The sequence below is a fragment of the Neoarius graeffei genome, chromosome 23 (assembly GCF_027579695.1).
Source record: "Neoarius graeffei isolate fNeoGra1 chromosome 23, fNeoGra1.pri, whole genome shotgun sequence".
In the NCBI taxonomy this organism is placed as follows: Eukaryota; Metazoa; Chordata; class Actinopteri; order Siluriformes; family Ariidae; genus Neoarius; species Neoarius graeffei.
Genome location: NC_083591.1, coordinates 47652977 through 47931789, shown reverse-complemented (window position 1 = coordinate 47931789; position 278813 = coordinate 47652977). Strand labels below are relative to the sequence as shown.

Genomic DNA, 278813 nt, shown 5'->3' with positions numbered 1-278813 from the left:
GAGTGAGTGAGAGTTTGAGTGAGTGATGGAGTGTGAGTGAGTGAGTGAGTGAGTGAGTGAGTGAGTGAGTGAGTGAGTGATGGAGAGTGAGTGAGTGAGAGTTTGAGTGAGTGATGGAGTGTGAGTGAGTGAGTGAGTGAGTGAGTGAGTGAGTGAGTGAGTGAGAGTTTGAGTGAGTGATGGAGTGTGAGTGAGTGAGTGAGTGAGTGAGTGAGTGAGTGAGTGAGTGAGTGAGAGTTTGAGTGAGTGATGGAGTGTGAGTGAGTGAGTGAGTGAGTGAGTGAGAGTTTGAGTGAGTGATGGAGTGTGAGTGAGTGAGTGAGTGAGTGAGTGAGTGAGTGAGTGAGAGTTTGAGTGAGTGATGGAGTGTGAGTGAGTGAGTGAGTGAGTGAGTGAGTGAGTGATGGAGTGTGAGTGAGTGAGTGAGTGAGAGAGAGAGAGAGAGTGTGAGTGAGTGAGTGTGAGTGAGAGTGAGTGAGTGAGTGTGAGTGAGTGAGAGAGTGTGAGTGAGTGAGTGAGTGAGTGTGAGTGAGTGAGAGAGTGTGAGTGAGTGAGTGAGTGTGAGTGAGAGTGACAACGCAATCTAGCCGAGCCTGAATGAACTTCAATTGCTTTTTAAAAAATATCTGCCCTTTTCAATAACAAAATACTAGACGGTTATTGGACAAAACCGACTAAAACGCTCCGTTCGGAGACTGAGCCTCACTGGAGATGGGAGTGAATAAGAGGGGCGGGACAAGACTTCCCGAGAGGAGGCTCATCTCCAGCTGCTGATCGGAGGAGGAGCTGTGAACGCGGCTGGGCTCTTCATGATTGACAGAAAGCAGTCAGAGGTGGTACATCATGTTGTAAATAAAATGTGAACATAATAAGTTTGCTACCCGTTTTCATTTCCGTTCGAAAATACAACCAATGATCAGAACAATAGTGTCTTGTGTTCCCGTTAGCCTATAGTCTGGTAAGTTAGCAAAATAGCTCAAGTCTCGTCAGTACCCAATAACTTCATAAACAACAGGTCACGACTGTCCAGCCTTTTCTGATCTGAAACGCACCAAATCACATCGAGACGAGAGAGAATAAAAGAGTTTGTGCCGCCTGGAAAACGAAAATCCTATCTCGCTAAGTGGCTTCGACTGTTGTTGCTCGAAATGCTAATTAAAATTGCACTGTTAATGATCATAAGCATTCCGGCACAGAACTGTCAGTGACTGGCAAAATTAACTCCCCTTCTTCCCTCTTTCTTTTTCTCTCACTTGTTGACTTTCCAAAGCTGAGTTTGGTTTGTTTTAGTGTAGTAGACTTCTTCATCTTATGTCAATTTTCAGATTCCACGACTAATTGACAAACTGCCTGGCTGCGGAGTCGGACCTTGATGAGAACACTTCTCAGCTCTTGTGTATCCCGCGGTGCTGAGCTGACTATCGCGAGGCTGCCTGATATGAAATGTTTCCAATGTCGGATATTTCAGCTTCGTTTAAAAATGATTATGTGGACTTTATTTTTAGACAAACAAATGAGAACAGGGGGATGCAAGCTGAATTTAGAATTTTCCACCGATCAAAGTCAGAACGATTTTCATCATATATTAATTTCACATTTCTGAGTGAAAAAAAAAAAATACCGTGGGAAAAAAATGCCGAGGACATGAGCTCGGTGTCCTCAACGGCCCTGCAGACTGTCATGCGATTAGTGTGTGTCGTGTTAGTAGATTATTAAAACTTAAAAAAAAAAAAATACACAAATCACTCAGTTAGTACAAGGTGACTTACTACGAAGGAGAAGATTTAGCCGCTGATGAATCGCTGATGAATCGTGAATCGCTGATGAATCGCTGATGAATTGCTGATGAATCGCTGATGAATTGCTGATGAATCGCTGGAAACTCGCTGTGAAGGTTCGTGTCGCTCTGAAGCTCTGTGTGGATGTGTGGCTCTTATATAGCTGCAGATTTTGAAACATAACTAATTAAACTGTTTTCATTTAAACTAATTAAACTGTATTCTTTTAAACTAATTGAACTAATGAAATTGTCTGAATCATGTGACCTGGGTTTTCCCCTAAACTTTAGGGGAAAACCCCAGGTCATGTGACCAAGTGACATCAGCTCCCTGAGAGAGAGAGAGAGAGAGAGAGCATCCTGATCGCTCAGTACTGAGTCAGTAGCCCATTCATTCAGTGCGTTTACATGCGCATCCAAATCGAGCTGCTGTCGGTAATCGAGCAAAGGGTCCCAGCAGGGGTGCCAGAGAAATCCAATCCTACATGCCCAAGTGAAATCGGGCTATTGTACAAGGTGCGTTGTGCACCCGAGCCACACGTGGCGCTACACGCCCCATCGTGTTGGTACACTTCCGGTTGTCGTCATGAAGAAGAGCTATAGTGTTGCCAGATACTGCTGACGTATTCCAGCCCAAAACATGTTCAAATCCGACAAAATGCACTTAAAACCCCCCAATCTGGCAACACTGGGCCAGTTCCGTGTTAGGCTTGCTCTAACAGACTGTATGGCTACAAACTGTCCTGCGCAGACTACTGTTTTGTACCCTTACGAAAATTAACCATGGTTTTACTATGAAAACTAACCATGGTTTATAGTTATTCATGGTTTTCATGGTTTTTTGGGTAACCATGAAAACCATGGTGCATTTTACCTCAATGTTCACTTAAATTTTTAGGTTCTAAGTAGATGTTAATGGATCTGGGCTGTTAATCGAGATCCTTCTCTACAGCATTGACTGTTGGACGAAAGCATGGTAATACTACAGTTAGTGCATCCTTTCCCTTACGAAAATCTACCATGGTTTACTATGGTTTTACCATGGTTTTTATGTAGTAACCATGATTCTACCATGGTATCTCATGGTGATTCTAAGTACTATGAACCAACCATAGTATTACTATGGTTCATCCATGGTAGTAACCATGGTTCTACTATGGCATTTCATGGTGATTCTAAGTACTATGAACCAACCATAGCATTACTGTGGTTTATCCATAGTACTGCAGTAGCTGTGGTAGCATCATAGTTGTATGTGTAATAGGTCATAGTAACTACGAAACTAGTTTAAAAAGGGATCCCTTACGAAAATTAACCATGGTTTTACTATGAAAACTAACCATGGTTTTACCATGGTTTATAGTTATTCATGGTTTTCATGGTTTTTTGGGTAACCATGAAAACCATGGTTCATGACTATGGTTTCACCATGATTTAACCATGGTTTCACTATGGTAAATGTTAATGTATCTGGGCTAATGGAGATCCTTCTCTACAGCATTGACTGTTGGACGAAAGCATGGTAATACTACAGTTAGTGCATCCTTTTAAAAACCATACTATCCCTTTTTAAACTAATTTCGTAGTTACTATGACCTATTACACATACAACTATGATGCTACCACAGCTACTGCAGTACTATGGATAAACCACAGTAATGCTATGGTTGGTTCATAGTACTTAGAATCACCATGAAATGCCATAGTAGATCCATGGTTACTACCATGGATGAACCATAGTAATACTATGGTTGGTTCATAGTATTTAGAATAACCATGAGATACCATGGTAGAATCATGATTACTACATAAAAACCATAGTATAACCATGGTTACTACATAAAACCATGATAAAACCATAGTTAACCATGGTAGATTTTCGTAAGGGTTTAAAAACCATACCCTTTTTAAACTAGTTTCGTAGTTACTATGACCTATTACACATACAACTATGATGCTACCACAGCTACTGCAGTACTATGGATAAACCACAGTAATGCTATGGTTGGTTCATAGTACTTAGAATCACCATGAAATACCATAGTAGAACCATGGTTACTACCATGGATGAACCATAGTAATACTATGGTTGGTTCATAGTACTTAGAATAACCATGAGATACCATGGTAGAATCATGGTTACTACATAAAAACCATGGTAAAACCATAGTAAACCATGGTAGATTTTCGTAAGGGTAAGACAACTTATTTTGCACAATGATATTTTTCTAAAGTCCATTTTTTGCTTACAAAAAATATATATATTTTTTGCTTACAATTTAACTTATGTCTTAATAAACACACAAAAAGTTCAATTGTTTTTTTTTTACATATATGTTTATTGATTTCACATATAAAAAGTACAATTGACATTGAAAGCTTCATTTTCCATTTTTTTCCCCCTTCAAATAAACCCTTTCATTCCCCACCCTCTCCTACCCTCCTCACTACATACAATACAATGTGCATATAACAATGTAGCTAAACAAGCTACCTTCAGAGATGCATGTCCTTTTATCAATTAACATGTAATTATGAAGAGAAAAAAACCCAACATATATACATTATTTAACTGAGCACACATGAAAATTATAGAACAACAACAACAACAACACCAAAAAAAAAAAAAAAAAAAAAAAACCAGAAGTCGGTTAGGGAGTAAGATAGCAAGGTCAAATTCTGCTTTAGCAATGCTTAAAGATCTTCAAGTGTTTTTAATTTATTTATGTATTCTAGTGCTGAGTTCCAGGTTAACTCAAATTTCTCAAGAGCCCCTCTTAAATTGTATTTGATTTTTTCCAGACTAAGAAACATCATGAGGTCTTTAAGCCATGTGGATGCTGTAAGGGCAAGCGGTGATTTCCAGCCCAGTAATATTCTTCTCCTCGCAAGTAGGGATGTAAAAGCAATGACGTTCTTTGCCCACTTTGTGACCTTCTCATGATTTGGTATTATCCCAAAAACACCAATTTCTACACTTGGTAGCAATGTGAGGTTGAGAAATTTGGACATATGATGGAAAATATTAGTCCAATAATCATGGAGACAAGGACAAGACCAAAACACATGTGTGTCATGTTAGCTGGAGATAAATTGCATCTATTACATGTATCTTTGATATTGGGATATATCTTGGCTAGTTTAGAACTGGTGAAGTAAATGCGGTGAATCACTTTAAGTTGTATTAAATTCAGCGTTGCGCAAGATGTGCTACCATTAACTTTAGTGAGTGCCTTCTTCCAATCATAATTGTTTTGTTTTTATTGACATTCTTCAGATGTTGGACACACACACACACACACACACACACACACACACACACACACACACACACACACACAAATACAATGACTTGTTTATGTACACAATTCACAGCTATGCAACAGCTGTACAGATGTATTTGGTGATACAGTAAGTGAGCTAAATTTTAACAGTGCAAACAATGCCACAAAAAGAAAAGATTCATGCAGTTGTCATGATTCGTTGTCATGCCGACCGAGGCTGTTGTTTTTCCCGCTTGTGGTCTCGTCACTCGTCACTTCCGGAAGGGGCAGTGCTGAAGTAAGCGGCTCGACTCCGTAGCTCGATAGGGTTTACATGCACTAAGTAGCTCGGCTACAATCGCATAATCTAGGTCGTGTAGCTCGATTGCGAGAAATCAAGTTCGGTTCAATTTCAGCCGAGCTAAGGTGTTTACATGCCATTTAGAGCTTCGATTTCAGTCGAGCAACGGCAGAAATTCGATTTTCTCTATGTGCATGTAAACGCACTGTGGGTGGCTTTACATCTTCTCTCCCGGACCGAGAGCTCATAGGCTCGTCAGAGTGAAGCCATCTGGCCGCCATCTTACCCCTCACATCGCGTGGATTTGGTTTGTGTGTTAAACCGTCATATCTGATCAAACTGGCCCTAAGACAAGTATCTCCTGACCCCCATCCCCATTACCTCCTCTTATTTTCTCAACTTTACCCCCATTCCTTACATATCTTTATAGCGCTCCCCTTCACTGTTTTTTTTCCTTTTCCATTTCAGTCTCTGGTCATTTTATGAACAGCTCTTTTACTACTATAATTATTTTTACAGACATTATTTCAGTTTATCTTTTTCTTTTGTATAGTTCTCCCTTCCTTTCTATCTGTTTATTTAAATACCAACACAAAGGCTATCCTTCCTTTCTGTTTAGGACAGCTGTTGAAACAGGAATATTTTCTCATGTTATTTGCCATTTTCACTTCATTCTTACAGTCAGGTTTTAACAGTATTTATTGGTCACAAGCTGCATGAATATTGTGACAGTGAATTGTGACTTTGCAGCTTTGCTGAGATTTCGTCCATATAGCGTTCCAATGCTCTCCCAACTGAGCCGCTTTACCTGAAAATCAGTAACGTATGAGGCAAAAATCAGACGCTTGGTCCAGGAGCAAGGTGAATCCCATTTTGTCTGATGACCACGTTCGTAGAACAAGCCCGACCATGCCACCATCAGAGCTCTGTTCTAATGCTCCCCGAGCCACCATGTTGCACCCAATGCACACATTAACTGCATGGACCAAAATTCACAGCCATGACCCATTTTCATCTTTAACAAAAGTTATTTCTTTGTCCATCATTCAAAGTGGGCAAAAGCTTTTAAAGGTTCCACCAAGAATTGGACTCGGATGACTGGGTTCAAAGGCCAGAGTGCTAACCGTTACACCATGGAACCAAGTTATGCTCCACTTTTAATTTTTAGAAGATGAATACAGACCCAGGGCATTGCTAGACATAAAGCTCTATTGGGTCACAGCCCCCCCCATCAAAGGTTTATGGTAGTTATTGATTTTCACCCTGGCAATACTGCATAGTTTATGTAGCTTATATAAATGCTAGTATGCACTGACTTTTGAGTGCTATGGGATTCTGTAGATTAGAATTAACTAACTACTTTTGACAATGCAGTGAACTTACTGAAGGTTGACAGCCGGAAATCAAATGCATACAGCATCAACAACTACAGTAGCATCACTGTTGCCAGCTGACCGAGCATAGATCAATGATGATAATATTAACATACAGCTAGATCATCTTACCTCCCTCCACCTTATCCACATCTCTCCTTACTGCTTCTCTCCCTGCCTCTGTTTTGGATGAAGAATTTCCTGATGTCCATCTGCAGAGGTACAACCCCGATTCCAAAAAAGTTGGGACAAACTACAAATTGTAAATAAAAACGGAATGCAATGATGTGGAAGTTTCAAAATTCCATATTTTATTCAGAATAGAACATAGATGACATATCAAATGTTTAAACTGAGAAAATGTATCATTTAAAGAGAAAAATTAGGTGATTTTAAATTTCATGACAACAACACATCTCAAAAAAGTTGGGACAAGGCCATGTTTACTACTGTGAGACATCCCCTTTTCTCTTTACAACAGTCTGTAAACGTCTGGGGACTGAGGAGACAAGCTGCTCAAGTTTAGGGATAGGAATGTTAACCCATTCTTGTCTAATGTAGGATTCTAGTTGCTCAACTGTCTTAGGTCTTTTTTGTCGTATCTTCTGTTTTATGATGTGCCAAATGTTTTCTATGGGTGAAAGATCTGGGCTGCAGGCTGGCCAGTTCAGTACCCGGACCCTTCTTCTACGCAGCCATGATGCTGTAATTGATGCAGTATGTGGTTTGGCATTGTCATGTTGGAAAATGCAAGGTCTTCCCTGAAAGAGACGTCGTCTGGATGGGAGCATATGTTGCTCTAGAACCTGGATATACCTTTCAGCATTGATGGTGTCTTTCCAGATGTGTAAGCTGCCCATGCCACACGCACTAATGCAACCCCATACCATCAGAGATGCAGGCTTCTGAACTGAGCGCTGATAACAACTTGGGTCGTCCTTCTCCTCTTTAGTCCGAATGACACGGCGTCCCTGATTTCCATAAAGAACTTCAAACTTTGATTTGTCTGACCACAGAACAGTTTTCCACTTTGCCACAGTCCATTTTAAATGAGCCTTGGCCCAGAGAAGACGTCTGCGCTTCTGGATCATGTTTAGATACGGCTTCTTCTTTGAACTATAGAGTTTTAGCTGGCAACGGCGGATGGCACGGTGAATTGTGTTCACAGATAATGTTCTCTGGAAATATTCCTGAGCCCATTTTGTGATTTCCAATACAGAAGCATGCCTGTATGTGATGCAGTGCCGTCTAAGGGCCCGAAGATCACGGGCACCCAGTATGGTTTTCCGGCCTTGACCCTTAAGCACAGAGATTCTTCCAGATTCTCTGAATCTTTTGATGATATTATGCACTGTAGATGATGATATGTTCAAACTCTTTGCAATTTTACACTGTCGAACTCCTTTCTGATATTGCGCCACTATTTGTCGGCGCAAAATTAGGGGGATTGGTGATCCTCTTCCCATCTTTACTTCTGAGAGCCGCTGCCACTCCAAGATGCTCTTTTTATACCCAGTCATGTTAATGCTGGGCTGCCAACTCTCACGCAATAAGCGTGAGACACACGCATTTGATTGTCTTCACACGCTCACACGCCATACCTCCGATTTCTCACGCTAGAAAAAAATCTATTTTATCTATCTGATCTAGGCTACCCATTGCGTCGCGCCAACCACTTGCGATCGATCAATTATGCCTTACGCACGGCTAAACAGGCAGAGAGGTGTTCCCTTCTGTACACACTCCCCTATGGTAGGTGGCGCATCTAATGATGCTGCACTCGCCGGAAGTTGGATAATTGCCTACCGTCAATTTAGAGGAAGAGGAGAGAGAAGAAGGTATTCGAGTTGAAGACGGGTATCTCAGACAGGTTTGTACATGTGCACGCCAATGTGTGGCGTTACTGGCGTAATTATGAACTTATATAAAGTTTCTTAGTTGTTTTAGCCTATAAGTGTTGTGAAAATATTTAATGCCATATTGAGAGCTGTGTACTAGGCATGCTAAATCATTATAGGCCTACTGCCGTGCCACAGCCTCTATCTTCCCCAACAAGCAGCACGGGAGAGCACCTCCTTAGCACACGGTTATTAAGGCGCATTTTTAGTTTGTTTACTGTATGTTATCATACTTTATGACTTTATTTGAAGCCATACTGGAAATGTTGTAAAATAAAGCAAGTAAGAGATAATATTACAAATGCAAGAAGAGCCATTAGCCACCATACCTATTGTTTATTTACAGGGTATTTATTTTTAATTATTTATGATGTATGTAACTGCTCAGTTAAAGTAAATAAAGCATGGTCACCTGTAATATCAAAGAACTTGAACTTGTGAATAATTAAAAAAAAGACAGAGAACAATATACTGAGGAGACAGGGTTTCAAAGAGGGCAAGACACGTAGAGAATATTTGTCAGATAACAGGCCCTGACGAATGCTCTATTACTAATAAGAAACATAGATAAGAAATAAATTAATAAGAAATATATTAATATAGCTTAGTTAAGTATGACCAAAATTTTTAAGCCCAACTTTGTGTGCACATTCCCACCTATGGCCAAGGTTCAGCTTTTTGTGTTTCAATACTGTTCAAACTTAATCATTTTAATGTTTCTTGCACATTTTGCTTACTGTTTAAGCATTTTATTTGTTCTTTTGCTGTTGATATTTTTCCCCATGCCAATCTTCTGCTGAACCCAGTGGTGGGGAAAGCCCTTAAATGCATAATGAATAGTCAGTGAGGGACAATCTTATTTTTTGCAACAGTTATTAAAAACTTAACATTTAGTTTCAATTCAGAAGGTGTTTAGGCTTAGCTGATGAAATATTTTCAAACATGAACTTGCCTTTAAATCTGAAACACAGGTCTATAGGGCTACAGGAACATTGGCAGTCATCTGTAGTTTTCTAGTGTGGGGACTTTTAAGCCAAAACTTGGTGTTTTTGTTGGCCACAAACTGAAGGCCTGGCAAGTCAGGGTGTGTAAGAATGTAGGTATGGCACAGCAGGCCACTCCAAAAATCCACCAGAATGCAGGAACATCTACTAAATCCAAAATCTCAACACCCCCCCCCCCCCCCCCCCCCATTGTCCATCTCCAGCTGGATGACCCACAAACAAAACACCAGAATGCAGGGGGACAAGTGAATATCAAACTGAATACAAAATTCCCACTTACTGCATGGTGTGCGGAAAAATTTTGCCGTCGACCCCCCCCCAAAAAAAATATCTCACTCCAAGGAATTTTGGTAGCCCTGCCTTACAGGCCCCAGTGAGGATTGAACTCACAACCCCTGGTTTACAAGGCCAGTGCTCTCACCACTGAGCTATGGAGCCTTAACTCTTTCTCAGCTGCTGAAGCTTGGGGCCACAGCAGAACCTTGAAGCCCCTGCACCGATCCTCAAAACAGCCCACAGAAATTGGTGTCACATCACTCACAACTTTAAGGCCCGGTCACACAGCGCTTTACGGCTTTATCACGGCCAAAACCCGTCAAAAAGTGCTCTCCGGTGAAGCAGACGATGTTGTTCGTGTTGATGTCGAAGTTAAGACGTGTTACAGTCGATATACAGACATGACAGGACGCAGGGGAAAATCGGAACGGCGTCGGACGCGGCAAAAAGTTTTGGACTGCTCAAAACTTTAGACCGTGGACAACCACGGCCGGCACACGTGGTAAAGACGTGCAACACACGTGAAAAACACGTGATAATCAGTGTCCCGGCCGTTATTAAAACTTGGGGAGACGTGGTAAGACGCGAAAGTTTGGCGGTCTATCACGGGCAGAGCACGGTCATCGGATGGGTGTTACGCGTTGGTATCACGGGATATAGCGTGTGTTTAGCGGCTTATCACTGAGAAATGGATTTTTCCGCGTACATAGCACTGTCTAAGCCCGTCAAACGACGTCTCAAACAAGTTCTAAATTCGATTGATCACTGTCTAATCACTTCTGCATCACTTCTGATTTGCGGCATGTATAAATACCGTAATTTTCTGAGACCTCGGCACTTGCAGTCTAGATGTCAAGGGGTGAACATGAACCCTCAACGCTGTGATGTCCTCATCTTAATGCTCCAGCACCAACAGAACCAACTGATACAGGCTCAACATATCCTTGCTGAGAGAAGAAGGAGGAGGAGGAGGAGGAGGGTGGTACGGAACATCTGGGTGCGTGGCTGGACTTGGTTAGCTGTGCTTAGGCAGTGCTGCAGCAGTGAAACAGCCGCCGACGGCCATACCCCGTACAAAGCACGGCAAAGCCAAAATTGACCCAAAATTAGCACTTACGACCACGTCCACTAGATTTTTGTATCTTTTTGTACGTGATATAGACGTGGAGTGCTGTGTGACCGCCCCTTTAGTTCTTAGCTGCAGTTAGCTTCTGTTTACTATTCGTCTCACAAAAAAAGACACACATTTTAAATAATGTGGTGTGTCAATCGTAGAGTGGGCTGTGGACTGTACATTCTGGCTACTTTCTCATCTGAGCTAACAAAAACACTGGACAGGCCAAGCCCTCAAGAGATGAACCATAAGCACCATGAGTGACCTCCTGATCTTCAGGCTCTTCATATGGGGTCATCCTCAGCAGCAGCCAATGGTTTTCAGGTGATGAGAACTCCAGCCCAAAAAAATCCAAACAGTATTTTTGGTTGCATGTCTGTGAAGATTCTCAGTCATCCAGGTCATAGTAAACTGTGGGTGGTAAAAGAGAGCAACTGGACTTGCTTGAAGATTCTTGAAGACGTTTCACCTCTCATCTGAATACTTCTTCTGTCTTAGAAGCCTTTCGGATGAGAGGTGAAACATCTTCAAGAATCTTCAAGCAAGTCCTGTTGCTCTCTTTTACCACCCACAGTATTTTTGGTTCTTTTTTTTATCCTCTGCCCAAACGAAGTTTGGCGGGGGATATAGAAACGGGTTCCATCTGGTCATGTTTTCATTTCCAGGCCATATCTTTAAAACTACTGAAGACATTTTCATGAAACTTTGTATACGTATCAAGCAACATGTGAACTGCTGTGTTTTGCTATTTTGGATTTTTGGAAAAAATTAATTTTCAAATTTTTACATAAAAAAATAGATTTTGAATTAGTTCCTAAGAACAATGTTCATTTCCAGAGCATATATCCAAAACTATTCATGATACAGATTTGAAACTTGGTATGTACGTTAACAAGATAATGTATATGTGCCTTTTGATTCTAAGAAATGTGAGAAATTTTAATTTTTAGCTCACCTGGACCAAAGGTCCGGTGGGTTTATGCCATGGGCTGCTGAGGTCAGTGTAAAGAGGTAGGGTTGGTTTCCTGCAGCAGAACTTGAAAAATGTGACAATATCTTGAAACTTGGTACATAGTTGGCATATAGGGTGGGGGATATATATGACTGTCTTCTTGTCGTTTTTAACTTGTAATTTTCTTAACCTCATGCTTTTTCCGTGTACATCTCATAGAGTTCTTGTCCCAAGTTTCCTAGTGCTAAAAGTTGGAATTGTGTAACCAGGAACTTACAAATATTTGCAGCATGATAAGAATCCTTTAGAGTTTTAATTGAAGTCCTTTGTTTATGATGTCAAAGGCTCACTGATAGAGACTTGAGTGCAACATGTTTTGAAGAAACTTTATAGTCAGGGAGCATACAGTATGTAACCTACTTTGCAAAATTTGCCAAGTCTGGTTTCTCAGTATTAACCCTTTATTTACATCCCAAACAAATTATTTTTACTTGTTGTAATGTCAGCAATCACCATTTTCACCAAAAAAAGGAAATGCTAAATATCGCATGTAAAAATGTAAAAAAAAAAAACCCCAACCATATATCCGTATCACTTAAGTCCATTATAACATCTGTATTTTTATTAAATTACCCATTTACTAACTTTATATGAATAGAAATCATATATTTACATGAGGGCGGCACGGTGGTGTAGTGGTTAGTGCTGTCGCCTCACAGCAAGAAGGTCCTGGGTTCGAGCCCCGTGGCCGGCGAGGGCCTTTCTGTGTGGAGTTTGCATGTTCTCCCCGTGTCCGCGTGGGTTTCCTCCGGGTGCTCCAGTTTCCCCCACAGTCCAAAGACATGCAGGTTAGGTTAACTGGTGACTCTAAATTGACCGTAGGTGTGAATGTGAGTGTGAATGGTTGTCTGTGTCTATGTGTCAGCCCTGTGATGACCTGGCGACTTGTCCAGGGTGTACCCCGCCTTTCGCCCGTAGTCAGCTGGGATAGGCTCCAGCTTGCCTGCGACCCTGTAGAACAGGATAAAGTGGCTAGAGATAATGAGATGAGATATATGCAAGGATATAGCCTTTAAAAAGGCTGTTGATAAAAGGGAATTGAAAAGCTAATAGTAGGCTATATGAAAGCTGCAACGTTACGAGCTCGACTCGATTGCACAGTGGTGTGTTTCCGATGTCTGTGATCTCTTATGTACTTGAGGTATGTCTATAAAAGTTCCTTGCTGAGATTTCAAATAATAACTCTGTTTTCATTGGCTGGACTGGTTTGAGACCCACTGCTCTACAGCATTTCTTTCTATGTGCCTGAGACTTTTGCACAGTACTGTATATTTTGTGAGACAGGACTAGCAACCTCGACAAAAATACGTCATTAGCCACTTAGTAAAAAGAAGGCTTGGGGGGAAAAAAAATCACACACATTTCACCTGTGATCATAACATCCCATTCACATAATCCCAAAAGAAAAAGCGCATTTTATTAAGTTTTGCCCTGAAATTGTATATATGTGACCATTGTGTGATCAGGTAATCAGATACAATCACATGCTATAGATGTGAAAAACTAACATATGTGGAAGAAGTACTGAACATTCTGATCATGTTTCAAACTCAGTTCAAAGTTTTAGTATTGTGTTCAACCAAGCATATACATGAGTTGAGGTCAAAATGCTGCTCTTTTATGTATTAAAAAGTAAAAGTTTTTAATTGACGAAATTCAGTAACGTTGCGTATTCATGTGAAAAGTAACTTCTATGACTTATCTGCTAAAAGATTATTTTTGTTTTAAAGCAACTCCACTGTTTCATCTGAAAACATCATTCATTCTCTGTAAGTTTGCTGGACTAGTACTACATATTTAACAAATATCCAGAGGTTTATTAATCTGGGATGTGGGTCCATATATCTATATGCCGACTGAATAATGAATAATTAAGTTATTCCACGAAATCGAGTCATACATGAGCTGATAGCCGATGAGGCGCGTAGCACCGAGTCGGCTATAAGTCGTGTACGACAAGATTGAGTGGAATAACTGTTTTATTCTATCCACATTCACTGGATTTTAAGAAACGGAGCATTTTTATTTTATTTTTTGCAAATCCGATAAATAAAAACTTTATACAAAACGTCAGACAAAATAATTTCCGCTTCGAATGTAAACAAACCGGTGAAATGACAGGAGCAATTTGTGAAAAATGCTATAATAATAATAGGGCGGCACGGTGGTGTAGTGGTTAGCGCTGTCGCCTCACAGCAAGAAGGTCCTGGGTTCAAGCCCCGTGGCCAGCGAGGGCCTTTCTGTGTAGAGTTTGCATGTTCTCCACGTGTCCGCGTGGGTTTCCTCCGGGTGCTCCGGTTTCCCCCACAGTCCAAAGACATGCAGGTTAGGTTAACTGGTGACTCTAAATTGACTGTAGGTGTGAATGTGAATGGTTGTCTGTGTCTATGTGTCAGCCCTGTGATGACCTGGTGACTTGTCCAGGGTGTACCCCGCCTTTCGCCCGTAGTCAGCTGGGATAGGCTCCAGCTCGCCTGCGACCCTGTAGAACAGGATAAAGCGGCTAGAGATAATGAGATGAGAATGAGAATAATAATAATAATTCTTGAAAAATGTAAAAAAGATACGTTCTTACCATCAAATACTTTTATTCCATATTTTGTTGCTTTTTTTTTATTTTTTGGGGTTTTGTTTTCAAGTAGAGTTTTTATTTCGTCCTTGGTTGGTTCAGCAACACGCTCCGGCATTTTCTTCTTCTTTAGAGTTTTTTTTTGGCGGTTGGCAAACCAACTTAAAGGTGCATTACCGCCACCGACTGGGCTGGAGTGTGGAACAGGAGATATCGTGGGGGAAAAGAAAGCTATATTCTTTTAGCTATTTCTGTTTCTTTTAAATACCTGATAACAAAGTGATATCTGACTTGATGCGCGCCACCATTTTGTTTTTCTCTACTCATGGTATATGAGCTGATATCCTTGTTGTAGAGTAGCCAATCAGAGCGCACGATTGCTCATATCCAGTGAATGTCGATAGAATAATATCAATCATCTTCATCCTGGTCTAATTCAGTTGATTTCTAAGTTTCTGTCGCTTAGTAGCAGTTAAAAAAAATTGTCTTGGAAAAGAAAATTCTAGCACCTGGTGTAAGTGTAAGATGTGCTCATCAGTGCATAAACATGTACATCATAGGTCTAATTTGACTGAGCACTACTAGTGCATGAGAAGCTGTTTCAATGACAACGTATACATTCTGCATGAAAGAATAAGCACCTGGGCCTGATCGCCCCAGCAAGCAGCAGCCTGCAGGAAAACAGCTTGGCTCTGCACTCAGTTCATGAAAGGTGAAATGGGTGATTTCCAGCCCATTAGCCAATGACGGGAGAATGAGGCCGAGCGAGCAGGTGGAGCGTATGTGGAGGCAGCAGTCAGGAGAGGACGACCCAAGCTGGGAGAAAATCTGCTCACAGTAAACAGCAGAAATGACAGTTCAACTCGGTCAACGTCAGGCCTCAGTGGTGAAACTATTAGTCTTGTATTAATGGCAGAAGCCACAGGAGACTATGTCAGAAAATGAGCTCTGGAGTGTGGGCCATTCACTCGCGACATAACTGAACAGAATCTCAGTATCTTTCATTTATTCATCTTCATCATCACTTTTTCCTGGTCAGAGTAGTGGTGGAGCTGAAGCCGATCTTGGGAATACTGGGCATGGCGTGGATATACACCCTAGTTGGGAGACCTGTCCATGTATAATAATAAGGGGCAATTTAGCAATCCAATGGGAGGAAACTAGTGAACCCAGAGAAAACCTGTAAGGACATGTGGACAACATGCAAACTCTGTAAGGACGGTAACAGAAAAAAATATATATTCCACTCTATCCTGGATAAAAGGATTCCTGAAGGCTTCTTTGGCTAGTTAATAGTTCTTTAATTCCTAAAGAGGTTTTACTTACAGCATTATCTGGCAGGAAAACCCTCTGATGCACAGATCTTCATACAAACATTCTCCGATACCCCTTTTCAACCAACAGGGAACGGGTTCTTGAACTGGTTCCACTCAGGATTCTTTGAACCTTGGTGCCAAGCGAACCAGCCGATATTTTCACCAGTTTTGAGCAGAACCGCTGTAATCAAGGATGCGTCATGAACAAAGGGCGTGGCACAAAGCACAACGGGAGTAAACAGTAGGAGCAAGATGGTGGTGTACATTGATCACCTGCAACCTTTTGTTCTGTTATTGCAGGTATTTGTTTTCGGTCGATTTTTTCTGAAGATGTATCCTTTTCCGTTGCGTTCTCCATTGCTGTGCTCTGATTCCTCTCCAACTGATGTCATCACGGTTCGTGTTGGAAAAACCAGCTATATCTTGATTCCAGCTGGGAGCCAACTTTTATTACGAACCGATTAATTTTTTTCCTAAATGCTCTGAACGGTTCAAGTTTGGTGCACTAACGAGAATGGAACCTGGTCCCTGTTGGTCGAAAAGGGGTACCAGAGGATGACTGAGGTTTTAGAATTCACCATTTTTTAATAGTGTGTACCTGCAGAGTCCCTTGAGAAACAGCAGATGTCTGTGTGTGTGTGTGTGTGTGTGTGTGTGCAGTGCAGTACCACAGCTGAGTACAGACATCCCATAATAAATCCAAGGAGATGTCCTTCCAAAGGGACGGAGCATAATGGAGAAGTAATGAACAGCAAACCACTTCGGCATGTCAAACCAGGCTGTGGAGAAAAGGACGTCCGGACGTCTCCCTTATTCCTCTCACCACTTATTTATTTACGCTCCATAAACTCATCTCTAAGCCTCGGCTCTCAGGTTTGTTCAGAGAATCACCTACTGTTAGCTGAAAGTCATTCCCAAATGCTCTATTTCATTCATATTAAACCTGCATACACAACCCCGATTCCAAAAAAGTTGGGACAAAGTACAAATTGTAAATAAAAACGGAATGCAATGGTGTGGAAGTTTCAAAATTCCATATTTTATTCAGAATAGAACATAGATGACATATCAAATGTTTAAACTGAGAAAATGTATCATTTAAAGAGAAAAATTAAGTAATTTTAAATTTCATGACAACACATCTCAAAAAAGTTGGGACAAGGCCATGTTTACCACTGTGAGACATCCCCTTTTCTCTTTACAACAGTCTGTAAACGTCTGGGGACTGAGGAGACAAGTTGCTCAAGTTTAGGGATAGGAATGTTAACCCATTCTTGTCTAATGTAGGATTCTAGTTGCTCAACTGTCTTAGGTCTTTTTTGTCGTATCTTCCGTTTTATGATGCGCCAAATGTTTTCTATGGGTGAAAGATCTGGACTGCAGGCTGGCCAGTTCAGTACCCGGACCCTTCTTCTACGCAGCCATGATGCTGTAATTGATGCAGTATGTGGTTTGGCATTGTCATGTTGGAAAATGCAAGGTCTTCCCTGAAAGAGATGTCGTCTGGATGGGAGCATATGTTGCTCTAGAACCTGGATATACCTTTCAGCATTGATGGTGTCTTTCCAGATGTGTAAGCTGCTCGTGCCACACGCACTAATGCAACCCCATACCATCAGAGATGCAGGCTTCTGAACTGAGCGCTGATAACAACTTGGGTCGTCCTTCTCAATAAGGACAAAATAAGGGATAAAATTAGCTCATGTTTTAAGTTGTTCAAATTCTGTAAAGCTGCTTTGCGACAATGTTTATTGTTAAAAGCGCTGTACAAATAAACTTGATTTGATTTGATTTTGATTCTCCTCTTTAGTCCGAATGACACGGCGTCCCTGATTTCCATAAAGAACTCTCAAATTTTGATTCGTCTGACCACAGAACAGTTTTCCACTTTGCCACAGTCCATTTTAAATGAGCCTTGGCCCAGAGAAGACGTCTGTGCTTCTGGATCGTGTTTAGATACGGCTTCTTCTTTGAACTATAGAGTTTTAGCTGGCAACGGCGGATGGCACGGTGAATTGTGTTCACAGATAATGTTCTCTGGAAATATTCCTGAGCCCATTTTGTGATTTCCAATACAGAAGCATGGCTGTATGTGATGCAGTGCCGTCTAAGGGCCCGAAGATCACGGGCACCCAGTATGGTTTTCCGGCCTTGACCCTTACGCACAGAGATTCTTCCAGATTCTCTGAATCTTTTATGCACTGTAGATGATGATATGTTCAAACTCTTTGCAATTTTACACTGTTGAACTCCTTTTTGATATTGCTCCACTATTTGTCAGCGCAGAATTAGGGGGATTGGTGATCCTCTTCCCATCTTTACTTCTGAGAGCCGCTGCCACTCCAAGATGCTCTTTTTATACCCAGTCATGTTAATGACCTATTGCCAATTGACCTAATGAGTTGCAATTTGGTCCTCCAGCTGTTCCTTTTTTGTACCTTTAACTTTTCCAGCCTCTTATTGCCCCTGTCCCAACTTTTTTGAGATGTGTTGCTGTCATGAAATTTCAAATGAGCCAATATTTGGCATGAAATTTCAAAATGTCTCACTTTCGACATTTGATATGTTGTCTATGTTCTATTGTGAATACAATATCAGTTTTTGAGATTTGTAAATTATTGCATTCCGTTTTTATTTACAATTTGTACTTTGTCCCAACTTTTTTGGAATCGGGGTTGTAGTACAGTACAGTACATCCTATCACAGTCTCATTAAACCTTCCAATTAAACCCAATTAACATGATTTATGGTACTAAATGGTTTATAAGTACTAGATTATTTTTTTCAGTACCAGATGATTTTCCAGTACAAGATTAATTTTCAGTTGCTTACTTGCTTATGGCTGTCTGTCAATATTCAACGATGATGTCCTCCTCTTCGTTGTCTTCTTTGCCTTCCCAGGTCTTGCTGCTGTTGCTGTTGGGGTTGTTGTGGAATTTTCAGTACCATAGGATTTTTCAGGACTAGATGAATTTCAAATAATAGATTTTTTTTTCAGTTGTAGATGATTTTTCATTGCCAGATGATTTTCAGTACTATATGATTTTTCATAGATGAATTTCCAATACTAGATGATTTTTCAATATTAGATGATTATTCAGTACTACATGATTTTTCAGTGCTATGTGATTTTGTGGCACTAGATGTTTTTTTTTCAGTACTAGATGAATTTTAAAGAATAGATTTTTTTTTCAGTTGTAGATTATTTTTCATTGCCAGACGATTTTCAGTATGAGATTATTTTTCAAGACAAGATGATTGTTTAGTATTACATGATTTTTCAGTACTATGTGATTTTGTGGTACTAGATGAATTTCAAATAATAGATTATTTTTTTCAGTTGTCGATGATTTGCATGACTATATGGTTTTTCAATACTGTATGGTTTTCTCAGTACGAGGTTATTTTTAATACAAGATGACTGTTTAGTACTACATGAGTTTTCAGTACTATGTGACTTTGTGCTACTAGATGAATTTCCAGTACTAGATGATTTTTCAATTTTAAATGATTGTTCACTACTCCATAATTTTTCAGTGAAATGTGATTTTGTGGCACTAGATTATTTTCTCATACTAGATGACTTTTCAGTGTCGTAGGATTTTTCAGTACTAGATGAATTTCATACAATAGATAATTTTTTTCAGTTGTCGATGATTTTTCATGACTCGATGATTTTCAGTACTATATGATTTTTCAGTACGAGATTATTTTTCAATATAATATGATTGTTTAGTACTACATGATTTTTCAGTACTATGTGATTTTGCAGTCCTAGATGCATTTCCAATACTAGATGATTTTTCAATATTAGATGATCATTCAGTACTACATGATTTTTCAGCGCTATGTGATTTTGTGGCACTAGATTTTTTTCAGTACTCGATGAATTTTAAAGAATAGATTTTTTCAGTTGTAGATGATTTTTCATTGCCAGACAATTTTCAGTGCTATATGATTTTTCAGTATGAGATTATTTTTCAATACAAGATGACTGTTTAGTACTACATGATTTTTCAGTGCAATGTGATTTTGTGGCACTAGATTACTTTTTTTTTCCAGTACTCGATAATTTTCTTGTCCTAGATGACTTTTCAGTGCCATAGGATTTTTCAGTACTAGATGAATTTCAAATAATGGATCATTTTTTCAGTTGTCAATGATTTTTCATGACTCAATTATTTTCAGTACTATTTGATTTTTCAGTATGAGTTTATTTTTAAATATGAGATGATTGTTTAGTACTACATGATTTTTCAGTACTATGTGATTTTGTGGTACTAGATTTTTTTTCTGGTACTAGATGAATTTTGAATAATAGATCATTTTTTTAAGTTGTAGATGATTTTTCATGACTAGATGATTTTTAGTACTATGAATTCTAAAGTACTATTTGATTTTTCAGTACTAGATGAATTTCCAGTGCAATGTGATTTTGTGGTACTAATTTATTTTTTCAGTACCAGATGATTTTCCAGTACTAGATTAATTTCAAATAATAGATTATTTTTAAAAGTTGTATATGATTTTTCGTAACTAGATGATTTTCCAGTACTAGACGACTTTTCAGTATCATAAGATTTTTCAGTATTAGATGAATTTCAAATAATAGATTATTTTTTCAGTTGTTGATTTTTCATGACTAGATGATTTTCAGTACTATGAATTTTAAAGTGGGTGGCACAGTGGTGTAGTGGTTAGCACTGTCGCCTCACAGTAAGAAGGTCCTGGGTTCGAGCCCGGCGAGGGCCTTTCTGTGTGGTGTTTGCATGCTCTCCCCGTGTCCGCGTGGGTTTCCTCCAGGTGCTCCGGTTTCCCCCAAAGACATGCAGGTTAGGTTAATTGGTGGCTCTAAATTGACTGTAGGTGTGAGTGTGAATGGTTGTCTGTGTCTATGTGTCAGCCCTGTGATGACCTGGCGACTTGTCCAGGGTGTACCCCGCCTCTCGCCCATAGTCAGCTGAGATAGGCTCCAGCTTGCCTGCGACCCTGTAGAACAGGATAAGTAGCTACAGATAATGGATGGATGGATGAATTTTAAAGTACTATTTGATTTTTCAGTACTAGATGGATTTCCAGTCCTAGATGATTTTTCAATATTAGATGATTATTCAGTACTACATGATTTTTCAATGCAATGTGATTTTGTGGTACTAATTTATTTTTTTCAGTACCAGGTGATTTTCCAGTACTCAATGAATTTCAAGTAATAGATTATTTTTTCAGTTGTTGATGATTTTTCATGACTAGATGATTTTCAGTACTATGAATGTTAACATACTATATGATTTTTCAGCACTAGATTATTTTTCAGTACTAGATGATTATTCAGCACTACATGATTTTTCAGTGCTATGTGATTTTCCGGCACTAGACGATTTTCCAGTACTAGATGACTTTTAAGTACTATAGGATTTTTCAGTACGAGATGAATTTCAAATAATAGGTGATTTTTTTCAGTTGTCAGTGATTTTTCACAACTAGATGATTTTCAGGACTATGAATTTTAAAGTACATTATGATTTTTCAGTCTTACATGATTTGCCAGTGCTATGTAATTTTATGGTACGCCATGATTTTATAGTGCTAGGTGAATTTTCAGTACTAAATTATTTTTCAGGACAAGAGGATTTTCCAGTATTAAGTTTTTCAATACTAGATGAATTTTCAGAACTAAATGATTTTATAGTACTAATTTTTTTTTTTGGGGGGGGGTACTAGATCTTTTTACAAAGCACAAAGGTTTGCACACCCTTAATTTTAAATAAAGAAAGCAATTAGTTTTAACGTTCCTTCATAATTACAAATATGAGAAAATGGCCATGTTTATGATTTATACAAAATATATCAGTATCAGTTTCTGAATGTGATGTCAATATCCTCTCATCATATCTTCTCTAATCTATTCTCTAATCATAATTTTTCTTCTTCTGTCTTGTTGCATGACATTTCACAAATTGTTAAAGAGTGGTACATGGACATTTTTCGCACCTAGAAACCTCGAGGGATGAAAAGGTTTGCACTCGACTGTTATTCAGTAAGAAGCTCTCATGAACAATGGTAGTACTGAAGCAATCAGTTTTATTGTTTGTCTGTTTCCATTTTAATAAAGAACAAAACACAGCAACGAGAAGTCATAAGAACACCAAATAGTGGACACATTAAAATATCTCAGAGACCAAATCCAACCTGTCCTCTCAAACTACATCACCATCATCTAATTCCTCTGCAGTACATTCATAAAAATCTCCCAATGTTACCTGTTTTTAAATTAAATTTACGTGAGGAAAATTCCAGAAGGCAAGCTCGCTGAATGAAAATGACGGTCCGTCTGTTGATTGCTACTGAGACATCTGTCTGAAATATTACACACAGTTCATTAGGGAGAGGTTTTCAGATTGCGAGCTCCGAGGTCAGTACAAAGTTTCTTTAAAATCCAAGTACAATAAGAGATCACGATGTACAAACCAAACGTCAGTCAGAGGAATAAAAACGCAACATGGATCAATAACAGCTAGAATATGGGTTGGACTCTGTTTTTTTTTTTTTGTCTAACAAATACATGTTATAAAGAAACACAGAGAATCCAAGTAAAAAGACATCAAGCTAATTTTAGAGAAGAAGTCACGTGTAGATTTTATGATACTCGGAAACAGAACCTCCACAAGGTGTTAGGTTCGGAAATTAGTTTGACTATTGGATGAATGCTAATGTTATAATGTGTGGATATGAACTGGTTAATGCAGGTCTAATAATGGTAAGGAACAAAAAACAAAAACAAACCAAAAATACACATAGTTGACTACACAGCAACACACACCCACACCGGGTAGCATGAACCCGAAAATTATGCACAACACACACAAAATGGTGCATGCTCAAAGCAAACCATCAGAAAAAAGATATAAAAGTGAACAAAAATGACCCCCCCAATAACATTTCTTATTATGAGATTCGAATAAAATTATTACACCTAAGCTTAAAGTGCTAGTCTTACGAAAATGACATCATAAAATCCTGGGTTTTCTGTGTGTGATACGCTCATACGGTATAGATGACTTGCAACTACGCGATCAAAATGTGCTACGTCATGAGCATCCGCCATGATGGTGGATATACAGTGCTGAGCGTAAATGAGTGCACCCCCTTTGAAAAGTAACATTTTAAACAATATCTCAATGAACACAAACAATTTCCAAAATGTTGACAAGACAAAGTTTAATATAACATCTGTTTAACTTATAACGTGAAAGTAAGGTTAATAATATAACTTAGATTACACATTTTTCAGTTTTACTCAAATTAGGGTGGTGCAAAAACGAGTACACCCCACAACAAAAACTACTACATCTAGTACTTTGTATGGCCTCCATGATTTTTAATGATGACACCAAGTCTTCTAGGCATGGAATGAACAAGTTGGCGACATTTTGCAGCATCAATCTTTTTCCATTCCTCAACAATGATCTCTTTTAGTGACTGGATGCTGGATGGAGAGCGATGCTCAACTTGCCTCTTCAGAATTCCCCATAGGTGTTCGATTGGGTTCAGATCAGGAGACATACTTGGCCACTGAATCACTTTCACCCTGTTCTTCTTCAGAAATCCAACAGTGGCCTTAGATGTGTGTTTAGTCATGTTGGAAAAGTGCACGACGACCAAGGGCACGGAGTGATGGTAGCATCTTCTCTTTCAGTATAGAGCAATACATCTGTGAATTCATGACGCCATCAATGAAATGCAGCTCCCCGACACCAGCAGCGCTCATGCAGCCCCACATAAGGACACTGCCACCACCATGTTTCACTGTAGGCACCATGCATTTTTCTTTGTATTCCTCACTTTTGTGATGCCATACAGTTTTGAAGCCATCAGTTCCTAAAACATTTATCTTGGTCTCATCACTCCAGAGTATAGAGTCCCAGTAGTCTTCATCTTTGTCAGCATGGGCCCTGGCAAACTCTAGGCGGGCTTTTTTGTGCCTGGGCTTTAGGAGAGGCTTCTTTCGTGGACGGCATCCATGCATGCCATTCCTCTGCAGTGTACGCCGTATTGTGTCACGGGAAATAGTCACTCCAGTTTGGCTTTCTACTTCTTTAGATAACTGCAGTGAACTTGTATGCCGATTTTCTTCAACCCTTCTCATCAGAAGACGCTCCTGTCGAGGTGTTAACTTCCGTGGACGACCTGGACGTCTCTGTGAGATGGTTGCAGTTCCATCTTTCTTAAATTTTTGTACCACTTTTGCTACAGTATTCTGACTGATAAGTAGAGCTTTGCTGATCTTCTTGTAGCCTTCACCTTTGTGGTGTAAAGAAATTATTTTCTTTGGGGAATTCTGAAGAGGCAAGTTGAGCATCACTCTCCATCCAGCATCCAGGCACTAAAAGAGGTCATTGTTGAAGAATGGAAAAAGATTGATGTTGCAAAATGTCGCCAACTTGTTCATTCCATGCCTAGAAGACTTGGTGCTGTCATTAAAAATCATGGAGGCCATACAAAGTACTAGATGTAGTAGTTTTTGTTGTGGGGTGTCCTCATTTTTGCACCACCCTAATTTGAGTAAAACTGAAAAAATGTGTAATCTAAGTTATATTATTAACCTTACTTTCCCATTATAAGTTAAACAGATGTTATATTACACTTTGTCTTGTCAACATTTTGGAAATTGTTTGTGTTCGTTGAGATATTGTTTAAAATGTTACTTTTCAAAGGGGGTGTACTCATTTATGCTGAGCACTGTACAAAGCAACTAGGATGGCAGCTGCTGAAAGCGTGTCTGTAAACAATGCTGAATTTTCTCAGTATTACCACGATTTGAACGCTCGAGCGAAGATTCGATACAAAGAGAAGATAGATATGTGTGGGTTTTGACCCATATTATTCAAAAAATAATAATTGTCTCAACTTTGTCTTGCCATTGGTACCCGGGAGTCCTGGATGAGAGAGTAAGGTCGACGCTGCGCAACTCCCCTTCGCTATAATCCAAGTCAAGTGCAAGTCATAACTTCAAACACTCCAGACAAAACAGCTCATGTATGGACATCTGAGCCAAGGTAGGCGCACAGTTGGAGGGCAGAAGAAGCGCTTTAAAGACGGCCTCAAAGTGTCCCTCAAGAACGTGGACATCAACCGTAGCACCTGCGAGTCCCTGGCTCAGGACCACTCTACCTGTCGAGGCAAACTTCATAGCGGAGCCCAAGTATCAGAGACCAGACGCACTGAAGAGGCCAAGAGAAAACGCACAGCATGCAAGGCTCGAGCCACATTCACTGAAAATCCAGCACCCACCATCTTGTGTCCCACTTGTGGACGTAGTTTCATGGCCCGGCTCGGACTCATCAGTCACCTCTGGACACACAAAGACAATCCAATGCCCGCCAACTGAAGTCATGGTCATCTTCAACACCGAAGGACCACCAACAACAACAACAACAACATTCAAAAAAGTCAGACTTTTCTGAAGATAAGACACTTCTACTGACCATCGAGTACCCAGATATCGTGTTCTATCTGGTTTGGCAGACTTTGTGGGTCGACAAATCTCAAACGAAGGCTTATAAGTTCATGGAAGCCGATAACTACTTTGTCTCTGGATGGGTAAATACCTTATTAAATAAACCAGTCAATGATGACAACGCAGTCGTACTTGCAAGGGTAAAGTTAGGGCTTCTTTTGCATTTCTATGTGTAAACAACAGCCGAAGTGTGAAATTTTGACAAGTCTCTTGCTTTATGGCTCACAAATCACATTTCAGGTCAACCACTCTAAAATTATAACATCATTTTATACTTGTAAAATTACAACAATGACCGAGTGAACCACGACAAGAGAATGCAAGATTCTAGCAACACGAAATAAAATTCTTCCATGATCTTATCGAGAAAGCTTTTGAATCTCACCTGAGATAAAATCATTACTGCAAACACGAGCTGTTTTGGTTTCAGCCTCTGTTAGATCAGCCCTGCCGATGTTGTTCAGCCGTGCTCGTCTCCTCTCCGTACTAAGCCTCAGAGTTTCCTCACCCTCCTTCCGAATCACGGACGGAATTCTAAAAGATCAGAACGTGCCACGGTCACGAGTACTGCTGTGACCACGGCACAAAGATATGCCATAACTAAAAGAACGCTTAAAGCAGTGGAAAAACAAAAAGCGTTGTGCACGCGTGACTGTGTTTTGTCTGGAATGTCGCTTGACCCTGCATTTGTATCTCCACCAACACGGCCGACATCCAGGTTTCTATTTTGCTTTGACGTCACTTGCAAGTCAAGGATAGGTTGTAAAGTTCACTGATACATAAAAAAAATGGTTTGAAAAAGAATTTATGTCCGAATTCTCTTCCAAAAATTACTAAAAGCTTGTCCGCCATTAGATCGCAGCGTTTTATTGGTCAGCGGTGCTGCATGTACGGTATGACATCATATGCACTCCTGTGTTGTTTTGTAACAAGGATGAAGAAGTGACTTAGAGTGAATAAACATGTTTTGGTTTGCTTTTGGTTTTCAGTAATTGTCTGTCATTTATCTAAGTATTATATTTGGCCATGTAGAAACTACCTTAAAGCGTTATTGATCTGACTAAGGACAACTAATAAATACAAGCAAGAGGCTAAACACAGGCTTGACACTTCCTGTGCAGCGGTGAGCTCTTTGGGACAGTGCTTCGGACTTCTGTTTCCAGATCGTAGGAACTGTTCTGTATACCAGACATCGCTCAAATCCTTCTATGTGAATCTGCCTCACAAATGTATCTTTCACAAAATGTATTCAGCAGACACCAAACCGTCCTGTTGGCTTGAAGTTACCTCTCTTTGTCCGTACAAATCGAACCCATTCATTCCATAAGTGTCCTACCGACTTTGGGCTATAATGGATTGAAATTCCGCTTTTTAAAAAAAAATCGGCTACACTCGAACAGCCTTAAACGGCACACCTCTTACGAAGCGTGCTTTGGTTTGAATTTTGTTTTGGAATTTAAAAAAAATTAAAAACGTGCTACATTTTGCAAAGCAGATGAAGCCAGAAATGCCGTGAACTTTCAAGCATTGCGCGTATGACGTCACTTCCTTTGAATTAACAGTAACTTACCAGGAATGCATTCGTGTAATGGCGGACTCAAAGAGCCAAACTTGACCAGCTAAATAGAACATGTTCCCAGTCTCGTATTAAAATACAATTTCGACAGTAAACTATTTCACATGGCTAGTTTTATAAGGTATAATTTCCAGGGGTGATGTCATTTTCCAAAGACTAGCACTTTAGTAAATATTTTAATTATACTAGAAGATGTTCTGATTTCTAGCATGTATTTACAGAATGAGGCAAATTTATTTGCCAAAATTGTAGCATTGAATAATTTCAAGCTTGATTTGTAAATCCGTCTCGAAATGCTTTCAATAATAATACTGTTCTTATTGTTAAATGATCTGACATTTTATTTATCATATCTCATAATAAGAAACATTATACAGTATAAGTTCACCAACATTTAACATGTTTGCTTTTTCTTTCTTTTTCTGCAATAAGCACGATCATTTCACCCTGGGTCTTTGCACTTGAATAAGGTCTGGAATCACACACTCGTACACTTCCAATTACACGCTACCTGAATCCCATATGGCTCACTAATACACATATGGTGCAGTACGTAAGATGGGATCATATATAGATTTTTAAAAAATGTGCCACTACAATCGAAATCTTAAATGTGCGGCACCCCAATCTGAATTTTTAGGCCAGATGGATTCAGAAACAGCTGATCGATTGGGATTTTCATGCACGATAGTCTATAGATTTGAGACAAAATGATGCAAACAAATAAAAATAAAAATATCCAGTGAGCAGCAGTTACACCTTAACATGAGAACGTTTAGAGAATGGTCAGACTGGTTTCAGCTGACAGGAAGGCTTCGGTAACTCAAATAACCACTCTTTACAATCGTGCTGAGCAGAAAAGCATGTCATGTTGAAGGTGGATGGACAACAACAACAACAACAGACAAGAGTGCTCTGAAAACACAATATCCCCTGCGGGCAACTGTGCCATAACTCTGGTAAAATGTGACTGAATTGAATGGAATTGCAATATGCGTATTAATGACATATAACAAAGAATCATGTTAGTTTCATGAAATTCCTCCAAAAATTGTGAGAGGAGTTGATTTTGAAAGGCGAGTACCCTTCCCGGGATGGACGGACGGACGGAAATCGCCACAACATAATCCCCCTTCGGGCCTTTCGGCCAGCGGGGGATAAAAGTTGTGAGGGAAGGTGATTTCAGAAAGCAAGCACACCTTGATGAAATTGCCAAAGTACAAGTTTGTTAATAATCAAGGGCATAACTCTGGGAAAATTTGCCCAAATTAAACGAAATTTGAATATGTGTATAACTGTCATGTAACAAAGCCTTTTGCCAAGTTTGGTGAAATTCCTCCACAAACTGTGAGAGGAGCTGATTTCAGAAGAACGTACACCCTCATGAAATTGTCAAAGTACAAGTTATTTAATCAAGGGTCAAAACTCTGGTCAAATTTTCACAAACGAAATTAAATCGCAATATGCGCATTACCGTCATATAACAAGGCCTTTTGCCAAGCTTTGAGAAATTCGTCCAAAAATCGTGAGAGGAGTTGATGTCAGAAGGCGAGCACACCTTCATGAAATTGTGAAAGTACAAGGTTGTTAATCAAGGGCTGCAACTCTGGTAAAATGCGACCGAATTGAACAAAATAACAATATGTGTACTACTGACATATAACAATGCCTTTTGCCAAGTTTCGTGAAATTTCTCCAAAATTTTTTGAGAGGAGTTGATTTCAGAAGGAAAACACTTTCATGAAATTGTCAAATTATAATTTTGTTAATCAAAGGCTGTAATGCTGGTAAAATGTAACCCAATTGAACGAAATTACAGTCTCTGTATTACCGACATATAATAAAGAATCCTGCCAAGTTTGGTGAAATTCCTCCACAAATTGTGAGAGGAGTTGATTTCAGAAGGTGAGCACCCTTCCCGGGACGGACGGATGGACAGACGGATAGACGGACATCGCCACGACATAATCCCCTTTCGGGCCTTTCAGCCAGCTGGGGATAAAAACCATACTGTTTTCCTGTCCTGTCAGATAAGACCGGAACTCTGCGGCTAGATTGGATACGATCTCACTGAATCTGGACAGTTGAAGATTGGAAAAAGTTCAGATGATATTGTTCTCATCTTCAGCTGAAGTATCTGTATGAATTTAGGTCTTGTAGTGCTGCTGCTACATGATTGGCTGATTAAATAACTGTATGAATGAGAATGTATTCTTTGTTTGCAATCACATGACTTTTTCCCTCCTGGTTCACTTCTGGTTTCCAAGTGACGGGCAACAATCAAAGATGGCGTCCAAGCCAAGTCGCGTCCTTCGTCATCTTGTGGAAGACATTCTACATCTCTCTATGTTAACGAACTAGAACCAAAAGCAAAATCGAGATATCAAGAAAAAATATTTCTGCGATGGATCGGATCCCAAGCTTTAAAAAGACGGACTTTCAAGCGATTTCACCAACTTTCACACAGTCTCCGGACATTTCCAATTATCTGGGAGTCCAAACATCATTTTACGCAAAGTATCAAAATGAAAGCTTTCAAAAGTCTTGAAGCCTAGAACTTTTTCATTTGTAGATGAGTTCATGAGATTGGAATAAGATTTCTAATTGTCTTATTTTTGCGACAGTAAGTAATGCAAGCCAAATTGTACAGTAGTACGTCATTCGAGTCAGAGCTGCTGTCGGCATTTTTACAACTTTTGATTTTAGATCCATAAAGTTGATGTACGTACCTTTAACAAAATGGTCATTGCAAACACAAGCATGTGGACTCTCGATTCCTTTCGAAAGGTTTGCGAGCCATTTTTCACAGCGTGATTTTGAGATATTTTTCGTTCTTTCACCTTTGTGCACGACTTCTTTTGGTATTGTGTAATACCTTTTGTCTTTTTCTCGATTTGATTGGTTTGAACATCCAAATACAGAGCAACAATCTGGCACATTTGGAGACGAAACCCCAAGAAACTACTGCAAAGCGACTGTAAATAAGTACAATAAATACGATGCCTTCCCCTTCAGCTGGAAATCTGAATACATAATGAGGCGGATCAGTACCGGAAGTGACGTCTATTCCAAACAAAGAATACGCTCCATACAGTATAGTGAGTATATTCCAGGTGATTATTATTGGTGGTTGTACAGGACTGTGCAAAAGTCTTAGGCACAAAAATGGCTTAAAAATAATGAAATGAAATGAAATGTTTCAACCTTTACCTTTTACCTTTAACAAAATGGTCATTGCAAACACAAGCATGTGGACTCTCGATTCCTTTCGAAAGGTTTGCGAGCCATTTTTCACGGCGTGATTTTGAGATATTTTTCGTTCTTTCACCTTTGTGCACGACTTCTTTTGGTATTGCGTAATACCTTTTGTCTTTTTCTCGATTTGATCGGTTTGAACATCCAAATACAGAGCAACAATCTGGCACATTTGGAGACGAAACCCCAAGAAACTACTGCAAAGCGACTGTAAATAAGTACAATAAATACGATGCCTTCCCCTTCAGCTGGAAATCTGAATACGTAATGAGGCGGATCAGTACCGGAAGTGACGTCTATTGCAAACAAAGAATACGCTCCATACAGTATAGTGAGTATATTCCAGGTGATTATTATTGGTGGTTGTACAGGACTGTGCAAAAGTCTTAGGCACAAAAATGGCTTAAAAATAATGAAATGAAATGAAATGTTTCAACACTGAAAAATACTATAAACATTAATCAGTAAACCATATAAATGACACAAAGTCAATATTTGCTGTGAGACGAGTCGACCCTTTGCTTAAAAAAATAGTAGTCTCGGGTACAGTGAGTGCAGTTTTATGCGGAAATGAGCTGTAGGTTTTACTGAGCATCTTACAGAACCAGCCACAGTTCTTCTGGACACTTTGACTGTCACACTCGCGTCTTAATTTTGCCCCAAACCCAGTAGCCTTCGTTATGTTTTCTTTTTTAATCTGAAAAGTGCTCTATTATGTAATATGCTGCTCAGATGGAATGGCTGGAACGCTAAAATGTTTTTGTACTGACTCGATAATGTAGAAGTCATAAAATAGAAATCTAGAACAAAGTTTGTACCAAAGACTTTTGCACAGTACTGTGCAATATCTTTATATCAGTTCCCAGGCTGTGTATAATGCCTGAAATAGGTACGAACCTACAATGGACCCAACATACTAGTATTTTGGACAAATGGTCTGACCCCATGGTCTGGACAGCCTCCATGTTTACCACAGTGGTGGTGGTGTTAGTTGGATGGTCATACAGTGTGAAAAACCACAGGCAAACGGTGACCACAAGTGTTCACTAGTCCAGTGCAAAACGAAGGAAGATTTTGTCTCGTCAAGACTGGACAAATCCTAAATTCAGCAGCTAGCCTACTACAGTGCTTTGCAAAAGTATTCATCCCCCTTGGTGTTTGTCCTGTTTTGTCGCATTAGAAGCTGGAATTAAAATGGATTTTGAGGGGATTAGCACCATTTGATTTACACAACATGCCTACCACTTTAAAGGTGCAAATTGATTTTTTTATTGTGACACAAACAATAATTAAGATGAAAAAAACAACAACAGAAATCTGGAGTGTGCATAAGTATCCCCCCCCCCCCAAGTCAATACGTTATGGAGCCACCTTTTGCTACAATTACAGCTCCAAGTCTCTTGAGGTATGTCTCTATTAGCTTTGCACATCTAGCCACTGGGATTGTTGCCCGTTCCTCAAGGCAAAACTGCTCCAACTCCTTCAAGTTAGATGGGTTGCGTTGGTGCGCAGCAATCTTCAAGTTGTGCCACAGATTCTCAATTGGATTGAGGTCTGGGCTTTGATTAGGCCATTCCAAGACATTTAAATGTTTTCCTTTAAACCACTCCAGTGTAGCTTTAGCAGTATCTTTAGGGTCATTGTCCTGCTGGGACGCGAACCTTCATCCCAGTCTCAAACCTCTGGCTGACTCAAACAGGTTTTCCTCCAGAATTGCCCTGTATTTAGTGCCATCCATCTTTCCTTCAGTCCTGACCAGCTTTCCTGTCCCTGTAAATGAAAAACATCCCCACAGCATGATGCTGCCACCACCATGCTTCATTGTAGGGATGGTGTTCTCAGGGTGTTGGGTTTGTGCCACACATGGTGTTTCCCATGATGGCCAAAAAGTTCAATCTTAGTCTCATCTGACCAGAGAATCTTCTTCCATGTGTTTGAGGAGTCTGCTACATGCTGTTGAGCAAACTCCAAATGTGATTTTTTAAGCAATGGCTTTTTTCTGGCCACTCTTCCATAAAGCCCCGCTCTGTGGAGTGTATGGCTTAAAGTGGTCCTATGGACAGGTACTCCCATCTCCGCTGTGGATCTTTGCAGCTCCTTCAGTGTTATCTTTGGTGTCTTTGTTGCATCTCTGATTAATGCCCTCCTTGCCTGGTCTGAGTTTTGGTGGATGGGGCCTTCTCTTGTCAGGTTTGTAGTGGTGCCATATTCTTTCCATTTTGCTATAATGGATTTAATGGTGCTCTGTGGGATATTCAAAGTTTGGGATATTTTTTATAACCCGACCCTGATCTATACTTCTCCACAACTTTGTCTCTGACCTGTTTGGAGGCTGCTTGGTTCTCATGTTGCTTGCTTAGTAGTGTTGCAGAGTCAGGGTCCTTCCAGAACAGGTTGATTTATACAGGCATCATGTGACAGATCATGTGACACTTTGATTGCACACAGGTGGATCTTAATCAACTAATTATGTGACTTATGAAGTGAATTGGTTGGACCAGCTCTTATTTAGCGGTTTCATATGAAAGGGGGTGAATACCTATGCACACTCCAGATTTCTGTTTTTTCATTTTAATTATTGTTTGTATCACAATAAAAAAAAAAAAAACTATTTGCACCTTTAAAGTGGTAGGCATGTTGTGTAAATCAAATGGTGCTAACCCTCTAAAAATCCATTTTAATTCCAGGCGACAAAACAGGACAAACACCAAGGGGGATGAATACTTTTGCAAGGCACTGTAGGCAAGTAAAATGCTCAGGTTAGAATTTAATAACATATGGCGAGCTAGTTAGTTAGTTATGTGCGTTAATACGTAAGGAAATGATTGTGTAAAAGCAAGTATTTGAGTCTGATTTTCTCTCTATACTGTATGTCGACGGCTCAACTACTGATTTCCAATGGAGTCCAAAAATCTGAGAGCACTCAGAGTGAAAATGCCTGTATTCTTTAACTTCTAATTTAAACAGAACAATTTTCATTACAAATTATATTTCCATGTGCTGACAGCGACTTGAGTTGGGCGAAAAGTAGAATCTTTTTTCGAGTTTCATGGTATTTTGTATACAACAGCGTGCCCTCGAGACACCGGACTCCACAAGTTTGTGCAAAACTTTATGATCCATTTTCAATCAAATCCATCAAAATGCTGTCTGAACACGTGCTTCAGTAGAAGAGAAGAGATTAGACATGCGCATCGACAATCTGTGGTGGGTTTCCCAAAAGCCTCTTAATGGTAAGAGCATCTTAATTAGAAGAGAGAGAGTGTTCATTCTGATGCTCGCTCAACCATTTAATGATGTTCATTGTGCTACGATGCGTTTTTACCCCAGACCTTTTGGATAAAACAGTTATTATGATTAAGGTCACACATTTGCTTACATTTAAATATTTAAGGGACTTAGAAATAGTGCAGATTTGAAATATTTAACTTATTCTATGAAATTGATTGAGTGGAATAATTGTGGAATAATTCTATCCATGTTCACTGGATTTTGAGAAACGGAGCTTTTTTTTTGCAAATTCGATAAATAAAAACCGTATACAAAATGCCCAACAAAATCATTTCCGCTTAGACGGACTTCTTAAAAACCTATCGATGGCGGCATGAATTGAATTTAGTGTTGTTTTTGTGTAGAAAGCGCAGTCTTGCTGTCGTGCCGAAGTATAGAAAAGCTTTAGACATTTATTTAATTCTTCCTTGGACATTTCAGTTCTGTAATGCCGCTTTTCCACTACAAACGCGGCTGAGTCGGGCTGAGCCGTGCCGTGCTGAGTCGAGCTGAGTGGGGCTGTTGGAGTTGCATTTCGACTACAACTGCGCTGAACCGTGCTGGCTGGAAGTGGGTGGACACATTGGGTGGAGTTAGCGAAAGTGGGTGGACGTCACGTGATGTCGTTAAGCAGCGCAAACAGTGACATCAGTGAGCTTTTAAGCGGTAGTCTCACGACCCGAATAGTAAACAATAAACATGGAGGACATGGAGTCGTTAGTGTTGCTGGTCTTGGTGCTGTGGCTTGTTGTCACCGACAACGCGGACAGATACTGGCAAGAGCGTATAGATGAGGCGAGGCGCATAAGGCTTCAGAAGTTCTCGTAATTCTTCTCCTTCCGGGTTTACGGTGTTTACAGATCCCAGCGTGCTCGCGGGGCGTGTGTGGGCATGTGAGGACACTCCTCCTCACCAATCAGTGCACAGGGGAGTGTCTGCTCACACCCCCAGCCTCACTCGGCTCGCTTTGGCTCGCTTCAGCCCTACCCCAAAACGGTGCGAGTTTTAGGGGCTAAGCCGGGCTGAAGCGAGCTGAGTCGTGCTGTTTTTTGGTAGTCGAAACGCGAGCCGTGTCGGGCTGAAGTGAGCTGAAGCGAGCTGAAGTGAGCTGAAAAAGGGTAGTGGAAAAGGGCTATAATTTTCAAACTTCTTTGTGCTTTTGAACCAGTCTAAAAAATTCAACAAATTTTTAAAGATGCTTAAAAATGAAGAATGTACATGAACTGGTGAAATGACAGCAATTTGTGAAAAATGCAATAATAATAATTCTTGAAAAATAAAAAAGATACGTTCTTACCGTCAAATACTTTTATTCCATATTTTGTTGCTTTTTTTTTGTATTTTTTGGGGTTTTGTTTTCGAGTCGAGTTTTGATTTCATCCTCGGTTGGTTCAGCAGCACGATCCGCCATTTTGTTTTTCTCCCCTCACAGTATATGAGCTGATATCCTAGCAGTCGAGTAGCCAATCAGAGTGCACAATTGCTCATATCTAGTGAATGTACATATAATAAATTGAGATATTTCAAAATTGGTAAAAATTTTTTATTTCCAATTTTAAATGAAAAAAAAATCAATGTGGTCTCAGACGTTTGGACTCCACTCTATCCATCTGTGTTGCATCACTGTATCAGAGTTCACTTCTAGCAGGATTTAATCATCTACTTTATCATCCTTGTTTTTTTTCCTCCTTCCAACATCTCTGTTTGATGAAAGAACCACAAGTCCCATGATGCTCTTGGTTCCAGTACCTTACCACATTTTTAACGACATAACAACTCAGCATACAAACTTGTGTGTTAGCCAAATAAACAGATACAGTATTGCTATGTGTTCCAACACCTTTAAAAATAAAACAAAGTACTAATTCATAACATATGCACCAAGATATATTAATTAGATGTCATGCACTAATCTCAGCTGCAGTTTTTTGAAGCTAACGTCTTTTTAATTAACACTGGAGGTGAAAAGATGGGCACGAAATACTGTGATTGCAGAAGAGAAACTTGGTATCGTTTATTAAAGGTAGACTGCCTATCAGATTTTTCAAGTTCAGGTCATAAAAAGAATTTTCCCTGACACCCAATTATTTTTGTTTAGTGGACCGAAAGCTACTGAATTCGAATCACAGACTTCTTCCACTATTTTCTCCACTATTTTTTCCTGCTTCACCATGACCCAATACAAGATACGACATCATGCATCACATGGTGGGCTTTCCCTGTTCGCGCAAGGCATTGTGGGATACAAATTTGAAACAGGAGAGAAAAATGGAGGGTGTGAGTGTGCGAATGAAACGTGAAAGACCGACTACAGTAACGGAAAGCGAGAAGAAAAGACGTTATGTTATATACGAAGGAAAGGAAACGCAGGACCAAACTAATAAATATCGGCGGTCAGCGAGCAGCTCGGTGTGATCAGCTGTTCGTTTAGTGACAGAATGATGGACCTGTCAGTGCACGCTCAAAGGTAAATCTGCGCATGTGCACACACGCGGACTTCCTCTGTCTGTTTGACTGTGCAAAGCGATTGATTTCATGCACATTATTTGCTAGGGAAATAATCCCCTTAAATTAAATAACTTCCCAGCCACAGAATGGCCTGGGTTTATTTTTTATTTTTTGAGATATTATAGAAATAAACATCTCACAATGACCAAATTTTAGAGGGAACTAAATTTCACTGATTTTATGAAATCAAAAGGCCGTCTCGCTTTAACAGCCGTTCCTTTCTGTCTACTTTTTTATTTTATTGAAATCTGACACGCTTTCATTTGTTTTGTGGCTGGAAAAAAATGTACGAGACAGAAAAGAGAAAAAGAAAGAGAGCTTTGAAACTTCGTGATGCTTTTTGTGAGTTTTTTTTTTCTGTGGAACTGGTTTTCTTTTCTGCTTCCTTTTTAACTTTATACGTACGCAACCATACACACATTGTTTCTTGATTTAAAAATTATGAATAATAATAATAATAATAATAATAAAAAAAACATTTATTGTGCCATGATAAGGACTGATTATTGTTTACTGTAATATACACAGGCATCACCAGTAAAGGTAATATGACAAAGTGTCATTGGGAGGTTGGGATGACATTCATTCAAGAATTTTTTTTATTGCACTACAAAGTGGATATACAGAAATCTAATCAAACAGATACTCAGCAAGACCTATGAGAACATTCTGCCCCTACAACAATACTCAATACAAACGTCCTACGAAGCCATAAACCTGCTTCACACACACAGGTTCATGACTTACTGAGTGGAACGCGACCTGCAATCATCATCATATCCGAGAACTTTAGTAAACACCCACGACTAGGTTGTATATTAGTGGCGATGCTAGAAGAGGAAGAGTCAGTTTCCTTTTTTTTTTTACAGAGACAGAAAATGAACATTGTAACTAAATCCAAAGTGAAGAAAACATGTCGAGAGAAAGGATGAGTCAAAACACATTCTTTGAAAGAAGAAGAGAAAGGTTCTAGGAAAAGAGAAAGAGTGAAGGGGGAATAAAGGTATGACCATTTCTGTCCTTGAAGGCTCTCTCGCTTCCATCAAAGGAAGTGATGTCACACAGGGACCCGTGGGTGGGGCGAGTGGCGGATCTAGTCCCGCCCCCGGTGGCCAGAGCCGTGTCTGCGGTGTCGCCGGTGCTCGTGGTGATATCTGTGATGTTGCCGGCGGTAACGGTGAGACCTCCGTGCTGGGGTGGGCGAGTTAGAGAGAGAGAGAGAGAGAAACAGAGAGAGAGAAACAGAAAGAGATAGCAAGAGAGAGAGAAACAGAGACAGAGAAACAGAGAGAGTGAGCAAAATAGAGAGAGAGAGAGAGAGAGAGAGAGAAAGAGAATCAGAGAGAGAGAGCAAGAGAGAGAAACAGGGAGAACAGAGAGAGAGAGCAAGAGAGAGAGAAACAGAGAGCAAGAGAGAGCAACAGAGGGAGAACAGAGAGAGAGAGAGAAACAGAGAGAGAGAGAGAGAAAGTGAGAGAGCGAGAGAGAGAAAGAGAAACAGAGTGAGACAGAAACAGAGATAGCGAGCGAGAGAGAAACAGAGAGAGAGAGAGAAACAGATAGAGAACGAGCAAAAAATTTTATATATATATATATATATATATATATATATATATAGAGAGAGAGAGAGAGAGAGAGAGAGAGAAACAGAGAAAGAGAGAAACAGACAGAAACAGAGAGAGCGCGAGAGAGAGGGAAAAAGTGTGAAAGAGACAGAAACAGAGAGAGATAGTGAGAGAGAGAAACAGAGAGAGCAAGAGAGAGAGAAACAGAGAGAGAGAGAGAGAGAAATAGAGAGAGAAACAGAGAGAGAGTGAGAGAGAGAAACAGGGAGAGAGAGAGAAACAGAGAGTGTGAGAGAGAGAAACAGAGAGAGAGTGAGAGAGAGAAACAGGGGGAGAACAGAGAGAGAGAGAAACAGAGAGAGAGCAAGAGAGAAACAGAGAGAGAGAGTGAGAGAGAGAAGCAGGGAGAACAGAGAGCGAGAGAAAGAGAGAGCAAGAGAGAGAGAAACAGAGAGAGAGTGAGAGAGCGAGAGAGAGAAAGAGAGGGAGAGAGAGCAAGAGAGAAACAGAGAGAGAGAGAAACAGATAGATAGAGAGAGAGAGGTGGTGAATATTTATAAGAGCAACCAACTTTCAACACTTCACTCATCTTCTGTTTGAGTTTTATAAGCCATGTTAACAAAAATAATATCATTATTCAGGAAATATTACAAGAAGAATTTACAAGACTGCAGAATACATTTTTAATGACTAAATAATTAGTCTGTTCCTAACACTGTGTACTCTATGTGTAAGGAATAAAACTCGGCAGGGCGCGCTGTTTGTGTTTTAGGAGAACAATCAACAGCCGGGTTGTTGGAGTCACCGTTAATGAAAATAACTGGATTATTTTCTTATAACATCACATACCTCCAGTGTTTTATTCCTCTTATACCATGGCAAGGTGAACAATTTTTGTTCTGTCCACATTCACTGGATATGAGCAATCGTGCTCTGATTGGCTACTCTACTACTAGGATATCAGCTCATATACCGTGAGTAGACAAAAACAAAATGGCGGATCGTGTTACTGAACCAACCAAGGATGAAATAAAAACTACTCGAAAACAAAACACAAAAAATACAAAAAAAGCAACAAAATATGGAATGAAAGTATAATTTTTATTTTTCAAGAATTATTATTATTATCGCATTTTTCACAAATTGCTCCTGTCATTTCGCCGGTTTGTTTACATTCTAAGTGGAAATTATTTTGTTGGACGTTTTGTATCAAGTTTTTATTTATTGAATTTGCAAAAATTAAAATAAAAATGCTCCGTTTCTCAAAACCCAGTGAATGTGGATAGAATAAAACAGTTATTCCACTCAATCTCATCATACACGGCTTACAGTGGGGCAAAAAAGTATTTAGTCAGCCACTAATTGTGCAAGTTCTCCCACTTAAAAAGATGAGAGAGGCCTGTAATTTTCATCATAGGTACACTTCAACTATGAGAGACAGAATGGGGGAAAGAATCCAGGAAATCACATTGTAGAATTTTTAATGAATTAATTGGTAAATTCCTCGGTAAAATAAGTATTTGGTCACCTACAAACAAGCAAGATTTCTGGCTCTCACAGACCTGTAACTTCTTTAAGAGGCTCCTCTGTCCTCCACTCGTTACCTGTATTAATGGCACCTGTTTGAACTCGTTATCAGTATAAAAGACACCTGTCCACAACCTCAAACAGTCACACTCCAAACTCCACTATGGCCAAGACCAAAGAGCTGTCAAAGGACACCAGAAACAAAAATGTAGACCTGCACCAGGCTGGGAAGACTGAATCTGCAATCCAGTGGCGGCTGGTAGTCTTTCAAACAGGGGAGGCTGGTCGGTTACGATATTTCCAGATTTTAAAAGAAAAAACACATCAGTTTTGCCCATACTCTTGCCTCTGATCTGGCTGATTGTTGGCAGCGTCACAAACTGTGAAATAACAGGTTCTTTTGGCCCATTAGCCTACTGTCCAATATACATGATGGTGGTGTTGGGGGGGGGAGGGGTATATTTTAACATTTTATATTTTAAAATTGTGGCATGTTGTTTAAAAATTGGCCTCGGCTGTGTTTTTGTTTAAAAATGTTTTCCAAATTGTAGCGGTGTTTAATTCATATCCAGAAAAATATATATTCCAATATAATATACTCAGCATAAACATTTTAAATAGATTCTATATTTTTGGTCCATCCATGACATATTACTAAAGTAGCCTATTTACTGTTGTTGATGTGGGTCACTTGCTGTTAGACAATTCACTTTCTCGTACCAGGAGAGCTGAAAGGAACGAGTATTATTCCCTACCTTTTTCACCAAGTCAATTTGAGGCGTTGGTCTACCCTGCTCTTTAATTTTAATTTTTTCCTCGAAAGGAAGACTGGCAAATGGCTTCACCAAAATTAAATCAGCAATGCTTGGCATCCGTGCGCAGCTTTCTTGCTAGCTGACTAGCCCCCTCAAGTTCAAGTTCAGTCACTCAAATAAACGAAATTTCTGGAACTAAGATAGCAAACTTGACAACACTATATTTACACTTTATTTACAATGAAAATATATACAAACTATAAAAGCTGGTAGAAACCGTATGTAATGAATGAAATCGAAATGTAAGCTGATCTCTTACAATACACCACAGCACTTGCGAATCCGCATGGGACTGAACTGATGTTGCCAGATACTGCTGACGTTATCCAGCCCAAAATATGTTCAAAACCCGCCAAAATGCACTTAAAACCGCCCAATCTGGCAACACTGTACCGCTGCCTGTCTATAGTTGAAACGAGCTGTCAATCAATGAAAATATCCGGCCGCTTTCACCAATCACCAGTCTCCTCGCGGAAACTGCCATGTCCCTCCCATGTGAGGCTCGGAGTCCGTGGGCGGGCATTTTTGCAGTATTTGTCCAATAATCATCTTGCATTTTGAGATTGACAAGCACATAGCTCCCAATCCACTGAGGCTGGGCTGCATCGCGCTGTCACGAGGGGGAAAAACTCACGCACACATTAGGCAAACTGGGGAAAGTTATAACGGAATGATTTTGCACTGTAGTGGGTTGAGCGCATATATTTCTATGATTCTGGATCTGAAATAGCAATGTTATAAGGTCGGCTATAACATAAGCCTAGCGCAATTCATCCTACACGATGTTCGTCATTTTTAGAGGAGGCTGAGCCTCCCTCGTTGTCTTAGAGCAATTGCCCGTACTGCAATCGGTAAGCAGCTTGGTGTGAAGAAATCAACTGTGGGAGCAATTATTAGAAAATGGAAGACATATAAGACCACTGATAATCTCCCTCGATCTGGGGCTCCACGCAAGATCTCACCCTGTGGGGTCAAAATGATCACAAGAAGGTTAGCAAAAATCCCAGAACCACACGGGGGGACCTAGTGAATGACCTGCAGAGAGCTGGGACCAAAGTAACAAAGGCTACCATCAGTAACACACTACGCCGCCAGGGACTCAAATCCTGCAGTGCCAGACGTGTCCCCCTGCTTAAGCCAGTACATGTCCAGGCCAATCTGAAGTTTGCTAGAGAGCATTTGGATGATCCAGAAGAGGATTGGGAGAATGTCATATGGTCAGATGAAACCAAAATTGAACTTTTTGGTAAAAACTCAACTTGTCGTGTTTGGAGGAGAAAGAATGCCGAGTTGCATCCAAAGAACACCATACCTACTGTGAAGCATGGGGGTGGAAACATCATGCTTTGGGGCTGTTTTTCTGCAAAGGGACCAGAACGACTGATCCGTGTAAAGGAAAGAATGAATGGGGCCATGTATCGTGAGATTTTGAGTGAAAACCTCCTTCCATCAGCAAGGGCATTGAAGATGAAACGTGGCTGGGTCTTTCAGCATGACAATGATCCCAAACACACCGCCCGGGCAACGAAGGAGTGGCTTCGTAAGAAGCATTTCAAGGTCCTGGAGTGGCCTAGCCAGTCTCCAGATCTCAACCCCATAGAAAATATTTGGAGGGAGTTGAAAGTCTGTGTTGCCAAGCGACAGTCCCAAAACATCACTGCTCTAGAGGAGATCTGCATGGAGGAATGGGCCAAAATACCAGCAACAGTGTGTGAAAACCTTGTGAAGACTTACAGAAAACGTTTGACCTCTGTCATTGCCAACAAAGGGTATATAACAAAGTATTGAGATGAACTTATGTTATTGACCAAATACTTATTTTCCACCATACGGTAATTTGCAAATAAATTATTTAAAAATCAGACAATTTGAATTTCTGGATTTTTTTTTCTCATTCTGTCTCTCATAGTTGAAGTGTACCTATGATGAAAATTACAGGCCTCTCTCATCTTTTTAAGTGGGAGAACTTGCACAATTGGTGACTGACTAAATACTTTGTTGCCCCACTGTATAGCCTCTATCAGCTCATATACGACTCGATTTTGTGGAATAACTTAACTACAGCTGGTTTGAAAGTGATGTTATGTAACCATGTTGCTGTGGTGTGAACTGCAGATGTGGGCGAGGAAGTGATTTTCTGCTTCAGAAGAACTATCACAAGCTCGAAAAATACTGAAGGTTGGTGTCATTTACGGTTGCTCAACTCGATCAAACTGAGAACCCACAATGCACTTATGTTGGGAAGCCGTGACCTAATGGTTAGAGAAGCAGCTTTGGGACTAAAAGGTTGCTGGTTTGAGTCCCTGGGCCAGCAGGAATGGCTGACGTGCCTTTGAGCAAGGCATCTAACCCTTAGGTGCTCTGGGGATGTTAAATGCCATTAACGTTATGATTTTCTATTTCAGTATCATCTAAACTAGTACAGTACTTGTTCTCCTCCATCTTATCTGTTCTGCTTTTCACTTCCTGTCCCCATCTGGAATTTGTGCATCATCAAAATCACATGACTACAAACAACCTACTGTATTAATTAATAAACATTTGCACTTTTTATTTATATCCAGCGACATTGAACATTTTGGACTGTATGAGAAACAAGTCCTTCCAAAAGTGCCACGTGAACGCCTTCTCGGAGAAAACGTCCCACGTTACGTCACCAAATTTGACAAAAAGCAGCTTGTCAAAGCACTGTGTTGGAATGAATCTTCATAAATGTTTATATTATATGCCAGCTGTCATAAAGTGCTTCTGCTCACATCATTCGGCCCGTAAGTAAAGTGGTTACGACGTACAGTATCTATGGGAACTTAAACTGAAAACAATAAACACTACAGCTTTATTGTGCTCCCCCTCTGCTGCGTTTCACTCTTTTCTCTGACCTACATCACTGATAATTAATAAACCTACTAAAATATTTGCCACGAGCCTAATCCTTTGTCGAGATGGAAGCATCTCTAAGCTGTTTATACAATGTACAGTTGTGGTCAGAAGTTTACATACAGTGACATGAATGTCATCTTAGATACGAATGTCATGGCTATATTTGGGTTTTCAGTAATTTCTTTGAATTGTTCTTTTTCTGTGGCAGAATGTACAGCATACAGCTTTAATAAAAAAAAACACACTAGAATTTGGTGCACAAGTTTTAATTCTCTTTGGGTTTTCTGAAATCAACACAGGGTCAAAAAATGTACAGCCCTGATTCCAAAAAAGTTGGGACAAAGTACAAATTGTAAATAAAAACGGAATGCAATAATTTACAAATCTCAAAAACTGATATTGTATTCACAATAGAACATAGACAACATATCAAATGTCGAAAGTGAGACATTTTGAAATTTCACGCCAAATATTGGCTCATTTGAAATTTCATGACAGCAACACATCTCAAAAAAGTTGGGACAGGGGCAATAAGAGGCTGGAAAAGTTAAAGGTACAAAAAAGGAACAGCTGGAGGACCAAATTGCAACTCATTAGGTCAATTGGCAATAGGTCATTAACATGACTGGGTATAAAAAGAGCATCTTGGAGTGGCAGCGGCTCTCAGAAGTAAAGATGGGAAGAGGATCACCAATCCCCCTAATTCTGTGCCGACAAATAGTGGAGCAATATCAGAAAGGAGTCCGACAGTGTAAAATTGCAAAGAGTTTGAACATATCATCATCTACAGTGCATAAAAGATTCAGAGACTCTGGAAGAATCTCTGTGCGTAAGGGTCAAGGCCGGAAAACCATACTGGGTGCCCGTGAGCTTCGGGCCCTTAGACGGCACTGCATCACATACAGGCATGCTTCTGTATTGGAAATCACAAAATGGGCTCAGGAATATTTCCAGAGAACATTATCTGTGAACACAATTCACCGTGCCATCCGCTGTTGCCAGCTAAAACTCTATAGTTCAAAGAAGAAGCCATATCTAAACATGATCCAGAAGCGCAGACGTCTTCTCTGGGCCAAGGCTCATTTAAAATGGACTGTGGCAAAGTGGAAAACTGTTCTGTGGTCAGACGAATCAAAATTTGAAGTTCTTTATGGAAATCAGGGACGCCGTGTCATTCGGACTAAAGAGGAGAAGGACGACCCAAGTTGTTATCAGCGCTCGGTTCAGAAGCCTGCATCTCTGATGGTATGGGGTTGCATTAGTGCGTGTGGCATGGGCAGCTTACACATCTGGAAAGACACCATCAATGCTGAAAGGTATATCCAGGTTCTAGAGCAACATATGCTCCCATCCAGACGACGTCTCTTTCAGGGAAGACCTTGCATTTTCCAACATGACAATGCCAAACCACATACTGCATCAATTACAGCATCATGGCTGCGTAGAAGAAGGGTCCGGGTACTGAACTGGCCAGCCTGCAGTCCAGATCTTTCACCCATAGAAAACATTTGGCGCATCATAAAACAGAAAATACGACAAAAAAGACCTAAGACAGTTGAGCAACTAGAATCCTACATTAGACAAGAATGGGTTAACATTCCTATCCCTAAACTTGAGCAACTTGTCTCCTCAGTCCCCAGACGTTTACAGACTGTTGTAAAGAGAAAAGGGGATGTCTCACAGTGGTAAACATGGCCTTGTCCCAACTTTTTTGAGATGTGTTGTTGTCATGAAATTTAAAATTACTTAATTTTTCTCTTTAAATGATACATTTTCTCAGTTTAAACATTTGATATGTCATCTATGTCCTATTCTGAATAAAATATGGAATTTTGAAACTTCCACATCATTGCATTCCGTTTTTATTTACAATTTGTAATTTGTCCCAACTTTTTTGGAATCGGGGTTGTACCTACAGCACACCTAATATTTGGCTAAAATGTCTCTTTGCAAGATTCACCTTGACCAAACATTTTTTGTTTACCATGAACAAGCTTCTGGCAGAATTCTGGTTGGATATTTCATGACTCTTCATGGTAGAATTGGTAGAGTTCAATTAAATTTATTATTATTTTTTCTTGCCATGGACTTGACTTATAAGCATGGTTCATATATTTTCAATAGGGTTGAAGTCAGGACTTGTTTTAAGCTTAATGTTAGCCTGCTTCATCCTCCACAACCAGCTCTGATGTGTGTTTGGGTTCATTGTCCTGTTGTAACTCCCAAGTCCCAAGTCGTGTTCAAGTTTCTGATGGTTTATGAGGAAGAATTCTGAGGTAGTCCTCCTTCTTCATTATTCCATCCATTTTGTGCAATGAACCAGTTCCACTGGCAGCAAAACAGCCCCAGAGCATGATGATCCTACCACCACTACCAGCTGATAGTGTCATTCTGTACATGGTGGTCACTGTGGCCAAACAACTCAATCTTTGTCTCATCTGACCATACAGCTTTCCTCCAGAAGGCTTTTTTCTTTGTCCGTGTGGTCAGCTTCAAACTTCAGTTAAGCTTGAAGGTGTCAATTTTAGAGCAGGAGGTTGTTTCTTGGACAACAGCCTCTTAGTCCATGGTGATCTGAACTGTAGACAGTGATCCATCAGCTTCCAGTTCATGGCAGGGCTGTGCCATGGTGGTTCCCAGGGTGTTCCTGACCATCCAAACCAATTTCCTTTCAGGTGAAGGTGACCGTTTGGGTTTTCTTGAAGCAAAGTGGCTTGGCAAAGTGACTACACCTTACAAAAACGTGCATACAATTGTTTGAACTGGTCTTGGAATTTGCAGTTGTTTAGAAATGGCTCCAAGAGACATTCTGGAGTTGTGTATATCTGCGATCCTCTTTCTCAGATCTGCACTGAGCTCCTTGGACTTTCCCATTTTACTGTGTGTTGGTCAATCCAATGAGTGCTGTAAACAAACCCTTTTTATGAAGGCACAGAGAAGCTGCCAGCTCTAGTCAATCATGATCACTAACAGGAAGTTAAGAGACCTCGGCCTTGGCAAGATAAGAGACATTTTGGAAGTTTCAGCACCTCTGAATTAATAATCTAAGTGAGAGTATGTACATTTTTGACCCTGTGTTGAGTTCAGAAAACCCAAAGAAAAGTATTGTGCACCAGATTCTAGTGTATTTTTTTAAAGCTGTATGCTGCACATTCTGCTACAGAAAAAGAACAGTTCAAAGAAATTACTGAAAGCCCATATATTGCCATGACATTCATATCCGGGGCGGCACGGTGGTGTAGTGGTTAGCGCTGTCGCCTCACAGCAAGAAGGTCCGGGTTCGAGCCCCGTGGCCGGCGAGGGCCTTTCTGTGCAGAGTTTGCATGTTCTCCCCGTGTCCGTGTGGGTTTCCTCCGGGTGCTCCGGTTTCCCCCACAGTCCAAAGACATGCAGGTTAGGTTAACTGGTGACTCTAAATTGACCGTAGGTGTGAATGTGAGTGTGAATGGTTGTCTGTGTCTATGTGCCAGCCCTGCGATGACCTGGCGACTTGTCCAGGGTGTACCCCGCCTTTCGCCCGTAGTCAGCTGGGATAGGCTCCAGCTTGCCTGCAACCCCTGTAGAACAAGATAAAGTGGCTAGAGATAATGAGATGAGATGAGACACTCATACCCAAGATGACATTCTTGTCACTGTATGTAAACCTCTGACCACAAGTGTGTCTTTGCCTGCTATGTGAGATCTGATCATAATCCGTGCATGCATAAACACATCATGCATAGACATTGTGTCATGTCCACATGGCTTTACGGTGTCAAACACACTGGTGGTACTCACACTTGGTGCAGACGATCTTGGGTCTCTCCCAGGTGCCGTTGGGTCGGCAGCGCACTGTCGGGACGTGTCTCTGGAAGAAGCCGTCGGCACACTGGTAACGCACCACTGAGTGGATGTCGTAGTGCGCCCGCCTCCGACCCACAAGATACGTGTTTCTTACGGCAGGAGGAGTCCCACACATCACTGATAATACAGGAACAAACCCACACACACACACACACACACATATTGTACAAATAGTGTGAACACACTAATTCACTCTCATCACCAGGGGTTGTTATAAGACCTTGTAAATAGAGGTGCATGCAAATTCATTCTTTTTTCAAATTAATTGGCAAAATTAATTAAGCTAGATTAATTACACTTAATTAAATTTACTTCACTGAGAAATATTGGATCTTTGAGGGTTTTTTTTATAGCCATAAATTATTGTTAAATTCTCAATTCTGATCCTTAAATCATTATTTATAATTTATTTATTCACAAATTCACAGCACACTGTTGATCACAGTTTGCTTAGCAATAAACAGATTAAAAAATAAATAAGATTACGTGGAGCACGTAGCTTATAAGAAGACATAATGAAACATAATGCTATTCCAACGACCATTTCATCCAAAGCCTTTTTCATATGCACTATCAATTTTTTTTTTAAAGATATTTTTTGGGCTTTTTTTTTCACCTTTATTGGATAGGACAGTGTAGAGACAGGAAATGAGTGGGAGAGAGAGACAGGGAGGGATCGGGAAATGACCTCGGGTCGGAATCAAACCCGGGTCCCCGGATTTATGGTATGGCACCTTATCCACCTGAGCCACGACTCCCCCATATGCACTATCAATTATTTTACATTTCAGGTATTTGTTTGTTCGAAAAAAGGAGGAATTCTTCATAGAATTTGATCGAAGCAAAACACATTTTTGTAAAGCAAATGAGTGCCACAGTATGTGCGCTTTGACACTAAAGAGCGTACTGAGGGACGTAACCATGTCGGCCCGTGCCGCTTGCTGACCCTGGGATGAGTTCACTCCCTTGTCATTGCAGGCTGCTCACTTGCATGTCTATGTTTCAGGCTGGATCATATTAAATCTTCAGGCACGGAGCAGTGCTTTCGCGGGGGCTTCATTCGCGAATCACGGGCGGAGGCATAACCTTACTGACCCGAGACCATACTCTTTCGAAGGGGGAGGCTTAGAGGGAGGTACCTGTAAAATTTGGCTTCACTGTGAGCGCCATTGGCTGAGTTATTAATTTTTAAAGCCGGCTGGATCAGGTTATATCTTTAGGCACGGAGCAGCGCTTTCACGGGGGCTTCGTTCGCGAGCACAGGAATGCCTGAAATACAAAATATTTGATAGTTTCATCTGAAAAAGGCTTTGGACGAAATGTCTTAACTATTGGACGAAATAGTCACTGGACGAAATGTCCCGAGCCCCTCGTCTCCTCTCCGTACTAAGCCTCAGAGTTTCCTCGCCCTCTTTCCGAATCACGGATGGAATTCTAAAAAATTGGAACGTGCCACGGTCACGAGTACTGTTGTGACCCATAACCATATACAGCACAAAGATACGGCATAGCTAAAAGAACGCTTAAAGCAGCGGAAAAACAAAGAGAGTTCCGCAAGCGTGGCTATGTTTTGTCTGGAATGTCGCTTGACCCTGCATTTGTATCTTCACCAACACGGCCGACATCCGGGTTTCTATTTTGCTTTGACGTCACTTGCAAGTCAAGGATAGGTGAAGCTCAGTTTTAGGTCTACGTAATAAACATTTTCAATCATTTGTTATAGTCAATTATTTGTCAATTTGTTGTTATTTACAGATTAATTCTGCCATGTTCTACTCTGACTCCGCACATGTGCACATGAACTTAAGTGCTCGTTGCTTTTCTCATGCCTTTTTGTATGCCCTGTCAAAGTTGGCCAAATCTCCAAAACCCAGTTTTGACCAAATAATCCATCCCTGCAATGATCTCATTAAAAAACACGGCCAATAGGACATTCTCTTGATCAAAGTGCTCCCAGTTTACTTTGTCATACCGAGACAGCTAAAATGAGTGAGTGTGTCTCCTTGATCTTTGAATTAAATCGATCTTGGGCATTGATCTGCCCTGTTGTTTAATTTTGAGCCTCTCCTTATTAGGAAGAGCATCAAAATCGGGTCTTCTCCAAAATCAGGTCAACAACGTTAGCAATGTTTGCCATTTCGCACAGCTAACAGCTAGCTAGCTGGCTAGATTTCCCTCTATTGCCTGACTTAAAGGTCCCATGGCATGAAATTTTCACTTTCTGAGGTTTTTTAACGTTAAAATGAGTTCCTCTGACCTTCTTAAGTCACCCCAGTGGCTAGAAATTTCATAATGTGTAAACCAAACTATGCCCAACATTTGAGAATGGCGCGTCAAAACGGCGCGTTGATAAACTCTTCCCTTGCCTACGTCAGCAAGGGAGATGATCCCCACGCCCCCCCTCTGGATTCCCACCCACTATATGGATTGCCCGCCCAGCTCAAAAGTTGCCACCAAACATGGAAGTTGCGCTGTACATGGATGTGACAACACAGAAAGGAGTCTGTTTTTACTGCCGACGGGAGAGCCCCTGAAGACGCAGTGGCTTAATTTTATTTACTCCAATAATACGCCGTCGAGTCTACCTAAGACAGGTGTATGTTTGTCGGAAGCATTTTCCTGATGAATGTTTCCACAACTTGGGACAGTACAGGGCAGGTTTTGCACATCAACTGTCACTGAAGCCTGGGTCCGTACCAAGCGTCCCTGCCGCATCAGCCACAAACACCGAACAAGTAAGTGTATAACTGTTAAGTCGTTTTGCCGTGTTTTAAAATCGGTGCCACGTTAGCCTTGCAATGGCTACATTAGCTGTGCAGCTAACCGCTTCCTGCAGTTAGCCAGGTACTCTGCGCTACAAAACCAAAAAGCATGCAGCACGCTCTGTTATAATAGCCAATCAAAACAGTTTTTACAAAGACACCCACATTCTTTTTTTTAAGTCACTCGTTCATTTTATTTGTTTGTTTGTTCAGTAAAAACCCAAACATTTGTTGAATTTATTTTATTTCCTCGCGTCGCACCTTAATGACGTCAGCGCGCAGTATTTTTCCCTTCGCGGTTTGTTCCTTCTCTCTCGCCATAGTAAGACACCCACATCCGCTTGTTCTGACCCACTGGAGGTAGCGTCACAGTGCTGTTAGCCAATCAGAGGTAACACGTTTACATGTCATGAATATTAATAATAAGACCCGCCCCCACCCTCTACCCTTCCCCGCCTCCTGCTTCTCATTAGCAAAATGATGCACTGGGAAAAGCGCTGAAATGGGGCTTTCTCCCAGGAGGCTATATCTACGTGCCGAGGGTTCATTTCAAGAAAGGCTGCGGATATAACATCCGGAAACCTCCACGAGCCCGTTTAAAGCATCAACAAACCACCATGCCATGGGACCTTTAAAATAAACAGCCTTAAGTGAACTGAAACGAAAGCAAGTAACAAACTCACAAACTCTATATTTACAATTTTATTTACAGTGTATACAAATGGACACGGCGGCACGGTGGTGTAGTGGTTAGCACTGTCGCCTCACAGCAAGAAGGTCCGGGTTCGAGCCCCGTGGCCGGCGAGGGCCTTTCTGTGCGGAGTTTGCATGTTCTCCCCATGTCCGCGTGGGTTTCCTCCGGGTGCTCCGGTTTCCCCCACAGTCCAAAGACATGCAGGTTAGGTTAACTGGTGACTCTAAATTGACCGTAGGTGTGAATGTGAGTGTGAATGGTTGTCTGTGTCTATGTGTCAGCCCTGTGATGACCTGGCGACTTGTCCAGGGTGTACCCCGCCTTTCACCCGTAGTCAGCTGGGATAGGCTCCAGCTTGCCTGCGACCCTGTAGAACAGGATAAAGCGGCTAGAGATAATGAGATGAGACAAATAGACACAGGAACTGTATATTGGTAGGGAAAGAACGAGAATGAGCAGGAGCTAGTCTCACGGCTTCATTTGCCAACACACTGCCTGAACTGAGCTTGAATCCCTTTGAACGATGCGACGTATAAGTTTAAAATGCTGACATTCAAAAGAGATTTGAAAGTTCCTCTAATCATCATAGAGAAGTCCAGCGTCCAGTCCCGTACTGTCAGTGACTCTCCACAGACCCCCAGTGAAACCATGTGTCTGGTAATTATGTTTCAAAAGCAAATTGTCCAATAAATGTCGAGCTTTGGTGCACTAAAATCAAAGCATCCTGTATCCCGTAGTGGCATCAAACTACAGAGATGCTGAGCATCACTGGGTTTTCAACGGGTCGTATTTCTACAGGCTTCGATTGGGGGGAAAAAAATCACGTTATCAGATTTTGATGACGAGCGAACAAGCTGTAAAGCGGAGCGCTTTCTAGCACAAAATATCGATTTGGAATAAGACAGTTCAGTAGTGTAAATACATATTGAACAGACAAACTTTTTCGGGACATTTTACAGGAAGATGGGCTTCCGCTGTAATCTCAGAGCAGTCGCCTCTGGTCTGATGACACAACAAATTAACTCTTATGTTACGAAAAGTAGGTCTGGAGAGGGGGGAAAAAAGCATGACGAATGTGACAACAGGATCATAAGAGCACAGGGAAACTTGCGTTATAATGTATCACCAAAATGTTTGTTCCAAATATACACAGTCCCATCCCAGTGGAACTTTTACGAAGAAACTAGTTCAGCATGATCAGACTGTGTCTCACCTGTGCCCTTCTTGCAGATGTAGGGCAGGTTGTAGTTACAAGGCACATCGTTCCACTTGCCGTCCTCTCGAGAGATCATCACCACACAATCTTCTCCACCTGCAAAGAAATTATCTGGCTGGTTCTCGCGCCAGTTCTCATAGACCTGTTACAGTACGGAGATACACATATCCACTGGTTAGAGAACACACCATGACTGGACAGAGTTTGGAGAAATCAGTCTCAGATGGGTTCAGTGAAAGGCAGGATGCATGTGAGTAAATGCAACAAAACTAGGAAGCCCAAGTTTGGACTTAAAGTAGCAATAATGGATGATAAGACTTAAATGATGATACACTGGTACACCAGGATATACAGAGACAAACCGATCAAGGACTTAACATATAGCAGATGAACACAAGCAGGGAACAAACCAATAACAAGACTGGGATAGAGACAGGACTAGATCAAAAACCAAAACAAACAAAAACACTTGGTGTTCATCACCATGGGAACTGCAACATGAAGAGGGAAACGCCAACAGTGAGAGCGAGTGTAGACAAATTAGACTCTGATTGATCAGAGTGAGAAGGGAAAATATCAGAGTCTGATTAGTTACAACAAGCATGGACAAATCCGAGTCTGATTGGTTGAGAATGAGCATGGACAAATAAGATTCTGATTGGCTAGAATGAACTTGGAACTTGGAACGAGTCTGATTGGTTAGAATGATTAAGGACAAATCCGAGTCTGATTGGTTAGAATGATTAAGGACAAATCAGAGTCTGATTGGTGAGAATGAGCTTGGAGAAATAAGATTCTGATTGGTGAGAATGAGCTTGGAGAAATAAGATTCTGATTGGTGAGAATGAGCTTGGACAAATCAGAGTCTGATTGGTTACAACAAGCATGGACAAATCCGAGTCTGATTGGTTGAGAATGAGCATGGAGAAATAAGATTCTGATTGGTGAGAATGAGCTTGGAGAAATAAGATTCTGATTGGTGAGAATGAGCTTGGACAAATCAGAGTCTGATTGGTTACAACGAACATGGACAAATCCGAGTCTGATTGGTTAGAGTGATTAAGGACACATCAGAGTCTGATTGGGTAGAATGAGCTTGGACAAATCCGAGTCTGATTGATTAAACAAGCATGGACACATCAGAGTCTGATTGGTTAGAATGAGCATGGACAAATCAGAGTCTGATTGGCTAGAATGAGCATGGACAAATAAGATTCTGATTGGTGAGAATGAACTTGGACAAATCCGAGTCTGACTGATTAAACAAGCATGGACACATCAGAGTCTGATTGGTGAGAATGAGCTTGGACAAATAAGATTTTGATTGGTGAAAATGAGCTTAGACAAATCAGAGTCTGATTGGCTAGAATGAGCATGGACAAATCAGAGTCTGATTGGCTAGAATGAGCATGGACAAATCAGAGTCTGATTGGCTAGAATGAGCATGGACAAATAAGATTCTGATTGGTGAGAATGAACTTGGACAAATCCGAGTCTGATTGATTAAACAAGCATGGACACATCAGAGTCTGATTGGTGAGAATGAGCTTGGACAAATCAGAGTCTGATTGGCTAGAATGAGCATGGACAAATAAGATTCTGATTGGTGAGAATGAACTTGGACAAATCCGAGTCTGATTGATTAAACAAGCATGGACACATCAGAGTCTGATTGGTGAGAATGAGCTTGGACAAATAAGATTTTGATTGGTGAAAATGAGCTTAGACAAATCAGAGTCTGACTGGTTACAACGAACATGGACAAATCCGTGTCTGATTGGTTAGAATGATTAAGGACACATCAGAGTCTGATTGGGTAGAATGAGCTTGGACAAATCAGAGTCTGATTAATTAAACAAGCACGGACACATCAGAGTCTGATTGGTGAGAATGAGCTTTGACAAATCAGAGTCTGATTGGTTAGAATTAGCATGGACAAATAAGATTCTGATTAGTGAGAATGAGCTTGGACACATCCGAGTCTGATTGATTAAACAAGCACGGACACATCAGAGTCGGACTGGTTACAATGAACATGGACACGTCAGAGTCTGATTGGTTACGATGAGCATGGACAAATCTGAGTCTGATTAGTTAGAATGATGAAGGACACATCAGAGTCTGATTGGTGAGAATGAGCTTTGACAAATCTGAGTCCGATTAATTAAACAAGCATGGACACAGAGTCTGATTGGTGAGAATGAGCTTTGACAAATCCGAGTCTGATTAGTTAGAATGAGCTTGAACAAATTAGAGTCTGATTGGTAAGAATGATCATGGACAAATCCAAGTCTGATTGCTGAGAATGACCATACCGTAAAATACCAAATAATAGCCGAGTTCCAATTAACCGCCGAGTTCCCTTTAACGGCCGGGTGTACGCGTGTGTTGTGACAAATAAAGGCCGGTTCCGAATACTCGCCGGGGTCTAAAAAAAAAAAAAAAAAAGCGTCCGAACGTTCTATCTAGAATCTTGAGGCCCAGCACTTTTCTGGTTTTCTGGTGTTTAAACGATTTTGCATTGCATAGTTTTCTACCGAAACAATATGAATGAATGAATGAATGAATGAATGAATGAATGAAATTATTTCTATAATACTGTTTACAACATTTTGTTACGTGATAATAAACATCCCATTTCAATGTTATAATCTTGGTCTACCGTAATATTTCTTGAGGAATGCAACTCCGTAACTTTTGACAGATGTCTTAGCCACCCCTTTGGGTATACCCAACGAAAGCCAGCGTGTGTGGTGACATTGAGGACTGCGGGTTTCCAAGGTTGGACTGCTGCTTCTGTTAAACGACCTAAATTGCCGAATGCATGCGTCAAAGCACACACTGAGTTTTATTAAAGACCTTATACCATTTCACTTGCCCTTACCCATTCGGATCTGGAAGACGCTTTACAAAAAAGGTGAGAGCGTTCTAACATGCATTTCAGTCTGCTCGCGGCCAATCTAATCCAAGGGGCCTTTTCAACAAGTAATCTGTCGTGCAAGTTGGGCAGAAGCACGCGTCAGGCAGGCAACATGTAGGCCTACAAGTCAGTAACCTATTCAACTAACTTTCATCCGAACTTTAAGTTTTCTACAGGGTCGAGCCACCGTACCAACTCACTCGGGGAATAGGCTCATATCGGCCAAATAGGGAGACGTCTTGGAGAGAAACGTGATGCAAGATGACAGTATGTAGCCACTGCAGGTCACTTATTTTTCAGCATAAGAAAAAACCCTTTGGTTTGACACTTCGCACCCTAATTATGTTGCTTCAGTGTCGCGCCCTCCATGCAATTTCAGATTGACAGACATCGCGAAGCGCAAAGGGTGCATGGGTGAGGGTGATAGCAAGTGACCATAACTTTGCAGAGTAATTAAATCACAGTGCTGCGCACAGACAATGGTGTGGTTTCTTGATTATTTTGTAAAGCATGCGCTTAACTAGTCATTAACAGGAAAAGGTGTGTGATTTATCCTTTATCCACCCCGACTGTGCCATGCGAAGATGCATTCTGCGTCTTCAAAATTCCCCGAAGTCGGCACCGTGCTATCTGTAATCTAACTCTAAACAAACTGTAAGTTATACTGGTTAAAAGTAGGCCTATCTGAGAATGATTTTTTTCCCCGTTTTGAGGTAGATTTTGGGGAAGGTGTTTGTGAAGAAGGAATTAATCGCCTGTTCCAAATAGCCGCCTAGTCTCTAATACGCGCCGGGTCTCTTACGTGATTGAGACAAATAATCGCCTGGGCTATTATTTGGTATTTTACGGTAGACAAACTAGAGTCTGATTGGTGAGAATGAGCATGGGCTAATCGGAGTCTGATTGGTTAAATAAGCATGGACACATCAGAGTCTGATTGGTTAGAAAGAGCATGGACTAATCAGAGTCTCATGAGAATGAGCTTGGACAAATCGGAGTTTGATTGCTCAATCAAGGCAGATAAACTACAACCCCGATTCCAAAAAAGTTGGGACAAAGTACAAATTGTAAATAAAAACGGAATGCAATAATTTACAAATCTCAAAAACTGATATTGTATTCACAATAGAACATAGACAACATATCAAATGTCGAAGTGAGACATTTTGAAATTTCATGCCAAATATTGGCTCATTTGAAATTTCATGACAGCAACACATCTCAAAAAAGTTGGGACGGGGCAATAAGAGGCTGGAAAAGTTAAAGGTACAAAAAAGGAACAGCTGGAGGACCAAATTGCAACTCATTAGGTCAATTGGCAATAGGTCATTAACATGACTGGGTATAAAAAGAGCATCTTGGAGTGGCAGCGGCTCTCAGAAGTAAAGATGGGAAGAGGATCACCAATCCCCCTAATTCTGCGCCGACAAATAGTGGAGCAATATCAGAAAGGAGTTCGACAGTGTAAAATTGCAAAGAGTTTGAACATATCATCATCTACAGTGCATAATATCATCAAAAGATTCAGAGAATCTGGAAGAATCTCTGTGCGTAAGGGTCAAGGCCAGAAAACCATACTGGGTGCCCGTGATCTTCGGGCCCTTAGACGGCACTGCATCACATACAGACATGCTTCTGTATTGGAAATCACAAAATGGGCTCAGGAATATTTCTAGAGAACATTATCTGTGAACACAATTCACCGTGCCATCCGCCGTTGCCAGCTAAAACTCTATAGTTCAAAGAAGAAGCCGTATCTAAACATGATCCAGAAGCACAGACGTCTTCTCTGGGCCAAGGCTCATTTAAAATGGACTGTGGCAAAGTGGAAAACTGTTCTGTGGTCAGACGAATCAAAATTTGAAGTTCTTTATGGAAATCAGGGACGCCGTGTCATTCGGACTAAAGAGGAGAAGGACGACCCAAGTTATTATCAGCACTCGGTTCAGAAGCCTGCATCTCTGATGGTATGGGGTTGCATTAGTGCGTGTGGCATGGGCAGCTTACACATCTGGAAAGACACCATCAATGCTGAAAGGTATATCCAGGTTCTAGAGCAACATGTGCTCCCATCCAGACGACGTCTCTTTCAGGGAAGACCTTGCATTTTCCAACATGACAATGCCAAACCACATACTGCATCAATTACAGCATCATGGCTGCGTAGAAGAAGGGTCCGGGTACTGAACTGGCCAGCCTGCAGTCCAGATCTTTCACCCATAGAAAACATTTGGCGCATCATAAAATGGAAGATACGACAAAAAAGACCTAAGACAGTTGAGCAACGAGAATCCTACATTAGACAAGAATGGGTTAACATTCCTATCCCTAAACTTGAGCAACTTGTCTCCTCAGTCCCCAGACGTTTACAGACTGTTGTAAAGAGAAAAGGGGATGTCTCACAGTGGGAAACATGGCCTTGTCCCAACTTTTTTGAGATGTGGTGTTGTCATGAAATTTAAAATCACCTAATTTTTCTCTTTAAATGATACATTTTCTCAGTTTAAACATTTGATATGTCATCTATGTTCTATTCTGAATAAAATATGGAATTTTGAAACTTCCATATCATTGCATTCTGTTTTTATTTACAATTTGTACTTTTTGTCCCAACTTTTTTGGAATCGGGGTTGTAAAAATCTGCTCTTCAACTGAGACTCAATACTAGTCAGAGTGGCTCAAGGGAGATCAGACTGCAATGGGTCAGAATGAGTTAGAAAAGGTTGAACTTTAATTGGTCAAAATAACTCATGAGAGATCGGACTCTGATTTGTAAGTACTGTATGGCTTTGGTTCAATCAGATCCGTTTTAATATCCCGATACAATTCTGCTAAATTTTAAAGCGCTAGCTCGTTCAGGCAGCACTACCAGGTCCATGTTGTCAGTCCACTGGAAATCTTCCTCCACTGTTCTGTCATTCAGTCCAATCCACACATTATCATGGCCCAGGCCTGCCAGAGGGACATCAACATGTTAGCCACCATGAAGCACAGAAATAATTCATGAGACTTGCTGGCAAAATCAGCAGTCTGTACCCAAACGGATGCTAGCTTCTAGACTAAACACAGTGCCAAAGAACCCAAACATTAAACGAGAGCAGCGGCAGGGTGCTTTCTGTTCTGGCTCACCGCTGAGGAAGTCCTGCTCCATGCTGGAGGTGATGCTGGTCAGATGGCCGCTGAGCTCTCTGCAGTCCTTCTCAGCGTCCTCCCAGGTGTGCCGGCGGGTGAACAGTTTGTAGCAGTGACCGTGGAACTTCTTCCAGCCGTGGTCACAGCCTTCAGTGTCTATGGACAGAGAAACAGAGTAGCACGGTGTTTTTCCACGACACGTTCGACAACAGGAATCAAGATTCATTAGAATGATCTAGAACGATCTGAATGACGAGACTAAAAGCTATTGCATCATAATTACGCTGGCGATTTCCCTTTAGTGACTGGTTCTTCTCAAGGTTTCTTTGTCATGTCGATTGTAAAAAAAAAAAAAAATCAAAACCTGAATATTGGATTTGTTCCAAATACAAAAAGCACACTTCCAGTTTTCTGGTGTTGAAAGATCCAGGACGTCATGTCCATAGATCCTGCTTTCAGATTTTAATGTTTCCAAATGTCACTCACCTAAGGGCATTATAAAATAGTTCACTCAAGTCAGGAACTTTTTAAAACGCCCGAGCCATGTTCTAGAACCGTTTTAATATCCGAGTCTTGTATTGTCCAAGCAATAAATCTACTTATAAATGTGCTGACAACAATCAATCACACAACAGGGCTAATAGGATTGCCATTGACAAAAACGCAGTTCCATCACATTCCGCTTACTTTGCTGCCCTTTTGTAATCAATCACCTTAACCGAGTTTGAGCATGACGCCTCAGCAGAGTTCCAACAGGATGAAATGTTTGTGCGAAATCGGATGTCTCTGCGTGTGTGACAGAGAGAGGAATACTGATACTGCATGTGTGACAAACGCTAGCTGGTTTCTGGTACACACCATATGAGTGCGATGTGGGACCTGCGATTAGAAGTGCACCGGATGCTAATTAAGACCCCATCAGTACAAAGGCTCCCTGCGAATTCTAATGAAGCTCTGCATAATTTCACTTCACCACCCTGATGCAGTTTGAGACTCTCACAACGCTAATTCACATCTGTGGAATCACTATTTCGGTATCAATTCTTTAATGGATATTTGTAGAATAAAAACACAGAATGCAGGAGCAAGAAAAGGAATAAAACACAAAGTGGTGCCATGGCGAACCACTGATGTCATGCATATGAAGTTACTATTAACACTCTAAAGTTGATTATTTGCCAATAACAGGATGTCCTGATGTGTTTTTTTCCTCTTACCTCTTATACCATTACAACAACGAGACCGTCAATGATGGCGTAGCTCGCCCCGGCCCCGTCTAATCCAGAAGGAACGATCTAAAGTGGGCCACCTTGCACAATAAATCTCATCATCTCATCTCATTATCTCTAGCCGCTTTATCCTGTTCTACAGGGTCGCAGGCAAGCTGGAGCCCAGCTGACTACGGGCGAAAGGCGGGGTACACCCTGGACAAGTCGCCAGGTCATCACAAGGCTGACACATAGACACAGACAACCATTCACACTCACAATCACACCTACGGTCAATTTAGAGTCACCAGTTACTGTGGGGGAAACCGGAGCACCTGGAGGAAACCCACGTGGACATGGGGAGAACATGCAAACTCCACACAGAAAGGCCCTCGCCAGCCACGGGGCTCGAACCCGGACCTTCTTGCTGTGAGGCGACAGCGCTAACCACTACACCACCGTGCCGCCCCGCGCAATAAATCTTGCAAGCTATATACAAATTATATATATAGAAGTTATATACACCCTAGGAATACCAACCTATTGGCCAGAAAGAATCCAAAGCAGTGAGGAATTGACCGAGAAGAAGCGATTTTTGTTGAACTGCTTAATTGTTAAGGCTTAATTAGTCCATAACTTCATTAATAATTGTAATTAGGCAAATCTGGGTAGAAGTTATATGCACCCTAGGTGCCCCTACCTTCATGCAGAAAGAATCAAAATCGGTGAAGAATTGAGGGAGAAGAAGCGATTTGTGTGGAAACTGCTTGTTAGTGATTGATTAATTACTCCATAATCTTCATTATTAATTGCAATTATGCAAATTTTGGTAAAACCTATATGAACCCCAGGCAGACCTACCTTCCTGCCAAAAAGAATAAAAATCGGTGAAGAACTGAGAGAGAAGAAGCAATTTTCGTGAAATGTGGACACCGCCGGACGGATGACGGACAACACATGATGGCATAAACTCATCACCTTTTGGCCGGATGAGCTAATAATGTTGTCTGGTGTTGAGTGGTATATCAGATGTATTCCATTCAGCTACTCGTCTTCGACTCGTTCAATATCATGCTAGGTGAATGGAATATATCTGATAGACCACGAAAAAAAGCCAGCCAATATTATTATTATTATTATTATTATTATAATACATACACATTCCTTTCAGGTGTTCAACAGTCTTATGTTTCAAAATTCTCTCAAAACCTTCCGTATTTAACGAAGCAAACCTGGCGGCCATGTTTGTTTACAAATTGTCACAGTCGCTTGCTAGTTTTACATCTCTGACGTGTGACATCATGTTGTCTTGACAACCATGCAATATCGTAAACCATATTCAACGCTCATTCTCCATTGGCTAGAGCGACGTAATACACGTAGGATAAGCGATATACTAACAATATTGCATGCTATCAAACCAAATGAATGAAGCCTGCCAGAAGGGAATAGAACACATGTTTTTATTTCATGGGAACAGTGTCCTGTATGTATAATAATATATTATATTATAGGAAATAATGGCACATCATATCTTTTTATCCATTTACAGTTGTATTTAATGTTGTCAAACGTCTGTGAAACAGACGAGTACGTTTTAGCAGCTATAAGCAGTCGTTCCGTCACTAGCTGACATGCTACTCAGAAACCAAAAACACCTCCTCTGTCCTGAAGACCTTCCACCATCAGAAAGCTTGGAGACTCCTTCCAAAAAAGCTTTGGTTTCCTCACATCATATCATACAATTTCATGTTTTTAAGCCCGTTTATGTAGAGCTTCCACCATCCCCAGCAAACCTCTATGAATTAGCTGTTACTATAGAGATCTTGCAGTCACGTGACCGGAAAGTACACAGCCGCCATCTTGTCGGTAAAAAACACAGCTGAATACTGCTGCACTCATGTACAGAATGGATAAATTTCAACCGACGGACTACACGGCTCATTTTTCTAATGAACAGATAACTAGATATATCTCATCTCATCTCATTATCTCTAGCCGCTTTATCCTTCTACAGGGTCGCAGGCAAGCTGGATCCTATCCCAGCTGACTACGGGCGAAAGGCGGGGTACACCCTGGACAAGTCGCCAGGTCATCACAGGGCTGACACACAGACACAGACAACCATTCACACTCACATTCACACCTACGGTCAATTTAGAGTCACCAGTTAACCTAACCTGCATGTCTTTGGACTGTGGGGGAAACCGGAGCACCCGGAGGAAACCCACGCGGACACGGGGAGAACATGCAAACTCCACACAGAAAGGCCCTCGCCGGCCACGGGGCTCGAACCCGGACCTTCTTGCTGTGAGGCGACAGCGCTAACCACTACACCACCGTGCCGCCATTAACTAGATATATGTCTAAAATAAACAATCTACAGATTAGTGACCCTTATGGCTTACCGGACGGAGTTTTCACGACCGTGTCAGTGGATATGGAACTGCCAGAGGTGGAATACCCAGACGTGTATAATTACCTCATTAACTTTCCCTCGCTGTTCAGTGGTGAAGCACTGCGTGCTTATAAATCTCTGGACAGTTATCTTTACAGAAATTCAGGATTTGTCAGCGACTCAGATGTGGCATCTTGTAAACAAGAAAAAAACAATCCTCATTGGACGGGTAAGTCACTTAAGTATCTAGTATAGCACTGACCAGCCGATTATAGAATAGAATAAGGTAATTCCAGCTGTAATTCCAAATCGTCTGTCTTGTTTACCATGGATCTGGCGTTGGAGAGATAGAGGCTTAGCAGTGGAGATTTGAGTGGCTGTTTTCTGAGCTTAGTCAACAGGCCGGCTCTGCCTGCAGCCTCGCTTTTGCTTCTGCTCCCGGCGCCGCCTCCTTCGCTTTGCTTCCGATAACAATCCACAGAGACCCTACTGGTCTCGCTATCTCGTCCGGAATGTTGTGCATGCGATGGAAATCGCTACAAACCGTCATTTTCTGCTGGAAACCAATGTCCAGTAAGTCCATACGGTTGTAGTGGATATTGAAGTCCGGTACAGACGAACAACACGCAAAAATACACACAAAAAACATAAAAAACGTGCACAGGTAGGGAGAGCTTGTAGCCGCAGCCGTGGTAGTAGAATTGTATATAGTAGGGTTTTCCAGAAGAAAAGGTAGAAGTAAAAGCAGAAGTAGAACCAGAAGTAGAAGTAGAAGGCGGAAATATGGCGTTTGACCGACAAGATGGCGTCTGTCACAATCTGGATCGGCTGTGACGTCACATGCAAGTGCTCCATAGTAACGATAACATTACAAATACGCGTGCGTCAATATCAACCTGCTTGAAGTGCTGTTAGAGAGAATGACTAAACCTTCTGACCAATCCGATTGGAGAATCCAAAAGCACTGTGGTATAATCCATTATAAACGTCTTTATCACTACAGAGAGCAGTTTATAGAGATTGTAAATCTTAATCTCACAAGACCGTGCCTTTTTATGCGATCTCCATCAAAACAGCCATGGTGACTCTCTCCTGTTATCATCATTATATCATCTTTATCCCGTACTGCAGCAGCTGCATTATGAGAATTCATAAATCATCATTAGTATGTATGTATGTATGTGTTGTATATATGTGTATATGTACTGCCTGAGGACTCGAGAGTGAATGGGGTGAATTGCTGCCAGAGTGTAAAGCTGTTGAGATTAATGGCGATGTGGGTTGCGGGGAGTAGAGATGAATGTCATGCAGACTACAGAGTCAGCCAGCCTTGTAACAGCCACGACCCGAGCAAGCGTTTCAGATTAATACGATCCCAGAAATGTTTTCATAATGCAAAGAACGGTATTAAAATCCTGGATAATGCATTACCGTGCATCAACCCTACTGACTCATGCGAGGTGCTGTTAAGTGCAGGGGCCCAGAGGTGCACAAAACAACATTAGGCAAAATGAAAGACTTCTGAGTGTGCTGCATTTGAGAAAACAATCAAACGCTTACAGCTATGCAATTAAGTGACATCAATCAAAAGGAAAAATACTGCAAAAGTTGCATATAGCTAAAGTAATCCAGACCACCGGGGCAGTGAAGTGAAATTGGTGGAGGTTGGTTTTTTTGAGGGGCACTTTATAAAACATTTACCGCAAGCTGGCCTAGTGGTTAGCGTGTCCACTTTTCGACCAGGAGATCATGAGTTCTACTCATGGTTGGGTTATACCAAAGACCATCATAAAAATGGTACCTACTGCCATCTGGTGAGGCACGTCACAATACAGATGTGAGTAGGGAGTCAAACCTTCATGGTTACTAGAGGTCCAGACTCCCACTGTAACCCTAGCTGTATGATAGGTGAGAAGCCGAGGACTATGGAAACAGAGATTGGCACTGCCTAATGGACCTGAAGGGCCTAGTTGGTACTGGGATGGGAGGGGCTTTGACTTTTTTTTTTTAATAAAAAATTTCCACACTTTTTAGCTCATCCGGCTGTAGGCCAGGCCGGATGAGCTTATGTGATCACAACAGAGGTGGACAAAAGTACCCAACTTCATTACTTAAGTCAAAGTACAGATCCCACTGGTCAAATGTTACTCCGATACAAGTGAAAGTTGTCCAGTCAATTTTTTCCTGAAGTTAAAGTACTGAAGTACAACCCCGATTCCAAAAAAGTTGGGACAAAGTATAAATTGTAAATAAAAACGGAATGCAATGATGTGGAAGTTTCAAAATTCCATATTTTATTCAGAATAGAACATAGATGACATATCAAATGTTTAAACTGAGAAAACGTATCATTTAAAGAGAAAAATTAGGTGATTTTAAATTTCATGACAACAACACGTCTCAAAAAAGTTGGGACAAGGCCATGTTTACCACTGTGAGACGACATCTTTTCTCTTTACAACAGTCTGTAAACGTCTGGGGACTGAGGAGACAAGTTGCTCAAGTTTAGGGATAGGAACGTTAACCCATTCTTGTCTAATGTAGGATTCTAGTTGCTCAACTGTCTTAGGTCTTTTTTGTCGTATCTTCCGTTTTATGATGCACCAAATGTTTTCTATGGGTGAAAGATCTGGACTGCAGGCTGGCCAGTTCAGTACCCGGACCCTTCTTCTACGCAGCCATGATGCTGTAATTGATGCAGTATGTGGTTTGGCATTGTCATGTTGGAAAATGCAAGGTCTTCCCTGAAAGAGACGTCGTCTGGATGGGAGCATATGTTGTTCTAGAACCTGGATATACCTTTCAGCATTGATGGTGTCTTTCCAGATGTGTAAGCTGCCCATGCCACATGCACTAATGCAACCCCATACCATCAGAGATGCAGGCTTCTGAACTGAGCGCCGATAACAACTTGGGTCGTCCTTCTCCTCTTTAGTCCGAATGATACGGTGTCCCTGATTTCCATAAAGAACTTCAAATTTTGATTTGTCTGACCACAGAACAGGTTTCCACTTTGCCACAGTCCATTTTAAATGAGCCTTGGCCCAGAGAAGACGTCTGCGCTTCTGGATCATGTTTAGATACGGCTTCTTCTTTGAACTATAGAGTTTTAGCTGGCAACGGCGGATGGCACGGTGAATTGTGTTCACAGATAATGTTCTCTGGAAATATTCCTGAGCCCATTTTGTGATTTCCAATACAGAAGCATGCCTGTATGTGATGCAGTGCCGTCTAAGGACCCGAAGATCACGGGCACCCAGTATGGTTTTCCGGCCTTGACCCTTACGCACAGAGATTCTTCCAGATTCTCTGAATCTTTTGATGATATTATGCACTGTAGATGATGATCTGTTCAAACTCTTTGCAATTTTACACTGTCGAACTCCTTTCTGATATTGCTCCACTATTTGTCGGCACAGAATTAGGGGGATTGGTGATCCTCTTCCCATCTTTACTTCTGAGAGCCGCTGCCACTCCAAGATGCTCTTTTTATACCCAGTCATGTTAATGACCTATTGCCAATTGACCTAATGAGTTGAAATTTGGTCCTCCAGCTGTTCCTTTTTTGTACCTTTAACTTTTCCAGCCTCTTATTGCCCCTGTCCCAACTTTTTTGAGATGTGTTGCTGTCATGAAATTTCAAATGAGCCAATATTTAGCATGAAATTTCAAAATGTCTCACTTTCGACATTTGATATGTTGTCTATGTTCTATTGTGAATACAATATCAGTTTTTGAGATTTGTAAATTATTGCATTCCGTTTTTATTTACAATTTGTACTTTGTCCCAACTTTTTGGAATCGGGGTTGTACTTGCTTTTAAAAATACTTAAGTATTAAAAGTACATTTTCTCTCAATGCATCATTGTATTATTGCCACAACGCTTACAAAACCTAATGCCTCTGAAGCAACCGACTGGATTCAGAAAATGAACATGCTTTGATGTTACATATCTGTGAGTGGCAAAAGTATGCTGACGTAAGCATTCATTTCATTATTTTTAAGCCATTTTTGTTCTACGGCACTTCTTTACATGTGCTGAAGACTTTTGTATGCTACTCTATATCATACACCAGCTTCCACTTCCAGCCAGACAGCTTGAAGCCTAACACATCCTTCTGTCAAGACACATGAAAAACAACCCTCATGCTGCATCACAGGCCAGTGTAACACACTCGGAGGAAAGTGCTATCCGCCTTCTTCTGCATACCTGAGCTCACAGTTTCCCGTTACTGCCGAGTGTCGCTGTGATTGACAGGAAAGAGAGCATGACATCCCTCCCACCCAGAACGCACAATAAATTTCGTTCTCTTTGATTCCTGGCTACGGATGGCTGCATGGCCATTAAAGAAAAATAACATTCTGTTTAGCTTTCATTAAAAGCACCAACACTGATATTCATTTTAATCTCGAAATGTAACCTTTTTTCCTGCATCTCGTCTGACTACGCTCGAGGACATGGGAAATGTTGTTTGATATTGCAAACACCAAGACGTCAAGGAGCGTCCATAGTTCACAAAGTACATAACTGACTCCAACTACCATGAGATCTCTGCATTGTAAAGCCCTAAACAGACCATATTGGTGTAAAAACCTATAGATGGATTAAAAAAAGACAGTTAATTGAGGAATCTGATTTGTGTACATATAATGGTGCTTTCATATGGTTGTGACTGCATTGTTGTGTTGAGATGTGTGTCATTTTTCAGCTCTGTTTAGGTCTTTTACCTTTCTCACACATGTCTCCACTGTAGCTGGGCAAACACAGGCAGATGAAGGAGTCCACCTTGTCGATGCAGGTTCCTCCATTCTCACATGGGTTGGACAGGCAGTCATCTACATCTGCAAGGAAACAGAAGGGTTAGTGTTCGTGTCACAACAACAGCACACCGTAGAGCTTTGGCTCTGGCTTCCGGGGTTTACAAATCTGCAAAGGTAAAGTTCATTTTCAATCCAAGAAAACCTTCTTTATATTCATGTTTGCTCTCACAGCTCCACGCTTGGTATAGCATAAAAGCGAGTAAAACCGAGTCGCATGAGGCAATTTTCAGTAACATTTGATTCTATAGCTTGGCAAGGAATCTAATCCCTTCGAGGAGGTATTTTATTACCAGCTTATGACATTTACACCCAGACAAAAGCTACTTGCCTCCTGTTTGTTCAGTCACGTGTGAATGAGATTTGAATTAGCAGAACCATGCTTTCTTTTTTCCCTAAATTCATCTACTGATTCATTCCGTAATGGCCAAAGAAAGAAAACAGGTGCCAGTTACAAAAGTGCATGCTTTCTTCTTTGATTTCATAGAAGAACCAAAACTGTGATCTCTACATGTCACTTGTGAGGAAATTGACGAATTGTTTGGATAAATTTGGGTACTTTTTGTTTGTGAACATGTCTATATAATAAAAAAAAACATCACACATTAACTTGAAGATATGCAGTTTATTTTCTCGTGTTGAACAAGAGTGCTCTGAGAGCACAATATCCCCTGCGGGCAACTGTGCCATAACTCTGGTAAAATGCGACTGAATTGAACGGAATTGCAATATGCGTATTACCGACATATAACAAAGAATCCTGCCAAGTTTGGTGAAATTCCTCCAAAAATTGTGAGAGGAGTTGATTTCAGAAGGTGAGTACCCTTCCCGGGACGGACGGACAGATGGACGGACATCGCCACGACATAATCCCCCTTTGGGCCTTTCAGCCAGTGGGGGATAAAAGCTGCGAGGGAAGTTGATTTCAGAAAGCGAGCACACCTTGATGAAATTGCCAAAGTACAAGTTTGTTAATAATCAAGGGCATAACTCAGGTAAAATTTGCCCAAATTAAATGAAATTTCAATACGTGTATAACTGTCATATAACAAAGCCTTTTGCCAAGTTTGGTGAAATTCCTCCACAAATTGTGAGAGGAGTTGATTTCAGAAGGAAAACACACTCTCGTGAAATTGTCAACTTATAATTATCTTAATCAAGGGCTGTAACTCTGGTAAAATGTGACCCAATTTAACGAAATTAACAAAGAATTTAACAAAGATTCCTGCCAAGTTTCGTAAAATTCCTCCAAAAATTGTGAGAGGAGTTGATTTCAGAAGGTCAGTACCCTTCCTGGGACGGATGGACGGACAGACATCGCCATGATGCAATCCCCCTTTGGGCCTTTCGGCCAATGGGGGATAAAAACTCGAACTGTTCATGTAAAATACATCGTGGAACTGAGTGACATATTTAAACGTGACCGTCAATGACGGTGTAGCTCACTCCGGCCCCGTCTAGTCCAAAAGGAATGATCTAAATTGGGCCACCTCGCACAACAAATGTCGCAAGCTATAGACACTATATACAAGCTATATATAGAAGCTATATACACCCTGGGAATACCGACCTATTTGCCGGAAAGAATCCAAAATGGTGAGGAATTAACAGAGAAGAAGTGATTTTTGTTGAACTGCTCATTAAGGCTTAATTAGTCCATAACTTCATTAATAATTGTAATTAAGAAAATCTGGGTAGAAGTTCTATACACCCTAGGTACCCCTACCTTCAGGCCAGAAAGAATCAAAATCAGTGAAGAATTGAGGGAGAAGAAGCGATTTGTGTGGAAACTGCTCATTAGGGATTGATTACTCCATATCTTCATTAGTAATTGCAATTATGCAAATTTGGTTCGAAGCCATATGCACCCCAGGCAGACCCACCTTCCTGCCAAAAAGAATAAAGATCATTGAAGAACTGACAGAGAAGAAGCGATTTTCGTGAAATGTGGCCGCCGCCGGATGGATGACGGACAACACACGATGGCATAAGCTCATCACCTGTCGGCCGGACGAGCTAATAATAATATTGGCTGGCCTTTTTCGTGGTATATCAGATATATTCCATTCAGCTAGCATGATATTGAACGAGTCGAAGATGAGTTCAATATCATGCTAGCTGAAAGGAATATATCTGATATACCACAAAAAAAGCCAGCCAATATTATTATCATTGTCAGTTCATTGTGACGGCGGCACGGTGGTGTAGTGGTTAGCGGTGTCGCCTCACAGCAAGAAGGTCCGGGTTCGAGCCCCGTGGCCGGCGAGGGCCTTTCTGTGTGGAGTTTGCATGTTCTCCCCGTGTCTGCGTGGGTTTCCTCCGGGTGCTCCGGTTTCCCCCACAGTCCAAAGACATGCAGGTTAGGTTAACTGGTGACTCTAAATTGACCGTAGGTGTGAATGTGAGTGTGAATGGTTGTCTGTGTCTATGTGTCAGCCCTGTGATGACCTGGCGACTTGTCCAGGGTGTACCCCGCCTTTCACCCGTAGTCAGCTGGGATAGGCTCCAGCTTGCCTGTGACCCTGTAGAAGGATAAAGCGGCTAGAGATAATGAGATGAGATGAGTTCATTGTGACAGTTTATTTATCCATCCATTATCCATAGCCGCTTATCCTGTACAGGGTCACGGGCAAGCTGGGCGAGAGGCGGGGTACACCCTGGACAAGTGCCATTTCAAAAAACTTGCAAACTTTATCTTTAGCACATGTTGTAAAGTTATTTAACTTCTTATACCCATGTAAACCACATAATAATAATAATAATAATAATAATAATAATAATAATAATAATAATAATAATCTCCTATACCATTAATATACTTTATATCCCTGGGGGAAGTGTACTGGTTTTGTAGAAGAACAAAACAAACCTAGGTGAAGATGCAAGTTGCATGAAAAAAAAAAAAAGACACCAGGCTTCTTTTTCTTAATTGACATTTTAGCCTAAAGAGCCATTTTAATTAAAACTTATAGCCAGAGTTTACACCCGTACCCAGATTGAATCAGTGAATTAATTATTCCCCAGTACAGTTCCAAGGCAATTATGTTGCCAAAGGCGCTTTCTGCTGCATGAATATGTCGCATAATAGCCTCCTGCAAGCTTGTTTAAACTGTCGTGATGTTTCGCCCGAAGACACTTTAATTACAAAGCAAGCTGAAGTGAATGCCAACACAGACAGTGAGCCTTTGTGAAGCCCATAATGCACAAATGCTCCTTTAGTTACGCTTCACATCTTAATCACCGGTGTTGAAAGGTATAATAATGCTAGTAATGTATTATTACATTCAAAACAATCATTTATTAGTAGTTTAGTTGGAGATTAGGGCAAAAATAGTAAGCAAAAAGAAAAGACACACGTGCACGCACACACACACACGTCTTCGTATCCTTGTGAGGACCGTGTACTGACTCAAATCTGCTGTTGTTTACGAGGATGACAGCTCCTGCAGGGGCAAATCATTTCTCACATGATTGAAGGATATAAGAACGCCTCAGCTCGAGGTTCATTGCACTAATGCTACAGTCCTTTCCAACACAACTCACCCCACATCAGGAATTTATGAGCCTCCTCCATCCACTGCTTTAACACACTGCTGCTTTCCAAATGCCCACCAGCAAAGTGAACACAGCAACTTCCCAGAACTCCGAGCAGAAAGACAGATTTATAGCATCTCTTGGTCTACTGCCAATCACAGCCCCAGACTTTAAATCTCTCCTAAATGATGCTTGGGTCTATAAGAAAAGCAACGAGAGCTGCAGAATATGGACCTCATTAAAGAGTAAATTGAGATAAGGGTTCTTAAAAATGTCCGGAGATTATGAAGTCCCAAATACAACCATTACATTAATTATTAATAGTCTGGAAAAACTGTCCAACATAATGACAGCAGTGATATGTACATGTTTCAGCTGCAGCAGGAGATCCATAATGAACATAGTATACGATACAAATATGAAAAGCATGTGCGTATCGAGCTGTGGGGTGACTTTATGGAACAGATTGGAGACAGAAATAAAACAAAAGTGCAAATATAAATCTGTTTAAAAAAAGGTACAAAAAATATTTTTATACAAGTATATAGAAGAGGAAGTATGTTAACGGAGGATGATGAGGGATAAATAGAATAGGGTTGATTGTTATATTAGAACTTAGTATATGGTATATATGGTATATATTTATTTATGGGGATAGTTTATATCTTCATATTTACAGGGATAGGTATGTAGTAGATATTGATTTTTGTAATTATATATTTATATAGAGGGCAGCACGGTGGTGTAGTGGTTAGCGCTGTCGCCTCACAGCAAGAAGGTCCTGGGTTCAAGCCCCGGGGCTGGCGAGGGCCCTTCTGTGTGGAGTTTGCATGTTCTCCCCGTGTCCGCGTGGGTTTCCTCCGGGTGCTCCGGTTTCCCCCACAGTCCAAAGACATGCAGGTTAGGTTAACTGGTGACTCTAAATTGACCGTAGGTGTGAATGTGAGTGTGAATGGTTGTCTGTGTCTATGTGTCAGCCCTGCGATGACCTGGCGACTTGTCCAGGGTGTACCCCGCCTTTCGCCCGTAGTCAGCTGGGATAGGCTCCAGCTTGCCTGAGACCCTGTAGAACAGGATAAAGCGGCTAGAGATAATGAGATGAGATATTTATAAAGTGTATATATGGTATGTAGTATATATTTATTTTTGTAATTATATATTTATATAGACATTCATGAAGCGTATATATGGTATATATTTTTATAGGCGTATTAATGTAGTTTGGATTTTGGGGTAGTTAAAAAGGGGTGGGAAATTAAAAAAGTATTGTACTTCTTCCCACTCCTTTTTCGAACAATGTGCAGTGTTTTGTAATGTCTTAGCTCTTTGTTATTTGTTTATTTTTTTACAATTTCTCGTTTTCTTTCCTTTGTATGTACAAATAGTTACATACATTTTTTTATACATGTTCGAAATAAAAAATAAATTCATTCATTCATACTTCAGTAGAATACGAAAGCTTGCTGTTGCACTAGATATAATTATAGTGCTGAGTGTAAATGAGTGCACCCCCTTTGAAAAGTAACATTTTGAACAATATCTCAATGAACACAAACAATTTCCAAAACGTTGACGAGACAAAGCTTAATATAACATCTGTTTAACTTATAACGTGAAAGTAAGGTTAATAATATAAACTTAGATTACACATTTTTTTCAGTTTTACTCAAATTAGGGTGGTGCAAAAATGAGTACACCCCACTGAAAGTCTCTGGAGCAAAGCTAAATTGTCGACTCCAAATGTCTAATTTAACAAGAATACAATCACAGGTGAGTCTAATTCGTCATTACACAGGTGTCCAGCAGACAGTTGACTATAAAAGGGTGTTACTTAAAGAAAACCTCTCCCCATTTCATGCTGTCAGCAATGGCACCACATGGAAGAGAAATGACCCAAGACCTGAGAAAGAAAATAATTTCTTTACACCACAAAGGTGAAGGCTACAAGAAGATCAGCAAAGCTTTACTTGTCAGTCAGAATACTGTAGCAAAAGTGGTATAAAAATTTAAGAAAGATGGAACTGCAACCATCTCACAGAGACGTCCAGGTCGTCCACGGAAGTTAACACCTCGACAGGAGCGTCTTCTGATAAGAAGGGTTGAAGAAAATCTGCATGCAAGTTCACTGTAGTTATCTAAAGAAGTAGAAAGCCAAACTGGGGTGACTATTTCCCGTGACACAATACGGCGTACGCTGCAGAGGAATGGCATGCATGGATGCCGTCCACGAAAGAAGCCTCTCCTAAAGCCCAGGCACAAAAAAGCCTGCCTAGAGTTTGCCAGGGCCCGTTCTGACAAAGATGAAGACTACTGGGACTCTATACTCTGGAGTGATGAGACCAAGATAAATGTTTTTGGAACTGATGGCTTCAAAACTGTATGATGTCGCAAAGGTGAGGAATACGAAGAAAAATGCATGGTGCCTACAGTGAGACATGGTGGTGGCAGTGTCCTTATGTGGGGCCGCATGAGTGCTGCTGGTGTTGGGGAGCTGCATTTCATTGATGGCATCATGAATTCACAGATGTATTGCTCTATACTGAAAGAGAAGATGCTACCATCACTCCGTGCCCTTGGTCGTCGTGCACTTTTCCAACATGACTAAACACACATCTAAGGCCACTGTTGGATTTCTGAAGAAGAACAGGGTGAAAGTGATTTAGTGGCCAAGTATGTCTCCTGATCTGAACCCAATCGAACACCTATGGGGAATTCTGAAGAGACAAGTTGAGCATCGCTCTCCATCCAGCATCCAGTCACTAAAAGAGCTCATTGTTGAAGAATGGAAAAAGATTGATGTTGCAAAATGTCGCCAACTTGTTCATTCCATGCCTAGAAGACTTGGTGCTGTCATTAAAAATCACGGAGGCCATACAAAGTACTAGATGTAGTAGTTATTGTTGTGGGGTGTACTCATTTTTGCACCACCCTAATTTGAGTAAAACTGAAAAATGTGTAATCTAAGTTATATTATTAACCTTACTTTCACGTTATAAGTTAAACAGATGCTATATTAAACTTTGTCTTGCCAACATTTTGGAAATTGTTTGTGTTCATTGAGATATTGTTTAAAATGTTACTTTTCAAAGGGGGTGTACTCATTTACGCTGAGCACTGTACAGGTATAAGTACAAAAATGGAGGAAGCCATGACCTAATGGTTAGAGAAGCAGTTTTAGGACCAAAAGGTTGTGGGTTAAATTCCCTGGACCAGTAGGAATGGCTGAAGTGCCCTTGAGCAAAGCACCTAATCCCCAACTGCTCTGGGTATGTTGTATGCAGGCTTGTAGTGTGACTCGCCTTGGACTTAAGCACTGATGACTTGGACTCGTACATTAACTGCATTGGAGACGAGGACTTGCATTTTTTCTTTATTTTTTGTAGCATGCCATAATAATTTGGCATAAGATATTTACATCTACATTCATTTTTGTACATGGAAGAATGTCACACCTGCGCGCCTTGGCACGTGCATCAAATAGACTCTCGGGCGCGCTCCGGATAGCACCCACACTGAGCGGACTCTCGTGCGTACGCCGTAAACAACTCGCACCTGCACATGATTAAGCCACAATCAGCGTTTCTATATAAAAGCTGTGAAAACACACTTACTTTGCGAAGTATTGAGTTGCATTGCTGACCCATTACCGAGCCTTATTTTCTTGTTTGGTTTCCTGATCCCTGATTTCCTGTTTTTCGTCTTTGATTCTGCTGAGTCTACGATAGCCTGTTTGTGCCTCGCTTGACCTATTGCCTGTTTCACTGTTTTATGATTTTGTCTGCCGTTCTGGATTGTCTACCGTCTTCACTTGCATTAATAAGCACACCTTCTGCACTTACATCCATCTCCCAACCATCTCTGACAGAATACTTCACACTCCCTGATAAAGAGAAGCACATTCACCTGTTCATACGGCATGTTCAGGAACAAACTAATGTTAATGGCGCTAAAACAGCCACCGTCAAATGGTGCAGTTGGAGTGTTGGACTCTGACTTGACTCTGACTCGACTCGAAATTTTCCTTAATGACGTGGACTTGATTTGGACTTGAACACTGGGGACTCGAGACTGGACTCGGACTCCTGGTTTAGTGACTCGACTACAACACTGGTTGTATGTTGATCCAGATAAGAGTGTCTGCTAAATGCCTGGAATGAATGAATAAATAAATAAATAAATAAATAAATTTTCTATCCATGTTCACTGGATATGAGCAATCGTGCGCTCTGATTGGCTACTCTACTATTAGGCTATCAGCTCATATACCATGAATAGAGAAAAACAAAATGGCGGAACGTGTTGCTGAACCAACCCAGGACGGAATAAAAACTCTACTCGAAAACAAACAAACAAAAAAATAAATCAACAAAATATGGAATAAAAGTATTTGATGATAAGAACATATCTTTTTTTATTTTTCAAGAATTATTATTCTTATCATCATTGCATTTTTCACAAATTTCCGTCATTTTGCCGGTTTGTTTACGTTCTTCATCTTTAAGCATTAAAATTTGTTGAATTTTTTTAGACTGGTTCAAAAGCTCAAAGAAGTTTGAAAATGACATCACTGAAGTGTCCAAGAAAGAATTAAATAAACGAGCTATTCTCTACCTCGGCAAGACAGCGAGATGATGCTTTCTACAAAAAAAACAACAACACTGAAGTCAATTCGTGCAGCCATCGATAGGTTTTTAAGAAGTCCACCGAAGTGGAAATGATTTGGTCGGACGTTTTGTATAAAGTTTTTATTGATCGAATTTGCTAAAAAAAAAAAAAACTAAAAAATGTTCTGTTTCTCAAAATCCAGTAAATGTGGATAGAATAAAACAGTTATTCCACTCAGTCTCGGTGTACATGGCTTATAGATGACTCTGTGCTACGCGCCTCGTCGGCTATCAGCTCATGTACGACTCGATTTCGTGGAATAACTGTTAAATGAGTGGAGTAGTTGGGGCTGATTGTTCTCCTTGTATTCATTAATCTTCGTTAAATGCTTTATCTTGCTCAGGGTCATTGTAGATCTAAACCCTATCCTGGGAACACTGGGTGCAGACTGGAATACACCCTGGATGGGATGCCAGTTCATCACAAAGCAACCATTCAGACACCTTTGAGCACCTTAGTGTAGTTTAACTAGTGCTGAAATAAAACCCAGTGCTGAAGGACGCCTCCGATTGCCCCGACATTGCTCTTGGCCAAACTGTAATATCTTCCAATCCTACCAAAGCAGCAATATCCCCCGTCTTTAACTGATCTTCTAATACCTTTGAGCCAGACACATCACTGAAATGTCCTTTGATGTAAAAGTTAAAGCACATCTTAAAGCTCAGCTGGTTTTTTACTCATGCTCTCTCTCTCTCTCTCTCTCGACTTGTTCCCATTCACGATTTTTCATTTTTATGAACCCCATCCAGGTTTTTATTCATCCATCTACTGATAACGATTTTACTTTGAAGGCCGTTTTAATAGATTTAATATCTAAAGAATAAAACATAACAGAGTGTTGTGTTTACTAGGACAATAACCGACAGCAGTTATGGTGGTGTGTGTAATGTAACCTGCTGGACATTGAATATTTTCATTAACTCTACCTTCGCTATACCATGACAATTTACAAACAATTACAATTTAATAATTAATTAAAGAATGACACCACACACACACACACACACACACACACACACACACACACACACACACACAACCCTGATTCCAAAAAAGTCGGGACAAAGTACAAATTGTAAATAAAAACGGAATGCAATAATTTACAAATCTCAAAAACTTTGTATTCGCAATAGAACATAGACAACATATCAAATGTCGAAAGTGAGACATTTTGAAATTTCATGCCAAATATCGGCTCATTTGAAATTTCATGACAGCAACACATCTCAAAAAAGTTGGGACAGGGCAATGGAGCACTTGCATGTGACGTCACAGCCGATCCAGATTGTGACAGACGCCATCTTGTCGGTCAAACGCCATATTTCCGCCTTCTACTTCTACTTCTGGTTCTACTTCTGCTTCTACCTTTTCTTCTGGAAAACCCTACTATATACAATTCTACTACAACGGCTGTGGCTACAAGCTCTCCCTACCTGTGCACGGTTTGTGTTTTTTGTGTGAATTTTTGCGTGTTGTTCGTCTGTACCGGACTTCAATATCCACTACAACCGTATGGACTTACTGGACATTGGTTTCCAGCAGAAAATGACGGTTTGTAGCGATTTCCATCGCATGCACAACATTCCGGACGAGATAGCGAGACCAGCGGGGTCTCCGTGGATTGCTATCGGGTCTGGCAGGCGAAGGAGGCGGCGCCGGGAGCGGAAGCAAAAGCGAGGCTGCAGGCAGAGCCGGCCTGTTGACTAAGCTCAGAAAACAGCCACTCAAATCTCCACTGCTAAGCCTCTATCTCTCCAACACCAGATCCATGGTAAACAAGACGGACGATTTGGAATTACAGCTGGAATTACCTTATTCTATTCTATAATTGGCTGGTCAGTGCTATACTAGATACTTAAGTGACTTACCTGTCCAATGAGGATTATTTTCTTGTTTACAAGATGCCACATCTGAGTCGCTGACAAATCCTGAATTTCTGTAAAGATAACTGTCCAGAGATTTATAAGCACGCAGTGCTTCACCACTGAACAGCGAGGGAAAGTTAATGAGGTAATTATACACGTCTGGGTATTCCACCTCTGGCAGTTCAACATCCACTGACACGGTCGTGAAAACTACGTCTAGTAATCGATAAGGGTCACTAATCTGTAGATCGTTTATTTTAGACATATATCTAGTTATCTGTTCATTAGAAAAATGAGCCGTGTAGTCCGTCGGTTGAAATTGATCCATTCTGTACACGAGTGCAGCAGTATTCAGCGGTGTTTTTTACCGACAAGATGGCGGCTGTGTACTTTCCGGTCACGTGACTGCAAGATCTCTATAAGAGGATGGAAAAGTTAAAGGTACAAAAAAGGAACAGCTGGAGGACCAAATTGCAACTCATTAGGTCAATTGGCAATAGGTCATTAACATGACTGGGTATAAAAAGAGCATCTTGGAGTGGCAGCGGCTCTCAGAAGTAAAGATGGGAAGAGGATCACCAATCCCCCTAATTCTGCACCGACAAATAGTGGAGCAATATCAGAAAGGAGTTCGACAGTGTAAAATTGCAAAGAGTTTGAACATATCATCATCTACAGTGCATAATATCATCAAAAGATTCAGAGAATCTGGAAGAATCTCTGTGCGTAAGGGTCAAGGCCAGAAAACCATACTGGGTGCCCGTGATCTTCGGGCCCTTAGACGGCACTGCATCACATACAGGCATGCTTCTGTATTGGAAATCACAAAATGGGCTCAGGAATATTTCCAGAGAACATTATCTGTGAACACAATTCACCGTGCCATCCGCCGTTGCCAGCTAAAACTCTATAGTTCAAAGAAGAAGCCGTATCTAAACATGATCCAGAAGTGCAGACGTCTTCTCTGGGCCAAGGCTCATTTCAAATGGACTGTGGCAAAGTGGAAAACTGTTCTGTGGTCAGACGAATCAAAATTTGAAGTTGTTTATGGAAATCAGGGACGCCGTGTCATTCGGACTAAAGAGGAGAAGGACGACCCAAGTTGGTATCAGCGCTCAGTTCAGAAGCCTGCATCTCTGATGGTATGGGGTTGCATTAGTGCATGTGGCATGGGCAGCTTACACATCTGGAAAGACACCATCAATGCTGAAAGGTATATCCAGGTTCTAGAGCAACATATGCTCCCATCCAGACGACGTCTCTTTCAGGGAAGACCTTGCATTTTCCAACATGACAATGCCAAACAACATACTGCATCAATTACAGCATCATGGCTGCGTAGAAGAAGGGTCCGGGTACTGAACTGGCCAGCCTGCAGTCCAGATCTTTCACCCATAGAAAACACTTGGTGCATCATAAAACGGAAGATACGACAAAAAAGACCTAAGACAGTTGAGCAACTAGAATCCTACATTAGACAAGAATGGGTTAACATTCCTATCCCTAAACTTGAGCAACTTGTCTCCTCAGTCCCCAGACGTTTACAGACTGTTGTAAAGAGAAAAGGGGATGTCTCACAGTGGGAAACATGGCCTTGTCCCAACTTTTTTGAGATGTGTTGTTGTCATGAAATTTAAAATCACCTAATTTTTCTCTTTAAATGATACATTTTCTCAGTTTAAACATTTGATATGTCATCTATGTTCTATTCTGAATAAAATATGGAATTTTGAAACTTCCACATCATTGCATTCCGTTTTTATTTACAATTTGTACTTTGTCCCAACTTTTTTGGAATCGGGGTTATATATATATTTTTTCAGGTTATGGAACGTCCATGAAACCAGTTCGTTATCATTTACTTTATAACAAATAACTCTCATCAGCATCTCTTTTTTTCTGTCTTGATGTTAATAGCAGAGCTCCATACTTAAGAGAATATGGTAATATACATCAACACAATTTTGGATGGCTTTTGTGACCATATGATGTCCAATCATACATATGAACGATGTACGTGTGCCACCACAGAGAACCCGATAGTAAGTGCAAGGCAAACGTATCTCTAAATCCTCTGTAATTGTTCAATTTTCTTTTTCTCGAAAGAGTCCTAATAAAAAAAGTATCCTCCGACGCCTGCCGGAGGTGGAGGCAGAAGGTCAAAGTATTAAAGCTGGAAATAGGTGCACTTGACAACACTGGCCATGAAACATAAAACATATGGTAGTGTGGGTGTAAACCAAATAAGACACATTTAGTGGTTGAGTGTTTCTCAACTACTGGGTTGTAGCTCATTTTTTCAAATTGAAGCTCATTTTTACTCGTAGTAGGGTACAGTTGCTGGGTTGCATCCGACGTCACATCTGCCTCATTAAGCTATGGTCACACTACAGCTCGTGATGCTTTGCGATGAGTTATCAATGAAAATGAGGCATTTTTTTAGTGGTGATATACACGTGAGCTAAAAGTTGTGGTCACACAGTAGGTGAACACTTGACTGTCACGCCTTTGCGCGCTTGAGCCTGGTGCAGCTCGAGTGGCCATGCTCGCTCATGGAGCGCGTTGTGCATGCACTTGGGACCCGGTTGTTATGGGAAACACCTGACGCTGATTTGAGCGCAATCAGCACACACAGATACGGACGCTGTTTTCATGGAGGCTTTGCAAAGCATTATCATTATCACTGCCACGTTTGTTTCTAGCCATGTTTATAGCACTGTTTAAATATTCTGCTTTATGATTCTCATCTCATCTCATTATCTCTAGCCGCTTTATCCTGTTCTACAGGGTCGCAGGCAAGCTGGAGCCTATCCCAGCTGACTACGGGCGAAAGGCGGGGTACACCCTGGACAAGTCGCCAGGTCATCACAGGGCTGACACATAGACACAGACAACCATTCACACTCACATTCACACCTACGGTCAATTTAGAGTCACCAGTTAACCTAACCTGCATGTCTTTGGACTGTGGGGGAAACCGGAGCACCCGGAGGAAACCCACGTGGACACGGGGAGAACATGCAAACTCCACACAGAAAGGCCCTCGCCGGCCCCGGGGCTCGAACCCAGGACCTTCTTGCTGTGAGGCGACAGTGCTAACCACTACACCACCGTGCCGCCCCTTTATGATTCTGCTTTTGTAAATATGATGCCTGCTAATAGACACTCTTCCTGCACTTAGATCCATCTCCCGTCGTCTAGCTTGTAGTGTCTTGATCCCCAGATCTTTAACCCAGCTACATATCAAAAGTTGTTCACCTCCATGCTCATCTCATCTCGTTATCTCAAGCCACTTTATCCTTCTACAGGGTTGCAGGCAAGCTGGAGCCTATCCCAGCTGACTACGGGCGAAAGGCGGGGTACACCCTGGACAAGTCGCCAGGTCATCACAGGGCTGAGACATAGACACAGACAACCATTCACACTCACATTCACACCTACGCTCAATTTAGAGTCACCAGTTAACCTAACCTGCATGTCTTTGGACTGTGGGGGAAACCGGAGCACCCGGAGGAAACCCACGCGGACACGGGGAGAACATGCAAACTCCGCACAGAAACGAACCCAGGACCTTCTTGCTGTGAGGCGACAGCGCTAACCACTACACCACCGTGCCGCCCACCTCCATGCTCTTCCAGATTTTCATCTGTGTGTCCGTGTAGAACAATCAGAGGTGGACAAAGGACCCAACTTCATTACTTAAGTCAAAGTACAGATCCCACTGGTCAAATTTTACTCCGATACAAGTGAAAGTTGTCCAGTCAAATTTTTACTGAAGTTAAAGTACTGAAGTACTTGCTTTTAAAAATACTTAAGTATTAAAAGTACATTTTCTGTCAACGCATTGTTGTATTATTGTCACAACACTTATAATACATCATGCCTCTGAAGCGACCGACTGGATTATTTTGTGAATTCACAAAATGAACGCATGCTGTGCCATCATGGTGGTTTAACGTTAAGCTAGCTAGTCAGTGAAACTCCACCTGACATGCTAGCAAACTCTTTTCAAACTTGAAATCATATTGCATAGCTAACGCTACTAGAAAAGAAAGATCTCTACATTCTGTTTATTTGGCAAGATTATGCTAAAACCTATTTCTGAAAGGACTTCAGATAAGTTAACGTTATTGATGTTAGCATAACTCCGTTTTTACATGCTAACTAACAGTGTCCAGGTCAGTGGCGTAGCCAGGATTTTTTACATGGGGTGGCCAAAGGGGGGCCAAGGATATACAAGGGGTGGCCATGCTGTGACTAAATAAAGGGGGGGGAGGGTTCCGAGGGTCCTCCCCTGGGAAATTTTGAATTAGCTAGATTTGATTTCCTGTATTCTGATGTATCTCGTGGCATATCTGGTGCCTAACTCATGAACAAAACCCATCTGAGCCAAGAGGTCAGAAATTAATGTATTAATTTATTTATGGAACATAAAGCATCTGCAAAACAAAGAAACCATCCAACTTGTTTACTCTAGTTAAGCATCAGGATTTTAAAGGAACAGTCCACCGTACTTCCATAATGAAATATGCTCTTATTTGAATTGAGACGAGCTGCTCCGTACCTCTCCGAGCTTTGCGCGACCTCCCAGTCAGTCAGACGCAGTCAGATGCGCGGTCACTCCTGTTAGCAATGTAGCTAGGCTCAGTATGGCCAATGGTATTTTTTGGGGCTGTAGTTAGATGCGACCAAACTCTTCCACGTTTTTCCTGTTTACATAGGTTTATATGACCAGTGATATGAAACAAGTTCAGTTACACAAATTGAAACGTAGCGATTTTCTATGCTATCGAAAGTCCGCACTATAATGACAGGCGTACTAACACTTTCAGCGCGCTTCGGCAGCGCATTGATACGGAGCTCAGATATCAATGCGCTGTCGAAGCGCGCAGAAGGTGTTAGTACGCCTGTCATTATAGTGCAGACTTTCCATAGCATGTAAACAGGAAAAACGCGGAAGAGTTTGGTCGCATCTAACTACAGCCCCAAAAAATACCATTGGCCATACTGAGCCTAGCTACATTGCTAACAGGAGTGACAGCGCGTCTGACTGACTGGGAGGCCGCGCAAAGCTCGGACATGTACGGAGCAGCTCGTCTCAATTCAGATAAGAGCATATTTCATTATGGAAGTACGGTGGACTGTTCCTTTAACGATCACTACTAAAATGCAAAAGTAAAAACTAAAAGATCACCTGTCCCAGGCACCTGGGAAGTAGTAAGGATATTAGTCAGGCTTGAATAAAGAGTGCTTTGCTCAGGAAAAGGAAAATACTTGTATACTTAACTCATACATACAACATACGTATGTAAACACTTACAACATGTTGTGATATTGTCCATTGTAAGTACTGTACAAACTAAATGTGTTGAGTTACAAAATGTGTTTGTGTGTGTGTGTGTGTGTGTGTGAGAAAGTGTTACACTGATGTAACACATGACATAGATGAGGTGTAGTGCATGAGTGGTGTGTGTGTGTGAGAGAGAGGGGGAAAGTATATGCACTGCATGTAGATATCTATAGATGAGCTGTAGTATACGAATTGTGTGTGTGTGAAGATATGTTACATGTAAATACAAAAATGAAGTGCATAAGTTGTGTGTGTGAGAGAGAGAGTGTGTGTTCAGAGTGCATGAGTGTTATGTGTGTTATATGTCTCATCTCATTATCTCTAGCCGCTTTATCCTTCTACAGGGTTGCAGGCAAGCTGGAGCCTATCCCAGCTGACTACGGGCGAAAGGCGGGGTACACCCTGGACAAGTCGCCAGGTCATCACAGGGCTGACACATAGACACAGACAACCATTCACACTCACGCTCAATTTAGAGTCACCAGTTAACCTAACTGTATGTCTTTGGACTGTGGGGGAAACCGGAGCACCCGGAGGAAACCCACGCGGACACGGGGAGAACATGCAGACTCCGCACAGAAAGGCCCTCGCCGGCCACGGGGCTCGAACCCAGGACCTTCTTGCTGTGAGGCGACAGCGCTAACCACTACACCACCGTGCCGCCCTTGTGTTATATGTGAATATAGAAATGTAGTGCATGGGTGGTGTGTGTTCAGAGTGCATGAGTGCTGTGTGTGTGTGTTATATGTGAATATAGAAATGTAGTGCATGGGTGGTGTGTGGGTGAGTGTGTGTTCAGAGTGCATGAGTGGTGTGTGTGTGTGTGTTGAGAGTGCACGAGTGTTGTGTATACCAGTGAGTGTGTTACATGTAAATATAGAAATGTAGTGCATCATGCATGAGTGGTGTGTGTGCGTAAGAGAGGGTGTGTGTTGAGAGTGCATGAGTTGTATCTTATAGTGAGTGAGAGAAAGACATAGTGTGTGTTAAGAGAGTGAAGTACGTGTTCATATATGAGTGAGAGAGAGAGAGAGAGAGTGTAAGACAGTGCATGAGTGTTACATTTAAATATAAAAATTTAGTGCATGAGTTGTGTGTCTGTGTTGAGAGTGTATGAATGTTACATGTAAATATAGAAATGTAGTGCACAAACTGTGTGTGTGTGTGTGTGTGTGTGTGTGTGTGTGTGTGTGTGTGTGTGTGTGAGAGAAATAGACAGTGTGTTAAGAGAGTGCATAAGTGTTGTGTATGAGTGAGTGTGTTACATGTAAATATAGAAATGTGGTGCATGAGTGGTGTGTGTGTGAGAGAGAGGGGTAGGGGGAGAGTGTGTGTTGAGAGAATGCACGAGTGTTGTGTATGTATGAGTGTGACAATTATTAATCAATGTGTACTCCCATCAGTAACACACAACATCTCTATATCTATCTCGTATCTATCTGTGTGTGCACACAGCACAAATCCCACTGTAGCCGGATATCTATAAAGACGCATATTTATCTATACGGTTGCATTTACATGTAAACGAAGGTTTCAGTCACTGAAAACGGATACTTTTGAAAACTCCGGGCAGAGTGGAGATTTCTGGAAACTCTGAATTGTAGAGGACAGAATTGTAACTGTATGTCTACAAAGTGAGAAAACTTGAAGAGAGTATAAGAGATGAATAAGTTACATCCCAAATTAATCGCACGTTCACGTAGTTCGGAGGTTGTTGTGTTGTCGGACTAGAGCATGACTATCTGATACCACCACCGTCATGACAACCTGCTCATCCACCTGCTGCTTGAACGCGCAAAATGTTTGTGTGCTATGGTAATATGCATCCCCACAGAAACCAAATAGGTGGAACAAAAATCCAGCGGGCGGAACTAACATTTCATGGGACATATCGGTTTTATAAATTTTATTGTCCGGCCTTGGGGTGGCCAGGGTGGGGCCAAGGCGTGCCCTGGGGTGGCCATGCCCCCCCGGCCACCCCTTTGCTCCGCCCCTGGTCCAGGTTAACTAGCTATGTGTAAACATTAGCCGTGGACAAGGCTATGGCAACTTGGTGGCAAAGCCATAGAAAATTATGTGACTAACCAGACTGCATAGCTATTGCAACGTTATCGCTAGCTCTAAAAGCACAGACAACTTCATCGCAAGCTTTCTCTTGGAATAAAACTTTTACATACCTCAATATGCTCCCGCAGGTCGGACGGTGGGTTTTTGTAGGCCGTGATGTGGTTCATTTTTGGCAAACAAAGCAAACATTTAAAACGAAACGAATCTTTAATCCTTTCAGAAAACTGAAACATGGGTTCTGGGTAAAGCCATGAGCGCGTGCATTCTCCAGAAGATCCGCCTCCTTTCATTCTGCCATCAACTGATCGTGTTAAATAACGCTGCTGAGAAATCACTGAACTTGATTTTATACAGTCTATGGATGAGACGTGACCCTCGTGATTACTGATAGACTGTCTCAGTGTCGCCTGCGAAAAAACCCCAATCACGTTTTAGAAAAGAAAAGAAAAAACATCCACTTTCAAAGCTGCTTCATAGCAACAAGGAACGAGGACCTTGATAGAAATGGAGTGGAGTGAAAAGTATGATATTTTTCTTTCAAACGTAGTGAAGTTAAAGTCATAAGTTTCCAAAAAAAAAATAATACTCAAGTAAAGTACAGATACTCAAAAAGTGTACTTAAGTACAGTACTCAAGTAAATGTACTTCGTTACTGTCCACCTCTGAGAATGATGTCTGCAGCACCAGGTAGTTCGAGATGTTGGGGAACTCAACGGATGGATAATTTTCCAACCTGTAGGAAAAATCCTTTGTTAGCGTGTCAGGATCTAATCCCATTGAGTGGTTTAGATATCCACTTCTTTTGAGTGTACGTCTTGGTTTTAATAACTTGCTTGGTTGCTGCACACAAACATGTCAATAAGTTCTTGTGTTAATGGACCAGACTCCTAGCCTGGGAAATCCCATGCTGCTTTGCACAATCGTTCCGATCTGAAAAGACAGCATGGAAACTATGGTCTAAAGGCTCGCCTGAGTTAGGGAGCCAATCAGAGAGTGGGGAGGGATGGAAAGACGGTGACGCGTACTACTCGACAAACGGAAGCTTGTAGTTTATTTGGGACTGTTTACGGATCACATTTAACATGGCGGCGAGCGATACGAACCAAACTTTCGATCAAGCTTCAGACACTGTTCTGAATAGTTTAGAGCGAAAGTTTGTTTTAAAACGGCAGTAATCGTTCGGTGCCATTGTTTTCCTATTTTTGTTTTGCCTTCTCTTTCCTTCTCTTCTTCGTCGCTCTAACTACGTCACCGGGTACAACTGCCATGATTGGCCATGGGCCATGATTGGCCATACGCCAAATGATAGACATTCGCAACTTCCAATAAACGGCCGTTGACAATCGTAAACCACACCGCCCCTACGAGAAATTCAATAGGCGGATTCCAGACCATATTTCACTTGTGATATGGTCTGGTGTTAACCAGACTACCAGACTCCACTTTTGGATCATTAATCCCTTTTGAGCGAGAATGCCCTGCATGCATGGTTTTATGTTGGCTTCTGGAACATCCATACAGTTTTACATCCATACAATACCTACAATTAAAAACAATTTGTTTTTACTGCATTTATTTAATTCCTGGGCTCCCATCTGTACCAGGGAGTGATGTCGCATCCTATTAATACACTTTACAATAGATTATTAGATTCTAATAGAATAGAGGAGCCAAAATAATTGGGGATCTTTTTTAATGGGCCCCGACTTGTTAGAAGTATGAATAGGTGGGTCTTAAAGTAGAAAAGGTTGAAAACCCCTACTTTAGATTACAATAAAAATGCAAAAAATGTTATCTTTGCAAAGTCAAAGTTGTTCAGTTAATTATATGTTTTCAAGACTTAAGATTTTAAGATGTTAAAAGTGCATAAAGAAATCACCTCTGGACCTGTGAGACTAATTTGATTTTTTCTCGCATATAAATTATAAAATTAGAAGCACATTTTCTTTTTTTTCCCCCTAAAATCATAGAGAACGCATTTTTTTTTTCACTCAACAGCATTCTAAACCCCCAAAAAGCCTCCCAGTGCAAACTGCACTCTTTTTAACGGCGTATCGCTGATCTCTCATGCTGTGCCTCGGTCACTGTTTCTGCAAATCTGCTGAAGCACGCCTGGAAAAGAGGGTTAGATTAAGCAAAGTGGTCTTCAGTGTCCTTCTCAGTCCACTGAACAAGCAATTTTACGTCAGCCGGACCACAGTGTTTATTAGTACCTATTATTTGGGTGTCTCGGAGCGCCACTGTAGATTAACTCTCGAAATATGATGGCCCTCTGAAAGGTTTCCCGCTATGAGCGAAAAGATTAGAGCAGCAGGTACAGGTACGAGTTTCCTAATCCACACACTCACTGCTGGAACCTGACTGTCAGGGTGCAGGAGCTGCATGGCGAAATGTTTATTCAAGCAAGCAGCACTGTCACATTATATTAGAACCTCGACACAGTGGGAACGCAGATTCTGCCAGAGAGCTAAAAAAAAATCATTTCAACATCAAAGATGTCCCTTAAAGCGATTAAACAGGAAATTTTGAAATTACAGGGTTATGAAATGTCATCATTATACGTTAATAGACGAAAAAAATTTAAGCGGACTTTAGCTTAAAAATTTATTGAAGTTGTAACATCAGTCCATTGGACCATTTCCCTGGTGGTAGCCATACTGGTTTAGCCTAATACATGGATGTATTAGGAGATGAAAACGAGGGTGGCGCTGCGTGACGTAGGATTCCACACATCTTCATTCCATCCTGGATCCAAGACGTTTAGCCGAGTGGCTTAATCAAGTAAAGCGAGAAAAATTTACTCCTGGAAAAGGGAGCAAATTGTGCAGCGGGCATTTTACGGAAGATTTGTGGAGGACTTGTATGAAAAAAATCACTGGGAAGAAGCGAGACGCGAGGCAGAAACGACAACTGAAACCAGACGTGATCCTGACTTTGTTTCACCATAAAACATCGACACGGCAGCACACCGTGTCACGCATCAAACGGATGGAAGATCTCATCTCATTATCTCTAGCCGCTTTATCCTGTTCCACAGGGTCGCAGGCAAGCTGGAGCCTATCCCAGCTGACTACGGGCGAAAGGCGGGGTACACCCTGGACAAGTCGCCAGGTCATCACAGGGCTGACACATAGACACAGACAACCATTCACACTCACATTCGCACCTACGGTCAATTTAGAGTCACCAGTTAACCTAACCTGCATGTCTTTGGACTGTGGGGGAAACCGGAGCGCCCGGAGGAAACCCACGCGGACACGGGGAGAACATGCAAACTCCGCACAGAAAGGCCCTCGCCGGCCACGGGGCTCGAACCCGGACCTTCTTGCTGTGAGGCGACAGTGCTAACCACTACACCACTGTGCCGCCCAGAGTGTAATACATATAATATTATACTATTGTCTAGTATAGCATGCTCTTGTACACCTCCACTGTGCTCACGGAAAATTACATCACGCACGATGGAGTTATGGTGGCCTCCCTGACAAAAAACAGTCTCATCTATTTTCATCACTTTTCTGATTATATCGTTAAGAACAAATTCAACATGCAGCTTTTTTTATAAAGAACATACAGAAAGACAGACTTTGAGCTCAATTTGTTTATTTGCGAGATATTTCCTTAAGACATTGTGTTCTATATAACGACCATAATGTTGATTCAGGACAAATATTTGTGTGATCAGCTGTGATTGATCTACCGCAGCCCTATTTGGACAGGATTACATTATTGGCATTTACCGTAGCAGACGCTCTTATCCAACGCGACATACAGTACAACACACCCAGAGCGGCCTGGGGAGCAGTCGGGGGTTTGGTACCTTGCTCAAGGGCACTTCCGCCAGTCCTGCTGGTCCAGGGAATCAAACTGGCAACCTTTTGGTCCCAAAGCTGCTTCTCAAACCATTAGGCCATGGCTCCCCCCAGTATGCCAAATAAAACAAATTAAAATATACTGTGGGTTAAATGCAGATCTATTGTGACTTTGCAGTATTTTTTTTTTTAATCTTTTCCTTCCCAACTTTCTCCCGGGGCTATTGTTCATTTGAATTTTAAATTAATTGCAATTTTTTGCCGATAATGAGGATACAAGCGTTGGAAAATGAGCTTTCTCTGAGCCCTCTGTCTTCTCTAACCATTAGGCCATGGCTTCCCCATGGGATTAGTTATACATGTGAGAGTAATTCCATGATTTACAGACATTTTGCTTCTTTCTTCCTTCACCTTTTCCTGATAAAATTACAGACCAAATTATTGACATTTTTTTTAGTAGTCTGATAATAAGTCCATATAATAATACAGATAACTTCAGTTCTAAAATCTCATTCGAAGATGTCTCATCTCATCTCATTATCTCTAGCCACTTTATCCTGTTCTACAGGGTCGCAGGCAAGCTGGAGCCTATCCCAGCTGACTACGGGCGAAAGGCGGGGTACACCCTGGACAAGTCGCCAGGTCATCACAGGGCTGACACATAGACACAGACAACCATTCACACTCACATTCACACCTACGCTCAATTTAGAGTCACCAGTTAACCTAACCTGCATGTCTTTGGACTGTGGGGGAAACCGGAGCACCCGGAGGAAACCCACGCGGACACGGGGAGAACATGCAAACTCCACACAGAAAGGCCCTCACCGGCCACGGGGCTCGAACCCGGACCTTCTTGCTGTGAGGCGACAGCGCTAACCACTACACCACTGTGCCGCCCCCATTCGAAGATGTAAAGTTCTAAAATCATTGATATACGCACTTCTGCGAGAGCGTTACGAGAAATGAATTTTGTGCAAAATTAACGCACCAGGTTTCGAACCAATAAAACCGTTGCATTGTTTTTATTCTGTCCATAGAATATGCCCCCCCTTTATATTACCTAGCTGTTAAAAGACTACATTGCAAGCCAGAAGAATTATCAGTAATAAATTATTTCTTGAACACTGCATAGCAATAAACCACACAAGGCCCCGTTTTGGCTTCCTGCTTTATTAAGCAGTCTCTGAACTGCAAAAAAGATGAATGCCTGAATAAAGAGACTTATATAATACCTTTCATGACAAATAGAATGAACTAAGTAGTTTTATTCTATCCATAGTCACTGGATATGAGAAATTGCACGCTCTGATTGGCTACTGATAGGATATCAGCTGATATACCGTGAGTAGAGAAAAACAAAGTGCCAGAGCGCATCAAGTCACTTTGTTATCAAGCATTTAAATGAAACAGAAATAGCTAAATAAAAGAATCTCAGCTCTCTCCCCCCCCCCAATATCTCCTGCTCCACACTCCAGCCCAGTCGGTGGCAGTAATGTGCTTGGTTTACCAACCGCTAAAAAAAGAAGAAAAGAAAATAGCGGCGCATGTTGCTGAACCAACCAAGGACGAGATAAAAACTCTACTCGAAAACAAAACCCCAAAAAATACACCAAAAAAGCAACAATATATGGAATAAAAGTATTTGATGGCAAGAACGTATCTTTTTATTTTTCAAGAATTATTATTATCACATTTTTCATAAATTCACAAAATAAAAATGCTCCGTTTCTCAAAATCCAGTGAATGCGGATAGAATGAAGCAGTTATTCCACTCAATCTCATCATACTCGGTGCTACGTGCCTCATCGGCTATCAGCTCATGTACGACTCGATTTCATGGAATAAGTCTTAAAGGTAGACTGCCTTTCAGATTTTTCAAGTGTAGGTCATAAAAAGAATTTTCCCTGACACCCAATTATTTTTGTTTACTGGACCGAAAGCTACTGAATTCGAATCACAGACTTCCAATTGTATTAGTTTTTTTTTTTTTAAATAGAACAATTATTGAATTTAAGGCCACATGGCCCTAAATTCTCCGCTATTTTTTCCTGCTTCACCATAACCTGATTCAAGATACTACGTCATGCATCACATGGTGGGCTTTCCCTGTTCACCCAAGGCACTGTGGGATACAAATTTGAAACAGGAGAGAAAAATGGCGGACACGAGTGTGCGAATGAAATGTGAAAGACCGACTACAGTAACGGAAAGTGAAAAGAAAACACCTTATGTTATATACGAAGGAAAGGAAACGCAGGACGAAACTAATAAATATCGGCGGTCAGCAAGCACCTCGGTGTGATCAGCTGTTCGTTTAGCGACAGAATGATGTAACTGTCAGTGCACAGTCAAAGGTAAACCTGTAGATGGCAGTAATGCAACACTGTGGATGCCAGCTGCCGTAAAACCCAAAAGAAGAAGAAGGTAAACCTGCGCATGCGCACACGGACTTCCTCTGTCTGCTTGACTGCGCGAAGCGAGCGATTTCATGCACATTATTTGCTTTAATCCCCTCAAATTAAATAACTTCCCAGCCACAGAATGGCCTGGTTTTTGTGAGATATTACAGAAATAAACATATATCACAATGACCACATTTCAGAGGGAACTAAATTTCACCGATTTTATGAAATTGAAAGGCCGTCTAGCTTTAAATATACGGTAAATGTCTGTTCTTTAATCAGCTAATATTAAATCCTGTCAAATAAATAAATATTTGTAAATGATCCAAAACCCTTTTTCCATTAATGCATCTAAAACAACGTATGAACATGGATTTAAAAAAAAAAAAAGGAAAAAACCCACCTCACGCTGACATCCCATGTTCAGGTCATACAAACTGTTTTTTTAATGAAACTAATCCTGTCCAAATATGTTTGAAAGCTGCTTACACATTCGGAATTTCTTCCTCAACCACGAGCGCATGTGTTATCCTCTGATAAGAAACGGCTTAAATAAATAAATGCTGCTTGCGAACCTGTTCACAACCGACATCAAAAGCTGTTTTACTCCCTGACCATTCAGGTCAAGATAAAACAACATGGATGACAAAGTGTCTGTCGTGTTCGTTAGCAACTATAAGCTGATTTATGGCACGTCAAAAGTGGAGAACGCAACGAATCTAATCTTTGTTGTTAGTACAGCTGGGTAGATAATCCTAGCTAATTTGCTAGCATACTCTAAAGGCAAAAAAGGTGTGTTTAAAAGTGTGTGTGTGTGTGTGTTGCATGAGTTGGTATTTTTTCATATCAGCACACACAAAAATGCCGAGTGTGAAAGCAGTCTAAAAATCTGATCCAAGATTCCAAACCAGTGTGTAGGATTCCTCCCGAGAAGCCGTCTGAAAAGTGAAGATGGATTTCATCATCAGCGGAATTCAGAACCGAGCCTGTTCCTGTACCTACTTCACATTTTAGCACCTTGGTCAAAGCTGCAAGGATCATTTTCTTGGGTTTTTTTTTTTTTTTGTAGAAGCATTTTTGACAGGTTCTGTCACATCTGTTCCTGTGTGTGCATATGTGTGTGTGTGTGTGTGTGTGTGTGCACGCTGCCAGGATTACTACTACACAGGGAGGCCTGCAGTAGTAAACAGCTTTTTTCACCACCTGCTCCTGTCACGACTGACGCTGTTTAAAGAGGATATCTCTGCTACAGAGACCCGGCACCATTAATCAAAGATGAAGAGTAGAAGAGTGGAGAAAAAGATTTCTGGAATTACTCTGGCTCTTTTTGAAGCGTTCATGCCCAACCAGTTACATCACCATCAGTTAACTGTGTGCTCGACAAAGGCTACGTTCACACTGCAGGCTGAAGTGACTCAAATCCGATCTTTTCGCCCATATGTGACCTGTATCCCGATCTTTTATTGACAATATGAACGACACAGATCCGATTTTTTCAAATCCGACCCAGGCCGTTTGGATATGTGGTGCTAATTCCGATTCCTATCCGCTCTTTTCATATGCGACTTCAGTCTGAACCGCCAGGTCGCATTCATCCGACTTACACGTCATCAACAAGCCACAAACGTCACTATTCTGCGCTGAAGTAGGCGGCGGGTCTCTCAAAAAAAGTTACAACAACATGGCGCATAATCACGGGCGCAGATAGAGGGTGGGACGAGTCATATTTAAATTCACCTCGTTCGGTCCCCCCCACTTATAGGGAGGAAAAAACGTCTATGCTGTCTTTCTTTGCATAAGGCAAACCTCACGGAAAAATCAAAAGACTAATTACCATTCGGTTTATTAAGGTGCACAGCAGTGTATACATAGTTGCAACAACTCACATAAAACAAAACAAAGACTGATATTCGGTTGGTTGAGCTGCGCAGACTGCACAGGTTGCGAGCTCGAGCTTGGTTGCTATGGTTACTAACAAGTTTGACAGGCATATCGGGGTTGGGGTTGGTTTGCTGGCAGCTTTGTCCCCCCCCCCAGTTTTTTGTCCCCCCCAGTTCAAAAAACGTATCTGCGCCCCTGCGCATGACATCAGTGCGAGGGACGCTTCGGGCTGTGAAGGTTCTGAATCTTCTCAATGGAAGGACGCAGAGGTTAGGGAGCTGATTTCCATTTGGGGGGATACAGCTATTCAAGCTAGATTGGATGAGTCATACCGCAACCGGGCGGTTTTACTTCCGTAAACACTGGCCATGCTCACTGCGTGTGACGTCGTCGTATCCTGCAGTGCGCATGCGGAACACTTTTAGGTCGCTTTTCGTTCATACTGAGGATCACATACAAGTCGCATATATTTGTTAATGTGAACGACCTCACAAAAAAATCGGATTTCACAAAAAAATCGGAATTGAGCATTAAGCCTTGCAGTGTGAACGTAGCGTAAATGAAGCTACATTAAGGACATCAAGATCATGAAATGTGTGTTTGTAATGTATGCAGGATATAATTTATGTCATCCAAGTTATGCTTTTAATTCCATTTTGATTTGTCGAAATAATCTGTTCTCCTGGAAAGAAAATGTGCCCGTGGTTTGAAGGATAAGCTGACCGAGCACCCATCTCCTATATCAGACCTGGGCATTTTACGGCCTGCGGGCCGCATCCGGCCCTTTGGTTCATTCTGATCGGCCCGCGTAAGGTTAATTAGAAATTACAAAACAAACGTATTTTCTAATTTTACCTCATGCATGGACTGAATGTGCATTGCTTTTATTTTGAAGTTGTGTTCAACAAAAACGCAATGCGCGCGACATGAACATGACATGAAATCCCACGAAACCTAATCCTGCGATAACTACTTCCGTAATTTGTCCAGACCAACCACAAACTTGTACGTCATCCTTCAAACGGTCCAGCCAATCACATAGTGTGACGTCACCAGCAGGCGCCGGAGCCCGAGCTGATCTGTAGATCTGATACCTACACCGAATCGACATGGCATCATTATTATAATATGATGTATCTTGCTTGATATGTGGAGTAGAAAGACAATATTGTGATGTCTTTATTGTGTTTTGGGGTGAATGTGACTGAAAAAAAAATGGTACAAACGTTCACATTTTGTTAACCATTGTTTTGGGAAATTTGATTGAATAAATTACATTGTAAGGCAACCTCGTTTTTTCCATACTCTTACCAGTCTTAGCAGCTTGTAAAAACAATGTTATTTACTGCTTTATATAAAGAAATACAATTAATATTATGCAGAATTTAGTTCAGCCTTTTGGTCCGGCCCTCCACAAAATTTTCTGTTTCTCATGTGGCCCCATGGAAAAAATAATTGCCCACCCCTGTCCTATATACTCATATAAAGTAATTTCATAACTTAATCCTTAAATAAATCAGTCCAATTAACCAAGACATCGCAAGTTGGCCTAGTGGTTAGCGTGTCCGCCTCTCGACTGGGAACTCGTGAGTTCTACTCGTGGTTGGGTCATACCAAAGATCATCATAAAAATGGTACCTACTACTGTCTGGCAAGGCACGCTGCAATACAGATGTGAGTGGGGAGTCAAACTCTCGTGATTACCAGAGGACTAGCCTACCACTGTAACCCTAGCTGTATAGGCAAGAGGCCAAGGGCTACAGAAACAGAGATCGGCGCCGCACCCATACACCTTAAAGAGTTGGTTAGTGCTGGAACAGGAGACTGCCTGGGAAGATCAGATTCTGGTGTGAGAGGGACTTTGACCTTGACTTAACCAAGATAAGCAATATATCTGATGAAGATGCTTTTGCTTCTTAAGATGGTAACTGATGTTTCACTGTACTCCATCAGCTATTGTCAGGTTTGTTTAGATTGGGTGTGAATGTGGTGTATCTCATTACATTACAGGCATTTAACACATGCTCTTATCCAGAGCAATGTACAACATACCCAGTGAGCAGTTGGGGGTTAGGTGCCTTGCTCAAGGGCACTTCAGCCATTCCTGCTGGTCCAGGGAATTGAAACGGCAACCTTCTGATCCCAAAGCTGCCTCTCTAACCATTAGGCCACGGCTTTCCCCATATCTCTGAGAAGACTATCTTCAAGATTTCAAAGACTATTGTGTAAGTCAGGACATGATGTCCTGCTTCAAAAGGAATGTCAAGATAAGAAATAAAATCTCAGCTAAGAAGCCCCCTGGGCTTCTTGGCATAGGGTGACATCCCCCTGGGAAACATCTCGAGGTCTCCTTCACCCAGTGTGAAGAACCTAGGGGTCATGTTCTACAACAGACTCCCCTCCTCAGCAAACATCGCTGCAGTGACCCGGATGTGTAGATTCCTCCTCTACAACATCCGAAGGATCTGCCCTTTTGTTACCACCTTCTCTACTCAGCTCCTGGTCCAAGTGCTGATCCTCTCCTGCTTGGACAACTCTCTCCTTGCTGGCCTTCCAGCTTCTGCCATCAGACCCCTGCAGCTCACCTGGTCTACAACCTCCCTCGTTCTTCCTATGTCACCCCTCTGCTTGCTGACCTGCACTGGCTACCTATCGCAGCTTGCATCAAATTTAAGACATTGGTGCTAGCTTACCAAGGGGTTAGGACCAGCATACCTCCAGAGTCTGATCCGCCCCTACACACCAGCCAGATCCCTACGCTCTGCTACTAATGGTTGCCTGGCCCCTCCTCCTCCTCTCTGCTCCTGCCCAGCCCGCTCATGACTGGTGTCTGTCCTGGTTCCCCATTGGTGGAATGACCTTTCCATTGAGGTCAGAACTGCTGACTCCCTGACCACCTCCAAGTGCAGACTGAAGACTCACCTCTTCAGGCTGCACCTCTCCCCTGCTTTCCTGCCCACTGTGAAACTGTGTATCGGCCCTGACCAACCCAGGCTGCGTACAGTTAGCAGTTTTGTTCTCTATTTCAAAGTCAAAGTCCCTCTCATGCCAGAATCTGGTCTTCCCAGGCAGTCTCCTGTCCCAACACTAACCAACTCTTTAAAGCGTATGGGTGCGGCACCGATCTCTGTTTCGATAGCCCTCGGCCTCTCACCTATACAGCTAGGGTTACAGTGGGGGTCCAGTCCTCTGGTAACCGCAAGAGTTTGACTCCCCACTTGCATCTGTATTGCAGCATGCCTTGCCAGACGGCAATAGGTACCATGTTTATGATGGTCTTTGGTATGACCTGACCACGAGTAGAACTCATGAGCTCCCGGTCAAGAGGCAGACATGCTAACCACTAGGCTAACTCACAGTGTTCTCTATTTAGTTATACTACTTTATATGGTTAGTTTGTTTCCTTGGCTGTTTGAGTATTGGTATTTCAACTGCATGTTACACTAGGTACTGCTGTCACTTGTTCAGTTGGCACTAGAACTTTCTTGTCTAGAAGTTTAGCACTTCGTGTACCTGACTTTTACACTCACTGTATGTCACACTAGATAAGAGCATCTGATAAATGTAATGTAATGTAATGGGGACTCTAAATCCAGAGTTTGAAATCTGAATATTGATATGCACAGTTTTTGGTACTAAACCGTCTGTGCTTATGACTCAAATCTAAATACAGCCAAGAAGAGAAAAAAAATTGGCATAAGGTTGGTAGAGAGAGCCCACGGTCCAAAAACAATGTTGTGGAGACACAAATTTTGAGACGTAATTTTTATCCAACCTGAATACAGCTCTCGTTTACTTATTTTTCACCAGCACTACTGTGATTGTTTTTTTTTTGGTTTTTTTTTATTGTCAGTGAAACAGGCTCATGGGAAGGTCTGTGTGGTGCAGAGTTGAGGTCAATGACCTTCTCGTGAGACCTGATGAAGCCGCTCCTTCTTCACACGCTGCGGTTATAAATGCCAGTGGCATTAAAAAAAAAAAAAACTAATGGTGAGGCTTGTCAAAACATTTCAACCTTTCAGCACCCCATCACTGGCTTTGCCCTGCTGTATCTTCACCCCTCTCCTTTCTCGAGCAGGCTGTCAAGCACAGTGCTTTTCTTCCACTTGCTTCCTTGTGCTGTGCTCAAAACAATGTGTACATGCTGATGGCCTCGCCGGGGTCCATCTTTCTCCTGTCAATCTGTCAATCGTGTGGTGTCTGAGCGCCAGGTGGCTCGTGTAGCTGAGTGTCTGATTGTCCTGGACCCCTGCCAAGAGCATCAATGACACACACAACCTGTCACCACACAGCAGCGGGACTATAAGAGAGAAACTTTACGAGGTCTGAACACTCAGAGCAAGGCCTCGGTGGATATGGCTCTATAAAAACTTCATGGATAGTTTTACAATGATAGCACACTTGATTTTAACAGGACAGGCCTCAAATAAAATATGTTATCGTATGGACCAAGAACTTCTCCGCTGGCTGGAATGACAGCAGGACAGCAGGATGGATGCTACTGCTATGGTATAAAAGCAGCAATCATGTGTGTGTATGCCATTTGAGCTAAACTTTCCTCTTCCATTCACAGTCTAATAGGGAATAGTACGGAACTGACCTGATGCCCTAGCCGAGCAAAAAAAGCAATCTCGCTGCCTTTTTTCAGTGAATAGTTGAGTGCGCAGGCTGAAACATGAAAGCGAAAGTGTTTTCAGGCTCAGAACAAATAGCCTGAGGCAACAGGGCTCAGGATGCCAGACTACAAGGTGAACAGAAACGAGGTCTTTTAGTGGCTTAAGTTTACATGAGGATTTTTCTCACGCCAAATAAATATCCATTTACACGCATGCATGGGCAAGACTGGTCAGCAGTGGTTCAGCGTCTTTTTAATCACACTGATTCAGTTTCACGTTTAATATTCTTCTCTATACCACAGGGCTCTTGAAGTCCCAGATCTGATCAGAAGGTCAAAAAGGTATTTACTGTTGTTCTATAACGGCAGCTCTGACAATAGCGTCTGCTGTTTATATATATATATATATATATATATATATATATATATATATATATATATATAAATATAAACACACACAGAGCTGAACAAAAGTACCCAACTTCATTACTTAAATCAAAGTACAGATCCCACTGGTCAAATGTTACTCCGATACAAGTGAAAGTTCTCCAGTCAAATTTTTTACTTAAGTTAAAGTACTGAAGTACTTGCTTTTAAAAATACTTAAGTATTAAAACTACATTTTCTGTCAACGCATTGTTGTATTATTGCCACAACGCTTACAAAACCTAATGCCTCTGAAGCAACCGACTGGATTTACTGACTAACTTGTAGAACCTGTAGAATAAACACCTGGTAGAACGTTACAAAATGAAACACAACTGAACTGAAAAAGAGCCAGTCATTTTCATTTTGAAAAAAATAATTGTAACAGTCCTCCCCACCCTGACAAAGCAGCATGATAGTGTTCTGACCCAGCTCTGGCAGTGTGTGCACACATGTATGTGCATGTTAATCAGGAAAACTGTGGAATAGCTGTAAATGCAGCTTGCTCAGAAAATAAAAATGACAATCCAACCTGATTAAAACCCAGGTCCACACCTTGAGCTTAGTAACTGCCCAACAGCAACACTGTTTTAAGCAAGACAAAAAAAAATACAAGACCATCATCTGACATCAAAACAAAAAATTCCAGCAGTTTGTTGTGACTGACTAGTACAATACTGTCCATCTCACAGGTCTCATGTGCACGCATGTGCGCGCGCGCATGTATTCATGCACATATGAATCTGTCTGTGGAATCATAGTGGTTTAACAATAAGCTAGCTAGTCAGTGAAGCTCCACCTGACATGCTAGCAAAATCTTTTCAAACTCGAAATCATATTAAGTAGCTAACATTACTAGAAAAGAAAGATTTCTACATTTTGTTTATTTGGCAAAATTATGCTAAAACATTTCTGAAAGGACTTCAGATAAGTTAACATTATTCATGTTAGCATAACTCCATTTTTACATGCTAACTAGCAGTGTCCAAGTTAACTAGCTATGTGTAAACATTAGCCGTGGACAAGGCTATGGCAACTTGGCGGGCAAATCCATAGAAAGTCATTTGACTAACCAGACTGCGTAGCTATTGCAATGTTATCGCTAGCTCTAAAAGGACAGACAACTTCACTGCAAGCTTTCTCTTGGAATAAAACCTTTACATACCTCAATATGCTCCCGCAGATTGGACGGCAAGTTTTTGTAGGCCGTGATGTGGTTCGTTTTCAGCAGACAAAGCAAGCATTTAAAACGAAACAACTCTTTATTCCTTTCAGAAAACTGAAACTTGGATTCTAGCTATAGCCATGAGTGCGTGCATTCCCCAAAAGAACCGTCTCCTTCCATTCTGCCATCAGCTGATTGTGTTAAATAATACTGCGGAGAAATCCTTGATCTTGATTTTATCCAGTCTATGGATGTGACCGAACCCTAGATTGGATAAAATCAAGATCAGTGATTTCTCCGCAGTATTATTTAATACAATTAGTCAAGGCTGACAGGCTGTTTCAGTGTCACCTGTGAAAAAAACAATCATGTTTTAGAAAAGAAAAGAAAAAACATCCACTTTCAAAGCTGCTTCATAGTAGCGAGTAATGAGGACCTTGATAGAAATGTAGTGGAGTGAAAAGTACGATATTTCTCTTTCAAATGTAGTGAAGTTAAAGTCATAATTTGCCAAAAAAATGAATACTCAAGTAAAGTACAGATACTCAAAAAGTGTACTTAAGTACAGTACTCAAGTAAATGTACTTTGTTACTGCCCACCTCTGTATATATACATACACACACACTAAAAGAAGGCTATCTGTCTCTGTCTGTTCACCTATGCAAACAGACCAGGGCCTGATTAACCAATGGGTTTAATGGGCGTGTGCCCAGGGTCCCGCCCAGCCATGGGGTCCGAAAAAAAAAAATTAATCCATTGCCGTTAGTGTAAGAGATCCATAGACATCCCTGATGTAACCTTGTTTCTAAGTAGTAGGCTACCCGCCCAGTTTTCTACTCTTCTGCCAAGCCCCTGTCCTCTTTTCTCATCTCATCTCATTATCTCTAGCCGCTTTATCCTTCTACAGGGTCGCAGGCAAGCTGGAGCCTATCCCAGCTGACTATGGGCGAAAGGCGGGGTACACCCTGGACAAGTCGCCAGGTCATCACAGGGCTGACACATACACACAGACAACCATTCACACCTACGGTCAATTTAGAGTCACCAGTTAACCTAACCTGCATGTCTTTGGACTGTGGGGGAAACCGGAGCACCCGGAGGAAACCCACATGGACACGGGGAGAACATGCAAACTCCACACAGAAAGGCCCTCGCCGGCCACGGGGCTCGAACCCAGGACCTTCTTGCTGTGAGGCGACAGCGCTAACCACTACACCACCGTGCCGCCCCCTGTCCTCTTTTGTTTAGGCTAAATCAGAGCGGTAGCTTTGGGCTAAATAAAATGATATAATTGGTGCAAAATAATGACATGCCTGCCCCCTTTTCTCTACCACGCTGCTAACTTCAATGTCAAAACAAAACAACAAAAGCCTGCAGACATGAGTGAAAAAAGTGGATGGAGCAAACGTAAAAAGAAACAAGAAAGGGAGGCGTTAATGTTAAGAAGCCTGCCGATCATTTTCACGTCCGGCCAGAATCAAAAATGAGCTTAGAACGACACAGACGCAACGGCGCCTCAGCGCGCTGTCACTCATAGCCATCGAGACAGAGCTACTCAGGAGTTTGGAATTCGATGAAGTTACACTACCGTTCAAAAGTTTGGGGTCACTTTGAAATTTCCTTATTTTTGAAAGAAAAGCACTGTTCTTTTCAATGAAGATGACTTTAAACTAATCAGAAATCCACTCTATACATTGCTAATGTGGTAAATGACTATTCTAGCTGCAAATGTCTGGTTTTTGGTGCAATATCTCCATAGGTGTATAGAGGCCCATTTCCAGCAACTCTCACTCCAGTGTTCTAATGGTACAATGTGTTTGCTCATTGCCTCAGAAGGCTAATGGATGATTAGAAAACCCTTGTACAATCATGTTAGCACAGCTGAAAACAGTTGAGCTCTTTAGAGAAGCTATAAAACTGACCTTCCTTTGAGCAGATTGAGTTTCTGGAGCATCACATTTGTGGGGTCGATTAAATGCTCAAAATGGCCAGAAAAATGTCTCGACTATATTTTCGATTCATTTTACAACTTATGGTGGTAAATAAAAGTGTGACTTTTCATGGAAAACACAAAATTGTCTGGGTGACCCCAAACTTTTGAACGGTAGTGTATAACTGACTTTGCTAATAGGAGAGCCTGTAAGAAGTCTTTCTAACAGGTGCGTCAGGGAGTACAGTCATAAACATAAATTCTGACTGTTTTATTTCTCATTAAATGTTACAGATTTTTTTTGAAGATATAGGTCTACTTCTATTTACTTTTACGTGTAATGTATTGCATAGACATACCCTGGAGAGACAAGGAGAGGAGAGCTAGCCTTAAGGATCAAGTGGAAAGAGAGGACAGGAGTGAGGAGATCAGACAAACAGACAACCAGACAGACACAATCGGAGACCTGATTGGAGAAAGGAGAGCAAGGGAGGATGCCAGTCGGAAACAGAGAAAGCTGTCAGACACTAAAACATTTTAAAAGTCCTCCAATTTCTCTAAGTTCATATATTATTTTCATTCAGCAATTCATGGGCTACTGTATAAATGTTCATAAACACTAAAATAGGCCTACTTAAAGTATTTCATTTTAAGAGCTTTGATGGTTTTAGCATATAATGCTTAATTTGTTTTATTTTTCATATGCCTGCCTAAGGTTTTCAGGAGTTTAACTTCAATGGTTCTTAATGGTTTTCCAATAGTGGGCAGTGCTTCCGGTTGAAATCAGAATAATTATGTGTTCTGTCTAGTGCACTGACATAACAGTTCAGTTTTGTTGATATGCAATTGGAACTATTCTGTCCAGTAGCATTCTGTTGTGACATATTAGGCTACAATAAAAAAACACCCACCTACCACACCACGTTTTTTTTTTTTTTGCGGGGTGTGTGTGTGTGTGTGTCCATCCAACATTTCTGCCCAGGGGCCTGTGACTGCATAATCCGGCCCTGAAACAGACACAACTGGACGCACATACTCCATACTTTGCTCATGGATTGGTGACACCCAAGAGGGGCCCAAGACAATATTTTCAATTTTCCAAAACATGAGATTAGTGCTAACCCAACACATTATTCATTTCCCATAGGCTACATGCTCACGCTAAAACACTGCGTGCAGCCTTGGTGGGGAATCCCCTCCCCCACTCGCCTGAGAGTTTCGATTGTACGGGACCTCGCAATCAGTGCTCCTCACCGGAGACTTCCACTAAGGCAAGTCTACGTCACTGAGAAGACCCGGGGAGCGATTTACGCCATTTTGACAGAACACAGTGAAAACATATATATCACATAACCATTCAACGCTCCACTGGGCCTTCTAGACCTGTGTTATACAAAGGTACCATTCAGAGGAAATCAGGTTTACGGGCAAGAACTACTAGTATGTGTGTGTGTGCATGCATATATATATATATATATATATATATATATATACAATCCTGATTCCAAAAAAGTTGGGACAAAGTACAAATTGTAAATAAAAACGGAATGCAATAATTTACAAATCTCAAAAACTGATATTGTATTCACAATAGAACATAGACAACATATCAAATGTGGAAAGTGAGACATTTTGAAATTTCATGCCAAATATTGGCTCATTTGAAATTTCATGACAGTAACACATATCAAAAAAGTTGGGACAGGGGCAATAAGAGGCTGGAAAAGTTAAAGGTACAAAAAAGGAACAGCTGGAGGACCAAATTGCAACTCATTAGGTCAATTAGCAATAGGTCATTAACATGACTGGGTATAAAAAGAGCATCTTGGAGTGGCAGCGGCTCTCAGAAGTAAAGATGGGAAGAGGATCACCAATCCCCCTAATTCTGCGCCGACAAATAGTGGAGCAATATCAGAAAGGAGTTCGACAGTGTAAAATTGCAAAGAGTTTGAACATATCATCATCTACAGTGCATAATATCATCAAAAGATTCAGAGAATCTGGAAGAATCTCTGTGCGTAAGGGTCAAGGCCGGAAAACCATACTGGGTGCCCGTGAGCTTCGGGCCCTTAGACGGCACTGCATCACATACAGGCATGCTTCTGTATTGGAAATCACAAAATGGGCTCAGGAATATTTCCAAAGAACATTACCTGTGAACACAATTCACCGTGCCATCCGTCGTTGCCAGCTAAAACGCTATAGTTCAAAGAAGAAGCCATATCTAAACATGATCCAGAAGCGCAAACATCTTCTCTGGGCCAAGGCTCATTTAAAATGGACTGTGGCAAAGTGAAAAACTGTTCTGTGGTCAGACGAATCAAAAATTGAAGTTCTTTATGGAAATCAGGGACGCCGTGCCATTCGGACTAAAGAGGAGAAGGACGACCCAAGTTGTTATCAGCGCTCAGTTCAGAAGCCTGCATCTCTGATGGTATGGGGTTGCATTAGTGCGTGTGGCATGGGCAGCTTACACATCTGGAAAGACACCATCAATGCTGAAAGGTATATCCAGGTTCTAGAGCAACATATGCTCCCATCCAGACGACGTCTCTTTCAGGGAAGACCTTGCATTTTCCAACATGACAATGCCAAACCACATACTGCATCAATTACAGCATCATGGCTGCGTAGAAGAAGGGTCCGGGTACTGAACTGGCCAGCCTGCAGTCCAGATCTTTCACCCATAGAAAACATTTGGCGCATCATAAAACGGAAGATACGACAAAAAAGACCTAAGACAGTTGAGCAACTAGAATCCTACATTAGACAAGAATGGGTTAACGTTCCTATCCCTAAACTTGAGCAACTTGTCTCCTCAGTCCCCAGACGTTTACAGACTGTTGTAAAGAGAAAAGGGGATTTCTCACAGTGGTAAACATGGCCTTGTCCCAACTTTTTTGAGATGTGTTGTTGTCATGAAATTTAAAATCACCTAATTTTTCTCTTTAAATGATACATTTTCTCAGTTTAAACATTTGATATGTCATCTATGTTCTATTCTGAATAAAATATGGAATTTTGAACCTTCCACATCATTGCATTCCGTTTTTATTTACAATTTGTACTTTGTCCCAACTTTTTTGGAATTGAGGTTGTATATGTATGGTGGTGTAGTGGTTAGCGCTGTCGCTCCACAGCAAGAAGGTCCGGGTTCGAGCCCCGTGGCCGGCGAGGGCCTTTCTGTGTGGAGTTTGCATGTTCTCCCCGTGTCCGCGTGGGTTTCCTCCGGGTGCTCCGGTTTCCCCCACAGTCCAAAGACATGCAGGTTAGGTTAACTGGTGACTCTAAATTGACCGTAGGTGTGAATGTGAGTGTGAATGGTTGTCTGTGTCTATGTGTCAGCCCTGTGATGACCTGGCGACTTGTCCAGGGTGTACCCCGCCTTTCGCCCATCGTCAGCTGGGATAGGCTCCAGCTTGCCTGCGACCCTGTAGAACAGGATAAAGCGGCTAGAGATAATGAGATGAGATGATATATTTTATATATGTACTAGTATATATGAAAACACACAGTCACTAGTCACTTTATTAGGAACACCCATCCATCTGCCGTTTGATGCAGTTCTCTAATCAGCCGATCCCTTGACAGCAGCACGATGCATAAAATCATGCAGATACAAATCAAGAGCTTTAGTTATTAATGTTCACTTCAAACATCAGAATGGGAAAAATTGTGATCTCAAAAAAAGTGTGACTTTCTTTCACTGTGGCATGGGTGTTGGTTTGAGCCAGACGGACTGCTGGTTTGAGTATTTCAGAAACCGCTGATCTCCTGAGGTTTTCACACGCAACAGTCTCTAGAGTTTACACAGAATGGTGCGAAAAACAAAAAAACATCGAGTGAGCGAGCGACAGTTCTGTGGGTGGAAACAAACACCTTGTTGATAAGAGAGGTCAGAGGAAAATGGCCAGATTGGTTTGAGCTTTTTTGCCAGGAAGGATATAGCAACTTGTAGCAACTCTTTACAACCGTGGTGAGCAGAAAAGCATCTCAGCATGCAACAGAAGAGCACACTGGGTTCCACTCCTGCAGCCAAGAACAGGAGTCTTAGAATCACACACACAGTATTAATACTCTCATTCAAATCCAGTACATTGTCATTTCTCCAGCAGTGGGATGAGTTTCCTCTGGGTGCTCCGGTTTCCTCCGACAGTCCAAAGACTTGCGGATTTGGTCAACTGCTTCCTCTAAATTGCTTAAACTGCTTAATCTAAAGCTGATTAAAAAGCGGTATAGATAATGGATGGATGGATGGATGGATGGATGGATGGGCGGAGTCTCCAGTGTCAGCACTTAATGGTTTCTCTGCAACAAGCTATGCTTTTTGTCTTATTAAGTTTAAGAGAGAGAGAAACAAAGCAGGCTGGTGAGAGAAAGACTGTTTACAGCTGTTATACTATAAATACAAATAGTAATAGTCAACAAATTCCTGTTATGTAATAGGACTAAAGCACTTCGGGATACTTCAAGATGGTAACTCAAGCTCTAGTTGCATTGAGGCACTTCACCTTACCCCATCACTGATCATTTTCCTGTAACAGCATGCCCCATCCTGTTTTAGTTCTTACACAATAATCTGCTTAATAAATTGTTCTTCATTCATTTTCTTTACTAAACACCACATTGAACAATTTCCCTCAATTATTGACTCGACACTCCTTAAAGGGGTACCAAATATAATATATACAGTTGCTGATGTGACAAAGTAACGTATTCTTAAGTATTCTATCAAATTTATATACTAGAAAACAACGAAATATCTTGGTAATTGTAAATATAATAGTCAGTACGCTAAACTGCACAAGAGTAGCCATTTTTAAAAGACCGTGATGTCAGCCCTACCCACTGCACTAGGAGAGAAGCGTGTAATCATGGCGTCGGGCGCATCAAGTGAAAGCGACAGCTCTGTCGAATCATACGAAGAGATCCCGCAAGACACACTGCAAGCAGGCTATGGCTTAGAAGGGTACCAGTTTGAACCTAGGAGAGGTACTCTTGACTCCGGTGATGAAATAAGAGAAGAAAGCTCGGATGACGGCGAGGATGAGACTGATGCTGACCATGGCGAGCGTGGGGCAACGTGGAGTTGCTCACGAGTCCAGCAGAATTTATTTGCTGCAATGAGATAGGCGCCACCCGTGGACTTGCGAAATCATCGCAAGAGGCAGAAACAGGTATTTCACACGTGCTATTCCCAACCTCAATGAGCCAACACAACTGGGCACATACATACGTCATGAGTGTTATGCAGAGAAAATGAACGTGCATTCTGATTGGATAAAATTAATATCATGGCGGGCTGTTCAAACTGTGGAAATAGTTTGCTTGAGCTACTTTCAAAAGACTATAACTTTCCAACCTTAGAACAAAAAACTTTTGTAAGTCTTGAATAAGGTTCATCAATGTGTGTTTTATTGTTATATTTACTCTATATATTGCCCTCTGTTCCCCTTTAAGATAGGGTGACCAGATTTCCCGAGTCTAAAACTGGGACACTTTGCGCGTGACCATGATACTCGTGCACGCACACGCGTTTTGATGTAAATATGCGCCGGCTCAAACCATGGCTCAGACAGGTGCTTTTATCATTTTGTAGAAGCACACTTTTATCAACATTTCAGAGAATAATCAAGTATTTTCTTGTTATCTACATGTACTTCTATCACAATTCAGTTAAAGTAAGAAAATCAGACAACAGATGTGATGATAGGGAATAGGCCAATAGCCTAAATTTCAACTGATTTATTTCACCTTTGTGAAAACGCCAAGAAAATGCATTGCTTGCATATTAACATCAACATTTTATGCGATTAACTTTTTTTTTTAAACAATAGGCTATGCATTGTAACAGGAATGAGCGCATGAGCCTAATCGTTGTCACCTTTACCCAAAATGCCTCTGTTTAATCTTAACCAGTGTAGGCTATTAACTGTTTTGAAAACGTGAACCCTGAGTTGACAACAGCATCAAACAAGTCAAGACAATCTGTGATACTGTTAGGGTTTTGCTGGGATTCGAACCTGGTTCGTTGGTGTGATGATCCAGCAAACCCCCACTAGGCCACCAGGGGAATGACTCAAATGCAGAGGCGTGAGGCGGAAGTAGAAAAAGTAACAAAAAGGTTTATTTATACTATGTACACTATACAATCCAGGGCAAAACAAAAAAACAAAGAGTATAATTCAAAAAGAAAAAGGCAAAAATGCAAAAGCTCAGAAGATCCACAAAACACAGTACAAAGGAAACTGGAGATAAACATAACAGCACAAAGACTCCGTGACAAGAGGACTGAACTCAGGGGTATAAATACACAAACTAATTAAGGACACAGGTGAAGATAATCAGGACAAACAGGCAATTAACAAAAACACAAAACACAGGAACAGTGGCGGCCTCTAGAGGCCAAAATAAACGTGACATGAAAAGGAAATAACAGCGGCCTCTAGAGGCCAAAACAGTCCTAGTCCTAACAGGACCCCCCCCCCCCCCCCCCAGGAGCGTCTCCTGACGTTCCCAGGGCGATCCGGATGGGCCGAATGGAAGTCCCGACATAGTTCTTTATCAAGGACATCCCGAGCAGGAACCCAGCAGCGCTCCTCAGGACCATAGCCCTCCCAGTCCACCAGGTATTGCAACCCGCCGCGGACCCGGCGGGAGTCAAGCAGGCGATGCACAGTGAACACAGTCTGCCCCTGGAAGATGCGGGGGGGTGGGGGGGTTCCTAGGGGCAGGGGCATACGTAGACGTCAGTACGGGCTGCAACAGGGAAACATGGAAAGTGGGGTTGATCCTCAGAGTCTGGGGCAACTGGAGCCGGTAGGAGACAGGGTTCACCCTGCGCACCACCTTGAAGGGGCCAATGTAGCGAGGAGCAAGCTTGCGGTTCTCCACCCGCAGCGGAAGGTCCTTAGTGGACAGCCAAACCCGCTGCCCAGGGCGGAAAGTGTGTGCAGGTCTTCTATGGCGGTTGGCCTGAGTCTGGTTGGTTCTGGAGGTCTGTATGAGGGTCTTCCTGACCTTGCTCCAGGTCTTGCGACACCGTCTCACATATTGGTTGACCGAGGGCACCCCCGCGTCCTCCTCCTGGTCCGGGAACAGAGGTGGCTGGAACCCGAATTGGCACTGGAATGGCGACAGCTTGGTGGCCGATGACTGCAGGATGTTGTGGGCGTACTCTGCCCATGGCAGCCAGGTGCTCCACGATGTCGGGTTATCCATAGCCAGGCCTCGCAGGGTGGTTTCCAGGTCCTGGTTGAGCCTCTCCGTCTGACCATTGGACTGTGGGTGAAACCCAGAGGAGAGGCTGGCAGTGGCTCCGATGACCTTGCAGAACCCGTGCCACACTCGGGAGGAGAACTGGGGCCCTCGGTCTGAGACGATGTCCTGTGGAAGACCAAAGACTCGGAAGACATGATTGAACATAAGTTTAGCTGTTTCAAGAGCAGAGGGGAGTTTGCACAGTGGTATGAAGCGGCAGGCCTTGGAGAATCTGTCAACTATGACCAAAATGACCGTGTTACCTTGTGACTCAGGGAGACCCGTGATGAAGTCGACTGCCACGTGGGACCAGGGACGTCGGGGAATGGTCAGAGGATGCAGGAGACCCTGGGGACGCTGTCGTGGGTTCTTGGTTCTGGTGCAAACCTCACAGGACAGGACAAATGACCTTACTCCATGTTAGGCCACCAGAAGCGTCTTTTCAGGAAGTCCAGGGTCCTCCGAGCTCCCGGGTGGGCGGTGAGAGGGGAAGAGTGACCCCACTGGAGAACCTTGGCCCGGGCTTGATGTGGGACGTACAAGAGGCCCGGTGGCCCCGTCCCAGGACCGGGGTCCTGGCGTTGGGCTCGTCGAACAGCCTCCTCAATACCCCAGCGGACAGGGGCCACAATCCGGGACACCGGGATAATAGGCCCGACTTCATTCTCCCTGTTAGTGGCAGAGAACAGCCTGGACAGTGCGTCAGGTTTGGTGTTCTTGGAGCCGGGACGGTACGAGAGGGTGAAGTCAAACCGACTGAAAAACAGGGCCCACCTAGCCTGTCGAGGGTTCAGTCTCTTGGCTTGCTGGAGGTACTCCAGGTTCTTGTGGTCAGTCCAAACCAGGAATGGATGTTGCGCTCCCTCCAGCCAGTGCCTCCACTCCTCAAGGGCCAGTTTGACCGCTAGCAGTTCTCGATCCCCCACATCGTACCGGGACTCCGCAGGACTCAGGCGGTGGGAGAAGTAAGCGCAGGGGTGCAGCTTTCCTTCCGAACGTTGAGAGAGTACCGCGCCGACACCACTGTCCGAGGCGTCCACCTCCACGATGAATGGTTGGGAGGTGTCCGGGAGGACCAGAATGGGTGCCGTGCAGAAGCGGGCCTTGAGGTCTTTGAACGCCTTTTCTGCCTGAGGAGACCAGCCATAAGATCCACCTGTCCCTTTGGTGAGGTCTGACATGGGTGCTGCCACAGAACTGAAGTTCCTGATGAACTTGCGGTAGAAGTTAGCGAATCCTAAGAACCGCTGAACCTCCTTAACGGACTTGGGAGTAGGCCAGTCCCAGACGGCCAGGGTCTTGGCAGGGTCCATTTGGAGTTGGCCTGTCCGTACAATAAATCCCAGAAAGGAGACCTCGGGAACATGAAATTCGCATTTCTGGGCCTTGGCGAACAGATTGTTCTGTAGCAGCCTCTGGAGAACCTGGCGGACATGGTGGCGGTGCTCCTGCACGGTCTTGGAAAAGATAAGGATGTCAGCTGTGCCAGGGTTTTCCCAATTTGCTGAAGCAGTTCCTCGTGGCGAGCAAGGGCCTCACGTTGGCTGGTGAGCGTACGTCCATGAGCGTCCATGGTCGCTCCGAAGCGTGTCAAAGCTGCCATAATTCCCTGAAGGTTGGCCAGGTAGACAGTTGAAGCAGCCTCTGCTGAGTCAGTCATGACGGAGTCTTTCTGTTAGGGTTTTGCTGGGATTCGAACCTGGTTCATTGGTGTGATGATCCAGCAAACCCCCACTAGGCCACCAGGGGAATGACTCAAATGCAGAGGCGTGAGGCGGAAGTAGAAAAAGTAACAAAAGGTTTATTTATACTATGTACACTATATACAATCCAGGGCAAAACAAAAAAAAACAAAAACAAAGAGTATAATTCAAAAAGAAAAAGGCAAAAATGCAAAAGCTCAGAAGATCCACAAAACACAGTACAAAGGAAACTGGAGATAAACATAACAGCACAAAGACTCCGTGACAAGAGGACTGAACTCAGGGGTATAAATACACAAACTAATTAAGGACACAGGTGAAGATAATCAGGACAAACAGGCAATTAACAAAAACACAAAACACAGGAACAGTGGCGGCCTCTAGAGGCCAAAATAAACATGACATGAAAAGGAAATAACAGCGGCCTCTAGAGGCCAAAACAGTCCTAGTCCTAACAGATACAGATTAAAGACAGATGAAACACAACAGAAAATGTTTCAGAAACACAGCCACCCAACCCACCCACCCTAAAGAAGATGCCAATTTATTGCATATATTTACATGATGAGTGAATTTGCTCCAGTAGCGCTTTATTGCCCGAGAGCCTGCTGTGAAACTGCGAGTAAGTATCGTTGAAATTGGCCCGGGTAATGAGCAAGGCTTTGAGAGTAGGCACAGTCATGCGATTCCTCTCATCAGTCCAGATGTTGCTCATGAGTGAAAATATTCGCTCAACTGGAGCATTGGTGCCAGGTAGGCACATGGCAAACTGGCAAAGCTGGCTGACATTGCTGTAAGGAATCTCCCTACTCTTGAAGTGCGCGAACATCTCCGCCCAGCGCTCATCCCTTCGGCATTGCCGCTAGCGAAAAAAAACGTTATAACGCGGCCTCTATATTGCAACATTGTACAAATAGATACATTGTAAGGTTGACTGCGCACACATGCTCATTGAGGCTGAATCGCTAGAAGCTTTATTGACAATCTCGTTGGCTATATATGATCACTGTAACCGGGACAGTTTGTTAGTGTTTGGTGTAAACCAGGAGATTTCAGCGTCCCGACGGACCTTTGTCAGGACTGGGGACACGCGACTCAAAATCGGGACTCTCCCGGTCAAACCGGGACGTCTGGTCACATTACCTTAAGACTTCTATTAGTGGTGAACTGTTACTCTCAGAGCTGGGACTTGAGCTCAGCCAAAACTCAGCCAGACACCAAAAAAACAAAACAGGGCAAAGGATTTTGCAGGGGATTAGCGGCAGGCTGTTAGGTTGCGCCGTTGTGTGTAGTTGTTGATTTTAAAAGTAAGTAAATTGTGTGAAAAATACTGTAGCAAGCGTGCAGCGTGGAAGAAGAGTCTGGAGACAGAAATCTTAGTTTCTTGGTCATTAGCCTGTGCTACTTGCTCTCGATAGCACTGGCTTGACCGCTTAATTAGCATTTGCTAAGATTACTGATAAACGCTATACTGGCTGGAAGGTGACTTCACTGCTGGACTGACTTGCAGTTAAGCTCGTGTTGGCCTTCGAGAAGGCCTAGGGTGATAAATTTTGTTTCCTCCCACTATAACTCAAAATCTGATTGGCTAATTCATCTGTCACTTCCTACATAAACATACCCTGCCATGGCCTTCTGTCCCGGCAATGAAGTCCGAACCAATGAGTAAGCCAGCTCTAAACTCTTCTCAGCCTAGAGACAACAAACAAAAAATCCTATTGGGTAACTTAATTTTAATGTTTTTACAACAGTAACCCTTTCATTTCTGAAGCAAATTTGACAGAAAATGAGGCCAAATTAGAATTAGAACGGAATAATTATAATGAAATTATGAAAGAATAAAAGAAATTAAATATAACATTTGAAATGCTGATATGTTTGGGCCTTCTCTGAACGCCTAGAAGGCCCTGACGGTTCCCCTCTGATTTCTGGGAATGCCTCCAGGAAGTCCATTAATGCTACTAGAATCTATGAATCCTTTTCTCGAAGTTTCAGGATCACTGTGAGATTTTGTCCTCTTTATGATCTTTTGATCCATCTGATCTATCTAACTGATTGCGTGATGATCATTTCTGAGTGATCGGTTCCTAAGACTGCTGTAATGTAAGACTGATATCCTTTTTTTCCATCGGGTCTATTTTATCAGAAGTGCCACAACATCTAAAAGAGATGTTCACAAACGGTATCATGACTCATTCAGGTTGATTTAATGCGGCAGCTGCGATATTTTATCAGACAGCAAGTAGCTGAATTCATGATTTAAGCTTAAATAACGACTGTGTGGTCAGCGATGGCCAGGATTATGTGCAGCAATAAAAATAATGATCTCTATGGAACTAGAAGACAAAAAAAAGAAAAAAGAAACGAGGGGGAAGTGCATGCTTGAAGCAACTGAAGCTCTGGAAATAACTCAGTGCAGTTTTTGACATCTTTGAGTTGATAAATGAGAGAAAAAAAAAGATGCAAAAAAAAAAGTCATAAAAAACTTTGAAAATATATCTGCCAGGCATTTTGGACTTTTTGGATTTTGTTTTTTTTTTAATTATCATGAATCCATACTTTTTCTGGTGAACAGGAACCAGGAATAAATACTAACAGATCGAAAAACTGAGATGTTCTCCATCAAAATCCATCAAAGATAACGACTCCAGAGAAACAAGGAACTGCCATATCATGGCACAACAGACCAAAACTGACCATCTCGCATAATCTGTCTGGATTGTTGCCATGGTGATGATGTAAAAATAGAGTGATTGGCTGGATGCTGGGAATATTTACTGAGTGTTTTTTTTTTTCCATGTTTCAGGTTGAAGAAACTGATCCACCAACAGATCCCAGCTAATCCTACTGCGCTTAATTAGATCATGGGTCCTAATTAAATAATTTTAAAATTGAATATCATTAAAGGTAGACTGCCTTTCAGATTTTTCAAGCGTAGGTCATAAAAAGAATTTTCCCCGACACCCAATTATTTTTCTTTAGTGGACTGAAAGCTACTGAATTTGAATCACAGACTTCCAATTATATTAGGGTTTTGAAATAGAACAATTAATGAATTTAAGGCCATGTGGTCCTAAATTCTCCACTATTTTTTCCTGCTTCACCATGACCCAATTCAAGATACTATGTCATGCATCACGTGGTGGACTTTCCCCGTTCACCCAAGGCATTGTGGGATACAACTTTGAAACAGGAGAGAAAAATGGAGGATGTGAGTGTGCGAATGAAACGTGAAAGACCGACTACAGTAACAGAAAGTGAGGGCCCGTTTACACGAGGACGCTGTCGGGTAAAAACGACTAAATATTTTATCAGAAGTGCCTTTCGTTTACACGGGGATGGCGTTTCCGAGGCTGAAAAACAGATAAAATTGAAAACGCCTTCCAGAGTGGATAAGTTAAAAACAGCCCCCGTTGCATATCCGTCTAAACTACCCAATACGCGAAACTCTGCTCGGATCTGCTCACGTCGGGTACGCGTTTACGTCATACATATGTCATATACTGTACATGCCAGCCCGGGAAGTAAGAAAGTAAATAAAAAAGTAAGAGCATGTCTGATTACATCGATCCAACGGACCTTCAAGCTGCTCTGTGTTTTAATGCAGTAGATGTGTTTTCCTGCTCACCCGCCCAGCTGGAGCTCCTCAGTTTGGTGTCGCCAAGTTACACGCACGCGCGCGCCGCCTATTCAAGCCGCTCGTGAAACCATAAACCCGAGACTGAAAACAAAACTAGCAGCCGAACGGGTTTATTTTGCTGAGATGGACACTGCCTTTTCTCTTCTTCACCGAAACAAGAGTGAGTGTTACTTAATAAAGGCAGATTAAAAGAGTTTCGGTTTGCTCCTGCTCCTCCCTCGAGCACTACAGTACCTCAGCCGGACCGGTGTTCTGTAAAGTTATCCTAGCAAGTTCGCATACAGACCGTTTTATTATTCAAAACAAGTCATTACAAATTATTTGACTCGGCCAAAGACTCGACCAATACGCACAAAACATAAAAATCGGCAAATGCGTGAAATTCTCACCGATTTTCTATCAGCCCAGCTGATCGGTGGGACAAAACTACTGTTGAATTTTCCTACCCTCCTGGATTTCGCGCATGCGCAGTAGGCTTGGTAGGACAAATCCAAGAGGTAGGATAACTTGACAGAACAGCGGCGCAGATGTGCAGATCAGACAAGACGGAAGACGTTGCACATGCGTGCAGACATAGCGGAGACATTTATGCGTCACCGTATAGACGCAGATTTCCTCCTTGAAAACGGTCGTGTAGACGCGGAAAAAAGTGAGAACGAAAACGGACTTTTGCATTTTTGTTTTATACCGTCCCCGTGTAAAGTGGGCCTGAGAAGAAAAGATGTTATGTTATATATAAAGGAAAGGAAATGCAGGACCAAACTAATAAATATCGGCGGTCAGCGAGCAGCTCGGTGTGATCAGCTGTTCGTTTAGTGACAGAATGATGGAACTGTCAGTGCACGCTCAAAGGTAAACCTGTAGATGGCAGTAATGCAACACTGTGGATGCCAGCTGCTGTAAAACCCAAAAGATGAAGAAGGTGGTAAACCTGCGCATGCGCACACGGACTTCCTCTGTCTGCTTGACTGTGCGAAGCGAGCGATTTCATGCACATTATTTGCTTTAATCCCCTCAAATTAAATAACTTCCCAGGCACAGAATGACCTGTTTATTTTTTTTAGATACTACAGAAATAAACATATATCACAATGACCACATATCAGAGGGAACAAAATTTCACCAATTTTATGAAATCGAAAGGCCGTCTAGCTTTAACTTCAAACTAGTGTTTCTCAACCACTGGGCTGTGACGCGCCATCTAGTGGGCTGTGAAATTTTTTTCGAGTTGAAGCAAATTTTTAGTTGCGGACAATTTTTGGGCTGCATCTAACGTCACAGCTGCCTCATTAGATATGCAAGAGATGAAGTGTTGGTCAGCTAAGCTTGCTGTTCACAAAGCGTTACTATCACGGGGCACCTTGCTAGTCATTAAAGTGCATATCACGGGTAAATTCAGGAGCAAGATCAATGTAATTCTCCTATTTTATATAAAACTTTGGTCAAATATCTGTAACATTCTGCATTCTTTGCAATTTCTTTACCTTGCACAATACCAGAAAAATTCAGTTGAAATCAAGCCATTTGAGGCGAATTGGTCCGCCTCTGAAAAAACGTGGCATTTGGATTTCCCGGCAAACATTGATTTTCGTGTCGTCGCGTGCGGGACGCCTCCTTCTGAATCCTACGTCAGCGCTGGTTTGTTTATGAGAAAATGACCTGGTGGTTTTCTGCAAATTTCTTCAACGTTATCACGTAATTATTAAAATGATTAACAGATGTATCGTAGGAGGGTGTAGCAACACCAATCTTGATGGGATTAGTACTCATCGTTTCCCAAAAGACCGGACAATGAGAGAGAAATGGGAGCGCTTGGTCTACACAGGCTGTGCACTGAAACCGTGCAAAGCTCGCACAGCCTGCTGGCGCTTCTGCAGGTGACGTCACGAATCTGGCTCCAGACTCCCTTGGGATTTTTAACCAGATGTGTTTTGTTATTTTATTTTTTTCAGCTGTAGACAGATGGCCTTGTGCAAAATTACCCTTCTGGATGAGTGTGTAAAGGGACATACTTTCATACAAAAAAACCCACAAAATTGGTCCAGAATATGCACTTTAAAATGTCCTACGCTTGTGTTGTTTTGGGCTGTCTGAATCAAACAAACTGTGAAACTGATAAAAGCTTCTTCCGGGTTCTGCACGAAGTGGTAAAAAATGGTGAAAGAGCAAAGATTTTACCAAAAGACGATGAGAAAGGCGGCTCTTGAACCTTTCGCTGTGATGAAAGGGAGCCGAGTCAAAGAACGCTCGAGTTTGCAGTGATCACTTCGTGGAAGGTTTGTAAATTCCTCTGATTTATTCGGTTTGGATTAGCAAATCAATTTTCTCACTATTTTCTGTTATTTTATGAAGTTTTGAAGTTCAGGAGACGCTTCAGTCCTCAGATGTGGTCCTGTTTACAGTTTGATCGTGGTTACCATATTGTAAACTAACACTTTTATAATATACATAATACCTGGGTCTTTAAAGGGGTTTCTGTGGATCTTTGTGAATGATTTAGCTGGAAGAGAAGAGCAGGGAGGGTTGAAAATTGAGCGGCTGTGGTTTGTTAACACCCGATACTAAAACTTGTAGCGTCCTACGTAGAAACCATCGCAAAGATGTGTATAAAAAGCCCAGAAATGCTACTTACCCAGGAATAAATGATACAGGATTTATCTTGTACTGTTCCGATCCCCAGATCTTTAACCCAGCCATGTATAAAAAGTTGTTCTCCTCCATGCTCTTCCAGGTTTTCATCTGTTTGTCCATGTAGAACAATGTCTGCAGTACCAGGCAGTTTGAGATATCAGGGAACTCAACAGATGGATAATTTTCCAACTCATAGGAAAAATCCTTCTTTGTTAACATGTAAGGATCTAATCCCATCGAGTCGTTTCTATATCCACTTCTTTTGAGTGTACTTCTTGGTTTTAATAACTTGCTTGTTTGCTGCACACAAACATGGCAATAAGTTCTTGTGTTAATGGACCAGACTCCACTTTTGGATCATTAATCCCTTTTGAGCGAGAATGCCCTGCATGCATGGTTTTATGTTGGCTTCTGGCACATCCATACAGTTTTACATCCATACGATACCTACAATTAACAAGAGTACTCTGAGAGCATAATATCCCCTGCAGGCAACTATGCCATAACTCTGGTAAAATGGGACTGAATTGAATGAAATTGGAGTATATGAATTACTGACATATAACAAAGAATCCTGCCAAGTTTCGTGAAATTCCTCCAAAAGTTGTGAGAGGAGTTGATTTCAGAAGGTGAGTACCCTTCCCTGGACAGACAGACGGACGGATGGACATCACCACAACATAATCCCCCTTTTGGCCAGCGGGGGATAAAAGTTGTGAGGCAAGTCAATTTCAGAAAGCAAGCACACCTTGATGAAATTGCCAAAGTACGGTACAAGTTTGTTAATAATCAAGTGCATAACTCTGGTAAAATTTGCCCAAATTAAACGAAATTTCAATATGCATATGATTGTCATATAACAAAGCCTTTTGCCAAGTTTAGTGAAATTCCTCCACAAATTGTGAGAGGAGTTGATTTCAGAAGAACGTACACCCTCATGAAATTGTCAAAGTACAAGTTATTTAATCAAGGGTCAAAACTCTGGGAAAATTTTCACGAACAAAATTAAATCACAATATGCGTATTACTGTCATATAACAAGGCCTTTTGCTGAGCTTCGAGAAATTCGTCCAAAAATCGTGAGATGTCAGAAGGAAAACACTCTCATGAAATTGTGAAAGTACAAAGTTGTTAATCAAGGGCCGCAACTCTGGTAAAATGCAACAGAATTGAACAAAATTACAAGCGTACTACCGACATATAACAATGTCTTTTGCCAAGTTTCGTGAAATTCCTCCACAAATTGTGAGAGGAGTTGATGAGCGGAACGGACGGACGGGCGGACACCGCCATGACATAATCCCCCTTCGGGCCTTTCGGCCAGCGGGGGATAAAAACAGTTTGTTTTTATTGCATTTATTTAATTCCTGGGCTCCCATCTGTAACAGGAAGTGATGTTGCATCCCATTAATACACTTTACAATAGATTATTAGATTCTAATAGAATAGATGCTCCAAGATAATTGGGGATGTTTTTTAATGGGCCCCGACTCGTTACAAGTATGAATAGGTGGGTCTTAAAGTAGAAAAGGTTGAGAACCCCTGCTTTAGACGCTGGTATTTTCCTTCGTAATGATCCAAATATCGTTTTACTCACTGTATACAATAATTCCATGGCTAGTTTTAGGAGTCTGCTAAGAAAATGGAGCCATAGTGTTCTAGAGAACTTTGCGAGAGACTTTGTGGCATGTGGTTTCCGTGTTCCTAACAAGCTGCATATGCTGTACTTCACTCCAGTTCCTCAGAAGAAGACGGCAGCGTAGGAGTGGGTCATTCGAGACACCGATACCAAGAGTGCCAAGGTCATTTTCCATTCCCTCAGCATTGACGTACTTTTGCTCCTCATGAATATTGATCCGCTTATGCATTATGCAGAAAGGTTGGACTCCGCGAGACCACACAGCTGAAACACTTCGAAAGGAGTCAGAAGCTCCAGCTCTGTTTCTGTTTTACGTTCTGTTTCTCTCTCAAGCTTCAGAATGACCCACTGGGACAACTCATTAAAATCAGATTAATTATGATTGTCATGACGGTTGACCAAGCAGATCACCTGGACCAACTGTAATGAATTATGCTCAGATTGCTTCTACAATCCTCAATCCTCAACCCTGACCTCTTAATGATGTCCTTCTTTATGTTTCTCTCACGATGATCTACTTAACCGTTGACCTCCATGATTCACCAAGCCTTTTCTATTCCGCTCGCGTTCTATATGAATGTGTTAACAGTGACACTGAGGTCAAGTTGCATTGACTGAAAGGCTTTCCAGTTCACTCAGCACACACCGAATCGCTCTACGGATTTATGCAGCAACTACAGCAGACACGGCTTTAAAACTTTTACTTCCTTGAAAGGCGAGGACCAGACGTGCACAGATTTCTCAAAAAGATGCTGTATGTTGTGCAGCGCACATTGCAAAGCTCTTCATTTCAATAGGGGCTGGAAGTGTTCAGGGTCTGGGGCTGAATTGTTCTCTGCAGGAGCTAAGACTGAGCTGCAAATAAGCTCCAGCGGTGCGCAAACAGCTGATGATTCCTACCCGGCATCCCTGCCAGGCTAAAACTGCAAGAGGTAATAGAGTCAGAGAACTGCAAATGGATGGAGGTGACTATTGTTGTGAAGAGCCGTGGAAAGGCGAGCGTACTAGCAAACAAGGTGTGGCAGCGGGGGCGTGGTCAAGCGCCGGTCTGTGACAGGAGGGCGGAGCCAGGGAAGGTGAGTGGCAGAATCACTACACCTGACGGTAATTAACCTGTGTTTGTGTGCCTTCCCAGTACCGCGCCCTATTTAAGGAGGCAGAGGGAGAGCAGAGGAGAGCTCTTCCCGGGACAAGAACACAGCGTGTGTGTGTGTATTTACCCGAATATAACTGTTGTTATACTGAAAAGTCTGGCAATAAAAGCCTATTCTTACCTGAAGCTTTGTCCTGCCGTCCTCTGTGCTCCACCCACACCTAAGAGAGCTCTACAGTGGTGCCGAAACCCGGGAATAAAAGGTGGAGCACCAACTCGGCAGCTCCATAGAATCCTCCCCGTTCACGGACCTGGTCCACGCCCTCGCCACGGAACAAGAGCGGCGCTTCGAAGCCCTGGTGCTGGCTTTGCTGAGCCGTGGCGAGGGCGTGGACCAGGTTCCGCAATTTCAGGAAAACCCGGACGTTATCATCGCAGGCAAGCATGTGGAAAGATCCTGGACATGTTTTTACTGATCAAATTCACCGATATTTCATTATATCCTCGTCAAAACCTACTTTGTTTCTTTCATTTGACAGTCGCCATTTTGTATCTAAACGCACGTTTGAGAAGTCACATGCGTGAGGTGTCGATAATAGTGATCACTTTCGCCGGTGTCCGCCATTATTGACACGCTGTGGAATTAAGTGACATTTACAGCTGTTATGGATCGATCTTTGTGTGACACTGATGAAGTAGATGAAGTACTTTAAAAAAATAAAAGTGCTGTGATTTATAATATTTTTTTCTGATTCATAGCAGAATGGAATGTTTATAGAGTATTTGGAATCCGATTGCAATAAATAGAATTAGACCAGAATTAAATTCCTAACGTAAAAAAATTACATGCTTGAAATCTTCAGATTTTTCTATTCCATTCAGAATTTTTTTTTCAGTTTGTTGTAAATATCTACCACATATTACAATATCAGTAGACATTTTATATTTTGGTTCGAGGAATGACATGCAACCTTTGACCTGGATGTTCATGTGGTTACAATGTCAATTGCCTGTTGATATTTATTGGTAAACTACAAAACTAGAAATTAATACAAACAAAAACGAATAATTAGCAAAATGTGATCTATGAAAATACTTAGAAAGTGGAACAAAAAGATTTTCTGACAGGTTAAACATTATCAGTTCATTTGTTTACAAACGTTAGAATTACTTCCTCATTTACGTAAACACCGACATCGAGATATTTATATAAAAGATATTTTGTACTAAAGATAAGTCTATGTAAAACAAATTTGAAATAAAACCATGTTTTGTTAATTTAATACCACATACCGACTTTTTTTTTATAAATAATCATCTGGATGTTGATAATTGTGGAATGGTGTCGATAGCTGTGGACAAAGGTGTCGATAACTGTGGAACAGTGTCACATGATCTGATACGCTAAGTAATCGGGAATCAACTCATTTTTTTTCCAGTGGAAGTTTGAGTGATTATTCATGCACAATTTACATATTGAAAGTCTTTTCTACTTTTGCAATGGCCAAAAGATCGTTAAGGTGTCGATAATTGTAGCCGCTGCTCTAATATAATAGCAGCCTAATAATAGCTACCTTCCTAGCAAACATGGAACTGGTTTTACACAATATAAAAATTAACATAATGTTAGCTAGCTTAAAAAAAAAAAGCACAGCTTGTGTTTTTCATTATACAATATAGTTGTTATTAGCTAGCTTCAAAACATGGCTACCTGTGAAAAATTACACAATATACAGTGGTGCTTGAAAGTTTGTGAACCCTTTAAAATTTTCTATATTTCTGCATAAATATGACCTAAAACAACATCAGATTTTCACACAAATCTTAAAATTAGATAAAGAGAACCCAGTTAAACAAATGAGACGAAAATATTATACTTAGTCATTTATTTATTGAGGAAAATGATCCAATATTACATATCTGTGAGTGGCAAAAGTATGTGAACCTCTAGGATTAACAGTTAATTTAAAGGTGAAATTAGACTCGGGTGTTTTCAATCAATGGGATGACAATCAGGTGTGAGTGGGCACCCTGTTTTATTTAAAGAACAGGGATCTATCAAAGTCTGATCTTCACAACACATGTTTGTGGAAGTGTATCATGGCACGAACAAAGGAGATTTCTGAGGAACTCAGAAAAAGTGTTGTTGATGCTCATCAGGCTGGAAAAGGTTACAAAACCATCTCTAAAGAGTTTGGACTCCACCAATCCACAATCAGACAGATTGTGTACAAATGGAGGAAATTCAAGACCATTGTTACCCTCCCCAGGAGTGGTCGACCAACAAAGATCACTCCAAGAGCAAGGCGTGTAATAGCCGGCGAGGTCACAAAGGACCCCAGGGTAACTTCTAAGCAACTGAAGGCCTCTCTCACATTGGCTAATGTTAATGTTCATGAGTCCACCATCAGGAGAGCACTGAACAACAATGGTGTGCATGGCAGGGTTGCAAGGAGAAAGCCACTGCTCTCCAAAAAGAACATTGCTGCTCATCTCCAGTTTGCTAAAGATCACGTGGACAAGCCAGAAGGCTACTGGAAAAATGTTTTGTGGACGGATGAGACCAAAATAGAAATTTTTGGTTTAAATGAGGAGTGTTATGTTTGGAGAAAGGAAGACACTGCATTCTAGTATAAGAACCTTAACCCATCTGTGAAACATGGTGGTGGTAGTATCGTGGTTTGGGCCTGTTTTGCTGCATCTGGGCCAGGATGGCTTGCCATCATTGATGGAACAATGAATTCTGAAATATAGCAGTGAATTCTAAAGGAAAATATCAGGACATCTGTCCATGAACTGAATCTCAAGAGAAGGTGGGCCATGCAGCAAGACAACGACCCTAAGCACACAAGTCGTTCTACCAAAGAATGGTTAAAGAAGAATAAAGTTAATGTTTTGGAATGGCCAAGTCAAAGTCCTGACCTTAATCTAATCAAAATGTTGTGGAAGGACCTGAAGCGAGCAGTTCATGTGAGGAAACCCACCAACATCCCAGAGTTGAAGCTGTTCTGTACGGAGGAATGGGCTAAAATTCCTCCAAGCCAATGTGCAGAACTGATCAACAGTTACTGGAAATGTTTAGTTGCAGTTATTGCTGCACAAGGGGGTCACACCAGATACTGAAAGCAAAGGTTCACATACTTTTGCCACTCACAGATATGTAATATTGGATTATTTTCCTCAATAAATAAATGACCAAGTATAATATTTTTGTCTCATTTGTTTAACTGGGTTCTCTTTATCTACTTTTAGGACTTGTGTGAAAATCTGATGATGTTTTAGATCATATTTATGCGGAAATATAGAAAATTCTAAAGGGTTCACAAACTTTCAAGCACCACTGTAATAGTTATCATAATGTTAATTAGGGCGGCACGGTGGTGTAGTGGTTAGCGCTGTCGCCTCACAGCAAGAAGGTCCTGGGTTCGAGCCCCGGGGCCGGCGAGGGCCTTTCTGTGCGGAGTTTGCATGTTCTCCCCGTGTCCGCGTGGGTTTCCTCCGGGTGCTCCGGTTTCCCCCACAGTCCAAAGACATGCAGGTTAGGTTAACTGGTGACTCTAAATTGACCGTAGGTGTGAATGTGAGTGTGAATGGTTGTCTGTGTCTATGTGTCAGCCCTGTGATGACCTGGCGACTTGTCCAGGGTGTACCCCGCCTTTCGCCCGTAGTCAGCTGGGATAGGCTCCAGCTTGCCTGCGACCCTGTAGAAGGATAAAGCGGCTAGAGATAATGAGATGAGATGAGATGTTAATTAGCTTACAAAGACAGCTACTGGTCTTAATGACACAATATATTAGTTAGCATAATGGTAAATAGCTTACTAGCAGACATAGCTACTGGATATGATATAAACCTTGGCTTGGCTTCTGCTCCAAAGAAATGATAAAATGGTTAGCCTAATGTTAGCAAGATTAATTAAAAAAAAAGCAAAAACAAACAACACTCCCCGACCTAATGTTTGCTAGCTTAGAAAACTGGCTATTGATTTCATTTCCAAAATGTACGAGTTAGCATAAGGAAAGATAGTCTAATAGCAAACATGGCTACGGGGTTCATTTGAATATAATAATTATTACTATTATTAATAGTTATAATATATGGTTATTACCCAGCTTATACTTGCTTACTGGTCCAAATACACTATTAAAAACCTAAGTACTTGTTTTATAAAAAGTATAATAGCTGATCTAATGTTAGTTAGCTTGCTAGCAAATCTGGATACGCATTTCAATTAGAGGGGAAAAAAACATCTCATCTCATTATCTCTAGCCGCTTTATCCTTCTACAGGGTCACAGGCAAGCTGGAGCCTATCCCAGCTGACTACGGGCGAAAGGCAGGGTACACCCTGGACAAGTCGCCAGGTGATCACAGGGCTGACACCTAGACACAGACAACCATTCACACTCACACCTACGGTCAATTTAGAGTCACCAGTTAACCTAACCTGCATGTCTTTGGACTGTGGGGGAAACCGGAGCACCCGGAGGAAACCCACGCGGACACGGGGAGAACATGCAAACTCCACACAGAAAGGCCCTCGCCGGCCCCGGGGCTCGAACCCAGGACCTTCTTGCTGTGAGGCGACAGCACTAACCACTACACCACCGTGCCGCCCCAGAAAAAAAACATAAGTTGTCTAATGTTAACAAGCTTAGAAATATAGTTACTGGTTTCAGTTGTACACAAAATCCATCACTAGAGGAATTTGTGCTTGTGAGGTACTTTTTTCTTATTCATTTCAATGAAAAGCAGAAAAAAGAGAATCCTGGTGAGGGAACAAGTATTTATAGCTATTATAACGTAAGTGATAGAGAAAGTTGTCACACCCGTGTGCATTTCTGCTCAATTTAGCGCAAGCTCATTAGCTCTTCCTCAGCCTCCTCAGACCCCAGGTACAACATGCCCAGGACTGTCTGCAGTTTGCATACCGGGCAGGTGTCGGTGTGGAAGACGCCATCCTCTACCTGCTACACCGAGCCCACTCGCATCTGGATAAGGGAAATGGCACAGTGAGGATCCTCTTCTTGGACTTCTCGAGTGCCTTCAACACCATCCAGCCCCTATTGCTTCAGGACAAACTGAACAGGATGCGAATGGACCCCTGCCTGGTCACCTGGATCTCCAGCTACCTCACTGACAGGCCGCAGTACGTCAGGCTGAAGGACATCACGTCTGACACTGTGATTAGCAGCACCGGAGCACCCCAGGGCACGGTGCTGGCCCCTCTTCTCTTCACTCTGTACACCGTGGACTTCTGCTACAACTCGGAGCTGTGTCACATTCAGAAGTTTGCCGATGACACAGCCATCGTTGGGTGTATCAGTGACGACAGAGAGGAGGAGTATAGGAGCCTGGTGAGGGACTTTGCTGTGTGGTGCAACAGGAACCATCTGCAGCTCAACACCTCAAAGGCCAAGGAGCTGGTCATTGACTTTGGGAGGTCCAGACCAAGGTCACGACCAGTTCTGATTGAGGGAGTCGAGGTGGAGGCTGTGGATTCCTACAAGTACCTCGGGCTGTGGCTGGACAGCAAGCTGGACTGGACTTGCAACACCAAACACTTATACAGGAAGGGACAGAGCAGGCTATACTTCCTTAGGAGGCTGCGGTCCTTTAACATCTGCAGGAAACTCCTGTGCATGTTCTATCAGTCTGTGGTCGCCAGTGTCCTGTTTGACACCGTGGTGTGCTGGGGTGCAGCACATCCAAGAAGAACACATCCAGACTGGACAAACTGATCAGGCGGGCCGGCTCTGTGGTCGGCATGAAGCTGGACTCTCTGGTGACGGTGGCAGAGAAGAGGTCTATGGACAAACTATTGAACATCATGGACGATGCCAGTCACCCTCTGTACACCGTCATCAGCAACCAGAGGAGCTTGTTCAGTGACAGAATACTCCTTCCCAAGTGCAGGACGAACAGACTCAAAAACTCCTTTGTCCCTCACGCCATCAGACTGTACAACTCCTCTCTGGGGGAGAGGAGGGGTAACAGGAGGACAGAGGACGGGAAGGAGCAGTAGCCTAGCCTAACAATAAGCAATACCAGACAATGTGCAATATAAGGTGCAATATCTCTCCGACCGCCGCCCCCCCTTCTCCCCTCCTTCCCCCCCCTTCCTCTCTTCCCCATATCTTATTCTTTTTATATATTTATATATGTAAATACTTAATTTATTTTAATTTATCTAGAAGTTTTCCTCTATTTCTTTTCTCTGTTTATCTGTAATGATGCTGCTGGAATCTTAATTTCCCTGAGGGAACCCTCCCAAAGGGATCAATAAAGTTTTATCTAATCTAATCTAATCTAATCTAATCTAATCTAATCTAATCTAATCTAATCTAATCTAATCAGGAGTAATTGCCATGCACCTTTTCCTGATCTACGTGCAATCAAAGCTCACATATATAAAGACTCTCCTCACCCACAGACTTTGTGAAATATACGCTGAGTACCCGGAGTCTTACATTACCAAGCCTTATATTCTGTATTGATAATCTGGTTTTGACTCCGTTTCTATTTTCCTGACCATGTTTTCATCTTTACTTCTGATATCCCGTCTGCACCTCGCCTGGTTTTCGACTCTGCCTTTGTCTTACGTTTTGGATCTGTTCGCCTTCCTGCCTGCTTTTAATAAACTCTCTTCCTGTGATTATATCTGTCTGCCGCCCTTTACATGACAAAAGTATCTTGTCTCGCAGACTTTCCACAATCCATCCATCCATTATCTATAACCGCTTATCCTGTGCAGGGTCGTGGGCAAGCTGGAGCCTATCCCAGCTGACTATGGGCGAGAGGCGGGGTACACCCTGGACAAGTCACTAAATCATTGCAGGGCTGACACATAGAGACAAACAACCATTCACACTCACACCTATGGTCAATTTAGAGCCACCAATTAGCCTAACCTGCATGTCTTTGGACTGTGGGGGAAACCGGAGCACCCAGAGGAAACCCACGCAGACACGAGGAGAACATGCAAACTCCACACAGAAAGGCCCTCATCGGCTACTGGGCTCGAACCCAGAACCTTCTTGCTGTGAGGTGACAGTGCTAACCACTACACCACCATACTGCCACTTTCCACAACATTAAATGAAAATACATTTTTAAAAAAATGCAAACATTGGTAAACTGCTGTTAGTCAGGTTCAGTGCCCGAACTGATAATCACACCACCAGTTTTTCATTGGCTAATCAGACACAAGGTACGCTACCACTCTTGCCAGAGCAGTTGGGGGTTAGGTACCTTGCTCAAGTGCACTTAAGCCCGTCCTGCTGGTCCAGGGAATCGAACCAGCAACCTTTTGGGCCTAAAGCTGTTTCTCTAACCTTTAGGCCATGGCTTCCCCTGCTATGATATAAGAAGAATAAAACGCATCCAGAAAACGCTGGATCCAGTCATGCTTTTAATCTTCTGTATTCATATCTATACCATGTCCTTGATATTAATAAGTTCTACTGTATTATTATTATTAGCTCAGGTGATGAGTTTATGCCATCATGTGTTGTCCGTCTGGTGTCGTCCACATTTTATGAAAATCGCTTCTTCTCTCTCAAATCTTCACCAATTTTTATTCTTTTTGGCAGGAAGGTCAGTCTGCCTGGGGTGCATATGAGTTCTACCCAAATTTGCATAATTGCAATTAATAATGAAGATATGGAGTAATTAATCAATCAATCCCTAACGAGCAGTTTCCACACAAATCGCTTCTGTTCCCTCAATTCTTCAGGTTTTGATTCCTTCTGGCATGAAGGTAGGGGTACCTAGGGCGCATATAACGTCTACCCAGATTTGCTTCATTATAATTATTAATGAAGTTATGGACTAATTAAGCCTTAATAATTAAGCAGTTCAACAAAAATCGCTTCTTCTCGCTCAATTCCTCGTCGTTTTGGATTCTTTCTGGCAAATAGATCGGTATTCCTAGGGTGTATATCGCTTCTATATATAGCATGTATATAGTGTATATAGCTTGCAACATTTATTGCACAAGGTGGCCCACTTTAGATCGTTCCTTCTGGACTAGACGGGGCCAGAGTGAGCTACGCTGTCATTGACGGTCTCGCTATTATTATTATTGTTATTATAGTGTGGCACAACCACAAATCATTTCCCCCATAGTTGTGCCTGACAGCAAAGCTGGGAAAATTGAGTCGCTGTATTGAAAAGCATAGGAGATGCCGTTTGCTGTCTTCCATCATAATGTAAATGTAAGATTGCTCGACGGAGGCCTGTTCGATTTCTTGGTACATTAAGAAAGAGTGGTGCTCACCTTGAATCAGGAACATTAGTTTTATTACCAATGACAACCCTGTCACTTATCCTCTTCGAATATTAATACATTTAGTCAGTGTGTCAGTGTGGAGCGATGATGAAGCAGTGGGCAATGCAGAGGCCTGAGGAGGTTACCCAGGCTGCCTACAGCTGGTGTGGGCCCTGAGCAATGTACAGGCTGTATGTGTGTGTGTGTGTGTGTGTATGTATGGTGTGACTCACCGATCTCACAGCTCTCTCCTGTGTATCCCTGTGGGCAGAAACACTGGAAGCCCTCGTCGTGGGGGAGGCATGTTCCTCCATGCAAGCAACTGCATCTGTCCATAGCTGTAGAGTCAACACACACACACACACACACACACACACACACAGGCCATTAAAAGTCGTGTCTTCCAGACAACACTATCACAAAGTGCTGCACATTAGAAACACCATCATGACCCGGTGCCACTGAACCGGCTCATAGCAATAAAAAAGAAATGGGTCGTTGTTAAAACGAATGAGGCTTTCACACATCTCTATGGTTACACTGGCTTCAGCTCATGAACGTCTTTTTTAAAAAATATTGATTTCACTTTGTGTGGTAATATTTCGAAGGGTAAGATATCAGATGCTGAAAGTACCAAAAATGTTGGGCAGCATGGCAATAACAAGACTCCTGGCATGTCTAAAAGCCAAGATTTTTATTTTATTTTTTTTATACTGTATATACTGGACGGCACGGTGGTGTAGTGGTTAGCGCGTCGCCTCACAGCAAGAAGGTCCGGGATCGAGCCCAGCGGCCGACGAGGGCCTTTCTGTGCGGAGTTTGCATGTTCTCCCCGTGTCCGCGTGGGTTTCCTCCGGGTGCTCCGGTTTTCCCCACAGTCCAAAGACATGCAGGTTAGGTTAACTGGTGACTCTAAATTGACCGTAGGTGTGAATGTGGGTGTGAATGGTTGTCTGTGTCTATGTGTCAGCCCTGTGATGACCTGGCGACTTGTCCAGGGTGTACCCCGCCTTTCACCCGTAGTCAGCTGGGATAGGCTCCAGCTTGCTTGCGACCCTGTAGAACAGGATAAAGCGGCTAGAGATAATGAGATGAGACTGTACATACTGTAACTGTGGCATCACATTAAATAGGACATATTATGAAAAACTCACTTTTTCAGTGCTTATGCACTTACATTTAGGTATCTGGAGCCTACAAACCTACAAACTCTGAAATAAAACACCCAGTTTCTTTTGCGCTCGTATTTCAGAAAACACGTTCAACAAGTTGTTCGGATTTGGCTCTACTTTCTACATCACAGTGGGAGATCATTATAATAATCCCGCCCCCTCATCTGAGTATCTCCACTCATAGCTTAAGTGGAGCTCATAACTGCCTTTGGGAATGAATATTCCTGAGGAAAGTGCTACCTGATTGGCTGAGCAGGAGAGGGGGGTGGGGTGAGCAGTGGCTCATTATCATTTAAAGGAACAGGCCGTTTCTCAAATCAGTCGTTTTGAACAGGGTGAGAAAGGAGCTGTGGTGCTTTATCCTTGTGGTACAGTGTCTTGCAAAAGTATTCATCCCCCTGGGATACCTATGCGCACTCCAGAGTTTTTTTTTTCATCTTCATTATTGTTTGTGGGGCGGCACGGTGGTGTAGTGGTTAGCGCTGTCGCCTCACAGCAAGAAGGTCCGGGTTCGAGCCCCGTGGCTGGCGAGGGCCTTTCTGTGCGGAGTTTGCATGTTCTCCCCGTGTCCGCGTGGGTTTCCTCCGGGTGCTCCGGTTTCCCCCACAGTCCAAAGACATGCAGGTTAGGTTAACTGGTGACTCTAAATTGAGCGTAGGTGTGAATGTGAGTGTGAATGGTTGTCTGTGTCTATGTGTCAGCCCTGTGATGACCTGGCGACTTGTCCAGGGTGTATCCCGCCTTTCGCCCGTAGTCAGCTGGGATAGGCTCCAGCTTGCCTGCGACCCTGTAGAACAGGATAAAGCGGCTAGAGATAATGAGATGAGATTATTGTTTGTGTCACAATAAAACAACAATGTGCACCTTTAAAGTGGTAGGCATGTTGTGTAAATCAAATGGTGCTAACCTTCCAAAAATCCATTTGAATTCCAGCTTGTAATGGGACAAACACCAAGGGGGATGAATACTTTTGCAAGACACTGTGTTTTGATAAACATTTCACAGACATTTCAGTAGGACCTCAGGGAACTGTGTCAACTTGTGGAAAGGGGGTATCATATGTCACCTTTAATGCCTTCAAAAGTCGTGGAACGATTTTTTTTCTCCCAGTACGTTCTAATATATTACTGTTAGCTCATCCGGCCGACAGGTGATGAGTTTATGCCATCATGTGTTGTCTGTCATCCGTCCAGCATCGTCCGCATTTCACGTAAATCACTTCGTCTCTCACAATTCTTCACCGATTTTTATTCTTTTTGGTAGGATGGTAGGTCTGCCTGGGGTGCATCTGGTTTCTACCCAAATTTTCATAATTACAATTAATAATGAAGATATGGAGTAATTAAGCCCGATTTCCACACAAATCACTTCTTCTCTTTCAATTCTTCACCGATTTTGATTCTGGTAAATAGGTCGGTATTCCCAGGGTGTATATAGTTTCTATATATAGCTTGTATATAGTGTATATAGCTTGCAACATTTATTGCGCAAGGTGGCCCACTTTAGATCGTTCCTTCTGGACTAGACGGGGCCGGAGTGAGCTACACCGTCATCGACGGTCTCGTTTCTGTAGTAACACTTTACAACGGGTACACTACCGTTCAAAAGTTTGGGGTCACCCAGACAATTTTGTGTTTTCCATGAAAAGTCACACTTTTATTTACCACCATAAGTTGTAAAATGAATCGAAAATATAGTCAAGACATTTTTCTGGCCATTTTGAGCATTTAATCGACCCCACAAATGTGATGCTCCAGAAACTCAATCTGCTCAAAGGAAGGTCAGTTTTATAGCTTCTCTAAAGAGCTCAACTGTTTTCAGCTGTGCTAACATGATTGTACAAGGGTTTTCTAATCATCCATTAGCCTTCTGAGGCAATGAGCAAACACATTGTACCATTAGAACACTGGAGTGAGAGTTGCTGGAAATGGGCCTCTATACACCTATGGAGATATTGCACCAAAAACCAGACATTTGCAGCTAGAATAGTCATTTACCACATTAGCAATGTATAGAGTGGATTTCTGATTAGTTTAAAGTGATCTTCATTGAAAAGAACAGTGCTTTTCTTTCAAAAATAAGGACATTTCAAAGTGACCCCAAACTTTTGAACGGTAGTGTACTTGTATATCGAACGCTCCACATAAACATATTTTTTTTTAAATGAAAAAAAGCGTAATCTTTGATATGGTGAGATTTTCCATGAGATGTTTATTTTGCATTTTTAGAAGGAGTCTCCAGTGTCAGCGCCCTGTAACCATCAGAGGGAAGCTGTAAAAGTGGGAAAGTCTTCAGGATAGAGGAATTTGTGCTTTGCAATTTCTCGACAACATGAGAAGAAGCTGCATTTATTTTATTTTATTTTTTTGTATTCTTAACTTCAAGAGAAAGAAAAAAGAGAGCTTGGTGAGGGAATGAGTTGTTTATAATCCAAGTGATAGCATGAACTAACCTGTTTCGAAGACATTCTACAACAGGAGATGTAACCATAAACAGATTAAAAGTCTCATCTCATTCTCATCTCATTATCTCTAGCCACTTTATCCTTCTACAGGGTCGCAGGCAAGCTGGAGCCTATCCCAGCTGACTACGGGCGAAAGGCGGGTTACACCCTGGACAAGTCGCCAGGTCATCACAGAGCTGACACATAGACACAGACAACCATTCACACTCACGGTCAATTTAGAGTCACCAGTTAACCTAACCTGCATGTCTTTGGACTGTGGGGGAAACCAGAGGACCCGGAGGAAACCCACGCGGACACGGGGAGAACATGCAAACTCCGCACAGAAAGGCCCTCGCCGGCCCCGGGGCTCGAACCCAGGACCTTCTTGCTGTGAGGCGACAGCGCTAACCACTACACCACCGTGCCGCCTCAGATAAAAAGTATCAGAGGTAATTAAACACTTTGAGACACGCTGTGATTAAAAAAAAAAAAAGACCAGAGACTCTGCTTCATGTCAGGTCACATCACACTACTCAGTCACTGATTATTTTCCGATAACAGCGCAGCCCCAAGTGTTTTATTCCTTACATATTATTTTCCACTAATAAAAATATGATTTCAGAGTAGCATCCATGCACAATTATTTCAGAGTAGCATCCATGCACAATTACGATGACAAGGAGCTAAACCGATCCTTTGCTTAACATATACAACAGGCCACCATTTGTATAAATTATAAAAAATGATACCCAAAATTCCTCTCTTGCATATGCTCATGGTTTGTTTTGACTTCCTCATTGTGCTTCTTTGTTTGTATTGACATGTATTTTGCTGTGACCTTGAGTCTTGTCTCTGCCCTCATCCTGTCATTGGTTTGTTTCCTGAGTGTGTCCAAATGTTCTGTGTTTAGTCCTTAAAGGAGATACGCAGAACCATGGCCATATTATAGTAATTTTTACAATTAAAGTGATTCATATAGGTAGCGGTCTGAGTGAATGACCTTGACATCTGTGACGTCACAGCAGGAAGGCTATCGGTCTCATCGCCATTTCCGTTATACTAAAACACAGAGCTGACTGCAACTCCGATCCTCCATTTTGAGCTAATTTATCACCATGCCACGTAGATGCGTTGCTGGCGGGTGCAGCAACACAACAGAAGGTGGATTTTCGTTGCATTCATGGCCCAAGAATGATCAAACTGCAAAGATTTGGACGCGTTTTGTGAGAAATTCACGGGCACATTGGGCGCCTACGAAGTGGTCTCTCCTCTGCTCTGCACATTTTACTGAAGACTCGTACGAAACCTCTGATCTGTTGAGGAGCGTTGGCTATAAGCCCGTATTGAAAGAGGGTGCAGTACCAACAATTAAAGGAAAAGAAAACTACAAGAAAAGGAAAGTAAGTTCAGTTGCACCAGTTCTCCCGGAGTGTGAGCCGAGTGGTAATGGCGGAGTACTCAGTATGGAGAAAATGGAGAATGAGTGGACCAGTCGTCAGATTTCTCCGCTGGATATGCCCCCCGCTGGATATGCTTGCCTCAGCAGCAATACCTCACCCTTACGTGGAAGAAGCGAATGAACAAAGAGCTGAAAGTCAGATTGTTTTAAAACAATCGGCCACAAGATCGGCCTTCAAGAAGCGAGAACGCAGACGGGTAAGATGCAACTCTCATCTGGTTACATAACAACAACAACACTCGTTGTTTACCTGCATTTAGATTAATACATGTAACTTGTATTGTGTGTTTAAGTTACCGGTATAAGATTATTTAATTTGCTTCAGAATGTGATTGTCTCAATTCATCTGATTATTTAATTAGCCTTTTACATTTTATCAGTGAAAATGCATGCATGTACATGTATGTTGCATAAGTTATAACACCTATCCTGTTTTAATGAGCATCACATGAGACTGTCAGTTCAATTTCATCCAATTCTCTAGATGGCTTTGTTCTCTGGTTTTATTTCGTAAGGTGGGGTCCTCCGTGGCTGACGTGTTACTATTGGATTCATTTTCCGATGGTTTGAACTGATACGGTTCTACGTGTATAGCAGTAGCATGTACACACACTCCAATTTCAGGACTATCACAGTCAGATGTATTACTATCTGAGGAATCTGAAGAATATCCAATAAATCCAAATGAAGAGGCCATTGCAACCACTCTCGCCTGCTGAGTCTGGCTTTGGTCTATAGCTGTCAAAGGCCTTGGCCTTAAAACCAGTTACATCACACACTCCGGGCTGGCTGGCTCAGCGGGGCAGCTTGAATGCCAACTTTGCAGTTGATTTTAACTCTCAAAAAAAAAAAAAAAAAATATATATATATATATATATATATATATATATATATATATATATAAAATTCCCATTTATGCAGCATACAAGAGTCAAGGATGGAGATACTATCCACTCAGAAATGTATTTAAAAATAAAGGTTCTGCGTATCTGCTTTAATATGTTTGTCTTTATTGTACTCAAAATCAGGGTTCTAACTAGACCAAAAAATCAGCGTAGTGGCACCAGTCATAATGGCCAGGGGTTCAGGGGTCACATTAGGCCCCAAAAGCTCACAGGTTCTACATGCTCAGCTCGGAGATGCATTCTAGTGCATTTCCTGGCACTTGCAGGCTTCCCTGATAGTCATTCTTTTTTGGGAATATTAATGAGATTTGTTTTGTCAAAAGTTTCTGTGATTGTTTTTGATTGAAGACTTCTTATTATAATTGATATTCAACTATATTAGTGACATATTTATCTCCACACCGAACGACTCGGTGCACTGGGCGCTTATGTGGACGGGGAGTGGAGTTTCTCAGAATGTAGAACATTCACATGGCGGTGCGCCATCCATACCTGTCAAGTGTCAACCCTCCCATTTTTCCCGGGAAATCCCTTATTTTGACTTATTTCCCGCTGTCTTCCCGTTTTTTTTCATTTTCCCGAAAATATCTCGTATTTTGACATTATATAAAAGTCCCGTATTTTCACAATATAAAAAAGTCGGTAGGTCCAGAATTCATGACGCGCCTCTGACAGGAGTTTACAGCAGGAAGTTGGGCCATGAATTCACGTCCCCGCCCTCTCAGGCATCAGTAATTACATAACTCCGTCCGGAGGCGAGGCTGAACAAGTGATTAGGTCCAGTGTTGCCAGATTGGGAGGTTTCCCGCCCAAGTTGGGCGGTTTCAAGTGCATTTTGGCGGGTTTTGAACATATTTTGGGCTGGAAAACGTCAGCAGTATCTGGCAACACTGATTAGGTCTGAGGTGAAGATGGCGATGCTAATAGCTAAGAAAAACATTAGCCTCTCTTTCTTTGATGATTTCAACAAGTGCGTGGCTGGAATGTTCCCAGACTCATTCTCATTCTCATCTCATTCTCTCTAGCCGCTTTATCCTTCTACAGGGTCGCAGGCAAGCTGGAGCCTATCCCAGCTGACTACGGGCGAAAGGCGGGGTACACCCTGGACAAGTCGCCAGGTCATCACAGGGCTGACACATAGACACAGACACCCATTCACACTCACATTCACACCTACGGTCAATTTAGAGTCACCAGTTAACCTAACCTGCATGTCTTTGGACTGTGGGGGAAACCGGAGCACCCGGAGGAAACCCACGCGGACACGGGGAGAACATGCAAACTCCACACAGAAAGGCCCTCGCCGGCCCCGGGGCTCGAACCCAGGACCTTCTTGCTGTGAGGCGACAGCGCTAACCACTACACCACCGTGCCGCCGTTCCCAGACTCTTCCATTGCAAAGAAATTTTCCATGGGGAAAATGAAAGCCTCCCAAATAATCAAAGGTAAGCTACACATGTTTACATTAAGTATGTCCTGGCTAAGACCTCATAAATAGCCTAGTGTAAACTAATTGGTGTATTAACTGTTTTATCCACTCATTGTCTATTTTATTTTCTATCTGAAACTTACCCATTTTAAATCACTCTTGGTTTAATATTTTATATTACTCTTTATTACTCTATCTATCTATCTATCTATCTATCTATCTATCTATCTATCTATCTATCTATCTATCTAGTGTTCCGAGGCCATGATTACGGTAAAACCATAATAAATTGCAATGGAATTGAATTTATTGACTGGTTATATAATGACCTTTCTTATTTTAACATAAGATACGTATTTTAGCCTTTAATTTGGGAAATAACTGGTACCACTGAAAGCAAATAAAAATAAATGTATAGTTTATTCACAAATGCACTCTATAAACCATAAGCATATTGAGTTTGGGTCTTGGCTATCACCAACATACACCAGAGTACAGGAAATCACAAATACTAGATAGAAAATGGCCCCCCATTCAACTACACACCCACTTTTGGTGAAGGGTATGACTTTCTGAAATTTTCCCTTATTCTGAGTTAAAAATCTGGGAAATATCCCTTTTTTTCAAACCTCAAAGTTGACAGGTATGGCGCCATCGCCGCCGCATGGGGATAACAAGAGAAAATTCAACAAAAGACCACATTTTCAAAATTGACAAGTTTTTTTTTTATTAGTGTAGCGGTAACTTTTACAGGCGTAGTGGTAAGGAAACATTGTGTATCGGCCCGATATGCTGAAAAGGCCAAGTTAGAACCCTGCTCTATATATAACCTGTTCTGTTATAGTCTCATCGCGAAATCTTACCATCATTAACATGTGCCGATTTCTTGTTTTTCGAGCAGAAATTTCAATGGAATTGATGAACTCTTCAAATCCGAATACTCATATCAAGAGATTAATTGTATCTGACTTGGCGTTTGATGATCTGTCTGTGTGTTTGGAGAGAAGAAATTCTTCCCCCCCCCCGATAGAAATAGTATGAATATTACGCTGTTATCTGAGCTGCCAACACTGACAAAAAACTGAAAGCCAAAATGAGTTGATTTCTCTAGAAAACCAGAGCACTTTCTGTCTCACTGTCTCATTAAGGGTGTTAGTGTTCTCTGCTTCAGCATCTCTTTCACAAACACACACACATTGACAAAACCAACACACACTAAAGCCAGTTCTGGCAGCAGTGCTTACTGGCGCTTGTAATGGATTTACAGAGGTCCAGTGCTCTGCACCCTCTAATGTACCTCTGTGTGTTAGCTGTGCTCTGCCTTTGACCTGCGTTGTGAGAAACCCGTCGAAACAAATACGCTGAAGTGCAACTACGCAGATACTCAGGTGCTATGCTCTCTCTATATATAATATGTGTATGTGTGCGAGAAAGAGAGAGAGAGAGAGAGAGAAAGGGAGAGAGCAAGAGAGAGAAAATGAGAGAGTGAGAGAGAAAGAGAGCAAGAGAGTGAAAGAGAGTGTGAGAGCAAGAGAGAGAATGAGAGAGCGAGAGAGAGAGAGATAGAGCCAGAGAGTGAAAGAGAGCGAGCGAGAGAGTGAGAGCGAGAGAGAGAGCAAGAGAGAGAGAGCGAGAGAGTGAGAGAGTGAAAGAGAGAGAGAGCGAGAGAGAGAGTGAAAGAGAGAGAGAGAGTGAGAGCGAGAGAGCAAGAGAGAGAGTGAGCGCGAGAGTGAAAGAGAGAGCAAGAGAGATAGCGCGAGAGAGAGTGAAAGAGAGAGAGCGTGAGAAAGTGAGAGCGAGAGAGAGAGAGAGAGCAAGAGAGAGAGAGAGCAAGAGAGAGAGTGAAAGAGAGAGAGCGAGAGAGAGTGAGAGCGAGCAAGAGAGAGAGAGCAAGAGAGTGATAGAGAGAGAGAGGTGAGAGTGAGAGAGAGCGAGAGAGAGAGAATGAGAGAGAGAGCGAGAGAGAGAGCAAGAGAGAGCGAGCGCAAGAGAGTGAGACCGTGAAAGAGAGAGCGAGAGAGAGAGGATGAGAGAGAGAGTGAAAGAGAGAGAGTGAGAGAGTGAAAGAGAGAGAGCAAGAGAGAGAATGAGAGCGAGAGATAGCGCGAGAGAGAGAGTGAAAGAGAGAGGGTGAGAAAGTGAGAGCGAGAGAGAGCGAGCAAGAGAGAGAGTGAGAAAGAGAGAGAGCGAGAGAGCGATAGAGAGAGGTGAGCGTGAGAGAGAGATATAGAGAGAGAGAGTGAGAGCAAGAGAGAGAGCGAGCACGAGAGAGTGAGAGAGTGAAAGAGAGAGCGAGAGAGAGAGTGAGAGAGTGAAAGAGAGAGCAAGAGAGAGAATGAGAGAGAGAGATAGCATGAGAGAGTGAGTGTGAGAAAGTGAGAGCAAGAGAGAGAGAGCAAGAGAGAGAGTGAAAGAGAGAGAGTGAGAGTGAGCAAGAGAGAGAGCGAGAGAGTGATAGAGAGAGAGGTGAGAGAGAGAGAGTGAGAGAGTGAAAGAGAGAGAGAGAGCAAGAGAGAGAATGAGAGAGAAAGATAGCAAGAGAGAGACAGTGAAAGAGAGTGTGAGAAAGTGAGAGTGAGCGAGAGCGAGCAAGAGAGAGAGCGAGAGAGGTGAGAGAGAGAGAGAGAGAGAGAGAGAGAGAGAGAAAACGCTTGTTTCAAAACAACCTACTTTGGCCTATGAGCCACTGAACCAGAGAAGATCTATTCCCCTGTCTCTGAGAGAATTACTGTGGTAGTTCACAGATACTGTGGTCACTCACACACACACACACACACACACACACACACACACACACACACACACACACACACACACACACAGCCCTTTCCCCCAGCACTCCTGTTAGGATAAATGGTATTTTGAGATGCACTCAAAGGCAGCAGTGCATTTTTGCTAAATTGCACCAAAACACATTTACAGATTTTTACGACCACAAAAACTCTATCCACTGTTCCAGCTAACACAAACGACCAGGGCTTTGACACAAAGCCCACTCAGAAGTCTGCTGCTTACTTCCCAATCAATTACTCAGTATCATCAAGTGTGTGTGTGTGTGTGTCAGCAACCCAATGTTGAAGTGGATAGAAAATTGCTCAGTAACAAACACCATATTGATCTACACTCCTCAAATATCCAATTCATTCCCTCACAGTGGAGGAAACGTTTTTTATCATTGCCCATACGGTCAGATTTCCTCCTTGGATTCAGTCGACGTCAGGTGATTTTGTCAGAAATGATTAGACTTGCTGTATCAGGCCAGTTTAATTTTCCCATCTGGAAGAAAGGCCATACAATAATTACATTACATTAACGGCATTTAGCAGACGCTCTTATCCGACATCCAGAGCAGCCTGGGGAGCAGTTGGGGGTTAGATGCCTTGCTCAAAGGCACTTCAGCCATTCCTGCTGGTCCAGGGAATCAAACCGGCGACTTTTTGATCCTAAAGCTGCTTCTCTAACCATTAGGCCATGACTCCTCCCAGTATGCCAAATGAAATATACTGTGAGTTAAACGCCTGCTCCTGGTGCTGATGGATCACGCGTACACAATATATACAGTAAACACTAGGAGCAGCCATTTAAAGCTACAGCGCACATTAAAATTCTGGGATGTGATGAAGAGAGACATTTTATAGAGAGCTTTTTCACTGAAAATGCATTTCCATTGCAATTCATCACTGTTAAATCATTCTGCTCCAAACGTAGAATTTCTACACGATATCCCTTTATGCCCATTTTACACGATATTCGTTCGAATGTATTCAGAACCGTTTTAAATTGAAATCACTTGGAACGGCACATTTGAGCCTAACTTTTGTCTTCTTCTTCTGTTTCTCTCTCCATTTGCTATCCCTTCATCTGTTTCTCATTCTCTTGCTGTGCCTTATAAACTCTCCAGACCACATTCGATGCGCTGCGGTTCCATCGCCATAGAAACTGCACTGAAAGTGGCTGCATAACAGCCTTGACTCCTTCATCCCTCTTTCCTCCCCACACCTCCTCGCCCCCTCCTTCTCATCCTTACAGGTTTTTCTCTCGGGCCAGTCGCCTCCCGGTGTTAATTAGAAGCCCCTCATCGCTTTTAAGTGGCAAGCGGTGCCCTGAGCCTTAATTGGCTCGTCAGGTGCTCTCACCATATCTTCTAATGAGCCTGGTGGCTTCAGTCCACGCACATTCACACATCACTGACACTGGACATAATTATTCACCCACTAAAGGATTTACATAATCCCAGTGATTGGCTTTGTTGTTTTTTCTTTTCGCAGGGTGAGAGGGACAGGAGGTGTCGGAAACACGAGATAGAAATCCATTAAATCCAGCGGGGGTTAGAGGTCTGTTTTCGTCAACATGCTTCAGAATGCGTCCTGGAGGTGTTATACCCAACACCAGTAAATTTCACGGTCAATAGAGAAAGAGATGTGTGGAGGCCTGGGAAATTTCTGCAATTTAAAAATGTTGTAATTTTCAAACGCAAAAAGGAAGAAAATGACATTTAAAGGAGAACTGAAGGCAAATTTTGTATTATCAAAATTCTATTTATCTCATTTTATTAAATATAGGAATGCATTTTTGATCGCTATTTTGTCTACAGAAAGTTATGAGTGCTTGAAATATGCTCTGTAATATATCAGTCCACATGTCAAAGCAATGGCTGTAAACGAGATTCGTCGAGACCTGTGCGAGACATCGTAGGACGGACGTAAAACGTACAGCGGAAATCAAAGTGATCAACATCTGCCAACGTTGTCAAAAGACGCACGCGCCCTTTTTCGATGCCGACGTAATCAAGCCGGAAGTTTTGTTTGTTTTGATAGCAATCAGGAAAGTTTGAAAAAAGTAGGCAGTAATCGTCATTTAAACTCGTTTTTGTGCAATATTTCATTTGGAAAACAGTTTTCAAAATGGCGGCACTGACACCTGGCTGACACTTCGCGTTTCGAAGTCTCATGAAGATTGCGCAGATAAGCGACGCCTGCCGTGGACCAAACGAACTAAATTCAACACGGCTAAAAACCGAATAGGCTAATAAGTATAATTTTTAATTGCAATTAGTTGCCAATATGAGTCACGATATAAGGTTACTAAAACCGAAGACATCATTGAATAACATGTTAATTAAGAAATAAAGCAAGTTTAAAAATGACTTCAGTTCTCCTTTAACGACTCCATACCAACCATAGCGGAGAAACAGCAAACATTTTGACAGTCAGTATCTGATTAAAAACTGACCTCATTAGGCTCATGTCTGCTTCTATACATATACTGTATCATCAAGCTATCAACAATCTAACAATGAACTTTTGAATCAAAACATGTGAAGAAATCGTGCTTTATGAATCTAGTAAGATTCTAGACATCTTTGGAAGGCTGACTGGTTTTGGCACTGCAGGAAGATTTCACTATGATCTCAGTAAGATGGAACAGCAAATCAGTTTGAGGTGTCATATGATGTGACAGCATTCATCAGGCAAAAAATACAAACGGAGAGAAAAATGCGCAGTGAATGACAGTCATTCCAAAGCATAAAAAATGTCTGACACTTTAATAAATGTTGACTTTTTTCGTCAAAGTCAATTTTTTAAACTATTGTGGTCGCATACAAGATGTCAGAATGACCATGTGTCAAGAAAAAAAAAACAATTTAAGGGCTCACAGAACGAAAGTATTGTCTGCATATTTGAATAAGAAGGCTAATGTTATTTAACAATGCTAATATTTAGTGAGACAAAAATACAAATTTTCTAATGACAGAAAGAAACTTGACGGACACTCGGCAGAGTACAGACCTCCGCCAAGGCACATATTAGAATATCCACAGTAAAAATCCTGGATGTGCATACATATCTGGAGTTGCATCAAAATCTAATCAATTGTTTCTTGTCTCATGGCCCACCTTTCCTCCAAATTTCAACAAAATCTGTTAACTATGTTTGGAACAGACAAAAAATCCTGGGTTCGCATCCATATCTCTATCCTGGATTCATATACATATTTGGATTTTCATCAAAATCTAATCAATTGTTCCTTGGCCCATGGTCCACCTTTCCTCCAACATTCATCCAAATCCTTCCACCACTTTTTGAGTTACATTGGGAAAAGACAAAAAAAAATCCTGGATCCGCCTACATATCTCTAGCCTGGATCCACATACATAACTGGATTTGCACCAAAATGTAATCAATTGTTTCTTTGCTCATGGCCCACCTTTCCTCCAAATTTCAACAAAATCCATTAACTATGTTGGGAACAGACAAAAAATCCTGGATCCGCCTACATATCTCTATTCTGGATCCATATACATAACTGGATTTGCATCAAAATATAATCAATTGTTCCTTGACCCATGGTCCACCTTTCCTCTAAATTCCATCAAAATGTGTTCACTACTTTTTGAGTTACATTGGGAAAAGACAAAAAAAACAACAACCCCTGGATCTGCAAACATATCTCCATCCTGGATCCACATGCATATGCAGATTTGCATCAAAATCTAATCAATTGTTCCTTCACCCATGGTCCGCCTTTCTTCCAAATTTCATCCAAATCCGTTCAGTACTTTTTGAGTTATATTGGGAAAAAACAAACAAAAAATATCCTGGATCTGCATACCTATTTGGATTTGCATCAAAATCTAATCGATTGTTCCTTGGCCCATGGCCCACCTTTCCTCCAACTTTCATCGAAATCCATTCACTACTTTCTGAGTTACCTTGGGAAAAGACAAAAAAAAAATCCTGGATCCACACGCATATCCAGTTTTGCATCAAAATCTAATCAATTGTTCCTTGGCCTAGGGCCCACCTTTCCACCAAACTTCATCAAAATCCGTTCACTACTTTCTGAGTTATGTTGGGAAAAGACCAAAAAAACAAAAAAACAAAACTGGATCTGCAAACATATCTCCATCCTGGATTCACATACATATCCAGATTTGCATCAAAATCTAATCAACTGTTCCTTCACCCATGGTCCGCCGTTCCTCCAAATTTCATCCAAGTCCATTCAGTACTTTTTGTGTCATGTTGGGAACAAACAAACAAAAAATCCTGGATCTGCATACCTATCTGCATTTGCATCAAAATCTAAATCGATTGTTCCTTGGCCTGTGGTCCACCTTTCCACCAAATTTGATCAAAATCCGTCCACTACTTTTTGAGTTACATTGGGAAAAGACAAAACAAACAGAGGTGAAAACATTGCCTCTGCCAGCTTTGTTGGAGGAAGTTATCAGCAGGTATGACCTCAAGTCAAGCATTTTCTCTGTCTGTTGCTAATGCTGTTTTACTGACTCAAACTGAATGAGCTAGGTTCTACAACCCCGATTCCAAAAAAGTTGGGACAAAGTACAAATTGTAAATAAAAACGGAATGCAATGATGTGGAAGTTTCAAAATTCCATATTTTATTCAGAATAGAACATAGATGACATATCAAATGTTTAAACTGAGAAAATGTATCATTTAAAGAGAAAAATTAGGTGATTTTAAATTTCATGACAACAACACATCTCAAAAAAGTTGGGACAAGGCCATGTTTACCACTGTGAGACATCCCCTTTTCTCTTTACAACAGTCTGTAAACGTCTGGGGACTGAGGAGACAAGTTGCTCAAGTTTAGGGATAGGAATGTTAACCCATTCTTGTCTAATGTAGGATTCTAGTTGCTCAACTGTCTTAGGTCTTTTTTGTCGTATCTTCCGTTTTATGATGCACCAAATGTTTTCTATGGGTGAAAGATCTGGACTGCAGGCTGGCCAGTTCAGTACCCGGACCCTTCTTCTACGCAGCCATGATGCTGTAATTGATGCAGTATGTGGTTTGGCATTGTCATGTTGGAAAATGCAAGGTCTTCCCTGAACGAGACGTCGTCTGGATGGGAGCATATGTTGCTCTAGAACCTGGATATACCTTTCAGCATTGATGGTGTCTTTCCAGATGTGTAAGCTGCCCATGCCACACGCACTAATGCAACCCCATACCATCAGAGATGCAGGCTTCTGAACTGAGCGCTGATAACAACTTGGGTCGTCCTTCTTCTCTTTAGTCCGAATGACACGGCGTCCCTGATTTCCATAAAAAACTTCAAATTTTGATTCGTCTGACCACAGAACAGTTTTCCACTTTGCCACAGTCCATTTTAAATGAGCCTTGGCCCAGAGAAGACGTCTGCGCTTCTGGATCATGTTTAGATATGGCTTCTTCTTTGAACTATAGAGTTTTAGCTGGCAACGGCAGATGGCACGGTGAATTGTGTTCACAGATAATGTTCTCTGGAAATATTCCTGAGCCCATTTTGTGATTTCCAATACAGAAGCATGCCTGTATGTGATGCAGTGCCATCTAAGGGCCCGAAGATCACGGGCACCCAGTATGGTTTTCCGGCCTTGACCCTTACGCACAGAGATTCTTCCAGATTCTCTGAATCTTTTGATGATATTATGCACTGTAGATGATGATATGTTCAAACTCTTTGCAATTTTACACTGTCGAACTCCTTTCTGATATTGCTCCGCTATTTGTCGGCGCAGAATTAGGGGGATTGGTGATCCTCTTCCCATCTTTACTTCTGAGAGCCGCTGCCACTCCAAGATGCTCTTTTTATACCCAGTCATGTTAATGACCTATTGCCAATTGACCTAATGAGTTGCAATTTGGTCCCCCAGCTGTTCCTTTTTTGTACCTTTAACTTTTCCAGCCTCTTATTGCCCCTGTCCCAACTTTTTTGAGATGTGTTGCTGTCATAAAATTTCAAATGAGCCAATATTTGGCATGAAATTTCAAAATGTCTCACTTTCAACATCTGATATGTTGTCTATGTTCTATTGTGAATACAATATCAGTTTTTGAGATTTGTAAATTATTGCATTCCGTTTTTATTTACAATTTGTACTTTGTCCCAACTTTTTTGGAATCGGGGTTGTACAATGCTGTTGTTTTATGTCCTATACGGTGAGCAACTGTAATAAAAACAAAGCCATTTTGATTCTTTTTGAATATCCATGAAAAGAAAGCATGATCTGGGTAAATTATGATTTTCTTTGTCTCAGAAAGCAACACAATATCACCTTCAGTGGTTAACGTGAAACAAACTCGGTGTAGAACTATTACTAATGTTTCGTCTACGGCAGCATAGGTTCATTAAGAAATTATTTCATGTCAAAAAGATTGTTTCTGGTGAGGCTCCTATTGATGTAACAGCTTCATGCATGTCAGGTCCATACATTCTCATGCTACAAGATCTAGCAGTTCTCTTGTTTTACCTCGTGTTTGTACCATTTTTGGTAAATGTAGTTTTTTATATACTGCCATCGCTGAGTGGGATAAGCTAGGTTCTGATGTACAAAAGATCAACAGTTTCAATAGTTTTAAATATGTGTGCAAAAAAGTTTTATTTGATCATTTTCTAGCTGTATCAGAGGACATTTTTGTTCATTTTTCTTCATAATACTTTTTTTAAACATAAATGTTTAGTTTCTTGAAGTCATAATTGTATTTTTTTTTTATTGTTGTTGTATTCTATAATCCTTTGTACACACTGGTTATTTTATTTCCACTACACATGAGGACCTCAATGGAAATAAGTCCCCTATTGGACTGTTTTTGCGTAATCCTTGGTATAATACAACGTGGTACAATTTTTACTCATTCACCAATGTATACTTTGCAATTTGTGAGTTGATGTATCTAATCTACTCCATTTCTATACCAAATAAACAACAGCAAAAAAAAAAAACCCTCCAGAAGTTCAGAATTAAAATTTTTTAAGTCGTTTGAATTTTAATACAATTGAAAAAACAAACAAACATTGAATTATGACTGGTACCATTTTTTTTTTTAGTTTAGTCCTTTTTAAGTTTGTTAATCCACAGTAGAAGCACAGCTATAGAGGGGGTTTCAGGTTTGAACCTCCCTGAAATATTTGATTACAGATACTTATGTAATTACAGCGCAGTTGATTATATACACATCAAATAACATTCTTGTGCAGTAATTGTGCGATAATAATATTCATAAAAGATCAACAAAGTCATCCACAATGATCCGGCCTAAACGCCAAATGAACTTGTCTCGTAGTTATCCCTTTAATTACATTTTATTGGCTACCAGCTGCTATGGTGCGAAAAAGGATTAATCAAATTTAATCATGCAATTATTTTTCCTTTTTTTTTTTGAAAGAGAGCTCAGGGATATTGAAGTAATGACCTGTGTAGTACTGGAGGTTTATTGCAGGAAGAATAATATAAATATACAGGGTGCTTCAAAAAATTTGATATTATTTGAGATGTAAATATCCCAGAAACGGTGGCACGGTGGTGTAGTGGTTAGCGCTGTCGCCTCACAGCAAGAAGGTCTGGGTTCGAGCCCCGGGGCCGGTGAGGGCCTTTCTGTGCGGGGTTTGCATGTTCTCCCTGTGTCCGCGTGGGTTTCCTCCGGGTGCTCCGGTTTCCCCCACAGTCCAAAGACATGCAGGTTAGGTTAACTGGTGACTCTAAATTGACCGTAGGTGTGAATGTGAGTGTGAATGGTTGTCTATGTCTATGTGTCAGCCCTGTGATGACCTGCCGACTTGTCCAGGGTGTACCCCGCCTTTCGCCCGTAGTCAGCTGGGATAGGCTCCAGCTTGCCTGCGACCCTGTAGAACAGGATAAAGTGGCTAGAGATGATGAGATGAGATGAGATATCCCAGAAACTACATAGTCTAGGCAGATGAAACTGAACAGGCTTAATGTTGAGCAATATAAGAGTTATTCCATAAAAATTTGAATGAGAAATTCAAAAGGTATGTGGATTCCATGAACAATTTCACAAATTTTTCAATATGTGCACCGCCTGAGACACACACACACACAGACTCTTTTGTCCCATGTCCAAATCTGCATTGCAGTTGGTGCATTTTTAGAGAATTCTCTCATAAATGTACGCTGCACAGTCTTGTTCGACTGTGTTCGAGCGTACTCTAACACACAAAAAGCCTTTTCTTTTCCAGTGAATGGTATTTCTATACCTAAAAAGATAAAAACAAAAAACATTAAACATAAAATTTTGACCTGTTTCCACACATGCTGTTAAAATTTGAGGTCAGTTGAACAAGAATTGGCAAAGTTATTAGATTGTGAAATTATGTCAATTTTTTAAACACCCTGTAAAATAAAGGGGTCCAGATCTGATATTTCCACCTACTATTTGTGTGTTATTTTAATCATCATCATCATCATCATCATATCTTGTCGTGCCAGTACTGCAGCCAGTTTAGGTTTTCTTGGTTAGCTTCATATAGGTCTTGATTGGTGAGATTTGGACCCAGTTCGCACTCACAGAGAACATGTCCCATAGTTTGGTTAGGATGATCACATTGACACTCAGCTGAGTTCACCCGTCCCCATTTCAGTAGGTTGTCTTTAGTTCTACCTACTCCGCTCCTGGCTCTATTCAGGGCAACCCATTCCCTTCTGGGCAGGTGAGTACCATGAGGTAGGGACTCGCGAGGACTCTGAAGAGCTTCACTTGGTGGTAGAGTGTCGGAAGCTTTCCAACGGTCTAGTCTAGTCGGTATTTGGCAGAGTCCTTAGGGTTTAGATTCTGTTATTTTAATAATTTTGACATGATGCTGTCAGAGGTATTTGATCACAGTGTTATTATAATGGCGAGACTAGTTGACGATATTTTGTATTTTAATGTTTAAATACTGAAATAAAAAAATCATGCCATCACTGCTTCTATTTCCATCTGCCCAAATGCATGAGTGTGTAGCACTTGTCAGTATAATTACACAGATCACGTGGTGACTTTATTTATTATTATTTCCTCACATGCTTTGAAATGAATTTTCATCTACACCTCTGATGTACAGCTGCGTGGATTTTTCTTGCGTTTTCAACAGATTTTTTTGGTTTTGGCCGGGCATCACCCAAACTGATAATCACATCATCGGTTTCCCTTTGGCTAATCAGACACAAGGTACAGCACCACTCCTGCTGGAGCAGTTGAGGGTTCAGTGCATTGCTCAAGGGCACTTCAGCCAGTCCTGCTAGTCCAGGGAATCAAACCAGCGACCTTTTGGTCCCAAAGCTGCTTCCCCTAATGAAAACCTCACAGGATCTTTAAGGATCCATGAGGATTGTCAAAGATCTGCCAAAGATCCTTAAAGATAAGGATCTTTATTGGATCCTTAAAGGATCTTAGAAAGATCTTCAAAGGTCATCATAGGCAAAATCATTTGTGAAGCTCCTCAAGGATTTGACAAAGATCTTTTAAGGATCCCACAAAGATCCTTATAATGATCCCTGCAAAGATCTTTGCAAGGATCCTTTAAGATCCTCAAGGATTCAACAAGGGTCTAGCAAAGATCTTGTTAAGCTCTTTGCTAGGATCCTTGAGGATTTTATCAGGATCTTTTCAGGATCTTTGTCAAGATCTTCACAGGATCTTTACAAAAGTTCCTCCAAGATCCTCAAAGATTTAACAAGGAGCTTTCAAAGACCTTAAAAAGGGTCCTTTTCGGGACCTTATAAAAATCTTAACTGGAGTCCTCAAGGATTTCATCAGGATCTTGTCAGGACCCTTGTCAAGGTCTTTATGAGATCTTTGTGGGGATCCTTTAAAATCCTCGAGGATCTACTGAGGATCTTTCAAATTTTTTTAATGATCCTAATTCAACAGAATTGGCAAGGATGGAAACAGATTGAAACTTACATAATTATGATTCATAACATTTGGATAAGGATATACCAAGGAATCCTTAATAGCCAACATATTAAAAGGATCTTTGAAAGACTCTTTTATGGTTTTCAAGGTTTCAAAGATCTTGAAAGGATCTTAAGGATTTCATTCAGTTCTTTTTAGGATATTTTCAAGATCTTCTCAAGAACTTTAAAGATTTTCAAAAATAAGATCCTTGAAGAGGGGCAGCACGGTGGTGTAGTGGTTAGCGCTGTCGCCTCACAGCAAGAAGGTCCGGGTTCGAGCCCCGTGGCCGGCGAGGGCCTTTCTGTGTGGAGTTTGCATGTTCTCCCCGTGTCCGCGTGGGTTTCCTCCGGGTGCTCCGGTTTCCCCCATAGTCCAAAGACATGCAGGTTAGGTTAACTGGTGACTCTAAATTGACCGTAGGTGTGAATGTGAGTGTGAATGGTTGTCTGTGTCTATGTGTCAGCCCTGTGATGACCTGGCGACTTGTCCAGGGTGTACCCCGCCTTTCGCCCGTAGTCAGCTAGGATAGGCTCCAGCTTGCCTGCGACCCTGTAGAACAGGATAAAGCGGCTAGAGATAATGAGATGAGATGAAGATCCTTGAAGATCTTAACAAGAATTTCAAAGATCCTTGAAGATCTTGGCAAGAAAACTGAAGATCCTTGAAGAGCTTGGCAAGAAGTTAAAAGACCTTTGTAGATCCTTGAAGAGCTTGCCAAGAATTTTAAAGATCCTTGAAGATCTTTGTTGAAATCCTCAACAGGATCCTCAAAGACCCTCACAAAGAACTTTATGGCTCCTTGAAGATCCTTGAAAGATTTTCACCAGGGTCTCTAACCATTAGGCCATGGCTTCCCTATGGTTTTCAACAGACTTACTATAATACAGTACTATAATATTTCTCGAGGCACATCCAAATCCAGTTCTGAGACCATTTACTGAAGTCATTCCAGACAGTGGTATTGAACTGGAATTGACACATCACAGAATACACATCACATAGACACACTTTCAATCAAAACCCAGACAATCAGCCCAATCACAGGGAGGGAAGAAGTGAAATGGATGGCGGCGATAGATTTATGGACTCCTCTGATGCTGATGTTACCTCATGGATTTTAGAGACAATACAGGAACGAGGCCGAGACAGAACAACAATGGACAGTGTGTGTGTGTGTGTCTGTGTCTGTGTGTGTGTGTGAGGTCCGACCCCCTTTTCAGGATCTGACAGGCAACCCAGACGCCAGAACACATTGACTGAAGTGTGATGTAACACACAAGGTCAAAGCAGACCCTATAAACAGAGCTGAGAGTTGCTAGAGAGCAGCTCGACCTCATTCAGCCTGACTTTCACTAAACCGAACCGAATGAGGGAATCAATCAGGCAGCACACAAGCCCACGTTCCTGGCAAGAATATCCTCACAATAACTTTCCACACAAAGTAGCCGGAGCAGCTCGTGACAGGAGCTGCCATGGTTGCCTGCAAACAATGATGACATGTCAGATTTGTTTTCGTAGCCTCCAGTCTTTGTGTTATGTCAGGGATGACCTTTAGGAATTTTTTTTTTAACGAGAGGAAAATTCCCACTTGGAGAACATTTACGTAGGAGTGCGAGGATTATGTATGTGTGCATAGAGCTTATAGAGATGGAAAGAGGAGCTCCAGAGAGATGAGCTGAGAAAGGTGGTATTAGGGCAAAAAAAAAAGAAAGTGTGTATGTAAAAGAAAGAGGGGTTGGAATGGAAAGGACACAGCTGCATGACAGCACTATCAAGTCTTTGGAGGAATAGTCTTCCTTAATGGATGCTCTTGTGTGACTCTTGATTTGCTAGCAATGCCACATTTTGGGTTCGGCTCATGACTTTGACACAGAGGACAGAATCTGTGTGGTGTAGTGTGTGTGTGTGTGTGCGTGGGCGTATGTATGTGGGTAGGAGGCGTGCCTGTCCTCGGTCTTTCTCCTGAATGAGAAAAATGTTCGATATATCTCCAATTTGGTTTTCACTAACAGCCCGAGCAAAACTCATCTTTAAATGCCAATTTTTCATCCGTACTAAAAAGAATGAAAAGAAAGACTTCTTGCCAAGTTGTTCATCTCTTAGCAGAACTCCCTCCACAGCTGCTCGCTGATGATTACACAGTCTTTGAGAAGTGCTACTATTAACAAGATCAACTATGAGCTACTGCTCACTTACTGTACATATCCCCCAGGCCGCTCTTGCTTATATCAGAATGCAAGCAATCGAAGGAACAGGACTCTTATTATGAATGGTGACTTCAACAAATAATGAACCCTGAAACAAGTAAGTAAAGAGCAGTGTCTCTCCCCAGGGGTTTCAAATAGCATCCTGGTAAACTGTCATTTTGAAATAGCATTTTGCTTCTTGAAATAGCATCAAAATCCACACTATATGTTTTGTAAGTACATTCAGTCGGTAAACAGGAAGTCGATGTGCGACAGACCTGAAAACGGTATACATGGTATAGAACCCCAAGCTGAAGCTCGATACCAAATATCAAGCAGTTGTGATTCGTAGTTGCTGAGAAAAGTATCAGGAAAATTTTGTAAATCCATGCTATATGTTTTGAATGAATGAATGAATGAATGAATGAATTTATTTTTATTTCGAACATGTATAAAAAATGTATGTAACTATTTGTACATACAAAAGAAAGAAAATGAGAAATAAAAAAAATAAATAAATAAAATAACAAAGAGCTAAGACATTACAAAGTACCGCACATTGTTCAAAAAAGGAGTGGGAAGAAGTACAATACTTTTTTAATTTACCACCCCTTTATAACTACCCCGAAATCCAAACTACATTAATACACCTATAAAAATATATACCATATATACAACCCCGATTCCAAAAAAGTTGGGACAAAGTACAAATTGTAAATAAAAACGGAATGCAATAATTTACAAATCTCAAAAACTGATATTGTATTCACAATAGAACATAGACAACATATCAAATGTCAAAAGTGAGACATTTTGAAATTTCATGCCAAATATTGGCTCATTTGAAATTTCATGACAGCAACACATCTCAAAAAAGTTGGGACAGGGGCAATAAGAGGCTGGAAAAGTTAAAGGTACAAAAAAGGAACAGCTGGAGGACCAAATTGCAACTCATTAGGTCAATTGGCAATAGGTCATTAACATGACTGGGTATAAAAAGAGCATCTTGGAGTGGCAGCGGCTCTCAGAAGTAAAGATGGGAAGAGGATCACCAATCCCCCTAATTCTGCGCTGACAAATAGTGGAGCAATATCAGAAAGGAGTTCGACAGTGTAAAATTGCAAAGAGTTTGAACATATCATCATCATCTACAGTGCATAATATCATCAAAAGATTCAGAGAATCTGGAAGAATCTCTGTGCGTAAGGGTCAAGGCCGGAAAACCATACTGGGTGCCCGTGAGCTTTGGGCCCTTAGACGGCACTGCATCACATACAGGCATGCTTCTGTATTGGAAATCACAAAATGGGCTCAGGAATATTTCCAGAGAACATTATCTGTGAACACAATTCACCGTGCCATCCGCCGTTGCCAGCTAAAACTCTATAGTTCAAAGAAGAAGCCGTATCTAAACATGATCCAGAAGCGCAGACGTCTTCTCTGGGCCAAGGCTCATTTAAAATGGACTGTGGCAAAGTGGAAAACTGTTCTGTGGTCAGACGAATCAAAATTTGAGAGTTCTTTATGGAAATCAGGGACGCCGTGTCATTCGGACTAAAGAGGAGAAGGACGACCCAAGTTGTTATCGGCGCTCAGTTCAGAAGCCTGCATCTCTGATGGTATGGGGTTGCATTAGTGCGTGTGGCATGGGCAGCTTACACATCTGGAAAGACACCATCAATGCTGAAAGGTATATTCAGGTTCTAGAGCAACATATGCTCCCATCCACACGACGTCTCTTTCAGGGAAGACCTTGCATTTTCCAACATGACAATGCCAAACCACATACTGCATCAATTACAGCATCATGGCTGCGTAGAAGAAGGGTCCGGGTACTGAACTGGCCAGCCTGCAGTCCAGATCTTTCACCCATAGAAAACATTTGGCGCATCATAAAACGGAAGATACGACAAAAAAGACCTAAGACAGTTGAGCAACTAGAATCCTACATTAGACAAGAATGGGTTAACATTCCTATCCCTAAACTTGAGCAACTTGTCTCCTCAGTCCCCAGACGTTTACAGACTGTTGTAAAGAGAAAAGGGGATGTCTCACAGTGGTAAACATGGCCTTGTCCCAACTTTTTTGAGATGTGTTGTTGTCATGAAATTTAAAATCACTTAATTTTTCTCTTTAAATCAGGGGTGTCAAACCTGATCCATAAAGGGCCGTGTGGCTGCAGGTTTTCATTCCAGCCATGCAGCAGCACCCTGATTTGGCTTATTCAATCAACTGACACACCCACCCTTTAATCAAGGGTGGGTGTGGCTGCAAGTATTTGACTGTGTGAAGACAGTTCAGTTGATTGAATGAGCCAAGTCAGGTGTGCTGCTGCATGGCTGGAATGAAAACCTGCAGCCACAAGGCCCTTTATGGATCAGGTTTGACACCCCTGCTTTAAATGATACATTTTCTCAGTTTAAACATTTGATATGTCATCTATGTTCTATTCTGAATAAAATATGGAATTTTGAAACTTCCACATCATTGCATTCCGTTTTTATTTACAATTTGTACTTTGTCCCAACTTTTTTGGAATCGGGGTTGTACACTTCATGAATATCTATATAAATATATAATTACAAAAATAAATATATACTACATACTATATATACACTTCATAAATATCTATATAAATATATAATTACAAAAATATATATATATACTATATACCATATATACACTTCATAAATATCTATATAAATATATAATTACAAAAATAAATATCGACTACATACCTATCCCTGTTAATATGAATATATAAACTATCCCCATAAATAAATATATACCATATATACCATATACTAAGTTAGTTCTAATATAACAATCAACCCTATTCTATTTATCCCTCATCATCCTCCGTTAACATACTTCCTCTTCTATATACTTGTATAAAAATATTTTTTGTACCTTTTTTTAAACAGATTTATATTTGCACTTTGTTTTATTTCTGTCTCCAATCTGTTCCATAAAGTCACCCCACAGCTCGATACGCACATGCTTTTCATATTTGTTCGAACCTTTGGTTTTTTAAAATTTAGGTCTCCCCTTAGATTATATCTCCCCTCTCTCTCACTAAACATTCCTTGTATATTTTGTAAATACATTCAGTCGGTAAACAGGAAGTCGATGTGCGACAGACCTGAAAACGGTATACATGGTATAGAACCCCAAGCTGAAGCTCGATACCAAATATCAAGGAGTTGTGAATTGTAATTGCTGAGAAAAGTGTCAGGAAAATTTTGTAAATCCATGCTATATGTTTTGTAAATACATTCAGTCGATAAACAGGAAGTCGATGTGCGACAGACCTGAAAATGGTATATATGGTATAGAACCCCAAGCTGAAGCTCGATACCAAATATCAAGCAGTTGTGATTCGTAGTTGCTGAGAAAAGTGTCAGGAAAATTTTGTAAATCCACGCTATATGTTTCATAAATACATTCAGTCGGTAAACAGGAAGTCGATGTGCGACAGACCTGAAAATGGTATACTGTATATGGTATAGAACCCCAAGCTGAAGCTCGATACCAAATATCAAGCAGTTGTGATTCGTAGTTGCTGAGAAAAGTGTCAGGAAAATTTTGTAAATCCACGCTATATGTTTCATAAATACATTCAGTCAGTAAACAGGAAGTCGATGTGCGACAGACCTGAAAATGGTATACTGTATATGGTATAGAACCCCAAGCTGAAGCTTGATACCAAATATCAAGCAGTTGTGATTCGTAATTGCTGAGAAAAGTGTCAGGAAAATTTTGTAAATCCATGCTATATGTTTTGTAAATACATTCAGTTGGTAAACAGGAAGTCGATGTGCGACAGACCTGAAAATGGTATATATGGTATAGAACCCCAAGCTGAAGCTCGATACCAAATATCAAACAGTTGTGATTCGTAGTTGCTGAGAAAAGTGTCAGGAAAATTTTGTAAATCCACGCTATATGTTTCATAAATACATTCAGTCGGTAAACAGGACGTCGATGTGCGACAGACCTGAAAACGGTATAGAACCCCAAGCCGAAGTTTGGTACCAAATGGCTATGATTTGTGGTTGCTGAGAAAAAGGGTGTTTCAGACGGACGAAGATACGGACGGACGGAGGTAAACCAATATACCCCCCACCCCACCCCTTGGAGCGGGGGTATAAGTAACCAAACCTGTGTTAGCATACTCTTAGAAGGAATGTGGAGAAAAATTACACAAATTATGTACGTGTGGCACTCTAGTTTACACATTTTGTGTTAATATTAAATAAAACTGTGTTGGAAGAATTCTTTTTTTTTAACACAGAGTTTAGTGTTAGTTTTATAATTAACACAAACTGTAAATTTGTTTACAACATTCAATGTAATATGTGTAGACTGATCTACGCGACACAAACTCTGTGTCGGGTTTTTTAACGCATGAGCTGTTTGATTTAGCCGAACAGCAGCCAGTAGTCTGATAATGACATTGTCTTGGCATTTTGTTTTCATTTTATTGTGTACAGTTGTACACAAAATGTCGCATTTTATTTATATTATAATCACTTTTCAATGTGAATTGCTAATATATATAATGTGTGTAGCTGAGTGGTCACTGAACACCTCTGAACATCCTCTCCGTTTCTCAGAGATGATGTAAACAACACTGCTAACGCCAGACATTTAGAAGATCATTAGTACTCACTTACTCCTCACAGTATAATACACTGGCTCTTTCACGGATAAGATAGAAGACTCTTGCTTACAACCCCCTGGAAATCAGTGGAATGATAGTAACTCAGGTGAGGGATTTCAGTCAAGGAATTTTATCTAATGGGGTCAATGTTACATTAACGCTAGCTCTCTCCATCTTCACCTTGAGTATGAACAACAGACTCTCCTCCTCAGTGAACGTTGCTGCAGTGACCTGGACATGCAGATTCCTCCTCTACAACATCCAAAGGATCCACCCTTTTCTTATACCTATACTCTGGTCCAAGCGCTGATCCTCTCCCGCTTGGACTACTGCAACTCTCTCCTTGCTGCCCTTCCAGCTTCTGCCATCAGACCCCTGCAGCTCATCCAGAACGCTGTAGCTCGTCTGGTCTAAAACCTCCCTCGTTCTTCCCATGTCACCCCTCTGCTTGCTGACCTGCACTGGCTACCTATTGCAGCTCGCATCAAATTTAAGACATTGGTGTACCTGTGTGTTTAGGGCTTAAAAGGTACATACAGTGGTGCTTGAAAGTTTGTGAACCCTTTAGAATTTTCTATATTTCTGCATAAATAGGACCTAAAACATCATCAGATTTTCACACAAGTCCTAAAAGTAGATAAAGAGAACCCAGTTAAACAAATGAGACAAAAATATTATACTTGGTCACTTATTTAATGAGGAAAATGATCCAATATTACATATCTGTGAGTGGGAAAAGTATGTGAACCTCTAGGATTAGAAGTTAATTTGAAGGTGAAATTAGAGTCAGGTGTTTTCAATCAATGGGATGACAATCAGGTGTGAGTGGGCACCCTGTTTTATTTAAAGAACAGGGATCTATCAAAGTCTGATCTTCACAACACATGTTTGTGGAACTGTATCATGGCACGAACAAAGGAGATTTCTGAGGACCTCAGAAAAAGCGTTGTTGATGCTCATCAGGCTGGAAAAGGTTACAAAACCATCTCTAAAGAGTTTGGACTCCACCAATCCACAGTCAGACAGATTGTGTACAAATGGAGGAAATTCAAGACCATTGTTACCCTCCCCAGGAGTGGTCGACCAACAAAGATCACTCCAAGAGCAAGGCATGTAATAGTCGACGAGGTCACAAAGGACCCCAGGGTAACTTCTAAGCAACTGAAGGCCTCTCTCACATTGGCTAATGTTAATGTTCATGAGTCCACCATCAGGAAAACACTGAACAACAATGGTGTGCATGGCAGAGTTGCAAAGAGAAAGCCACTGCTCTCCAAAAAGAACATTGCTGCTTGTCTGCAGTTTGCTAAAGATTATATGGACAAGCCAGAAGGCTATTGGAAAAATGTTTTGTGGATGGATGAGACCAAAATAGAACTTTTTGGTTTAAATGAGAAGCATTATGTTTGGAGAAAGGAAAACACTGCATTCCAGCATAAGAACCTTATCCCATCTGTGAAACATGGTGGTGGTAGAATCATGGTTTGGGCCCGTTTTGCTGCATCTGGGCCAGGATGGCTTGCCCTCATTGATGGAACAATGAATTCTGAATTATACCAGTGAATTCCAAAGGAAAATGTCAGGACATTTGTCCATGAACTGAATCTCAAGAGAAGGTGGGTCATGCAGCAAGACAACGACCCTAAGCACACAAGTCGTTCTACCAAAGAATGGTTAAAGAAGAATAAAGTTAGTGTTTTGGAATGGCCAAGTCAAAGTCCTGACCTTAATCTAATCGAAATGTTGTGGAAGGACCTGAAGCGAGCAGTTCATGTGAGGAAACCCACCAACATCCCAGAGTTGAAGCTGTTCTGTATGGAGGAACGGGCTAAAATTCCTCCAAGCCGGTGTGCAGGACTGATCAACAGTTACCGGAAACGTTTAGTTGCAGTTATTGCTGCACAAGGGGGTCACACCAGATACTGAAAGCAAAAGTTCACATACTTTTGCCACTCACAGAAATGTAATATTGGATCATTTTCCTCAATAAATAAATGACCAAGTATAATATTTTGTCTCATTTGTTTAACTGGGTTCTCTTTATCTACTTTTAGGACTTGTGTGAAAAGCTGATGATGTTTTAGGTCCTATTTATGCAGAAATATAGAAAATTCTAAAGGGTTCACAAACTTTCAAGCACCACTGTATATGTTCCCAAGCAGCATATAAAGGGTACAAATAAGTACCTTAGAGGGTACTGACCCAGTGACAAACCATTGTACCCTTACCATTAGCATCATGAAGCAGGAATTTTCTTCTTCTTGCTAACTATCTAACTTTGCTGTAAAGCTAACTAAGCTGTATCTCATATAGCTATGGCTAGCTTATCCCAATTATTTCCCATGACGGCAATCCTTTTAAAGTAACAAAGGTCGATGTGCTGGTTCAGGAATCCTTTAATCCGCACCCCTTTCTGAATTGTTTGAGCTGATACCCATCTCCATAGCTGGTATGCATCATCTTGTTTCAATACATTTTATTTCCTAATGCGTGGCGTCCTAACCATGTGTTAGTCTGTTTATGAACAGCTAACTCAGCAGCCAGTTCGAAAAGTCACGTAAGGTCATTCACGGGTTAGAGGTCACGACCGTGGAGATACAGCAAACATGGCGGATTGCCCAGATTGACTGAAGACTCCTAAATCGAGACAAAAAATGATGATTTTAAGGAAGTATGTATCTGACACTGTCAAAGGCAAAACGTGCCAGAAAAGAGAGGGAGGAAAAAACATCGCAGACAAGCTGAGTAAATATGGCTGGCCAGCTTTCTTGATGGACGGCCGAAAAGGCAAAAACAAATGCGGCATCTGATGCCAACTTTGCCAAGATGCTGCTGGACAGGTGAATGACAGGCAATGATGGCTTACAAAATGACGCTAATTGGTATCTTTACTTATTACATCACGTTTTATCCAAATCTAAATGCACCTGTGAGCTTGAAGGGTCTCAAACACTTGCTTCTGTGTCAGAGGCTGCTGGTTCCGCCATGTTTGTTGCGACCTCGCTCATTATAATGAGGATAAACTTCGGCCGTTTCCATACCCAAGTGTAAACATTAGCATGCTGTGTTTTTCCAGCTTCACAGGCATGAGGCAGCGGGCAGTACAGCATGTGATTCAAGTACCTGGGGTTGTTCTAGCTCCACAGGGTACTATGCATATTTTTAATACATCGAGTAAAAATGTTGGTGTATGAATGTGTAACTGCAGCCTCATGATACTGAACAGTAAGTATAAAGATTTTATGTTGGGGAAAGAAAAGGAAGTGAGCTGTGATAGCAAATGCTCTGTGTATAAATATTGTAAATTAAAAAAAAAGTGGCTGCTGCGTTATCTGCCTAAATGTTAACATTTTATTCATTTATTATGCAGCCAATGGACAAATCTGAAGACGTTCCTCGGCCAGCGATTCCTGAGTCCTTGGATGATCAGATCTGCATCAGTCCAAGATACAAAAATAAGTGAAATGTAGAAGGTGTTGTTATGTGTCATGAAATTGGATGAACAACTGTTGGTCCTAGGTCAGATATTTCCTTTATTACTGCTGAAATTCTATCTGATGAATTTGTATTGATGGGTCGTTCTTCGATAACGGAATTACATTCAGAGCAAAATGCTTTTTGTTTTGGTCAGACACCACTTGAACTGATGATCACATCATCAGCATTTCTTTGGCTAATCAGACACAAGTAGACCACCACTCTTGCCAGAGCAATTCGGGGTTAGGTGCCTTGCTCGAGGGTACTTCGGCCAGTCCTGCTGGTCCAGGGAATTGAACCAGCAACCTTTTGGTCCCCAAGCTGATTCTCTAACCATTAGGCCATGGCTTCCCCCATAAAGGGAAAATGTGGTAACTTTTTTTTAGTTGCAGTACTCAAGATAATGGTCTCATCTCTCATCTCATCTCATTATCTCTAGCTGCTTTATCCTGTTCTACAGGGTCGCAGGCAAGCTGGAGCCTATCCCAGCTGACTACGGGCAAAAGGCGGGGTACACCCTGGACAAGTCGCCAGGTCATCACAGGGCTGACACATAGACACAGACAACCATTCACACTCACGGTCAATTTAGAGTCACCAGTTAACCTAACCTGCATGTCTTTGGACTGTGGGGGAAACCGGAGGAAACCCACACGGACAACATGCAAACTCCACACAGAAAGGCCCTCGCCGACCACGGGGCTCGAACCCGGACCTTCTTGCTGTGAGGCGACAGCGCTAACCCCTACACCACCGTACCGCCCCAAGATAATGGTATTAAATAAAAAATTCAGACTGTATGGGGTATCTTTTGACCCTAAATAAGCATCGAAAAATTGGCTATGTTTAACTCTGGATGCAAAATCAGAAATTTATGAGGAAAGAAAATTCAGTAACGGAAATACGTCAGAAAAAAACCCCTGACCTTTCATTTCTTAAAATTCGAGCCAAGATTTCTTTGAAGCGACATTGCTATAATTCAGGTGATGGTTTTTAATTATGGTTTTCAGGACATTTTGCCTTGGAGTCCATACTTTAGCAATATCACTGAGCTGACAAGTTAAGGGAATCTTAATCATTTCATCATTTTGGCCTCTCTGCTGAAGAACTGCCCTTTTATATTCTGCAGTTTGATTTCTGTGAATCTTACTGTTAACACTTCATGATTAATAAATGTGTTGAAGTCATAAATAGTGCATTATTGTCATGAATTTATTTTGTGTCAACACTGTTTTGTGTAGGGTTTTAGGAATATTTTTAACACAATGTGTGTAGCCAGGGACCGCATATAATGTGTTCATATCACCCATGTTTACCTTCCTGATACATTCACTGTGTTGAAATCATTTACACAGTGAATGTGAGCAAATTAACACAAGTGCTGTTCCAAAGCTCACCCATTGATGTGTAAGACTTTAATGCAGTTTGTCTTAGTTTAAACACGTCGTTTCTAAGACTGTGTTAAGATTTCACATTTGCAGCATCTTTTTCTTCTTCGGGGGTCACCACAGCAGATCCGCATATTTGATTTGGCAGAGGTTTTACACCCGATGCCCTTCCTGACACAACCCTCCCCAGTCTATCCAGGCTTGGGACCAGCACTAATATTGCACTGGCTTGTGTATTTTACCTAATCGGCATGTTTTTGAACTGTGGGAGGAAACCCATGCAGACATGGGGAGAACATGCACACTCCACACAGAAAGGCCCCCCATCAGCCAAGAGGTTCGAACCCAGAACCTTTTTGCTGTGAGGCAACAGTGCTAACCACTATACCACCATGCTGCCCTTACACACTTGCAGTACATGGCAGTGTTGTAGTCGAGTCACTAAACCTCGAGTCCAAGTCCAGTCTCGAGTCCCCAGTGTTCAAGTCCAAGTCAAGTCCAAGTCGTTAAAGAAAATTTCGAGTCGAGTCCGAGAACAAGACTCCAACCGCACCATTTGACAGTGGCTGTTGCTGCCTTTATGTGAGACCATCTCTGCTACTGTGTTGGGCTAACATTACTGCTCGACTGCCCCATTTTAGTGAATAGGCTACAGATAAAAAGCTTGCTCATCGCTCAGCAAGCCCTGTCCACTATCAACAGGGCAAATAACATGACCGAGGGTTAACACTAGCTAGTTCATCGCTCAGCAAGCAAGCCGCGCTATCAAGACAGCAATGAACATAGCGTGTCACTTCCTTCTCTGGGTGGAGTCTTTCCAAATGACGATTGAGGTTCGAGGTTGTTCCCGTCGTCTCCTCGATAGTTTTTCTACATATGGAACACATAGCAGTGCATTTTTCCCCCTACTGCACGAGAAGTCTGTCTAGGCAAAGCGGACAATCCTGGGGCGTTCTCTCCAGGCATTTTAGCGCCATTAACGTTAGTTGTTCCTGAACATGACGTATGAACAGGTGACTGTGCATCCTCTTGCATGAAATTAGTATAAAAATTAATGTAGATATAAATATGGGATTGAGATGCTGGCCTCTTCTGCCCCTCGGACCTGCTTGATCCATCCTGGTGCCCTGTGTCTGGTCGGAGTTTTATCGCACCGCTCCTGTGAAGGACGGCCCCATGAGGACAGTTGAGGGTTATACCTGTTAAAACTGTTAATATTATAGTCAGGCTGTCTGTTGTTGCCCAAATGAGGATGGGTTCCCTTTTGAGTCTGGTTCCTCTCAAGGTTTCTTCCTCATGTCGTCTGAGGGAGTTTTTCCTTGCCACCGTCGCCACAGGCTTGCTCATTGGGGATAGATTAGGGATAAAATTAGCTCATGTTTTAAGTCGTTCAAATTCTGTAAAGCTGCTTTGCGACAATGTTTATTGTTAAAAGCGCTATACAAATAAACTTGATTTGATTTGAAATATAAATATCTTATGCCAAATTTTTATGGCATGTTACAAAAAAAAAAAAAGAAAAAATCAGAGTCCTCGTCTCCAATTTACGAGTATGAGTCCAAGTCCGGGGCGGCACGGTGGTGTAGTGGTTAGCGCTGTCGCCTCACAGCAAGAAGGTCCGGGTTTGAGCCCCGTGGCCGGCGAGGGCCTTTCTGTGTGTAGTTTGCATGTTCTCCCCGTGTCCGCGTGGGTTTCCTCCGGGTGCTCCGGTTTCCCCCACAGTCCAAAGACATGCAGGTTAGGTTAACTGGTGGCTCTAAATTGACCGTAGGTGCGAATGTGAGTGTGAATGGTTGTCTGTGTCTATGTGTCAGCCCTGTGATGACCTGGCGACTTGTCCAGGGTGTACCCCGCCTTTCGCCCGTAGTCAGCTGGGATAGGCTCCAGCTTGCCTGCGACCCTGTAGAACAGGATAAAGCGGCTAGAGATAATGAGATGAGATGAGTCCAAGTCCAAGTCATCAGTGCTCAAGTCAAGTCCTTAAAATTAGGACACGAGTCCTGAACTCAAGTACTACAAGCCACCAGACAATAACAAATCAAAGTAAAAAATAAAATAAAATGAACGATTGTGTCCATACTGCAGTGTGCTTTAGTTTACTTTACGCTGTGTATCTCTGCACACATGGATGCCTGTATATGCGAGCCAGTCCAGATACATTACAAAGGACCAATGTAGACAGAATAAAGACGTTTCTATGACAGCACTGCTGAATTCTCGAATCTGATCATGTGTAATCATAATCATGTATTTTATTTTGTCTACTTTGCTTTTCTATGAACCACAGCTGATCTGTTTTACGCAATAAAAATGGTAATATGATCTTCCTCAGATGTAACACAGATTGATTTCTAATCACAAAGGCGGATCCACAAAAGGCTAGTACACTCGGATACTAATTAAATTATACACTCAGTATATTCTGGGAGCACTGACAGCTTTTGATCCTTTTAACAGCTCATGTTGAAGTCTTTTGTTGTAGCTGTAATACAACCTGGCCTGGGAGACTTTGAGATATCTAATTTGGGTTTAAAGGATGACTGTAAGTGCTGAACGTTGCTGGCGTGGGGTTTGGTGGGAGGAATAAAGAGAGAGAGAGAGGTCTGTTTGCTTCAAAAGTTACCTTCCGTATTGAAGAGTTCCGAGTAGCTCTTGGGCTTGGAGTGCTGCTAATGTGGCCCAGTAAGTGTTTCTTGCATATTGCATATTTAGTGCGCCGCCATATTCTGTTAATATAATATCCCGCATTTGAGCTGGATTATGGAGTGCTTCATAAGAGCCGCCTTATCAACAGTAATTACTCTGGATCTGATGAGATATTTATCCCTTTGGTGTTTTAGTGCTTTTTTTTTTTTTGCCCAACTGCATACAAGTGCTTGACGGATAATAGCTACCAACACCCCACCGATACTGCTGGATTTTAATACCTTTTTTTCCTCCCAAAAGCAGGCAGATGTTCTGAACAAGAGAGTGTGAAGGAAACATGAAATGCGGCTTTTCAGCTGTCAAACATAATGATATTGCCAAGAATTTATTCAGCAGATGTGTTCCGGCTATCGGTATTTTGTCGAGATCGAACACTCAAGTGCAGAAATTGCCCCATTAATTCAGCCATTTGGGACGAGGTCCAATAGAAAGCAAAAGGAGAGAGACAGAAAGACAGACAGTCGTACCTTCAGATCCATTGTTCATGCTGGAATCAGAGTTGCCAAGGCCAGTCTCTGGGTTGCCAGGCAACAGGGATCCAGAGATTGACAGATGGTAGTCATCGGAAGCCGTGGGAGAAATGACTCCTCTTTCCGTCAGGCTTTGAGAAGACGAAGTGGTGAGATCAGGAATCAAGGTGGTCTGGGTTCCTTCTTCCCTTTCAGAACCAGCTGAAGGAATGGAGACAAACATGGTGGTTATTTTTTGGTCAGGTTGCCTTGCTGTGGTCATGGGTTCATACTGGATCTCTCCTCGAGCCTCAGCGGGTGTTATCTCTTCCACTTGCTGTGTAGTTGGACCTACAGTTGACTTGATGCTAGGAGACATACTAGTTAGGGCTTGCCCTGTAGTTAGAGTTTTGGTGGTACTTTCTGTTAGGTCCACATCTCCCAAGGAGCTACCCTCTTCCTCTATCCTCCTGTCCTCTCCAAATTCCTCTTGCAGTAGTCCAATCCCTTTCTCCTCATCTTTTTTTTCTTCTTCTTCTTCTTCCTTGAGTGAAACTACAGATGGCACAGCCTCTTTGTTCATGTCAGGTGTCATGCTTCCAAGCTGGAGAACCTCAGTCACCACTGCCCAATCTCCTGTGGTTGTGGTCATGCTTTGCTCCAGGTCTTCTTTGGTGGTCTCGACTGGGACTGCCACTGAAGCTTCTGTGTTCTCGAGCTGAGGGGAAATGGTCGTCTGATCTCTTGTTGAGGAAAATTTGTTGAACCAGGAACGTGACCACCATGATATTGGCCCTTCAAAGAAACAGCAAACAACAATTAACATTAGCCCAGATACAGAGACTCCGGTTATTAAATCACGGCAACTACAAATAAAACCTTATTCCGATCACGTCCGTTTATTAATTTATTAATGGTGCATGTATATAGGCAGCAATATGCATGCATCTACAGTATATCTAGTCCAAAGCAGGAAAGACATCAGCTTAAAGACTGGAAGCATTAATAAGTCATCGACATTCGCTGGTTTGCTAATTAGCATGCATGTGTGTTTGCGTGCTGTCTTTTCTCTTCAGTGTCTCTCAGCGGAGTTGCAGGGGGGAGACCGACTTGAGAAATGCGTGCCAGACGGTTTCATCACGTAATCGCTTGTCACAAACCTTGTCTTTATTTATTCAGGCCGAGACATCGGGCACTGTGGGCTGTTTGAGTTTTGTCTCTATAGGTACGCATGTTTCTAATCACTATGAGTGCATGTGTTTTAAAAGAATAAGTCAATAAAATATTAAATAACTGAATTCAGTTAAGTCTAAATGACACAAAAGTACACTCAAACAAATTTGGAGAATACCTTCATGGCTGTGGTTCATACACTGATTACAAGAATTCAATAACACTTCGAAACCTTTCCCAAAACTTTTTTTTTTAACTTTGATCTAAATCAACTTACAACGGCTCAACTGTAAGCATAATATAAAACACCTAACATTTAAATAATATTGGCTGGCTTTTTCTCGTGGTACATCAGAGATATTCCATTCAGCTAGCATGATATATCAATATATCAATATCATGCTAGCTGAATGGAATATCTCTGATATACCATGAAAAAAAGCCAGCCAATATTATTATTATTATTATTATTATTATTATTATACATACACGTGCTCTTCATATCAGCATTCTTGAAGGCCAACGCGAGCTTACCCATGAGTCGACGCCGTCAGCGCGGCAGTGAAGTCACTTTCCAGCTGGTGTAGCGTTCATCAGTGGTGTTAGCAAATGCTAAGTCAAGCCAGTGCTATCAAGAGCACGTAGCACAGGCTAATGACCGAGATTTCTGTCTCCAGACTCTTCTTCCACGCTGCACTCTTGCAACACTATTTTTCACTCATATTTAAGTATTCAATTTCCTGTGTAATTTACTGAGTTACTTTTAAAATCAACATCGACAACTACACACAACGGAGTGACCTGGCAGCCTGCCGCTAATCCCTTGCAAAATCCTTTGCCCTGTTTCTTTTTTGGTGTGTCTGGCTAAGTTTTGGCTGAGCTCAGGTCCCAGCTCTAATAGTAATGGTTCGCCACTGCTTGTAAATATGCGTGAAGAATATCTAATGAAGTGCTGGTAGCCTTTCAGGTGTTCAAAGTGTCTTTCTGTTTCCCGGCGAACAAAGAAATGCTTTTGCGCATGTGCAGCAGAAAAGTTTCTCATTGAATATTCGCATCAGCTCCGACATATGAGGTCATGTTGTCTTGACAACCATGTAATATCGTAAACCATATTCAACGCTTATTCTCCATTGGGTAGAATGACGTAATATATGTAGGATAAGCGATATGCTAACAATATTGCATGCTTTCAAACCAAATGAATGAAACCCGCTAGAAGGGAACAGAACACATGTGTAATAAATAACACTGCCTGGCGTTGAGTGGTATATCAGATGTATTCCATTCAGTTAGCATGATATTGAATGAGTTGAAGATGAGTAGCTGAATGGAATATATCTGATATATCACGAAAAAAAGCCAGACAATATTATTATTATTATCATTATTATTATACATACAGGGCGGCACGGTGGTGTAGTGGTTAGCGCTGTCGCCTCACAGCAAGAAGGTCCGGGTTCGAGCCCCGTGGCCGGCGAGGGCCTTTCTGTGCGGAGTTTGCATGTTCTCCCCGTGTCCATGTGGGTTTCCTCCGGGTGCTCCGGTTTCCCCCACAGTCCAAAGACATGCAGGTTAGGTTAACTGGTGACTCTAAATTGACCGTAGGTGAGAATGTGAGTGTGAATGGTTGTCTGTGTCTATGTGTCAGCCCTGTGATGACCTGGCGACTTGTCCAGGGTGTACCCCGCCTTTCGCCCGTAGTCAGCTGGGATAGGCTCCAGCTTGCCTGCGACCCTGTAGAAGGATAAAGTGGCTAGAGATAATGAGATGAGATTATACATACACACTCTCTTCATACCAGCATTTTTGAAGGCCGATGCGAGCTTACCCACAACTCAGTGCTGTTAGCATGGCAGTCCAGTTCCCTTCTAGCCAGTGTAGCATTCAGCAGTAGCATTAGCAAAGGCCAACATGAGCTTACCCACGACTTGGTGCTGTTAACACGGCAGTCCAGTTCCCTTCTAGCTGGTATAACATTCAGCAGTAGCGTTAGCGAAGGCCAACGCGAGCTTACCCGCGACTTGGTGCTGTTAGCGCGGCAGTCCGGTTCCCTTCTAGCCGGTGTAGTGTTAGTGCAGGCCAATGCTAGCACAGGCCAATGCTAGCGCAGTCAAGCCAAATATATTATTATTATTATTATTATTATTATAATACCTGTGTCATTTAATTAGTTACTTTTAAAATCAACACTGACAACTACGTACAACAGAGCAACCCGTCAGCCAAAATTCTCTCAAAATTTTCCGCTGTTAACGAAGCAAAGTTCGCGGCCATGTTTGTTTACAAAGTGTCACAGTCACTCGCTAGTGCGGAAGTTTTACATCTCCGACGTGTCTCTTTACCAGTTTTTCGATGTCCGTTGGTATGTTTTTCTCTTATAAAGATGCATGAAGAATATATAATGAAGTTTTGGTAGCCTTTTGGGTGTTCAATACGTCTTTAGTTTCAGTTTTCAGTTTATTTATTTAGTGCTTAAACCAAGCACTGAATTAGCCTCGTCTTCTCTCTTTCCTGGCCGACAAAGAAATGGTTCTACGCATGCACAGCAGAAAAGCTCTGTCATTGCATATTCACATGAGCTCTGATGAGTGACGTCGTGTTTTCTTGACAACATGAGATATTGTAACAATATTGCATGGTCATTCTCCGTTGGGGATAGTGGCATAATACATAGAGGATAAGCGATATGATAACAATATTGCATGCTATCAGTAAACCCACGAGAAGGGAACAGAATACATGTTTTTATTCCATGGAAAAAGTGGCCTGTATGTATAATAATTTCCAATATATATATCGTAATACAGTATATTTCTGTTCTAAAAGGAGTCGCGTGTAATGCCAAGTCAAACGGCTTCTTCTTGTGAAAGTAGATGGTTCTTTCCCATTTATCTACCCTCTGGTTACAGCTAGAAGTCTGCCTTGCAAGACTAAGAAACTGTAATAAAAGAGTAGTTGGAAAACTTAATTATTCTACCGCACTACTTCTTGTTCCATATGACTGGAACACATTAGCAAGCAACTTCAGCCTTTCCAAGCACTTAAATCATTCAATTATTACTCCCATTTGCGACTAATCATTGCAGCACCCTGCCTTCAATTAGCAAGTTTATAAATTAAACATGCATTACATAAGGAGACATCCTTGCCAGCATGCAGAGCAGAATTTATTTGCAAGCTCCCTTGTGCTGCAGATTCAAACCAATTACATCTAATTGCTATCAATTCACCAGGCAGGTCAATATTGAAACAACGGCACTAATTGATGATTCAGTGGGTTGGTTGGCTTAAATCAAATGAACACATTGAACTGAAATGTTAACCGTTAATATGAATGTCCTTTTCGTAACCAAACAAACCACTCTGAAGATCAGCATCTGTAAACTCCTTGACCAGCTGTTTATGAGATAACTGAATGCGTCTTGGTTTTTTTTTTCCCTTTAGCCCAACTTATGATCTCACCAAGAAACAGAGAGCAAGCACACACTCATCCATTATTGAAACTGACTTCAATAATGTAAATGACATGGCTGGCTTTCCATTGGCTGTTAAAGATTGATGGTTGAAGTTTGGGCCAAGTCTGATACATGTACTAATTAACTGAGAGGAAAGAAATCTAAACCTACATATTAAACAAGAACTTGGAAAGCTCTAGCTGTCTTGTCTAACACCAGAGTCTGGCTGTATAATGAAGTAGGCTGACAGTGAAACTCAAACTCAGTGTTCAATTCAATACACTTTTATTTGTGTAGTGCTTTTAAGAATAAACGTTGCCACTAAACAGCTTTACATTTAAATTCGGGTGTTGATTTCGATCTCGAACGAGACCAGGCATCAGTATCGTTCATATCTCAAGCTGAAATTAATTTTCTGAAATGTATTTTAGTTTAGATTTGGGCAGTAAACACATGAAAAAAGCTGTAAAATGTTATTTGAGGCTAATATTAAATACAACGCTATTATTTATCTATGAATTATTCATGGATAAGATTATGAATAACATTTCTGAACCAAGGAGTTCACTTTAACAGAGGACTGCTCGGTCAGCTTATCCTTCAAACTGTAAGCACAATTTTTTTTAAAACAAGACAGCACAATAACGCTATGTTCACACTGCAAGGCTTAATGCTCAATTCCGATTTTTTTGTGAAATCCGATTTTTTTGTGAGGTCGTTCACATTAACAAATATATGCGACTTGTATGTGATCCTCAGTATGAACGAAAAGCGACCTAAAAGTGTTCCGCATGCGCATTGCAGGATACGACGACGTCACACGCAGTGAGCATGGCCAGTGTTTACGGAAGTAAAACCGCCCGTTTGCGGTATGACCCATCCAATCTAGCTTGAATAGCTGCATCCCCCCAAATGGAAATCAGCTCCCTAACCTCTGCGTCCTTCCATTGAGAAGATTCAGAACCTTCACAGCCCGAAGCGTCCCTCGCATTGATGTCATGCGCAGGGGCGCAGATACGTTTTTTGAACTGGGGGGGACAAAAAACTGGGGGGGGGACAAAGCTGCCAGCAAACCAACCCCAACCCCGATATGCCTGTCAAACTTGTTGTGGGTTACCATAGCAACCAAGCTCGAGCTCGCAACCTGTGCAGTCTGCGCAGCTCAACCAACCGAATATCAGTCTTTGTTTTGTTTTATGTGAGTTGTTGCAACTATGTATACACTGCTGTGCACCTCAATAAACCGAATGGTAATTAGTCTTTTGATTTTTCCGTGAGGTTTGCCTTATGCAAAGAAAGACAGCATAGACGTTTTTTCCTCCCTATAAGTGGGGGGAACCGAGCGAGGTGAATTTAAATCTGGGTGGGACGAGTCCCACCCTCTATCTGCGCCCGTGATTATGCGCCATGTTGTTGTAACTTTTTTTGAGAGACCCGCCGCCTACTTCAGCGCAGAATAGTGACGTTTGTGGCTTGTTGATGACGTGTAAGTCGGATGAATGCGACCTGGCGGTTCAGACTGAAGTCGCATATGAAAAGAGCGGATAGGAATCGGAATTAGGACCACATATCCAAACGGCCTGGGTCGGATTTGAAAAAATCGGATCTGTGTCGTTCATATTGTCAATAAAAGATCGGATACAGGTCACATATGGGCGAAAAGATCGGATTTGAGTCACTTCAGCCTGCAGTGTGAACGTAGCCTAAGTGAACAATTTATTGGCGTTGTTACCTCGCCCGCGACAGAGTAAGCGGGGTGAGGTATTGTAATCAGTGCGGTTTGTTACTTGCGAAAATCAGAGATTTTTGCAAGTATGTTGATCTGTCCATTTGTTTGTTTGTTTGTTTGTTTATTGGTGCTCTAGCATCGTCATTTTTTGACCAATCTTCACCAAAATGCACAGGACAACTCATTGGGTCACACAAAGACATCATTAGTTTTTGGTGGCTCAAGGTCAAAGGTCAAGGTCACCAAGGTCAAATCTTGTAAAAACACCCAATCGGCCATAACTTCTGTTTCTCTGTGATTTTCGCAAGTATCGTACTCTGCACGACTTTTCATTTGTGTGTCTGTCTGTTAACAATCTAGCGTCTAGACGGTTGCACCGATTGACTTCAAATTTTCAGGGTAGGTGGGCGATGGTCCGTAGATCATCTGATTAAATTTTGTGGGTAATCGGGTCAAGGTCACCGGAAAGATCAACCTTTCGGTCAAAATAACATATTTTCCATAATAACTCACAAATGGTTGCCGATAGACAGACATTTACTATTATGAGCATATAGGAACTCCCATATGGCCTTTCATTTGGCACCATGATCTTTGACCTTGAGTGACCCTGAAAGGTCAAACTCAAGGTCACAGATTTTCAGAGGGCTGTAACTCGACAACGGTTGATGGTAGACAGACATTTACCATTATCAACTTATAGGAAGTGCCATATGGGCTTTCATTTGGCACCATGATCTTTGACCGTGAGTGACCCTGAAAGGTGAAACTGAAGGTTGTGGGTTTTCAAAGGGCTATAACTTTAAAATGGTTCATGATAGCCAGATGTTTACCATTATCAACATATAAGAAGTCTCATATGGGCTTTCAGTTGCCGCCATGACCTTTGACCTTGAATGACTTTGAAATGTCAAACTCAAGGTCATGGATTTTCATAGGACTATAACCTGGCAGCTGATGATTGAGAAATATTACCATTATCCACATATAGGTATAAAATAAGTGCTGCTGGGTGAGGTTTGTTTTGCCTGGCAACATGTTTGATTAATTCAGTTTAGATCAATAGATAAATGTGTAGATACTTTACTGATGCTGAATGAAATTGCATAATACCAAAGGAAACTGCAGATAAAATATACATACGAGAGACCTATGCAGGTCTGAACTCGGCCTTTTACATTCACGCTAGGATTCAAACCAATGTTGCAAAATCTGCTCCTTTACTAGATAGTGCTCTAGACCACTCAGCCACAGAGGATTACATCACAAACTGAAGTTATGTAACAGTACTTACATAGTCAGTACGCAGTGGCACCAAACCGCGACTGTGGAATTGCTACCTGAGGCTGGCATGCCAATTGCATTCTTAAACATGTGCGAACTCGGTTAAACACACACATACAGACCGGTGCCTCTATAGGCTTCAGCCAAAGGCTGAGCCAAAAACAGCCTACATGCCGCATTCACAATACAATTTCATGACCTCGAGTTAGTATCTCATGGTGTCATTAAACTGTGCACACAAGTACCGTAATCGGCAGCACCTGACGTGAAAACAATCAAATGCAGTAGAATAGGAGGTGCTGGATCAAGTGCTATTTTATAAGCTATAGAGTAATGAAGATGGATGCCTTACTGTTAAATGAAACCAATTTTGCAGTGATTAATGTGTCTCTAATGAGTCTCGTATATTACATTAATTACTATATTATTACGGTAATATAATCTCATATATTACCGTGGTTAGCACTGTCACCTCACAGAAAGAAGGTTTCAGGTTTGAACCTCTCGGCTGACAGGGACCTTTCTATGTGCATGTTCTCCCCATATCTGTGTGAGCTTCCTCTGGGTGCTCCAATTTCCTCCCACAGTTAAAAGACATGCAGTTGAGGTAAATCTGTTGCACAAGCAACAATTGGGGTTGCACAAGCCAGTGCATACTTAGTGCTGGTCCCAAGCCTGGATAGACTGGGGAGGATTGCATCAGGAAGGGCATCTGGTGTAAAAACTATGCCAAATCAAACATGCAGAACAGATTTGCTGTGGTGACCCCTAACAGGAACAGCCGAAAGAAGAAGAAAACGAGCTTTCTTTGCTTGCCATTTTCACATGCACGTATCATTCTATTAGCATTTTTTAAACCTTCAGTCTGCATTTTCCATTCCTGATTTTTTTTTCGTGTTTAAAGGCACGTGTTTATTTTTGTACTACTAAAAAACCTTGTCTTAAGTTGATGATACACAGGGGAACTTCTTGGGCAATGTCGCCGGGCAATTGTGCTTCGACGCTTTCCCATTGAGATTCCCATTCCTATCTGAGCGATTTTGATCATTTTGGGCAACTTTTTAAGATCATCCAATCAGAGTGCTAGCAGCAAATCACATGACCACCTGAGAGCTTCCGAAATTTTCAACAAAGATGGCGGCAGCTCCAGCAGTGGAGCGAAGAAAAAGACAGACGACTTATATCTTTATCATGCCGGTAAGTTGTTATGTGTAAACCCGAAGTGCTGAATTTACCTCATCAAATGTTTAGAAAGCCAACAGACATGTATTTTTATTTGCTCAGGTTGTAATTAAGACCTCGATTTTTTTTCAGCTAAGTGTAAACTGCTGTTAGCGAACCACCGCTCCATAGAGATTTAGCTAACTAGCGGTGTTTTTTGCTAAGATAGATAGCTGAACGTTATCGCTAGCTATGTAGGGATAACGTTAGCTCTCTTGCGTCAAGTTAAAAGTGATGGACAGCTCTTTTTTTTTTGTGAGTTGTAGAGATTGCCTAAGTTATCGTCTGATGTAATTCACATACAGAGCATGACTACTTGTCAGTGGCGGCTGGTAGTCTTTCAAACAGGGGAGGCTGGTCGGTTACGATATTTCCAGATTTTAAAAGAAAAAAGAAAAAAAAGATCAATTTTGCCCATACTCTTGCCTCTGATCTGGCTGATTGTTGGCAGCATCACAAACTGTGAAATAACAGGTTCTTTTGGCCCATTAGCCTACTGTCCAATATACATGATGGTGGTGTTGGGGGGAGGGGTATATTTTAACATTTTATATTTTAAAATTGTCGCATGTTGTTTAAAAATTGATCATTATTGAAAGCAGCTCTTTGTCAGGAACCTCAGCAGTAACAGCAGAGTGTTCTGGAATAGGCACAAGCACTGACCTTGGGGAGCCAAACATAGAGCTGGGTGCCACACATTTCATTCAATGACACTTTCCCTATATTTTACTTATTTTGACTGAGAAATGTTTTATTGACAATTTTGATAACCCTTCACTTTTAATCCAGGTCTGTAGTGTGAAATGTTCTCGGCTGTGTTTTTGTTTAAAAATGTTTTCCAAATTGTAGCTGTGTTTAATTCATATCCAGAAAAATATATATTCCAATATAATATACTCAGCATAAACATTTTAAATAGATTCTATATTTTTGGTCCATCCATGACATATTACTAAAGTAGCCTATTTACTGTTGTTGATGTGGGTCACTTGCTGTTAGCCAATTCACTTTCTCGTACCAGGAGAGCTGAAAGGAACGAGTATTATTCCCTACCTTTTTCACCAAGTCAATTTGAGGCGTTGGTCTACCCTGCTCTTTAATTTTAATTTTTTCCTCGAAAGGAAGACTGGCAAATGGCTTCGCCAAAATTAAATCAGCAATGCTTGGCCTCCGTGCGCAGCTTTCTTGCTAGCTGACTAGCCCCCTCAAGTTCAAGTTCAGTCACTCAAATAAACGAAATTTCTGGAACTAAGATAGCAAACTTGACAACACTATATTTACACTCACTTTATTTACAATGAAAATATATACAAACTAAAAAAGCTGGTAGAAACCGTATGTAATGAATGAAATCGAAATGTAAGCTGATCTCTTACAATACACCACAGCACTTGCAAATCCGCATGGGACTGAACTGAAATTCACCGCTGCCTGTCTATATTTGAAACGAGCTGTCAATCAAAGAAAATATCCGGCCGCTTTCACCAATCACCAGTCTCCTCGCGGAAACTGCCATGTCCCTCCCACTGTGAGGCTCGGAGTCCGTGGGCAGGCGTTTTCGCAGTATTTGTCCAATAACCGTCTTGCATTTTGAGATTGAAAAGCGCATAGCTCCCAAATGCCATTGAAGTCCACTGAGGCTGGGCTGCATCGCGCTGTCACGAGGGGGAAAAACTCACGCACACATTAGGCGAACTGGGGAAAGTTATAACGGAATGATTTCACACTGTAGTTGGGTTGAGCACATATATTTCTATGATTCTGGATCTGAAATAGCAATGTTATAAGGTCAGCTATAACATAAGCCTAGCGCAATTCATCCTACACGATGTTCGTCATTTTTAGAGGAGGCTGAGCCTCCCTCGTTGTCTTAGAGCAATCGCCCGTGCTACTTGTGGAACCTGAGGGTAAAACAGTACAAACTTCGGGATGTAAAAAAAGAAAGAAAGCCTTTCAGGAGCTCTGTCAGCTCCTTTTCCTTCTCAGCAGCCATCTCCTGGTCCATGTCCTTTTTCTTTTTTGCTGAGATGAATTAAACGATGATGTTTTTGTGATGTATGTGTTGGTTATTAGTTATAGCATATGTGATTGAGGCTCGTATATCTCATCTCCCATCTCATCTCATTATCTCTAGCCGCTTTATCCTGTTCTACAGGGTCGCAGGCAAGCTGGAGCCTATCCCAGCTGACTACGGGCGAAAGGCGGGGTACACCCTGGACAAGTCGCCAGGTCATCACAGGGCTGACACATAGACACAGACAACCATTCACACTCACATTCACACCTACGCTCAATTTAGAGTCACCAGTTAACCTAACCTGCATGTCTTTGGACTGTGGGGGAAACCGGAGCACCCGGAGGAAACCCACGCGGACACGGGGAGAACATGCAAACTCCACACAGAAAGGCCCTCGTCGGCCACGGGGATCGAACCCAGACCTTCTTGCTGTGAGGCGACAGCGCTAACCACTACACCACCGTGCTGCCGGCTCGTAGCATTTTAAAGAAATTTAGAGTGTTTATCAACAGAATAATGTGGTTATTTTGACTTATAAATGTTAAAATGATGGCAAATTATCTTTTTACCAGAGTATCTATTCAGTTTTGTTCCAGAAGTGATACTTACTTGAGCGAAATAAAGGGATGAAACCAAGACAAAAGTGACCTCTGCAAATGTTTGTGTCCATCTTTGTGGTGTCCGTGTCCCTGGCAATAGATTTACTCTTATCTGATTGGTTGTTGCCAATTGTCTGTTGCCCTAATTAGTTGCCCTGTGTCTCACCTGGTTGCCCGTTGCCAGCAACATTGCCCAAAAAGTTGCCCCATGTATCATCACCTTCAGATGTAAGAAAATCTGGCAACCTCAGGAACATAAGCTCCAGACAGGTAATTTGTATAAACTGAATGAAGAGCATGGAAAATGCACTAAAGCAGCTGAGTAACCCATCTCCGAATACAGATAACTTTCCCAAGTGTAAATACTGATGTAATTTTGAGCCTCGAGTCGTCAAATTTGAATACTGCCCATTGTGACTCACTAAAGATGCCTGGCACAAATGAAAGTAAACCTATATAAGCATCTCACTGCGGGATACAAGGCCTCTGGCCTGAATCCGGACTGGAAGTGGAGCAGGCTTGCAGGGAGCACTGACTTTGCTTAGTTTGCTCTAGAGAACAGAGCTTAGGCACTGGGTTTAATTTGAAGTAGCAGTACTGACAGGGAAACATCCATTACAATAACCTAGGCTGGCCCAGACTTCATTCCCTACCATTTCTCTCTTTTTTATTTCTCCCTGGGGCACAAACTCATATTTATCCAGCACACTATTCTCTCTCTAGAACCTCTACAATCTTTCAGATAAAACTGTTCGAACTAGAACCAGTGATGATGACAAACACACAACACTCCTGAACCACTTCAACGGACTTACACCTCTGTTTAATGCAAAATCAGTCTGAACAGAAAAAAAAAACTGAGTGTGAAGGTACTAAACTTTAATCATGACTATACACTGGCCCAAGATCAGTATTCACTGCTTTTCCATACTAGTCATACAGCTATGTTTAAAAAAATCCCACTCAAATGTCATGAATTATTTAAAATTGGTGTGGGTTGGTGAACATTTATGAAAAATACCTCCACAATTATGGCCTGATATTTACCAGTTTCAAAGGTTTTCTAAACCGACTCTTTAAAAATTTATATAAATAACACGCCTGTCCTTATAATTAAGGTTCGTTTTGAGATGGAAAAGCTCCCATGCCTTAAATCTAAAGACATAACTAAAAAAAAAAAAAAAAACCTCCATCTAGTCTATACCCTTTAGTATTAATTTGTCATTTTCTAATATTTTAACCCAAGACACATCTGAGATTAATGCACAAGCCCGTTGCTTTTAGGTCAAACCAACATCAGTCATCAAATATTATAATCATGGAGGAATGTGGAAATGTGTGGCTGCTATTGGTAATGTATTGGTGTGTTTATGGGCGCAGATTCAATCTTTAGAAACGGCAATGACTGTAATCTATCTAAAAAATATTACTATGTGTAACGGTCAGAGTTAGCCAGTGAAAAACTGAGTTTATGATCTTTGGCCATTCTCTTAGAATTGGGAGATCAGCGCTGCCCAGTGCACCTTTAGGGCCTGGTTAGTACTGGGACGTTAGACTGTCTGGGAAGACCAGCACATGGCACGGGAAGGACTTTAGACTTACAGATACGCATTGTGATTACTATCTGTTAATATTTCAAGTATTTGGATCTTTATTTGGATTTATACCTGAAGTGGGAGTGGCCTAAACTGTTGTTGTTGTTGCTGATTTACACTACCGTTCAAAAGTTTGGGGTCACTTTGAAATGTCCTTATTTTTGAAAGAAAAGCACTGTTCTTTTCAATGAAGATCACTTTAAACTAATCAGAAATACACTCTATACATTGCTAATGTGGTAAATGACTAGTCTAGCTAAATTCTACTAAGGCTACATCCACACGACAACGGCAACGAGATTTTTTTTTAGCGGGTAAAAAAAATATCGCGTCCACATGGGCAACGGATCAGTAAAATATCAGGTACATATGGCAACGCAACGCTTGCTGAAAATGATGCAATGCACATGCCACACCTCTACGTGCGCTGTAAGACGGTCCCATCGGAGACACCAGAACAATAGAAGAAGTAGGACGCATGCGCATAAACCCCTTCTTCTACCCGGCGTGAATGAGTGAGTGCTGCTTGTTCTAGTCATGTGGTTGTGACGTCATCGTAAACAAATCCGTTCTACTCATCCAGACGACTTCGCAACGGCGCCGTTGCCAGATTTTTCCACTCTGGAAACCGTTCTCAAAAAATATCGTTTTGGGGCACCCAAAACGCCGGTGCCGTGTGGACGTCAGGCCGAAACGATAAAACATTTTATCAGATTCACCTGAATCCGTTGCCGTGTGGACAGGGCCTAAATGTCTGGTTTTTGGTGCAATATCTCCATAGGTGTATAGAGGCCCATTTCCAGCAACTCTCACTCCAGTGTTCTAATGGTACAATGTGTTTGCTCATTGCCTCAGAAGGCTAATGGATGATTAGAAAACCCTTGTACAATCATGTTAGCACAGCTGAAAACAGCTGAGCTCTTTGGAGAAGCTATAAAACTGACCTTCCTTTGAGCAGATTGAGTTTCTGGAGCATCACATTTGTGGGGTCGATTAAATGCTCAAAATGGCCAGAAAAATGTCTTGACTATATTTTCTATTCATTTTACAACTTATGGTGGTAAATAAAAGTGTGACTTTTCATGGAAAACACAAAATTGTCTGGGTGACCCCAAACTTTTGAACGGTAGTGTATCTTGAAATAGAGATGCTGTTAAACCCACTTGCACAATTACAGCATGTTCCATTTGAACTGAGAAGTCAGAATTTCAATTGGAATGCCCCCTGAAGTCAGATTTCCAACTCCGAAAGCCAGAAGAACCTCACCAACCCCAACCTCAAAATTCAAGATGGCTGCTCTGAACATCGACAGTAAAAAGCTGCAGTGATATATTGTTTATTAGCACTTCTGTCTTATATGTGTCTCAATAAACCAGTCACTGTCCAACTTCTATTTTTGGACATTAGGGAAGCCATGGCCTAATGGTTAGAGAAGCAACTTTAGGACCAAAAGGTTGCCAGTTCAATTCTCTGGACCAGCAGGAACGGCTGAAGAGCCCTTGAGCAAGGCACCCAAGCTGCTCTGGGTATGTCGTACGTTGCTCTGGATAAGAGTGTCTGCTAAGTGCAAGTAATGATGTTCTGCTACGGTGTTTGTATATGCAAAATACTACACAATGCATTGTTATCGAACCTGGCTAGAACTTCTATTGCTAACAATACGGTGTCCTTCTTGCTTTTCTGACTTGTTGTATTGGAGCGCGGTCAACTCAAGTATGACATCGTTCCCAGCTCAGATTTCCAACGATGGAGAAAAGTGGAACATAGTATTATTTTTGTTTCAATTTGCCCAAATATAAACAAACCAGTAGACTCATTTAAACCACCATGACCCTGACCAGGCAGTTCATAAGTCCTCCACGTGCCATGCCCTGTTCTCCTCAGGCAGTCTCCCGTCCCAGTACTAACCAGGCCCCTAAGGTGCATTGGGCAGCACCGATCTCCACTTCTATAGACCTCGGCCTCTCGCCCATGCAGCTAGGGTTACAGTGGGGGGCTAGTTATCGAGTAACCGCGAGAGTTTGACTCCCTACTCCCATCTGTATTGCAGCGTGCCTTGCCAGACAACAGTAGGTACCATTTTGATAACGGTCTTTGGTATGACCCGACCACAAAGAGAACCCACGATCTCCCGATCGAGAGGTGGACACGCTAACCTCTAGGCCAGCTTGGGGTGACCAGGCAGTTACTAAGGATAAATGCTTTTAATGCATTTCTGTAAATGCATCATTAATGTTAATTAATATGGTTTATCTTTGTACTGCAATCTTCATATCTGACCACTGGCTCATGCCCACAAGCTCCATATCTCACTGCTCGCCCAAATAAATGTAATCACCTCCAACTTGCATCACTTTTTTCCCAGTCCCAATGCAAGACTCTAGTCTCAACAAGCTATTTAAAAAACCCTTTAAAAAAAGATCAGTGCATTCCCTGTTCATATCTGTCTTTGTATCTGTTTACAACACATTATCTGTTTATTCTGACTAATGCATTCATACTCAGTTGGATTCCAAGTACCCATGTATTCCTTTTCTCATGACAGGATTTTCACAACCAACTGTCTGCATAAAAGATGAGAGACTCTGTTTGCCAACCTCATTCCTCTTTTTGAAAGAAAAACAAAGGCAAAAGGGACAGAAGAAAAAAAAAACCCAGATGCTACTTCAAGAACAGTTCTTTGAAAACAGGTCTGAAGGTAGTTGAAGAAAACAGAAAGGGGAAAATAACAGGGAGGAGAACATGTGCACCAAGCCAAAACATTTTTGATATGCTTATTGATATGGAGAACTGGCTTCGAGACGTATGAGTCAGTTTTCAGAGCCCTCAGGAAAAATAATTTAGAACAATTTATGAAAGCTGATTTCTTCCTAATAAGAGTGTCAAATACGTAATCATGCTTACCTGATGCTGGAGAAGAGGTAGACTTTGTGCTTGAAGATGCTTCAAGGACTGTAGTGCTTATCACTGTGGTAAGAGAACTCGGAGTAGTGTCCTTCTTCTCCTCACTGTTTCCTGTCAGGTAGTTCCAGGGTTTCCACCAGGAGCTCACGACGTTTCTGAACAAGTCTTTCTTCTGAGCCGTGGTTGGTGTTGGCAAAGGCACTGTTGTAACTTCATCGTCCTTATTTTCCTCTTTGGGCCTTTCAGTGGTGATGTCGGACAGGGGGGTCGAGACATCCTGCCAGGTATTTTGGGAGGAATCTGCCTGGTTACTCCAGTCCAGGGAGCCATCCTCTACACAGAGATGTGCCATAACATAATCATCAGAGACAGATTCGCTGACCAGAATGGGCTCAGTGTCCAGATCCACTTGCCCAGTCCAGTTTGATGGCTGGGGGACGGGTGGCTCAGTAGAAGAATGTTGTAATTCTGGAATGTAGTGAAATCAAGAGATGTTAAATTTCAAAATAATTGGATCAATGACAACAAACTTGTACTCAAGCACTTTTAAAGCTGCTGGATGTAAGATTTGGGAAACTCAATCAGAATTCAGGGCTTCGTTCTAAGCCACATTCTATGCACCAAATAAAATGCAGAAATACAGTTGTACCAATGCACCATTGGTTTACAGATGTAATATTTAGTACAGTAGTATATGGTTTGGCAGCATGGTGGTGTAGTGGTTAGCACTGTCGCCTCACAAAAGAAGGTTCTGGGTTCAAGCCCAGTGACCGACGGGAGCCTTTCTGTGTGGAGTTTGCATGTTCTCCCCGTGTCTGCGTGGGTTTCCTCCGGGTGCCGGTTTCCCCCACAGTCCAAAGACATGCAGGTTAGGTTAACTGGTGACTCTAAATTGACCGTAGGTGTGAATGTGAGTGTGAATGATTGTCTGTGTCTATGTGTCAGCCCTGCGTTAACCTGCCGACTTGTCCAGGGTGTACCCCGCCTTTCGCCCGTAGTCAGCTGGGATAGGCTCCAGCTTGCCTGCGACTCTGTACAGGATAAGCGGTGATGGATAATGGATGGATAGTAAATGGTTTGGGGTACAACACAAATCAGAAGATGTGATGGTCTATTGCTGTCTCCTCATTAGTGCAGAAGTGCGATTACATTACATTACAGGCCTTTAGCAAACGCTCTTATCCAAAGCAATGTACAACAGGAGAGCAGTTGGGGGTTAGGTGCCTTGCCCAAGGGCACTTCAGCCATTCCTGCTGGTCCAGGAAATCAAACCAGTGTCCTTTTGTTCCCAAAGCTGCTTCTCTAACCATTAGGTCATGGCTTTCCCCATTGCTTGCATAGTTAATGGATTGTGCGTCATTGTGATTCTGCAGATCCACAGCACAAAAACAACGAGGCCGTCAATGATGGCGTAGCTCACTCCGGCCCCGTCTAGTCCAGAAGGAACGATCTAAAGTGGGTCACCTTGTGCAATAAATATCGCAAGCTATATACACTAATATATATATATATATATATATATCCTAGGAATACCGACCTATTTGTCAGAAAGAATCCAAAACGGCGAGGAATTGACAGAGAAAAAGCGAGTTTTGTTGAACTGCTAAATTATTAAGGCTTAATTAGTCCATAACTTTATTAATTGGGTGACATGGTGGTGTAGTTGTTAGCACGGTCACTTCACAGCAAGAAGGTTCTGGGTTCAAACCCAGCGGCTGGCGAGGGCCTTTCTGTGCAGAGTTTGCATGTTCTCCCCGTGTCTGCGTGGGTTTCCTCCGGGTGCTCCGGTTTCCCCCACAGTCCAAAGACATGCAGTTAGGTTAATATGGGACGGCCTTGGGCTGAGGTGCCCTTGAGCGAGGCACCTAACTCCCAACTGCTTCCCGTGCGCTGTTAGCATGGCTGCCCACTGCTCTGGGTATGTGTGTGTGCTCATTGCTCACGTGTGTGTGCATGTGTGTGTTCACTGCTTCAGATGGGTTAAATGCAGAGAGGAAATTTCACAAGTGTGTGATGAATAAAGTTGTACTTTCTTTCTTTTCTTTAATATTTGTAATGAAGCAAATCTGGGTAGAAGTTATATGCACCCTAGATACCCCTACTGTTATGCCAGAAAAAATGAAAATTGGTGAAGAATTGAGGGAGAATAAGCGATTTTCATGAAATGTGGATGACGCTGGATGGACAGACGGACAACACATGATGGCATAAGCTCATCGCCTGTTGGCCGGATGAGCTAATAATAGTCAGGTAGCGAGATATGATGTTTGGTAGCTAGCTCAAGTACAAGGCCTCGTTAAAGGGAAAAGACCTCTCTGTTATGATTCAACAGAACACTGTTCGATAGTAGTGAGCCATCTTGCTAGTATTAGCTAGCTAGTTAAAAAAAGGCTTCGTTAAAGGGAAAAGACTTCACTGTTATGATGAATGAGCATGCTGTTTGATGGTAGTACTTGCTAGCTCATACTAGGTAACACTAGCTAGCTGGCTCAAGCTAGGCAAAGACTTGTTGAAGGGGAAAGGCTTCGTTAAAGGGAAAAGACTTCACTGTTATGATGAATGAGCATGCTGTTTGATGGTAGTACTCGCGAGCTCGTACTAGGTAACACTAGCTAGCTGGCTCAAGCTAGGCAAAGACTTGTTGAAGGGGAAAGGCTCGTCATGCTATGACGCCTCCAAACCTGAGTATTTCCGAGCATGCTTCTTTCGTGTTTGATGATGTTGGATGTATCTGAGCTAGCATGTGAAAAGTGCATTTGATATTTCCTGCTAATTTCCATTGCTGTGAATTGCGATTACAGATTTTCAAGAGTGTCAGCACTTAAGAAAGAAAATAACATTTTTATTGTTTTAAACAAAAATGCTACAGTTTTAAAGGTAGACTTCCTTTCAGATTTTTCAAGTGTAGGTCATAAAAAGAATAGTCCCTGATTATTTTTCTTTAGTGGACCGAAAGCTACTGAATTTGAATCACAGACTTTCAATTTTATTAGTTTTTTTTTAACAAATTAATGAATTTACAGCCACATGGCCCTAAATTCTCTGCTATGTTTTCCTGCTTCACCATGACTACGTCATGCATCACGTGGTGGGCTTTCACCGTTCGTGCAAGGCTACAAATTTGAAACAGGAGAGAAAAATGGAGGATGTGAGTGTGCGAATGAAACGTGAAAGACCGACTACAGTAACAGAAAGCAAGAAGAAAAGACGTTATGTTATATACGAAGGAAAGGAAACGCAGGACCAAACTAATAAATATCGGCGGTCAGCGAGCACCTCGGTGTGATCAGCTGTTCGTTTAGCGACAGAATGATGGAACTGTCAGTTCACGCTCAAAGGTAAACCTGTAGATGGCAGTAATGCAACACTGTGGATACCAGCTGCCGTAAAACCCAAAAGAAGAAGAAGAAGGTAAACCTGCGCATGTGCGCACGGACTTCCTCTGTCTGCTTGACTGCGTGAAGCGAGCGATTTCATGCACATTATTTGCTTTAATCCCCTCAAATTAAATAACTTCCCAGCCACAGAATGGCCTGTTTATTATTTTTTTTAGATATTACAGAAAGAAACATATATCACAATGACCACATTTCAGAGCGAACTAAATTTCACCGATTTTATGAAATCGAAAGGCAGTCTAGCTTTAACAAAAGAAAAACGTGTGTGTAAGATTCATAATGTTCACTTTTATCGCTGGATATTTTCACGCAAATACTTAATCGACACACTTGGATTTTCATAGATTAAGTGATTGCCTTTGCATTGACTGAGCACACACAACACAGTTGTAAATGTGTGCTCACGGCTTTAGCTTCTGAGCTTGTCTTTGGCATGGCCCGATGGAGTTATGAGACAAAAACAAACACAGAGACTCAATAACTGTCTTGGCAAGATCAACAAGGAGTATAGGAGAAAAAAAAAATCACAAAATGTCTATAACTGATAGAAATGACAGAAGAGCAAATATATCTCTCTTTTAAAAGCTTCACCACTGGGAGTCTGTGTACTGGAGGCACCTCTGGGGCTCTCCTCTGGGTTCATCCACTATTAAATACATCAATGGTCTCAAGAGGGACTTCATAATGCCGCTGAAACTCCCCTGTTGTTTCTTAGCTGGCAATGTATCAGGTGGAGACATTTTTAAAAAAAGATTCACAGATTCCCAAGCGTCCATTTCCTCCTTATTTACTCCAAGACTGTTTTCGCATTACTGACCACACTCCTGTTGCGAGGTGCACTAAAATATCAGACACAAAATCACTAGGTACCAGCCATACAAAAGTCCTTTTCATAAGAGCATGGCTCATCAAAACAACTCACAACAGCTACATAGATGAATTTAAAAAAAAAAAAAAAAGCCTCAATGAGGTTGTAGCTCATACCGGCCACTGTTATCATGTGTGAGTTTGAAATCTAATCGAAGAGTAGCGTCTAATGTGATGAGTCACCCAAAAATTTCAGACGCCCATGAAATTGTAAATATGACCGGTGGCGCCACCATCTTGACAAGTTTTATGCACACTCACCTGGGGAACATTGTATGCGTGTTTGATCGAAATCAGATCAATCCTGTAGGAGGAGTAGCGATTTTTGTAAATTGTGGACGGATGACGACGACGGACGGACGACGCGTGATCACATAAGCTCATCCGACCTAGCCTGCAGCCAGATGAGCTAAAAATTAAGTTCAGTAGAGTCCAAATATCTGACAATGCAGTAGTTAGCACTGTCGCCTCACAGCAAGAAGGTTCTGGGTTCCAGCCCAGTGGCTGATGGAGGCCTTTCTGTGTGGAGTTTGCATGGTCTGCGTGGGTTTTCTCCGGGTGCTCCGGTTTCCCCCACAGTCCAAAGACATACAGTGGATATAAAAAGTTTACACACCCTGTTAAAATGATCGGTTTTTCTGATGTAAAAAAATGAGACCACGATAAATAATTTCAAAACTTTTCCCACCTTTAATGTGACCTATAACTTGTACAATTCAATTGAAAAACAAACAAATCTATTCAGGGGAAAAACATAAAAAAAGTACAATAAGCTGGTTGCATAAGTGTGCACACCCTTAAACTTTGTTGAAGCACCTTTTGAGTTACAACCCTGATTCCAAAAAAGTTGGGACAAAGTACAAATTGTAAATAAAAATGGAATGCAATGATGTGGAAGTTTCAAAATTCCATATTTTATTCAGAATAGAACATAGATGACATATCAAATGTTTAAACTGAGAAAATGTATCATTTAAAGAGAAAAATTAGGTGATTTTAAATTTCATGACAACAACACATCTCAAAAAAGTTGGGACAAGGCCATGTTTACCACTGTGAGACATCCCCTTTTCTCTTTACAACAGTCTGTAAACGTCTGGGGACTGAGGAGACAAGTTGCTCAAGTTTAGGGATAGGAATGTTAACCCATTCTTGTCTAATGTAGGATTCTAGTTGCTCAACTGTCTTAGGTCTTTTTTGTCGTATCTTCCGTTTTATGATGCGCCAAATGTTTTCTATGGGTGAAAGATCTGGACTGCAGGCTGGCCAGTTCAGTACCCGGACCCTTCTTCTACGCAGCCATGATGCTGTAATTGATGCAGTATGTGGTTTGGCATTGTCATGTTGGAAAATGCAAGGTCTTCCCTGAAAGAGACGTCGTCTGGATGGGAGCATATGTTGCTCAAGAACCTGGATATACCTTTCAGCATTGATGATGTCTTTCCAGATGTGTAAGCTGCCCATGCCGCACGCACTAATGCAACCCCATACCATCAGAGATGCAGGCTTCTGAACTGAGCACTGATAACAACTTGGGTCGTCCTTCTCCTCTTTAGTCCGAATGACACGGCATCCCTGATTTCCATAAAGAACTTCAAATTTTTATTCGTCTGACCACAGAACAGTTTTCCACTTTGCCACAGTCCATTTTAAATGAGCCTTGGCCCAAAGAAGACGTCTGCGCTTCCGGATCATGTTTAGATACGGCTTCTTCTTTGAACTATAGAGTTTTAGCTGGCAACGGCGGATGGCACGGTGAATTGTGTTCACAGGTAATGTTCTCTGGAAATATTCCTGAGCCCATTTTGTGATTTCCAATACAGAAGCATGCCTGTATGTGATGCAGTGCCGTCTAAGGGCCCGAAGATCACGGGCACCCAGTATGGTTTTCCGGCCTTGACCCTTACGCGCAGAGATTCTTCCAGATTCTCTGAATCTTTTGATGATATTATGCACTGTAGATGATGATATGTTCAAACTCTTTGCAATTTTACACTGTCGAACTCCTTTCTGATATTGCTCCACTATTTGTCGGCGCAGAATTGGGGGATTGGTGATCCTCTTCCCATCTTTACTTCTGAGAGCCGCTGCCACTCCAAGATGCTCTTTTTATACCCAGTCATGTTAATGACCTATTGCCAATTGTCCTAATGAGTTGCAATTTGGTCCTCCAGTTGTTCCTTTTTTGTACCTTTAAGTTTTCCAGCCTCTTATTGCCCCTGTCCCAACTTTTTTGAGATGTTTTGCTGTCATGAAATTTCAAATGTGCCAATATTTGGCATGAAATTTCAAAATGTCTCACTTTTGACATTTGATATGTTGTCTATGTTCTATTGTGAATACAATATCAGTTTTTGAGATTTGTAAATTATTGCATTCCGTTTTTATTTACAATTTGTTCTTTGTCCCAACTTTTTTGGAATCGGGGTTGTAATTACAGCATTCAGTATTTTTGGGTCGGAGTCTATCAGCCTGCCACATCTAGATTTGGCAATATTTGCCCACTCTTCCTTGCAAATGCACTTCAAATCTGTCAGATTGCGAGGGCATGTCTTGTGCACAGCCCTCTTCAGGTCACCCCACAGAGTTTCAATTGGATTTAGGTCTGGGCTCTGGCTGGGCCATTCCAAAACTTTAATTTTCTTCTGGTGAAGCCATTCTTTTGTTGATTTCGATGTATGCTTGTGGTTATTGTCATGCTGAAAGATGAAATCCCTCTTCATCTTCAGCTTTCTAGTAGACACCTGAAGGTTTTGGGCCAAAATTGATTTAGAACTGTTCATAATTCCCTCCATCTTGACTAAAGCCCCTGTTCCAGCTGAAGAAAAACAACCCCAAAACATGATGCTGCCACCACCATGCTTCACCGTGGGTATGGTGTTCTTTTGGTGATGCGCAGTGTTGTTTTTGCTCCATACATACCTTTTAGAATTGTGGCCAAGAAGTTCAACCTTGGTTTCATCAGACCATAACACATTTCCCACATGCTTTTGGGAGAGTTGATTAATTTTTTTTTTTTGCAAAATTTAGCCGGGCCTGGATGTTTTTCTTTGTAAGAAAAGGCTTCCTTTTTGCGACCCTACCCCATAGTCCAGACATATGGAGAACACGGGAGATTGTTAGTACACAACCAGTACTTGCCAGAAATTCCTGCAGCTCCTTCAGTGTTGCTGTAGGCCTCTTGGCAGCCTCCCGACCAGTTTTCGTCTTGTCTTTTCATCAATTTTGGAGGGACGTCCAGTTCTCGGTAATGTCACTGTTGTCCCATATTTTCTCCACTTCTTGATGACCGTCTTCACTGTGCTCCATGGTATATCTAATGCCATGGAAATTTTTTTGTACCCTTCTGATACCTGTCAACAATGAGATCCCTTTGATGCTTTGTAAGCTCTCTATGAACCATGGCTTTTGCTGGAGGATGCAACTGAGTAAATGTCAGGAAAATCCTACGAGGACAGCTGAACTTTATTTGGGGTTAATCAGAGTCATTTTAATTGATGGCAGGTGTGAACCCAAAAAGACTGAATGCTGTAATTAAATCAAAAGGTGCTTCAACAAAGTATTAGTTTAAGGGTGTGCACACTTATGCAATGAATTGTACAGGTTATAGGTCATATTAAAGGTGGGAAAAGTTTTGAAATTATTTATCGTGGTCTCATTTTTTTTTACATCAGAAAAACCGATCATTTTAACGGGGTGTGTAGACTTTTTATACCCACTGTACAGTTCGGTTAACTGGCTACGCTAAATTGTCTGTGTGTGTGTGTGTGTGTGTGTGTGTGTGTGTGTGTGTGTGTGTGTGTGTGTGTGTGAATGATTGTTTCCCAAGCCCAGAAAGGGGAGGGTTGCGGCAGGAAGGGCATCCGGTGTAAAACTAATTAATCCAATGAATATGACATGTGGATCAATAGAGTCCACATGGCAGCGACCCCACACACATAAGTAGGACAAGCTGGAAGAAGTGATTTGACAAAGCATAATGACATATTCAGGCCATTGTAGGTAAAAAAAAAAAATGGAGGTGAGGAGTGATAATCTGAAAAAAAAAAAAAAACCTCAGAATTTCCGAGATTAAAGTCATACATTTATCATTTATGAGAAAGAACGGATATTCTCCAAGATTATAAAGTCATACATTTCTGAGGGAAAAAAATGAAATTCTGAGATTAAGAAGTCACAAATTTACAAGAAAAAAAATAATCACGCTTCCTGACTTCCTGTGAAATGTAGGACAAAATATCTTTGTGCTTTACACTTTTATATTCTGCAATCAATGAGGAAAGACTGACCCCGTGTCCAAAATCACTCACTTGTTCACTACTCCCTACTCACTGTATAGGGAATTACTATATAGAGGACTCTAGAGTGAGCAGGGGCTTCAAAGTTTGGGAGAATAGCAGGGTACAAATAATTTACAGCAGGGTGCAAAATGGTAAAATGTCTGCCAGCGGCAGACATAATGCATGCAAAGCGTGCAGGGATAGATAGATAGATAGATAGATAGATATGCAAGTAAGTACAAATTTTTCATGGGGCGGGATGGTTTGGAACAGGCCATCTAAAATTGGGATAACATTTACCCCGGACGGGTATTTGAGGCGGGTCGTCTAGCTTAAGCTTGATTAGCGTTGTTACGCACGCCAGTGTTTCCCACAGAAATTTTGGAGACTATGGGGGAGGTGTGGGGGTTGTTTAAAATTGAGTGATATGTTAAATATTAAGTTATTACTGAAAAACTATTGATTAAAAAAACAGACACTGAGAAATGGTCCTATAAACAACTTTACCAATATAAAAGATTACCAGGACTACAAAAATGCAGAAAAATAGGCTTTACTTATCCAAATGCTCCTGTTGGTTCAAAAGTTAAAGTGCAGAGAACCTCACAGCACAACATGAAGTTACCTTCAAATATAATATAAATGCCTCAGCTTTCATGTAAGAAAAAAAAACCCTATTAATACTAGTACTGTGTGCAGGCAGTCTCTCCTGAAGACTAAATTAAACAATAATTATAAACTAATAAAATAAATGGCTCAGGCTTCATAGAAGAAAAAAACAATTAGAACAGAATCTCACAGTATGATGCTGAAGCTGCCTAAACAATGGAAAATAAAATACCATTTTGGCAAAAATGTTGGCATCCATTCATTTCTTGTATTAAGTAAAAAAATATGTTGCCAGATACTGCTGACGTTTTACAGCCCAAAATATGTTCAAAACCCGCCAAAATGCACTTAAAACTGCCCAAATTGGGCGGGAAACCCTGCAATCTGGCAACACAGGCGGCAGTAATGGCTGCACTCGTGTCGAGGATGTAAACACAGTTGACGCGGCAACGGACATACATGACATAGTGGATGTAATTTACGTTCACAACTTTTTTTGCTGTCAGAAATATTTAATATTAAATTTTGTGACTCGACTGACAATAGGCGGAGGCATAACAAGCCATAGCCGGCGATTTGCCACCGGTGACCGGCTACTTTTGAGACCGCTGAGTGAGCTCATTGGTAAAATGAAAAAAACTCTTTCGGGCACTACTCCGTTGCGCCGTTATTTACGCCATTACTATTGCACAATTAAAACGTGCCAGATCAGTCGGCTGGTGGGTTTTCAAAATAATAAATACATACGTGTATTTTTGTGATAAATCCATATTATACTGAGCGTATTTCCCACATTAATCAATACAAAGTGCTTTGTGTCTACTGCATCTTTCAGTTCTTTTAAATCAAGGCTGAATACTTTCTTTCTTCTTTGCCGCTGCCTTTTATTAAATCAAATTTGAGGCTTTTGAGTTGATTTCTTTCAGCACGACCACAATGCATGATGGTATAAATTGCTTGGTTAGTGACCATCGGTTGTACGCTATTTTTCACGATGCATTGTGGGATACTTTGAGTGCACTATATAGGGTGTAATAATTCTTACTATACGGTACATTCAGACAGCATTACAAAATGGCGACCTCACTATATAGTCCATTATAGTGAGTAGAGAGTGATTTCGGACACTTTTCCTATCACTCTCAGCTCAGCTGTTTCAAAGTAACAGAGATTTGGGCAGATGGGAAGAATCCACACCCTGAACGTAACAGGAAACGGCTCTTGCGCAATAATTATACTTACCTCTGTAGCAGTATGCATTGAACATGGCAGTCCCATTGCTGAGCTCTGTGGATGAGTCAGTGTGGACTCCTGCTTCTCCAATCCGACACTCAGGATGGGGTTTAATCACCGAGTACCTCACACTGCCATCTGCAAGCCATCCAGGTTCGCAGTGCTCCAGGCCGGAGCGCCATGCCAGATGGAGCTGACCCACTGTGGCCAGCTGAGCGCCCAGAACAGCGCACTGAGCCACGGCCTCAGCCAGGCTGAGATTCCCTGGAGCCGAGAGCGGGAACACTTCACCTGGACAGGAAGCACAAACGCTTACTGATGCATCGTATTAGTGAGATTTTTACCTTTAGCTTTTTGTCATTCCATATATTTAACAGTTATTCCATAAAATCGAGTCATACATGAGCTGATAGCTGACGAGGCGCATAGCACCGAGTCGGCTATAAGCCGTGTACGACAAGATTGAGTGGAATAACTGTTTTATTCTTCCACATTCACTGGATTTTGAGAAACGGATCATTTTTACTTTTATTTTTTGCAAATTCGATAAATAAAAACTTTATACAAAACGTCCGACAAAATCATTTCCGCTTAGAATGTAAACAAACCGGCGAAATGACAGGAGCAATTTGTGAAGAACGCTCTAATAATAATAATAATTCTTGAAAAATAAAGAGATGCGTTCTTCCCATCAAATACTTTTATAGACCGTTTGCGCTTATGCCACAAATCTCCCATGATGCTCTCCGATTTGGTTGTGTCCGCCATCTTTGTAGGATAGCGTCCATGGTGACTGAGGAGAGTACATTGGCGAACTGTAATTTTTCGCAAATATATAACGAATTGAGTAATAGTGACAAGGTCAAAAGATAAAAGAATGCTCGGGGTGGATCCATACAGCAATGTTGTAGTGTATGAAGACGATGTACGGATTTGGCCGAGTGTGAATTACACAGGCATCGTGAATTACCTGGTGTTCACTACTGGCTTCGTCACTGGGAAGCAGATGAAAGCATACAAAAGTTTAGCGCAAGTTTACTGTAAGGATCTAGTAGGTTCCTGATGTGGGCAAATGTTACACAAAACATAAACCAAACCTAATTTCTGACGTCTTCTAAGGCAACATTTTCCCGAGCTCAACGACTTACATTTTACTGGGGCTTTGTGCTCTGCATTTGTAACAGCAATATAAATTAGAGTAGCGCTTCCATGTATATCACTTACAGTATGTCGCATCTTTATATATATTTTGTCTATGGTTCACATAAACGGTAGAAATATAAACACCCTTTACGAAATGATCCGCACATATTTGTAGCTGGTCTCTTTTGTGTCCAATTTGTTCGGATTTGCAAGCCGCTGTCTCTGTCATCTACGGGTTAGATCTTCCATTTGGGGTCCTTCTTGCATTTTAACAGTGGGTAAACTAAACAATCTGACTCCAGTCTGAGCAGAATTGTTTGAGCAGCCGATAACTGCGCAAATTTGCGGCATTTCGTCTTAAGGTACTTGTTGCTACACGTGTTATTCCACAGAGATGGTGAACACAGCTAAATCAGAGAGGGTCATGGGACATCATGTGCAAATGGCCTATAGAGAGCGTGCACGTGACGTCACGAGGTCACGTGATATTTGTTTATCTGCCATCTTGGACGGCATGGTCGCGCATAGAACTTAGACGAACCCATTCTAATTATCAAGTGTGTGGGAGTAGATCTTTCGAGAATGGTTATATCTTGTTCAGCATTTGGTTGTACCAATAGACAGGACCAAAAGGAGGGCCTGTCATTTTATAGATTCCCCGCAGACGAGGAGAGACGCGCAAAATGGGTGTCCGCTGTGCGAAGAGAAAACTGGTACCCCAGTTCTACCAGCTGAATTTGTAGTGAACACTTCATATCAGGTAGGTGTAATCTTCTAATTCAATACTCCTAGTACATCTGTTAAGTTGATTTTCGGATTGAATGATAGCTGCATAGTTGGTGATTTGTGATTTTTTTTTTTTCAGACAAAAACATACATATTTACAACTCTGTCATTATCTGGAACTGAGTTTAGATTTTGAACATTCTTACGATAAAACGTCCTGCATAGTCTCTTTATGATAAACGTCTTAATGCCACTTACCTGTGAGGTTATCAAGTAGACATTCTTCTTCGGAACCTTCCAGAGGTATAGTTGGGATACCCATCCCGCAACAAAATATTTATAAGCTTCCAGGCTCTTGTAAGCTTTGAGGGCTTTGCCAGTGTAACACGATTCACGATTAACAAGAAAATTGTAAATGTCGTGGTAGGCCAGATCGGGCAAATCGCCGGCACCGCAGCTCCGAATTTCCCTGAACAAGGATTGCAGCAAGTTGTACGGATCTGCAATCCCCAACCTGGAACACTTTTCCACGTAACGCTGCCTCACGTCACCTTCAAGATGCTGAACAAACTTAGACAAGTTATCGCGCGATGTAGATGGGGTATTTTCCGAATTTTCTTGGGGATTACTCCCTGGATCCATTACGCTCGCGCAAGGTAAACAATCCTGAAGCCGTCCAATATGGCGGAGTAAACACGGACGGGTCACGTGACTGCACATCCTCTATACCAGCGTTTCTCAACCTTTTTTCAGTCACGGCACCCTTCAGAAGTATGCAAATTCTCAAGGCACCCCCATATAAAATATACGCAGTCACGCTGACCATACGCCGACCCCGGCAGTGACGTTGTGACATGGGAAAGGGGGCTGTGAGACAAATTTTGATGATGCATGAGGCGGCGATGATCTGCATTAGTGTAACTATCATTTTTTGGAATTTTAATTCATTTTATTTATTTCAATGTTAGAATATATAATTTTTTGATGGCACCCCTAACGAAGCCAGACGGCACCCCAGGGCGCCACGGCACCCCGGTTGAGAAAGGCTGGTCTATACCATATTTTGTTGCCTTTTTTCCCCGTGTCCGAAATTGCTCCCTACTCACTATATAGGGCACTATATAGTGGGGACGCCATTTTGTAGTGCTGTCCGAAACCTTAGTGAGGATTATTTACACCCTATATAGTGCACTCAAAGTATCCCACAATGCATCACGAAAAGTAGTGTACAACGATGGTCACTAACCAAAGCAATATATCCCATCATGCATTGCGGTCGCATTGAAGGAAATCAAATTAAAAGTCTCAAATTTGATTTAATAAAAGGCAGCGGCAAAGAAGAAAGTATTCAGCCTTGATTTTAAAAAAACTGAAAGATGCAGGTACTTTGTATTGATTAATGTGGGAAATACACTTATGCCGCTTTTCCACTACCAACGCGGCTGAGTTGGGCTGAGCCGTGCCTTGCTGAGTTGGGCTGAGCCATGCCTTGCTGAGTTGGGCTGAGTTGAGCTGAGTGGGGCTGTTGGAGTTGCATTTCGACTACAACCGCGCTGAACCGTGCTGGCTGGAAGTGGGTGGACACATTGGGTGGAGTTAGCGAAAGTGGGTGGACCTCACATGATGTCGTTAGGCGGCGCAAACAGTGACATCAGTGATCTTTTAAGCGGTAGTCTCACGACCCGGATAGTAAACAATAAACATGGAGGACATGGAGTCGTTAGTGTTGCTGGTCTTGGTGCTGTGGCTTGTTGTCACCGACAACGCCAACAGATACTGGCAAGAGCGTATAGATGAGGCGAGGCGCATAAGGCTTTAGAAATTCTCGTAATTCGTAATTCTTCTTCTTTCGGGTTTACGGTGTTTACAGATCCCAGCGTGCTCGTGGGGCGTGTGTGGGCATGTGAGGACACTCCTCCTCACCAATCAGTGCACAGGGGAGTGTCTCCTCACGCCCCTAGCCCCACTCAGCTCGGTTTGGCTCGCTTCAGCCCCACTCCAAAACCGTGCGAATTTTGGGTGCTAAGCAGGGCTGAAGCAAGCTGAGTCGTGCTGCTCTGAGGTAGTCGAAACGTGAGCCGTGTCGGGCTGAAGTGAGCTGAAGCGAGCTGAAAAAGGGTAGTGGAAAAGGGCCATTAGTATAATATGGATTTCTCACAAAAATACATGCAGGTATTTATTATTTTGAAAACCCACCAGCCGACTAATCTGGCACGTTTTAATTGTGCGACAGTAATGACGTAAATAACAGCGCAGCGGAGTAGTGTCAGAAAGCGTTTTTCATTTTACCTATGAGCTCACTATATAGTCCTCTATATAGTAATTCCCTATATAGTTAGTAGGGAGTAGTGAACGAGTGACTGATATTTCGGACACAGGGTTTGTATTTTTGGGGGTTTTCTTCTTCTTTTTCTTTAGGGATTTTTGGCGATTGGCAAACCAACTTAAAGGTGCATTACTGCCACCTACTGGACTGGAGTATGGAACAGGAGATATTGGGGGGGATATTCTTTTAGCTACTTCTGTTTCTTTTAAATACTTAACATTTTTTGCATGGTTTTGTTTTCGAGTAGTTTTTATTTCATCCTCGGTTGGTTCAGCAACATGCTCTGCCATTTTGTTTTTCTCTTCTCACGGTATATGAGCTGAAATACTAGTAGTAGAGTAGCCAATCAGAGCGCACGATTGCGCATATCCAGTGAGTGTGGACAGAATAAAAAGTATTCTATATTATTTTTATTACTCCACTGCGTTTTGCATCTTGCACTACATTGACGATAAAGATCCAGCTTCTGTATTTGACACATCATGCATTCCCTTAATGAATCTTCCTTAAGGCTAGTCTCAGAATCCAGATTACTGCTAACACAATAAACAACCAGATAATAAGCGGATTAATCATCATCATCATCATCAGACACCTTCCTGTGTTTGTTCTTTCACCTTGCATGACACTGGCGAAGCAGTACACATCGAACAGCTCGGCAGCGTCTCGCTTCCCATAATTCCTCACTCCTCGTACGTTTTCGCTGTGTCCGTAGCAGCCCAGCTCTGGTTTCTGAATCGAGTACCTGTGAAGAGCTGAGCTAAGCGTGAAATCCTCCCAGCATTCCCCAGAATGCTTTCCCCAGTATTATTATTATTCAAAGGATGCAGCAGCGGCAGCAGCAGCATTGGTGTCATTAATGAATAATTGCTTTGATCCATTAATGGAGGATCCTGTATGCCTGCCTGGGCTCAGGAGAGGAGAGCGGTGGTGCGTACGGCCACGCGTCAGCTGCTCGGGGATCGAATTGTTACTAATGAGCAGTTCAAAATGGCCTGAGTACAAATAATAGTAGCTCTAATTTGCAAATGTCATGCAAATGATAAGGCGATTATGCAGAAATCAATGCACACCTGCCATGAAGAGGATCACCGGGGATAGAAAGGGTACTTGTTTCCATAAGTATTTTCCAGAAGTATTGTTTATATTCTACGTGTTTATAGTGTATCATTAGAAAATATTTGTTTCTTATTGGGTTGTAGGTATACGTTAATTCTTCATATCAGGACGCTTTTAACCCTCTGGGGTCAAAAGCATCGCCAGCGAAGCTCGGCAGTTTTAGAATGAGTAGGTCATGTATTTAGATCAATATCTTCGCGAGTTTTTATCATACAAGCATGATAAACATAGTGACAGAAACTTTATACTTTACACTTTCCTATGTGCCCACTGCCAAATAATATTATATTTTTTAAATTACCCAAATTAGATAAAACATAAAACTTGTCACCTTACTCAGTCACACCGGAGTTGGAGCGCTGAGCTCCCATTTATGCATTCATAAAAGACTGTTCACATGGTAATGGCATGATAATCACTTTCATTCTTTCACTTTCGATTGGTTTCTCTTTTGCAATGGGAATGCCCACCGTACACAGGATAAAATCTGTCAGCCACAGTTTAGGCTCCCTGTTTGGAGGTAAAACTTGTTGCGAGATGGCATGCCAATTTGATGCTTCGGAGGCGCTTCGGATGATTCAGGACAGCGATTCAATTTCAACTGTTCATCTGAGCTTGAGAACTGTGGCACTGATGATGAGCGGTGTCATTTTGAATTTCGACTTGATCCAGCTGAAGATCAACTAGAGTAAGTGTAAATATTTCTTCTATTTCTTATGAGCGTATTGGCTGATATGCCTGCGTGGTAGGGCATAATCTTTGCATGCTTCTTGAGTAAATAAAATGTGTGCCGTCACTGAGTAAACAAAATGTGCGGTTTGCTCTCTTTTCTTCATCTTTTTCTGGCACAAATGATTTTGGCATGCTCTGATGTCAATTTCAACAAATCTAAGCAGTATTTTCAAAGTCATATGACTGTTTTGTATTCAGCACAAGTTCAGGTACAAAAATATCTATGTAGGATGTATGTCATGACCGTGAGCTGGCGTAGTGGTTAGCGTGTCTGCCTCTTGATCAGGAGATCGGGAGTTCTACTCGTGGTCAGATCATACCAAAGACCATCATAAAAATGGTACCTACTGAAGTCTGATGGAGTGAGGACTCAAACTCTCGTGGTTACCAGAGGATTAGCCCCCCACTGTAACCCTAGCTGTATAGGTGAAAGCTGAGGGCTACAGAATCGGAGATCGGCGCTGCCCTATGCGCCCCAAGGGCTTGGTTAGTACTGGGATGGGAGACTGCCTGGGAAGACCAGGTCCTGGTGTGGGAAGGACTTATGACGTATATCATGATTGTACTTTTTTTAAAAATACCAGATAAATGAAGCTGTTGTAAAAAGCAGTTGTAGAACAGTGTTGGAATGTGTGAAAAAAACATTACCTTACCTGTTGTGTTGAACTGTTTTGATCACTTGACCTGATGGGATTAAGAGTTGGCAGTGGGAGGGGTTTTCACTCTGGAATGGAATTTTTTATTCTTCTCATTGAATACCCCTCCCACTGCCAACTCTTTATCCCAAAACAATAGGACATAAATTTTTTGATGGACAGTTAATTGTCCAAATCAAGGGAGCAGATTTAAGTTTTTATGCTTGATACATCCCTAAGACGGGCGGCACGGTGGTGTAGTGGTTAGCGCTGTCGCCTCACAGCAAGAAGGTCCGGGTTCAAGCCCCGTGGCCGGTGAGGGCCTTTCTGTGTGGAGTTTGCATGTTCTCCCTGTGTCCGCGTGAGTTTCCTCCGGGTGCTCCGGTTTCCCCCACAGTCCAAAGACATGCAGGTTAGGTTAACTGGTGACTCTAAATTGACCGTAGGTGTGAATGTGAGTGTGAATGGTTGTCTGTGTCTATGTGTCAGCCCTGTGATGACCTGGCGACTTGTCCAGGGTGTACCCCGCCTTTCACCCGTAGTCAGCTGGGATGGGCTCCAGCTTGCCTGCGACCCTGTAGAACAGGATAAAGCGGCTACAGATAATGAGATAATGAATGAATGAGACATTCCTAAGACCGAACAGAATCACCTCAAGTGATCAAAACTGTTCGTCAGAATGGTTAAGGTTATGTTTTTTCACACATTCCAGCACAGTTCTAAAACTGCTTTTCACAAGAGCTTCATTTATCTGTTATTTTTAAGTACAATCATGACATACATACTACAGAGATATTATTGTAGCTGAACTTGTGCTGAATACAAAACAGTCACATGACTTTGAAAATACTGCTTAGATTTGATGAAATTGACAACATCAGAGCATGCCAAAATCATTACAGTGCCAGAAAATACCTTCAGACCCCAGAGGGTTAACAAGGTTCATACTAAAATAAAAGGCAAGTTTATTTCCAGCACTTTCTTCTCAGAGAATAAGGTCCAGGTCCGCATTCCTTACCTTGCGTAATTTTACTAAATAATTCATCATAGGTACTGAATCATGCACTTTAAGCCTGAGAGCCTAAATTTAAATGTGCTGCAGTGATATAAAAAGAGCCGACTTTGGCTATGTAGTGAAAATAAAAGAGTTAAAGGTTATTGTTTACTTCGTCTTTGAATCTCTGTGATCGAGACATTTGGCTTGAGTTTCTGGACTTTTCCATGAACATCATGCATAAATTAAATCTTGGCCCAATTTATTACAAGTCAAATCAAAAAAGCTGCACGCTGAAGCTCAAAGCAGCGAACTTAGTCGCTTTTATGTGTGTGAACTCATTATAAGTTGGTAACGTTTTTAAAAAGTGGTGAATCTTTTCTTGAATATGAATGATTCAAACACACACTGATTAAAGCAGGTTTACCTGACGGTCTGATCGCTGAGCCAGCCGGCCGAGCACTCGTTCAGGCCTGAGTGGAAAGCAGCCCAGAGTTGTTCTGCAGATGCGATCTGAGCCGAGTTCTGCTCACACGCATGCTTAGCATCCACGAACGACAGAGAGTAGGGCTCAGCCAGCGTCCGGTAATGGAACACAACCCCTGCACACATCACACACACAGTCAAAGAATGAATACAATCCTTATGCTAATTTTATCGAATGCAGAAATTACTATGCAATATTTTATCCTGTCATAGGCAGCATTTCAGATGATTCATCAACTCTTTGATTCGTAAATCTTGCCATATCATATTAATAACCTTCGCATCATTATGGGTAATCAATCCTAAGATTCTAATTAAAGAGGAATGGGTAATTAACCAATTAATGACAGACTTGGATGAAAATGAGAATAAACCTACACTGAGCTACACTTAGTGCTGAGAGAAAAAAGGAAGATATTATTTCGACAGTATAAATCGATCGTGATTAATAGGTAATTAATTCACCACAGCTTTGAGGACTCATTAATGAGGCAGCATCTCCCTGGCACACTTCAGCATCCTAAATTAAAGACAGACCTTTGGGGTCGCTTATCGACTCTCGTTTCTCCGGAGTTTGGTAATTGATGGCCCACGCACCGAGCTCCTGGCAGAGATAACGTCGGTCAAAGTTCTTCGTAAGGACGGCTGGAGTAAGAAGTCAAACTGAATCACTTTATAAACAGTTTGCTGACTTGACAGAGTTGTTTGTAATAATTGCTATAATACTGGCTGTTTCTACATTCCAACTGGACCATTAGCGTTGTTAGATTATGCATTTTCGAAAGGAGACAGAGGATATGAGCTCCTCTGAGTGCCATTATTATAAATATAGCCTTGGATTAAATGAAGGTTCAAAAGCTGCTGATGGTGAATCAAAGAGACCGTGATGAGGCCAGCACTCAGTATTCCCCTGATCAAGTCTGATACGGAAATTCAGAGATGAAAACATCTCTCTGTTCTATTTTAAACCAAATAAGCTTGTGCGATAGATAATAAACCATAATTAGGCAGATCAGGTGAAAATTTAAATTCAATCCAAATTGCTTGAAACTGATCTCACTGAATTCAGAATTGAATGCTGAACGATATACTTTTTACAGAATTAAAATATGTTTATCCGTTCTTGAGCTATTACAAATCAAAGATTGAAAAAAAAAAAACTGCCGTAATATTCTGTATGGGGCGGCACGGTGGTGTAGTGGTTAGCGCTGTCGCCTCACAGCAAGAAGGTTCTGGGTTCGAGCCCCGGGGCCGGCGAGGGCCTTTCTGTGTGGAGTTTGCATGTTCTCCCCGTGTCCGCGTGGGTTTCCTCCGGGTGCTCCGGTTTCCCCCACAGTCCAAAGACATGCAGGTTAGGTTAACTGGTGACTCTAAATTGAGCGTAGGTGTGAATGTGAGTGTGAATGGTTGTCTGTGTCTATGTGTCAGCCCTGTGATGACCTGGCGACTTGTCCAGGCTGTACCCCGCCTTTCGCCCGTAGTCAGCTGGGATAGGCTCCAGCTTGCCTGCGACCCTGTAGAAGGATAAAGCGGCTAGAGATAATGAATGAATGAATATTCTGTATGAGGATCACATGGTCCAAAATGGGCCTCATTAACCAATGAGAGCAAATGTTTTTTCTTAATAACTTTATTTTCCAAGCTCCTCCTCCTCATCATCAGGTTTTTGATCAACCAGCTCCATCTCATCTCATCTCATTATCTCTAGCCGCTTTATCCTTCTACAGGGTCGCAGGCAAGCTGGAGCCTATCCCAGCTGACTACGGGCGAAAGGCGGGGTACACCCTGGACAAGTCACCAGGTCATTACAGGGCTGACACATAGACACAGACAACCATTCACACTCACATTCACACCTATGGTCAATTTAGAGTCACCAGTTAACCTAACCTGCATGTCTTTGGACTGTGGGGGAAACCGGAGCACCCGGAGGAAACCCACGCGGACACGGGGAGAACATGCAAACTCCGCACAGAAAACCCCTTGCCGGCCACGGGGCTTGAACCCAGGACCTTCTTGCTGTGAGGCGACAGCGCTAACCACTACACCACTGTGCCGCCCCCAACCAGCTCCATGTTTTTTTTAATTTTTGGAGTCTTTCCTTTGAAGAGTTGCGGTAAAGTAGCTACGTCTAGCTACCTGGGGATTGTAAAAAAAAAAAGAATAAAAATCAGTTTGACAACGGGGGACCCGTGTAGCCATTTGGTGGTGCTTCTTGCATCTCTTTTCTGCCATAGACGTCAGCCTGGCTTCGCAGAGTCGCTTTCCCTTATAGAGCTGCGATCTCCAGGCCTGGTGGTCCAAGGAAGTTCTAAACCAGGATTGGCTGTCAAATCCAAAGATCTTGAGATCTTCCTTAGTGCAGTCTTTCCATCTCTTCCTTGGTCTTCCCCTAGAACGTAGCATTAGAGAGAGTTCTAACATTCCAAGAAGCTAATTTAACCTGTTTCAGGTATTTGTGGGTACGTCAGGGCTGATCAGGGCCACGGGGTCCTTTCAGCTTTGCTCGAGGTCCATCATCATTGCTGTTGTGCTGCCAAGATTTATGCCGCAGTTGTTGGTATTGCTTATGATATCTTTCTGGGTCCGTAGCTGGTAAGAATTTCGCAGTGAGGGAACGCCAGCCCCATGCTGCTAGCAAGCAGGGTGCCCATCTGCCGTGCTTGCATACCTCAACGGTTAGATTGTGGAGTGGAATCACTTGGAAACACAAATCACTACAACTGAGCAAGAGAGGTCATGAATTAGAGAGTCAATGGGCTAACCCAAGCAAGGATTGACTCTGATTTTATATCTCCCTTAGATACACCATGTTCAGCGCGCCACTGGGAGGCACACAGTGGTCTTCACACATGTGAGAGGCTAGGTGGTGCAGCCACTTGCTGGAATACAGGCCATATTTTGCACGTCGCATGGTACTGGATATGGGGAGACCAGTCTGGGACACCAGGTGTTGAGACTAGCCAGGAAGGTACGACTCCTCCAGTGATCCTTCAAGATATTTACATGGAAATTGGCAGGCACATAGATGGTTGTATACTGAATACAAAATTTGAAAAATTTGTAAAAAACAATTCCACAAATTAGTATTTAATTAGTATTAATTATGCTAATTAGGTAAAAACGTTAAATTGGTACACCATCTTCTTCAAAGTTTCACCAAATGGCTTTGTTTGTGCGAAATAAAGCTGATCTTAATTCTCATTTATACATCACAAAGAAGGAGAAATCAGTGTTAATTATAAAATTATTTCTAATACCCTCTTTGTGCTCTGTACGCCTTTGTATTTCTCAAAAGTAGGGCCTACTAGTCTTTATATTAAAGAATATAAATGATTCTTATTTTGATTAATATTCACAGTTCTCAAGGTGAACCTCGAAAAAACTGTGTGAGCCACATCCAGTAAACAATTCCAGTTAATTGAATTGAAATTGACACTCGCGTTTCTGACTTCCAGTTTTTTAAAATCTCATTCCGACCACTAAGATCTCAATGTCTTTCATGAAAACAACTCCAGTTATATTCTAAAATAGTTATTTATTCACATGAATCCATTTGATTTGAAAAAATAAGTAGGTAAAGCTATGAAAACTCACTTCAAAGTCTCCCGTGAATCATAACATCAAAACTAGCTGATGGAAAATTTTGCTGAATATTTCATCAGAAACAGTGAGAACTAGAAAACATCCCTATAAAAGTTATACTACTGTTCAAAAGTTTGGGGACACTGAAATTTCCTTATTTTTGAAAGAAAAGCACTGTTCTTTTCAATGAAGATCACTTTAAACTAATCAGAAATCCACTCTATACATTGCTAATGTGGTAAATGACTATTCTAGCTGCAAATGTCTGGTTTTTGGTGCAATATCTCCATAGGTGTATAGAGGCCCATTTCCAGCAACTATCACTCCAGTGTTCTAATGGTACAATGTGTTTGCTCATTGCCTCAGAAGGCTAATGGATGATTAGAAAACCCTTGTACAATCATGTTAGCACAGCTGAAAACAGTTGAGCTCTTTAGAGAAGCTATAAAACTGACCTTCCTTTGAGCAGATTGAGTTTCTGGAGCGTCACATTTGTGGGGTCGATTAAATGCTCAAAATGGCCAGAAAAATGTCTCGACTATATTTTCTATTCATTTTACAACTTATGGTGGTAAATAAAAGTGTGACTTTTCATGGAAAACACAAAATTGTCTGGGTGACCCCAAACTTTTGAACGGTAGTGTATCTGATTGATATTCACGAGTAATCCAGCCGGAAACCAATCAGAAGAGAGAGAGAGAGCCTGACCGCTTTCCTGTGACTCAAAAAGAAAAGCACCAGCAATTTCCTGACGTCACACGAGCAGAGAGTTTTTACTCTGTTGTACCAACTTCAACCTGCTGTTGCTCCCAAAGTACAGAACAGATCTTAACCAGATACGTTTCTTTGGAAAGCAGAGATTATAAGCTTTTTAATGACAGTATTCATGATAGAAAATATTCAAGAGTTAAGCAATGACAGATTTGGAAACTTCTACAATAAACATAATACTCCTCTTTAATCTGGACTTTTTGTAATACTCATAGACCATATTGCTCTCATCAGGGAGCTGCAGTGGTGTGCAAATATATATAATATATACATACAGTACTGTGCAAAAGTCTTAGGCACATGTAAGGAAGTGCTGTCAACCAAAACTGGCTTAAAAGTAATGAAATTAAATGTTTCAACATAAAAAAAATACTATAAACTGTAAGCAGTGAGCCATAATAAATGAAACAAAATCAATATTTCGTGTGAGACGAGTCAACCCTTTGCTTTAAAAAAAAAATAGTAGTCTCAGGTATAATGAGTGCAGTTTTATGCGGAAATGAGCTGTAGGTTTTACTGAGCGTCTTACAGAACCAGCCACAGTTCTTCTGGACACTTTGACTGTCACACTCGCTTCTTCATTTTGCACCAAAACCCAGCAGCCTTCATTATGTTTTCTTTTTCAATCTGAAAAGTGCTCTCTTATGGAATAAGAACGAAAAAAACGAACGTTTGGAACTCTAAAATGTTTTTGTACTGACTCGATAATGTAGAAGTCTCATCTCATCTCATTATCTCTAGCCGCTTTATCCTGTTCTACAGGGTCGCAGGCAAGCTGGAGCCTACGAAAATTAACCATGGTTTTACTATGAAAACTAACCATGGTTTTACTATGAAAACTAACCATGGTTTTACTATGGTTTATAGTTATTCATGGTTTTCATGGTTTTTTGGGTAACCATGAAAACCATGGTGCATTTTACCTCAATGTTCACTTAAATTTTTAGGTTCTAAGTAAATGTTAATGTATCTGGGCTGTTAATCGAGATCCTTCTCTACAGCATTGACTGTTGGACGAAAGCATGGTAATACTACAGTTAGTGCATCCTTTTAAAAACCATACTATCCCTTTTTAAACTAATTTCGTAGTTACTATGACCTATTACACATACAACTATGATGCTACCACAGCTACTGCAATACTATGGATAAACCACAGTAATGCTATGGTTGGTTCATAGTACTTAGAATCACCATGAAATACCATAGTAGAACCATGGTTACTACCATGGATGAACCATAGTAATACTATGGTTGGTTCATAGTACTCAGAATAACCATGAGATACCATGGTAGAATCATGGTTACTACATAAAAACCATGGTAAAACCATGGTAGATTTTCGTAAGGGATCCCAGCTGACTACGGGCGAAAGGCGGGGTACACCCTGGACAAGCCGCCAGGTCATCACAGGGCTGACACATAGACACAGACAACCATTCACACCTACGGTCAATTTAGAGTCGCCAGTTAACCCAACCTGCATGTCTTTGGACTGTGGGGGAAACCGGAGCACCCGGAGGAAACCCACGCGGACACGGGGAGAACATGCAAACTCCGCACAGAAAGGCCCTCGCCGGCCACGGGGCTCGAACCTGGACCTTCTTGCTGTGAGGCGACAGTGCTAACCACTACACCACCGTGCCGCCCTAATGTAGAAGTCATAAAATGGAAATATAACAAAGTTTGCATGAAAAAAAAAATAGTGGTCTTAAGACTTTTGCACAGTACTGTATATCGGCTAATATGGTGAAAATAGAAGAATTTTGGGCAGGCACTAAAGGGTTACAATTACAGGCTTTAGCTAATAAACTGGCAAAACTTTTTTTTTTTAATAAGTATTACTTTTAGATAACTGACACACTTTCATAACAAATAAAATTAATCTTATTGCTGGACTCAGAGACTCTGTTCACTTTATTCACTGTTTTTTGTTTGTTTGTTTTTTATCTCACCTGTAACCTCAAGTGTGACAGTGTCCTTCTCGTAAGTGTCCCCGAGGATCACGTGGCAGAGAAAGGTCCCAGAGTCGTTGGTGCGGAGCTGGGAGAGAGCCAGCGAGACGTTCAGGCTGTTTGAGTCGTACCCTGGCAGACCGATCCGACCTTCGTACGCCCGCTGTACGCGCACCTCACCATTCTCGAGTGAGAGCACAGTGGTCTCCGTGGCACCCTCAAGACGGGTCCATCGCACATGCGGAGTCCCGTCTTGGTGGGAGGAACCGAGCGGCAGGGTGTGGACGCAGGGAAGGAGGGCAGAGCCTGCGAGAGGCTCTTGTACGGTGAGGTGCGTTACTTTGCGCACGGTAACAAGAGTTTCTGCTTCGCTCAGACCTGCCGTGAAAGAAAAAGAAGATGAACAAACACAATTTCTTCCAAAGCTGCATGTTTCAACCCATGAGACGATCAGGAATTTAGATAAAAGACACAGACAGAGTGAAAAAAAGAGCAAAAAGGGGAAAAAGAATGCGCTTACTCAAGCTTCCGACTTTTCATTGCATCAAAAATCAATAACATGCATTTAATTCTCTTAATATTAGGCTTAAAGGAGAACTGAAGGCAAATTTTTTATTATCAAAATTCTATTTATCTCATTCTATTAAATATTAGAATGCATTTTTGATAGCTATTTTGTCTGTAGCAAGTTATGAGTGTTTGAAATATGCTATGTAATATATCAGTCCATACCGTATGTCAAAGCGATGGCCGTAAACGAGATTCGTCGAGACCTGTGCGAGACATCGTAGGATGGAAGTAAAACGTACAGCGGAAATCAAAGCGACCAACATCTGCCAACGTTGTCAAAAGACGCGCACGCCCTCTTTCGAATGCTGGCGTAATCAAGCCGGAAGTTTTGTTTGTTTTGATAGCAATCAGGAAAGTTTGAAAAAAGTAGGCAGTAATCGTCATTTAAACTCGTTTTTGTGCAATATTTCATTTGGAAAACAGTTTTCAAAGTGGCGGCGCTGACACCTGGCTGACACTTCACGTTTCAAATTCTCGCACAAGTCTCATGAAGGTCGTGTGGATAAGCGACGCCTGCCGTAGACCAAACACACTACATTCAACATGGCTAAGAACCGAATAGGCCGATAAGTATAATATTTAATTGCAATTAGTTGCCAATACGAGTCACGATATAAGGTTACTAAAACCGAAAACGTAATTGAAGAACACGTTAATTAAGAAACAAAGCAAGTTTAAAAATGACTTCAGTTCCCCTTTAAGGCTCTGTATGCACATGTTCTGTTACTCCAGAAACAAGAATGTATAAGAAAGAGCACGTTAAAAGACATCTTTTAGTCCTGTTTGAATTCAGAATGCACTACTATCAGAGCTGATGTTAGAGAAAACTAATCAGCACTTTCTCTTTCTGACCAATCAGATTTGAGTAAAAACTCCATTAAATGAGAAACAGATTGAACAGTATAGTTACCTCAGAGGTCGTGTTATTAACAAACTCGCCATCATCACCACTCTATTACCCAATAGCATCTTTTGGAAACATTTTCCAATTTTGATGTTATTTTTCCTTTACATTTTTTTGCACAGTCAGTTTTTACACCGCGTCTGATCCATCCTACTGCCCTTCCCCCTCCCCCTCCATCTCCTGCTGGTCTCTGGAGTCCGTCAAGAAGATAATATTGTGAAGTGAAGCGAAGCGAAGTGAAGTGAAGGGGTGTGAATAATGTGGGTCGTGGACATTTTGGTTATGCACCCTGTCCAGTCCTGTGTACAGTAGTCATATTAACTGGAAGTACAAATCTGCATACTGATCTCATCTCATCTCATTATCTCTAGCTGCTTTACCCTGTTCTACAGGGTCGCAGGCAAGCTGGAGCCTATCCCAGCTGACTACGGGCGAAAGGCGGGGTACACCCTGGACAAGTCGCCAGGTCATCACAGGGCTGACACATAGACACAGACAACCATTCACACTCACATTCACACCTACGGTCAATTTAGAGTCACCAGTTAACCTAACCTGCATGTCTTTGGACTGTGGGGGAAACCGGAGCACCCGGAGGAAACCCACGCAGACACGGGGAGAACATGCAAACTCCGCACAGAGTTTGGGCAAATTTTAGTAATTTGTAGCTTATTCAGATGGTTGTTAGGGTCATGTTTAAGCTTTGAGCTGTTTAGCATACCCGCTCAGACACGGAAGGTGTTTTTTTATTGTTTGTTTTGGTTCTGTTTTTCTTTGAACTTGTTAAACAGGGTATCTTGCATGTTTATGTCTTTCCTTAACTCCATTGCTAGCTTCCCTATCTGATTAGCAGCGCAGCGACAAGTTTGTTATTTTAAGCCCCGAGGCTGGACCGCTACAAGGCCTAGTCCTCTCCATCCAACACCTATTACTCTTCCCCTCTCTCTCTCTCTCTCTCTCTCTCTCTCCCTCGCGTTGAGTTCTTTGCCTAGATAGTCTGTTGGAAATTGTTGTTAAGCACAGTGTTTGGATCCAGCTGTAACGTGGCCAGATTCTCATTAGCAACTCATTGCTAGCTACCTCAGGGTGATACGCTAGCTGGTAGGCTTGTGTTCTCGACTAGGCCTGCAGGCGCCATATTCCCCGACGCCATTTTGGTACCTCCCTCATTGAGCTACCTGTGATACGTCACCTAGTTTACGACATCTAGGCATTGACCGCCATTTTGCTTGAGCATTGCTAGAGTGGCTAGTCGTTAGCATCTGCCCACAGATACACACACACACACACACCTACACACACGCACGCATCGGCTTTCCCTAGTCACACACACACACACACACGCACACACAAGGGATTCTCTTTTCCTATCTCTCTCTTTCTCTCTCTCTCCCCATCTCTCCTGCCCCAAACCTATGGCCCAGGTGTAATTGTTCCATTGTTGTGCCTTGTTATTACCTTTGCCCGACATTGAATGTATTTTGTGAGATTCTTATTAGTGAGTAGTAGACGAATAAAAGCTAATCAAATTGAATTACATTTTACTTGTTCCTGTTGCTTATTCACAAGGTCAACTATTTAGAACTCCTTTTTCCTTCAAATTTAGCTTTTGTATACAACTGGGTTTCCCATCTAATGCAGAGCTACCATTAATCTTGAATGTAACCATTCACGGTGAATATTAAGATTAATAATTTAAGATTTTATGAGACTGATCTTTAATTATAAATTGATTAATTCAATTATTACATAATTTATAATTTAATTAATCCCAATTCCACCTACACGGACAGAACATGCAAACTCCGCACAGAAAGGCCCTCGCCGGCCACGGGGCTCAAACCTGGACCTTCTTGCTGTGAGGCAACAGCACTAACCACTACACCACCGTGCCACCCATTATTATTATTATTCATACACATTCTCTTCATATCAGCATTCTCGAAGGCCAACGCTAGCTTACCTGCGACTCAGCACCATCAGCACAACAATGAAGTCACCTTCCAGCCGGTGTCGCGTTCATCAGTAGTGTTAGCGAATGCTAATAAAACGGTCAAGCCAGTTCTATTGAGAGCAAGTAGCACAGGCTAACAACTGAGAAATTAACATTTCTGTCTCCAGACTCTTCTTCCACACGTGCTCGTGACAGTATTTTTCACTCAGACTTAAGTATTCATTTCCCTCTGTAATTTACTTCGTTACTTTTAAAATCAGCATTGACAACTACACACAACAGAGCAACCTGGCAGCCAAAATTCTCTCAAAATCTTCCGTATTTAATGAAGCAAACCTGGTGGCCATGCTTGTTTACAAATTGTTACAATCGCTCGCTAGCGCGGAAGTTTTACATCTCCAATGTGTGACGTCATGTTGTCTTGACAACCATGCAATATCGTAAACCATATTCAACGCTCATTCTCCATTGGGTAGAGTGATGTAATACATGTAGGGTTAGCGATATGCTAACAACACTGCATGCTATCAAACCAAATGAATAAAACCCGCTAGAAAGGAATAGAACACGTTTTTATTTCATCAAAAAAGTGTCCTGTATGTATAATAATTCCTGATATTTCACTCCGATGACATCACTCCCAGTGTTTTCCCGCTGACTGGACGTGCATTGTCACAATGGCAAACCAGTTCAAAATTAAAATTCTTTTGATTAACTTGCGTACTTTTTTGTGGATGTGTCCATATAATATAAAGAATATTACACAGTGGTGCGAAGATATGAAGTTTATCGTCTAGTGTTGAAAAAGATTTCACTTGTTCACTCTGCTCACTCGTGAATATGTTAAACTTCATATCTTCGCACCACCATGTAATATCATATACATATATCGTGTGTGTGTGTGTGTGTGGGAAAGCCCTTCACATCGTGAAAATGTGTCTTTTTCCTAATATACTAGCTTTCTCAGACACATTATTATTATTATTATTATTATTATTATTATTTGCAGTCGCTATATTTAGGACTGAATTTTGGGTTTTGTTGCACAACGTGAACATCACTCGAGGACTAGAGGAAGAGAATAAATGGTACTTCAGTAAAGCAGATAAAATATATCGTGATCCTTCTGCACTTTCCCCTGAACCCCTATTTAACCAGAAACCCCTGCCTATGACACAGTGATACTCTTCCATTTTCACCAATATTTTAATTCACACCAGCTCCATAAGATGACTGACTCACATCCATCACATGCACTCGCACCATTTTCTTTCTCCGCTGAGCACATTTTTCCATTTGTTAACATGAGTCAAGCATGAACTCCATCAAGGTCGATTCAACTCACACACTTTCACCTTATATAAGCTGTTTCATAATCATAATATATAACCAGAAATCTTTTGGTTGTTCTGAAGAAAGTGTTTGGAGAATAATCCTTCTCATTACCTGGTGTTCTATTTACATTTATGGCATACTTCATAAATGTGTTACTTCATAAATGTGTAATATTTTATTTTATTTTATAATGTGAATCTCTCATGCAATAATTTATAATGTGACTCTCTCTGTGCAATAATTTATATGTGCAATGAGCAATATCTCACTCCATAATGTGTAACACAACACATACACCTCAGGACTGTGCACCTTACCCCCCTTACACACTCCCCCCCCCCCCTTTTTCCCCCTTCCTCTCTCTCTCTCTCTCTCTCTCTCCACTCTGTTTTGCACTGTTATTGGAGATGCTTTAATCTCATTGTACATGTGTACAGTGACAATAAAGGCATTCTATTCTATTCTATTCTATTCTATTCTATTCGGAGGATGCCCTTATCCAGGGCCGCTTATATAAGTCTCTATCAAATCATGGAAAACCTATATTTCATTGAAACTAGTACAAAGACAACATATCAAATGTTGAAACTGAGAAATTTTATTGGTTTTTTTTTAAATATATGCTCATTTTCTGCACATATGAAAACTGCATGGCTCTGTAGTGAAAGAGTCCAGGTGCTAAACTGGCCTGCTGGCAGTCCAGACCTGCCTCCTATTTAAAACATTTGGTGCATTATGAAGCACAAAATATGACAAAGAAGACCCTGAACTGTTGAGCAACTGAAATTGTATATCTGGCAAGAATGGGACAACATTTCTCTTTCAAAACTACAGCAGTTGGTCTCCTCAGTTCCCAAACATTTACAGAGAGTTGTTAAAAGTAGAGGTGATGCAACACAGTGATAAACATGCCCCTGTCCATACTTTTTTGAAATGTGTTACTGACATCCTGATACTTGTTCACTAGGTCACGGACTAAGAAAACCTTCAATCTAAAAACTCTGCTAGTAAGAAAAGCACAAAGACAACACAAGAATTTTTTTAATAAAAGCGCCAATTAAATTTTATTTCATTTGTTCCCAGTGGCTGCATAACAGCACAATGCAATGCAATGCAATGCAACACGACAAAGCAGATGGAACAGAGTTTTATTCATTTTCAAAGACTTGTGAAGCAAGCAGAATGACTAATAAGAAAAAGTTGAGTGGGCTTTAGTTTTAGACAAATAAGAACCCAATTGATATGGTGACACTCTTTTTTTCATCCTCATTGTGAAACATTATTCTTAGTTCTTACTTGTCCTTCTTCAGTCCGTATTTTCTATCCACTGATTTTTGTAGGGCTGAATGGCAAAGGCAGTGATCTGGGTACTAGACATCGAACAACCCAATCTTAAGAACTGAGGCAACTTTTTGTCACGAAAGCAGATGGGAAGGCAGGAGGATGTAATTGTCGTAAGACATTTTATTAAAACTCAGATGGACAAGTCCAAAACGAGGCAAAAAACAGGCAAAGATCAGGTGATCAGCAAACACAAGATACAAATACAGCAAATACAAGAATTCAGAAAACAAAACAATATCAAAACAGCAGGAAAGCAAAATTAATTTCAGGCTTGGGAAGTTCAAGCACGTGTATGCTCAGCATTACTTCACAGTTTGTGAAGGAAAGCTAGAGTCCTTAAATGCAGTGGTGGTGACTGTAAATAGCTGTGTGTAATCAGTAGTCATGGCGGCCATGCTTGAAGGCTGTGGTTTATGGAATCAATTTTGTGCCAAAATGTTCATACAATACTTTTGAAATATCAAACAAAAACGACAAATCAAAATACAAAAAAAGAAAAAAGTCAATTTTTTTAGACTGGCAAACAAATTATTTGTGTAATCGTGCAAAATATCAGTCTATTACTCTTCAGAAACCTTTTATTTTTGTTCCGCGTCTTTCTCAGTTTTGTTTGCCGTAATTTATTTTGGTTGCGATTCCAGCTTTCTCGTTTGCGCTCACTGACTTTTTGCTTGCAGTTTTGGCACAAACTTCCCGTGTGGGTGGGCTGTCCAGGAATGCATTCCCATTGGGTAACTTGTGTTTGACTGACAGCTACGCTCAGCCATTCCCTACTCGGATTCTGGCGGACTGTTTGACGAGTGGCCGAACCATTGACGGTAAACAAGGATCGAGTGGACTTCAGTGGCGACTATGATATTGAATTAATTCAACAAAGTGTAAATTCAATATCATAGTCGCCACTGAAGTCCACTCGATCCTTGTTTACCGTCAATGGATCGGTCACTCGTCAAACAGTCCGCCAGAATCCGAGTAGGGAATGGCTGAGCGTAGCTGTCAGTCAAACACAAGTTAGCCAATGGGAATGCATTCCTGGACAGCCCACCCACATGTGAAGTCTGTGCCAAAACTGCAAGCAAAAAGTCAGGGAGCGCAAACGAGAAAGCTGGAATCGCAACCAAAATAAATTACGGCAAACAAAACCGAGAAAGACGCGGAACAAAAATAAAAGGTTTCTGAAGAGTAATAGACTGATATTTTGCACGATTACACAAATTATTTGTTTGCCAGTCTAAAAAAATTGACTTTTTTTTGTTTTTTTGTATTTTGATTTGTCGTTTTTGTTTGATATTTCAAAAGTATTGTATGAACATTTTGGCACAAAATTGATTCCATAGTGGTTCATTCTGGAAAAAACATTCAAGGTCAAATTCTGGCAAATTCATGACACTTCTAAGGTGTGAACTGCACGCAAATGATTTACATAATGTTAATGGGGTACTGGGAAAATCGACTCATACACCAACGTAACTGAATTCTAACTATCTAAATATCTAAATAACTTTCCACATAACAAATATTGACAAAAGTAGCTTTTGAACACAAATCACTAACTTTGAATTAGTTAGGTTATTTTAACCTCCTAAGGCCCAAGCTGTTTTTTTTACATGCATTTTTTATTTCTCTTTGCTATTTGGGCTTATTAGAACCTGATTAGAATAAAAACTAAGCATCATCTTTTAATAAGATGTACTTTTAGAGAAAAAGTATGTCCACATATGTGGATTCTTGTTCCGAATTTCCATAAAGTGCTGTCCACGCATGTGACCGCTAAGCCCTAGGAGGTTAAGCTAGCTTCAACTGTCAGTCATATTACAGTACATTAATGGCACTAAGTAGATACTCTTATACAGGGTATCATACCCAAGGACACTTCAGCCATTCTTGCTGGTCCAGGGAATCAAACCAGTGACCCTTTGTTCCCAAAGCTGCTTCTCTAACCATTAGACCAGGGGTTCTCAACCATTTTTGCTTCACGGCCCACCTATTCATACTTGTAACGAGTCAAGGCCCATTAAAAAAGATCCCCAATTATTTTGGTTCATTTATTCTATTAGAATCTAATAATCTACTGTAAAGTGTATTAATGGGATGTAACATCACTTTCTGTTACAGATGGGAGCCCAGGAATTAAATAAACTGTTTTTATTTGTCAGTCTTGTACTTAAAACTGTATGGATGTGCCAGAAGCCCAGCCTTGCATGCAGGGCATTCTGAGTCAAAAGGGATTAAAGATTTTTTTTTTAAAGATTATGTATAATTTTAGTCTTTTGTATTTGTAATTATTTGTATCTGCACATGCACAACCCCACCAGCTGTGCTGATCAACTTATCGCATTTAAATAGTTATTCATTCATTCATTCATTCATTATGAGTTGGAAAATTATCCAACTGTTGATTTCCCTGAGATCTCAAACTACCTGATGCTGTAGACATCGTTCTACACGGACACACAGATGAAAACCTGGAAGAGCATGGAGGAGAACAACAACTTTTTTATATGTGGCTGGGTTAAAGATCTGGGGATCAGCACACTACAAGATAAATCCTGTATCATTTTTGCCCGGTGTGAGGGAAATTTAATGGACGAACATTATTATTCTCTGTGTTTCTGTATGTTAAGCTCAAGTGACTTAGTGTACTGAGAAAAGTTGTTTTTCCAATGCTATAATCGCCTTTCTGTGGCCTTGGCTGGTGATAAGCAGGGTGTCTGAGTTCCTGCACATCTCAGAGCATGCCAGGTGCATGCTTTAACAAAGCTTCATAGAAAAATTTGAGCCAATCACGCGAAGATGCAAGCAGTAAGCGAATGCCTTTAGAGTATAATAGATACAGCCAAAAAAAACACAACTCAGAGAGCGCGCACATACTCTCACATCACTAGAGGTGATGTTCTGCTTTCATTTTTTTCTTTCCTATCTTATATTTCTTTATATGATTTACCATAATAAATGACTGAAAAGACAACTGTTAAGCGTTCTGAAGTGTTTATTGGAGATTTCCTTTACACCCGGATAAGGAGGAATTTCTGAGCTTTTTGTACGTCTTTACAATGGTTACTAGGATGCTACACGTTTTAGTATCGGGTGAAAACAAACCATAGCCGCTCGATTCTCAATCCTCCCTGCTCTTCTCCTCCAGCAGGCATCACAGATCCATATAATTTACCCACAAACGTATTTATTTATTCTGACTACTGTGCACACACACTCTCTGTATTTGTGTGTGTGTGTGTGCCCACACACGCATGGGTTAAATGCAGAGGAGGAATGTGACAAAAATAAAGGCTTGTTCTTCTTAACTTACCCACAACTGTATTTGTTCCACTTGAAAAGCGTATGACAAGCCAGCTACCGGATTTGGGACACTACAACATCCTGAACTATTTAGTATTTGGCTTCAAATTTGAAAAAAATTTGCACCCCACTAGATGGCACTTCGCAGCCCACTAATGGGCTGCGGCCCAGTGGTTGAGAAACACTGCATTAGACCATGGCTTCCCCATGTTAGCTTTAGCTAAAAACAGTCTTAGTGTTGAGTCTAAATCCCACTGCTTTGACTGAGTTTAAAGAAATTATATTGAACAGTTAGTTAAATTATCATCACTGCATGTACAACCCCAATTCCAAAAAAGTCGGGACACTGTGTAAAACATAAATAAAACAAAATGTGAAGATTTGCAAATCATGGAAACCCTATATTTCATGGAAAATGGTACAAAGACAACATATCACATGTTGAAACAGAGAGATTTTGTTTTTTGAAAAACATATGCTCATTTTCTGCATATATTAAAACTACATGGCTCTGTAGTAAAAGAGTCCAGGTGCTAAAGTGGCCTGCCTGCAGTCTAAACCTGTCTCCCATTTATAACATTTGGTGCATTATGAAGTGCAAAATACAACGAAGGATAGGCCAAACTGTTAAGCCACTGAAATTGTAGATCAGGCAAGAATGGGGTAATATTTTTCTTTCAAAACTACAGCAATTGGTCTCCTCAGTTCCCAAACATTTACAGAGAGTTGGTAGAAGTCGAGGTGATGCAGCACAGTGGTAAACATGCCCCTGTCCCAACTTTTCTGAAACATGTTGCTGACATCAAATTCAAAACGAACATATCTTTTTCAAAAAACAATAAAATTTCTCAGTTTCAACATTTGATATGTTGTCTTTGTACTATTTTCAATGAAATATAGGGTTTCCATGAGATGCAAATCATCACATTCTGTTTTTATTTACAGTTTACACAGCGTCCCAACCTTTTTGGAATTGGGGTTGTATCTTGACGTAAACAACGAGATACAGAAACGGATAAGAAAGCAAATTTAGTTAAAATTGATTGAACATAAAGCAAGGTCATAGTCCTTCCCCTGCCAGGGTCTGGTCTTCCCAGACAGTCTCTTGTCTTAGTACTAACCAGGCCCTTAAGGCACACTGGGCGGCGCCGATCTCCGTTTCAGTAGCCCTCAGTCTCTTGCCTGTTATACAGCTGGGATTAGAGTGGGGGGGCTGGTCCTCTGGTAACTGCGAGAGTTTGACTCCATACTTGCATCTGTATTGCAGCGTGCCTCACCAGGTGGCAGTAGGTACCATTTTTATGATGGTCTTTGGTATAACCCGACTGTGAGTAGAACTCACGATCTCCCAGTGGAGAGGAGCTGACACTTGGTCAGCTCACAATGTAAAGCGAGGTACAGCTGATTTAATCAGAGTACACTGGACTCTTCCCACAGCCGTGCGCAGGCTTAAGAGCAGTTTTATCATCAGCACCCGCTAAAATGGCGGTGGCATTGAGCTAAGAAAGTCATTAGTGAAAACAGCAATTAATGAGGTAAATTGAAAAATGTTTGTTTCCAACGTCAATGCCAGGGTTCTATTTAAAGAGAGGGCTTATTGGCATCCCGAGAGTGATGACTGTTCTTACAGTGATGTGTTTGTTCCTGTCACTGCTTTTGAGAGCTATTTTAATTAACTAAAGAAGTGCGTGTGTGTGTGTGTGTGTGTTGTGTCTGGCAATGATAGTGGGGTTACTGATTGATGTCAGCACCATTGTACACACTTGGCAGGAAAGCGATGGCCTGATCATGGTGAGAGAGAGGAGTGTCAGTGGAAAGGGCAACACTTTGGTCACAGTCACATTAATCAGAGTTTTTCTGTGGAGTGTGTGTGTGTTTGGGGGGGGGGGGGGTTGCGCAGGTTTTTTTTATATACTACTGATGACCAAATGTCCCCATAAGGATAGTAAAATCTGACAATTTTGACCTGGTGGGGACATTCTGGTGGTCCCTACAAGGTCAAAATTGTCAGATTTTGCTATGCTTGTGGGGACAATGGTGTTGTTGTTGTTGTTGTTGTTGTTTTAACAAAAAATATATATATAAAAGAACCAAAAAGGTTTTTCATTACTGAGGTAAGGGTTAGGGTTTGGTTTAGGTGCAGGCACAGCATTAATGAACTGCATTAATCACCACGTCACTGGAAGGTCCTCAGAAGGATAGCGAGAACCACATGACTTTTGTTTTTCTCTTTGTAAGATGCATTGTCCATAATTTACTGTACTATAACTCACGATGCCTGTGAATTTGTACTTTTAAAAAGTCAAGGCAACAATAGTTTACATGGGTATAGTCATAATACCAACACTGTTGCTAGGCAACTAGGAAACAAGGACAGCAAGCAGAAACTACTTTATGAAAAAGGCTAACAATTTACGGTAGCTAGCTTGTTGCATGTTGGGTTTTTTTTACACAGAGAAATATGTAGAAACAATAGAAACGAGTCAGCAGTGTCGGGAATATCAACATTTCTCTCAGAGATGTTGGTCATGAAGTAATAAAAAGACCGTATGACGAAAATTACACAGTATGTTCACTTAGAATCGACCAGTCACTGAACAACATGAACTGGGAAACGTCAACACTGTGTCAAAGCTCATGAATTTAAAACAAGCAAATTAAAAAATGTATAGATGACTTGCAACCACCTGATCAAAACGTGCTACGTCATGAGCGTCCGCCAGGATGGTGGATATACAAAGCCACTAGGCTGGCAGCCGCTGAAAGCGTGTCTGTAAATAATGCTGAATTTTCTCAGTATTACCACGATTTGAACACTTGAGCGAAGAGTCGATACAAAGAGAAGATAGATATGTGTGGTTTTGACCCATGTTATTTTAAAAAGTCAAACTTTTCTGAAGATAAGATGCTTCTACTGACTATCAAGTACCCAGATATCACATTCTATCTGGTTTGGCTGCCAAAGAATCAAGTCCGACCTTGGACAAAACAGCCCATTGTCTAAGTGGGTGCCCAGTCTGGATTGTTTCTAGCGTATAATTTTGCTGGCACTCCTGGAAGCGAAATGTTAATACACATGTTAAAATTATAATAACGACCGAGTGAGCTACGACAAGATAGAACGCTCATTTTCTAGCAAAATTCTAGCAACACGAAATAAAATTCTTCCCTGATATTATCGAGAAAGCTTTTGAATCTCACCTGAGATAAAATGATGACTGCAAACACGAGCTGTTTTGATTTTAGCCTCTGTTAGATCAGCCCTGCTGATGTTGTTCAGCCGTGCTCGTCTCCTCTCCGTACAAAGCCTCAGAGTTTCCTTGCCCTTGTTCTGAATCACAGACGGAATTCTAAAAAATCGGAACGTGCCACGGTCACGAGTACTGCTGTGACCACAACCACATACAGCACAAAGATATGGCAGAGCTAAAAGAACACTTAAAGCAGTGGAAAAACAAAGAGAGTTGCGCACGCATGACTATGTTTTGTCTGGAATGTCGCTTGATCCCACATTTGTATCTCCACCAACATGGCCGACATCCAGGTTTCTATTTTGCTTTGACGTCACTTGTAAGTCAAGGATTCTTCTAACATGAGGATTCATTCCAGTTAAGGTCAGTATTATATACATACAACCCCAATTCCAAAAAAGTTGGGACAAAGTACAAATTGTAAATAAAAGCAAAATGCAATAATTTACAAATCTCAAAAACTGATATTGTATTCACAATAGAACATAGACAACATATCAAATGTCGAAAGTGAGACATTTTGAAATTTCATGCCAAATATTGGCTCATTTGAAATTTCATGACAGCAACACATCTCAAAAAAGTTGGGACAGGGGCAATAAGAGGCTGGAAAAGTTAAAGGTACAAAAAAGGAACAGCTGGAGGACCAAATTGCAACTCATTAGGTCAATTGGCAACAGGTCATTAACATGACTGGGTATAAAAAGAGCATCTTGGAGTGGCAGCGGCTCTCAGAAGTAAAGATGGGAAGAGGATCACCAATCCCCCTAATTCTGCGCCGACAAATAGTGGAGCAATATCAGAAAGGAGTTCGACAGTGTAAAATTGCAAAGAGTTTGAACATATCATCATCTACAGTGCATAATATCATCAAAAGATTCAGAGAATCTGGAAGAATCTCTGTGCGTAAGGGTCAAGGCCGGAAAACCATACTGGGTGCCCGTGATCTTCGGGCCCTTAGACGGCACTGCATCACATACAGGCATGCTTCTGTCTTGGGAATCACAAAATGGGCTCAGGAATATTTCCAGAGAACATTATCTGTGAACACAATTCACCGTGCCATCCGCCGTTGCCAGCCAAAACTCTATAGTTCAAAGAAGAAGCCGTATCTAAACATGATCCAGAAGCGCAGACGTCTTCTCTGGGCCAAGGCTCATTTAAAATGGACTGTGGCAAAGTGGAAAACTGTTCTGTGGTCAGACGAATCAAAATTTGAAGTTCTTTATGGAAATCAGGGACGCCGTGTCATTCGGACTAAAGAGGAGAAGGACGACCCGAGTTGTTATTAGCGCTCAGTTCAGAAGCCTGCATCTCTGATGATATGGGGTTGCATTAGTGCGTGTGGCATGGGCAGCTTACACATCTGGAAAGACACCATCAATGCTGAAAGGTATATCCAGGTTCTAGAGCAACATATGCTCCCATCCAGACGACGTCTCTTTCAGGGAAGACCTTGCATTTTCCAACATGACAATGCCAAACCACATACTGCATCAATTACAGCATCATGGCTGCGTAGAAGAAGGGTCCGGGTACTGAACTGGCCAGCCTGCAGTCCAGATCTTTCACCCATAGAAAACATTTGGCACATCATAAAACGGAAGATACGACAAAAAAGACCTAAGACAGTTGAGCAACTAGAATCCTACATTAGACAAGAATGGGTTAACATTCCTATCCCTAAACTTGAGCAACTTGTCTCCTCAGTCCCCAGACGTTTACAGACTGTTGTAAAGAGAAAAGGGGATGTCTCACAGTGGGAAACATGGCCTTGTCCCAACTTTTTTGAGATGTGTTGTTGTCATGAAATTTAAAATCACCTAATTTTTCTCTTTAAATGATACATTTTCTCAGTTTAAACATTTGATATGTCATCTATGTTCTATTCTGAATAAAATATGGAATTTTGAAACTTCCACATCATTGCATTCCGTTTTTATTTACAATTTGTACTTTGTCCCAACTTTTTTGGAATCGGGGTTGTAAATATAAAATGAGTAATTCCTTGATTATAGCATCGCACCATTTATAGCCACCTGAAAGATTTTTTTCTCCACACATCATTACATTCCATTACAGGCATTTAGCAGATGCTCTTATCCACATACTCATATACAACATACTCAGAGCAGACTGGGGAGCAGTTGGGGGTTAGGTGCCTTGCTCAAGGGCATCGAACCAGGTCCTAAAGCTGCTTCTCTAACCATTAGGCCATGGCTTCCCCACCAGCTACTGGAAGAGAAGTATCTTAATTTGAGACGCTGCTTCATTGGGAAAGTAGAGTAATTATTTTCTTTAGGTTATGAATGAACGTAAAGTGAGTTGCAAGTACATCATGAGCTCTTGGTCAGTTTATCCTTCAAACCGAGGTTACAGGAGAGAACAAAGCACATCAAATTAACTGAAACTTTGGTGTTATTACTTGGACAATTCAAACTAGCAAATGAAAAGTGAGATAAAAAATGCTTTCATCCACACACACATTATGATTTCATGACCTCGATTTAGTATCTCGTGGCTTCATTACGCTGTGTGAATGATTAACTGTTGGCACATGATTAAAAAAAAAAAGATCAAATGTAAAATAATATGATGTGCCGGATCAAGCACTTTTTTATTTTTAATTTTAATTTTTTTTATCTTTTCTTCTAATTATACCAATACAAGGGCTGTACTTTACAACTAAACTAAAGACAATAGACAGAGACAGTAGTGCACAGACAGTGAACACAAGATACGGTATGTGTAATGAACAAGGACAAGAGGTACAGTAGATTTGTAAAGTGCAAACTATAGTTAAGCAATAAATAATAAACCCTTAAGTGATTTGTAGTAAATACAGTACCAGTCAAAAGTTTGTACACCCCATTCATTCATAGGTTTTTCTATATTTTGATGATTTTCTACATTGTAGAACAAAACGGAAGACATCAAAACTATGAAATAACACATAGAGCATATATGGAATTATTCTATCCATATTCACTGGATATGAACAATCACGCGCTCTGATTGGCTACTCTACTACAAGGCTATCAGCTCATATACCGTGAGTAGAGAAAAACAAAATGGTGACAAAATAAAGACTCTACTCGAAAACAAACCCCCCAAAATACAAAAAAAGCAACAAAATATGGAATAAAAGTATTTGATGGTAAGAACATATCTTTTTTTTTTTCAAGAATAATAATTATTATTATTATCAAATTTTTCACAAATTGTTACTGTCAGCGGCATGGTGGTGTAGTGGTTAGCGCTGTCGCCTCACAGCAAGAAGGTCCGGGTTCGAGCCCCGTGGCCGGCGAGGGCCTTTCTGTGTGGAGTTTGCATGTTCTCCCCGTGTCCGCGTGGGTTTCCTCCGGGTGCTCCGGTTTCCCCCACAGTCCAAAGACATGCAGGTTAGGTTAACTGGTGACTCTAAATTGACCGTAGGTGTGAATGTGAGTGTGAATGGTTGTCTGTGTCTATGTGTCAGCCCTGTGATGACCTGCCGACTTGTCCAGGGTGTACCCCGCCTTTCGCCCGTAGTCAGCTGGGATAGGCTCCAGCTTGCCTGCGACCCTGTAGAACAGGATAAAGCAGCTAGAGATAATGAGATGAGATTGTTACTGTCATTTCGCCGGTCTGTTTACATTCTAAGTGGAAATGATTTTGTCGGACGTTTTGTATAAAGTTTTTATTTATCAAATTTGCAAAAAATAAAAATGCTCCGTTTATCAAAACCCAGTGAATGTGGATAGAATAAAAAAGTTATTCCACTCAATCTTGTGGTACACGGCTTATAACCGACTCAGCACGACTATCAGCCTATGTATGACTCGATTTAGTGGAATAATTAATTATGTGGTTACAAAACTGTTAAAAAACAAAAGTTTTATATGTTAGATTCTTCAAAGTAGCTACCGTTTACCTTTTTTCCCCTTTTCCTTCCCTTTTTTCCTTTTTTCTTTCACTTTCAAATTATTTTTTTTCCTTTCTTGTTTTTTTTTTTTGCTTAGAGACTACAGGAATGAAAGACAGGACAAGAAAAAAGGGATATAGAAATTAGAAGGACAACAGAGATAATAGAAATAAAAAAACAATGACAAAAAAAGACAAAAACCAGGAAAATTAAATAAAAAACAGACAAAAAAAAACTATTTTCAACTGCTATTTTATAATCTGCTGAATAATGGGTATATATAATAATAAAGACGCTGCTAAAATTCATTTGAAATTTAAAAAATAATAATTTAAGGATAAGTGTTTATGGGTAAAGGTATTGGTCTATGGAAAAACTCTTCACGACTAGTAACCATGGAGGCGTGAACTATCCATCCATTATCTGTAGCCGCTTTATCCTGTCCTATAGGGCCTCAGGCAAGCTGGAGCCTATCCCAGCTGACCATGGGTGAGAGGCGGGGTACACTCTGGACAAGTCGCCAGGTCATCACAGGGCTGACACATAGACAACCATTCACGCCTACGGTCAATTTAGAGCCACCAATTAGCCTAACCTGCATGCCTTTGGGGGAAACCAGAGCTCCCGGAGGAAACCCACACAGACAGCATGCAAGCTCCACACAGAAAGGCCCTCGCCGGCCGCGAACCCAGGACCTTCTTGCTGTGAGGCAACAGTGCTAACCACTACGCCACCGTGCCGCCCCAGAGGCGTGAACTACACATATATAATTTAAATAATCTGAATGAAGAGTCCAAAAAGTCTGCTTAAGCAGCCTGACTCTGAATACGCATATGCATAACTTTACCCCTGTAAATATTTGGAGTTAAGTTGCCAGCTCTGAATATGGAGCAACTGAGAAAAAAAGAACAACAGTGTCTCGTTGAAACAAAAGACCAGACCTCCTTCCCTCTCTCTCTCTCTCTCTCTCTCAAACTTTAATCACACAGAATAAGGATCTGTTAGTCGACTCAGTGGACCGTGTGATCCGAGGACAAACTTGACTTTGAGATTTGATCTGAATGTGCTCCCTTTCTCTGTCTGTGCCCTGAACCTTTTTGTGACTGTTACCCCTTTTCCACCAAATCAGTTCCAGGGCTGGTTCCGGGCCAGTGCTGGTTCACAACTCGTTCAACTTGCGAGCCAGCTGAGAACCAGTTTGCTTTTCCATAGCTCAGGATGCTAAGGGGAGCCACGTCATTACGTCACTGTATACTGTACGTCAGTTACGTCGCTGCGTTTGCATAAACCTTGGCGCGAACATCGAAGCAACAACAACACGGAGAAGAAGAACAAGAAGCAGCAACAACAACAATAATGGATGACTGCTGCTTTACTGCATCCATGATATCTCGTCGCTTATTTAAAAATGGCGCCCTCTCGAGGTCGTGCTATTGTTGTTGGTCTTAACAACTCCCCCCCCCCCCACTGACGTAAGCAGTTCTTTCCTCTGGCCCAGCAGAGAGTTGGTGCTACCCTGGAACCGGTTTTTCTGGCCCAGAGCCAGTTCTTTGTCAGTGGAAACAGAAAACCCGGTTCCAAACTAAGCACTGGCCCCGAACCAGCCCTGGAACTGCTTTGGTGGAAAAGGGCGATGTGAGAATAAACTAAACTGCTGATATTTAATACAAAAAGAGGAAAATGATGGGGCTGAGTGTTTGAATAATGGATATAAGGTGTGTTAACCTTTGCCATGTAAAGACAAAAAATATCTGTATTTAGATAGAGCAGCTTTCACTGCGCAGACCCCCCAGAGGCTCACTATTGTTCAAAAATCTACTCATTTTTCCTTGAAATGGGATGTAACACACACACACACACACAGGTGCAAGCGCACGCTGTTATCACATGTTGTGTCATTCTCTCTCTCTCTCTCTCTCTCTCTCTCTCTCTCTCTCACACACACACACAACTGCATATCTGCACCCACACACAGACTTCAGCCATCACTGGGCAAAACCATGGCAACAGCTGCTTGGTAAGTGAGAGAGAGGAATTGGTCAAACTGCTCAATACGAGTCTTATAGAAAGAAGAGCAAGAGATGGAGAAACAGAGATAGATAGATAGATAGATAGATAGATAGATAGATAGATAGATAGATAGATAGAGAGAGAGAGAGACAGGAACACACACACACAGAGTAGCAGAGAGAGAGAGAGAGACTTTGACTTTTAAAAACACCTTTAATTACGCCATTGTTCCATGTGTATATTTTCTTTCACAGGAAATAAAACAATAAATAATGGAGAAAATAAAACGTGGGGCGGCACGGTGGTGTAGTGGTTAGCGCTGTCGCCTCACAGCAAGAAGGTCCGGGTTCGAGCCCCGTGGCTGGCGAGGGCCTTTCTGTGTGGAGTTTGCATGTTCTCCCCGTGTCCGCGTGGGTTTCCTCCGGGTGCTCCGGTTTCCCCCACAGTCCAAAGACATGCAGGCTAGGTTAACTGGTGACTCTAAATTGACCGTGAGTGTGAATGGTTGTCTGTATCTATGTGTCAGCCTTGTGATGACCTGGCGACTTGTCCAGGGTGTACCCCGCCTTTCGCCCGTAGTCAGCTGGGATAGGCTCCAGCTTGCCTGCGACCCTGTAGAACAGGATAAAGCGGCTACAGATAATGAGATGAGAGAATGAATAAAACGTACATAAAAAGTAATTGTTAAAAAAATCAAATTCAGTTCACAAAAACCCTTCTCTAATAAACACACACACACAATTTTACATTACAAGTTGAGAGTTAGTGCACCATCCTCTTCAAGTAAACATAAAACCTTCCTAAAACCCCACAGATCTATAAAAGTGTCCAGGTTATTGGTTAGTCTGTAAAAAGCATGCTCTGATGCAACTAAACCTTTCAGGCTCTGAACCACATCAGTCCATCCCAAGCCCAGCATCTGATTCTTTCTGGTCTTCCAGATTGCTAGCTTTGCAGTTCCGATTAAAAAGTTAATTAAAACCTGTCTGTCTTTTCCTGACTGTGTATTTCGGCCCAAAGACAAACAAAGGGATGGAAAATTTCTCCCCAGATGTTCCACCCACTCTTGCAGTGTCTTAAATAGGCCCACTAGATGAGGACAAAGAGTCACCAAGTGTTCGAGGGTTTCCTGTTGGCGACAGAAGGGACAGTCCTCCCCAGTGCTGGGATCCAGGTGAGCTGTGTCTGTTTGTGGCTATCACTCCATGTATGATCCTCCACTGGAGGTCAGCCATCCATTTCTCAATGGGAGGCTTGTATAGAGTCCTCCAGCAGCCTTTAGGGGTGCATTCTGGAGCAAAAACCTGGGTCCACCTCGACTCCCTGACTTCAACCAAAGAGCGGAAGTTCAGTACCTTTACACAGCTGTAGTAGAGCTGCTTCTTCCCACATGAGGGACAGAAGCAGCCCTCTCTCCACTCTTCAGTCGCAGGTCTGACACTTAGTGCAGGAAAGATGTATTTGTGGTCCTCGTGCCATAGGTCAACCAGGGTACAGTCCTGGGCATACACCCTGAGTGATACAGACAGGGACTGCCAGACCTTGTCCACTATCTTCTTCAGCACCCTGGAAGACCTGACGCCGATGACTCCACCAAGCCTCTCTGGAGATGTTCTTATGAGGTGGCCCAGTTTGACAATGCCAGCCTCGACAAACTTGGTGCAAAGTGATGTGGAGGAAAGCATGTTAGATGTAAAGAAATCATTGTAGAACAGTGGCTCCTCAAAGATCCACAAACCAGGTCTGAGGTCCATGGTCCGTGTGGTCTTGAATGTCTTCCATGCATCAAGCACCGAGTTGTAGAAAGGTGTTATTCCAGCCAGGTCAACTTCAGAGGTCCTTACAAGAAAAAGCTTTTTGTCCAGTCTCAGCCAGCCAGCCTTCCTCAGGAGCAGCTGAGCAGACGCCAGCCAGCAGTATCCGCAGCCATAGAGTAGCCTCTGTGCCGTCTGCAGTCTGAAGGCAGCAATTCTTGATAAAATGTCCATGAGGCCATGTCCTCCCTCAGCCACAGGGAGATAGAGAACTGGCCCTCAGCCAATGTTGACCTGACCAGAAGTTGTTCACCAGGAGCTGCTGTATGTCCCTCACGAGGCCTGGTGGTGGCACTAAGACAGTCAGTCCATGCCAAAGAGAAGATGCGACCAAGTTATTGGCTATCAGAACTCTACCCCTGTAGGACAGCTGGGAAAGCAACCATTTCCATTTAGACAACTTGGCGCTCACCTTCTCCAGCACTCCCTCCCAATTCTGTTTTTGGAAGTCCTCGCACCCCAAGTACACTCCCAGAACTTTGATGCCTCTTTTTCCCCACTTAAGTTTCCCAGGTAGCTCAGGGACATCTCTTAGGCTCCACTGACCTATTAGAAAAGCTTCACATTTGTCCCAGTTAACTTTAGCGGAGGAGACCTTTTCATACACAGTCAGGCTTTCTTTAAGTTCTTGTATGTCTCTCTGATCTTGAATAAAAACATTAACATCATCCGCATAAGCTGAGACAGCTACAGAGCGGTTCTGAGCCAGCTCAGGGAGACCCAGGCCCTGTAACCTGCTCCTCAACCTACACAGAAGAGGTTCAATGGCAATACTGTAGAGCTGGCCTGAGATGGGGCAGCCCTGTCTGATCCCTCTCTTAACTGGCACAGGGCAGCTCAACCTTCCCCCCACCTTTACTAAACAGCAGGCTTTATTGTGCAATAGTTTGACCCAGGATAAAAAACTCCCCCCGATTCCAAAAGCCTGCAAGGTGGAGAAGAGAAAACCATGATCCACACGATCAAACACCTTTTCTTGATCAATGAATAAAATACCAATATTAATATTACATAGTTTACAGACATCAAAAATATCTCTTATTAAAAATAAATTCTCATATATCTACCTGTCCGGAATACATTAAGATTGATCTGCACCAATAAATAACTCAATAAAATGTTTTAATCTATTTGATAAAACCTTGGAGAGGACCTTATAGTCCATACATAAAAGAACTACAGGTCTCCAGTTCTTTAAAAGAGCTAGGTCTCCCTTCTTGGGCAGCAGAGAGACAACTGCTCGCCTGCAGGAAGCTGGAAGTCTCCCTTTATTAAAACATTCTTTAAAACCAGCCAAAAGGTCCCATCCCAGTATTGTCCAGAAGTGTTTAAAAAAGTCAGAAGGAAGACCATCTAGTCCTGGAGCCTTGCCTGGTGCCATCTGGGACACTGCAGCAGTGAGCTCATCTAAAACGATTTCTGCGTTCAGAGTGTTCTGGTCTTCTAAGCTCAGTTGAGGAAGCCCCTGCAGAAGCTCTGCAGCAGAGTCCATGTCACAGCTACCCGCGCTAAATAGATCTGTATAAAACTCCACTGCAAGCTTCCTTATCTCGGCTGGGTCTGTGGTGATGTTTCCGTCAGGATGACAAAGACAGATCATTTGTTTCCTCTGAACGGCAGATTGCATCTCATCTCATTATCTCTAGCCGCTTTATCCTGTTCTACAGGGTTGCAGGCAAGCTGGAGCCTATCCCAGCTGACTACGGGCGAAAGGCGGGGTACACCCTGGACAAGTTGCCAGGTCATCACAGGGCTGACACATAGACACAGATAACCATTCACACTCACATTCACACCTACAGTCAATTTAGAGTCACCAGTTAACCTAACCTGCATGTCTTTGGACTGTGGGGGAAACCGGAGCACCCGGAGGAAACCCACGCGGACACGGGGAGAACATGCAAACTCCGCACAGAAAGGCCCTCGTCGGCCACGGGGCTCGAACCCGGACCTTCTTGCTGTGAGGCGACAGTGGTAACCACTACACCACCGTGCCGCCTGAACAGCAGATTTCTCCAAGTTAAAAAAGAATGAAGTTGGTGCATCCATGTCTTGGAGTCTAGTAAAACGTGCTCGGACTCGTGCTCCTTTAGCTATGTCCTGCAGAAGGGAGTTAAGTTCCTGTCTTTTAAAAATTAACCCATCATTTTTTTTGTTGATCAGCTTGTGACGTAAAACAATGTCCCTTATTTCCTTTTCCAGTTTCTGGACAGTTCTCTGGATTTTAGCTGTTGAATTAGAGGAATACTGCTGACAAAACACTCTAATTTGAGCCTTTCCTACCTCCCACCACTTAATGAGTGAAGGGGAAGTTTCCTTCCTGGATCTCCAGTAGATCCAGAATAATCTCATCTCATTATCTGTAGCTGCTTTATCCTGTTCTACAGGGTCACAGGCAAGCTGGAGCCTATCCCAGCTGACTACGGGCGAAAGGCGGGGTACACCCTGGACAAGTCGCCAGGTCATCACAGGGCTGACACATAGACACAGACAACCATTCACACTCACATTCACACCTACGCTCAATTTAGAGTCACCAGTTAACCTAACCTGCATGTCTTTGGACTGTGGGGGAAACCGGAGCACCCGGAGGAAACCCACGCGGACACGGGGAGAACATGCAAACTCCACACAGAAAGGCCCTCGCCGGCCAGGGGGTTCGAACCTGGACCTTCTTGCTGTGAGGCGACAGCGCTAACCACTACACCACCGTGCCGCCCATTAGATCCAGAATAATTTAAAATTTTTTACAAAAATTAAGATCATCTAATAACTTGACATTAAAATGCCAAAAGGACTTTGGTTTTCCTGTGGGAGATTAAAAAAAAAAAAAGCTCCATTAAAACTAAGTGATGATCTGTAAAAACAACAGGGGAGATTTGGCAGTCAATAACTCTTGAAGTAAAAGGTGCGGAAATATAAAATCTGTCCAACCTTGCTGCACAGACTCTACCATCAGATATCTTTACCCATGTGTATTGTCGGACTGAAAGGTGCTTCATCCTCCAAACATCAACCAGATCAGTTCTCTTTAAAAAGTGAGATAAAATGGACGAAGATGGAATGTGTGGTTCCTCTCCAGTCCTATCTAATGTAAAGTCTGTGCCGCAGTTCCAGTCTTCCCCCCATTACAACACACTCCCCTGGATCATTGAAACTTCTCATCCCATTCTCATTATCTCTAGCCGCTTTATCCTTCTACAGGGTCGCAGGCAAGCTGGAGCCTATCCCAGCTGACTACGGGCGAAAGGCAGGGTACACCCTGGACAAGTCGCCAGGTCATCACAGGGCTGACACATAGACACAGACAACCATTCACACTCACATTCACACCTACGGTCAATTTAGAGTCACCAGTTAACCTAACCTGCATGTCTTTGGACTGTGGGGGAAACCGGAGCACCCGGAGGAAACCCACGTGGACACGGGGAGAACATGCAAACTCCACACAGAAAGGCCCTCGCCGGCCACAGGGCTCGAACCCAGGACCTTCTTGCTGTGAGGCGACAGCGCTAACCACTACACCACCGTGCCGCCTTCATTGAAACTTAATTTCTCTTTTAATAAATTAAATAACTCTTCACATTCAGAGCCTTGGTTTGGTGCATAAACATTAATAAAATTAAAAGTAAAATCCTGTATTTTAACCTTTACCATAAGAACTCTAACTTTCACTAACTCTATACTGGACATGATGTTTATATCTAAACAGGAGAGAATAAAATCGCAACTCCTGAACTAAAATTTGTCCCATGACTAAGAACATATTGTCCATTCCACCATAAATCCCAAGCGATTTTATTTGACTCGTCACTATGTGTTTCTTGTAATAAAATAATATCCAGTTTTTTTTTGTCTAATTACTTCAGATAATAAAACTCTTTTCTGTTCATCTCTTCCCCCATTTATATCCTCCTGAGAACCAACCCATAGACTTGTGTCCTCTGTAGTTGACATTTTGTTTTACGTGCACACCCTCTTACTCTTTCAAGCTATTCACTTGAATCCTGGTGTCTTGTAAAGAGTACATCCTGGGCTTTCCAATCATGTGACTCGGAGGGTTGCTGGGAAATTCCTAGTAAGGAAATCACAACAAAAGAGAAATTGAGAGACACGTTTTTTTTTCTTGGTTCCCAGGAGGATGTTTAAAGAAGCGACTTTTAACCCATTCAAATTGAAAGATAAAGAGACAGAACAGTAAAGAGACAGATGGAAAGAACCAGTGGAGAAGAAAAACCAGTGCTGTGCAGTCGTTGAAAACTTTTATTTTTTGATTTTCATTTTCTTAATCATTCTACTCTTAGACTCTTTTAACCCTTTCCTCAGACCAGTGACATGCTTTTTTAACCGATAACGTTTCTTTCCATCCAGTAAATCCATTCTAACAACTCTTTGAAGTGTGGTAACTGATTTGATAATTTTTTCAACGTTCGGAAAATAACCTTTAACATTCGCTTTATTTCCAAAAGTTTCATCCAAAAAATTATTAATCTCCTCAAGTGAATAAAGATCCTCGCTTTGAGAAATGCTGTCTGCTATAGAAACAGAGTCAGAGTCACATTCCATATCAGTCACATTGTCACCATAACAACCGTCCGGCTTTGTCGCGTCTTCTGTCTCACTGTCGGGTCTGACAGCCTCCGATAAAACTGGAGACTCCGTGTCCTGCTCAGACCCCCCCCACACCGACCTCTCCCAGCTCCGCCCTGCCCTGTTCAGCCTCTACTGTTTCCACTGAACTGCTACTACCGACAGCCCTGATCACGGAGCTATTGGCATCCGTATCTGCAGGCACGGAGCCTCCGGCCTCAGTTTGAGCAGGCGGAGCAGACTCAGATAGCGCTGGCCAATCACTGCTCACTTTCCCACCATCTGTCACCACAGTGACACCACCGCCCCCTTCCCCACCGTCAGTCACACCGCTCCTCACCTCCTTACCGTCAGTCATAACACTGTTCACTTCCCTACTGTCAGTCACAGCGCTTCTTTTCTCCATACCGTCAGTCACAAGTACTACCCCACTGCCCCCCTCCCTGCTGTCAGTCACCGTAGCCTCACCGCTGCCCCCCTTGCCGGTGCCAGTCTTGCCACTCCTTTCCCCGCTAGCAGTTCTAGCCGCTGGTTCTACCGGTCTATATGGGCAGGTAATTCTTTTATGTCCGACATCTCTACACTCAAAACACTTCATGTTTCCCGAGCTCGCATACACCATGTAAAACCCTTCCTCATGCTTCACACGGAAGGAAACATCCAGTGTCTGAGTTGGAGAGTCTGAAAACATAAATACCTGTCTTCATGGAGATAGAACATGTTTCAATTTGTTATCTTTACAGCTGGGCGGCACGGTGGTGTAGTGGTTAGCGCTGTCGCCTCACAGCAAGAAGGTCCGGGTTTGAGCCCCATGGCCGGCGAGGGCCTTTCTGTGTGGAGTTTGCATGTTCTCCCCGTGTCCATATGGGTTTCCTCTGGGTGCTCCGGTTTCCCCCACAGTCCAAAGACATGCAGGTTAGGTTAACTGGTGACTCTAAATTGACCGTAGGTGTGAATGTGAGTGTGAATGGTTGTCTGTGTCTATGTGTCAGCCCTGTGATGACCTGGCGACTTGTCCAGGGTGTATCCCGCCTTTCGCCCGTAGTCAGCTGGGATAGGCTCCAGCTTGCCTGCGACCCTGTAGAACAGGATGAAGCGGCTAGAGATAATGAGATGAGATGAGATCTTTACAGCCCAGACTCACCGTCTGGAAACTGCTCACGAATTTCGCAACGCACTTTAGCTCTCGCTCCAGCGCCTCGTTCGGAATGAACGGGGTAACTCCGGACACGGTTACCCGGACGGAAGGCACTGCCAGCTGGGAAACTTGCACAAACTCATTATTAATGTAAATGTTGCTCTCTATGAGCTGATTAACAAGCTCCCGGTGCTTCATGAACACAACTACTGCCTTGTTCATGCGGGAGGCACATATGATGTTTTCGTAGCCCACCTGCTCTCTGACGGCGAGCAGCACCTGTTCTACCGGTACCGTGGGCTGCGGTACTATCCTAATCCCATATTTTAGGGACAGGGGAAGAGCTCCAGAGGACGCCATCCCCGCCACAAATACAAAAAACACACACACACACAACTACAAAAAACAAAAACACTACAAAACAATTAATAAATACTACAAGAAAGAATAGCAAAAAAGTTAGAAAGAGAAATGTAAGCGCTCATCCAACCTCACCACACCCTCCACCAGCAAACTCCCAGCATGCAGTGCAGAGAGAAAGAGAGAGAGAGAGAGAGACAGTAACACAGAGAGACAGACAGAGTGAGAGAGAGACAGACAGACAGAGAGAGAAACAGAGAGAGAGAGAGATGGTAGGAAACATGAACCCAGCACCCAGTCATCAATCCCTGTGTGAATAATTAAAATGCCACTTCTACTGGTTCAGCCAGTGGTGAAGCTGAAGTGCTTTTCAAATCTACTTCAAAGGTGTGTGTGTGTGTGTGTGTGTGTGTGTGTGTGTGTGTGTTTTTGTGTGTGTGCGCGTGCGCATGTGTGTGAACAGATGACTGCCGAGCACAAAAGAAGCAAGCAACAACTTTATTTCCCCTTGTGTTCTTATTTCCGCAGACATTATGAACACACACACACACACACACAAAGCTCACTCACCCACACCCACCCACACAGTCTTATAGTGCTTTCCCACCAAAAAGCATGCCATGCCTTGGCAGCAGATCCGACCCTACCCTAGTTGCGTGTGTGTCACTTTTACACAACACACTCATGCAGGTAGGAAGAGTTTCACTTAAGGACACACGCATAAACCCAGGTATGTTCCATATGACATTAAAATCATCACTACAGTACAGGATGAATCATTGAGCACGACACACAGCAAGTATGTTTTAATGACGAGCCCGGTGCAGCTGAGGTGCCAATATTTTAACTCTTAATGCAGGAAGAAATGCAGAAATGTTGGTGTGCATCATTCTATCAGACGACTTTATAATAGCATGGCATGCACTACTGTACAGAGCCATTATGTAGCGACAAACACAGCTGCCAAACACACACACACACACATTTATTTCCTGAGCCACTTTTCACATATGGCACGTCGCAGCAGTCGAAAACCCTGAACAATAAACCTCTCGCCTCGTCCATCTGTGAGCTATATCCTAATGTTCTATACGCTGCTGCTCTGGACGTACAGGAGCATAAAAGAAGCTTGGCAGGGAACACACTTTCCCATCAGCCCCCCTGTGACATCTACCAGCGCTACGGGGCGTTTAATAAAATGTCTGGCTGAGTGAGGCTGCGAGGGAAAGTGCCTGCCCTGAGATAGATTAGTGGACCAAAAACCTCCAGCATGATCCACCAGCACCGGTGTTTAACTACAGTGCGCTTCACTGAGCGTCTTTATTATCATCTCTCAGAAACGAGGGCAAGGAAGATGAGGCTCATTTACAGAACTCATACACAAAGACGAGACTGGGCTGGTTACAGGTTATCAGAGGCAGTGTGCATGAATGCACTGTACAGTGATATATGAGGTTTTAGGCGTTTTGTTGTACGCACTACACGGTTGAATGAGAAGCGAGTGAAATGTATCAACAGGCCCTTATCGCTAATATGCAAAAATTCCAGTCGGAATCACAAAATAATTGGTACCTTCCAGGCTTGTAGTACTTGAGTTCAGGACTCGTGACTTGACTTGGACTTGAGCACTGATGACTCGGATTTGTAAATTGGAGACGAGGACTCGGATTTTTTCTTTATTTTTTTTGTAACATGCCATAATAATTTGCCATAAGATATTTATAGGGCGGCACGGTGGTGTAGTGGTTAGCGCTGTCACCTCACAGCAAGAAGGTCCGGGTTCGAGCCCCGTGGCCGGCGAGGGCCTTTCTGTGTGGAGTTTGCATGTTCTCCCCGTGTCCGCGTGGGTTTCCTCCGGGTGCTCTGGTTTCCCCCGCAGTCCAAAGACATGCAGGTTAGGTTAACTGGTGACTCTAAATTGAGCGTAGGTGTGAATGTGAGTGTGAATGGTTGTCTGTGTCTATGTGTCGGCCCTGTGATGACCTGGCGACTTGTCCAGGGTGTACCCCGCCTTTCGCCCGTAGTCAGCTGGGATAGGCTCCAGCTTGCCTGTGACCCTGTAGAACAGGATAAAGCGGCTAGAGATAATGAGATGAAGATATTTACATCTACATTCATATTTATACTAATTTCGTGCAAGAGAATGCACATTCACCTGTTCATACATCATGTTCAGGAACAAACTAACGTTAATGGCGCTAAAATGCCTGGAGAGACGCCCCTAGGATTGTCCGCTTTGCTTATACAGACTTCTCGTGCAGTGGGGAAAAAATGCACTGCTGTGTGTTCCATATGTAGAAGAACTATCGAGGAGACGGCGGGGACAACCTCGAACTTCAATCGTCATTTGGTAAGACTCCATCCAGAGAAGGAAGTGACACACAATGTTCATTGCTCTGTTGATAGCGGGGCTTGCTTGCTGAGCGATGAACTAGCTAGTGTTAACCCTCTCTCATGTTATTTGCCCTGCTGATAGTGGATGGGGCTTGCTGAGCATTGAATGAGCTTTTTTATCCGTAGCCTATTAACTAAAATGGGGCAGTCGAGCAGAAAGGTTAGTCCAACAGAGTAGCAGAGATGCTTTCACATAAAGGCAGCAACAGCCACCGTCAAATGGTGCGGTTAGAGTCTTGTTATCGGACTCGACTCGAAATTTTCTTTAATGACTTGGACTTGAACACTGGGGACTCGAGACTGGACTCAGACTCGAGGTTTAGTGACTCGACTACAACACTGGTATCTTCCAGTAATGCAGCTCAGCCACTGCAAGGCCTCGGCTACCAAGGCTACCTTGTTTCTGAGTTTTCAGTGGTTTTTTTTTTTATATTTCTGTCAATCTGAAAATACAAAAGCAGTTTGAAACCACTGACATTAGCTAGCCAAGCCAATTAGGTGATGCTAGTGTATCATTTTACAGTATTACTGCATTCTAGAGGTTGGAACTCTACAATACAACCTCTGAAAACACAGAAAACGCCCTCTCAACTCAGGAAACCTGGGACGATCTCCTTAACTTCAAATACACTTGGCTGCACACAGCATTAACCCAAAACAAACTAACACTTTTAATAAGTTATACTATAGATACAAGTAGTGCTGTTTTGAGGACAGAAATATACATAGCCCATCTGGTCCAGTCCCACAGTAGAGCTACAGTAGCACAATCTGCTGAAAAAGTTAACGCTGGCTAAAACAGAAAGCTGTCAGCATTAACTTTTTTCAGCAGTTTGTGCTACAGTAGCTCTCCTGTGGGATTGGACCATATGGGCTAGCCTTTGTGCCCCATGTGAATCAGTGAGCCTTCGACACCCATGTCCCTGTCACCAATTCACCGGTTGTCCTTCCTTGGACCACTTTTGGTAGGTACTAGTCACTGCATACCAGGAACACCCCACAAGATGTGCCATTTTGGAGATGATCAGAGATGCCCAGTCATCTAGGCACCACAATTTGGCCCTTGTGAGAGTCGCTCAGATCCTTATGCTTGCCCATTTTTCCTGCTTCCAACACATCAACTTCAAGAAGTGACTGTTCTCTTGCTGCCTAATACATCACACTGCTTGACAGGTGCCACTGTAATGAGATATTTAACAGTCATTCCACGAAATCAAGTCATACCGTACATGAGCTGATAGCCGACGAGGCACGTAGCGCTGAATTGGCTGTAAGCCGTGTATGACGAGATTGAGTGGAATAACTGTTTTATTCTATCCACATTCACTGGATTTTGAGAAACAGAGCATTTTTATTTTTATTTTTTCCAAATTCGATAAGTAAAAACTTTATACAAAACATCCGACAAAATAATTTCCGCTTAGAATGTAAACAAACTGGCGAAATGACTATCATCTCATCTCATCTCATTATCTCTAGCCGCTTTATCCTTCTACAGGGTCGCAGGCAAGCTGGAGCCTATCCCAGCTGACTACAGGCGAAAGGCGGGGTACACCCTGGACAAGTCGCCAGGTCATCACAGGGCCGACACATAGACACAGACAACCATTCACACTCACATTCACACCTACGGTCAATTTAGAGTCACCAGTTAACCTAACCTGCATGTCTTTGGACTGTGGGGGAAACCGGAGCACCCGGAGGAAACCCACGCGGACACGGGGAGAACATGCAAACATGCAAAACCCCAAAAAATACAAAAAAAAGCAACAAAGCATGGAATGAAAGCGTTTGACGGTAAGAACGTATCTTTTTTATTTTTCAAGAATTATTATAGTATTTTTCACAAATTGATAGTTATTTCGGGGCGGCACGGTGTACGAGCCAGCCCCGGGGCTCGAACCCAGGACCTTCTTGCTGTGAGGCAACAGCACTAACCACTACACCACCGTGCCGCCCTGAAATGACTATCAATTTGTGAAAAATACTATAATAATAATAATTCTTGAAAAATAAAAAAGATACGTTCTTACCGTCAAACGCTTTCATTCCATGCTTTGTTGCTTTTTTTTTTATTTTTTGGGGTTTTGCTTTCGAGTCGAGTTTTTATTTCGTCTTCAGCTGGTTCAGCAACACGCTCCGCCATTTTGTTTTTCTCTAATCATGGTATATGAGCTGATATCCTAGTCGTAGAGTAGCCAATCAGAGCACGCGATTGCTCATATCCAGTGAATGTAAATAGAATAGTGATCATCCTTGTACTGTCTGTAAATTTACACAAGCTCAAGAGTTTTTCTAAAATATGAACCGAGACACATCTTTGACTTACCACATCCGGTGGAGAGACAGAGGAGCACTAAGAGAGCCTGAAGCCCAATGGGACCACACACACACCCCATCCTGTCGAGGAAAAACAGAAAGAATAATGTAAGATACAAAGTCAAAAAGCTAAGACAGAGGAAACACCGCTGTGATCTGAATCTGAGATGAAGCTTTATTGGCTCTTTGAGGGTCACACAAAGACATTCATTAAAAAAAGATTCCACCAAAAGATTTTGCCCATCTCTCTCTCTCTCTCTAAGCCTGTGTGGATAATTTATAAACCAGCACCCTGACCTTCCACCAATCTCTCATCATCAAGGAGAACACAGCCAACCTTCTTTCGCTGCCATCTATACAAGCATATCATTACACACACGCGTGTGCACACACACACTCACACGGGCAGATAAGACTGAAACGCGAGAGGTTCTTTCAGCAGAGGCGACCTGTGACATTCGTCAGTTGTAAGGGCATCATGAAATCGCAAGTGCCTTCCCACGCACACACACATACATTTAACTGATGAGGCACACTCAGCGTCCTGATGAAAAATGAAAAACACAGTTTATTAGGCTGCCTGTGTGTCCTTTATGACCAGGAGGAAGGAGAACGATGAATGTAAATTCATCGTCCACACACTGAAAGTATGAAAAGTTTCACTTTTTTTAATCAAATATAGAATAGCAATCAGGTGGCCAGAGTGGTGGCACTTGCTGAATGTTAATAAGCTTTGCGTCCTTTTCCTTCCCTCTCTCTTTGTCTTTTCCTTTTTCCTTCTTTCTGGCACTTACAGCCCCCCACCCACCCCTCTTCACAGCTTTTCTGCATTTTCCTTTTTCACCTCTGCTCAAGAAAATCTCTCTCTCTCTCTCTCTTTGTGGGTGGTCGTACTGGCTTTTACAGGTTCTTTTTCAACATATAATTTTATTGTCTTATCACAAAAACCCTGCAGCCAAACACCACCACCCCCTCCCCCCCCCCCCACACACACTGTTTGCAGCTTTAAAGGTACAGTTTGTAAAGTTGAAATGTGTTCTTAGACCTGAAATAATCACAGAATTTTAAAGATACCTCAGAAATACTGTCATTTCCAAAATTTCAATGGAATTGAACTTCCTAGTTTCTTAAAATCAGGCTTTGATTTATATTTTTCAGGCCCTCTACTACCTGATAAAACAGTGTTCTTAAAAGCACATATTGCTCCTTTAAGTTATTCTTATACGACAGTGTAAATAAGCTGCAGGGCACATGACAGCCAGGCCATAGCTTGTTAAAAAGATACATGGGAGCAATGACGGTGTGTGTGTGTGTGTGTGTGTGTGTTTGCTTTTGGCTTCCTGAACACATTGCTTGCCTGTTTGTGTTTCGCCAGCCCAGCTCTTGGCAGCGAGAAGGCAAGTGTGAAGACAGCTTATGTAGCCCATCCATTATGCATGTGGAGAGGGCCCAGTGCCACTGAACGGGCATCACACGGGCATCACACGGGCATCATGTGGGCACAGTAACCAGATGCCAGAGAGAAAGAGGGAGGGAGAGAATATTCTGCCAGACAGCAGGACATGAGCCTCATAGAGAACAGATAAGCTGCCAGAGAGAGAGAGAGAGAGAGAGAGAGACAGAGAGAAAGAAAAAAACTGCCTCCAGGAAAAAGAGAGAAAAACAAAAATAAACAGTTGCACGATATATTGGTTGTTAATATGCATCTCTGTATTGCTCACTGCAAAATTAATATGGCAGAAGTCTGCTGAGCTCTCTAATACACCACAGTTTTGTTATTGTGAAGAGTCACAAAGGCTTCAGACAAAAGTTTAGTGGGAGTTGAAGTTATATCATTGACAAAAAAAAAAGCTTCTACAAGTGGTGTTCGTTCATTTGTGAATTCATTCACAGAGCCTGTGTTCTAAATGGGGAAAACTATGGATATGAATAGGAGGTGTATTATTCCATGTTGTTGTTGTTGTTGTTTTTAGAAAGCTTGCCAGAAACTTTTCTGGGACTGGGACTCTACAGGACAGTCACACAAGATGTAGGTTTTTACTTTAAATCAAGCGAGCGGTCAGACTGGAAGTTCCCGACCAGGTTCAGTAGCACGCTTAGGGTCGCGGCAGTTTAAATTCGACTACAAGTTTGTTTGTATTTTGGAAAACAAAACCAACTAAATTTGTCAAAAATCTCTCAGGCATACACGCGGCCCATTCTATAATTGCGGGTACGTTTCAAGGGTCGACTCTGTTAAGTCGTCGTCAGCTCTGTTCTCGTTAAACCGGGCAATACATGAACAGAATCGACGGCAACAGAGTTGACATTTCCCACCATTTTGTGTCTTAACTCCACATGCTAACCTCAAACTCGCTACCATGTGACATGTCTAGAAACAGAATTTTATTGATTTTAATCATATTACTGTTTTTAAAAAAATAAGTGAGATTCACTTCAGTATCACAATAACAGATTTGACGAATAATGAATCTACTGTCGGTATAAAAGCCTCAACATTTTCTTCAAATTCCTGACAGAAGAAACATAACATACCTCACTGCCTTTCTGAAGTTTCCCGCCAGGGGAAGTGACATCGCTTGGTGTGGGTGTCATGCGTGTTATTAAAAGTCTTTGTGGATTTTATGCGTTTTTTTTAACAGAGTTACAGTATAAACAGAGTTGACAAGAACATTGGGGCGGATAAAAAAATTATTTTTTTATTGCTGAAATTTCACATCATACAGAACATAGACTTTCTATGCAATTGATTTTATAACAGTTATAGAATAAGCCCCCCAAAAAACATATTGTTCGAGTTGAACGTACGTATGAATCAGGAATCGAAGACGGCCAATAAAGTGGGGGAGGGGTGGGAGTCATTTAATTAATGTTTTATGGATAAATTGGGTCTAAAATGTACATTAAGCATTGCTATTGATGAAAGTTTGTCATAATTTGCATTATTGTTCAAAACTGATTCAGTAAAGATTTCTTTTGTAGAAAATAACAAAAGGTTTAGCTCGGAGATGCGAAATGTACTTCGAATTCTAGAATGACCCACACGTACATCTCTATTCAGACCAATTATGTACTTGTGTGATGTAGCTGAGGTTGAGGAACTGTCAGATTTATTGGGGTTTGTTCCAGGGGCATAGTGGCATGGTTCAAATTTAATTAAATAGCAATCTTCCAGGTTTAAGTCATCCCCACTTCAGGTTTTACTCCAAAACCAAATACAAATACTCAAAGCACTAAAAAGATGCAGATAGTGATACACCTACACATATTCACACCGAGGGTCAATTTAGCATCACCAGTCCACCTACCAGGAAACCAGAGAACCTCAACAACCTCGGAGAGAACTTGCAAAAGTCAGAACATGCACAGTAACTAAATTCAGGATTGAACTTGGGATCCTGGAGCTGTTTTGGTATATGGGCAATATTTCCTGAAATATTTACATGCACAGGTTTTTTTTTTCTTTCCCTGTGACATCGTTAGCCATATTGTGATTAGTATGTATGTGTATAATCACCATATGCTGTCTTTGTCTGTATTATGCAGTCCTAATAGGGAGGGGGGTAGACAGAGACACATAGAGAGAGACAGCTAGGCAGTGAGAGAGTTGGGGAGGTGGGGTGGCTTGGTGTGAGAAAATGTCAAATCATGGCTCAGGACTGCAGCCAAAATTTAATGGCTAATGTACAAGCAGCTAGGACAGACTGAAGGGTAGACAGTGAAAAAAGAAAGAGACGGGGAAATAAATAAAGACTAAGCAAGACCGAAAGAAAAGGGAGCGCTAAAGAGAGACTTATTTACAGGCCTGGGAAGGGCATGCTCTCTGCATTGACACCACCGGTGCCCAAGAGAGACTCTATTGAGATTGAAATGGGGAATGAGTTTCTCAATGGTGGAACATGATGCTCCTGCTCCTGCCTCTACTGTAAATTCTCCATCAGATCCGGCTTTCTCTCTCGGCACAGTCATTGAGCTTTAGACAGCCAATCATTGAGACAAGACGGTCCTTTCAGGCTTTACAAGGCTTTGAGTTGGCTGTGATTTAAATTGCTTTGGTTAGCTCCGCTCCTGGATAATACACAGAGGCAGCAGGTGATTGAAATTGGACTCTGGAACCAGGAGCATGCAAGCTTCTGGTCATTTGTTCCCTTGCGGTGTTTTAATGCTTGTATTTTTTTTCCAGACCAAGTGTGAAAGCTATTTTTCAGCCCAGAGAACCATTCCTGGACTTGATGATTACAGTGGTCTGAGGCTCACTTCCACCAAATCGTGGTGCTCTCTGCTGCATCTGAGAAACATGATTGGGTCAAGTTGTAACATCACATCCTGTTTCATGCTTCATGATGACAGGGAAAGGGTTATTATGATGAACAGAGAAGACAGAATGCCTTATTACGTACCATATAGGCTACAACCAGACTTTCATAGCACTGGAGCGCTGTAATTAACTCACCTTTGTCGGGCGGTTACTTGTATTAAGAGAATAGCAAAAAAAAAAAGAAAGAAAAAAATTCTAAAAACAGCTTTACGTTTACAGGTGTCTGAGGCTTGATACCAAAGGAAAAGAAGAAGAAAAAAAAGCTCCAATGAGGCTGTAGCTCATACCGGCCACTGTTCTTGTGTGTGAGCTTGAAATCCAATCAATCCTGTAGGAGGAGTAGCGATTTTTGTGAAATTGCGTATGGCCCCTGTGTAGCTGCATCCATGGTAGGTGGCACCACCTGGTCAACAACTCTTGTTGGAATATGTCTTTAGAGTCTTCTGGGTGAGTTTCAGTGAAAACATCCTAGCAGTTTATGAACAGTAGTGTTTGGTGTGACAAGTCACCCAAAATTTTCAAATGCCCATAAAATGTTAAATATGACAGGTGGCGCCACCATCTTGACAACTTTTATACATACCAACCTGGGGAACATTCCATATGAGTTTGATCAAAATCTGATCACTCTTGTAGGAGGAGGAATAATTTTCGTAAAATTGCACATGACCCCTCTGTAGCCTCATCCATGGTAGGTGGCGCCACCTGGTGAACAACTCTTGTTGGTATTTGTCTTTAGAGTCTTCTGGGTGAGTTTCAGTGAAAACATCCTAGCAGTTTATGAACAGTATTGTTTGGTGTGATGAGTCACCCAAAAATTTCAGACACCCATAAAATTGTAAATATGACAAGTGGCGCCACCATCTTGACAGGTTTTATGCACGCCCACCTGGGGAACATTGAATGTGAGTTTGACCGAAATCTGATCAATCCTGTAGGAGGAGGAGTGATTTTTGTAAATTGTGGATAGACGACGATGGACAATGCATGATTGCATAAGCTCATCCGGCCTGGCCTACGGCTGGATAAGCTAAATAATAATAATAATAATAATAATAATAACTAGACAGGGACACTCTAATGAGTGCAAACCCCGCCTTTTCCCTATTAAAATACATTGGGCGAAAATTTCGAAGTTCTGCCATGACCTTGACCTTTGACCTTTGACCTCCAAAATTTAATGGTTTCCTTCCTGGGTGATTGGCAACACATGTACAAAATTTGGTCCAAATCGATCCATTGGTTCTTGAAATATCTTGCAGACACACAGACAGACAGACAGACAGACAGACAGATACACACACACACAGACTGACGCAGGTGAAAATAATAACCCCTCCGACTACTGTCGGCGGGGTTAATAATAATAATAATAATAAGTTAAATTTATATAGCGCCTTTCAAAAAACCCAAGGACGCTTTACAATTATAGACAAGGAAAAATAAATAAATAAAAATAAATAAATAAATAAAAATATAATAAAAAATAAAAAGTAAAAAGTCCAAGTAGGGGTCAGGATGTAATTCCAGTGGTGTAGCAGCCACAGTCCCACCAAAAGGCGCACAAAAACAAGTCCCACATCTCCAGCACCGCCGCCGCGACGCCGTCAGCAACATCGCTCAAACACCACGCCGTGGATCCACACAGCGAGCAGAGACGCTCCGCCACTCAGAGCGCTGGTGTGTCCCAAACCGCCTGCACAGCCGCCGCGACGCCACCGAGCAACATCGCTCGGAACATCACGCCAAGCGTTAAAGCACAGAGCGCTGGGCAACCACGATGTAAATTGAGCAACAGGCTCACTGCAGTCCGCAGCTGGGAGCACAGGCATCACCCACAGCGAACCAAGGTCTGGAGGGAACCGACGCCCCAAACTGGGTCCGGAGTTACACCACAACCGGCGGACAAAACACTCAAACAAACACCAAACTACACAAACACACAGGAAAGAAAAAAAATAGAAAATGAAATAAAATAAGAGCTCCGGTGAGAAGCGGCAGCCAGAACGCGCACGACGTACTCTCAACCGGAAACGGAAACGAAAAAAAAAAAGTCCTGAAGACTTTGCCATGGAGGAAAACTCACTGTGTGTTACAAAGCACTGACCAGTATAATAACCAGTAAATGAATGAACCTAGCACCTCAACTTTGCTAAGCTGTAAAAGCAAACCAATGATTATTAGCCTCTTTACCAAACTCCCCCAGAATCAGTCCTGGATGCAGACTGTGAAAGAATCTAGGCCAAGTGTGTAAACACATCCTAAATGGACCAATCCAAGTACAGTATTTTCTCAGTACTGTGGCTGGAAAGAACCTCTTTGTCCTTTTATACTTTGAAAAATATGTCTCCCGAAGACAATTATTAATGGTAACATGAATCAGACACATGCTTAAAAAGGCTTATGCAAAACCATGAGTTGGTTCTGGTTTCTTTTCCATTTTTCTGATCCCCAGAATCAAGGATTAGACATAAGGAGATTATCGAATTGGCAAGTCATACACCAAAGGAAAAGCGGCCAGTAGATAAGTTGTCACGTCTATGGGAAAACAGTGACGATGAAAAACATCAAAATATTTGTCATCATGAAGATTTGGGATGTGTACTATAATAACAAAATATACACATAAATTATTTCTCTCTTTTTGTCACACGGAGAAAGTTAGAAATATTTTCACACTGTCCCTTTTATTACATGACTGTAAGTACTCCGATAATCCAAATATTACTGTCATGTTTATCTGATGAAAATAGCGAGTAGAGCGAAAGAGATCATATCACTCCAATTTTGTTCATCTAGTTCATTTTTTAAATACTGTAGCGTGTATTTAACCTAATATCTATTTACTTTACATGTGTTTACAACAAAGAACAATGTCAGCCCTTTTGCTCATACTGAGTGTTATAAATTCAGCAAAGATGAGTCACTACACTACACAGGAGACTGGCAATTAATCTTCAGATTCTCTTTGCATATAGAAAAGTAAATCATCAGCTTCTGACCAATCAGATCTAAGAATTCAACAATAGACATCAGTAGTATTAAATACCTCTGACTGGGATATAACCAGTTCCCTCTGGCTACTGCAGAAATAAGATGTCATCCCTCATACTAAATCACACTTGCGGGCACAAAGAAAACACTCCACCTTCCTGGCCCTATTCCCCCAGCATGCTTGGCTGCGTATCATTACATTGCATGAGGAAGTGTCCCTTCAGGGCCCGATCATAAATCCCCAAGGCGAGGACAGAGCCCTGTTAGGACCCTTAGCTTAATCAAACTTCTTGTGGCAGCAGTGATGGATGAGCCATAAGCCCAGGCAGCCATATTGGAAGCACTGCGGTGCCGTAACCCTCATCGATCCAGTGGTCTCCTCCACTCTGGGCCTTCTGGAGAGGACAAGCACTGCGGAAAAAGTGTGTGTGGCTCACATTTAAATACTGCCAGAGAAGTAGGATGGGATGGGAATTAGAGATGACAGTCCTGCTGAGGGCATCAATCTCTAAATTTAAAAACAAATTCACCTTGATACACATTGTCCTTGCTTTATAATAGAGTGAAAAGAAAGATGTTTGCTTTTTTTTTTGCATTTCTCAAATCGAACTGCTTAGAAGGTGTTAATTTTCTATAACAGCAGCTCTAGCATTGGTTTGGCTTTTGTTAGTTGGTTATTTTACATTTTATGGAAGGAGTTTCCAGTGTCAGTGCTTTGTAACAGTACTGTAAGTTTCTGCCATGGGAAAGTCTTTAGGACAGAGGAATTTGCACTTTTGCTGGTGATGGAACAACATTTTAGCTGCTCAAACCTAAGTAATAACAGGAACTAACTTGTTTCACAGATGTTTCATAACATTAAATGCAACTATATGTAAATGGTTTAAAGTATGATGTCTCAGTCATTAATAAATGAAAAAATGGAATCTTAAGGCTGTGGTATAAAATGAATAAAAAAACACTTCAGGATGTGTTCGTCTCTGTTATGAGAATGCAATCAGGGTGGTAACAGTGACTCGGGTACGGCATGGGACCCTGGCCAATGCCAGACAGCTCATGAATAGGGCAAATGAGACATCCTTTCACTCCATAGTCTTGGGTTTGACCTTTGGTAAGTCTTAGTACCCCTCATAGCCACCCTGCCAGGGTTACGGTGAAACCATGCAAAGCAGTATGTCGGTTGTGTAGTTTTCAGCAGATGAACTCATACGCGTCAACAGTGGAATGCATACGATGATGAAAGCAAGAACATCTTGGTCAACGGTCAGGGTCAACTGGTTCAGTTAGCGAGCTACTGCTGTATGCAGGTGTGGCGTACCGCATACTATGTTCAGCCATTAGATAAAGCATGATTAAGTTTATTGATAGCACCAAGGTTAAAGCCCTTGCTAATCAGCCATTCAATCAGTCAGATGATACTGTTATTGTATTTCATGACATGTCTGACCTCAATTCTGTTACAGAACGGTCAAACTTCAATTTAGGACTGAAAAAAGGCTTTGTCAGACCTAGCCAGTCTTGCAAAATGGCAATACTTCATTGTAGAACTCTCTAATCTACATCATTACAAGCTGAGCATGACAAACTCATGATTGACTACAACATATCTGTAACCTGCATCCAAGAACATTGCTTTGTACAGTCTGAGTCATACATTTTAATACCGTCGCACGTAATCTCAAAGCAACTTACTTTATTCACTGCATCACCTGTGCACAGTGACTGTGGTGCTTCAGTTCATGGGGTCGGCCTTGCCATGAGTATAAAACTACTTCCTCTACTTCTCTCTGTAAAAATAGTTGATGAGCGCATTACTGTTGCCACCTTCAAAGGAAACCCCAAGACAGTTGTAATATCATGCTATTCTCTGCATAACAGCCTTTCGGATGATATTGTTTTAGACCTTTACAACAAATTTAACAACGTAGTTAAGGAAATTCTACGCCACTCAATGTTCTTTATTGGTGGCGACATGAACGCCCAAATTTCTAAGGGTTTCTTGATGTGTACTACAACAAATCACAACGGTTTACTTCTCAGTTACTTGGTTGAGCAGCACAACCTTATTATAGGGAATATACTCTTTCAGAAACCAAAAAACAAGCTGTGGACTTTCAGATCACCTGGGGGCATCCTCTCTCTAATTGATTTCTATATGTACCGCAAAAGATGGCACAATAGTATCAATGATTACCAGGCTTTTTCATCATCCAACCCTGTAGGCAGTGATCATCGTCCTGTCACAGCTACAGTAAAGCTTAGTCTTTGTTGTAAAAAATGACCTGTTTCCAAAAAACTGTTCTGACAAGTTCTCATACATGATCCAACACTAGCATCACATATTGATGGCATCATTGTGGCTTGTTCAATAATCTTTCTCTTGCTGATCAGGATTATGCAACATTTATTTCCATTGTAAACAAAACAGAAGGTCTACCTTCCAGACCTCGGAAACCACAAAAAAAAACAGTTGACAATGATTCAGTTGTTTGAGCATGCAAAGCAAATCTTCGAGCATCCATCAGAAATGTCCAACCCGCTCAGATCAGACTATTGGCCCTTTTCCACTACCCTTTTTCAGCTCACTTCAGCTCGCTTCAGCTCACTTCAGCCCGACACGGCTTGCGTTTCGACTACCAAAAAACAGCACGACTCAGCTCGCTTCAGCCCTGCTTAGCCCCTAAAACTCGCACCGTTTTGGAGTGGGGCTGAAGCGAGCCAAAGCGAGCCGAGTGAGGCTGAGGGCGTGAGCAGACACTCCCCTGTGCACTGATTGGTGAGGAGGAGTGTCCTCACATGCCCACACACGCCCCGCGAGCACGCTGGGATCTGTAAACACCGTAAACCCGGAAGAAGAAGAATTACGAATTACGAGAATTATGAAGCCTTATGCGCCTCGCCTCATCTATACGCTCTTGCCAGTATCTGTTGGCGTTGTCGGTGACAACAAGCCACAGCACCAAGACCAGCAACACTAACAACTCCATGTCCATGTTTATTGTTTACTATTTGGGTTGTGAGACTACCGCTTAGAAGCTCACTGATGTCACTGTTTGCGCCGCCTAATGACATCACGTGACGTCCACCCACTTTCGCTAACTCCACCCAATGTGTCCACCCACTTCCAGCCAGCACGGTTCAGCGCGGTTGTAGTCGAAATGCAACTCCAACAGCCCCACTCAGCTCGACTCAGCACGGCACGGCTCAGCCCGACTCAGCCGCGTTTGTAGTGGAAAAGCGGCATAAGAGGAACATTTGATTGTTGTTAAGACAGGTATACAAATGACATTCTTCTCTCATTTGAAACCCCAGCAGGTGCCTTTATCATCAAAAATGCCTGGGATCTTGTGAAGCAACTTTCAGGCAAAATAACTCGTAGTCCCATATTTACTGACGGAGAGGATTGCTTCAAAATTTGGGAGAACCACTTCAAAAATTTACTGAATGCTGACCCAACTACACATAATGGCCAAGTCTGAATCAAGAAAGTTTTTGACACCTTTCCCAACATCAAACAAGGTGTTCTGATGTTAGCTGAACTTGATGCAGCCAATTTGACAGATAAAGAATGGTAAAGCTCCAGGTCTCAATGGGCTCCAACCAGAATTTTGGAAAATACCAAAAGTGAGATCAAGCCTGCTCACATTTGCCAATGAAACCTATAACAGAAATTGCCTAAAAGAATGGGGAATATCTGGTCTGGCACCTATACCAAAGAAAGGTGACCTAAGAAACTGATAACTACTGTGGCATTGCACTCCCTCAAGTTGTATCTAGGATCTACAACTGCTGCTTGCTTAACAGAATTCGATCTATCAATGATAACGTTCTCCGCCCAAACCAAAATGGCTTTCGCCAAGGCCGGTCCACTACGGTTCACATCCTCACCCTCAGACGCACTGTCAAAGAACTGCAAAACTATGACATGGAAGCAGTTATAACTTTCATTGATTTTTGCAAGACTTTTGACTCGATTAACTGATGTGAGATGTTCCAGATTCTTGAAGCCTACAGCATCCCACCAGATGTAGTCAACAATCAAAGTCATATACAGTAAGAAGACACTTCAGCTGTAGTGATCACTCCAGAAGGCATAACTGATCCATTCATTATTGGCACGGGGTTCTTCAGGGTGATCCTCTGGCCCCATTTCTTTTCATTATCTGCCCTGACTACACTCTACATATTTCAATCACAGATGTAGAAGGTCTTACTCTAAGATGCTATCACAGTTGTTGGTATCCTGCAGAGGTCCTTAAAGATCTTGATTATGTTGATGATATTTGAAAACTCCATCTAGATGGCACAAGACCTCCTTAGCAGAGTGGGAAAGGCATGTCAAGATATTGGTCTCTCTTTGAATGCCCCAAAAACAAAGTACAGGCATTTGAACCCTACAACAGATGATCATCTTATGTCATCCGATAGATCTGAACTTGAACTCGTTAGTGACTTAAAGCATCTTAAAGTGGGTTTCCTCCAGGTGCTCCGGTTTCCTCCTACAGTTCAAAGACATGCAGATTAGGTAAAAATACCTAGCCACTGGGGTTGCACAAGCCAGTGCATACTTAGTGCTGGTCCCAAGCCTGGATAGATTGGGGAGGGTTGCATCAGGAAGGCCATCCAGTGTAAAAACCTAGGTCAAATCAAATATGTGGAACATATCTGCTGTGGCAACCTAAAGGGAGCCACCAAAAGAAGAAGAAGTGACTTAAAGTATCTTGATGGCTACACCAACACTGACCATGATATGGATGTCCGTTTTGCTCAAGCATGGAGCATTTTGCAGTCATTGCAGAAAGTCTGGAAAACCTCAATCAAGAAAGACACAAAGACAAAAGTCTTTCAGGCATGCATAGAGACTATTTTGCTTTATGGCTCAAGATCATGGTCATTAAATTCAAAACGCAGCAAAAGACTGGATGGTACATACACCAGAATGTTACGAGCAACTAATAACACCTCCTGGAGAAGTCATACAACTAATAAAATTCTCTACGGATCCTTGCCCAAGAGTTCTCTAATTGTGAGAAGGTGTTGGCTGACACTCGCTGGTCATGTTTCATGTCTTGATGAACCTACTAAAAAATTCTTCTTGTGGTCTCCAGAGGCAAAATGTAGAAAAGGGAGACCACACAAAACACTGAAGTCTCTCATTGAGATGGACACTGGCCTTAATGGATCAAATCTACTGGCTGTGATGAGAGATCAAGGGATCTGGAATGCATATTTCATAAATGCTTCACCACTGCCTGATGGCACTGGATGACTGAAGATGAAGAACAGTGACTCTGCTTTTCATCAACAATGAAGTGGGTGTGGTCTGTTATTCTAATGAGCATACTTGATGGACATCCCTTTGTCAACTGCCAGCAACCCTCTAAACTGAAAAAAGGGACAAGTGGTGAGAATCAAGATTGCTCAACAGACACAATGATGGCGGCATCACAGTAGGTTACACTTACTAGGATAGCTTTTTATCACTAGTTTGCTTTAGCGATGCCAGCATTAGGATCTCTGAGGTTGAAAATGATTTGCTTGCTTCTATACTAACTGTCTTGCATTTTACAACCATGCTGTAGGGAAAGTCTGTCTTGCTCCAGGGGTGCAGCGTGATTCCTGGAGATTAAAACACACACAAAGTCAATCAAACACACACCCTCCTGATAATTAAAATAGACCAAGGACTGGGAGTAGAAAGGAATGAAGACTTTAAATTTAATGCAAAGCCAAAAACCACAAAGAGGAACCACAATCCGATTTATGCAGATTACGGCTGTGGAACCATCTACACGTGTGTGATCCTGATATTGATGGAGCTCGTGGTTTTGAATTAGTATCATTGTGTTACTGGATCTTTCCAATTATATAATAGTTGATGTAGAGAAGTGATGAGAAAGAGAATTAGTTTGATGTTACAGTCAATGTGCCAGTTTACCCCAGAGGTAGTGGTGGGAAAGGAACATCTTTCAATTAGAGGTGGGAGAAACTGAGACAAGTGTGTCTCAGGATTCAGCCTGTGGCTCAGGGTTTTAGATGAGCTGTCAGTCCCTGTGTGAACTCATCACAGCCTCTGTCAGACCTGCCAACTGAATGAGGCCTTATTAGACTATAATGATATTTTACTAAAACAACTATCCAGTTTTTCTATCTCTCTCATTATTTCTATTTCAATGTAAAACACAAATGGAGTACATTTTAAATTCCCAAAATTATTATCTAAATCTTACTCACCACACCATCAAATAGACCTTAAACAAGAAAATTCATGAAAAGATGTATAAATCTCAATGTTAACTAGATAGCCAGCTAACTTTCAGCTAAATATTATCTTTTGTAATAAAAGCCATGAGTAAAGAAATTTAGCTCCTTTAGCTAAGCTAGCCAAGTACCTATTTAGTTGGCTACCATTAAAGTTACCTCTCCAGCATTAGCTATCTTACACTTAGCAGCTAGAAAAATTTACTTACAGGCTACACTAGGAGTAATATTTTCTAGCTAACTAATGGTATGTGCTGTGTTTGTCAGGAAATTTGTGTTAGGACAGATGTAAGTGCAGTACAATATTTATTAACAGCACGCTGACAAACAGAACCAAAATATGAGGGAAAGAGCATTCACAGAAATCGACAGAGTTCAGGTGAGGCACAAGCAAAATATCAGAGGTGAGGCAATACGTGGTCAAGATAACAGAAACAGAGTCGAAACTAGATTATCAATACAATACATGAACAGGTTGGTAATGTCAGACACAGGATACAGAGCATGTACTTTGCAAACTGTGTGTGTTACTGTTGAGTCCTTATAAGCACGTGCTGTGATTGTGCTCTGATCAGGAACAGGTGCACGGCATTTAGTTCTAATGAGCTTGAGTGCGGTGCTATGCGCAAGGTGCAATCTGAGGGGTGCACTGCGCACTCTGAGTGCCAATGTACACAGATGTGACAGTGTTGTGGTCATATAATATCACTTAGTTTATGACTGGCCTGTCATTAGTATTATTAGGGTGAGCACAAAATCTTTCTCTCAAAAAAAAAACTAACTAACTAACAAAATACAAAATAGTATAAAGAAGCATTCAGAAGACAGAAAAAATATGACACATATAATCATCACATGGAAGGACACAAGGAACCATATAATTATATAATTATAATTATGATCCAGCAGGTTAAAAACTGAAAAGCTTCACAGTAAACAAAAGAAAACGGGGTAGAAAAGAGAGAGAAGGACAGATGTGGGAACAGACCTCTTTTATTCCCGTGTCTGTCTTTCTCTCTCACACACAGGTTTAATTGGTCGAGATCAAGATCTCTGGGATGTGGCGTAAGTAACGTAAGGCTCCATAAGGTGATTCAGCTCTCTAATGACCATGGTATAAAAACCAGATCGATGATATGGCCAAGGCAAACTTGCTCATTTAGATCAGTCTGTGTCTTAACAGCAGCATCATTAGGCTCTTATCTGTTCACATTAGCAAGCGACAAAGTGAAAGGTGACAGTTGGTTTCCTATGTATGTGGATAACACAGAGCCATGATTCCAGCATCAGCAACAAGTGACGTGTAAATTGAGATTTTCTTTAATGCAAATTAAGCATGATATGCAGGCGCGGTTTTAAGGGGTGGCAAAAGGTGGCAGTTGCCACTGTAAAAATATGTCTTGCCACCACAGTTGCCCCCCTATTTTAAAAATAATTATTTATTAAAACACATTTTTGAAATTCAATTATCTATCTACAGAGATACTAAGCCTCATCTCATCTCTACCTACCGTTACTTACGTTATTTCACACCCCACCCCACCCGCGGAATTTTGAAATGGTTTCACCCAGAGAGAGACGTTCTTCTGTTATGATTCATCATGTATGGAGCGCTGTCTCGCTAGGTTCCGGTAGTAGCTATACCTGTAAGTTATGTTTTACTTTCTGTGTATGCTAGGCAACAAAATGAAAGCTAATAGTTTTGTAAAGTGATAGGCTTTAGAAAGTAAACAACTTGTGTGTTGTGTGTTAGCATTACTAGCAGGTCAGCCTAGCTCACGTTTTCGCCTGTGTGCTATTCAGTTTAGTGATATACTTAATTTGTTTCTTTTAGTTTTACAGAAATCGAGGATGAACACATCTGTATAAGTTTGAAGTCTTCAGTAAAGATCCACAATCTAAACCGTTTGCTATCTGTCTATTTTTTGATACATCGCTAGGGCAGAATAGTTCCATTCATTGCTTGGGAATATACTTTCAGAAAAGATGGTTTAGATGGTTGAATCCGTTTTCCTTGATGGTACAATAGCTCAATACATATTTGACAAGATGACTTGATTGTGAGTCTTTCTTGAGCGTAAGTAAAAATGATTTCTACGATTTGCTTAAACTGCTGCATTGACAACCTACGCCCCCCTCCTGGAACCTATGCCCCTCCTTTGCCACCCTAAGGAAAAATCTCTGAAGCCGCTACTGATGATATGGTAAACAATTGGCTCAAATGACTGCTTGACCCAACACTATGGTGGATATGATGTGGTTTGACATTGTTTTCAGGACCTCACTCATGACATTCGTTCAACCCTGCAATCATTTCCTATTTACTGTTTGATGTGCAAAAAATGGAAGAAAAATGTAAGAAATCTGATCATATTCACCCTCCCATTAAATGTGTGCAAAGACATTAGGAAGAAAAATAAAGCTTGGACAAAAGCAGATTGTTGGTGGCTCTTGTGAGTGTTCAAAAGCAGTGCAGTTGCACTATATGGCCAAACGCATTGGTATTAATATTGATGAGTTCCTCCTTTGCTGCAACAAATAAAACAACCAATTTTTATACGGATGAGTGCATTATTTAATAAACCAGTAAGCCATGAGAAGGTCAAGTCAGTTTATTTGTATAGTACTTTTAACAACAGATGTTGTTGCAAAGCAGCTTTACAGAAAAATAAAGACTTTAAACATTTTTAGTGAATTTTATCCCTAATAAATTTCTATATATCCACATAGGGATAACACTCATGAAATGTATCAGTCAAGATCTAGACTTTTTTATAGTACAGAGACAGCACAGGTTAAAGTAGTAAATGACCTACTACTGGCTTTTAATTAGCAAGGCTGAGGCAACAGCGGCAAGGAAAACATCCCTGAAATGAAATGAGGAAGAAACCTTGAGAGGAACCAGACTCAAAAGGGAACACATCCTCATTTGGGTGATAAACAAATAGTATGATTATAAATAACTTGCTTCAACTTGGTCCAACTGTACAATCAGGAAATTCATTATAGTCTAAACACGAAGTCTATTTTGTTAAAGTTATCAACTGTTCATTGATGGAGACTCAAGTGCAAAACCGTTCACAGAAGCAGGATGCGAAGCAGAGTGTTTCATCAGGTCGCTTCAAAACTACAGAGTATATACTGTAGCTACTAGAGTTTCTCATCAGAGCCAAAACATTGGACATGTGAATGCCTAGAAGTGACAACAGTAGGTTTTATTACATGCTCACAAGAGACAAACTATACGCATCTTGTTATTCTGAATGAAGTGTGAAGCTCCTAAATTTCTTAAGATTTTTTTTGGGCTTTTTTCACCTTTATTGGATAGGACAGTGTAGAGACAAGAAATGAGCAGGACAGAGAGATAGGGAGGGATCAGGAAATGACCTTGGGTCGGAATCAAACCCAGGTCCCCGGATTTATGGTATGGCACCTTATCCACCTGAGCCACGATGCCCCCGAGCTCCTAAACTTCTGTTGAGATGCTACATAACACCCTACCAAACAAAAAGGCTTTTACCAGAATCAAGCAAGCTTCATAACCCTGTTCTAATCTTTATTTCTTCTGAGCGTGGCTACTTTTCTCTTTGTCACAACAGCTGTGATCACACAGAAACTGAGGTACTGGAACACTGCAGAGGCTTTGGTGCCACCTGTACCTTGTCCAAAGCTTCAGCTCAAACTTGCAATGTCCTCAGGACTGACTACAATCCCGCTGTACTGGAATCACACCAGCTTTCAATCCAGGCCAGAGCTACCTGCCAGACAATCCCTTTTCAAAAATCTCTGTCTCTAACTTTGTAAAAAAAAAACAAAACAAAAGACTTAATGCTCTTTGAATGCCACTTGGGACTTGAATAGCCTTTCCAGCCATTTAGGAGGGTTTGGGAAATCCAAATTCCCCTTGGCATTTTGGCTTGGCTTTAGTTTAGCCTGGCTTTGAAGCTAGACCTTGTTTTGCCTTGTCATTAACAGTCTCCTGCAATGCCAAGTCTTTCAATGGCAGCTACTCAACACAGTGCCAGTTCACTTCCTGTTTTCCATGGCCATCAAAGTGAAACATATTTGACACTGATGCCATCAGAGCAACACTGATTTGTGCTAGTGTGGCTGCTGTAAATGGCAGCCATTTGGCTACTTTATCCATAAGCTTCCTGCTTGTCATTGTGTGTGGGTGTAGGGATTAAAAAAAAATCATTGTCACAAGCTGGCAGAGCAAAGCTCATCCAAGTGCACTTGACTCCTGAAAGAGGCCCTTGATGCAAGCTCAAGAAGGAGTCTATATCATTTTGAGGGTCCTGTAATACTGATATAATACTTTCATGACCACTGATGTATAGTAATTTTCCTGTGGGTTGTTAGAGGGGAATAAAACCCTCAAATCAAACTCCTCCCATTCCTTTTAAAAACAGTGGCATTTTTGTAATTATATGATGAGAGGTCATGTTGATATTTTAGTGGTAGAAGTAATGAGCTATGGGATAGAACTTAGAGCGAATATATCTTCCTGTGTGATTCCATGGGTGTTCACTAACATTAGTAATTCATCTTGTTGTTGAGCTGCACCACAGCACCCCATCACTGATTATTAGCTCATCTGGCCGACAGGCGATGAGCTTAAGCCATCATGTGTTGTCTGTCATCTGTCCGTCATCCGTCTGGTGTTGTCCAAATTTCATGAAAATTGCTTCTTCTGTCTCAGTTCTTCACCAATTTTTAGGCCCTGTCCACACGGCCACGGATTCAGGTGACTCCGATACAATTGCTTATCGTTTAGGCCTGGCGTCCACACGGCACCGGCGTTTTGGGTGCCCAAAACGCAATCTTTTTGAGAACGGGTTCCAGAGTGGAAAGATCTGGCAACGTTGCCATTGTGAAGTCGTCTGGATGAGTAGAACGGATTTGTTTACGATGACGTCACAACCACATGACTGTGAGTGCTTCACGCCGGGTAGAAGTGTAACGAACTCGATGCGAGTTGTCAACAAATCCTATAACTTGGTTCATGAAACGCGCTTACAAAATATTTTCACTGTGAATATTTATTGTGTAATGGTGCAAAGTGAGAGAGAGAGAGAGAAAGAGAGAGAGACTCTGCCCTTAGGGCAGAGTCAATCCCGCCAGCAAAAATAGGGGAAAAAAGGAGCAATCTCACCTCTTCAGATGTTGGTTTACAGTAAGTCCTACAATACATTCCTCAAAAAGGGCGTAGAAGAGCAAATTAATCCATCAACGTGTAGCATTCAATTTATTCCGGACCATTAAAGACGCCGCCTTCCGCGTAGAATCATACGTCATCCTCGCCGCCATATTGGATAGGTCAAAGCGGAGAATAAAGATTAGCTGCGTTTAACTGTACCGTCCAAACGGGATCACATGGGATTACCTTTCACAGGTGAGACTGGAAAAATACTTTTCATTGTATTTGGTCATTATAATGTAATTTTACGAACAGATTTTCCTGACTTTGTGGCTAATATGAAGTCTCCGAAGGGACCGTCTTACAGCGCCCCTAGAGGTGTGGCATGTGTATTGCATCGTTTTCAGCAAGCGTTGCGTTGCCATATGGACCTGATATTTTACTGATCGTTGCCCATTTGACCGCGATATATTTTTAAATAACATCTCGTTGTCGTGTGGATGTAGCCTTATTCTTTTTGGCAGAAAGGTAGGTCTGCCTGAGGTGCATATAGCTTCTACCCAAATTTGCATAGTTGCAATTAATAATGAAGATATGGAGCAATTAAGCCCTAACGAGCAGTTTCCACAAAAATTGCTTCTTCTCCCTCAATTCTTTACCGATTTTGATTCTTTCTGGCATGAAGGTAGGGGTACCTAAGGTGTATATAACTTCTACCCAGATTTGCTTCATTACAATTATTAATGAAGTTATGGACTATTTAATCCTTAATGAGCAGTTCAACAAAAATCGCTTCTTCTCTGTCAATTCCTCACCGTTTTGGATTCTTTCTAGCAAATAGGTAGGTATCCCTAGGGTGTATATAGCTTCTATATATTGCTTCTATATAATGTATATAACTTGCAGCATTTATTGCGCAAGGTGGCCCACTTTAGATCGTTCCTTCTGGACTAGACGGGGCTGGAGTGAGCTACGCCGTCATTGATGGTCCCGTTTTCCTATAATGACGTTGTTAAAGGTTGTTAAATATTTAGTATTTCATTGTACAAGTTGCAATTAGGTAAAAGACATGGTAATTGAGCAATTCTAGACCAATAAATGTCCCACTGTGCTGATAGATGCTGACAGATTTTCAAATGGCATGCAGATCAGACCAGGAACCTTCATTTCTGACCAAAATTACTACAAGGCAAAAAACAAAAATGGGCTTCTGCGTAAAAAAAAAAAAAAAAAGCAACACGCCAAAGTTGCAACAACAGTAAGTCGTGATAGTGCCTGCACACAAATAGTCCTGAGGCCTGTGTGGATGATTACAACACAGTTCTGTTTGGTTTAATTACCGTGTTGTTATAAGCAGCTCATTTACACACTACAGTTCCAGGAATAATTATCAAGAAAGCTTTTTCTGTCTTACCATAGTTTATGTTCAAGCGTTCATTAAACAAACAGAAGTTGTCATACTAAATCATTTCCTTCAAGCTGGATGGAACTGACTGGATTTTAATGAATTAATGGAACACTTTTTTTAAGGTATATTTACAAATATTTAGAGTTGTCGATTCAACTCAGATTTGTTTAATTTATTTGAATTACACTGCTTCATGTTCTGCAAATAGTCAGACAAGGGTTCTGACTCAGAGATGCTTATCTGCAGTGCAGAATCATACAGATGTCAGTGCGAAGGTACTGAATAGTAATTAGTGTCTCTGGTGCTTGTGAGGGATTAAAAATACAAACAGATTCACTCTGGATATTAAGGTTTGTGTCCACAATGCAAGAGTAACAGATGATCCTGAAATGGCCTTTCAGGTGTCAGACAGTGGAGCAGGAGTTGACCATGGCATTGTTTATCCTGCTCCGGCAGGTTTGATAGGATTGCTGGGTTTCACGTGACATCACATCCGCCTCATTAGTTATTCAAAACTTTAGCTGGTGGTCTACCAAAGCTCAATTGACAAAGCATTTGTACGGAGAAGGTGCATTGCTCGCATGAAAAATGCCTTACGATTGCGTTGTTTTAGGTTGTTCGAATCGATCAAACCATGAAACTGATAAAAGTTTCTTCAGGGTTCGCCATGAACTAATCAAAAAAGGGTGAACAAACACAGGATTTCACAAAAAGACATCAAGAAAGGTGGCTTTCGAACCTCTCACTGAAATCGAAGGGAGCCGAATTGAAACATGCTGGATGGAGTTTGCAGTGATCACTCGGTGAAAGGTTTGTATTTCCCTCTCAGCTATGTCCTTACTGTTTTCCAAGTACTTTTCTTGCTATGTGTCGTTATTTTACGGTACTTTTTTTAGTCACGAAGTGCTAAAGTCCCCAGCTGTTTCATTGTTTACTCCTCACTCCTCACAAAGTCCATATGCATGAAGGTTGTGACAAAATTCTTACCCAGTCATACAGTTACAATGCGCCGTGATCACTTCTCCATTTTGTTTAACAAAGATCCAGGTCTTTTAAGAGGTTTCTGATTATCTTTGTGAATGATTTACCTGAGAGATAAGAGCCAACACAAGTGAGAATCAAACGAACTGTTCTTTGTTTACACTTCAATTTGCAGCGCTTCGTTGTAACGATGTGAATGAAAAGCTTAAAAAACATACTTACACGGGCAAAAACAACACAGGATTCATTCGGCAGAGACTTGATAGCGAGGTCCTTTACCCAGCCACATGCAAAAAAGTTGTAAGCTTCCATACTCTTCCATGCTTTCATCTGTTTTGCGGTGTAGAAGGACGTCTGCAACACCAGATAGTTCGAGATGTCGGGGGAACTCGACTGAAGGGTAGTTTTTGAGATCGTATGACAAATCCTTCTTTCTCAGACTGTAGGGGTCGATTCCATTGCACAAAGCAATCTTCTGAATATATCTAAAGTGAGCAGTGGCTTCTAAATTACGAGCATACTCTGATAAGTTATCGCTAGTTGTTTGCACTACAGCAGCCGTTTAGACCACCAGCTATTTCACTTCCGGTAAAACCACTAAGAAAAGTCACGTGACTGAAACCCAGCAATTACAGCTGTAGAGATTCTTAGGCCAAGTTTACATTAGACCGTATCTGTCTCGTTTTCTTCGCGGATGCACTGTCCGTTTACATTAAAACGCCTGGAAACGCCGGGAAACGGGAATCCGCCAGGGTCCACGTATTCAGTCCAGATCGTGTCTGGTCCGGTGCTGTGTAAACATTGAGAATACGCGGATACGCTGTGCTGAGCTCTAGCTGGCATCGTCATTGGACAACGTCACTGTGACATCCACCTTCCTGATTCGCTGGCATTGGTCATGTGACGCGACTGCTGAAAAACGGCGCGGACTTCCGCCTTGTATCACCTTTCATTAAAGAGTATAAAAGTATGAAAATACTGCAAATACTGATGCAAATACTGCCCATTGTGTAGTTATGATTGTCTTTAGGCTTGCCATCCTTCCACTTGCAAGTGGTAAGTGATACTGTATGCTCTGGGATCACACACACAGCGGCTCAGTCCCAAATCATTGCTCGTGTGCTTCACTCGCGCGCTCTGTGAGCTGCGCAGAGCCGGAGTGCGCACCCTCCAGAGGGCACTCGCTGTTCAGGGCGGAGTGATTTGGAGCGCAGGATGCCTGCGGAGCTGAGCGTATCCGTGTATTGGTGTTGCTGTGTGCACGCGAATCGTGTATTGGTGTTGCTGTGTGCACACTAATCGTTTTAAAAACGTTAATCTGATGATCCGCTGATACGGTCTAATGTAAACCCCACCTTAGAAATCACGTCGTTTTGGAAAAATGATGCTCATTTGTATCAAATTAAGAGAAATTCTTGCTACCGTTTCTACTGTCTCTATAGATGGAGAGAGAACCCGAAGCAATATAAAGATATATAAGGTAGATGGTGCTTGAGAAAAGGTCAATACCTAGATACTGTATATAAAGAAATTCAAGTTACAGTGTACACGCTGAATGCCACACTCAACCTCCAAACTTTGAGTTTAAAGTGTGAGAGTTCCCTCAAAGTGTGGCCTTTCATCAACTTAACTCTGGAGCATTTGTTATTCATCAGGTCATAGTAAGCTCAAGATTATTTTAGTTTGTTTTATCTGTCAGAACAAAAGCGCACACCCATTCACAGTCAGAACTAGAAAGGTGCTCGGTAAAGTGCATACCTCGGCCAAGCCACGAATTATCAACATCAAAATCAAATCACTTGAACCTAGGATAATACTAAAGCTGTACATCAAATTTCATCCAAATCCATTCACTATTTTTTGAGTTACTTTGGGAACAGGAAAAAAAATCCTGGATCCACATACATATCTGGATTTGCATCAAAATTTAATATATTGTTCCTTGGTCCATGGTTCACCTTCCCTCAAAATTTCATCAAAATCCATTCATTCATTTTTGACTTATGTTGGGACTAGGCAAACAAACAAATGGATGCGAAAACGGAAACTCCTCCAACAAAGCTGGCAGAGGTAACAACATTTGGCACCTGATTTAAAAAATGCAATCATACACAAGTGGAATAAAATATCATCTGTAATTCAATGCATTCCTTCACTCCACTTTAATCATTTCCATCATATAACTAACATGTAATCATAGTGTAGGAGTTCAAAATCACAAGTTGTCACAAATCAGTGGCACTAACCGCTAAAATCATTGTTAACTGTGCTGCTTGAGGTTTAGCACTTGCTGATGGTGTGAGTGTTTCAGGTGACAAGAATTACTGGTGTGCAGTTGAAGAGTTTTCATGAGCACATTATTGCTGTGATCTCTCACAGACATTGTACTAAAGCTATATGATGTGTTGGGTAAACAATAAAAAAATGTAGTTAGCTAAGCTAAGATACAAAAATGTATGAGATACAGTGCTCAGCATAAATGAGTACACCCCTTTTGAAAAGTAACATTTTAAGCAATATCTCAATGAACACAAGCAATTTCCAAAATGTTGACAAGACAAAGTTTAATATAACATCTGTTTAACTTATAACGTGAAAGTAAGGTTAATAATATAACTTAGATTACACATTTTTCAGTTTTACTCAAATTAGGGTGGTGCAAAAATGAGTACACCCCACAACAAAAACTACTACATCTAGTACTTTGCATGGCCTCCATGATTTTTAATGACAGCACCAAGTCTTCTAGGCATGGAATGAACAAGTTGGCGACATTTTGCAACATCAATCTTTTTCCATTCTTCAACAATGAGCTCTTTTAGTGACTGGATGCTGGATGGAGAGTGATGCTCAACTTGTCTCTTCAGAATTCCCCAAAGAAAATAATTTCTTTACACCACAAAGGTGAAGGCTACAAGAAGATCAGCAAAGCTTTACTTATCAGTCAGAATACTGTAGCGAAAGTGGTACAAAAATTTAAGAAAGATGGAACTGCAACCATCTCACAGAGACGTCCAGGTCGTCCACGGAAGTTAACACCTCGACAGGAGCATCTTCCGATGAGAAGGGTTGAAGAAAATCGGCATGCAAGTTCACTGCAGTTATCTAAAGAAGTAGAAAGCCAAACTGGGGTGACTATTTCCCGTGACACAATACAGCGTACACTGCAGAGGAATGGCATGCATGGATGCCGTCCATGAAAGAAGCCTCTCCTAAAGCCCGGGCACAAAAAAAGCCTGCCTAGAGTTTGCCAGGGCCCATGCTGACAAAGATGAAGACTACTGGGACTCTATACTCTGGAGTGATGAGACCAAGATGAATGTTTTTGGAACTGATGGCTTCAAAACTGTATGGTGTCGCAAAGGTGAGGAATACAAAGAAAAATGCATGGTGCCTACAGTGAAACATGGTGGTGGCAGTGTCCTTATGTGGGGCTGCATGAGTGCTGCTGGTGTCGGGGAGCTGCATTTCATTGATGGCATCATGAATTCACAGATGTATTGCTCTATACTGAAAGAGAAGATGCTACCATCACTCCATGTCCTTGGTCGTCGTGCACTTTTCCAACATGACTAAACACACATCTAAGGCCACTGTTGGATTTCTGAAGAAGAACAGGGTGAAAGCAATTCAGTAGCCAAGTATGTCTTGTGAAGGAAATTTAATGGATGAACATTATTATTCTCTGTGTTTCTGTATGTTGAGCTCAAGTGACTTAGTGTACTGAGAAAAGTTGTTTTTCCAATGCTGTAATCGCCTTTCTGTGGCCTTGGTGGTGATAAGCAGGGTGCCTGGGTTCTCCTAACTACGCATCCGCCTGCACATACCAGAGCACGCCAGGTGCACGCTTTAACAAAGCTTCATAGAAAATCTTGAGCCAATCACGTGAAGATGCAAGCAGTAAGCGAATGCCTTTAGAGTATAATAGATAACAGCCACTAAAACACAACTCAGAGTGCGCGTACTCTCGGCATCATCAGAAGTGGTGTCTTCTTCTATTCTTCTCTTTCCTTTCCTATTTTATATATCTGTTATATGATTTACTATAATAAATAACTGAAAAGACGACTGATAAGCGTTTTGAAGTGTTTATTAGAAGTTTCCATTACAGTCTCCTGATCTGAACCCAATCAAACACCTATGGGGAATTCTGAAGAGACAAGTTGAGCATCACTCTCCATCCAGCATCCAGGCACTAAAAGAGCTCATTGTTGAAGAATGGAAAAAGATTGATGTTGCAAAATGTCGCCAACTTGTTCATTCCATGCCTAGAAGACTTGGTGCTGTCATTAAAAATCATGGAGGCCATACAAAGTACTAGATGTAGTAGTTTTTGTTGTGGGGTGTACTCATTTTTGCACCACCCTAATTTGAGTAAAACTGAAAACTGTGTAATCTAAGTTATATTATTAACCTTACTTTCACGTTATAAGTTAAACAAATGTTATATTAAACTTTGTCTTGTCAACATGTTGGAAATTGTTTGTGTTTATTGAGATATTGTTTAAAATGTTACTTTTCAAAGGGGGTGTACTCATTTACGCTGAGCACTGTACATGGAAACCATAAGTGCTGCAGAAGGCAACTGGACCTGCTTGAAATCCTTGAAGATGTTTCATCCCTCATCCGAAAGGCTTCTTCAGTTCTGTCTGACTAGTTGGGAGTTCCAGGTATTTATCCTCTAGTGGACCAAAAGCAACCCTAAGGAGATTGTGTCTTGGGTCAGGAAATTGTGTCTTCTCCTTAGGGTTGCTTTTGGTCCACTAGAGGATACGTAAGAATAGGGAAAATATTATTCTTATGACTCGTCATAAGAATAGCCATGGCCTTTTTTTTTTTTATTTTGAGTGCCGAAGATACCTTGAGTGTAATATTGCTTTTATACAACAGATCTGTAAACAAGAATTTAATATCGATTAAATGGCAGTTTGGACACATATGACACAATCTTCTGTTTATTTTTACTCTGCTAGTGGAAATACAACCCAAAGAAGCCACATTCACTTCTCATCTCATCTCATTATCTCTAGCCACTTTATCCTGTTCTACAGGGTCACAGGCAAGTTGGAGCCTATCCCAGCTGACTACGGGCAAAAGGCGGGGTACACCCTGGACAAGTCACCAGATCATCACAGGGTTGACACATAGACACAGACAACCATTCACACTCGCGGTCAATTTGGAGTCACCAGTTAACCTAACCTGCATGTCTTTGGACTGTGGGGGAAACTGGAGCACCCGGAGGAAACCCATGCAGACACAGGGAGAACATGCAAACTCCACACAGAAAGGCCCTCATCGGCCACAGGGCTCGAACCCAGACCTTCTTGCTGTGAGGCGACAGCGCTAACCACTACACCACCGTGCCACCACATTCACTTTATAGCATTTCTTGATTTATCGTACATTCCTGTTCAAGGTGTTTCCAGTACAACTGGCATCCCTTCTTCTGTTTCTTCTTTATCTGATGAGCTTTAATGTTTAAAAAAAAGCAATATTCCTGAAAAGTATCGATTGCCATGTCTGCCAGTAATGTTGCTAAAATTACTGTAGTAACCGTTTCGAACTAGGAAGTGGAATTTTATGTTGTGAACACAGACTAGCGGAGTGACACACAGTGAAAGGTCCCAGCATTGTTATACTGTACTAAATATCAGCTCTTTTGGAACACCGCTCGACCAATCAAATTAGCGGACTGGAACTGATTGTTGTGTAATAGTTTATGAAGCAAACAGAATAGCATTAAGAAGAAAAATAATCTCACTCACACACATGCTAAGATTCTCTCCAGTTTCATAAAACACCATACTAAAAAAAAAAAAAAAATCTCAGTGAAGCTGTACCTCATACGAGCCACTGTTCTTGTGTGTGAGCTTGAAATCTGATCAATCCTGTAGGAGGAGTAGCAATTTTTTTGACCCCTGTGTAGCTGCATCCATGGCAGGTGGCGCCACCTGGTGAATAATTCTTGCTGGAATATGTCTTTAGAGTCTTCTGGGTGAGTTTCAGTGAAAACATCCTATCAGTTTACGAAGAGTAGCATTTAATGTGACGAGTCACCCAAAAATTTCAGACGGCCATAAAATCGCAAATACTGTATGACAGGTGGCACCACCGTCTTGACAACTTTTATGCCCACCCACCCAGGGAACATTGTATGCGAGTTTGATCAAAATCTGATTAATCCTGTAGGAGGAGTAGTGATTTTTGCAAATTGTGGATGGACAACGGACGACGCGTGATCGAATAAGCTCATCTGGCCTGGCCTACAGCTGGATGAGCTAAAAAAAAAAAAGGCTCGCACACGTCAAACCAAGACAATCCAAGACACTCCTCTCGAGCACATTTTGAGTATAATCCCTGCGTTTGGAGCTGCTTTTCATGCTCCTTTTTGCATTCAGCAGTGTCAAGGCGAATCAAAATGTCCTTACTGCAGACACAGCAACCTCCAGCACACACACTCTGAGACACAATAATGTTATCTGTGTATTTAATACAACAAAGCATTGGTCATTCTGATTCCTTTTAATCTCTCCACTTTTGTCCAAGACACTGGTGTATCACAGCAGGTCACCCGGGTGTTTCTGAGGCTTTGTGAGTTTAGATTAAAGGGAAAACCATGCATTTTCACATCAAAAGAAAAAGTCCCAAAGAGCCAAATTTACACAAAAGACTCGACATCTGGCTTTGGTCTCTGTATCGCTCGGACTCTTTATACGTTTCATTAGCTGCACTGCATCATTAATCTTCCACAAAGTCCTGTGGAGGCAAGTCAAAGGTCAAGAATCAATGCTGATCAGATAGTCTGATTGTCTGATTGTTTGCAGCTACAGCCAATATAGTCAAAAGAATAATCAATATCAACCAGGGGTGTGTTTGGCAGCGTTTTATAATGGAGGAGGTTGTCCTGGGAACATAAATGAGATGCAGTATGCATGCCTTTGCCTCTTACAAAGTTAATCACTGTAACATTGAAGGAATAAAACAACAGAGCACACTGTTAGAGGAAAATAATCAGTGATGCAGTAGTGCGGTGTGGCTCGATGGGAAATAGAGTTACTGTTAACAACCGAAGTTGATTAGTTTCCTACTTTCTTATACCACCAGAATTTTCAAAAAATGACAATTTTAAATTTATCAATGAACAAATTGTCATTTTTTTATCCACTTATAGCTACGTTTAATGTTGTGGAACAAGTTAGTTCCTGTTATCACTATCCACCCATTATCTGTAACCACTTATCCTGTGCAGGGTCGCGGTCCCAGCTGACTATGGGCAAGAGGCGGGGTACACCCTGTACAAGTCACCAAATCATCACAGGGCTGATACATAGAGACAAACAACCATTCACATTCACACCTACAGTCAATTTAGAGCCACCAATTAGCCTAACCTGCATGTCTTTGGACTGTGGGGGAAACCGGAGCACCCGGAGGAAACCCACAGACACAGGGAGAACATGCAAACTCCACACAGAAAGGCCCCCCCCCATCAGCCACTGGGCTCAAACCCAGAACCTTCTTGCTGTGAGGCAACAGTGCTAACCCCTACACCATCATGCCACCCCTGTTATCACTAGCACCGTTAAATATTTGTTAATGGCACAAAAAATGCAGATGATTGCCATACTACAGACAAACTGCAAAGCAGAAAACCCTATGTCCTGGAGACTGTCACTTGGCTAGAGACTCCTACCATAAATGGTAAATAAATGTCTCAGTATAAAAATTTTCACCATATCAACTATTATTTGTTTTCTTTGTTAAATAGTCAAAGTCCTTCCCATGCCAGGACCTGGTCTTCCCGGGCAGTCTCCTGTTCCAGTATTAACCAGACCCTTAAGGTGCATTGGGCGGTGTCAATCTCCATCTCTATAGAGGCTTTGCACCGTCATGTGACCCCATAGCAACAGTAACTACGCCGCCATGACGGGAGGCATGCTTGTAGTGCTTCATTCAGACGAGTTACTTGTTATTGATTGGTATGGGAAGGTTTTGCTGCTTTTTTGGATGTACAAAACATTTTGAACAAAACAAAGACATCAGATTTTTTAATTTACCTAAAGTAATTCATCATCAGGGGAAAAAATTTGAGAGATTTTTAAATGTAGAAGGGGAAAAATGGCTCGCAAACTTTCAGCAGGACTCGGTGTCAAGCGAAGAGGTCAAAAACCCGATGGTATGCTCACTTCATTTCCACAAAGGTAAGAATTTAAAAAAACTGCAGTAAGGTGCTCATTCTTATATAGTGAAGTGAACATGAGCAGCAACACAATGGCTCTGTAGAGCCTCACCTTCACCAGGACTTAAAAAGTGCATTTACATTCAGGGATCCTTTGAAGTGCATTGTGCGCACACTTGGAACCCAGTCATTATGGGAAACACCTGATACTGATTTGAGTGCAGTCAGCACATGCAGATAAGGACACAGAGGCTTTGCGAAGTATTATCATTATCACTATCATGTTTGTTTCTAGTCATGTTTATGACTCTGCATTCAGTTTCATTTGTGTTTTGTTTTTGGAAATATCACGCCTGCTAATAAACACTCTTCGGGCACTTAGAGCGATCTACCGCTGCATATCTGACAGATTACTTGCAAAGTCTCTGTGAAGACCACCTGGGCGCTGTGTGAGACTGCTGCCTCTCCAGTAGCTCTGTAGATTTTAGCTCTTTAAACCTCTTTTTTTCCACCTTTTTTTTTACTTTTTTGCTCTTCTTACGAAGACATACGGTAGTGCGTTTTACTATATAACATGGATATATTTAACTTTAACACACAACCAGGAGCCAGTTTTCTCGCTTATTCAAGAGAGGAGCTGCTGGCCCTGAAAACAATGGGACGAGCCGGGATATGACACCCCATCCCGGCCGAGCTGAGGAGGAAACCCAGGGGCTGCAAAGCCAGAGCTAAGCTAAAGGCTAGGCTAGTGGACAACCGGTGGCGCTACAAACCATCCATTCCCTCCGTTATCATGGGGAATGTGAACTCACTGCCGAATAAAGTCGATGAGCTTTCCGCTCTGAACAACCAGCGGATTTACCGGGAGAGCAGCTTATTTATCTTTACGGAGACATGGCTAACACACTTTGTACCGGATGCTAACGTGGACCTACAGGGATTCACTGCTGTGAGAGCCGACAGAGACACTAACACATGCGGGAAAAGCAAAGGTGGGGGACTCATCATTTATGTTAACAACCGCTGGTGTAACCCGGGACATATCTCCATAAAGACAGTTTTATGTTGCCCGGACTTGGAGCTGCTAGCCGTTAGCCTGTGGCCATATTATCTGCCGAGGGAGTTCAGTCACGTGATCACCATCTGTGTTTACATCCCTCCGAGAGCAGACGCAGACGCTGCATGTGAGAGGATTCACTCTGTCACAGCAAGGCTGCAGACACAGCACCCTGAGGCATTTATCATAATTTCTGGGGACTTTAATCATGCTACTTTGGACTCTACTTTGGCTGCTTTTTACCAGGCTGTGGATTGTCCAACAAGGAACAACAGGACACTTGACTTGCTGTATGCTAATGTGAAGGATGCATACAGAGCCACACCCCTCCCCCCACTAGGGAAGTCTGACCACAACCTGGTTCTTCTACAGCTGAAGTACACCCCCCTGGTTCAAAGGCAGCCTGCAACAACTAGCTCCATCAGGAGGTGGTCCCCTGAAATGGAAGATGCCCTCAGAGACTGCTATGACATCACAGACTGGGATGTGCCGCTTAGCCCACACTGTGAGGACATAGAGGGGCTGACACATTGTCTGACAGATTACCTCAACTTCTGTGCAGACATGGTCTCCCCCGCTAAGACTGTATGGTGTTACCCTAATAACAAGCCATGGGTAACACAGGAAGTCAAAGCTGTCCTCAACAGGAAGAAGGCTGCCTTCAGGAGCAGGGGTAGGGAGGCGATGAAAGCAGCACAGCAGGAGGTGAAACGCTGCGTGAGGAAAGCTAAGGACAGCTACAGGAGAAAGGTGGAGCAGAATCTGAAGGAGAACAGCATGAGGGAGGTCTGGGAAGACCAGAGTTGTTGAGGGGACAGTGGAGAGGGCGAATGAGTTGAATGACTTCTTCAATCGGTTCAACCAGCCCACATCCCCCCACCCTCTCCCTCACTGCAGCCATCTCTCCTTTCCTCAACACACCTCCCCCCAGTCATCACAGCAGCCCCCTCCTCCCCCACCTCAACACAGACTCCTCTATGCATTACTGCAGACCAGGTCAGAGGTCAACTGAGGAAGCTTCACCCCAGGAAAGCAGCAGGCCTGGACAAGGTGTGTCCACAACTACTGAAGACCTGCGCTGCTGAACTGGGTGAACCACTCCAACGCATCTTCAACCTCAGCCTGCAGCTGGGGAGAGTGCTAACCCTCTGGAAGACATCATGTATTATTCCAGTTCCCAAAAAGAATCGGCCCAGCGAGCTGAACGACTTCCGACCGGTGGCACTCACTTCACATCTGATGAAGACGTTGGAGCAGCTCTTCCTCAGCTTCCTCAGACCCCAGGTACAACATGCCCAGGACTGTCTGCAGTTTGCGTGCCGGGCAGGTGTTGGTATGGAAGACGCCATCCTCTACCTGCTACACCGAGCCCACTCGCATCTGGATAAGGGAAATGGCACAGTGAGGATCCTCTTCTTGGACTTCTCGAGTGCCTTCAACACCATCCAGCCCCTATTGCTTCAGGACAAACTGAACAGGATGCGAGTGGACTCCTGCCTGGTCACCTGGATCTCCAGCTACCTCACTGACAGGCCGCAGTACATCATGCTGAAGGACATCACGTCTGACACTGTAATTAGCAGCACCGGAGCACCCCAGGGCATGGTGCTGGCCCCTCTTCTCTTCACCCTGTACACCGCGGACTTCTGCTACAACTTGGAGCTGTGTCACATTCAGAAGTTTGCCGATGACACAGCCATCGTTGGGTGTATCAGTGACGACAGAGAGGAGGAGTATAGGAGCCTGGTGAGGGACTTTGCTGTGTGGTGCAACAGGAACCATCTGCAGCTCAACACCTCGAAGACCAAGGAGCTGGTCATTGACTTTGGGAGGTCCAGACCAAGGTCACAAACCAGTTCTGATTGAGGGAGTCGAGGTGGAGGCTGTGGATTCCTACAAGTACCTCGGGCTGTGGCTGGACAGCAAGCTGGACTGGATTTGCAACACCAATCACTTACAGTATACAGGAAGGGACAGAGCAGGCTATACTTCCTTAGGAGGCTGCGGTCCTTTAACATCTGCAGAAAACTCCTGTGGATGTTCTATCAGTCTGTGGTCGCCAGTGTCCTGTTTTACACCGTGGTGTGCTGGGGGGGCAGCACATCCAAGAAGGACACATCCAGGCTGGACAAACTGATCAGGCGGGCCGGCTCTGTGGTCAGCATGAAGCTGGACTCTCTGGTGATGGTGGCAGAGAAGAGGTCTATGGACAAACTATTGAACATCATGGATGATGCCAGTCACCCTCTGTGCACCATCATCAGCAACCAGAGGAGCCTGTTCAGTGACAGAATGCTCCTTCCCAAGTGCAGGATGAACAGACTCAAATACTCCTTTGTCCCTCATGCTATCAGACTGTACAACTCCTCTCTGGGGGGGGGGGGGGTAACAGGAGGACAGAGGATGGGAAGGAGCAGTAGCCTAGCCTAAAAATAAGCAATACTGGACAATGTGCAATATAATGTGCAATATAAAGTGCAATATCTTTCCTGCTCCCCACACACACACACACACACTTACCCTAACCCCACTTCTCCCCCCTCCCCCCTCCTCTCTTCCCCATATCTTATTCTTTTATATTTGTATATGTAAATACTTAATTTATTTTAATTTATCTAGAAGTTTTTCTCTATTTCTTTTTTCTGTTTATCTGTAATGATGCTTCTGGAATCTTAATTTCCCTGAGGAAACCCTCCCAAAGGGATCAATAAAGTTTTATCTAATCTAATCTAATCTAATCTAATCTAATCTAATCTAATCTAATCTAATCTAACCCAGTGTGCTGATTGCACTCAAATCATCATCAGATGTTTCCCATAATGACTGGGTCCCAAGCAAGCACACAACGCGCTCTGAAGGATTCCTGAATGTAAAGGCACTTTTTAAGTCTCGGTGAAGGTGAGACTCTGCCGAGCTGCTGTGTTGAGGCTCATGTTCACTTCACTGGATAAGAATGAGCACCACGCTGCAGTTCTGAAATTATTTTTTTTTTATTCTTAGCTTCATGGAAATGAAGTGAGCATACCACAGGGGTTTTGACCTCTCCTTTAGACATTGAGTCCTGCTGAATGTTTGTGAGCCATTTTTCCCTTCTATGTTTAGAAATCTCTCAAGTTTTTTCCCCTGATGATGAATTACTTTTGGTAAATTGAAAAAACCTGATGGCTTTATCTCTCATCTCATTATCTCTAGCCGCTTTATCCTGTTCTACAGGGTCGCAGGCAAGCTGGAGCCTATCCCAGCTGACTATGGGCGAAAGGTGGGGTACACCCTGGACAAGTCGCCAGGTCATCACAGGGCTGACACATAGATACAGACAACCATTCACACTCACGGTCAATTTAGAGTCACCAGTTAACCTAGCCTGCATGTCTTTGGACTGTGGGGGAAACCGGAGCACCCGGAGGAAACCCACGCGGACACGGGGAGAACATGCAAACTCCGCACAGAAAGGCCCTCGCCAGCCACGGGGCTCGAACCCAGAACCTTCTTGCTGTGAGGCAACAGCGCTAACCACTACACCACCGTGCCGCCCCCTGATGTCTTTGTTTTGTTCAAAATTATTTGCACATCCAAAAACACAGCAAAACCTTCCCAAACCAATCAATAACAACTAACTCATCAGAATGAAGCACTGCAAGTGTGCCTCCTATCATGGCAGCGTAATTATTACTGTTGCTATGGGGGTCACGTGACAGTGCAAAGCCCTTGGTTTCTTGCCTATTACATAGCCAGGGTTACAATAGGAGGCTAGTCCTCTGGTAACCGCAAGAGTTTAACTCCCTACTCAGATTTGTATTGCAGCATGCCTCACCAGATGGCAGTAAGTACCATTTTTATGATGGTCTTTGGTATGATCCAACTGCGAGTAGACCTCATAATCTCCTAGTCAAGAGGCGGGCACGCTAACCACTAGGCCAGCTTGCGGGCTTTTGTTAAATAACATCATGTTTATTGTTTTGTCATCCACCGTACAAGTCCATGTGAATGAGCTGTTTCTATAGAAACGCCAGTGAATTTAAACAAGTGCATTAATATAAACCTGTGAATTGCACTACAGCTGGAACCACAGCAGTATCAAAAACAGATTATTTAAGGCCAGATCAGGACAAATGTCCAAAACGGACAAATAATGACGTCTTTTTGCTTCAGTTTATGCCAAGCCAGGTTGGTGCTCACATTCCGCCATCTCTCTCTCTCACACACATTGAGTTATTTATTGTAACACACTCTCAGTGTGTTTAAGCAGCATCCAATCAGTAGTTCTTGGTATGGTATCAGATTTCAACCAACAAAGACGTACACACACAGATCAGAGACGCACAACAACCTTGAGAGGAAGATGACAGTAACAGAAGGCAGGTGCTCATTATTCCAGGCATTTTTATTTTTTACAACTAACATAGATGTCTATTTGCATTTCCATACTTTCTCATCTAAAAATACTTAAGCCTTTTGCCCTTGCTTCATATTGCTGACTACGAAACTGTGTTATTCATCCTGCTTTATCTCATATTGAGCATTTCTCTTGCTTTCTGTTGAAATATAAATCAAAATCAACTTGAACACAATATCTGCTGACATTGTAGGAATCTGCTATAAATATTTTACCTGTTATTCACGCTTATCGAATCAAAATACAATATAGAGCCAAGCACACCTGTTGCTGTTTGAAAAGAAAACACACTCTGAATCCTGCAGCATCAATATTCTCTTGATAAACCAGATTTATATTAACAAACTTACAATGAGTGCAACAACCAGCACACAGAAAACAGCATTAGAAAATCAATACAGGCGTTTCTCTGTTTCTCAGTAAAATCCAATACCACACGCCTTTCTCTTCTTTATTACAAGTGTTCTATTATTTAGAAATGTAGTAGGCTTGGCTTCGGCACATGTCAGATTTGTGCCAGCCACAAACAGGTCTCTGCTCCGGTCAGTCACTATGAAGGAGGTGTAGCATCTGTGTGGATGAAGGAGGCAAAGTCTTAGTGACCATCATTCCAGGTGAAAGTGGGTGTCGCCTCTTGACATGTCAGTACACCAGAAGGAGGTGTGAAGTCACAGTGAAGCAGTTTGGCGTCATCAATTGCCAATGAAGGGCCTGGCAGTTCTAGCGACGAGGCACAGCCTTGACACCATATAGTCCTTGAAAGAAGGTGTGGCCTCTGTGCCTCTCAGATCTAGTGAAGGCCAGAAACCATCAAGTCTGAGTGAAAGTAGGCATGGCCCTTTTGCCTGCCAGTCCACCAGAAAGAGGCACGGCTGTGGTGTCTGTCAGTTGTAGACAAGGAAGTGTGGTCTCTCTGCTAATCGGTTAAAGAAAATATCTCGCAAATAAACAAATTGAGCTAAAAGTCGGTCTTTATGAGTGTCCTTTATAGCAAGAGTGCTCTGAGAGCACAATATCCCCCACTGGCAACTATATCTATGCTAAAAGTGCTTAATATACCCTCATGAAATTGTCAAAGTACAAGTTTGGTGGGGGCGTCGTGGATAAGGCGCCATACCATAAATCCGGGGACCCACGTTCGATTCCGACCCAAGGTAATTTCCCGATCCCACCCCATCTCTCTCTCCTGCTCATTTCCTGTCTCTACACTGTCCTATCCAATAAAGGTGAAAAAAGCCCCCAAAAAATATCTTTAAAAAAAAAAGTACAAGTTTGGTAATCAAGGGCCATAACTCTGGTAAAATGCGACTGAATTGAACGAAATTACAATATGTGTATTACCAACATATAACAATACTGTAAAAAATGATTTGTTGTTTTAACTTAAAAAAGTTAGTACCCAGACTGCCATAACATTTTGAGTTCATTGAAATTAATATAGTAAGTTAACACAATGAGGCAAACAATTTAACTTACTATATGAATTTCAATGAACTCAAAATGTTAAGGCAGCCCGGGTACTAACTTTAAGTTAAAACAAAAAATTATTTTTTACAGTGAAAGAATCCTGTCAAGTTTCGTAAAATTCCTCCAAAAATTGTGAGAGGAGTTGATTTCAGAAGGCGAGTACCCTTCCCGGGACGGACGGACAGACAGACGGACAGACAGACATCGCCATGACATAATCCCCCTTCAGGCCTTTCAGCCAGCGGGGGAGAAAAAAGCTTCATGTTGAATTTGTTCTTAACGATATAACCATTGGAGTGATGAAAACAGACGAGACTGGGGTTTTTTTTGTCAGGGAGGCCACCATAACTCCATCATGCATGATGTCATTTTCCCACACACAGCGGAGGTGTAGAAGCACATGCTATACTAAACGATAGTATAATATTATGGTCTAGCGTGACTTCTCAGTCAATTTGTTTGCATTTCTGCACAAAAATTATGGCTTAGAAAAGGAATCAAAATAAAGTAGTGGCTGTTAATTGCCTGTTTATCTAAAAAAACATATTTATGTTATTTACCAGCTGGGAGGTCTGTATCGTGAAATACCGTGACCGAGGTCTTGAAAGTACTGAGCGAGGCCCTCTGGGCTGAGGTCAGTATTCAAGGCCGAGGTCACGGTATTTCACCATACAGACCAACCTTAAGCTGGTAAATAATATATTTATTTTTTTCTTTACCAAATTCTAACAGCAAACGAGAGCGCCCTAAAGGGAAAACCGAGCCGAGGCAAGCCGCCATTTTGAATCCTCATTCACGGCTGTAACGCAAATGGCTTCCTCCTCGGTATACAAGTGCACTTCCATGGCAGGGGGAAAAAAAAAAACTACATTTTGCCACCTATGTAGTCCCTTATTTATACAAATAGGAGTCATTCAGGATTCAGCCGTGTTTTTGCTCGGCATTAGCAAGTTAGAGGTTTTTAGCTTTCTCCTGAAATGTTTTCTTTTATTTCTTCTTCCTCAAGGTAGTAAAACTCGCTTTCGCTGTGAAGACTGTCGTTATCGCTATCCATGATGTAAAATTAATGCTATTCTCCTGAGAAATGCGAAAATAAACGTTGACAAAAATTGCTATGATGTTTGTTGTTGTTGTGAGTGAGCGAGTCGCCAGAGGTCCATAACTGGGGTCCGTAACCGGGGTCCGTATTGTAGGATACAGACCCGCTCGCCAGCCAATCAGAGCACAGAATTTGATGGAAACCAGGCCGCAAAAAAAAAAAAAAATATATATATATATATATATATATATATATATATATACACACACACCTGCTTATCTTCCATCTATTTGATGCATGACACGGTATGCTGTCATGCTGCCATGTCGATGTTTTGTGGTGAAACAAAGTCGGGATCACATCTGGTTTCAGTTGTCATTTCTGCCTCATGTCTCGCTTCTTCCCAGTGATTTTTTTTCGTACAAGTCCTCCACAAATCCACAACCTTCTTTAAAATGCTCACTGCACAATTTGCTCCCTTTTCCAGGAGTAAAGTTTTCTTGCTTTACTTGATTAAGCCACTCGGCTAAACGTCTTGGATCCAAGATGGAATGAAGAAGACGTGTGGAATCCTACGTCACGCAGTGCCACCCTCGTTTTCATCTCCTAATGCATCCATGTATCTGGCTAATCCGGTATGGCCACGCCCGGGGAAATGGTCCAACGGACTGATGTTACAACTTTAACACGTTTTTTTAAGCTAAAGTCCGCTGAATTTTTTTCATCTAGAATATCTTGTACACAGTAAAAATCATAGTGTCAATTTTACTCTTTAAGAGTTGAATTTAACTCTCTGTCAGATAACATTTGGTCCCACTCAAAATCAGTGTAAAATTTACTCTATAGCCAGTGTAAGATTTTTAGAGTTAATTTTACTCTATTTTGTGTCAAAATTAACAATGAGGTGTGTAAAAATATTTAACACTATAGATAGTGTAAGATTTTCAGAGTTAATCTGACTCTATATTGTATTTTCGCGGGGAATCATCACCCTGCAGAGTAGATTTTGTCGTTGTGTGCAAGTGGGAATTAACTCTCACTTTTGACACTACCATTTAGATGATTTTACTCTGCATAGTGTTATAACTACTCTATCCAGAGGAAAATAGGTTTACACTGCAATATTGACACTCCATTTTTTACTGTGTATTAACGTATAATGATGACATCTCATAACGCCGCAATTTCAACATTTCCTGGCTAGTCGCTTTAAAAGAAAAAGAGAGCTGTGGCACAGTGAAAACCTCTGTGTCTGCTAGTGCAAGTAAAACGGGGTGTAGTCAAAGTGCCTGTCAGATCTAGTACAGGAGACATGGCTCTGATGTTTGTCAGTTGTCTCTCGGTCCTCCTGAAGGAGGTATCTGTGTCTGTCAGTAGCCGTGAAAGAGCTTTACACCTGCCTGTCCCAGTATTATTTTGCTAGCACACTGAAACACCACTGCATTGAATTTTAGGCTGTTTTAAATATATACTGCATAGATCAGTTTACTGATTACACATTGAGATGCACATCTATCTAGTATTCAGCTCATACAGAGAGATACACAGCCCTAAGTTACACTGAACCACGGACAAAAGGACAGGTCGACATTTTACACAAACTGTTTGCCAACACTAGTCCCCTGCATTAGCTGATCTAATGATGCCAGTCACTCGGAGGGTCGACTGCAGTGTATGAGAGTGTAAGTAATTAATTAGTACCCTGGGGATGAGTGAGTGGTTTAACAGAAGTGAAGTGGTACAGGAAGCACAGTGTTACAGCTGAGTGCAAGAGTATGCATACCCTGAGGACAAAATGGAAAAGACAAAGAAATTTAATTTATAGCAGCAAGGCAGTTAGTGCTGCGTTTCCCAGATGATCTTCTACAAACTGTTTCACAATCAGGGTAAATTTTTCGGGTCCACAACAGCCCTAAAATCAAACGTCAGATTTTTGTGGTTCTCTGCTGCCAAAAACGACCTTTTGAGATGGAAATGAACCGTGCAGAATTTCAGAGCTACTGGGCGTGTTACTTGTGGTGAGAAGACAGCAGCATATAGATGACTTGCAACCAATGTGCTACGTCATGAGCGTCCGCCATGATGGTGGATATACAAAGCAACTAGGATGGCAGCCGCTGAAAGCGTGTCGGTAAACAATGCTGAATTTTCTCAGTATTACCACGATTTGAACGGTTGAGTGAAGATTTGATACAAAGAGGAGATAGATATGTGTGGTTTTGACCCATATTATTTTAAAAAGTCAGACTTTTCTGAAGATAAGACGCTTCTACCGACCATCAAGTACGAACACAGGTAATTTCATTCAAAGCCTTCTTCATCCGCACTATCAATTATTTTATATTTCAAGTATTTGTTTGCTTGAAAAAGGAGGAATTCTCAATGGAATTTGACAGAAGCAAAACACATTTAAGTGCCACAGTATGTGCGCTTCGACACTAAAGAGCGTCCTAAGGGGCGTAACCATGTCGGCCCATGCCACTTGCTGACCCTGGGATGAGCTCACTCCCTTTGTCATTGCAGGCTGCTCGCTTGCATGTCTATGTTTCCGGCTGGATCATATTAAATCTTCAGGCGTGGAGCAGTGCTCTCACATGGGCTATGTTTGCAGATACTGGGCGGAGGCGCGGTCCTACCGACCCGAGACCATGCTCTTTCAAAGGGGGAGGCTTAGAGGGAGGTACCTGTAAAATTTGGCTTCGCTATGAGCTCCGTTGGCTGAGTTATTAATTTTTAAAGCCGACTGGATCATGTTTAGGTGCTGAGCAGCGCTCTCACGGGGGCTTCGTTTGTGAACACAGGAATACCTGAAATATAAAATAATTGATAGTGTGTCTGAAAAAGGCTTTAGACGAAATGTCTCAACTATTGGATGAAATGGTCATTGGACGAAGTGTCCTGATCCCCTCGTCTCCTCTCCGTACTAAGCCTCAGAGTTTCCTCACCCTCTTTCCGAATCACGGACGGAATTCTAAAAAATCGGAACGTGCCACAGTCGCGAGTACTGTTGTGACCCATGACCATATACAGCACAAAGATATGGCATAGCTAAAAGAACGCTTAAAGCAGCGGAAAAACAAAGAGAGTTGTGCACGCGTGACTATGTTTTGTCTGGAATGTCGCTTGATCCCACATTTGTATCTCCACCAACATGGCCGACACCCGGGTTTCTATTTTGCTTTGACGTCACTTGGAAGTCAAGGATAGTGTATTTCTAAAACTGATCCACAAGAGTAAGGGATACAAAGTGAAAAACTGTTGAAATGGATGTGATTTTAAGTAAAAATCTGAAGTCCTGTGCAGCAATGTTTGTAGATGCTGGTAACTGGAATAACAACTGAAGCGGTGAACACAATCCTTGTGGTTTTCCGGAGAGGACACTTTTTTGATGGACTCACATTTCAACCACATGTGAAGCTCTGCTGCAAATGTGTCTCGCTGTCATCTGTTTCCAAGTCCTGTTTTTTTTTTTTTTTTACTGTGCAACAACAGAGTCTTCTGCTTCAAAAGAGACATATTTTCTTCAAAAATCATTTACAACCTCATCACATGGTGAGTGATTTCCAGACAGGACATTTTTGACGGATAGAGGATCCTGTCAGAGGCACTTAGTTTACAAAAAACTTTAACTTCCACTGAGATATCGTTGGGGCGGCACGGTGGTGTAGTGGTTAGCGCTGTCGCCTCACAGCAAGAAGGTCCTGGGTTCGAGCCCCGGGGCCGGCGAGGGCCTTTCTGTGTGGAGTTTGCATGTTCTCCCCGTGTCCGCGTGGGTTTCCTCCGGGTGCTCCGGTTTCCCCCACAATCCAAAGACATGCAGGTTAGGTTAACTGGTGACTCTAAATTGACCGTAGGTGTGAATGTGAGTGTGAATGGTTGTCTGTGTCTATGTGTCAGCCCTGTGATGACCTGGCGACTTGTCCAGGGTGTACCCCGCCTTTCGCCCGTAGTCAGCTGGGATAGGCTCCAGCTTGCCTGCGACCCTGTAGAAGGATAAAGCGGCTAGAGATAATGAGATGAGATGAGATATCGTTCTATTGTGAATGAAAGTATTGTATACGTCCCAAAGTAAAACCTAGTGAGTGCTAAAAATGCAATTCTGAATTTAACCGGTAAAATCTCATCTCCTTATCTCTAGCCGCTTTATCCTGTTCTACAGGGTCGCAGGCAAGCTGGAGCCTATCCCAGCTGACTACGGGTGAAAGGCAGGGTACACCCTGGACAAGTCGCCAGGTCATCACAGGGTTGACACCATACCTGTCAACTTTGAGGTTTGAAAAAAAGGGATATTTCCCAGATTTTTAACTCAAAATAAGGGAAAATTTCGGAAAGTCATACCCTTCACCAAAAGTGGGTGTGTAGTTGAATGGGGGGCAGTTTTCTATCTAGTATTTGTGATTTCCTGTACTCTGGTGCATGTTGGTGATAGCCAAGACCCAAACTCAATATGCTTATGGCTTATAGAGTGCATTTGTGAATAAACTATACATTTATTTTTATTTGCTTTCAGTGGTACCAGTTATTTCCCAAATTAAGGGCTAAAATACGTATCTTATGTTAAAATAAGAAAGGTCATTATATAACCAGTCAATAAATTCAATTCCATTGCAATTTATTATGGTTTTACCATAATCATGGCCTCGGAACACTAGATAGATAGATAGATAGATAGATAGATAGATAGATAGATAGATAGATAGATAGATAGATAGATAGATAGATAGATAGAGTAATATAAGATATTAAACCAAGAGTGATTTAAAATGGGTAAGTTTCAGATAGAAAATAAAATAGACAATGAGTGGATAAAACAGTTAATACACCAATTAGTTTACACTAGGCTATTTATGAGGTCTTAGCCAGCACATACTTAATGTAAACATGTGTAGCTTACCTTTGATTATTTGGGAGGCTTTCGTTTTCCCCATGGAAAATTTCTTTGCGATGGAAGAGTCTGGGAACATTCCAGCCACGCACTTGTTGAAATCATCAAAGAAAGAGAGGCTAATGTTTTTCTTAGCTATTAGCATCGCCATCTTCACCTCAGACCTAATCAGTGTTGTCAGATACTGCTGACGTTTTCCAGCCCAAAATATGTTCAAAACCCGCCAAAATGCACTTGAAACCGCGCAACTTAGGCGGTAAACCGCCCAATCTGGCAACACTGGACCTAATCACTTGTTCAGCCTCACCTCCGGACGGAGTTCTGTAATTACTGATGCCTGAGAGGGCGGGAACGTGAATTCATGGCCCGACTTCCTGCTGTAAACTCCTGTCAGAGGCGCGTCATGAATTCTGGACCTACCGACTTTTTTATATTGTGAAAATACGGGACTTTTATATAATGTAAAAATACGGGATATTGTCGGGAAAATAAAAAAAACGGAAGACAGCAGGAAATAAGTCAAAATAAGGGATTTCCCGGGAAAAACGGGAGGGTTGACACATAGACACAGACAACCATTCACACTCAATTTAGAGTCACCAGTTAACCTAACCTGCATGTCTTTGGACTGTGGGGGAAACCGGAGCACCCGGACACAGGGAGAACATGCCAACTCCGCACAGAAAGGCCCTCGCCAGCCACAGGGCTCGAACCCAGACCTTCTTGCTGTGAGGCGAAAGCACTAACCACTACACCACCGTGCCGCCCAGTAAAATCTAAGTGGAATATTTAAAGTAGAATTAAATGAAATGACCACAAGGTCAAAAATGAGCTGCATTTGATTCTTAAACATATTTATAAGAACATATAAGAGACATTAGTGCTGTAGGTGTGTCCCTGTAAAATAAGGTCTAAGTAACTCCAGTGTGTGTATATACTGGACCTAGTTGTAGGAATTGGTTAGTTGGTGTAATTCAGAAAGACAACCATGATTGTGAAACAGAACATAAAATAGTTGGATAATGCATGTTAAGATTTTAAAAGACCAGTTTAAAGTTTGTGACCTGGCGACTTGTCCAGGGTGTACCCCGCCTTTCGCCCGTAGTCAGCTGGGATAGGCTCCAGTTTGCCTGTGACCCTGTAGAAGGATAAAGCAGCTAGAGATAATGAGATGGGATGAGTTTAAAGTTTGTTTCTTTTGTCATCGGAACTAACTGGGTGTAATGCAATGACACAATCTGTTTATTGCTTCAAATACCTGTATCTGTATTTTCATTTCAACCAAATGTACAGTAGGTGCCACCTAAGGGCCCGGTACCACAACACCGATAACTATAACTATCCCGATAACTACAACTATGCCTGAATTTAGTCCCAGTCTGGAGTAGTCACACCACAACTATAATAATTCCGACTATAATATTGCTTGGTCCTGACACTCAGGGAATTAAATGCATGCAGCTTAGGAATAGTCATGGAAGTCGTTTCCAAGTAGTAGCACATTATTCCGGGTCGTACTGTACAGCTTGGACTTCAAAACAACCCATGTACACACGTCGGTGGTTGATATAATACAGATAGGTCATGGATTACAGAAATATAATAAAAAAGGATACAAAATACGGAGTGGTTACAGATTTTAATACGGATACATCACGGATGGTAATAATTTACAGATTAGTCACGGACTTTTCAGTATATTATAGACCGGTTATGGGTTTCTTATGGACGGATGATGCATCACGGATAAAAAAAAATTAAGAAGTCTAAAACAAATGTTTGGACTGCCGAAGTTCAGAATTAAAATAACTTATCTGTATTTATATGTTTATCGTTATTAGTTTACTATTGAGAGGGTGGCACGGTGGTGTAGTGGTTAGCGCTGTCGCCTCACAGCAAGAAGGTCCGGGTTCGAGCCCCGTGGCCGGCGAGGGCCTTTCTGTGCGGAGTTTGCATGTTCTGCCTGCGTGGGTTTCCTCCGGTTTCTCCCACAATCCAAAGACCTGCAGGTTAGGTTAACTGGTGACTCTAAATTGACCGTGAGTGTGAATGGTTGTCTGTGTCTATGTGTCAGCCCTGTGATGACCTGGCAACTTGTCCAGGGTGTACCCCGCCCTTTGCCTGTAGTCGGCTGGGATAGGCTCCAGCTTGCCTGCGACCCTGTAGAACAGGATAAAGCGGCTAGAGATAATGAGATGAGAATGAGTTTACTATTGATATTTCACGGAAAAATCACATGTCCGTGAATAAAAGATCCGTACTTTGCTTTGTGTTATTTATTTATTTTCCGTGAATTCGTATTCCGTGACTTCATGATGCAACAAGGAGGTAAAAAGATTCCCGGGGAAAATTGGACATGCTCAGACAACGTCACGTGAAAAATTACCTGATTGGTCAGATGTTTATCAGATCAGGTCCAGGCCTGGAAAAATCGCTCCAGAAGCAATTTCACTGATACGGTCCGATAAACCCAGGCCTGGGATATAGGGATTGTTATCGGTCTGGTGTGAGCACCAAGCACATAAACTGCAGGGGACCAATTTATTTATTGTTAGCATTATAGTTATAGTTGTAGTTATAGGTATTGTGGGATTAGGTCTAAAACCAGATTTTTTTTTTTAACTGGAGAAAAAAAAAACAGAGGTAGAAATGGCAGCACCGTCAACATGTTCTGGCTCTGACAGTTCCTCAACCTCAGCTACATCACTGAAGTTCATTACAGTATCCATGCATTCATAATCAGAACAGTTCTCCTCTTTGCTGTAATATTCACTTCCTCTTCCTGACTGCTGGAAGTCTTTTCGATGTCTTACACTTCCTTCTTCAAACCAGATCTGGAGACTGAACGGGTCTTTGCAGGACAAACGTTTTGTTTCGAAAGTATTCTGTGTTTACTTCTATTTTTATAGATAAATAGGTTTCTTCGTTCACCCAGAAACCATTTCACTGTGGCTGCTCGTCTAGTTGCCAAGGAGACTTGATCCAAGTGACTTTTTCTCCCTGCATAGGGATTTCTCTTCTCACCTTAGACTGTGAACCTGAATGTATGCTCACATTTCTATGTGTCTTAACACCTCTGCAATGTCGCATTAACACACTATCTATCTATCTATCTATCTATCTATCTATCTATCTATCTATCTATCTATCTATCTATCTATCTATCTTTTTTTTGTTACCAGAGAGCATCATGTAGTGAAATGAACTGTGCCGTACAATAAGCTTGATTAATTTAGCCTCCATATGGAACAGGATTTGGAATAATGAAGATTTCTGCTGGTGGATTCTTCTTCTTAAGAAAACTTTTCGCTGCGTCTGAGCTCTAACGCTGCTGAGTGCCTCTGCATAACTCTGCACTGCTGAAGCACCATATCAGATCACTGGAAATGAATGAGTCTTACATAAATAAATAATAACCTATTAATCGGACTGGACTGTGTACGGCAATGCGCAGCAAACTCAACCTTGGAAATGAATTCCTTTTAATTAATATATGTCCTGCTGACTTTCTCTTATTCTATTGTACGTCTTTATTTTCCACAGTCCTGCCTGTACAACTGGAAACTTTACTACAAAGAGATCATATCAAATGAATTTTTTCAAGGCAACTCGATAATGTTGAATCGATTTCACCAACTTGGATTTGTCTCATTTGTGTAATTTTCATCCATCCATCCAGCAATCCATCCATCCATCCTTCCATTGTCTATACTGCTTATCCATCAGGGTCGTCGAGAAACCTGAAGCCTATCAAGACTGACTTCAGATAAGAGGAGAGGTACATCCTGGACAGGTCACCAATCTACATTTGAGTAATTTGATGATATTAAACATCCATTCTATCCATCCATTATCTACAACCCCGATTCCAAAAAAGTTGGGACAAAGTACAAATTGTACTTTACTGTTTGATCTCAAATGCATTAAGAAGCAAGAAACT

General features: G+C 41.9%; 2 protein-coding genes and 1 non-coding gene across 3 annotated transcripts in view; all 3 read right to left on the bottom strand.

The window, feature by feature from the left end:
• The window catches only part of LOC132871306 (polyadenylate-binding protein 1A-like), a 12516-nt gene extending 10679 nt beyond the window's left edge, over positions 1-1837 (bottom strand). The window contains exon 1 of the mRNA XM_060905421.1: positions 1770-1837. The gene's annotated coding sequence lies outside the window, so the exon portion shown is untranslated. The remainder of the gene's footprint in view (positions 1-1769) is intronic.
• Positions 1838-9981: 8144 nt separating this feature from the next.
• trnat-ugu (transfer RNA threonine (anticodon UGU)) lies at positions 9982-10054 on the bottom strand. Its single transcript has one exon. It is a non-coding gene; the product is annotated as a tRNA-Thr (tRNA).
• A 27068-nt stretch (positions 10055-37122) lies between these two features.
• LOC132871305 (neurocan core protein-like) lies at positions 37123-222118 on the bottom strand. Its single transcript, XM_060905420.1, has 14 exons — positions 221242-222118; positions 201562-201939; positions 195192-195366; positions 191902-192029; positions 187099-187380; positions 176703-177170; positions 160744-161520; positions 125991-126095; positions 65719-65832; positions 57381-57539; positions 57121-57203; positions 51329-51473; positions 46594-46776; positions 37123-37220 (listed from the first exon to the last, which is right to left on the bottom strand). Exons 1-14 carry the CDS (start codon positions 222116-222118, stop codon positions 37123-37125), a joined length of 3972 nt encoding a protein of 1323 aa, XP_060761403.1.
• Positions 222119-278813: the final 56695 nt, after the last annotated feature.

Coding starts and splice junctions, on each gene's coding strand:
- LOC132871305 (XM_060905420.1), bottom strand. CDS start 222,118: ATGGACATTTTATCAAGAATTGCTGCCTTCAGACTGCAGACGGCACAG. Junction 177,171..187,098: donor CAATGCATACTGCTACAGAG/GTAAGTATAATT, acceptor ACTACATTCCAG/AATTACAACATTCTTCTACT. Junction 126,096..160,743: donor CATGAACAATGGATCTGAAG/GTACGACTGTCT, acceptor TTGACTCTACAG/CTATGGACAGATGCAGTTGC.